The sequence below is a fragment of the Pungitius pungitius genome, chromosome 13 (assembly GCF_949316345.1).
Source record: "Pungitius pungitius chromosome 13, fPunPun2.1, whole genome shotgun sequence".
In the NCBI taxonomy this organism is placed as follows: Eukaryota; Metazoa; Chordata; class Actinopteri; order Perciformes; family Gasterosteidae; genus Pungitius; species Pungitius pungitius.
Window position 1 is genome coordinate 15,484,458 of NC_084912.1, and position 282,228 is coordinate 15,766,685.

The following is a 282,228-nucleotide window of genomic DNA, read 5'->3' on the forward strand; positions in this document are numbered from 1 at the left end:
AAGCCAGCCAAATTGAGCCTCAAATGAGGAAAAGCATATCTTTGCGAGTGGTAATAATTTTAAGTCATCTCGATGTGGCTTGGTGTGGCAGAATTCATTAGTACAGATTAGCACTGTGTGTACAAAGTAAATGAGATATCTAATAGCAAACGTGGAGGTCCGGGGACTCTTAATATCTTCCCCAATATGAGCGAGGATGTTAAAAGGCGATTATTTATACTTTAACATTGTGGCTCGGGCTCTGTAGGTCGGCCTGCTCCTTGACACTAAACAGTGTCACTAAACTGTTCACCTCTCACCTTCCTCTCGGTGAGAGCTGCAAGAAGGAGACGAGGACCAACCCTCAGATCAGATTAAACCGAGCCGCTCGGATGCAGAGGCAAGCTTCATTCTTTTTTTTTCTTTCTTTTTTCGCCTGGAAGTTAATTATGTGTGTAAGGAGAAGGTTGCGGGAAAAAATAATACGATTAAAAAGAATAATTTGCTGATATAATTACACCAAAATTGGGTACACACAATTGTAAAATACATGTATTGCTTGACCCCGGTTAGCCAGTGAAATAAATCCTCCTTCTATAGCCTTTGTTAATTTGTTTTTATCATCTCCAAGTGGTGTTTGTGCAGCCAGTCCAATTTGCATGTGTAATTCCACTGTGCAAATTGACAACAAGTAGATAATTCGAGGAAATAGGCTGGTTGCAGGCCGCTGCTATCTTCCCGAGCCTATTCATTTTGAGGAAGCGCTGAGGCATGAAACTCATACATCGACCATTTCCTGACAACGCCAAGGCTTATTGTCCCCTAAAATGTCATTACAGCCATTATTTATGAAGCTAATTCATTTATTAAACCGTATTTACTCTGACAGAATTTGTCACATTCTATCCATATCCGGAGCGTTGCTTTCGAACCATGTCTGTCAGCGAGTGTGCACCAACGCGTTCGGACTCGCAAAGTTTCACATCTACTCTCTTTGTCACTCAGAATAGTCAGAATAGCGCCAAATACTTAATACTAAAAACTTAATTCGTTGCAAAAGCTCACACGTTGTGTCGCACTGAAAATAGTTCCGTGATAACCTGCCCCCTCTCCTTTTGATTTCCTTTTTTTGGGGGATCTTCGCCCTAACAGAGCCGAGGGAACACGAGCGCAATCAGATGGATTGCAGCCTCTTTAGCAGCACCGATAAATCCCCCCTCTGACAGCCTCCTTCCCCAAATGAGTGTGCATTAGTCACTTTCAACGTGCTGCAGTCAGACATCTGGAGCTAAAGAGTTCTCGCGTCGAGCCTCCTGGCCTGTTGCTGCTGACTTTGTGACTCTGTCAGTTTAGCGGCGCACACACACCTCTTGACAGTGTGGATAATTTGCGATTGTGGGTGATGAAGTAACACATCATGGCGGCGCGGGGGGGGGGGGTCGTACATTTTAATGTTACATGTTCGCTCCGTTTAATTCCGTCATACCATTCTCCTGCATCTCTTTCTCCGGACTTACCTGTCACCCCCAAAGCACTTATCACAGCAGTGGCGAGGACTCGTGTTTGAACTGTTTCACAATATTGATTCGGAGGCCTGACATTTTAATTAATACTGGTGGGTGTTAGCTGTCATACAGGCAGCCAGCCTCATTGGGGAAGTGGGAGACAGGCGAGGTGGGGGCAGCGAAGATAAGGCTAAAGTACTTAGTGTGAAATGGCGGTAAAAAGGGATCAATGTGGCGGGAGAGAGACAGTCATGGGCTGAATTTAAGGTGAGAAAAAAAAAAAAGCAGTAATATCTGCACTCACTATATTTCTGTCAAAGTCTATTCTCTGCCCGAAAACACGAATCATGGAGACACGGCGTGGCCTCTGTCCTCCACAGGTTGCACACTGCATCGTTTTATCATCGGGAGTCTGAGTTGCCAGCTCGCAAAGACACAACCAAGGAGGGAGGGGGGGGGCGAAGGGAATTAGGTAACTTTGTAGCACTCCATTGAACAGCAATAAGCTTTTAGGGCTTAGCGAGCATAAACACATTAAACTGATGAGATTCATCAGCACTCTTGTGTCAAATCTGTTGTGCCCACAGGAGGAGCTCGGCGGCACACACTGCGCAGCGCCACGCCGGGCCTGCGTCCGCATCCTAAAACATTTAGCCACTTGAGCTGAGACTCAGGACAGGGGTCAAACTAATGGCTCAGTAATAATTACATTTAATGGCTAACAGGCTTTTGTGCGTGAAATTATAGAAAGAGTATTCAAAAAGTGGTGTCATGAAACTCACTTACAAATGTGAAAGAGATCATTTACTGCAGGATAACCATCGCTAACCATCAAACATGAAGGAGTTGAATACAAGTGCTGCAAATTGTCCACATTGTGAATGAAGAATGGAAAAACATGTATGAACAAAAGCTCTCTGTACAGAGGTGGGCTAACGTGCATGTTGAGAGTAGATTACTTACAGTGCAGGAGTCTGCCTCCTCTATGAGGCAATAAAAGACTGCATCTTAGTACACATCACTGATATATAGAGTAATATGCAGACACATTTGTACCTTCAAACATTTACTCTTCCTACTCGACAACAAAAACCACGAATCGAGTCACAGCTTAGGAACGAGAGGCGTCTCAGTGGAGCGATTTAACCGTTGATTCGGGCACAGCAGCTGTGCTGCGGCGGCGGACTAATTGTGGTTGTAGAGCAAACCTTTAAACAGGAGCACGCGAGGCGTTTGTTCAATCGCAGCGAGCTCGCCATATTTGATGTTTAATTGGTGTAATCTGGGAGCTGCCAAGCTGGGGGACTTTACCCTGATGAAGTGATACATTTAAATTAAAACATTTCTTCTCAAAGGTACGAAGGCCGCCTCAACTTCTCTTTGCCGTTTATCTGTTGTGTGTCACTGTAGCCTCTCGCCTCTGGGATAGTTTCACTGGAGGCAACCAGATTGGCATGAAATGAGCTCAGTTTGAGTTGTTACATGGTCCAATCAGACGGGCTGAGATTGAATCTCGGCTGGCCTGCCCCACCAGCGTCCGACCCCTCAGAAGAAATGGACTACATATTCATAGGTTCACTTGCATGGCTGATTAGATGGAAGGTACAACCTTTTCTTCTGTTTATCTTTCCCCCGTGTGAGAATGGAGATTGAATATTGAACGCGATTGAGTCGAAACCTGAGGACACAATGACATGGAACTCATCTTTCACCAGTCCAAATTAAATTATGACGAAATCCCATTTACTTTGACACAAGCACCCGGTCCACATTCTACACCATTCTACCACTGATTATGTCGTTTTGGAATATTCTGTCATTTCCAGCCGTCTTCTGTTGTATCCAAACCGCATACACTGTTGTATTTTGTTTAATCTAAATAGTGCGCAAGCCTCTCGTAGCGATATATTACCTTTTCTGACATGGAACTATGCCTCGGAATAATGAGAAATATACCTGATGAATGAATTAGCATGATAGCATCTATGGTAGGAGGCTTAAAGGCCATCTTAAATAACATGCAGATATCAGAATACTTTCAACTTGTCTAATTTGCATGTATATGCATATATATATGTATATGCATATATATTTTATATATATATATCAAAGGTTAAACCCTTATCAATTTAAAACAAATTTTGTTTTTATAATGAAGCTGTGGCAATTTTCCCATTATTTTCTTTGAATGTCAGAAGTGATTGTCTCCTGCAGAAGTTCAGCATTTTTAATTGACTTAATGGACAAAATGCCAATTTAAAACAGGAAATGAAAGTGGTCAGTCCGCCGATAAGAAACGCTCCGTTGTGCTGAATCCAAACCGTGTTGTAATTCATTGTTTTCTTTCATCATGTGCACTGGTCACCAAGGACCAATGATGTTTAATATGTGAAACAAGTTTGGTAGAACGGATTCTGAACAGGACCTTTTGTCTGCAACGTGACACTGAAATGAGGAAGATCTGAGCAGCAGTCTAATGTGTGAATTTAACACTTTCATGATTTACAAAAAAATACAAAAATACATGTTATCCATTCATGTTTTTTTCTGCGGTGCAATTGAGAAGAGACTATATATATATATATATATATATATATATATATATATATATATATTCCTCCTTCGCATTAGAGCCCACTGCTAATTAATCTCATGTGCACCTACAGTGAGTTCCCAGGTAAGCACACCAAGAGGAGAAATAAAAAAAAAAGCCTCCATATTGTGGAAATCTCTCTCTTCTGGGAGAAAGAGAGCGGGAGCGAAAGCAAGAAGGAATGCCTTGCCTTCCTCATTACACTGCTGTCATTTACTCTTCATCCCCCGTACTCTTTAGTGGCATTAAGACGGGATGTAAATTTGACAGTTAACGCTGTTAGAAAATGGCTAGTTCAAGAAGGGCAGGAATTAGAGATGGGCATTAGACGCTGATAAGCTCCTTTCCTCCGCCGCGGCGGCTGCTTAACATTCATGGGAAAGTCATCATCAAACAACGTTATCACAGCTCTGTTGACGGCTGAGGAACATCATCACTATGATAATTTTTTTTATAGCTGTGAGCCAAAAAAGCACTCTTTTATTTCAGCGGTTTGTTAATGAGATAGGAGCTTGTTGGTATGGGCAAACGCAAACTTGCCACTCTCCAGCGTTTGTTTGAGTCCCCGAGCCTCCCCCGCCCCCCCCCCCCCACGCTTCCCACTGCACCCCCTCCGCACTGTTTAATGTCGCAGGTTGGAGGGGGGGTTTATGTACTCCTTTGGAAGTGCTCTGTGTACATTGCTGAAGGAGGGCCTTTATGTGTACCTTTGCAGATCAGCCGCTCAAAGAGAGGAAAACACGGTTATATCAACAAACGCTCTCTCCTAACAGCCCTGTAGCTGGCACCTGTCACTCACCTGGGATTTAGCCACAGATCTGAATGGAGGGGGAGCGTGGATGCTCATTGAAGTCGGGTAAACGCTCTGCCTTTAAGGATGGAAAAGGCCACTTAAGGCCGTGGGTAATTAAGGCTGTAAATCGTTTGCATTGTTTCTTGTTTCTAGTCATTCGTTGGGCTTCCGGTGGCCCGGTTCAGAGGTCCCGCTCACACTGCTGCCACCGCAGCCATCCACACACGCGCTAGCGGCCAAGGCTAAGCAGCTTTGCTTTGGATGGGGACGCAAACTGCTGGCTGGAGATACCGAAATCTGATTTGGGTTTTATCGCTGTTTGCGTTTTAGTGGGGCGGCTGTAGGGAGATTTGATCTTTGGGAATCCTTGCCAGAGGAGATGACAAATCAGCTCCGACTTGCTCTAATTACTTCTAAAAACTTTTTTGTTGGCTAAGGTTGACTAAGACGGCGTGTGACGTTGTCCTGATGCTGCACTTTGGACATCCTGGGATGGTTGCCACAGGACAGGAGAGTGATTCTGGGGAGAGGCTGTACGGGGCTTTGGTGGTCAGGTTTAAATACCCGGTAAATAACTCAAAGATTTGAGCTGCGACTGTCGGTGTGTTTTAATTCCTGTCAGCTAATGAGACGACTGTACGTGGGCAATGCGGTGTGTGTTGCTTCTGGTTGAGACATATGGACTATTTCTGGCACACAGCACCAACACAAAGCCAGGTGGAGGAACCCACTGCAGGCTGTCTGCACGACGCATTGGAGCTCCTGGTAATCATTATGGCAGATGTAAGACCTGCAAAAAGTCAACACTTTCTGGCATAAAATTACTCTAGACATAGAAAGTCATGCATAAAATTCCAACGTGTCAATTAAAAGTCATGCTCTTAGGTACTGTAGTGTAACGAAGGGTTTTTTTTCACAGCTTCTTGACACAGAATTCATGACGATAATTGCACGCAGCTTCTGTTTATTGGTGTTCAGCGATTGAAGAGACCTTTGAAAAAGAAAACAGGAAGTCGGCGCAACAATGGGATGTGATTAAATGGAAACTCCATAATTGTCACTTCAAGTGCATTGAAAATGTGCCTTTCTGTGTACATCACGTTATGAGAACAGACTGCTTGTTGTACAATTTTAGAGTTGTTTTATTCCTTAGAAAAATGAGTACAGTGCAAATGAATATTGCATTTTGCAGGTGTGCTGCACTCCTGTTTGCCTTCTGAGTGGAAACCTCCACTTTGCAGTGGTCTCTGAGCCCATTGTCATCTCAGTTCAATGCTCCTCTGTGCTGTAAACCAGCGGCGCTTTGTGCCTGTTTTGTGAGCGCACAGATCTTTTTCAATGTGTGGAACCCTGAAAAGGACAGAAGATTTGATTGAATCATGTGACAGGATTTTCTGCTTTGAAAATATCGATGAAATAGTTAGAATTAACTCAGCGATGTGTTTTCCTTATTGTTAAAAATCTATTTTGGATGAATGAGGAAATCTTCGAATGTAACCAACAGGAGAAACGTTTGAGTTTGCTTGATAATAAAATGTAATTCTGCCCTTCGTTGACGTTACCATTTCCTCCACATTGTGAAACCATTTCTAAATCACGTTGTCAAAATCCCTGTTTCCTCCCATCAATCCTACGTGGAGCTTTATTTGCGAGCTTCTCTTTCTTCTGCCCTCACACGTTTGATTCACTCCATTTCTCTCGTTCAATCTTGCTCCGTATTGCTGTTTATTTTATTTATTTTTGAGGATGACGGGATTAAACCTGCTGAAATAGCTGTTACCCAGATTTTGGATCATCTACCAAATCCATTAGGGGGAAAATGTTAAAAGAACCGCACTTTTCTCTGCCATCCACGGCGGTCCACAGAGGCTTACAGTGCTTTTAATAGCAGGCAATCTGCAACACTTTTATCTCCTCATATATTTATGGCTATTGTGTTGCAGCAAATAAACACTTGACATGGATGAAGGCTATGGCACGACATTGCCCACCAGTACTAACCAGCTTTGACACGTCTCCTAATGTGTACTAAACATTTTTCTGTCACTTTATCATCAACAACAGCGAGCGCCAGCTGCTAATTCATAATTCATTCATTAATAATTAGCCGGTTAAATGAAACAGATACTGCTGCATTAGTTATTAGGTGCACAGTTTTAACGGGAAACAAATCCGCTCATTCAATACAATAAAAGTGGCCACATGAAAGAAATAAAGTGAAGAAGCAAAGAGCATTGAAGCTAACGAAGTGTATTACACACTTATTAAAGTCATTTTCCCTTTGCCTCCCAGACAGGGCCAAAAACACCTCAAAATACTCATTGTACTACGAGGTACGCTGTGTGGAGCCTTTTTTTTTCCTCGTTAACTTTGAAGTAAGCTAAAAAAACATATAGGTAGACAGCGGTGGCATCAAATAATCAGCAACTTCAAAAAGCATGCGGCCACTTAGCACTCCTAAAGCTAATGTCCCCGAGACATTCGGAATGGAAATTATTCAAACTCATTTAGCGGCAGCAAATTGGTCGAAGTTCAATCAGAAAACAGACTGACACTGAACAAGAAGTGCAGCCTAATTATACTTGTTTGTCAAATGAAAATTTCATTTGGGCAGAAATGAAACCTTCGAGCAACTTCTTTTAAGGTGAGCTCCTAGTTGTATTATCAGCTAAATGCAGTAAAATCCATAATCATATGATGATAATGAAAATGGAGCCAATGTTAACATTCAGGCTTTCAATGCCCCGGGCACACGGCGATAAAAATTAAGTACCATAGTCCTCTGCCAGGCACGCTGACACCCGGGATGGTCTTTAGCCTCTTAGATGCGTTTTTGCATTTTAAAAACTTTATCAAAGCGCTGTTGCAATGTGGAAAATGTCAACGTGAAATGCACTGAAGGCAAATTGGAATTTCATTAATAGTAAAATTATTGCTTTTGACTGATGTATTACTATGCTTGTTAGCAGCCAGAGAGTGGAACGCTGGTCTGTCTGCTCGGCAGCCTTGCCTCCTCTTGTCCCACGCCATTTGCTGAAAGTTAAGAGATCTGCTTTTCCAACTGAACAAAAAAAAAAAAAGCAACCAAGTTCCCAAAGTTGGCTACTGTGAGCACTAAGACCCAAAGTAAGATGCAGCAACGCCACTGAGCTCCTTCCAGTTGGATGACGTTGTTGATATTGGGCCGGATGTGTCCACGTGGACATGATGAGCACCTGGTGGCCTCTGTGGATCGGTAGCAGCCTGATGGACCTGACCTGGTGTGAAGGTATCACTTCACTGCTCATTCAGGGAGCCGGTCGGTGTTTATTGATTTATCTGGTAATCCTCTTTAGTGTCAATGTCGTCGATGACGGAGGAGGACATGGGAGAGGCGCGGCGCATGGGGGACGTTTTCTGACAGCGGAAGGAGACAACAGATAAGCTTCGATGGGATGGCTGGTATTTATGTTCTCCTGTGGGCCATGTGCTGCTCCACAATGAGGAGCTCAAAAAAATACGTTTTAGAACATTGTATGTGGTTATTTATTATTTTTAATGACCATTATCTTGCATTTAACTCCAAATATGATCAGAATATTCAGTGAGAAAAAAATAAAAATAAAAGTATTAATTACTATTATTGTTTAGAGGGAGTATTTTATGGTAGAAACTGGCGAGTAAAAATTTGCAGATGTTATCTGAGAATGCTGCAAAAAAGGAGTATTTAAAATACACAATAGATTTAGTTGAATACATTTGAAATGAGATTAACAATCATTTTTGGCATTTTTTCTTCTGTAGTATTTTGTCATTTATTACATTAGAGAGTCATAGGAAAGGGACCATATAACGTTATGTTGCAACGTAACGTTATGTATTGCAACGCAGCACCCTCACAGACATCCTTTAGTGGCTGTAGAGATTTCTCCTCTCAACCTAAAGTCTCATAAACCAAGGCACAGATGCTGCTAATCAGCTGCTAATTGTATTAGTGTGTTAATAGAAAACTACATTGTGCCTGGCAGTCTAATGAAAATACGAGCTACAATAATAAGCCATCGCGTGAAAACACATGACAAGAAGATAATTACAGAAACAAGCTAAACTAAATGCAACAATTAAAAGGTTGTACATTATCTCAAGGTATGAATGTGGCCACGTTGTCTCTGTGCTGGACGTGGACCTGGTCCTTTGGACTTTGGGTTTCCTCTAAAACAACCTCAACAAGATCAGCGTACAGTGAGTAAGTGTTAAAATGTCATTTCAATTGGACATTGAAAAGGATTGATGCAGTTTTACTGGTGACAAACACAATACGACCTCACTCTGCAGCCCAAAATGTAAATGAAAAAACCCAGTCGGTCTGGTAATTAGTGTCAGTGTAAACAGTGAAGCCACAGCAGCACCTTCCTCCTGTCACATCTACTGATGAGGCCAGTAGCCACCTGCTATTCAGCTGCATCTTCCAAGAATCCCCATCGCACCACGTTGTCACTCTTTTCATCTAGTTTAATGACGCTATTAATTGGATTTGTAATGATGCTTTAAGCAAACTTATTTCCGGGACATCTTTGAGGCGGCGGCCCCCACGACAACGCTGCATCGTGCGCGTGTGGCACGCCGCGGATTAGACGTGGAGGCGTTTCGCTGTATTTGTAGTGGAGCTCTGACCTCTTGTGCTTCATTGTGGAAGTGCAAAATCCCCAATGCTACAGCTGCAGTGGTGGCACCGAGGGGCTCTGCAATGCAACATCACTGTAAGTATGCACTTTGCCATTTGAAAAATGAAAGCTTCTCGGAAGGCCTCTTTTCACAGGCGCTCTGCATGCGTCACTTTATGAACCCCTCCGGGGGACTTCCAGAGAAACCGTCACAATGGTCCCTCCACCACCTCACAGCCCAAAGAAACGTTCCGCGAGGATCCATTTCTGGGTCCTGAGTGTGAAGGGACCGGCTACTGGAGCCACGGGGGGGCTAAGTGTGGAGCCGTTGTCATCATGGAATCTCCCTTTAATCTCGTCATTCCCGTGGCCCTGCACTGCGTCCATGACCCCCCCCCCCCCCCAGGGAAGTAGCAGGATCTATACGCTGTTGCTGTTGCTAACTTGGACAAACAGTCGGGTCTACAAGCAGGAGAGCCCGTCACTGATGGTCCAAAAATGTCAAAATAGGCCTCCCACCGTTAGCAAAAGGAGACATGACCTCGCATCATGTTTAATGGATCCTCTGTTAACAACACAGGCTAATGTGGACATGTTAGTTACAGGTTACTGCCTTTTATCCCGTTGACTATCAACAGCGGTCTTTTTATAAAAAAGAAACTAAAGGGATTAGTTCCTTTTCTAAGTGTGCGTGTGTGTGTGTGTGTGTGTGTACACTTGAAACGTGAAACACAGTTATTTTTCTGTAATTTGTAGAAAGTTCCTTAGAATTAAAGAAAAAGAACTGTGTTTCACACAGTCGGTTTTCGTCTCCATGCACTCCGCTGTCCGCTGTCTTCTGTAAATCTCCAGCTGTAAAGTGTGTATTTAAGCGAGTACAAGGAAAGTAAAGAGACTCACAAAGCCTTGCCCGTTATGTTTTGTTGATTCATCTGACGAATCCATCTACGTCAGCGCGATGAATGCTAATGAAGCAGCAATCTCTCCCATTTACTCCGCAATGAGGTTAGCTGGCAAACTTTCTCTGGAAAATGAAACTATTATCTTCAGCTAGACACGCACGGCGCTCAATATAAATAAATAAAGTCACACTTATCTAGTGGACAGTGTGATTACTGTAGCCACAGCTGACATCCAAATTGACTGCCTTATCATGGCGAGCGGAGGCTGCGGATGAAAGCGCAATGATCTTTAAATAGTCGTTAAAGATGGACCCTCGATAAGTTGTCCCACAACACTTTTGATCAATGGGGCATGAATTCAATATATTGCCTATTTAGATACGTGATGATAAACTTAACTGGGCCTCTAAATGATTCATGAATTATGTTTGCGTCAGTTGGAGGTAATGACTTCATGGCCTCGTAGAGTTAATGATGTTAAAGAGTTCAGGCAAAACGACGGAGTGCCGCAAAGGAACATTTTTAAACTCATGTCTGCTTAGTTTTCCCTGCATGATCAAATATTTTCAATCTTATTTTATGATCTCTACATACATGGGATATTTAATTCATATATACGTGGAGGAAGTGAAAATGGACCTGTAAGCGGTGTTTCAGGGGGAACTGACTGCCTTGCGTCTAAAATCCCCATGAATTGAATTCACCGCCACAAAGCCCGTGAGGAGGAAGCTGCAGCGGAGGAAAATGTCAAAGCTATTTTCCTCTTTACTAGTCAATGCGATGCTTGTTTAATAGTAATTGGAATCTTATCCGGCTGTTTGCTCATCATTTTCTGTGCCTGGTTATTCCACACCTAAACTCCATTTAAGTTTTTAATAACATTTTAGAATAGTTCCCATTCAGGTAAACAGAATCTGATTACCTTGATGGATTGGAAATGTATGTCTGACGGTACTTTATTTGATTTATTTATTCAAGGGGCCTCCAATGGAGCCACTTTAACGGAGGCAAACAAATGGCTGCCGTAGGTCTCTCCAGGAGCCGAGTGGTCTGCGGAGACCATGAGATTTTAGATTTCCTTAGCATACGCACACGCACACGCACCCCTTCTGTTCCATCGCCGCGAGACACTGAGAATGAAGATAACGCCGTTGGGACGGACTTTTCTCCTCTGTTTTTTTCCAGCATATTATTGTTGCAACCTATAATGGGCCTGTACCCGTTCAAGAGGAAAAACTCAATCCACTGAGGAAGTTTGGGCTATTTCTGAAAACTGAATGGAGACACACTCGGAGCCAGATGCCAATGAGCAGTGAGTCCAAAACTATTCTGTGATAGTTTAGGATTTCCTTCTCTCCATAAGCCTGCCATTGTGTTGCTCGCCAGCTGCTTACCAAATGAGGTTATAGTGTTTCCCTATCAACTGTAAATTTCAATAATTTGTCAGAGGGGCCTCTCACTGTCAGTTTTTATCATATTATCAATGACTACTCAGTTTTCCTGTGCCACTCCATCTCAAGCACTGACCCCCGGCCCTTTTACAGTCCTGTAATGAAGTGCAATGGAGTGGTAATTGGTCCACATTATACCAGATCAGGTAACATTAGACTTATTTTCTTATCACAATGAGCCCTGCTGGTGACTCTCAATGAGAAACCGAACACAGTTCCTTTCGTATGCAGGCCATCGTCCAAATAACATTTCAGCTCGGGACCCTTTTCCCCATTTCAGTTTTCCATTTCAAGATTGCACTCCGTGTCCTCGGACTGCGCTTTGTCTCCAGCTTCCTCCGCTTCAAAAATACCAGGTAGAGCTTTCCCGGGAAGGGGGGGTACAGAAAAGAAGACGGTAACATGACCGTTGTGTCGGCAATATACGAAGTACAGTACCCCCCCACCCCCACCCCCCGGTCACAGCCTCCTGCCTGCGAGTGCTTAGTAACTTCTGTCATTGTGGGCGCTGTGAGGAGCTAATTTCATGAGCTCATGAAAGTGTTCCAAAGTCTGAAAAATACAGGTCTGAATAAGGCCACACTTATTTTGCTTCTCAAAAATTACCTTTTGGGAATTTCCCACCCAGGGGCCCCAATGTGTGTACCTCGTTGAAATCAAATTCCTTTCTGAAAACTGGCACCAATCAGTTTTCTCCCACCCATCGCAGTACTTGTGTGCCTCTCAGCTGCAGCAGGGGTTTTTCTTACGAGTAACAACGAGTTAACCGACACAACTTGTACAATTATTCCTGCCCCGGTTTAAATTATCGTGTAAAAGTGTAATTTTTACAAAGATTTGCCAAGCACAGTTGAGCAGCCTCGTATTGAACCTCATATTAAGCGGTCCGACCAACATCCCAGAATGCACTTGAGAAGTGGATGTGGTCACCGTGGTGTCACACTGACAGCCAAACGCTGGATCAAATTGTAAAAGGAAATGGTAGCAACCTGTCAATCCCAAAGTAGCCCCGCCCTAAAGTATAATTTGCTTCATGGTCTATGTTACTCTGAATGGAAATATCATTTACTCCATGAACATAATAGAAGAAGACTTGGAAATAGCAATTGAGGACATAACACAGGAGATAAAAAAATAGCTGTTAATGTAGGTATCGCTGCTAATCCAGTGCCAGCATAGCAGATTATCACCACGCGTTTACTCCGTGCCTGACCCTTTGTGCTGCAATCTCAGGTCTCTTTTGTGAACAGACACACGCTCTCAGGCAGAGTCGCTCTTTGCTGGAAACACACGCTGACTAAAAAGACAGGATATTGGATAACAAGGTTAAAACATAGCAGAGAAAATATTCCCTTATTAAACTCAGGCTGCAGAGATTTCATTTGAGCCACCTAATAGACGGTGGTTTCAAGGGAGCTCAAACAAAAGGTAACGGGCCGGTCATGCTTATGGTAGCTAATGGCAGAGTTAGAAGAAATTAGGGGGGGGGGGGGTTTCTACAGGAAATTGTACTTAAAGGCGGGTCATGGATCACCCTGTTCTTCACAGGCAGCTTCTGAAGCTGGAGAGGGACATTAAAAGGTCTACGTCGGAGAACGAGGTCAAAGCAGAAACAAACCTAATTGCATTATTGGAAAAAGGAGATAACGCTCAGAGAAGTCGATAAAACCTTTGTCTTGGGATTTTATGAATGTCATTTAAGACACTGATAAAAAAAATAATTGAAAGAACAATTTCTCGCCTTCAACGAATTAAGTAATTCTCCAGGAGACGTGATGGTTTGGTATCCCACCTATTAGTGGGAAGGAAGCTGGTTAAGGTGCTGCAAGCAGTTCAGCATCCAATGATCACCTGTGTTTGTTTGGTTCTGAAAAGAAGCAAAATCCCCAAATTGTGTATAAATACTCCAAAACGGAGACTTATTCAGGCCTTTGCCTTTAATGGTCCATCTCTCCAAAGCAAGACAGGCTGTGTCCACATTCCCATGGAACGTCTCTATGCCTCATTCTGGCCAGCGGATGTCCAAACAGTCTCATTCTGTTGATGCATGGGGGGTGTTGGTAATAATAAGTATGTTGGGATATTACTGTTACAGAGTATTACCACATCTTTGAGGGGCTTCCTTTCGCTCACGCTGCCCGATGATGGAGGCGGTCTGTTGGCTTGCAGGTGGTTCACTGCTGCCCCCTAGTGGTCACAGCGGCGTGGTGCTGTGTTGCAATCAGTCACTTAATGGAGAAATTCTTGGTAATTATGAGACACCAAGTCCGTCCTAGCATTGACGCAGATGATTCATTTATCTGCATCATCAGTCCAAAGTCTGGACACACACTGTCAGTCAATGGTTTTTTCTTCATTTTTTAATTATTTCTACGTAGATTAATATTGAAGACATCAAAACTGTGAAAAGAAACTGGTGGAAAACCATTACAGGTGACCACTAATTGAAAGAATGCCAAGACTGTTTTGTCATTAATGCAAAATGTCTCAAATCAAGCATTTTTTGTTTATCACATAATTCCATATGTTTTCCTTCATAGACTTGATGTCTTCAATATTAATCTACAATGTAGAAAACAATTAAATTAAAGAAAAACATTGAATGAGAAGGTGTGTCCAAACTTTGGACTGCCACTGTACATAGTGTGTGCTTCTGTTCATGTGTGCAACATGCATTTTATATGTGTGTATATGTGAGTGACTCTGCAAGTTAAGAGTCAGTTTTATTGCTTTATTAAGTATAACATGAACTTTTATAGCAGCACGCCTACCAAGGGAGCGATTTAGAGTTTTGAGACGCACATTTGATCTATTTAAGATGTAGTCTGCATCATTGATTGTTAAGGAAGTTAAAAAAAACGGAAGGAGCGTGTGGCCGACGCAACAGGTGAACTATGGATCCTTGTGTGTGTTGTGTGTCTGAGAAAGTGTTGCCTGCATTAAAGAATACGCAGGCTTTATATTTATCTGTATGTCAAGGTTTGTGCCTGAACTCAGTATTAGCTTAATGGTTCTTTTTTTTATTCTGTCATTTTTTTTTACCCAAACAAGCCACAATCTACAAATAAAGAATAAAATCAATGGCAAAACGTGCTGAATGACGGGGTACTAGTGTGTTGCATTTTCTCACTTCTTTAACAGTTTCAGGAAGTGGGGGAGAGTCACCAAAATGAGGAAACTGAGTGTTGCTATTAATACAGCAAAGGGCTCCAGTGCAGCTGGTGAAAGCTAAAGCAGTTCCAGTTGAAGAGGACGGCAGCTTTAGTGAACTTCTGTAACCAAAAGGACATATTGGGCCCAATGATGCCTTGTGTGGGATGATTCTGTGCACTTTTGAGGCTTTGCGACGATGGACGAACCCGACAGAAGTGTTAGATCAGGTAAATACGACACATCATCTACAGTGGAACCGTTTGTTAGTTTGTTTCCGTCGTTGATAATGTCTTCATTTTGCTCAATGTGGATTCGTTTTTAAGAACCTTTTATCTATTCATATGTAGTTTTATTTAACTGAACCCTTATTGACTTCTCTTCTCTGGGCTCGTAGAAAAAAAGAGGAAGCACGCATCTCAGCCTTCCTGTATGGTTATATGAATATAAAGGTTATTTTAGAATTTCCCACATGTCTTAACTCGAGCCACGTTACCGGTCCATTAAGAGCAGCCTCTCTGCCCTGTCCTCGGTGGACACTATGAACAAGGGGATACATTCATGTTGGCTTTCTGTCCCAGTTAGCGTGTACAGAGGTGAACTTGACCTGATTAAACACTGTAATGAGTCAAACTAAATTACTGTGACCAGTGTTGACACAGAGCAATGTTTGCACAACTCCTGGCGGCCTCGGCGCTGGCGCGTTCCAACAAACCGGACATTCACTCGCCGACCGCATTCACCTTGACGTCTCACACCAGGACAGCTGCGATGTTGTGGAGCGTTTCCACGGCGAACTGTTATCTGTTGGGACGTGAAGGGCCCACACATAACGCGGCGGGCGGCGCGTCATTAGATTGCATTTCATTAATGTTTGTGCTGATTACAGGATTGTGATTCATTTCACGTGGTGACATGGCATGAGCAGCGGCATTTAAGGAACTAATGATGAATACTCGCCGGTTGGGATGCCTCGGTGGGTTTGAATGCACTCACTGTGCACACTGATCGCTCTGTGTTCCTTCCTTGCAGGCCTCAAATCCCAATCACCTTCGGCCGCTGAGCTGCTGATTCTGCACGCGGCCGAGGCGCAGGAATGGGCGACCTACCTGCAGCAGATCTTGAAGTCCTCCAGAAAGTTCCGCAAGAAGTCCATTTTGCTCTACGCGGTGGACCTGGACCATCAGCTCTACGGACCTGACTTTGAACGTTTCTGGAGCTGCGAGTGCATCGTGCTGCTCCTCAGCGCCACCGTGCTGAGCATGCTGTGTGACCCCGGGGCGGAGGGAGCGCTGCTGGGCCTCCTCCAGCCCCCGCAGAGAGTGGTGGTGCTGCTGTGCGGCGTGCTGGAGGACAACGTGCCGACCGAGTACCTCGAGGACTGGCCCAGCTGGAGGAAACTCTACCCCGAGGACGAGCCCGCTCTCTACATCTCCACCATTTTGGAGTCCATCTCTGACAGTACGCAAAAAAAAAAAAAACATTTCACTTTTCGTTTTGTTTTCCTGCCTTTAAAGCTGTCCCACTTCTGTGGCTGTTGTTACAACAACTGTATTCTATAACTGGTTCACCCCAACCCACAGAAACACAACATGTCGTCTCACTTATATATTGAATGGTTGATGTGGTAAAGTTTGAAAAGCTTTGCTCTACTAAACTGGAATGGAACATGAAGTACTCGTCATCGTCATGGCGCCTTTCGGGAAAACAATGTCCTGGTTAAGGAGGGATGTAGCCGGAAAAGAGAGGTCTAATTAGAGTAAATACATACAGGTATTTTCCACTCATTTGTTTTTGTGTTCAAAAGACAGGCGAGCGGAGGCCGAACATAAGAGGCGAGCTGTAGCCGCGCCGGAGCTGCACGCTACCGCGGCCCCGGAGAGTCCCGCCCCTGATGAAACGGGGGGAGCGCCGTCGGAGGAGGAGGAGGAGGAACAAGAAGTTCTCCGGGAGGACGAAGAACCAGCGAGCACGGAGATCTCCACGAGCGAGGAACTCAGTGAAGCCGTGCGCGTCACGTGCCTCACCGTTCAGCCAAACCGAGTGCTGTGCGGGGTAGGATGTGAAATGATTACTTATAGAACATTAGTACGGATCAGGGCCGCTTCCATGGCAACGCCAAGTGTGTCTTGGTCCACTCTGATCCTACTTAGCTGCATTAGTGTGAGTGAGATAGACGACGATGTGCAGAGATATGAGGTATTTAGACTGTGTTACTGCTGTTTAGGGTTCGTGGTGGCATCCGTTGAGTTGTAGGGATGAATAAGAAATGTTCTTGTAGAAAGTATCCACTAAGAAGCTAAATGGAACCTTTTTTCCCTTTTTTGTTAAGGAACGGGAGAAACTTTTTATCATTTTCACGGATAAAATAGATGATGGGTCGGAACTCAAGGTGGAGTTTTTATTGGAAAATATATCCGAAACAGTCCCAGGCACTTTGGAGAATGAATACACTATAAGTGTTACTGCACCTGGTAAGTGTTACCATAAAGTCATTTATCCGTGAGACGTTTTTTCTTTGTGTTCATTTTGAAAACTTCAATCTGAAATGATTGTATTTCCTGTTCCCACCCACCAGACATGCCTGCTGGGGTGATATCACTCACCATGTCCTGTGAGCAGTATTGCGTCAGCTTGAGGCCTGTCACTTATTACACCTACATGGGGGAGGTCAGCCGGTGTCTCGAAGGTGCTGTTGATCCGATTAATTTCATCTGCCAGGTGAGGGCCTCATGCAGCATTGTTTGTGCTTTCTCATTTGGAGGTTAATGTCATTAACATTGATAACGACTCCAAACACATAAGTGGGTCAGCTGTTGTGCACTATGCAAATACTCTGGCACATGCCCAAGAATCGGAGAGATGCCCTTAATTAAAGGTCGACGGGGGAAGAAGAAGTGCAGCAAATGTGAAGTTTAGACAAGGTCAAAAAAACTTGAACAAAGGAAACTCAATATGCTGTTAGATAAAAAAATTGCTTTTGAACAGACGGGAGCAAAGAAGCATAACAGAACTGCTACAGATTTGTGGATGCAAACAAAAATAAGAAGGTGAATGAGGCCCATTGACGGACATTTAGCTGATGTTAATGTCATGTGGGTAATTCTGTCCTTTCAGGCCTTCAACTTGACATCCAATACAACAGAATCACTGGACGATATGCTAACTGACTCTTTGAAAGCCACGATGCCTGCAGCTGGTCTTCAGCTGTTTGGAATCAGACAGATTGAGAAAGACAATATGGCGTCAAGTGAGTACATTTCTTGCTCTTGGTTGCCAAAGCTTTTTTATTTGAGGGCATTTTCCAAATATTTTCCCGAAGGTTGGGGCAGATGTGCTGGTTTTGCAGATCTATGAGGAGCGAATACCTGGAGGCAAATCTGATCCATGTCTTCCTGCATGCCTGTTCATTTGGAGCCATCACAATTGAAAAGCATATTAAAGGAGCCACATATTATTAAATATATAGAGCCCGGTTTCATCCGATTGCGTTTTGTCCTTCAGATAAGCGCAATGAGGAGCTTCCCACGCTGCTCCACTTTGCTGCTAAGTACGGCCTGAAGAAGCTGACCACCATTCTCCAGCAGTGTCCCGGGGCTCTGCAGGCTTACAGCGTGATGAACAAGTCTGGAGCCTTCCCAAACAATCTGGCAGAGAACAGCGGCTTCTCTGATCTCAGCCAGTTCATGGAGGAGTTTCTTGTACGTCCAGCGACGAAGGCATTTTTCTAAGTAGCATCAAGCGATGTGTGGGGGGGTTCTTCAGTTCACTCTGTGAGTGTCTCTCGTGTTGCAACATCTAGGACACGGCAGCTATGCTCAAGTCTCACATTGAAGACTCCATCGACAAAGAGGAATGTGTGGAGGTGTATGAGTCCATGGAAAGTGCGTCTCAAGATATCATGATGAAGTACTCGGGCGGCCCGGAGGACGTTTATGAGTCGATGCTGGTGATTGATCCAACATATGCAGAGGACCTGTGTAAGATGAACACAATTTGATTTATTGAAACTAACAAGGATGACTGTACAAAACTTATGGTTTAACATTTCTTTCAGATGAGGTGATGAGGGGAGTAGACGAGGACCCAGAGGTAGCTATGCTCAAGAAGTTCTTCCAAGGTACACATTTAAAACATTGACCTTAAATACCAACATTTATAGTGTAGTGTGTTTATAATATATTGTGTCCTTCAGCAAAACCGCATGCCAGCGTACAACAGGACCACAACGACCGCCTTAGGACTGAGGAGGAGGAAGAAAAGGGAATCCCTGATGACTTTAGAGAAATTGAAGTAGAGGAGGACATATACAACCTCTCCCCAGAGGATATCTATGATACTGTGGATGAAAACGACAGCTTCAACCTTGGAATCGTGAACCGCCCACCGGCCCCCATCCCCAGGCCTGAATCCATGGCGGACCTTGAAAGCCCTCAGACCTACATCTCCAGAGGTATCGAGATGTCTCTCTTTTTATTTCCACCCCCAACATTCCACCAGCTTATATCAAATTGCTCTCCATGCAGAACCATATAACCTATTATTTCTGACAGTATTTTCAGATAAAGCCCAGAGTAAAACGTTGGAAATGGAATACCCTCCAGGTAATGACATTTTTCTGTAAAATTGATTACAATCTTTCTGGTTGCATACCAAGCTCAAGGCCAATATTCTGTCGTTGTTGTTGTTGTTGTTGTTGTAACGTAGTACTCCGAAATCCCCCAAGCCCCAACAAGCAACATTTCTGCTAGTTTTGTTGCATCATCGCCTCATCAGACAATGGAGACAAACGTTTGCGTCTTGTGTTCGCTGTGCAGCTAGTGAGGGATGAAATAACGCAAAGCGGAGCATTTCACAATATCCTTTTGCACTCAGTTCAGCTTGAGGCGGCCCCCCCCTCTCCTCTTTATGACCCCTACGCTGGCATGAAGACACCTGGGCAGAGGCAGCTCATATCGCTGCAGGAGAGAGTGAAGGTGGGGGAAATTACCGTGGATGAGGCCGTCCAAGAGTTCAAGGCCTGGCAGTTGGACAACGACCGGCGATCCAGCTCCATTCGCTATCAGCAGGTAGATCAAATATCCGCACTTATTTCGCTCCGGGGCCGATCGGTGGTCTAACATGTGTGATGTTTTGTTTTTGCCCCTCAGGAAAATCTGAAGAAGTTGCGCGATAGCATCACCAGACGCCACAAAGAGAGGGAGAAGACAGGAAAGGAGCTTGGTAGAACAATTTGACTACATTTTGAATATTTCCGTCATTCGTTATGAATCAAATGGCTTCATTGGAGCAGACAAACTAACTTTCATGTTGAAGTGACTGTTAGTACGGTTTACATTTATGAAATGATTCATTCGTATTATGATATCCGGGCACACTATACAGGTTTTGTTTGATGTGGTCTCTCGCCTCTTAGATTTTGAGATAAGTGCTCCGCTGCAGAGGAATTGGGGCCCCAATGTGCTAGAGTGTTCAGTGTACGACCCGGCGCCCAGAATGGCAGCTCCTCCTCCCCCGGTGCCTCAGAGTATCCAGCGAAGCAGCTGGAAGACGGGCAGCACGTCCAGCACATCCAGTGAGTCCCAATCCTCGCTTTTGTTGACTGGTGGACAGAAATGTAACTAAACACAGTGAACAAAATCACCTCAGTGACTGGATGCATGTGGCACTCATCAGAAGGGCCTTGATCTTGTATGGAATAATTCATCCTTTGATACAATTCATTGGTATTTGTTCAGTAACGTTTTGAAGAACAGTTTTTCAGTGGCTCGACACTGCAACACTGGGTCCTGTATTCTAAGGCTGAGTGTTTGGCTTTGTGTGTGTGTTCGTGGTCAGAACTAACGATGAGGACCAAAGTATCGGTTCTCAGCTCCTAACATCGGTTACAACTAACAGGAAGTTCATGAGCCCACATCGGGGGCAGAACCCCCTCAAAAAAGTTATATCAGAGTCGGCCTGTTCTCTTTTTAATCTTGCTCCAGTTGCTCATGCTTCTGCCTGCAGACATGTTGCAGAACTGTAACGTCTTTATTGTGAGACTCAAGCAGGTATTTCTATCCACATTTGGTCGCACGGCATTTTGCACCACAAGCACAGATGTCGTTGAAACTCCAAATCACGTGTTTTCTTTGTATATACAAAAGCTTTTTCGTTGTCCGTTACATCAGGTACTGAGAGCAACAGACTCAGCACTCACAGCACCTTCAGCTACAGCAGCGGGACAGAGCCGGACTTTGAGGTGAGCATGAATCGACCTTAAGAGCAGGTTCGGTGCACTTGGAAAAAAGACACCGCTCCTGTGACATCAGAAAGTGTGACACTGCTTCATGAACGGCTTTTACTGCTGCACCAGTCAAACCAAACTTCACTTTCTCTTTTGACGCTGTACATGACATGACAGAACTGCAACATGGAAGTACACAAAAAGTCTGATCTTCATTTTAGTTATTTAGTCACTTGGTACTCGCTCCCTAAAACTACTCACAAAGTGCACATGCGCTTATAGTTATTAAAGTTATTGAATGAATCGCTCTGTGAGACCTGAATACTTATGTCGTGTGAAATCCTTTGAGTTTGGCACGCACAGCTCGGTTGTTTCTCAGAAATCCCCCGTTTAATCAGAACTGGGAGTTTTTTTTTTACATTTCACGCTGTATTTTTAATCCTGACTCATATCGTAAAAGTCTCTTTTGTGGGGTCTGTAACCAACAAACATTTCATACTGTTATCAACATGTCATTAACATGTTCAAAGGGATATTTTAGTAGTAATACCCAAAGATTTGCAGTTCTGTGTTACACAACCTATAGAATATAAAACTTTTTGTTGTCTACTCTTTTAGTCCAAAATTATGAAATGTGTCTTTAGCTAAAACAAATGATATGTTGACACACATCATAAAATATCCAGACAGGACAGATGCCAACTGATTTACATTAAAAAAAAAAACACATAAGAAGCTATTGAAAGTAGTAGCTGGTGCTCCATGGTGGAAATTTCAGTGAATGTGTGCTCATGTAGAAAGCTAAGGTAAATAAAAATAAGTTCTTAGTAACTAGAATGAAAACGGAAATTTGTGTCCCTTTGCTAAATGTGACATCCCCTCTCCACCACCCATTTCCTGTCAGTCATCAGCTGCATTCATGAGGGCAATACAAAACTATAATACGAATAAATGTCAAGAATGTTAATGCAACAAATCTTCTGAGAAGTCAGAACTACAGAGTGCTCGGCATTTCTGCTTGAAAAATAGTAGTAGTTGATTAATGGTCCAACGGTTTCTGCTTTAAAGTGTTGTGTGAAAAATTCGGACTTGTTAAAATGCGTATTTCTTTTTTCAAAAGGACACAATGGAAAACGCTCCTCCGCCACGTCCTCCGCGGCTGTCTGATGCTGCACCCCTCACTTCTTTACCCAGAATTCCTCCAAGGCTCCCTGAAAGGTCAGTCTGAAGACTAGTGGTTGAGCTTACTGATGGCTCAATGCAGTTGTATCGAACAATGCACTTTGATACAACTGTATATAAAACACAACCATGTAACAAACAATTACACTGCAATGTGTCAGTGCCAAGTCGAGTGCTGCAGGGATGACGTGTTTGTAGGCCTTTCATTTTAACATTAACATCTACCCGGTTCCCTCGGCTGATGGGATTTTGGATTATTACAACAGATATTTTAGAATACTCTTCAAAACACCACTTTATTTATTTGTGAAGAGTGAATGCAATATGGAGGTAACTAGCTTTCGCTGCGTGCTGGGTACTGCGATTCCGCCAGAGGTGTGAGAGTGTAAAGCGTGGAGGTGTAAAGGAAACAGACGAGAGACAAACATGAACACAAGAATGTGCAGGAAGCCTGTATAATAAGTTATGAGGAGGAAACGCTCTGCGACTATTGATTCACAGCTGTGTATTTGGGAGGAAGCTTTTGTTATTAATGTTCATGTTGTGAAAAGTTATAATTATTTACACAGAGAGGCATAGCACACTGGCACCATTTGAAAGTGAAAGCTCATGATCACATAGCATGAAACTCAAAGTGGTTTAACTGTGATATATAATGGAATTCCGATAGCTTTCCTTGCAAAAAGTGCATTCTGAAATGATAGAGGTGTTAGTATCTCTTTAAAAAGTGTGATAAACATATGTGGACTGCAACAAAACAGGTACAAACCTTTATACACAAGTAGTTTGTCACTCGTTCCAAACATTGATTGAATTATAATGTAGTTTTTATATACTGAACTGAATTTGTGTACAATGAGTAAGCCTATCACCACATAATTAAGTAATGTTGTAAGGTAAATAAAATGTAAAAAGGATAATAATGAGAACTGAAAGTGAAACCCCTGCTGTACACCATGGAAAATTCCCCCGAGTGCATTTAATTTTCGCAACCTAAAAAGGACTTTTAGACAGTTGTAATGCTATTTAAATGTATAGTATCTGTGCTAAAGGTGTTCAGATGTTCATTTTCTACAAAACCTGAAAACAGAAACCAAAGTTACTGAACTGTAATTAATGCAGGGCTGTCCAGTGTCACGCATTGAGCGTGACAATCACTTATTTCCGTCTTTAGCCACACATCCAATTTCTTAAGCTAAAAAATCGGACTTCGGTCCGAGCCGCGTTGGTTCCTCTTTAACCTTCCCGTCGGCCGTAGCGTAGCGTTAATTTACATCAACTCAATTTGTTACTCCACATACTACACAACCGAATGACAGCTACATCATGTGATGACAAAAAATGCCCTCCAGTTAAACGCCTGCTAAAGCTAACTAGCTTAGCAGCGTAACTTTTGACATTTGTCATGTTAGCTATGAAGACCAAACTAATAAAATATACATTGGAATTTATATTGTACATTAATTTATTGTATTGGTATTAGTCAAACAAAGTTTGATTGTAGAGACGTTGGTTCTCTTCTGGTAACGTGAATTAAGGCTGGAGTCTATCTGCATTTCTTATGTTTTGTGTATGTTTTTCTGCTTCAACTGTTATATGATCAGCCTTAACAGGCAAAAGAAAACATCACAACCTTTTCACTATGCCTCCCCTTTTGCAATAGCCGTGGCTGGAGGCATCATGCTTTCTGTCTGTTTTTGGTCCAGTCCATCTGTAATGTACATCTGTCACTGGCGTCCTTTTGAATACGGTCTTCCGAGACGCCTGAATTCACAATTATTACAAATATCTATTTGGACAAGGAGGCATAATGATGAACTCATTATGGTGTATACTTCAAAGGTCATGGGGACCTAATTGGATGTGTTCAACTGGTAAATAATCCTATGATTTTCTAACCCTGAGTTAGAGAAGTTACTTACAACGCCGTTTGTTTCCCGTAGGATGCCTGAGAAGATGTTGCATGAGCGCTACATATCCTGCCCGACTCGAGCACTTCCTCAAAGACCAAACCAGAGACAAACAAACTCAGCCCCCCCCATACCTCGACGCCTGCGCTGATTGACACGTGTCTACTTGAGTTGGGTTTAGTTTCTAAAGTGATCATTATTTGTTGAAGTCAGGCAGACAGTGTTTCTTCTGTAAACCAACATCAGGATTTAATAGTATGAATATTGTGTTAATGACATGTTTAATTCATTCATTTTTGTGAATCGGTATCATTGAGTTCCCTGAATTGTTCAATGTTTTTGTTTGTGGCATGGGGGGAGTGAGTCTGTAAGATACAGGGTGTCCTGTTAACTGAGCCATGAGATAAAAATAATATCCCTTTTTACTATTATGCTATTACTTAACTGCTGTTGTTTTAACATTATAGTGTATTATTTTACCTCAAATGATGTCTCCCTTATGCTTCTTAAAGAACTTTTTAATGATATATTTGGAGATTTTTCTTAAATTGTAGAGTTCATACATGGACAATATAGAAATCAGTTTGGTTGTACATCATTCTTTTTACATATTCGGAATTTCTTCATTAAATATGGAAATATATATTTTCAATTTATACCAATGGTGTTCTTTTCATTACTTACAATATTTTTCTTTTCTTGTGCAGTATGAGGTTTGGTCACTTGGTAGTGCTTTTGGATTCCACTATGATGTGATGTGTGAGGTATGTAGAAACCCTGTTTCTGAGTAGATAAATAAGCACACAGCAATTTAATTCAAAGAAGAATGACATCACTGCTTTGAACATAAATTAATTATCCAGGCTGGCCAATCCGTTGCCTTTTAAAAGTCTCTGGGAGGAGAGACACTTGTGTGAAGTCACAGAGAGTGTAGCCAGCCTGGACTTCTGGTCAAAACTTCCAAAGTAAAAGCTCCACTGTCAAACCACTGTCAAACAGACAAACATAGGGAAACATTGCAAGCATTCTTTAAACAGTGTATTATTTATTTAATTATTTACTATATTGATCAATGCAGATTTGTCTGCATGTTTTATATACACACTATATGTATTTATCAGTATTTTTGTAGACAAACACTTTTGAAGCTGTGCAATATTATGTTCGCAATGGTTCTTCAGTAATTGTGTAATATCGTGGTTTTGGTCATAAAGATACAACTACCCTTTTTACCCCTTAAAACTGTATAGCATCTTTAGTGTTTTGCTTTTACAGTCTTTAACTTAACTCTTGGCTCGAGGTTCTTTCCTTACTGTTGCAATCAACCTGCAGTCTCTGGATCAACTCTGTTTCCCGCCTCAACGGGCAGCTGTTGTACTTTCCCAACACAAAGCCACTAACACCCAATGTTAGCAACTAGCTAACGTCAGTAAGCATAGTGTGGCATGTAGCAGCTCATTTTTTCCTAATGTGTTGATAGCAACTATAGTATATTTTACAAATTTTAATTAATTCATTAATAATCATTAAGTGGTCCCTGTCGTGGAGGGCTAAAGGTAAAGTTAACAAGCTACTTGCTATTGCTAATCCAGGTAGCAGCGAGCTTGATAGCTAGCTATCGCATTAGCATGTGCTGTTCAGCTCCCTTAAAGTGGCCAACAAATATGATGATAGGTGAGCGTTTTCAGCCGAAACATATTCATTTTAACATTCTTTTCGATTTTCGTAATGAAGTGACTGCGCCTTTATTGTGAAGAGGCCGTGGCCCATCCCCCGGTGCCAGCTGGCTCTTTGGTGCGGCCGAGTGACGCAGCTGAGGCCGGTGAGGGTGAAGCGCTGACGGGACGCTGGTGGAGAGCAGCGCGCGGAGCTCAGTGAAGTGTGTGTGCAGCAGCGAGCGTAACACTGGATATCCATCACACGGAGGTAAGCGGCTCCCTGTAACAGCTCTTAGTGACTTCTGCGTGGGACTCTTTATTGCTTTCTGGAGATATATTATTATTCTATGCCTACCTTCTTTCTCTTGTATTCATTTTAATTGGATTGGATTTAACAGCTGACTTTGTGGTATTTACCATTCATCGCTCATTTACTAAGTGTGAATTTAGCTGACTTATTCAAACGTATAAGTGCTTTTATGAGTGAGTCCATATAGATTCAGCATCTCAGCAGAGAGGCTTTGGGACAGTTACCGCAGTACAGGCTGATGCATACGGTGCAAACGCGCCATTGGTGCCACACTCTGAAGCTAGATGCCCGGGGGAGAAAAACACAATGATCAGGTCTGGGAATTGAAACGCTCCCTGACTTTGTACTCTGCCTAAAACCTGACAGGCATGATTTGTAAAAAGCACGAATTCATCCTAACTGGAGTGGGCTTGCCTTTAAAGGTGGCAGGTTGCAGCGAGGCTGATCAGCGGGTGTCCATGTGAGTCATGGGGGGGGGGGGGGGGGGGGGGGCTGCTCCACATGCACACAGTGACATCAGGGCCATTTAATGGCATACATATTATGTGGCATGGAGGTGATAGGAAAAAGTTGATCGAGTAGCATCCCATCATCATTTTTAGCACGCTGTTGTCAGATTGGACTGCAGCCGCTTGTCATTCTTCATAAGGTGATCTTGAAGGTGGGAAAGACTGAATTGCTGTGCTAGATTTTCAGTGAGCCACACTTAAATGGTGATTAAACGTTTTAAACCGTTCTTCGTGTAACTGCACAGTAATATCAGTGCCCGTAGTCACCTCAGTTATTGACACAGTGCAAACTTTCTGTTGTAGGAGGTGTATGTGACATAAACAACTGCCTCACAGCCTATAAAAACAGATCATTAATGTGCTGACCCTTTCGTTGTTGATTTTGCAGTACTACCAAAGAATATGATGTTCCACACAGTATGTCATGGGGAGAGGAAGCTCTACAATGTTAAAATAAACACAAAATTGCTGAGGAATTAAAAGAACTGACTATGAGAATCCTTTGGATTTCTTTAAAAATGACTAACCTCATAATCTGTTATACCCCGATATTATATCTCAGAATAGTTCTCAGGTACCTAATTTGAAAAATAAAACAAATCATCACGTGTCCAAAAGTAGTTCTTCCACTGTTGACAGGTTGTGTTGTTTTCCTCTGAAGCAAAGCAGATGTGTTTGTCTTGTCTGTCGCGTTTTCATTCATTATTTTACGACAATTTCTTTTTTACCTTCCTGGGATCTAAGTAACAAGACGCTTCACAAGCTTGATCAAATATTAACCCCAACACAAATAATTCATCAACTGCTTCCAGGACACAGGAAAGAGGAAAAGTAGTCAGATGGATTTTCTATAAAGGAAGAAATAACTTTTTTTCTGTGTTTTGCAATGTGGAATGTGGAATGGAAACTCTTCTACCTGTCTTATCGCATGATCACATTTAATAGAGATGGTGTATTTAGAGAAAGAGCAGGCCCTCCATTAGCTACATGGCGAGGGACTCGAGTGTACGTGTGCTCTAATCCATTATGTGAAACACACCTTGTGTAGCTACTACCGAGTATCTTTAACTCAGCAGTGGATCAGCGGCATATGAAGCAGACCGCTGGTTGACGACATGTCAGCAGAGGAGTTGCAGGTGTTTGCACTGAAATGAGGGTAGGTGTACGTGTGTAAATGGAAGTCATATGTTACCTTGTGGCTCCGCTGTCAGCTGCAGTAACTCACAGAGCGACTCAAACCCTCATGACCCACTGCAAGCGTTGTGCAATGAACAAGTCAAGTTTGAACCATGTACAGTGTTTTTTTATGATTGTAACGATTTGGCTTATGTTTGAATTCAATTTACAGATGTGCAGTGTATCTATTAGAGTAGGTATTGTACTTTGTATCAACAGGTTACAGATTGACAAATATTCAAACACAAAGGGAGGTTAGCTTGGTGTTGCTTTTTCCAAGATGCAAAGAAATCAAGGTCAAAATGTTGCATCTCAGTGTTTGGAGCTGGACAAACATACTGTTTGTATTAACCCAGCACAGTGGTTAATATTTCATCAATCTTGTTTCCAGTCGAGTTGCCAGTCCTCTAGATTTGAGAGGACCAACTTTTGGAAACATAAATCTCCAAACTGAACTCCAGAGATCTAGCAGGGCAGGCTGGCCTCCACAATAACCAGTTGTGATTTTACAAGAGGATCTTCGATTGGTTTGGAAATCTTTAACACGAAATATTAGAAAAGGTGAAATAACAAGATACATTTATTTAAGTTGGAAGTGAAACCAACTCATTGCTTGCTTTTCCAATTGAGTGTTTCTCACCTGATACTTTGACTGGTATGAGGAAGCTGCTGTCTTTGTAGTGAAGATCCACTGCACCCATGTGTTCAGAATGAGAGCACGTAACGAAACAGGACATTAGCAGAAGTGATTTAACACTATTCTCCTCCTTGCCTCTGTATATTTCTGCATATAAGTCATGCATGTCATCTTCTTAGTGGAGCTGGAGATCAGCAAGAAACGGACCAGAACCTTTGTTGTGAGGAAACAGCCCCGTCTTTACTGTGAATAACAGATTGCTTTGAACATCCGCTTTGAACAGGTTTCTGTTTTCCCTCTTCTTGATGTTACAACAGGTTGCTTAGCAACCCCCACCCCCAAGCAATCGTCTGGTTCCTCAATCTGCTGCCATTGGCTGAAGTGGATGGTGGAGTAAAGTGTTATGCTTTGGTGCTCCTATGTTTGTGGCACAAAGAACCCGCACCTCCCCTCTCTCCGATCATAGACACATGTAAACAAGGGAGTGAAAAGACAATCTATATTCTTCAGTGTTGGATGTAAGCCCCCTCCCCTCCCCCCATGTGTTACTGATGGAAAACACAACAGCATCACGCCAGTTGCCGGACTATATTTGAACTAGAAGCAGCATGTGTCCTCGACCCGTCATCGCACAAGCCAGACCAGAATTAAAAAGTGCCAGTGATGCAGCGGCAGGTTGATGCATCACTCACGAACAATAATGGAACTGTTAATACGCGTGTGACGCCGTCGTCGACCGAGTCGAGTGAGACTGGGTCGGCCTTCCTGAAATAGACGCCCGGTGGGGAGCCGCTGGGGCCCTGGCACGGGTCCCCTTCACACGAGGATACCTCCACAGCACTCAAAATTGCTGGATTATCACATCGCTGTTTATATTCACGTTCAGCCGCCATATCCTATGACTCAATTATCAAGTGGTGCTGTCACGTAGGCGCTGGGAGAGTTATTTTTAGGGTCACAACATCCAGCAGAGACGAGGAAACACTCTGCCGGACAATGATTTGAAATGTCATCGCGGCTCACCTAATGTGGGCGCCGCGCCCCATTATCTAAGCCGGGGGGAATCTGTCGGGCGCAGCTGAGCTAGTTATCTCCATACGCGACATCAAAGGAGCCTCATGTGTGTCTCGTATTCGGATTTCCAAACTTAAATGGCGGCAACTAATAGTTGTGGATTTATTTCCAATTATACGTCACCATCGGTATCCGCTGATGACTGTCTCCTTATTTGCTCATTTTTTACATTTTGCCGAAGTAAACTCCCGAAAAGCCCCCCCACCAACCTCCCGAAGACACACAGCAGACCTACTGGTATATTCCGGTGAATGTTTATCTTGTTTTTCTCAGTCTTTGGAGTGCAGCCCGGGGCCCTCCCTGTGGAGATGGATCACCCGGGCTGAACTGTCAGCCTGCTGACATTCTTGTTACACTGGCTCTAAAAGCCTGGCAGGAACGCCATGAGCAGGACTGGCTCTCCTCCGTAAGCGTCTCACCACGACCCCTTGCGCGGGCTCGCCATGGTCACAGCCGATGAATGTCAGAGCGTCTCAGGAACACGCACCAAGCCGTCCGAGGGACACGTCCTTCACCGGCTGGTGTGATGGATGCTTCTGTTTTCCAAAAAGACAGAAACGCTGATGCCATCACCTCACCATGGCTGTGATGGTTCATTAGTGAGATTTTAGAGAGTAGTGTCACCCGGCGTAAGCTCGCTCCATTATCAACACAAGTGCGTAAACCGGCCCTGAGGCCTCTAATGACTGCAGTGTTTATGTTACATACATTTCCTTTTATGCTGCAGTTGTTTGAAATGAACTTCAAATAACTCAGTGGAGGAATGTGTAGAATCCCAGGCCGGCGTCCAGCATGGAAGCTGTTTATGGAAGAGAGCTGGAAGGGTGGGGATGGGACGGGGTGGAGAGGGGGGGGGGGGGGGGGGGGGGGGGGGGTTCTTCTCAATTAGGGGGATAAGCTGCTGCTGCACAGCGGCCCCATCGAGCCATGTTTGGAGCTGTCTGGTGGGATCCACGCACAGTGCTGGCTAGCTTCGCTCCTCTCTGCCATGTGTTGACAAAGCAGAAGTCAACCGTTACGTAACGCCCCCCCACCTCCCCACACCTCCCAGTCCGTTAAGCTGAGGCTGTGATGAGGGCTCTTTTGTGTCAGCGGAGCTTTCTTTCAGACACAGAGACCTCTTGTGTGAAACACATCGTAGCTCAACTTGGTACCACTGCACCTTTGTTTGGAGTTCACACTGGGGGGTGGATGGGGGACGGATTGTTTTGGTGGGTGGAGGATTGTTTTGGCTTTGTCACACTGGGCATTAAAAACACATGAAGCAATCCTGGTGGAAAAAAAATCAATAGCTTAAACTCGTTCATAGTCCAAGTAGAAATTTGCCTTAGAGGTACACATCAGAAGCCTCTTATCGGCACAGGAAAACCTATTTATTGTATCCACGGGGGGTCAGACATCTGTTTGCTGGTTCCCACATCTAATTAGATGGAAGATCCTCTCTGATCACAGCCCCATACAACACAGCTATTTCATTTGATTTATTACTGTCATTTAAATGTAAATGCAAATGTATTTAGATCAACCCTATGATCCTGTATGTGTGGTCATTCAAAACAGCATATATATATATATATATATGTGATTTTTTTTGTGTGTGTGTGTTTTTTCCACTCACAAATTTCTATATTTTGGGAAGAATTCCCTTTAACGCTGATTCAGTGTATTCCTCTCTAAGGACTGAACACATACTGTATCTAAGCTATATAAGCTGGAAAGAGCAATCGGTTAAAAGATGCCAACCAAGACTTTTCAAACCCACTGACTTTCACATTGTGTCTAGTGGTACAGAAGCAGAACTAGTGGTTTTAAGAAAGCCAGGCTCACTGTTTCCACATGCTGCTGGTCTTCATGCGATTCTAATCTAAGCTAATCAACACCTGGCTCGATTGTTAAAAATAGTAAAATTGGTCCCCTTCAAAAAGTAAACATATTTTGTCACTAAATTGAACTGTTCCTATTGTGGAATTGATCCGGTAATCAAGTTATTGGTAGATTGTGTTTTTTCTTCCTTTCAGATGATGGTCTTTGGACCTGGTATATTTTAAACAAAAGTAATCACATTGACCTTCATTGTATGTTACAAATCAATGAATTACCTTTTAGTTAATTAATGATGTAGTCGGTGACGTGTCTCTGCCTGCGCTAGAGCTTTTTTTATATGCAGGTTTGCACAGTTGTTGAGTGGGTGCCACATTCCTGTGTGGCATGTGGTGACAGCTCCATCTGAGCACGCCTGTTGTCAAAAACAAACAGACCCCCTGCAGAGCGAGGGTCAAGGTCAAAGCTGGGACCGTCCCGCCCAGACGAGACCCTCAAAGCTGAGCCTGACGCCCCAAGAGGCTCCACATGGAAGCCAATGCCCGCCGACTGAGGACACGCCGAGCTCCTCGTCTCCGAGGTAATGCATGCGCTGGACTTTTAGTGACTCACTGGGCGTCCACATTTGTTTGTCCGTGTGTGTGTGTGAGTGTCTCGTGGCTGCAGACGGGATGAGTCATCTGTCCTTCACCGCATATTCCTGCTTTTAGGTCAATCCGCCGAGTTTGCGCTGAGAGCCGCTTCCGTTGGCTTGTCGAGCAGGAGTAACACCTGCGCTGTCAGATAAGGCTTCATACCAGGCCCATCGGGTCTGTGAAAGAGGAGTCTCCAAAAGACAACCAGAAGACGTGTGAAGTTGTGTTTGCGGCGGTAAATGTTCTTCCTCGTCCTTGAGGAAACACTAAAACTCTTTGATTGTCGTCCCGTTGTGTGTGAGGCGGCTGGTCCGCTCAGCGTGACGCCCCCGGACGGAGAATGCTCGCTTCGACATTACAAAGTCGAGCTTCTCCTTTTCCGGCTGTAACATCTCCATCCTTTTGTTTGTGCCTTAGACATTCTTAGAATTCAGCCCCTTTGTCAAGTAGAGACATCTAAAAGCACCTTTATGATGCTGCCGAGGTTTATCTTCTGAAGTGAACTCTCATCGCCCTGTTTGTCTTGGCCCCGTCGCCGCCGGCCGTCCCTGAGCTCTTGCACCGTCTCTTCTTTTCTCTCGGCTGCATGGACGCCAGGCTCTGCTCTGAGGCATCACTTCCTAAAAAGGCCAGCGGGGCGAGCTGTGCTGTGGTGTGTTTATACAGCCAGCTGAACACCCTGCAAACTGTCATCTTCCCAGTGTGTATGTTGTGTGAGCGGTCCGAACACTCCCGCGTCACTCTTCTTCCTGTCCATTGACCATCTCAGGGTTCGCCTGAGGACACGACGGAAGCAGAGGCCGGCGTCTGCACTGCTCAAAGGAATGTCCGCTAGTGTTCCCAATGAGACGCAGGGGGGAGAAGGGGGAGAAGGGGGATGGAGACAGCGGGTTTCTGACGCTCAGGGAACAGCTCGGCTTCCAGACTGGAAGAAGTTTTAATAGGTTTTGTGTGTCCCCGGGGGGGGGGGGTCTCGTTTGGTATCGCTCTCATTCTGTCCCTCGTCTACTAAGGCCTATTTGAGCAGTTTTCCAGCTGGACCACGAGTCCCCTGCCAGGTCGGCTTGTTTACCGCGGTGTGTAAACACAACGCACACATCACAGTGCCACACTCTGTGTGTGAGGTACAACTTTAAAAAGCACCTCAGAATGGATTTAGTTGAACACACCTCCTTAGCCTGCGAACAAAAACTCTAGTGGTGTACCCCTGTGTGCGAACATGTATGCTCCAGTGACCGCTTGAGTGCCTTTGTGTGTGTGTGTGTGTGTCTTGACTCAATCAGCATCCTAAATGAGGACGTCTCTTAAATCAGTCGTGCTGGCGGAGCACAATAGGAGGCCCATCGAAGTGTTTCACAGCCACTTCTCTGGTGGCCTTGGTGTTGCCTTCGCATGCTCAACTGATGCAGGTCAGATTTACATACGTTTGGTCCCCCCCCCCCCCCCCCCCCTTCTAGTTCTTAAAGGGGAAAGCAGATACCAGTTTGAATTCAGGAATCAGGTACATTCATTATTGTATGTTACACATGCATTGTTTTGGACGATATAGCACTCACCTTAATTTGATGGTTTTGTCGTAATCATAGTTACATGATGAACGTGAATATTGGACATTGTTCTGCCGTTTGGTTCCTTTGATGATGGGTACATAGATGGGTGATAAAATAACATGATTGTATTTGTCGGACCTTTCCATTTATAACACCAGAGGTCATTGCTTTATTATTGGTGCATGTGCTGTAAAGCTGTGAGTGTGTCATTGGTTTCTAATGAAGAATGAAGTCTTGTGTGTCATCGCATAGTTTAAACAGAAGACTGAGGGTTCAACGCCTTTCTGTCTGGCTCTATTGTATCTTGTTTCAGTGTGTAACCCAACCATAGTACCACCACAATTTCATTAGCTGTATACGGGCCACTAGTGGCAGTGAGTCCACTCCCACTATGACAGGAGCTGCAGCCGAGGAATCTTGACCTCAGCCACTCCTCCTCCGTAATACACTCGTACATCCAGATCTGTTCCAAGTCCCCTTTTTAATTTTATCCATGTGAAATATGATTTATTTGATTCATTTTTTTATTTTGAATATTCTTCTGTTCTGTTTTTCCTTCTTTTTGATCATGTTTTATAGTCTCTATTTTATACCTGTAAATGTTCATTCATATAAATGGAAAATGGACAGGAGCATTAACACAACTAAATCTCTGATATCATTTTTTACCTTATTAACCTTTTACGGCTTAATTAGAAATATTTTAAAATATTTAGAATCCATTAATCACTACTATTCCAAAATGAATATTAGATGTACTAATATTTGCAGATGGGGCCAGTGTTAAGACACAAATACACAGTTACCAAGAGGCATTTCCTTCTCTAACTGCGCTGTACAAACACTAGTGTTGATTAAACTGTGACCCGAGGTCATCTTCGCTGAAGTTTTATGATGCGTCACACTTAATAATGTGCAGTTTTCCCTGAATACGCTGTGTTGTTTTCCAGGGCTCTCCACAAGGGGGCAGCGTGAGACCAAGCACCACTCCCAGTAAGTCATCTCCCTCTCAAAACCAGTAAGTCATGATACTGAGGGCTCAGTAGCATCTGTTTACCTTCGGGGCACATTTAGGAAGCAGGCGTTATTTTTAGGAATGAAACGCTTCCTGCATTCTTCTGAATTTGTATTTTCCAGTTTGTGTCATAAATGTCTTTATTTATCTATCACAAACATTTCCAGCTTTTCACTGGTACAGAATGTTTCAACATCTTTCATCCCTTCGGTGTGTCTCTACACTTTGTCTTCATGTGTGTGTGTGTGTGCATGTTTGTGTTTGTGTTAAAGTCCCATCACAACCTCGAGCCGCCTGCTCTGTCAGGATCACGCCGCTGACGACCATGAAAGTCTCTCCTGACCTGATTCCTGCCGCAGGTGACATATCCCTCCGCCCCAGCCGACTGTCCACATCTGTGGGACACTTCAGTCTCACAAAGTCTCTGGTTAACAATGTAGGGCGTCACTTTAGTAAGCTTTGTTGAGACGCTCCTGCCACTCTACTTCCTGCTCTGACGCTGTGATGGTTGCAATTAGTTTGTTCAAGGATATTAATTTGATGGCCTGGTTCTGGCGTTGCAGTTCTATTTCAGTCATTTGGGGCACGAGGTAGCAATAGCTCAGATTTCCCAGCAACCCCAAAGGGGGTGTGCACTCTGTCACATTGTGTGAGATGATCGATGAGGAGCTGCGAAGATGACGCTCTCCTTTTGAACGCTTTTCAGATCTGGACCCCAGCAGAGTGTGCAAGGGGAAAGGAGTGGTGACCCTGAGGGCCACCCTCATCCACATAGACGACGAGGGCCGCATCAGCTCGGAGCCAAACGCCATCACAACGCCAAGTAAGTCGCAGCTGCTTGACCACACCTCCCTGCACCAGGACGGGATGTTTACGGGCCAGTGATGGCATGGCATGTGGAAACAGCATTTAATCTTCCTCTTTGGTCGTGGAAAAAGTGTTCATCTCTTTCACAGTTCTGTTTCAGTGTCGGGATTAAATATTGTGCCATGTTTTGGAATTGAGCAATCAGAGGCGCGATGGAGGCCGATTGTGCATAAAAATATGAGCAATGTCAAAGAGCTTCATTGTTGGGGCCGGCCCACTGCCCTTCGGAGCGGGCGCCTGGTCCGTGGGCTTCTTTGGTACGCACAGCGAAGAGGAGCCCTTCTGAGGGAGATGCTTTAATTGTTGTAGAGCCTGAATATAAAGGCCATCGGAACAAACAGCCTCTGAAGCTCAATGAAAGGCTGCTTTGTTCTGATGACAAAGTTCAGAGATTGTGGGAGTATCTCTTTTCTTTTTTCTTCCCTGAACATTTTAACATTGCTGAAACCCTCCTAGGAAAGCATCCACGCCCTGTGTACTGAAACGGGATGTATGTATGGGACCTAGCTGCTATGGCTGCGTTTTACTGAAATAAGGAACTTATTCTGAGTTATCCTGAGTGTTTTTTTCAACCTGCATTCCCTGCCCTGACTGCCAAAACTGAGGGACCTCTGGACTCTTTTCAGGTGGCTGGACAGGCCACATTAATGGAGACAGCTCTAAAGCAGGATTGGCGGAGGGAGGCAGCAACATCAGAAGTGATTTACCGCCTCCTAACAACCCCCGGTGCCAGGTACGTTTACTTTCTCTCTGTTTAACACAACCTCTTTGTGTGGCTGCTTCTGGAGATCATTAAGAGAATTTAGGGAGAATTTGCCCAGAAAGCTTTGTTTAACATTTCTCACTTCTGTCACCTCCAGGCCATTTCCCCAGAGAGCCTGAAAGAGAATCAGGCTCCATCCTCGGCCAACGCTCCCAGCTGTATCACATCGACCTCCAGCTCTGTTTATCCGTGCACCAGCACGGCTAACCCCACAATAGTGCTGCTGCAACACAACAGAGGTGAGTGCCATGACGAGTTCACCAGAGCTTTCCAGTTTGACCGTGATCTCACTCTCACACGTCTCATCAGTCATAAAAACCAACCTGTGTGGCGCGTTGGCGTTGTCCCGCTTTGTGCAGAGCTCTGTGTCACATTTCACTGTGATGTCCTTCTGTCTGTCTTTCCCTTAAAACAGAGCAGAAAAAGCATCTTAATCATTTCAAAGGTAATGCATTGAGGTCTTGGTGCTATTTGGGATGTGTTTGTCATTTCTCAGACTACGCCGGCAGCAGTCCCAGTTTTTATTAAGATGTATTATATTTATTTCCCTGGGCTGAAGCATCCATCACCCTCCCACTGCCTCGACACCTAATGTGTTCGCCACCAGGCTGGTGATGTTAATGAGTCATATTTTATTCATTGGTGTAATGAAAACATTGGAACTGTTTTTTAGTTAAAGGAGAAGGTCCCAAACTATACAGAAACATCACTTTTCTGTATGTTATTCTGCATTCTGTTTTTTGCTGATTCCAGACTTGCGTCAAAGCTCATTTAACTTCATGTCTGTTGCCGGCATGGCATGTGAGATCGTGCACTTTCATCCACTGACGACCCATCTCTTTCTCAGAGGCCAACTGTCACATGCTGCCAGTGTGCTAGAGGTCACCTCATACTCAGCAGTTTGTGTCATTGAAAGTGTTTACTGCCATGGAGCACTAACAAGAACCGAATACTATAAAAGACATTTATATTCCCTTTTGTACTATGTGGGGGGGAAATGCCCCTTAATGACACCTAGGAAGCATTTGTGCAATTATTCTGCATAAGAAAAGCTATACAAAACGCATTATGTGAGGAAAAATGAGCCCGTTTGTAGGTTTGAAATGCAACATCATGATGTGATAAGCCACACGGAATATGCTTCTTGCATGTGACGTACATTCCAATCGACTCTTTATGTTGGTGAAACACACACAAATTACTTTTCAAGCTCACCACTTGTTCACATCATGTTGCCATTTACTGTATGCTGCCCCAACATCTGTATATCTCATCATATTCACTGCCGTACTTACGTGTTTGTGTGTGGGAATTGTGCGTTTTGTCTGTTTTAAAGCATTGGTTGTTTTTGTAACAGACCCAACCCCAGAGAAGGACAAAAGCCCGGATCCTGGCAGAGACTCGGTCAGTGCGGTCCCGGACATGGACTGGACGAGGCTGCAGCTGTCCCTGCACTCGCCCGTCCTCGGTCCTCTCAACAAGCCCATTGTCCCTGTGCGGGTGAGGGACAAAACTTTCTGTCCAGCGAAGACAAATCTACTCACCATGGATGACGGCTCTTTTGTCCATAGGATATATGGGTCTTGGATGTTATTTATACATAATGATAGTGAGAGCACATCACTGTGCTTTTATGTAACCTAGCATCTGACAGAACTCATTAGGCTGGAAAAACAGTCAAATGTAAAATGCTGAAACATTTTAAATGGCGTTCTCCGTTACACTTAAACACACCCCTGCTGAATGTATTTTTCATCCGTCATGTTGGCTTATTGATTAAATCTCCTCATCTACATTTCAGAACACTGACAAGTCCAAAGACTGGTACAAGACAATGTTCAAACAGATACACAGAATACCCGGTAAGACGTTTGATGTGTTCCTCTGTTGGTTGTCACGCCCTATGTGTGTGTGTGTGTGTGTGTGTTTCTAAGTGTGTTTGTATGTTATGTCACATTGTGCTCTGTCTCTCCATCACCGTGCTCAGAGCCTATTGAGGAAAACCCTTACCGCCCTACCTACATTTTCCCCGACAACTCTGACATTCAGATGAAATCCAAAGGTATCCGATGGCAGAGACTCCGCTCTTGTTGGCTTTACTGATCTACCGCTATCTTTGTCCCTCTTCAAATACTTTGGCTGTGTTTCACCTTTTAGCTGATATTTCCCGACCTCAGTGCTCATATAGTTGAGCCGCTATCTGCCCGTGTTGTAGATGCACTGCAGGTTTCATGCAAAAAAAAATTGTGCACCGCAGGTTTTGTGCAAAATGAGCCTGTCGTGGCAGATTTTAAGCTCAGCTGGCTTTTTTATTAGGCCTTTTTCTTTTTAGGGCATATATTTTGACATGTCACAGTAGGAAAAGAGCAGTAGTACGAAGTGAAATAACTGATGGCTGCGTTCCATTATCCTGCTTCAGGGCGCTTGCTCATTTTCACACGGTCATGACTTGAACAGAACGCAGCCATCGCTGTTATTATTAGTGACGCCTGTGCTTTTTCTACGATGTCAATTCAAAATGAGTGCTGGAAAAAAGGCTGTTAGGCTGAGTTAGCCATTAGAGACAAATAGTCAGGATATCTCTGCCTTGGCGCCATCAATTAAAATAACAGTTTTTTTAAGCAGTCTCTTACTAAAGTTTTGCAAAGTGCAAAGCTAATTTTCTGGAGATAACCTCTAATATTTTGCAATGCTGCCGATGGTAAAGTTTGGGAAAATGCTTCACCATCTAATTCATTTTGATGATTATTGTCACAAAAAGTGGCCTGTTGACAACGATGATGCACGAAGCCTCGCAGTGCCGATCTACTTTCCCCTGACAAGTTTTAACAATCACTAATGCCTTTCTCTTTTTTGCTGTTAATCATCTTAAGATCGTGCTTACAAATGTTGATTCTTAAGCATCCTCATCTTGAATGAGGAGAGCGTCATTCTGGTGATGTAGTGTCCGAGTCCTTCCGCTAGATGCTGCTGCAGCACCTCACTGAGTACTTTGGGCCGTGTAGAGTCCTTCAGGCAGCACCAAACCTTCAGACTGTGTGCCGCTCTTAAGCTTCACTAATCCATGTTCCAATCCAGTAGATTGTTCAGGTTCCACTCACGCTCCTGGTTTTAATCCGATAAACAAGAACAAGATCGTTAATAAGATTTCCTCTTCACTTGCTCTCAGTCTCAGCTTGACGCGGTCTCCTCCTTGTGGGGTTGTGATTGATGTGATTCTGTAAATGTTCTCTTACATAAAGTATATCCTTTATACAGAGATGATTCAGATTGTGGCAGTCAAAACTTTTTGTTGCTTTACCCGGCGTTATTTATTCAGAGGCCCGGTGCTTATTGATGCTTGCATCCCCTTTATAGCTCAGTAATGTTTCCTGTTAGTGCTTTGATTTGACACCCTTTGATTGTGTCTGGTGAACCTGTAATGCTCGCCCTAATGCAACGTGTAATGGTACTTGTAATGAATAATTTAGTTTCGGGCTATATTTATTATTTTTCAAGCACCGGAGCACATACAATCAGGAGTTGTAATGGTTTTTGCTTGTTCTCTGCACCCTCTTTCAGATGACTGTCCCACGCCCTTGGGTTACTTGGAAGATGGTGAGTTTGGGCTTTCAGCTTTCATCGATGTGCATCGGCTTCATGAGTATTCATTGGTTACATTTCTGTGATGCATTACTGCAGTTGAGCTTCATGCTGTCGTTGTGACTTATTTTCAGTGCGAGCTGTTCCTCGCTCCAGAAGCGACGCAGAGGTCGATTCGAGAGGCCGGTCGATGCCCGTGCCAACGCGCTCCTCGTCCCTCACACCCTCCGCCAAAAGGTCAGCGTCCTCCATCTGCTCCCGTCCTCCGTATGGAGTTGGCTTTGATATTGAGTACAAAAGCACAGCAAATGCTTCTGTAACAGGGAGTGTTCCTGCGATAATGGTGGCTCTTAATGGTTATGTCCTCACAGTGTGATGTTAAAGTCACATGCAGAAAAGAAAAGATGCCTCTTGTGGTGACGGGTTTGTTCTTTGTCGTCTTTATTTACATACACAGCTTGTAACACAGCACAGCGGAGCAATATCTTCTTTCAGACATTACAAGTCTGACGGTATTTTGTCCACAGAGGATGCCAAAGCTATGTCCCCCGGTTTTTACTGGAGGTGTGATTAACCTCACCGGCTACACAAACACACCAACATGGACACGATCTGCTCTGTAAAGAAATGAGCGATAGAGTGATTCAGGAGGACAGGTGAAGGAGGATAAATCGCTGCCCACAAGAGCTGCAGATGACATGTTGAGGACTTTCCTCTTTCCTCTGGGATTATGTCATGAAAGGGGACCGCGGCAAAACATGTCCTGTGGCTAAGTGCTAATGGATGACGCTCAGAATTCATTTGTGGAGAGAGAATGGCTGTAGGATAGGGTATTTCGAATTTATTTTGGCCTTTTTATGTGAGTAGTAACTTTAGCGTCACTTACAGTAAGCGATTCTCACAGGAAACAATGTGCTCTGGGTTTTGTCACTGGGTTCAATCTTGTTAGTCTTATCGAGGGACCGATTTGGCTGAACCGGGAATTGGATTTTCTGTCATATCATCATTAGAGGAATAGAGGGACCGGAGGAAAAAGAGAAAGAGGGAGGGAGAGAGAGGGCGAGAGCGTAGGGGTAATGAGGGCAGACGTTGAACAAAACAAAAAAACATCTTATCCTATGCTGGTTGCCATGGAGACTACTTGATAAGGATTGGCTCTTACCCACACCCCGCCCCTCCCCGACACACGTCTTACCACAGGAACGAGTGGGAGCCCCCGGATAAAAAGGTGGACACCAGGAAGTACCGCGCCGAGCCCAAGAGCATCTTTGAGTACGAGCCGGGCAAATCGTCGGTGCTGAAGCTGGAGAGAACGGTATGCTAGCCGCCTGCCTGCCTGCACCCCCCCCTCCCTCTCTCCCTCTCCCTCTCTCTCTGTCTTTCCGTGTGCATGTCTGTGTAAGCTGTCCCCCACTCTACACCCACCACGCACACCCCCACCCACCACCTCTGTGTATGAGCTCTTGGGTGAGTGGCGGCCTCGCTAACAGCTCGGACGGCGACCTGCGTATCCTGAATCGTCATGTGCACCGCATTCCTAGAGGGTGTCCTGTTGCGGTGACAGATGATCGCGCTGGGCAGCGGGGAGTATCCCTTACAAGGAGAGCCATTGTCTCCTTGTCAATTTAAGGTTATTGGGTCGAATCAGCGCAGAGTGAGAGGACGCTAAACATGCATCCCGCGTGTTTTTTCTTGAGGGGACGAGTAACGCTCGCTACACCACTTTCGTCTCTCCAGCCGTGGCGGTTCAGAGCGGCATTTATCAGTGTCCTTCAGGGCTTTCTATTGATGATAACTGGCCCGCTGCTCACTAGATCTACAGTGTAATATATACACCAAAGGAGAACGCATACATGTCGCGTTTAGATTGAACCACCTTTTTTCAAATCTTTAATAATCAAGGACATGGAGGCAATCAGAATGAATTAGATGAAGAAGATGATTATGTAATAACTGTTTACTGCCTGATGCCTCGGTCACATCAGGCTAGTAGATGTCACTAGCCAAGAATGGGACGATCCCAGTGGCAACAAACAGACTCATTAGAGGGAGTTTACCCCCGTTCATTCTGGGAACACTGAAATAATGGACTCGGTTGTTTACTTTCTCGAGCTCAGTTATTGCGGGTCAGTGTTCCTGTTACGTTTGCTGGTCACTTTCAGGCCTATTGTTTTTACTCACTGGTGCTTAAAGTTGTACTTAAGCCCCTTATATCAAATTCAGATGCATCATCTTCAAAAATTGCATGTTTCGTCATCCGGTTAGGGGGATTCGATAAAATAAAATGAAAATGTTTCAAACGCAATCTTAATCACAGCATTTTCGGTGTTACTAACAGTATCTACAGAAGAAACAAGTACACTGACCGATAAGTATTGTATTAAAGAAACATTTTTATATTATGGGTAATACATGTGAAGACTTAGATCATCAGAATTATACCACGCTCATATTATCCCACTAAGTACACAGACAGAGCCAGCAGCTACTTAGCTTAACTTAGCATAAAGACCTTGACTGAAAGCAAGCAGCTAGCCTGGTGACAGCCCTTCTAAAGCTCAATTATCATGTTACTGTTGCAGCTGCAGCTGCAGACGGTTTCCAGTCCATGCTTAACCAAGCTAAGCTAATATATGAAGTGCTTTAAATGATGTAGGCTTTATATAAATGTGAACTTATAACATTTAATTCACTTCTTCAATAGGAACTCCTTTAGTGGTGCTGATAATGTATGGCTCCATCACCCATCTCTAATTACCTTGGTGTTATTCTGTGCTGTCTGAACTGTCTTCTCTTTGTCTTTCTCCTCCTCTTGTTGCCATGCCCCTAGACTCAGGAGGTAAATCCAGAAGATGTAGATATAGAGAATGAGCCATGGTATAGATTCTTTTCAGAGATGGAGTTTGACAAAGCGGTAAGTGGTCGCTGTCTTTAAAGTGACAGTATTTTATTGCATGTGATAACATCCATGTTCAAATAATGCCTAAACAACCTGTGTCTGTCTATGAGGACTACTCCAGTTTCCTCTTGACCTTCCTCTTCACGATTGTGTATGAATCACAGGGTTTATTGTATGTATATCAGCAATCCCATCAAGCATTTGACGTAGCTACTGTCATCCCTTTGTCCCCCATCTTTTTTTGCCCTCTTCAAAGGTTTCTCTCAGCGATTTATTTCTATCAGGGATGCTGAGTGAGCACACTTAGAAAGCTGTCTGAATAATAGCTGCATTTTTTCCCCATATTTCATATTTCTAGGGTTTTGTTACACTTACAGTAGTAGAGCAGCTGTCCATGATACATTTCCAATTTAATCATCACAGGTTAGTTTAGAGTTATCACTTGACTTTTTTGCTTGTACTCGTTTCAGTATCCTCGATGTTGCCCAACTCATTGCCCAAGAGGAAGTCCCGCTTCACTCTGAGAGTCTGCAGTTATCAAAATGCAGAATAAAGGAGAATACAAGGCCACGACAAGTCCAGTGCCTCGGGCCTTAGTTAGCGGGCACAGTCCGACCCACAAACAGATGTTTGCTCTCTGTCAGAGCCACACCCTGGATCAAATGAGGTGGCACCGCTAGTAACCCCATGAGGTCATGTCCTTGCATCAGCCAGGCGCAGGGTCTCCAGCTCCAGGTTAGAGAATATGCGGAGGAGGTTTAGCGGTGGAGGCGGCCGACTCGGCCTCATGGCAACCTGGACGTTTGCCAGATGATCTCGGCTCAACGACTGGCTCCTGTTTAATGTCAAAGCCACTTCTAAAGCTGCTCCTGGTATGCGTAGTATTTGACCTTAAGGCCGAGCCAGACACTCTGGCTCATTGGAGTTTGATTGACATATCAGCACTCACTGAGTATTACCGGTGGAGAGATATGCCACAGCGCTCCCCGGGTTAGATGAAGAGCTCTGGTCCAGTTTGCTCTTGTTCTTATTGATAACCTTCAAGTCTAATTGTGGTGGTGAACTACTCCCAGTCACTAAGTAGTATCGCTTAACAGTATTCAAGTTCCTCTGATCGACATCTTGAACACCGACTGTGGTTTCACAGCGTTAATTATCCACTTGTCCGCTAAATACCCCTAAAGAGCGGTCTTAGTGTAAGTGACACGGTTAATAATCCCACGAGACTGCACTATTTCCTCTTCCTGTCCAATTGTTAGTGCTGGTCCACCACTCCTCGTCACTTAACAGCCACTGTGTAAGAGTGACACCTGTGTATAATCACAGCGATGGTGGTTAAGATTAAAAGGATAACCCCCCCCCCTCCAGGGACAGCTAAGGTCACACACAGGCTCATCGATGGACCTGGGCCTGGCTGGAGCTCGAGGTCCACACTTAGCTACGGTTGGGAAAGAGCCTTCTGCCCCCCTACGACCGGCAGGGTGACTCCCACTGCGGAGCATGTGCTGGATAAGGGGGCCGCTGCCACACTGTCAAAACAAAGCAACCCCCTCCCCCCTCCACCTGACAGATTCTAAAGGAGGCGACTGTGTAAGCCCGCCAGCTCATTGTGCTTTTATATTTAACCTCTGTTCCTTACCTTTAAGCGTTTAGCAGGGATGGGACGAGCGGCGCTCGAGGCTATAACAGGCCCTTCACACTGGGGGAGCTGTTTGTTTTCATGAGTACACATCTACACAAATAAGGTGCTGGAAAGAATGGGATTCATGTTACCATGACCTACTCGGGATCGCTATTTTGAATATGAAAGTGGCTCGGAGTGGCTGGGGACACCTGTTTGGAAACACGCACACAAGAATTCTGCAGAAAGGTAGTCATGGGTGCTCCACTGACTCACCGAGGCCTTCATTCATGCCCATGTTCAGCTTGGGACGCGTTTCATCCTCTGTGTGCGTCATCATCTGATTATTAGGGCGGGTTTTACCTCTCATCCTCTGACTCCTATTTGGCCCCTCTATTTCATAATCTGTATAAAAAATGGCCCTTCTCAGTAATATGATGTTTGGTGATATCCGTGTAGAATTAGTTTCAAGCTTGAAGTTTGAAACCTTTTGTATAAATAAAGGTTAACATAAAGTGACACTAGTCCGGCATCTTGTAAATAACCAGATTAAGATGCCATTCCTTTACTCCGGATAAGCTTCACGGTTGTTTCCTGTTTACTTTCCACCGATGGTGTGTCTGTGTAACAGCCCAATTACCCAGGGGAGCAAGAGGACACTATCTTCCTCATATCAGATTGGGGCGGGTGTACAAGATGTGGCGGAGCGAGGGAGAGCTGTATTATTCAATGACACTGACGTGTCCCCCCGCGTGGACATGGAACATTTGGCTTTATAAATAGCTCAGACTACAGACCTGCCAGCCTGATGTTCTGTTCTTACAAAGACAGGCATTTATTCTGAAAGGTTATAAATGATCATCCTGCCCCGGCAACTGAGTGGGAAAGGCATGTTGTGGCAAATGTCGCAGTGGAGACTGCTCCTTGTCTGGCCACCGGTGTGTGGAAGGGGACACTTGGCCACACCGTGGGGAAGTGGATCTGGTGTTAGGAGCAGGGCCGGGCTGGCTGCGATGGGGATTGTGCAATCGTGCCCCAATAGTGGCCCGGGTCATATCCGTTATTTTTACCTGCTGTGACGTCTGAAAAGAAGGAAGCAACAGAAACAGTGGGCTAAAATTAGTTGGCTCTAAACCATTCAAAATATTGGTGGCTGCTTCCATGCTGAATGAACAGGCCTGTGTTTTGGAGATCATATCTGCTCTAAACAACCCGTACTTTTACTCTTGTAGTCCTTTACACTGAGTTGTTTTGTGCTCTATGTCTTGATAACTGTGTGTTAATTATCTGTTTCTACAATGAATATGTTTGACTGGATTCAATAAGCCTTTGTGTCTCCTTTTGGCTCTTTAAGTGTGTGTGAGATTGTCGAGTGTGTGTCTGTGTGCGTGCGTGTGTGTGTAATTCGGCCCGCTTCCACCACCAGCTGGTTAATTGTCCCCCCGGTCTGGTCCAGTGGTAATGAGAGTGACTCAATACCAGACAAAAGAAACGGCTTCGCTGGGAGACAGCAGCCCATTGGCTGAGCCCTGTGACAGCCCCCTCCCCGCACGGGTGCCCCCTGACCGATGCACGCCCACTATTCCCCCCTCGCCTCCCCTCCACTCTTCTCACTGCCGCTTGTTTTCTCCAACTTGCACGCTGGCCAAAACACACGCTTGCTCCTCCATGCCAAGCCCAGTCCGGAGACGCTAAGAACCCCGGCTGCTTGAGACAAAAAGCAGAGCGGCGAGAGAACGACAGCGAGGACCACAAGAGAGAATCTGACTCTAGTTAATGCCCCTGCCTCTGTTCTAGCTGGAGGAGACCTTCCTGTGGATCTATCAATGACTTCTTTGTTTGGTTTGTTGCAGAGTGCCCCCTCTTTCAGCCCCCTGGAAACAGCCTCCGACCTGCAGCAGTAGTAAGTCCACCTCTTTTTACCATTCGGATACTTGAGCTTTCACTCTTGCTTCCTCCCTCCAGCACATTGGTGATTATTTAAGGCATGTTATGGGGATAAATGTCAGTGAGAGATGCAGAGCTTGGCCCACCCTCAATAGGGGGAACTCCTGCTTCCCGGAGGTAGATCCTGTTAATAAGGCACAACGCCGCCCGAACAGTGTGTCCTCTGTCCGTATAATGTGAGGTTTGTTGGGAGGGTTGTGAGACATGGCTGCTGTGTGGGGATTTATTTAAAGACAGAAACCTGGATGTCAGTGGGGGAGAGGCTCACCCAGCTGCTGCATAACTTAAAAACCGTTATCTTCTCTCGAATGGGCGTGTGCACAGAACTATGAGCGGCAACTGCAGCATGAAAGAGGATGCTGGCTGTTCCTGAAACAAAGCCCGCCGAGCCCTTGATCTTTCTAGTTTTTGTCCAATGAGATTGACGTCTTCTATTTTTGTTTGCGTCGTAAAATGTAAGGAATTCAGGAGCGAGCCCTGGTGACGGTCTCGCTCTAAAGTGCAGGGGAAAATAAACTTCCTCCCTTTATTTCTGCTAAGAGCTCTCCATCTGCTGCAGTCATTATGTCGCTGTGGCCCAGTATGTTAAAACAGATTCCCAATCCAGCTTTTAATCCGGGGGTTTGTTGTTCACACTGAATGGAAGGGGCTCCCGGAGAAGAGGTGCTGGAAGTTCAAAGGAAACTCAAGTCATGAAGTGACTTCCTTCACAGGCACACATGTTTAAGACAGGATGTTATTTATTTTTCTTCCCTGAGGTCCGTTTGGCATTTTGAAGAACGGTCTTGTAAATCATTTCACTGTCAAATGCAAAGCCAAATGTGCCAGGGTGGCGGCATTAAATTAACGATTCGCCTAGTATATGTGTGTGTTTTCGGGACTTGGATAGACACACACACACTTTTTATGCATGCTTTAAAGGTCTTAACACTCAAAGCATTTGGAAGATTTTTTGTGTGGCCTCGCCACAAGAGCTGCCATGGCAAAGCAGCAGTACATGCTCAGTATTTGGCATTTAAATGAGCCCCTGATCGCTCCAGGGAAATAGGTCACCAATACAGTAACGTGCAGAAGGTCCTTCATTGACTGATTACTGACTGTTAATTTGACCCGAAACGTCCAAAGAGACCGGCTTCAATGGCTCCTGTCCTGCAGGTTTCCTGTGTAGTCATTTATGGGAATTCTTGTAAGTAACCCAGAACCAACATGATTTTTAATGGCGCTCCGCAGTCAGCAGGGCACACAGCTATGAAAGAGCTTTCTGTGTTGGGCTGGGGATCAGGGAGACTAATGTTGCCATACGTTTGTGTAAGTCTGTGAAACTATGCACTGCAAGTATAAAACAAGTTTTGAAAAATTATAATTCCTCTTTTCACTAACACTATATTTTAAACGGGTGTTCATTTGACGCCGCTGGTGTCTCCCTCGGTTTGATAAACACGTCTGTCTGCACAAACGGAGCAGCAGCGGGAGCGCCCTGTGAAGTAGAGTAAACCTGACACCGGTACAGGTGCGTGGCCGGGCCTGATGTGCCATGTGGGAATGTCGGGAGAATATTTATAGAAAAGTGTCCTGTCGGCCTTTCTGGAATGCCAAGATATTTGCAGTAGAGCCTCCTCTCAATGTTGGCCTCCAAATGTCTTCAATTTTCTGTTGAGAACGAGACAGGTTTTTCCTGTCTGTGATTATTTTTTTTCCCTGCAAGCATGGGAAGACAGGAATCACCTCAAGATACACTGAATGAGAACCATATGACAGACAATTACCCAATTTGTTCTCCTTTGGTTATCATAAAAAACAAATGCAATTCAACTCCTCCGGATGAATATGGCTGTGTTTGATTAGTTGTCTGCCTTCCTCTTCTCGACCCGTCTAGCTCCTCGAGCAAGTCTGGACACAGCGAGGTGGAGAAAGACGGGGGATCATCCACGGGTGAGCCTGGGGCTCCAGAATGCGACCGCCATGTTTACAAGAGTGTCCTGGAGGGCGGCGACATTCCCTTACAAGGTCTACGGGCCCTAAACAAGCGCCAAGCCGGCTCCTCCTCATCTAAAGGTAGGATAGCCACCGTGTTGCATGTGCTGCCGGTAAATTGGCAGGTGTGTGTGTGTGTTTATGGATGTGGATGTGTTGCTATACAGCACAGGCCACGTAAGGCCTTTCCTGCTGAGACAGAACCGATGAGTTACAGATACGCTGCTCAAAGTGTACATCTGTTTCCAGTTACCTTTCTCTTGGAGTCCAAACTGTTTTATTTTCCCTCTCAGTATCAGCCAATCACCTCGCAGCACTCATTCCCCCGCCAGCTTTTGATTTAGTATTGATGCCGATGATGTTTTCATTAAACGTGTGCTGGCCATCTGCTTTGGAAAAACAGAGGGAGTGAGGTTGCTAAGTCGATGGAAGCTAACCTTGGAGAGTTTAACCCCCCTCGCCCCTCCTCTCCTGCCCCCACCACCTCTTGCTCCAGTTGTGGGCCGCCAGTCTCTAGGCAGGCTTAGGAGAGGGAATGGATGAAGAGCGAGGTAAACAGACAGGCGGGATAAACAGGAGGGGCACAGGGGGGGGGCCTGAGGAAGTCAGCTGTCAGTGTGAGGTCCGAGGCTGGAATGCCGGCCCATATGGCCGGGGGGGTTAAAGGGGGCCGCTGAAGAGGAGATGTAAGGAAGAGAAAGGACAGGACAGTCTGATCCTATACACCTGGTCAGTGTACTTTACATCGGGAAACATACCACCATAGATATTAGATTATATTTCCACATTAGGACTAATATAGTGAAGCTCGGAACTAAAACACATCCAAAAAGTGGAATTGTTGTGCTCTTGTCGCGAATGCATTTGGCAATCCATTCAACAAGCTAGCATGCTCCTTCGTTAGCCTCGTGCCCAACGAGATGAAGCATTAAGTGCCAGTAACCAAACACTTCATCATGTGTCTCTGTCTTGTGCTCGTGAAAAAAGAGAAAATATCTCTGAAGAGCTGAGCGTCCTCGGGGCTTTTCAGCGAGCAGGACTCCCCTCTCTAGTTAGCTTCCTCTGTGTGTTTTTCTGGGAGATATGAATGTGACAGATGGCTCACGCGTGCTCTCAAAGTGTCTCGCAGCATGTGTATGTGTTGTGTCACTTCCAGGCTCCATCTGTGGCGTTATCGGCCCGCACGCTATAGTCGGAAACCGACACGAGCATTCATCAGAGCTTTCTGACAGTCATATTTTTACCAGCGAGGTTGACTCAGGATTTATTATTATTTACAACGGTGTGGGAAGGCAGTGTATTACCAGGGGTGCCGTTGGGCATTGATCATTGTAGCCGCCTGTCTGATCGCTAAAAGTAGAAGAGAGGAGTGTGCCGCGTGTAGGAGGTTAATGCGGAACAGGTTATGTGACACAAAGATATGTGAAAATAATAAGAATTGTATTATTATTATTTTCTTTTTAAATGCACTGATACTGCAGTCAGTGTTAAGAATTCCTATATGACCTCTAACATCACATAACATCTCATATTGCTGTCTTAATACTTTATGTTTCACTTTTTCTGTTAACAATAATATTGCTAATGTAAGAATCTCAGACAGTGAATATCCGCTTGTTCCATTCTTGCAAAGCATTATTCTTCACGCTGTTAGTATAAAGTCATATATTACTTGATGCACAATGCATCCAGTCTGCTTCCTCTTCTCATCCACTTCTAATGAAACTTGGTCTGTACTTTAGAAATGTGCCTGACTCTGTTTTAGTGTGTGTGTGAACCTGTGACCGTTGTAATCTAATATGTTGTTTATTCTGTTGTCCTGCATGCTTGCCAGTGGATTATAAAGGTGGGAATGGCTATATAATTTCACCCTGCTCCTCTGTAAATAGTCGGTCGGTTCTTGCCAGTAATGCAATAGGTAACCAGTGTAAGAATATGAAGCCTCTTTCTGCTGCCAAAGCCCGCATACCCCAAATCCTGCCCTCTAAGTTCAAACCCAAGCTGCTGCCACCCAGTGGTGACAGTCAGGAGAGCAGGGCCCAAGCTGCCAGGCACCCGAAGGCCCACAGCTGTGAGGATCTGTACACAGGGCCATGTGACCCGGACTTTGCCGCAGCCAAGGAAAGGGAGAGTGGCCCACATTTGGACTGTAGTTCAGAGTGTGCGGACGGCCTCGGGAATGTCTCCCCCGCGATCCGAAGGAGCGCATCGGAGTTCTCCAGCCTGTACCGGACCATGCATCAAATCCAGCGGCCCAGCTCGGCCGGCTGCAGCCCCAACGGCAGCGTCCGCAGCCTGGCCTCCCTCTTTGAGAGGTCCCAGGCCGACGGGGGCGAAAGGTCAGAGGCGGACAACGGGGGCGACATTCCACGAGATGCCGTATTGTCGCGGGTCAGCGAGTTTGAAATGATCATCCAGCGGACCAGCCCGGGACCCAGCCGCTCCTCCTCCCTGCCCACCCTGCACACCGCCAACAGCCCCACCCACTTCCACGTTACGGCTGCCGTGTCAGTGGAGTCACTCGCGGCCGCTGGCCCCTCCCAGAGGGATGCCCGTTCCCCGTTGGAGGCCGAGGGCAGGAGCGGTGGGGAGGAGGCCCCGTCACCAGCCGTGGAGGAGGCCACGCCCCCCTCAGAGGACGGACACGATGTCCGGACCGACTCCTCCTCTAACACAGAGGCAGAGGTGGAGCTGATCTTCAGTGAGAGTTCCACAGGACTGAACCACCAAAATGTGGGTGGATCAAACAGTCCCTCTGCCCTGCTTACATCATCGCCTCCGCAACACAACCATGTCCACCACCACCACCTGCACCACCTGAACCATCAACTCCTAAAACCCAGCAAATGCAAAGGCTCCTGCCCGGCGTCTTACACCCGCTTCACCACCATCCTGAGGCACGAGAGGCAGCAGGCCTCGACTCAACCGGAAAGGCCGGCGCCGCTGGAGAAGAAGACCACGCTCCCCGGGAACCTCTTTCTCATGGGCCCGGCTCCCTTCAGGTTGCGGAAAAATCAGCAGTCCCACCAGAGTCGGAGGAGCCTGCAGGCCACGAAGGTGATGGCGGGCGCCCAGAGGCCCGGCCCTTTTTCTCCCGAGCCCAGACCTCAGATCCCGCAGCGCCTGTCCTCTCTGGAGGTCCTGGAGAGGCTGAGCAACGGAGAGGAAAGCCACACTGACCACCTGAGTAACGGGCAGGGCCTGGACGCCAACGGGAACCTACTGCAGCTTCTGGCAGCTCACTGCAGAGGTGGCTATCTCCATACCTTCACCACTGTCACCCCCCTCGCCCCCTCCCCTCCCCTCTGTGGTCACTCATTTATCTCGACTCTCTCTTCACCTTGTGTCCCTGTTTCCCCCACAAAGCGACGCCTCCGCCACCCCTCCATCTGTAGTCTGTGTGGTGTGTTTACAAAGTGACAGGGAAGCCTCCATCTCATTGTGTCAGTGTGCTGTGTGGTGCTCTCCCATTTCACTGTGCAACAGTACCATCCCGCAAACACGTCAGAACACTGCGGTGACTGTAGGAGGTTCATGCAGCTTTTGGTAATGTATATATATATATATATACCTTCTGGTGACATCAGATTTGAGGGGTATGCAAGAGTGCTAGAGCCTGCGTAAGCATTACATCTGGATCGACTGAATCCTGTCGCTTTGGTATAGGATGCACTTTTGGTTTTGGTCTTTTTGCATGATCCTCAATGAGACATAAACAAGAAAAGAAAAGAGCCTTACCTAAAACTACAATCCCAGCATCCCTGTGTCATGGTAAAGCAGGATATATGGATACAACATTGCATACCGTCTCTCAGACTGATGTCTCACCAGGTCTGTAAATGTTCTTCTTGGGGGTTTTGGGAGTAATTTACTGCCGTCTTTCATTGTCTCCCCATAAAAAGGTTTGTTTCAGCCAGATAGGAAGTGCCCTGCTTTGATTTATTTCAAATAACAGAGTGAAACATCTATCGCGGAGAACATATTATATCATGAAAACCTTTAGCTAATATAATAGAAGGTGCAACTTCAGGAGCACACTAGATGCTGATAGGTCAATCAGTAAAACCATGATTTCATGTTTATTCTTTTGGCAAACATATAGTAGGTTCCATATTTTCTTTTCTGCATTTGTTTAAATGTATTTTTTTCATGAACACACATCAGATCATTCTGTTCATTCCTATGAGCATGCAGGAATACATTTGGCTTTTTGGACGTGTGTGTGTGTGTGTGTTACAGATCCTACAGTGTTCATTTAAAGCATGCGTGGTTGTATTTATTGTATTCTTTCTATGATTCTATTCTTTGGAATTGAGGAGTTGACTGCAATATCACCATCTTCTATTTGAAAAGTATTCTTTCAGTTGGATGTGCCTGGAGGTCGACGGTGAAAAGGCTTCACAGCATAATCTCTGTGCCGTTTCTGTTTCAGACCCGTCCCCAGTTCTCGGGGAGAGCCCGGATGAGGCGTTGCGACGGCGTCAAGGGGACAAAGAGGTGAACTTCCTTTCAGATTTCAGCCAAACTTTCACAAATGAAACTGTAAAAAGCTAGAACACGAGAGCTGGGTTATGAATGAGAAGATCACACATAACCACTGTGTCATATGAATGGAGTGGAGGAGAGACATGTCATGTCTGGTTTCCTGGCAGAAAATGTTGGAGGAGCAGCGGCGGCTGAAGCGGGAACAGGAAGAGGCCGACACAGCGTCCCGGCGACACACAGGCATCGTCCCGACCCGCCACCAGTTCATCACCAACGAGCGATTCGGAGACCTGCTCAACATCACAGATAACACGGAGAAGAGGAAATCAGGCATGGAGGTACAATGCAGGGCTGCGTCTTATCCTTCTGTAAGCAGGAAGCCAGACGGGAAAGTGAGTGTGATCCGGGACAAGCAGGGCTGTCTGCTCTGGTTCAAACATTGGGGGGGGGGGGTGATGGAAAACACAATGCAAACTGTTTACGCGTGGCATCGTTTTTTTGCTGAGGTGTCTGACTGTAAACAAAGCGACCAGGCCGTGCTCCACAGGACGAGTGAACCAGTAACAAGCCCAGCTTTCCTCTCACTGACAGAATATTCCTGTTACAGCTCACGACTAACGATTTGGGTTTTTTACCATAGCGGTGCTAAACCGGTGCTTTTAAAACGATACTGGTGCCTAAACGGTGCCTAAACCTAAAAAAAGCACAGAACAATTATTTTTCTTAACACCAAGGCATTTTCTTTTCTTCAAATTGAACAATAGATTAACTGTTTAAACAATACTGTAAATATAAATAAATAAAAATACTTCAAACTAGAGCTTTTAACTTTTTAACTTCAATCTAATATATTAATTGTTTACAGTTTAGTAACTTGGTGGTTACTTGGCGGTCCGGTACACCGGGCGTGTAGGAACCGGTGCTGTATTGGTACCAGTTCTCGGTACCCAACCCTACTCGACACATCTTGTACTAATACACATACATGTCAAACCCCAGGGAGAATAGTGCCAATATATATAAACATGGGTATATCTTGTTTTGGATAACTTTCATGTTAAAATGTCATGGATAATATTGAATCATGAAAAATAATAAAATAAGTTTCCCTCTTTTGTTTTTGACACAGAGAACTCCAGCCATGGCTCGCTTTGACTTCAGAGCGGAAACTCTGAAGTGAGTTATGCATTTATTACGGTTCTATTACAAGGATGGTTTTATTATGCTGTTAAATTGAGTCCACCTTTAGGCCTTTGTCAGCATTTGTTTTGTCTCATTGGTGGGGTACAAAACCTTTGACAGATCATGTAATCGCAGAAGCTGATTGTTTGGACTAGTAGAATCATATTAACACATCTACAAGTTACCTTTTAGATCAATGTGAATAAATCCCACCCAAGTGATGCTGAACACAGGTCAAACTGTTTTTTACCTCTTGATGCGAGTAACTAATCCCTTCGGGGTCTTTCTAGGGAGCTACCGTTTCAGAAGGGAGACATTGTCTACATCATTCGACAGGTGGATCAAAACTGGTATGAAGGGGAACATCATGGAAGAGTTGGAATTTTCCCTCAAAGTTACGTCGAGGTGCGCAAGTTCTCCGTCCAGAAATATTCCTTGAAGATGTTTTGCTTGAACATTCTTCTGCCCAGTGCGATTCAACTTGTGTTTTCTTATTCCATTTGCCTTTTTTAGCTCCTTCCCCCAACGGAGAAAGCCCAGCCAAAGAAGAGTGCTCCGGTGCAGGTGCTGGAATACGGCGAGGCCGTCGCCCGCTTCAACTTCAACGGGGACACGGTGGTGGAGATGTCCTTCAGGAAGGTGCGCACTGGGACTTACTCCTTTTCTTTGGGAGGGCGTTAAAATAGATTTAAAGGGTCTTCTTACGCATGTGTCCTTCTGTTAACCACGGTTTATCCATCCCTAAGAGCTGCGCTGCATGCTTCGTGTCTGCAGGGGGAGAGGATCACGCTCATTCGGAGAGTCGATGAAAACTGGTACGAGGGCAAAATCTCCGGCACCAACCGCCAAGGCATCTTCCCCGTCACCTACGTGGAAGTGAACCGGCGGCCCCGCGTCAAAAACGGGGTGGAGTACCTGGACCCCCCGGTCAGCCAGTCGCCGCAGCGCAGCACCAACGCCTCCCCTCAGGTAAGGAGGGGGCACTTTGACGGGGGGCTCTCTCTTACTTCTGCTCGCTCTAATTCACATGTCAACGTTCACGTTGACACCCAACTTGTTCTTTTCTTTTGTTATAATTTTGCCCAGTTCTCATTTTTCCTTCTTTTCCTTCTCTCACCCCCTCGTTGCTTCCATATACCCCCCCCCCTCTCCTCCCCCCTTTCCTGTTGCTCTTAAAAGCTATATCGTAACCGTCTGACCACCTCCCCGCTGCCCCTCCCGCGCTCCCCCCGTCGCTCCGTCTCTCCCAAAGTCCACGCCATCTCCTCCGAGTGGATCTCCCTGACCGTGGGAGGAGGGAGCCCCCCGACCGCACCCACCCCCCCCCTGCCGCCGCTGCCCTCCGTGTCGTACCGCTGCGGCGAGTACCTTCCCCCGCCCTACTCTGCAAGCCCCGTGCCCCCCCTCACCGGCAGCCCGTACTTCATCTCCCCCATGGCTTCCCCATCCGCCTCGCCTCTCCCCCCGCCTTATCCGCCGAGACCCACCTCAACCACCCCCTTCCTCACGTTCACCCCACCCCAGGGCGGGGACTTCCTGCTCCGCCCTCACTCCCCACGCCTGTCACGCAGTGTGAGCCCCTGTGGAGGGCCGGTGCTGGAGGGCTGGTTGAGGGGGGAGAAGGAGTTGACAGAGGGGGAAATCCCAGAGGGGGACGGGGGCCACGGAGCCCCGGGAGGCAGGCGAAATAGCCCAGCAGAGGTATCTTCTGCATGGTGTGGCGTGTTGCATCCCAGGCTCACTGGAACACGGGCCTCTGGCCCCGGTGTGCTTCCTTTAGACCGATGTGTGATGAAGTGTTATGAAGCGGACATTTGTTAGTGACACTAACTGGTAGATTCGACCCAGAGTTGATTTTGGCCACACGGATGAATCTGCTGGTTTAGGTTTTGTCTGGTTAAATTCAAACTGGTCACACCGCTTAGGACTGCAAGTCTGCATGTTGTTGTGTGTGCGCTATTAACACGCAAGTGTTCTACACTGTCTTTCGCTGTCTTTTTTGGTGCTTATGTGGTTCGCCTCACATGCAAGAGGAGCTATTGTGTAAGAGTTTCTTCCCCTTCATAAAACTCAGCATGTTGTTGTGGTTCCATGCGGAGGTGTGATAACATGGATGCCGTTGGAGTTTGGAAGTTTATTTAAGATGGTGACGTGTTTACTAGTCAGTATTTATAGGTTTCACGTGTTGGCTTGTGTTTCAAAAGCTGCTGCGAGGTTGAAATTTTTACCTACAGGCGAAATGCAACCTGACTGTGGTCTGAGGTATGACGGTATTCACAGCAGGTGGCGCAGGCCCTGTGTGAGTTTTCATCTGATGTGTATAACCTCCCTGATTTTACATCTTTGTGTTGCAGTTTGTGAAGAACGAGGCTGACCATCATGGACGGAGCTCCCAGAGTCCTGTGATGCTGTTTGACATCCAAGATAACAACAATGTCAACTATTTCACGGTAAGGTGGAGTTCTCCTTCACCTCTACCGGAGTTTGTTTGGTGACCTTCAGAGACCCTGTTTGACTTATTAACAAATCACCTCCAAAGATCCATTTGACTCACATGCTCTTCAACTCCCATTCCGTCTTCTATATTTGTGCTACAAACCAATAATGTGAGATTTTCCCAGCACTTTCCCTTTATTAAAGGAGTAGTATGACATTTAGGAATATACATATATTTGATGTCTTGCTTAAAATGTAGAAGATCAATTTCACTGTCACGTTGGCCTGCTTTGTTTGTAGCTGGAAGTAGAAGCCAGTTAGCTTAGCTTAGCATAAAGACCCAAAACAGGGGGAAAGGGCTAGTCTGGCTTTGTCTAAAGCTAATGTGATTCAACTATTGGTGTCACTAGACCTCAGTAATTAATATAATGTGTTACTGTGGGTCCTGTTTGTTTTAATCTGTTCAAAGACCATTTGTGAGTCAGGAGTCAGGTGCCATATGACTGAAAGGGAAAGTAACTGGAGGGGTTTTTGTAATTCCACGACCGTCTGTAAAGGGAAGGATGAGGATGTTTGAAACTCATTCTCTAAAAATGTCAAATGAGTGGTTAAACCAGGTCGATAAGCAGGAGTAAAGAGGGGGAGGAAAATGAACCTATATTAAATAAAACAACATGTAACCTGAAGCAAACTAACCTCAGAGGAAGAGGAGCATTGCCAAAGAAGTGACATCTAGTGAGAAAGTTGTTCAGAAACACAGGAAGGCCCTGCCCCTCTCCAAGAAAAAACATCACATAGAACTCCCTTAAACTGCAGACTGTTTTTGTGTTACACCGTTTCCCCTTGTTTTTGTATCTATGCTAAGCTAAGCTATTCTGCTGCTGGCTTCAGCCTCACACTGAATGGACGGATATGTGAGTGGGATCCATCTTGTCGTCTAACCCTCAGCAAGAAAACAAATAAGGGAACACACAAGTATATTTAGCCATAAAACCGAGCTATGTATTTGGGTCAGTCAGCTTCCCTTAAAGACTGCATGATCATCCTGTACCGTGCCCTGTTAGAAAGTGAACTAATACCTCATGTTTCCTGTCTACATGCTCTCACTCTGGTGCCTTGCCTTTTCATGCCTCTCGTCCTGGTCTCCACCAACGACTCCTCTGCTTTTTCACCTGGCTCTTAATGGATCACTTCCTTTCCTGCCTTGCTACTTACTGGACCGACCTTCCTGTCTCGCCCTTCGCGCCCTTCCCTCACCACCCGACCCCCTCCCTCTCTAACTCCTCACCTCTTCACCCCGGCCTCTTCCGGGACTCTCGGTGGGGCCACTGTTCTGTCTTTCTCTGACGACTTCACCCACTCCCACTACTCCTAGGAGGCAGTGTGTAATGAGATCTTGAATATAGCTGAGACCTCGGTGAGGTACTGCAGCACCCTGTCCCACCACCCTCGTGACTCTGTCCATAGAATGCACCCCCAGCCCAGTAAACACTCTCTCATCATTTCCCAGCAACCCCAGTCCCACAGCAGCAGCCCAGAGCCAAACCGTCTCAACGCTGGAATGTGAGTAAAATCACTTTCTTTTTCTCCTTCACACCATGTTTCTTTTTCTTGGGGAGGCTTTCATTCTTTCATTAGCGGTTCCGAATTGTGTGTCTTGTGAACCGGTCTATTTCTCTCTCCAGTTTCCAGGCGCTTTACAGTTACGCGCCGCAGAACGAGGACGAGCTGGAGCTGCAGGAGGGCGATCTCGTCAGTGTCATGGAGAAGTGCGATGACGGCTGGTTTGTCGGTATGTGCCTGCGGCCCCCGGGGATCATTCCTCTGGGATGCAGTCACACTGCCTGTGTCCCATTAATCCTCACAGGGTCGCTGTGGAGTGACAGTAGAGGACTGTACGCGTAATGTGCAGGCTTAGGGCAGAAGTAGACTCATTTTCACATCCTTCTGGTTTCTAAAGCATGATAGTGGAGGATTGAGTGTAACATGCACACTACTTGCACATCGTTTTGAATATAGCTCAAATGTGGTGTTTTTGCATTCAAGTCAATGTGGTTTTATCCTTTAATCTGGGAAAGACTCCTTGGTTACATGATCCTCTTTTCTGTCTTTTATCTACAGGAACCTCAAAGAGGACAAAACAGTTTGGGACGTTCCCCGGGAATTACGTGAAGGAGGCCAAACTGTAACGTTAATCTGGCTGTAACACATGGTCGCCTGTCAAGCTTGGGAAGTCACTACTATCTTGCATGGCTGTTGGGTAGCGTAGTCCTTTTGTCTGGGAAAGTGTTTGGTTGGTCCTGAGGTATGTCAAACTGCACGAGGGAGGCGAATACAGAGACCGCTCGCTGCCCAAACCTCAGCACGCCCAACACCTTGACAACGCTTCACACACTCTCCTTGACAGAATCCGGTCTGTCTCCACGTGAGGAATTCCTCTGTGACAACCTAACTCAAAGTAGCGTCTATTGTGCAGATGATAGCTTCCATCCTGTCCATGTCTTCTAGAGTACATAAGTGTTTACGTAGCACCTCAGTGGGGAGGCGGGCAGCAGAGCGCTGTGCGGGTTAACGAGTGGTTATTTTTACCTGAACGGGACCTGGGAGGATTCACAGCGGGGTTTTTTAACGAGATGTGTGGTTGGAGCTGTTTGGCGCGAGCTACCTTTCAGGACCAGAGGGGTTCATCACGATTAGCGAAGTGCGAAGCAAACCAAGGGAAAACCTTCAGTGTTAACAGACGTTAAAGTGAATGTGGCGGTCCGTTCCTTCCGTCTTTGGTCATGTAGCGCACATCCTCTATCTTGCTGGATTTTTGTGCCTCTTCCGCTTAGTAGCTCGCGCTAGACGCCTTGCACTTACCTTCCTGTTTGGTCTTTGAGAGATATAACATAACAAGATTTTAATAGATTAATCACAAAAAAAAGATATTTCATGTTTAAAGTGAAGCCAACACGGTGTCTCAGAATATAATCATCATTTTTAATAGCATATTGAGATTTTAATCATGCCCCTACTGACAATATTCTATGTCTTTTTGTGTAAATGTGTACAGAAAACTTTTAAGAGGCCTTACAAATATGGCTCCATATTTTCATATGTAATGTCGACAATTTGGGTTATAAGCTACGTGGAATGATAGAAATGAGAAGCATGAGCACAACGTGCACAAAGGTTGACAGATCAAATCGGAGCTTGAAACACGACCGGCCATCGCCTCAACATTTCGCCGCCTTTAGCTTAAAGCATTAGTAGCGATGACAGTCTGCTCTTTGAGCCTTAATCGCTCCCTACGGAAGATCGCTTTGAATTATCTTTTATTATCGGAAGCCCTCTCACCGAGCTCCGTCAGATCCTGTAACAGAGACGCCCCTCCGCGCACACGGGTCCAAAGACGATCGCTATAGTTTGTTCTCGGCATCTTCATCAGATTCCTCGCTGTCATCAACCGGCGCACTGTGCTCATCAATCCTTTGCAGGGCTCGTCTTAGGACGGAGTAGCTCTCGCTGCTTGTTGCGACCTGCTCGGACTGGCTGTGTGTGGGGAAATCACTGGGGAAGTAACGTTTATTCCAGGTGCACTAGTGTGACTATCTGATCCTCCACGTAGCCGGATCCTTTGCCCCAATCCACACATTTCTAATCAAATGGTGCCAGACCATCATCGGGCCTACCTGTTAGCAGGACTCTTTATGAGTGCACAGAATCAGTAACACAACGTCAAGTATTAGAAGAAAGACTTACTACTAGCAGTGTACATTTTCTGTAACTTTGTCTTCTCAATGTGTTTGCTACAGCCGTGCAGTGATGATAAACATTTGTGGTTTGAAGCTGTAAGTGGCTGCCACATAAGTCATGTATGAAGTTTAATAACTAACTAAATGCATTCTTGCAACAAAAATCAGTAGCAGTGTTTCATCTTTTTTTCTGACTTTCCCTTCTGACTGCCTTCTTTTTGCCAACATATCTGATAAGGAATGTTTCAAGATAGCACGCCATATTATGGGTTTGCCTGTGTAGCACTGATATGATATTCAGGTGTTTGTTACACCACAAAAGCACGTTTTCCCCTCCACTGCTGGCTAAGATTATGTTTTGCTCCGCCTGGCATGTCGGTTGGACCTGAAGGCTCGTCCAACACTGATGTGTTTCCCTGACAGAACAAAAGATTTGCTCCACCTCGCACACACCACACGGTGGACAAATAAACACAATCGACACGACTCAACCCATATTGTTCCTGTGATATTGTGCATACACCACAGGAACTATGAATGTACGAATGTATGAATGCGGTGCGACGCACCAGCAATGTGTAAAAAAACAAAAACACGTGTCAGTGTTTTCACCTTGAATGAACATGCAGACTACAGCGAGCCACAAGAAGGATTGTAAATATGTAAAATAAGAAATAGACTGCGAGTGGCGGGACGTCCGTCACTCGCAGCGCTTTATTTACCTGAAGGATCTTTGTGGCAAAGCACAGAGCGGAGCGTTACTGAGCACAGGGAGTTTGAAGCATATGAACATTACGCTGCCATTTGTGACGATCATAATGCCTTATGTTAGATGCAAAATTGTGCCTCATTTTCATTTAGTTTTCTTTTTTTGGGGTGGGAGGGGAGGGGGGGGGACTGCGATCATTATCGTGTACCCGTGACATATTTAATGTAACCATTATTCATAATCTCTATGATGGGAGAACATGTGTCAGTTATTGTGCAAAAGTGTGACTCAATGCTTTAACATAATGATTTAACAATCATGAGAAAGGAGTCGCTTGACGAGACACACAACCTGCAACATGTTTGTTTGTTTGTTTGCTTCAATTTGCAGTGCTGTTACATTGATAATATTAAAATAAAGATACTATACACTGCTGTGACTTCGGTATTATGCAATATTTAATAAACCGTTTGAACCATTTGGTGTGTTTAGCGATTCTACTTCTAGCAACAGCCTGAATGGCAGCTGAGTTTGAGCTGTGAGCCCATTTGCCGTGTGAATGTTGGTGTTTTATGAGCTAATAGCTACATAAACTTTCTTAAGGGCTCATTCTCAGTCGCCACAAAATCATGAGTGCATGCACATGTGCCGTTGGTCTCTGGGTTTCTGAACTGAATGAGGATCTTTTTTTCAAGCGTTAAAGAGGATCACTTAGGTTTATATAAATATTTGGGTGAACAAATTTGTTTGTACAGCCTTTAACAATCAGGAACAGATGCGTTTTTCTCTTGACTTGATCTGAAACTTCACTTCAAGGGGCCCAAGGCCTGCTGAGGATCCATGAAGGTTCCACCATAGATGACATGTTTCATGGGGTCAGTCTACCAGGAGCTTTTACCTCCTCTGCTTCCAGCACAGATCCTCTGGCTGGAATTCAAGCTTTGGGAGCGGCACATTCCACATCCTGGGATTTAGCTCTACCATAAATGGTAAGCTCGCATACAACACGGTGACGTACCGGCAGGCCGACATCCCTCGAACACACCCTGAGCAGGACATGAAGAGGAACCACTCTGCTCGACTTCCAGACGGTCCCGCTGAGGGGGAAGCTTCAGTCAAAATGGTGATCAGAGGTCGTCTATTAAGAGCATCGACGAGCCACCATGTGATTCGCTATTCAGATAGAATAGTGAAAGGGTTCTTACCGGTTTTACTGTCCACGGCAGACTTGGAATGATTTGTGTGAGTGAGCACAGAGGAGTGTCCATTACAAAAACAATGGGTAAAGTGTAGGTGTCTCGAGATATCCATCCATCAGGACACAATAAGCATAATGTTGTATGTTATTGTTCTTGTTGTCAGTAAATCTCAAGAAAAGACTGAAATCAAAAATGCATTATAGTCCCTCACTTTGTCACTTCCCTCTCCTGTCTGTGGCACTCAGCTCCAATACCACACATGGATAATGTTAAATATTAAAGTTACTTTGAGGAACTTTCAACGAGTCTAAATATAATACTGATCTTGCTGTATCACCTCCATTTAAACCAGAGCAGATCTGGCTTTGCTGGGGCCTCGGACCTGCAGCTGGTGCTCTGGAGGTAGGGTCTCTGAGCTCTGCCTGAGCTCTGCCGGTCCCAGCTGGACTCTAAAAACAACACCACACTGCTGGAGAACCAGAACCAGGATCAACTGATGTAGACTGATGGATTCTGCTTAAGTAAAAGGAGAGCTTTTCTTAAGAGATTCTGGTGCTTGGAAACCCGAGTGACACTTCATATCAACAGAAGTTTTAGGATGTTTGCTTTAAAGTGTGCCCCAAATGCAAATTATGAAAAGAACAAATCAAAATGGTTCTAAGCTGGGGACAGTAGTTTTTAACAAATTCCAATAAAACAGGATTCGACTGTATTGCAAATGTATTGGGCTCTATCTTCAGATGCACTTCCATGAATGAAAATAAAATGTATTGTATTTGTATATATTTACAGCAACAGGACTGTGGGACTGACAAAAAAATTGCAAACCAGTGCAAATCATTTATCTGCTTTTTAATTTTGTTTTTGGTCTTTTAATCAAAACTTTGTACACATCGTATGATTGTGGTTAGGTCCCATCGTTAGTTGTCCACGTCAAAATCCCCTTTTTCCCCTGTTAGCGTGGTCACCTTCCCCGACAAATATTACCGAGTGATACCTTTTCTCAATAAACGATCTTTGGGTCTCTCGTTTATCAGCGAGGAAACTTCTTAATCTATTCGCCCAATTGTAACCTGAAGGCCCACCCACTCCTCTGGTGCCGACTCCTGCCTATCGATCCCGGCACACGTCACATGCAGCAGGAAGTGACCCGGTGGTCGGACAGAGAGTCTTAAACACGGTACCAGTCAACTGCCTCAGAGACAACACCGTCATGCCTCTGCGGGTTGTAATGCCGGGTCCCGGGCCCTGGGGGTTCAGGCTGGTCGGGGGAAAGGACTTCGAGCAGCCGCTGACTATTTCCCGGGTAAGGTGCTCGCGTGCGCGGCCGCATCAGTGTGACCGCACCTGGTGCCCGCGAGGCTTTCTGCTAGTTAACTCTACGTTAACTTTACGTTAGTTTAACCTAGTTCAACGTTAACCGATCGAACTTTGTTACAGTGTTTGTGTAGTTACGTTACTTTCAGCCACTGACAAGAATATTGAATGTTTTTATTAATACTAATGCGACCTTTTTCCATTTAACGATGTCAATTTGAAGCTCGACATTGCGCTTTATTTGGTGACGTTTTAACGTCTTGTCTTACTGTAAACTTAACGTTACGTTTGACGATAAAAGAAAACTTCGGAGTATCCCAGTATTTCCTCATGTTTGCAGAGTTAATTATTTACCTCGGCTGCAACATCTAATGTCTTATAGTCCTAACTTCAAATTTAAATATATACATATATGGGCGGCTTTTTCATGTATTCTGAACTATCCTTGTGTCCCTGCTCCAATCACCTGGCAGCATTTGCAGCGCGTTCTGTTACTCTACGGCGGCCCGGTGGGGCCAAACAGAACTGCAAAGCTTTTTTCGGCATCACGCTCGTGTTAACTCTGTAATGCATTAAAATATGACCCTCCACTGTGTACTTTGTGTACCACTGCGTGGCGGCAGTCCTATAAATGTTATGTTAAAACAGTTATCGGTCTTGCACAGATTCTCTGTCTGCCACCAAGCCGTTATCCTCCAGAGTGAGTGCCCCACCTCACCCCGTGTTTACTGTAAATACTGACCTGTGTTGAAGGTCAGAGTTAAAACAACACCGCAGGAGCGTTAAGCTCCTCTCAGACATGAAGTTATATCTGACTATACCAATGGCGTGTTTTCCATGTAGCCCTGATTCACGTTGTTTGCATTGTGCTGGATAAACATGCTTTCAAAACTCCATTTAAAGTGTCTTTCTTGTGCCGCAGGTGACCCCAGCGAGTAAAGCCGCTCAGGCCAACCTGTGCATCGGGGACATGATCTTGGCCATCGACGGAGAGCCGACGGAGGGCATGACTCATTTGGAGGCGCAGAACAAGATCAAGGGGTGCATAGAGGAGATGGTGCTCTCTGTAGACAGGTAGGCTGTAGCACACATCTACAGATCGTCTGACCCGCATAGCCTGCAGCCCGGAGACGGCTGAGTAATACGAGACAGCTGGAATCTGCTCCAGTTGTTGGGGGGGGGGTGTTTATTCATGGCTTAAAGGACATGACTTCCTTTTGTGCTGACATCAAGTTGTTGTCTTTTTTTAAGTACTATTTTCAGCACTGTTCAATAATATTCACAAAGGCTTCTGGTCCTCCCTCTGCTCCGCAGGTCAGAAAGCAAAATGTGGTCCCCGCTTTCGTCCGAGGAAGGGAGGACACATCCGTACAAGATGAATCTTGCATCGGAGCCTAAGGTGTGTGTGTGTGTGTGTGTTATCTAAACACCACAGGGGGTGGAGCTTTTTAAAAAATGACCTCACCTCTCTTTTTTTAGCTGTGAGAGTGGACTCCTTCCAGGTAGCTGCACAGTCTGCACCCATAAAGCCTTGGGTTGAGCTTTTACGTTTTTTTATTTTTTTTATTCTCTCATTCTTCACGCTGCCAACGATGAAGTCATTGTTTACTACCCAACAGGAAGTTTCCTAGGAGACGGTAGTTTATCAGCCAAACTCTGACGCAAGCTTCAGTTCCTGCCTGCTGACTGGAAAGTTGCGGCCAGTGTGAATTCATGTAGGAAACGGTGTCCCGGGTCTGTGTGTGCGCTTCACAGAATGTTGTGCATTTTTCTCTTACACACACACTCAGACACACAATGGCACACTTTCCAACAGCACTTCTGGATTTTCACTTTAATGTGTGGTCACTGTTTTATTACTTTGAGCCTTCCGCTCTGTACTTTTTGGCCTTTTCCGTGCGAGTGATGCAACATTCTTTGAGTGTTTATTTGCTACCAGACATTTGCGCGGTATTTCTTGGATTTAATTGTCATACGCTTGAAGCATGAGCTATATTTGGAGGCATTTCCGTGCTCTCACTGATGCATGAGCTGGATTCGGTTGTATTTCTGTGGCATGCCAGGGCCATAATGTGCTGCAATTAAGTCAGAATCCACAGTCGTGCAGTATCCTGCTGATTCTTGTGTGGCTTTGACTCAAACTAGGAGCAATTAGAGAAGCAAATGAGACGTTTTCAGTTGAACAATATTTTACTTATTATTGAATCAATATTTATCACCAAAAGTTGGGTGTTTTCAGAGAGTGAGTGAGATTATTAACTGTCAGAATAATTATCAGCAGTTTTTAACATCTGCAGGCTCATGGTTTTTCAAATTAAAATCCCGTTCATCTGAAGGCGTCAAGAATTGTGACCACCATTGCACCGAGGTTTCACAACGTGTGTTGCATGTTTCAGATGGCGTGCAAGTTATTTCACATCTCCTTTCCTTTCACTGCCTTCACGCCTGGCCACTCCCTAAAAGACCTGCCGGTACGATCTCTCTGCAGGAGGTGAGGCACATCGGCTCCACCCACAACAGGAGCGCTCTGCCGTTCGCTGGGTTCGGCTCCAAGGTGGTGACCAACCAGTACAACAGCCCCTCCGCTCTGTACTCCTCAGACAACATCAAGGACTTCAACTCGGCCGTGGACGAAGTCCAAACCCTCGCCGCTGCCAACGAGCCCCACAACAAGTAAAGTGACACCACGCTACAGCAGGCCGCATCCCAAGGGAGGGGCAGGGGCGCTGTTAATGTTGAGACAGAGACTAAAGCAAAAAGAAAAGCCTCCACCCACAATGCAACGTCATTGCTTGAGTGTTATAGATGTCAGTCAGTGTGGGAGTTGCGCTCTGGGGGCTGTAGTGGTACTGCAGAGAAGTTCAGGGACTAAATGAATCTACCTTTTGAGTCACTGCCTCATTATAACAACAATATGTTTGCTTTTGAATCGCACGCATCTTTTTTGTATGTTTTGGTATCAACTGCTAAATGGTGCTTTCCTAGCTGTTAAGTACGGTTCCTTCGCTGTGACAACATAACTTCACTTCCACATAACAGGTCAAGGTCTAACGACATGCTTTTAGCAACAGATTTATCTACCGTGACGCAACCACTTATTTTTAACATTGACACTACCTAGCTGTACCTACTGCTCCACACTGAGAGCATTGATGAAGCAGCTGTGTGTAAATGTTTAAAGGAGTAAAGTCTCCCTCTGTGTTCGATGGCTTGGTTCCACGTCGTAGGAAGCCTGTCGCTTTGCGCTGATTAGACAGTTTAATCTAGCAGCAGATCCACCAGTGCCAAAGTCCTTTGCATCAGTTTGCTCAGCAGGCATCAAGATGCAAGGAGGTCTTGTCCCCAACTGCTTGGTGATTCATGCCTTTACAAGTACCAGTAATGTGGAAGAGATGAGGTATTTACTCGGCTATCAGCAAATAAAGGTAGTACTTAAAAGTACAACTGTGAAAATAAACAATTCTTAGGAGAGCAATGGTCATACAATTTGTTTGACTTCTCCAGCCGTGTACCACAAAAGGTGGTTGCTATGTGTTTCCTGAGGATGTGTTGGCCCCCTGCAGACATATTGTGATGAACCCACTTCCTTCGTAGAGCTCCATCAGATCTTTCTCAGTCGGGCAAGCGTCCGCCCGTCGCAGCAGACTCTGAGGTTTACAAGATGCTGCAGGAGAACCAGGAGTCTGTCGAGCCGCCGCGGCAGTCCGCTTCATTCAAAGTGCTGCAGGAGATCCTGGAGACGGGTACGGGGTCCTCCATTTACAATGTACCACTTGAGGTCAGATTAGAGCTGACTGGAATGTGACGTATGTTGAGATGTTTGTGTCTGTGCGCGTAGGTGACCCTGATAAGCCGTCGGGGTTCAGGAGTGTGAAACCGCCCGCCACAAAGGTGGGATCATCTGTAGGGAACACGGAGAAGTTGCCCACCTGTGACAAATGTGGTTCGGGGATCGTGTAAGTATTCTGTTTCCAGGGTCACATGTGTCATTTCGCAGCACTGAAGTCTAAAAGTCATGCATTGCTTCATCTGAACAAAGTATCTGCCCTGATTCACTGATCACCTTCCACATTGGGACAGAATATCGTGATGCACCACAAAGTGCGAAAGAGTGTTTGTCAGACTTTGTCTCCACCTTGTGGCTGAATTTAGTAAAGCCCGAGGGCGAGGTCTCTTTGCTGCTGTCACAAACAAACTTGTGTTTTATCCATTTTTCACTTGGTTTGAGCTGACTGCACTCTTATGGGTTTTTGTAGTTAGTTGTGACGGATGTTTTCTAGTTTACATCCACTTACTGACAGAGCTTCAATATAACAGAATAAAGAAAGGCCTTGTTCTTTTGCGATGAGATGTCCAGTAAGCGTATAAAGGTGTGTCATAATTTGAATCGGCTCATCATCCCGTGTCTGGATAAATGAAACGTGGTCGCTGTGACTTTTCCTCTTCAGGGGGATGGTGGTGAAGCTGAGGGACAAGTTCCGTCACCCCGAGTGCTACACCTGTACGCACTGCAACGTCAACCTGAAACAGAAGGGACATTTCTTTGTGGAAGAGCAGATTTTTTGTGAGAAGCACGCACGCGAGCGAGTGACTCCGCCAGAGGGCTACGACGTGGTCACCGTCTTCCCCAAGTAGAGCACCGCCTCGGACGGCACGCCATTGTAGGACGCCGTGACATCATCCAGGACTTTCCGACTTCCAAGGCTTGCTAATCCTGAGACCCTTAAGTGGGCTTCTCTTGCATACTGCTTCAGTACAGTCATTGGTAGGCAAGACACATCTGTGTAAATGTTTTTTGCACGTTGACTTTGGCATCTGCAAAAGGAAGTTGATTGATTTGATACTATGAAATGATGCCATTCATTTATTCTCTCCCTAAATAGTTTTTTTTTTTTTCATTTGTCAGCTGATGAACAAAGACAAATATCACATGAACACATGTTCAGTGTGTTCTCTTGAATTGTAAAAACAAAGGAAAGCCACACCTTTTTACCCCATGATACATGTTTTCTACTGTTTTATTCATTAAATAGACCTAAAAAAAACATTTCAATATCATTACCAAAATAAATATTTTTAGCTTAAACCAATGGTTGTCGTCCTCCATGATTGTGCTGGTACTGATTGGAAATGCTTTGTCAAAAAAGTAAGTGCAACCTGGTCGTGAAATGTGTTTTTAAACTCACTTTTCGTCTCTTCGCAATGATTTTAATCACATTTAGTTTAAGTGCTTTTAAAAACTCAATGTACACTGAAGGTAGAAAATGCTGCAACACTGGTCTATCTGGAAGTGCACCATATTTTAAGGTCTGACCTCAGAGCAGCGCAGCTGCTTCTTTCCCTCCTAAAAACTCCTAAAAAGTTAAAAGCACCACGTGTTTTGGGGGTCATGTTCCCCGCGGACGGACTTGAGATAAAAGGTCACGGGGATGACCCCGGAGGCCTCTCTCGAGAACATCTTACTCCTGTGACGAGCGAACATGTAACAGTCCGTCGAGTCACACGCGGCTGACGGAGCGCGCGTGGCCCCGGCGGGTGACACCGTGTCCCGCACGGCAGCGGAGCCCTGCGACGGCAGGTACTGCGGCGCGTGCGCGTGCTGTTCGGCCATGCGCAGAGTCTCGCTCAGAGCCCAGATGTAGTTGTGGGCGAAGCGCAGCGTCTCGATCTTGGTCATCTTGGCGTCCTGCGGCAGCGCCGGAAGGACCGTCCGCAGCGCCTCCAGCGCGGAGTTCAGGTTGTGCATCCTCGAGCGCTCTCGGTCGTTGGCCTTCATTCTGCGCCTGCCCCGCTGTCTGCTCTTGGGCCCGATGTCCATCATTGAGGAGGTGTCCAGGAGCTTTCGTGGCACGTGTTCAGCGGTGTCCCCGGCCTCGCTCGCGCGGCTTCGACCGGGAGGAGCGCACCCGCAGAGCGTCACCGCATCGCTGGATGCGCGCGGGTCATTCGGAGCGCACGGCACTTTAGGAGACATCCTGTGCGATGGGAACCGAATTGAAATCAAATTGCTGATGCATAGCCACAAACAGATGAAATATCATTTGGCCAAACACTCTTGAGTTTACAATTAACCGTTTTCCCAGTTTTTTTCAAACCAAACTTTTGAAAGCGTTTTAGTCGACTCTTTTTCGATGAGCGTCATGTTATGAAGGGATTTCACTCTTAAACACAAAAAACGGCATTTGTTATCTCAAAGTTGTTTAACAAGCAACTGGACATCAAGACAATCTATCTTTAAAAGTCCAAATATATCCCATGGGATGGCCATATTTGCCCTTACCTGACAGGTGATGCTTGGATACGGAGACAGCCAGTCGTCCTTGTTAATCCTCTCTTGGAGCTGGAGGCAGCGGGCGCTGTATGTGCAGCTGACAGTGAGGGATGGGTGCGCATCCCTGCGACTTTATATGGCCTTTATCTTATCTTTTTGCCCGGTGGACGCCTGAATCAACAGCGCCTGTCAAAGGGCCAATCAGCTTCCAGGCAGCGCGTCCTTCACCCTCTCCCCCTCTCAGAGGTCTTCTTACTACTCCATTTCTTTGTGTGATCTTTGTTATTTGTGTGGTGCATTAACATATGTAGGTAACCAGGATGAAAGTAGCCAAATTATATTTTTAAGAACTAACCTTGTACTTTTTCTTAGCTTTCCCCAAACATCTGCTTTTAAAATGAGCAATTAGGATCAGTGCAGGTCTTAAGATGCTTCTTTGATAATCTGAAAGTAAAATGTTCACTGTTTCTTATAAAATATTCCCACAGAGCAATACGTGCTGAACGTCCGGGTGGAATTACCCCGACACGAGGTTTATAAACCTTATTTTTACGCATAGAATACTGAATGACCTGGTACACGAATGTGGATGGTAAGTGTTGATCTGGAACCTCTCATGCCCGTCACTGCTGGGCACATTGCGTGCAGTAACAACGTCTCCGTGTTAATAAACAGACGCCGGAAGGGTAACCAACGGAACTGGTTCTGGAATCTTGCGCACAAAGGCTTTGGAGAAATATTTAACACATCACTATATTTCTCTCCAGAACGAAATATTTAACTACGACCTGTACATTTGCATTTGTAAGTGTAACACACATCTATCATTAAGGATACCTGCAATGCGACATTTTACGCACTCGAAATATTGGTACATATGGATGTTGGGAAGAATTAACTTCTTCTAAAATGTACGTCATATGCACCACTGCACTTAAAACTGAGGTAGAAACAACAGAAGCTCCACAGTTTATTCCAAATAAAATGCTTAGTAGTAAATATACTGTTGCGTATTTTTGGTTGTGCGCATATCACATGACCTGGGATCAAATAGTTTTAAGCTGCTCGTAAGTTGGTCCTTGCGTGACTGTTGCTAAAATATATTTTAAGGAGTCACTTATTCCAGTTTTTGCTCAGACAAAATCATCAGAATCGAAAGAACTGACACATGCAATATATAAAATGTATACAAACATTTGGTCAAAGATTTAGAGCGCAAAGCTCCGGTAGTTGGACATGGACAATTACGCATGGGACCACCTAAAGTAGAGTACTCGAGAGGGAGAAATCTTTTGTGTGAACTGATAGGACAAAGGGTCCTGTCTTGTGTGACAAGAATAAAAGCCCGATTTCTTCGGTAATGGGAGCCTACACGTGTGCGCTATGACATCTCCAAAACATATCCATTATCGCCACAACTCGGTGGCGCATTAGATTAACTCTACTTTTGGAGAGTAAAATATAAGTAAAATGTGTCAAACACACGACACGTTTCAGCCCTGGTGGGGAGTGGGGGGTGAGGAGGAGAGAGGGGGAGTGTGGCAGAGCTCAACCAGGATTTACAATTGCCAACAAAGGGATTTAAAAAAATAGCTCTCCTTAACTTTGTCTAAATATGTATTTTGGAAACAATCTGATAACCATATGCTTTCAATAAACTGGACAAATACACCGGTGAGATATGAGATTGTGCCTTGCTGTTATAAAAGGCACGAAAGTCTAAAGTAAACTGAATAATACCACTTTACAAATATCCATTGATGCCAATCCATTTTCGGATACCATGGACAGGTGTGAGGTTTGAAGTTGTCAGTCTCTCTTTTTATCAGTGTGCCGTATAGTGTCCTGCTTGTTATGCAAAGTGAAGGCAAACATAAGCGCCCAGTTGCTGTGGAAATAGCAGATATCGGAGTAGACTTGGTACGAAAACTGATTTAACAATATTTAACAATAAACTGAGCAAGCTCCGGAGCAGGTGATACCTGCCCGATGCTGCTGATTAATAGTTCCCCAACTGCTTCACTTTACAGTCTCTTTCATTATTTATTAAACGAAATCTATTTATTATTATTTTAGCAAACAGAGGTACCAGGTGGGGCTTTATTTTCGTCTTCAGCTTTTTGTTTGAAGGACGTTTTGAGGGGGCAATCAAAGTCCAACAACTCGCTGACCAGATTGTTGCCATCGCGAACCAGCAGCGAAGCCTTTCAATGTGCCCCCCTTCCTCTTCTTTTTTCCTGGCAAAGAGCTGCCGGGTGGGAAAAAAAGAAGAAGGAAACTTCTTCAAGATAGAAAAAACATCTTAAAAACATTTAATTGCAACCCGGATGCCATATGTACACCTCTTGTGAAACCCCTCAACAATGTGACTGCCTTTTAGAAAGTATGGAGTGCGTCTTTGGAGACGTGTGCGCTTTTGGAGAGGTGCGCGCATCGTGACCAGAATGACCCCGAACACACTTTACACAAGAAGTGATTCACTTTTAATGTGCTTTGGAGTTCCCTTTCACGGGCAAAGCATTGTACCTCTTACCTCAGCTTTAGAAGACAGTGTACACCAATTACAGCGGAATAGCTGTCCTATGGACACAGTTTGTCTTTTAGAAAAGACGTGAAGCAGGCTGCGGCAGCAAGTCGCCCTCTTTCACCTCTTAAGCTATGCAAAAGGTTTTTTCTTTCCTCTGATAGGTTGCTGTTGTTTTTCAGCGAGTCTTCGTGGACAAAAAGAACAAAGATGCATTTTCTGCAAATGGACCAAATCCCCAGAATACATGTTACCTTAAAATTACTTTTGTTTTTATGAACAAAATAGTCATCGATTTAATATTCAATAAAATAAGAATTGTTCTTCTTTTGTAATTTCTTGCGGTTTATAATACTGAATGGAGCGTATTTCTTTCTTACAACATAAATATTGATAATATTGATTGAAAACAACAGACGAATGCATTTCTCAAGCAAGGCAAAATTTGATACAACAATTGTACCCGCACTAAATATAATCAGCTTTAAAGTCTTTCATTTGTTACTTTTTAAAATGGGTCCAGGACACGTTAACCGTGGACTTCGGCCATCTCGACCAACATTAAAGGACAATCATCTTCATCAAGAATCATTGTTGGAGTAGTACAAGGATACCTTTGTTGTTATCTTTATGCTTTCACTTCTTGCTCATCCATTGAAATACACATAAAAAAAAACATTTGCCTCTAAATGACGGAAAGTATCTAAACTAGTGAAGAGGTTTGTTCTGCTGCACGTGTCCTCATGTGATAGCTGTTAGGGGTTGTTGTTGTTGTTGTTGTTGTTGTTGCAGTGGCGGAACTCCGCTGCCTGGAGGCTCTGTTTTCACTCCTAAAGAGAGAAAATTCATGTCATTATACAAGCGAGACCAACCGATGCCTTCACGTAGTGTCGTAAGCGTGGAAACTGCAAGTAGAATAAAGGGGAACAGCCCCACATAGTTGCACACATTTGTATTCCACATCGGTCAGTTCAGCTGTTTGAAACAAGGCTTGGTTCATAAACAAATATCATTTTAACGCCCATCACCGCATTACTATGCCCGTGAATATTCTGGTTCCAGTTACTTTAGGCTAATTTATAACTATATCATTAACATAGTTGCGTGTGTTAACCTGAGGCCTCCAGTATGAACTGTACGTTTTTATTGTTATTGTTAAAACTATAAAGTGTTATTTTAAGGGTTGAACTGAATGATCTACTTTCTAACCTGCGACCGGTTGGATGGAGGAAACATACATGGTGACAAAGAAATAAGTTAATTTTTGTATTAGTTGTTAAAAGGTAATATAACCCAGAACTTTTACAATACCCAGTGAGCACAAGACGTTATTTCAACGTTGAAATATGGTTGAAATCGGGTTGAAATGAGGTCTGAACGTCTACGACCTCATTTCAACGTCTTTTCAACCGGCGAAAAAGTGCGAGAAACCTCAACGTGCTAGAAAAGGGAAAATTTCTCGATGATGTGTCATGTTGTAACGTAAGGTTGAAAGAGAGACGATAATATCATTAAGATTATCATAATAATGAATGAAGTGGTCGGCGAAATTTGGACGTCATTTCTTTTTACACCTATAAAATAATGCTATAGCACAAAGTAGAGGACGACATTTTACCGTATTAAAAATCAGGTTGATATGTGGTCTAAATATAGACGTCTTTTCAACGTCTACGAATAGGCGTTGAAACAACTTTCACTTTTAAACCATTTTGCAACGTCTTTTCAACGTCGGGCATAGACGTCTATTCAACGTCTTTTCAACCAAAAAATGTTCACTGGGTAATATGAAATAATAACATGTACAAAAAAAAGTTAGAGTAGAGTTTACGAGGAGCATTTGAACGCACCAGGTCTTCGCTATCACAGCCCGCTGTGGGAGTCAAAACGTGCGACGCTGCTGCGTCCACGCACATAGTAGATCTACAAATGGATGTGGTGCCGCGCGATCGCATACGGAACACGTGATCAGACCCGGCCGCAGCACTGTCACATCTACCGTTGCTGGACCGCGGCAGCTTCTTAGGCCACGGGTTACTTCCTGAATCAGGGTTAGCTTGCTGCTGTTTCTGCTGGTAGCATGTAGACGAGAGCCGGAGACTCGAAGCAGCCTACCGCAGGTGACGTAGTGGCAGACACATAAAGAGGACTTTCGGTGACAACATGGATGTGCGGGTAGGTGTGGCTTCACTTTTATTTGGTATTTATTTCCAAATGACATACAGTGTGAGCCTCGGACGGTGGGAGTGCAGCTACTCAGACGACGAGGAGGAGGAGGAGGAGGAGTAGAAGAAGTAGAAGACTTGTTTATCTCTTTGAAGTGAGCCGACTTGTTTTGCTCACCGAGATGTCCCAAGCCCACCAGCTGTGCGCGAGATAGTGGCCCCTTGAGCCAAAGCCTTTTCGCTACAGATTTATGGCTGTTTGGGAAGAACCCTTTCGCCGATATTGATTATCTGGCTCCTGAAATGAGACACTTTACACGAGTTGACCCTCGGTGTGTTTTCCGACTCTTACCCACTTCGACGCTGAAGTACAATGCAGCCACATGACGTCACGTTAGTTCTTTCAAACTGGACCATTACTTTTGTTTAGTTGAAGATGTGTCTGTTAATATTAACAGTTCCTCTTCCTGATGTCAATAGCAGAAGGGGCTGCTTTAAAAATAGAAATCCTGTTGCATCTGCAGGAAGCTTAAACAAAGCATCACTCCAGAGACCTGTAAACATGTTTGTGGTTTTCCTTAAAGGAGCACAGTGCAGTCTTGTTGAGAGGACTCCTCGCTGAGGCTGGGGACATCTCGTGTGTCACACAGCTGCTGTCCGTGCCCACTAAAGCACCTGTCACCGACTCCCGCCTAATCGACTCAAGCAACAGAAAGTCCCTCAAAAAGCTTTGGTCCTTGTTTTTTCTTCCTAAATGTCGCTCCAATGTCACAGGCAGCTCTGCGTCCAGTTGAAGGACGACACCAAGGCGGAGTGATTTCTGGGTGTGTGTTTGACTAAAAGTCGCCGCGACGTCCCCGTCTGATTTCCCCCCCTCGATGTATCCAGGAGCAGTCACCTCACACCCAGTACATTTCCATGAGAACATGACCTCCCCACCGAGACAACAAAAGCTCTCCTTACAGAATCGCTTAATGCTGTGCGAGGGGCAGCAGAGGAACGGGCGTCCGCTGCTCAACAATGAGGCCGACAACACTTGTGCAACGGGCTCTTTGTGTGAACTCTGAATCGATTTCCCTGAGGCCTAGAATAAAATGTAATGGTCTGGAAAAGTGTGGGTGGACCCGAGAGGGAAGCATGGGCCCGACCCGTGTTGGATAACAGTGAGAGGCCTGCGTGTTCAGAGACTCGCCTTTTGGCACCGACGTTGGATGACGCTGGTTTTATCTTGTCCTCGCGGTGACAAGATAACCGGCACGCGCACACCTGCCCATTCAAACACCATCCCGATAGTGACCGCCCAAGCCCAGTCTCACTGTTACACACACACACATACATGGTAATTCCCCCCCCCCCCCCCCCCCCAACTCCCAGTACTCCCTGTCTGGCTGCACACAGCCGATCTGGCCTAACCTGTATGAGTGGATGTCATCCCAACAAGCAGGTGTGACCGCTGTAGCTCGGGGTTGGTGGGCGGACCCCTGTGGCTCACTGACAACCCTCCATTTAAGCTCCGCTCACTTAAAACACCTCAATGTTCTCTTCACGAAACTCCCTTTGCACTATTCTCCCCCTCCCCTCCCCCTGTGTGCAGATAATGCTTGAGATTCAAACAATGAGCACAGTGTTTCATAAGCTCAAGGCAAGTGGCCTCAGCGTGCTATTAACAGCACGTTTATATGGGACTCGGATTGCTCAACATATTGTCTGTTGAACCTTAAGCTTTCCTGCATCTGATTGCGGCCGTGTTGGAGAAACAAGGGTCCACGTCACCAAAGTGCCTGCTATTGTGCCATAAAACTCCTATCATTATGGAAAGATAATCTTTTTGCACTATGGATTTGCTCTCCGGGGTCAATTCAGTGATATGGCTGTGATTTGAGACCAGTTTGATCTTTTTAGGCTGTGACAAATCTGGCAGCGCTTATTGGTAATCGGGCTCAGGGCGAAATCTCCTCTAGTTCAGTCTGTCTGAAGGCAGACTTCCTGTCGTGTCTCATTGTGGTTGATTACCAAACCTCCGGCTGGTTGGAAGTGTTGTTTGTGGCTCTGGTTGCTGGGAGGAGTCTGGTGATCGTTCAGCAGGCAGCTGAGAGCGGTCTCTCACTCTCACCTGGAGAACAAAGGGACGCTGGCAGTGTGGCTGTGAGGGGGCATCTGAACTCTGTGGATCTGACAATGGCTTCTCATGTGAGTACTGGCATTTGGGACTCTGGTGTCATGTGACTTGGAGAAAAAGTTGCTCGCCTTTTTCAAAAACAAAGAAAGTCCCCTTTTCTGTGAGTTGAGGGAGTGTTTTTTTTCTTTTCAGCCTGACTGTAATAAGAGCAAATCAATATTTAAGGATTTTATGAGATGATATGCTGGAGTGTTATTGTATGTCTGGTTATCTTGCAGGTACACAAGTGTGCGTCTGGTCTCTTCCTCATATCAACATTCAGATAAAAAAAACCCACAATCAGTAGAAGATGTCTGTGTGATGTGAGGTTCTCGTGTTCTTAACCCAAGCTCCGCATACTGTATGGTGTCTGTGTCCAGAGTGCCTTGGAGGTGTATCAGGAGATGGTCCTGCTGTACCTGGAGGAGGGCCGGCGGCAGGTCAACTCGCGCTGCGTGGACATGGAGCCGTGGCAGATCATCGGCGCCACGGTCCTCACCACACTGGGAGCAGTCTGGATCAAAGGCTTCTTCTTCCAGCAAGAAAGTAAGCGATCACATGCGATGCGTGGGTGGGGACTAAATCCAACATGGTAAAGCACATGTAAAGAGCTATCTTAGCCATAGCCATTTCTAATCTGAATTTTTGAACAGGTTTAATCTTAATCTACAGAGTCGTATCTCAAAATAGGTTCTGAGCTAATAAGTGAATCTCTTTTGTTATGTTTTACCTTCTTCCTGTGGTTAACATCTTCCATTTAACTACTCATTCCTCCCTAATGTTTGACTGAGTAAATACCGTCAATCAACAGGACTTTCTAGATCTGCTATCCATCAATCATCCATCAATCAGTGGTTAAATTCCTCCGCGACAAACCCAGCTCTGAGCGAGGCGTCTCACAGAATGTCAACATGCCTCTGATTGTCATGCAGCGCGTGTGGACGTGTGATTAGAGGTCACAGTCAGCTGTTTAATGTCCGTGGCGTGAGTGTGTGGCAGCCTTTCACCACAGCTGCTGCCTCACGTGTGTTTCGCTTCCTTCCTTTTTGCCGGCAGGTCTCCCGTCCAGAATCAAGAAGCTGTGCTTTCGACTCATCAGAAAAATACCCTTTGTTGGCGCAAATGTAAGTGTCAGTGGTGAGCGGGTTCCTTCTTTTCCCACCAGATGTGCACGGACTCTGGCGTCTGAGGCTCTGTACGAGTGACGCTTGGATGACTGAGCACACCATGGCGGGGGGGAGGTGGGGCGTCAGACCTTTGGCACACTGAAACATGCTTCGGTGATAACATTTGGTTCCTTCGGGGTCATTGCGTCACTGTCAGGCTTTATCAAAAGAGCGCGGAGGAGGTGTTGACGGGTAATGGACGCGTGCCGAGACCCCACTAACGCTCGTTAGAGGGAATGACTTTTCCCTGGTTTTTCACTGCATCCAGAGAAAGTCGACTCGTTTAAAAGTAATGCTCTCCCCTGGTTACGACAGATCCAGAGCCAGCTCAACAAGGCTTTGGTGGACATGTCTGCCAGTCTGTGCACGTTGAAGGAGGGGATGAGCTACACCAAGCAGCTGCCCTCCAAAGGCCTCTCACAGAGCCAAGTGCTGGACAAGATCCGAGAGTATGAGACTCTGAGTAAGTCCTCATTCATTCTTCAGCTTCATTATCTGAAGCCTGACGGCTTCGATGCTGATAAGAAAGAGTGTGGCCTTTGTTTACATATTGAATAGAAAGAAATGTCTTGTGTGGCTGCAGATGATGTGCAGTGGGAGAAGGGCTGTGTTTCGGGGGCTGTGTACTGGGGCGATAAATCTCTGACCAGTCTGCTGGTGAAGGTACGTAGCTTTGCATCATACGTCTCTCTGGGCTGAGTTGAGTTGAGTTGTTTCTTTTTTGTCTATTTCTTTTGGAACCAACAACAGCTGTTCTTGCCTTGTTTTGATCCCAGGTTTATGGAGATTTCGCATGGAGCAATCCCCTCCACCCAGACATCTTTCCTGGTGTGAGAAAGATGGAGGCAGAGGTTGTCCGGATGGCTTGCACACTCTTCCACGGGGGACCCAACTCCTGTGGCACAGTAAGTTCTGACAGTCAGGATCACGGATTGTTTGTTTAAGTGAAGGACGGATGGGTCCAGAGCATTTCTCCAGCTCTCTACCTTGTTGTCCAGGTTACTTCGGGAGGAACTGAGAGCATTCTGATGGCCTGCAAGGCGTACCGAGACATGGCGTATGAACGCGGTGTGAAGTACCCTGAAATGTAAGTTGAGCTTTATTAGATAAGGGTGATGACAGTTTTCTTGTTCTCAATCATTCAGTCTTCTTGGGTTCTTGGTGTAACATGAATGAGGATCCTTCCTGGGCAGTGTAAAGCTTTCTACTGTAGGCTATTGACCTATTTACATGATAACAATAGATTCAGTCCCGCAGTGTCTTTCATATCCTCTATAAAAGGCTTCCATTTCTTGTTTAAATGTTTAACTTTTTGATCCTCAACCAATATGTGATGTTCTCTCGAGGTATAGAATTATTCATTAGTGCATTCATAGACGTTCACCTTCCTACTTTGTGCAGTCTGGCACCTGTGAGCGTCCACGCGGCCTTCGACAAAGCAGCGCATTACTTTGGCATGAAGCTTGTCCACGTTGCCCTCGACAAGAACACCATGCAAGTAGACGTGAAGGTAAGGACGCAGTGTGTGCCCATGGACGTCTCTTCTTGGACTTGTAGTCTAATTGTCTTTTTTTTTTTTTTTTTTTCTCCGCTCCAAGGCAATGAAGAGAGCCATCAACAAGAACACTGCCATGCTGGTGTGCTCGACGCCTCAGTTTCCTCATGGAATCATGGATCCCGTTGAGGAAGTAGCAAAGGTCAGGAGCCAAACAGCTCTCCACTGAAAAGGTAGTGGCGTGAAAAGGCAGAAGTGAAATGTCATGACACTTTCTCCTGGTGTGTTGCAGCTGGCTGTGCGCTACAACGTCCCGATGCACGTGGACGCCTGTCTGGGAGGTTTTCTCATTGTCTTCATGGCCAAGGCCGGTTACCCACTCTCCCCGTTTGACTTCAGGGTAAAAGGTGTTACCAGCATCTCTGCTGACACCCACAAGGTAAGGGGTGGTTTCCTATTCTCATTTTTTTTCATTTCCAAGCTGTAAAGGATACAAAGAAAGTTATATTTTCCGAATAATCTGGAAATAGCAATGAATTTTAAGACTTGTATTGACTGCTGTATGCTTCCCCCCCAGTACGGGTTCGCCCCCAAAGGTTCCTCAGTGATCCTCTACAGTGATACAAAGTACCGTCACTACCAGTACTTTGTAGCTCCGGACTGGCAGGGGGGGATCTACGCCTCGCCCTCTGTTGCAGGCTCCAGGCCGGGTGGAATCATCGCCGCCTGCTGGGCGACCATGATGCACATGGGGGAGGACGGATACGTCAATGCCACCAAGAAGATCATCAGCACGGCACGCAAAATCCAAAAAGAGTAAGACACTCGTGCTCAATGACCTACAAGGAACTCCAATTTATACACACCATATTATTTACATATTCCTTTCTTTCCCTTTTTGGCAGAGTCAACAAGATACAGGGTGTGTTTGTTTTTGGGGAGCCAGAGGTGTCCGTGGTGGCAATAGGCTCAAATGATTTTGATATTTTCCGTCTGTCTAATGCGCTGACAACAAAGGGCTGGAACCTGAACACACTGCAGTACCCGTCCAGGTACGTGCATGAAAAACACCTAGAAAAAGTTATCATTAATAGTCATCTGTGTAACATTGATAATGTGACGTCCTCTTTCACAGCATCCACATCTGTTGCACAGTTCTGCACACGCAGTCGGGCGTCGCTGATAGGTTCATCCGTGACGTCAAAGAGCAGGTGGCCATCATCATGAAGAACCCCAAGGAGAAAACCACAGGAATGGTGAGACACACACACACACACACACAACTACTTGGCATTTATTCAGGTACAATCATCTTAAACCGTCACATTTGATTTTAGTTTGTACTCAACCATGAAATTGGTGGCACAGTTTCCATTTATCGAGCTCACGGCGAAGCACGTGCAATGCGTTCAGCACTCTGTTGTTTACCATGCCGTTGGTACGCGTGGCATTTAGTTATTCACCTTTACACGAGCTGCTCGTGTGTCTGCTTTAAACCGAGTGGAAACTCCACCCAGCAGGCAGGTTGGATGGGAACACACCCAGCCTTCAAGCCAAATCCTGCTAAATATAGAAAAACAGCAATACAAATGCCCTGTCACTTTCTACATTACTGAAGCTCAGAATGTCCCATTGACAGTTGGGAGGGACTCAACTTTTTTTGTCTAATGGGGGGGGGGGCTGCAGCGTCAAATACCACAATTGCTTTCCTCCCGGAGTATGTGTACACCGCTCAGACAAACTGTTCTGTGAAATCATCAGAATATGTGTTTTTGTCAGTGCCGTGCGCGTGCTGACTCAGTCCTGCCCTCATGTCTCAGGGGGCGATCTACGGCATGGCCCAGTCCATCCCAGACAGATCCATGGTGACGGAGATCTCCCGAGGTTTCCTGGACTGTCTCTACAGCACCGAGGTGGCCAAGTCCAACACCAGCCACATGAACGGCAACGGCAAAGCCCACTGAAGCAGGGTGGGGCCGCCCTGGCCCCCAACCCCCTGCTCGCCTCCTCCAGGAGCCCCCAAGCGAGCGGCTCAAAGGTTGCCTTATCTTGCATACATACACCATACCGAAAGCCTCTGCAGAGCTCTTCTGAAGCACAAGCCATTCTCATTTAAAATGACGTGTAACATTGTGCCTAAATGGCACAGAGAAGAAACGACTGGTTCCAAACGAGGTTTAGTCTTTAATTTTATCCATGTGGTGGATTTTGTGGTTTCATGTGTTTGAAAAGTTCATTTCAATTGTGTCTTTTGTTTAATGTGTATGTCTGTCATAATCTCAACCCATTCCTTTTTTTTTTTTTGATTTTTTTTTTTACTCCCCGAACATTTCAGCTTGTTTTCACCATCTGTGATGACTCAGCAAAAAAACAGACCACTGAAAGCTTGTTAGCAAAGCTATGCTGCCCTCTATCATGAAAGCAGAGTTACTCCTTATTACTGACCGTGTGGGGAGGAGGCCTGACGGAGCTGAAAGGAATCATCATCCCCTTCATGCCATACTTCTCTGATGGAAGCATTTATTGTAAACTTAAAAGCAATGGAATACTCTGAAAAAGTCAGGTTAACCTGTGAATCACCTGCTCTTATAGTAGGCGTTTGTCTGGAAGTATTTGTTGGCACTTAGTGTGATGATGAAACATTGTGGACATAAGGAGAGATTTTGATAGTGTGAGATTTTAAATGTCATATCTAATAAAATTTGTAAACAGCCCATCAATATTTAGAAAGTGGTTTGTAAATCCATAGCTATTTAGTTGCTTTGGTTACATTTCAGATTTTCTCAGATTTGGTACTTAATCAATTTAACCTCCCTTAACTATCCGGACTGAAGGCTTTACTCTCTTACAATTGATCAAGAAGCAGAAATTCAATATTTCCTTCATGGACACCCATCTACCACTTCAAAAAATAATCAATCAAGTCTCCTAATACAAACTACCTCGGTTTCTTCTCAACGCATACGTAATTTATTCCTCCGCTGCATCCTGAATGCCCCTTCCCCCCCCCTTCCCCCCCTTCCCCCATTTCTATCATAATGAACTTCCCAATATAAGGGCATTTAACAGAAGTGTTCTTAGATACCGATACTGAATGGAGGACCAGTGTGATGGTCCCGTGTTGGGAGAAAGCCGGTCTGCGCTGCCTGAGTGAGGCTTTATTTTGGTAAATATCCATTCAGCAGGATATTTACACGCTCAGTAACAGATTGGAGCTTAACGGTGCGTTCTGTAACACCAAAATGACCTTCTTCCATGTGCTCTCCTAATATTGCTTGTTGTATTAGTGTATTTCCTTTAGACTAATTCCATGTTTGTGCAATATATAACTTTTCCTTTGACGTGAAAGCGCAGAGATTGCTATATGAATGTTTGAGAAGTCATTAGGAGTATTTTGTGACTGCTTATTGGCCTTGTTATTGTAATTTAACAATTCGTGTGACCACTGGGTGTTTTTGATCACTTCATTTAAAAGTGTTTGTTTTTAGCTTTTGTGTTTACTGCTAACGTTTTAAGAGTTTAGACATGAATGTTTGGTGGATTTTAGTCAGTACTTTAAAGGACTGATAGACATAAGATTCCCATTGGTGATTGAAGCTTACACTATAAGTCCATCATTTAATACTGTGCTTAGTGACAGGGTGTGGAAACCTTACCCATGCAAAAAAACAAGACTTTCAACCATCACTAATATATTGTGGCAATTGAACGGTAAAGAATCTCTTCTGAATAAAGCGTTAAAGCCGTCATTACAAACCGTAATGCAGGGATTCTAAATGGTGACATGATGAAGCAATAATGAGTGTTTGCCTCTGTGCCTTCGGAGGTCTGGACTTATGATGTCATCGCACCTTTTCTCTCCAACATCCTCAGGGATGTGGCTTTGCAGCTGCATCATTAAGCGCCGCTGGTCTTTCAAACATGCACCTAGTGGACCAAGTAACCCTAATGCAGACAAACTGAACCTTGCATTGCTCTTTGAATGGATCATTCTGCTTTTGATGTCAGAAGCCTTGAAAAACATTCTGATCAGTTTTTTGGAGTCCCGTATTGCATTTGACTGTGCAATTTTTTTGACTTCTGTCCACCCCTGAACACGATTTCATCCTGTAAGCTCCTGAATGTACAAGGTTTAAAGAATTGTTCTCTTTTCAGAGTACATGTTTGAATCAAGAAGCACCTGCCGGTTTCCCTATAGCCATTGAACGCTGACCACAGCAGATGTCTCATGTTTTCAATAAAATGCATTTAGTCTGGTAACCTTAGTTTGTTTTTTTATTCATAACAAGGAGAGTGACAGAAAAAATGCACTAAAACATGGCCCATAAAACCCAAGTGAGAGGAACACATGTACATTGAATGCTATCTGTAATAATTCAATGTTTGCTTAGGATTTACTTGAAGTCTTTTAAGTGTAAACATCATTCTACCATTGGTTCATAATCTATTCATCACACGTAGAACTAACAATTCTTTAATACACACATTGGACCCTTTGCAGTACCCAGAGGTACATTTAAGTAAGGCATCTTTGGATTGGCAGGTCACATGGTTACAGATTCCTCAGATGAATGAAGGGCGAGGAGCTGATGAAGGGTCGCTCACATCAGGGATGCCTGGTCAATGAAGGTGGCCAAAGTGATGTCCCGCTGGGACAGCCCCCCACAGTCATGTGTGCTCAGAGTGATCTGGACCTGGGGGGGTGGAAGGGAAATGGAGCTGGAAACTCAAATAACAAGAAACAAAGTAACTCGGATGGAAAGCCGCCTTCATAAAAGCAACATCCACTCCGGTTGTGCTGGCCTCCTTTTTTTCCCTCTTTAAGCCTCCGTGTGTTACTGATGACCCCGTTTTAAACACCACATTGCAAATGCTCAACAATTGGGACAGATCCAAACTCTCATGGAGTCAGCGGGAGCGCGCCTCAAAGTCTGTGAGGGAACCCTACACACCTGTGTGATCTCAGCCCACTTCGGTTATAAGGACAGTGCTTTTAAATGGGAGCATCTGTAAACGTGTTTATTCTTTTTTATAATTTTGGCTGTGGAATGTGGATAACGTAGGTTAAAAAAGACTGATGAATGGGATGAATGATTGTCATGACATTAAGCGTTTCTGGAACCAAGAGAGTCGGTCAGGACCAAATCCAGCTGTGCTCTCACAGAACAATCTTTGCACAAGTCATATTTTTACCTTATTATAAACATTGAACCACTCAGGGTGATGGTCCATCTTCTCTGCCTGCAAAGCCACTCTGGACATGAAACCAAAAGCCTGAAAGGTAAAGGACTCATGCACTTGAACAGATTAATAACACACAGTCAATGCTAATGATTGAATATTGATTCATCAGATACCTGATTGAAGTCTTTGAAAATAAACTCTTTGTAAATGGCGTCCCGTCCCACAACCTCCACCCACTGAGCGTTGCGTAGCAGGGGGAGTAGGTGGGTTCTCTCCTCTTCAGTCAGACTCTGAATTTTCCCAGCCTGCGAGGGCAGAACAGAAGGGAACATGCACAGCAGATCTCAGAGGGCAGTTTCTCTTACACACACTGTGATTGGTTGCACGGGATCCCATCTGGAAACAATGAGAGGCTGCATTCCTGCTATAAAACACTGGTTCATAGTAGTGGGAGGGGAGTGGGCCTCCCTTCTGGTCACTCAGTTCCTAATTCTGACACATGATACAGGGTCACATGTTTCTTCTGCTGCTTGCATACAGCCGTCGGGACCCTGACTCCAAAATAAACAGCACTTTCAACATTTCACAACATTCCTCAAATAGAGGATGGGTCCTTTTGAGGGCTTTGTCCCCACACCAGCAGTCATGCCTACAAACCTGAGCAAACAGATGACACGATCAGAGAGCAATGACATTAACCGGTATCCTAGCAACAGTCTAATCTGCTCTGTCGGCAGAGAGAATGGTCAGCACACAGCCACTGGTTTCCACCTCTGATACTCATCAGATGTTGTTAATGTGGCACACACACACACACACACACACACACACACACACACACACACACACACACACACACACACACACACACACACACACACACACACATGCTAAGTCATTCTTAACCTTGCAGAAAACCTTGTATCAAAGGTTTCTGCATCCTCAGTTTGCCATAAAACATTATCTATACGACTTTTAACCTGTGAGAGTGACTACATGGCAACAAGTGTGTAGGTGTTAAGTGTGTGAGCAGCTCTGTGTGGCGGACTGAACACACACACAGACTCAGTGAAGAGGTTGTGTACTCACCATGTTTGCAGAGTGTTTTCATGCAAGGAGGAGGTTCGGCTTCCTGCAGCACAAACCTGTTCTGGCAGCCAGCGAGAGCGCCTGGAAAAAAACCCTTTCAGCCACACAAGCCGTGGGTCCTGATCAGCTGCCCCTGCAGAAGCCTGAGCAGAAATCCTCACTGCTGATAGGTCTCTAGGCAACATGTCAGCTGGGGCTTAATCATAAACTCTCATCTGTTGCACAAGGCGTGCGTCAGGCTAGTATTAGCTGTGGGATTCTGCACAGACTCGTACACTGTTAAAAGAAGGAGCTTCTGTCAGCCATGCACACTTTTAAATGTTGTGTTGTCTATGTCCACTAAAACATGAACTTCATTGTTCTGAATAACACAGCACGCTGTGAAGGATGTCTCTGTTCAACAGGACAGCAGGTTTTGAAGCAAGCGCTGCTATTCAGGGAGTTCATGTCAAAGGTTAATGAGCTGCTGCTGGAGACTGGCCCTGTGAACTCATCTGTCACAGCGAGCGCTCAGGGAAATGAGCTGCTTAATGAAATGAGGAGAGGGAGAGGATGTGACAAGTGATCAACATTTAACAGTTGGCCGGCTGGGGAAATGAGACTGGTGCTGCGATTTGGAACATAACCATTAGATTAGAGTCTAATGGTTTGGATTGTGTTGGGAAATAACAAGCCAGTCACTTTGACTTCCCCACAAGCTGCATCTTCATCATCAATGCTTATTTTATTCATCTATTTATTCTAATATCACCCCAAACATTATTCCACACATGCAAACAAGTTCAAGGGAGCCACCAAATAGGCGTGCACGCTGCACTTTGACCCGTTATTATGTTGGTGTGAGTGTAATAAAGTTGATCGATTGAGGTTTCATTTTTCCAAAAGCAACATGGAGTCCCGCAGGACACTTGAAGCAAGTCTGACTTTATTAATCCTCGTAACCAGCAGCTACGGAGGACACTCACAACCAGGTGAGTGAGGGACGACTCAAAAGTGTTCCTTAAGAATTGACACATGATTCTACCAACAAGCTGTGAAAATCAGAGCTAGGTTTGCAAAGTCAAGATTAACATTCAATTTAGACCGATTGACCTCATACGGCGTATGAGAACTCAGTCAATAGTACTTTGTCAGTATTGTCTTGGTAAAGAGAGTAAAACAACAACAAGGTACAACCAGCTTAGCGTGGATCTTAAGTGATTGCTGTTCTGAATCTATGCAGTGCCCACTCTGAGATGGAACCAGGCTCTGGTAACGTTTCATAACCAGCTGACCGAAGAAGTGCAGGTCTTCTACACGTCAGATTACTGCTACAAGGTAGTGGACATGTACTGTCTGTCTCACCCCCCCCCCCCCATCGGTCTGGTTGTCCAGGTTGACATCAGCAAGTTTTCCATTTGTTAATGTGAGAGGTTCATGTTTGACCTACATGTTCATGCTCCAGTGCTTTAGCATGGGCCCTCCTGGAGTTGGTGGACTCACAAGAACACAATCCTGATTTTTAGTCACTAGCACGAGTGAAGCTTAGAAGAGACTGGATCATACATTTCCCATAATGCAACTCTATGACTTGACTGAGCTTCTGTTGTCAAGTAATTACTCATGTCTGTCAAACACCAAATCCTGTGTAATGCATCTTTTCAACAAAAAAAAGTCGCTGATGATGTCCTTGTAATGGTAAATAGAGGAATTTGAGGATATTTGAGGATGTCAGTTTGCTGTGAAGAGAAACCTGTATGCAGAACATAAGCTGGTACAATTCTGCACATTTCACATTGCTGTACACTGTGTGTATCGGACAAATAAACAATAGACGCCTTGAAGCCCTGTACCTTTTAATCATCATAAACATTAAGCCATTGTTTCATCCTCTGTTGTTACTTCTCAGTGCCTGTTCCAGCATCTGGTCACTGTGGAACACAACAACAATGCATCTGCTGTGGTCAGCACAAAATTCTCTCTGACTCTGGAAGTGAAATCACAGATCAGGAATGCAACTCTTTGCAGGTAACAACTTTCTAACAAAACACCGATAACATCCACCCACAATCCTCAGCGGTAAAAAGGCGGATTTAGTTTCCTGTTCACTCATCTTAACTAGTCGTGGGAGTGTATTGCCTTGTGTCCAGCCATGATATACGTAGCATGGTGGCATCCGATGATCGCATCAGCAGTCTGTGGTGATTATTTACAAGGCCGGGGGAGTAATCCTGACCTGCTTTGTGGACCTGAGTGATGCCCTCCCTTTAAACTACCTCCTTGGGTATCGATCAGGAGCCTTTTTGGGGTTAATCAGACCTGACATTCCAATATTGATGAAAAGGGCTCATTAAAGCTTCAGAGCAGCTTGTCCTGTGGAACCATCAGCGGGGATGTTAACTGGAGGAGACAGGCGGCATATTTAAGAACAATCCGGACCGACAGGACACCGGGGCAGAGCTTTCCATTTGGGGGTCACCTGTAAACATGGGGCCAGAGATTTGGTTACATGACGAGCCTCTGGTACTTTTTCATACCCTCTCAGAGGTCTGGCTGGTCTGAGCTTCCTAGATCAATGCTGAGGTCTCTAACACGACTGTGCTGCTATTGATTCCCTTTTGCTCTTTGAAAAGAAAAAAACACTCCAAGTGACAGCTAGTATGTCATCCCAACAGTGGATCAATATGAGTGTTTAATGCATGTTTTGAGGCCTGACGAGAGGTCAAAGAGATGCATTTTGAGTCTGCGGACACTAGGTGGCGCTCCCGAGCTTCACAGACTTAACACACCATTTTATGGTCAGATCCAAAGGAAAACAACAGCAAGTGGATAGAAAAGGTAATTTAATACAAGCTTCTGAGGAAATATGATTTCAAAGGGGATCAAAAAAAATAGTGTTGTTATATGTGCTTTTAAGGAAAGTGTGTCTCAATATTTCCCTGTTTTGGATACAGATGGATTCCGACATATGAAGAGGCTGGTCATTACTCGGTTTGGATCCAGATGTCCGAGGCCACCAATAACTCCAGCTGCATTTTCGCTGTGGATAAAAAACCAAACATTGTTTACATGCGTAAGTGCACAACACCAATAAGGAATATGGGATGATGATGTTCTGTAATCAGTCGCATTTGGAATAACATACTCAGAGTGAAGGGGATCGCTTCGGTGAGACACATTAACAGTAAAGGAACCCGGGTCCACGCTCAGGCCGAGCCTTTGATCCGCTCTCTACTTAATTGAGTCAGCAAAGAAGGGGATCACTCGGCTTGTCCACATCTACTGAGCAGTAACACTCCTCCATCTCCTGGGACACCATGTGTATCGATCAGATAAGACGGGCTTTCTTGAAAAGAGATAAAAGAAAAGCTTTTCTGTTTGTTCTGAAGGCCTGGCCCCACGCGTGCAGCATTGTGGGTAATACATTAGGGAGTGTAGAAGGATTAGGGCGTAATGGGATTTTGAAAGCGTCTCTCTCCATAATGTACACTGTACTTAACAATATTGCAGATTATGTTGTAGATCAGACTTTTGAGGCCAAGTAGCCATTATCCAAGCAGATGTACGGTCAGCGTGACGGCACCTCTCGCCGCGTGATGAGCTTCCATTAGCTGCGCACACCAGTGATTACACAAACTCCCCGTAGGACTCGCTCCGCCTAAGTAGCGGTCTGGTCAGCAGCTCCAGACATGTTAGAGTTGCCTTGCTAGGGAATTTCAAAGTTTACTTCAGCGTCTCGGATTGATCGGCCGTGGTTCTCTGTGGGATCATTTAATGGCTGCCGTGTTCTTCAAGGATATGTTTCTGTGCAGCTACTATCAGATGCATCCTTTAATCACGTTACTACTGTATTCTGCATTGTTCCCCAAACCACGAGTCACCTGGACTCGTGGTTTGGACGAGGACGAGCTGTGTTGAAAACGAGCTTGTTCCTTTTATAATCAATAACTAATAGAGATCTGCTGTAGTTCCACTTCATGCAGCCGAGGTGCCATATAGTGAGCACCCTTTGCTCAGAGGGGATGTCATCATGGGGATGGAGCTCAGGTGGCATGGCTGCTCTTTGTTTGTTTTTCCACTGAAGACAAACACTGAGCGTACTGTCCCCCTTATTTCCTGTGCTCTGACGCAAGAAGACCAGACTGACATCACCCAGAGCCAGTGTTATAGTTTCATCATTTGCAGCAGAGCCGTAAAATGTCTCATTGATTTTTAGTTGTTGCTGCTGCAGATGGTGGTTGAGCAATAATGTAGTCAACTTGCATTTAGAAACGTTCAAGTGTTTTTTTTAGCGTTGGACTTGTGCCTCTATATTGATCAGTGGAACTTTTTAAAGCCTTTTTGTTTCTCAAACAATAAACACATTTTGCCCAATCGTTGTTTTCTTAATTCTTTTAGCAAAACCAGACGTTTCCGTTGCTGTGTTGCTGCTGTGCACCTCAGCTCTGCCTCACTCACTCCTTTCTGTGACGCCCTGTGGCAAACCAGCTCTCTCCTCGACTCTTTGTTTTTCTCCTCCGTGTTCCAGTGTAGCATTGCATTTTCCTTTCGGTGCGCCTGCAGGCTTAGATTACACAGATGGATCGACCAGAGAGTTTTCCATTAGGTCCTTGTTTGTCACTTGAAGGATCCCCCTTGACACCGGTTGACTGACAGAGAGCCACGAGGGAGTCCAGAGGCGAGTGAAGCAGGCAGTTTAGAGTGCTAATCAGGCCTTTTACCCCTAGTCCAATCCGATTCTGATAAAGACGTACAGCATAACGTTCTTGACGTGGACTTCCAGATCAGTCAGATGGTCCAGTCTGATTACACAATCTCTTTTTCAAAACATTTCCTTTTCCTTTTTTCCAGCTCTTCTGGTGGCGGCTCTCCTAATGGCCGTACTCGCTCTCTTGTTCATCGCGAGACCCTACATCTACAGGTAACCACATGTTTTTGACATCATCCATGTTAAAAACACCTTCCTGCACTTATTCCTCCACCAGAACAGGGCAACTCAGACTTGTTCCGTTTTACAGGAGGTGCTGTGCATCCAAATGTATAAAGACCATTTGCTGCCAAGGCTCACAGCACTCAGTGGATAATGTAAGTAAAATCTGCCTCTAATGAATGCATTAGATCAGTATCTTAGTAAATGCAATGAAATGAATCAGTTGAGTGGTTTGATTGATTAGATTTAGATCAATTATAAACCAATCCAATGGAATCAGTGGCATCAGTTCAAACTGTACCATTTTTAGAAACATCTCTGTATGAACCATAAAACACACATCGTATTCGTGGATATTGTGCTTATGATAACTATTTATGGAAACCTTTATATTTTCATTCATTAAACTACTGCAGTATCTCCATGAACATTTTACATCACCACTTTTATTTCTGCACTGTAGAGAAGGATTGACTTCTAATCAAACATTAGTTGCCTCAATCTAACAGAAACATTGTATTATTGTTATTGGCAACTGCGCAGCCTGTGCTGCATACCAAAATGTCTCTGAGACTCTAGTCATCAAGACGTTTGGGAGACACTAATGGAATGATTGATACAAATGTTAGCAGAGCCAATTGTACAGAAGCGATGCAGCGCTGTGTCCGTCCAATCATCCGGCTTGTTGGCAAGAGCCGCTGTGTAATTTCGGTGAGCATGAATGGCTCCTCTCATTCTTCCATTCAAGATGTCTCTGTCTTCCATATGCGGTCTGGGTGGCATGCAGATCCATCACAACATATTAGTGCTGGTGTCTTCCTGCTCTGGCTCTTTAAACTGCTGCGTAAAGGCCAGCGAGTCGGACTAATCCAACTGAGAGGGCGGCAGGCCACAGTCGTCTCAGTGCTGCCTTCACACAGAGGGAAGAGGAGCACGGAGCACAGAGCATGACCTGAGCAGCATCCAGCACCTCCAGCATCCTTTAGACATGCCACAATTAGGGTTTTTAGTTTTGTCAGCATTTTTATTAACTTATTTTATTAAGTTATTAACTTTCAACGACTTTTTTGGGGGGGGGGGGGGGGGGGGGGCTATGTAACCGTTTAATGTGTATGTGTCCTGTGTTTTTAAACTCTCCAAGTAGAAATGGGACAAATAATATGAAAAAACACTTTGCTACAGAGCATATTAGTGCCTTTCAGCTCATTGTTTACTATTTATATTCTCTAAACTTGATTCCTGCCAAAGCATGCAGCTTTTTCGAAGCATATGGCTTCTAATAAATAAACTTCAAGCTACCTACTCAGCACCAGAATTCTGTCAGACACAGTGAGCAGCTAGCGAGCAGTGCCTGTTGGACCTAATCATCAAATGACCAAAGCCGTGACTCTAAATGAATCCTAATGTTCCTCTTTCATCACCTTTTCTCTGATTATCGTTATGAGGCAAAACCATTTAATTTTTACAAATCTGTCACTACTGCTTTGGTAGGTAGAGGTGTAACGAATGAAAAAGACAAATAGGCGTTCAGTCGTCAAATACAGAGAGTTAACGCTTGATAACACCTTGTATGAACGTGTTTAGTTGAAGGACTTGTTAACTTTCTACTCTTCTGCAGGACAGCGCAGACGATTGTGAAGCTCAGCAGAATACCACTAAAGCAAAACCAGCACGTCTGCTCTCGCTGGACACTTTCCGTGGGTATGTGCGCCATCAAAAGCCGTCCTGTTTGTCAGTCTATCACCACATGTGACTCGTTCACATGCTTATTCTTTTTAGAGCAGTCTGGGGCACGATGAAGATCTACAGACCCGATGTAATGAATAATTAGAGGGGTCACAGTCTGGCCACGGCCTCCCCTAGGCTTTGTTATCGGGCGGTGCAGCTTCGGGCGTGATTTGGGATGTGAGTGCGTCTCGGGTTTGGAACAGTGTGTTTCTGTTGGACAGGAGTGATGCATGTGATTGAATCTGGGCTCCCTGCTAGCCTTAATTGTGGCCTGGGGGGTAGACACAAAGCACGCCTCTCTGGAAACAGGATGCTGGTGTGGCTTTGACCTCCCTCTTGCCAAATAATTGATGTAATAATATCGTCAACATATCAGCACACATCCACACGGCCATAGATCTCCTGCTAAAAGGGGGAGCGAGAGGAAATCCAGCAGCACAGAGGCAGCCTCCAGCAGACAATTGGCATCTTCTCCATTGTGACTTCCTTTTTGGATGGGAAGCCATCTGAAACCACCACGCTTATGCGCCGGGCTCCAAATGCCACTAAGTTTCTATAGTTTGGGAGCTGAGTTAGTTGAGTACACTCAGAGTCCCTTCTGTTCAGTTCCCCTGACTACTTCCCACTGTTCCACTGTCTTATTGGCTGGAATATCATTCTGTGGTTTCAGGTACATCACATGTCCATATGGTTACTGCTGGAAATTGCCGTACCTGGCAACCCACATAATCCAACTATGACTCAGTGCTCCAGATTAGCGCTGCGTGGGCCTCCACAGCCGTGTGATTTATGAGCCGCACTCCCCAATAAGTCACAACTTTCTGCAGGCAGCCGACGCATCGGGGACATAAACGCTGAGACATTTCTGAAAGCAAAAGGTTTTTCTTCTGAGCTGAAAGGTTTTCCTGATCATTGCTCAGGCTGCACTGACATGATATACAGAGACCAGCGGGGTACGTTTACGCCTTCATTTTTCTAAAAGGATTCGGTTTTTAATCTTGTGCCGCGCTGCTAAAAGCCTGTCGCCGGTTTCCATACTGTTGAAAATGGCACCGTCAGTAGTTAGCACTGGTACACGACAACGAGGGAACCACGATTACAGCAAAACAGTGGATTGTCAGTTGCATTTAGCACCAGCTGGCCGACTCTGTTCATTGTTATGACTGAGCTCCAAGTTCCCCTCTGATTCAGTTTCAGATATGCTCTGATGTTTGCCCCCACAAAAAATGAACCATGGCAGTTCCACTCAAGTAGTAATTTATTATGACTAGATTGGAGGTCTGTGTGTCAGATATGGCCAGCCCAGTAGGTAACTCAATCCTCTGCAGTGTAGAGTCTAACTCTCCATTTGAATGGGGAAATGCACAAAGCTATACGCTCTAATTTGTAATGCATGTACAGTGATTCAAATCAAAGAGGCCCATAAGCGTCCATCAGCGAGTCATAACCAGTTGTCACTGCTAAAAGAAAGAGACATTCATCTATAATCTGTTTGCTATAAATCATGAACCACTGAATCCTCGACATAAACGAAGTCTATTACTAAAGTGACAAATGCTCATTGGAGAGCTTTACATGGATATTTACAACTTCAACCTGATTAGGAACCAAGAAACCACCCTGTGGTGTTTCAACCTGGATGTTATTAACTTTGGTGCAGCACAAAGCAAAGTGATGTCAGTGCACATCATATTAATTAAGCACTTAATCATAATGAGTTTCCGCTAGCGTCACGTGTCTGCAACGTTTGTAATGTTCTCCCCTTTCACGACGCCAGGGTGTTTTGATTAAAAAGACGACTAATAAGCTCTGATATTACAGGGATTTTCACCGGGCCTCATCTGGCCACTGATTTACCTCTGGTCTTTGTCACTATGGCGACTAATGGATATGTTCGTCAAAATCTAAATGATAGCCTGCATTCATATGTGTGTGTGCTGCAGAGAGAAAGACTACCGGGACACACGCTGCAAGGTTTACTCTCCTCTAATGGCCCGTTTGAGATGATAGCGGCCGATTCAAATCGCGTATCAGCAGGTTGGGGCTAAAACAGCAGTAATGGCTTTGGTCCTCCCCTTAATTGAATCCAGGCAGAAAAACAAGAGGGGGCAGAGGAAGATACAGTGCACCTTATCTGGGAATCTTGCTCTTAGAGGTTGTCCTGATCTTGTTAGGACTCTTAAAGAATCCCTCAATGATTTTTCTCTTTTGTTTTTGATTCAATAACACGGTAATTAAAAGCATAAATTCCAATATTTAAGAGGGGGAAAGGCTGGATTTTGCCTGGGAGCAAACCTCTTGCACATACAACCGTTTGCATTCCCCCACAAGTTTTGTGTTGTGTAATGGAACACACACACACACACATTCTGACATGCAACACAAACACCTCTCTTCCCTCCGGTGTCTGATCCAGTGAGGCACTCCATCACGTGTGCCGTGTTTCAGCAGCCTTGGCCGGTGCTAAACTATAAAGTGTATCATATATTAGAGGCAAAGTCTTTAGTCAGCACTCCTGCTTGGGGAGATCCAGAGGACAAGTGTTCATTTCCTGAGTGATTCATAATGCTTAGATTGCATTACCTTGCATTTGGGGTGCGACAGAATAAAAAGCCCCTCCTCTGGTCGCTTCGATTCAAAACTTGACATTGTTTTTTACATATTAGAAAAAATATATTAACTTTTTCTGCTTTATTTATAATAGTTTGACAACCATTTTCACCCATATTTCCATCATTCCCTAGTGGGTGACGGTTTCTCCGGGTCCTGGTGATTTATTCTGAAGTGTGCCATAGTGCAGACTCACTGTAATGTGTTTGCAGGTTTTCCCTGATTGTGATGGTGTTTGTGAACTACGGAGGAGGAGGCTACTGGTTCTTTCAGCATGAGCCTTGGAATGGTTGAGTTTTCTTTCTGTTCATCTGCAATTCAATGTTTCTAGGAAGGATCCAATAGCTTGCCCATGAATGTACGACCTCTTTCACATGACGCCAAATACGAAATGAATGTGTTAAGTCATTATTCAATTGCAGCTTTCTCCTCATCATATCTGTAACACTTTCTGACCTGTCTAATTAGGATGAATTCTCAAGTCTGAAGTCTCAAATCAATCCCACGTTATGCCATTCCTCAAATGACGCACAATCCAAAGATTATGATTGTTATTAACAACCAGGGAGGAGACGAGAAAGAGTCTAAATGGCTGCTAGGAGGGTTCGGGAGGGGCAGTGAAGGTGCTCTAGAGGTGGCCTGGAGCAAGGCACCTCTGACTCAAAGAGGTGAAAGGTCAAAGCAATGTAAATATCTGTTAACAAAAGTTTTCAAAAAGAAAAAATGGCACTAAACTTTCATAGAAATCCATGTGATTTGTTGAGGGGTGTTCTAAATTTAACTCCTATAATAGCCTCCTTTCCACATCTACAATGATGTATTGATTTCAGGGGAGGTTAAATTAATCTTCTTTTTGCTTCTGTAAACATTTATCCACATTTGGAAAATGGAAAGTTAATAACTGAAGCTACACATAAAGGACATAACACTGTTCTTAATTATACTGGTTTTCATTTTGGATTGCAGAGAGTAGAAAAGAGCAAGAACTGTGTACTGGGTTTAACAACATTCAATGCAGATTTCTGTGTTTCTATTGACACTAATACAGGCTTCTGGGTTTATTGCAGGTCTAACTTTGGCCAGTCTCGTCATGCCATGGTATGTCTGCCAAAGAGGTCTTTCATATATTTTAATATGAACGTTTGTGTGTATGTGTTGTGTTTTCACGGCCCAATACTGTTATGTCTTCTAGGTTTGTGTTTGTTATCGGGACTTCAGTGGTGTTAGCTTTCACGTCCATGCAGAGGAGAGGAGTCAGCCGCCTGCAGCTGCTGCGCAAAATCTCTTGGAGGACAGTGGTACTCATGATGATCGGCTTCTGCTTCCTGAACTACTCTCCCATTGACGGATCACGTAGGTCCAAATACTTTTTGTTTTGTTCTGAAAAAGAAATGAAAAAAATGACCTAAGATCAACAATTTTGACAGATTCTGGAAAAAAAATTTCAAGATTCATTCCATATTATTTCATAGAAACCTGCAAAAAAAGCTAGATAAATGAATGAGGATGATGGCAAATATGATCTGCGGCACATATTAAAGCCTTGATTAATTTATGACTACACTTTTTCTTGACTTACCTTTTTAGCGAACTGAATAAGTTTAGGTTTTCTGGCTGTTACTGACATTAAAAAAAATCTGTAGACTGATTGATAATTTTATTGAAAATAATCACTAGCTGCTGATCATAAACACTATATGTAATGTAGCTTATATTTGGTATTTTCCTAATATGCACAAACTGAAATTGAAGACAATGATGTTTTGATGCAGATGTGTGATACAAGCCAAAGCTGAAAGGCTGTGTCGAGGTTAAAGGGGGGGGGGGTGCAGCTGAAAAATCCACCTGGGGATACACAGGGCGCCCTGCACACATTAGCCATCCCCAGTGCTAATGGACTTTCCTGGGCGAATGCCTGCGTAACTGGGTTAACAAAAATATTATTATTGTGTGTGCAGTCTCAAAACCCAGCACCAGGGGACGTTTAACAGAGGCAGATTGGGCAAAAACAACCGCTGTGTAATGGACAATTACAAACAGATAGTGTTACACTCTTCAGCCCCATGCAGCTGCTGCACAGGCTGCTGCTGCAGCTCATAACACCATGGTGACTTCTCCCACAAACTGCAGCTTTGCCCTCCATCTACAAGGACGTTCTCGGAAGTTCAGTGCCAGCGTCTGGTCTAATAAGCGAGTGGAGTCATTTTGGCTCAATACGTTAAAACCATTCCAATGTCAGAGGGACGGGGGAAGGTGTTAACCTTTAACACAAACTGTGACTCGTTTCGAATGAACGCCTCTACGGTTAGATCATTGTTGTCATAGCAGTGACCTTGAGCCATTGTTGGTTATTTCATTTCCCTCAAATGACAGACTGGCACACTCCGTTACTGGTTGCACCATTAGAAAGCACTTGATTTAATGGGTGTAATTCACATTCAATTAGGTCAACTCTTTGGGGTGGAGGTAAACACGTGGCTCTTTCTCTGGATCGTGTCAAAAACACGATTTGGCTGCAGCCGACAATGAGTTTTCAATATCTAATCTTACTTAACATCTTTTTGGAATGGTGACAAGTTCCAGGGGAAGATGAAGTCACAAAGCCAGATTCAACGCCTACTGATGTGTGGTCTTCAGAGGATGTTTAAATCAAAAAATCTCTCTTTTTTTAAAGTTTTTAGTTCAGGTATCTGTTCTATTTCTTCATGACTTTATTCTGTTCTGCTCACTTCCACCATAGAATCATTGTATTATTCAATCAATGACTGAAAGTGCTCAGAGAGAGGATGCAGACAGCAGGGCTTTCTCTTCCTGAACGATACTGAGCATCACAAAGAGTCTCAGTTGCACACCCAAAGAAACCCTTATATGGATTCATTCGAAAGTTAAACAAAATGTTGTTAGTTTTACAGTGTTTTTATTTAGGAGGCACACGTGTGTGGGGACACAGATGCAGTTAGTTATCCGGGTGGATGTGTAACCTGCACCTTTAACAAATGTGTCATAAGTAGGAGCTTCCTCTTTTCCTATGAAAGGAGAGATTTCCGCCTCTCTTTCATTTGTCCGGATCAATGATTGGGATTACACTGTTTTCATGGCACTTTGTGCGCCATAGAGGTTTTCAATTAACTAATGTGTAGATTACCATCAATCTCTCGACCAAAAAAACCCTTTTTGTGATAACTGTGAATCTTTGATTAGCCTCCCAGGTTCTGGACACCGTTTCCCCTTGTGGCGAGCTGTCCATCATCCTTCAGGAAGTAGTGATGTGGTGGAACGATAAAGCAGATGTTCCCATGTCCTCCACTATCAATCTCCTGATTTATAATCTGCTCAGATCAGCAGGAAAGGCTTCACACCACTGAGTTGTATCTGTGCTTGTACGTAGGGTCCTGTATTCATTGTGGGCCATCAATGCTAGTAGTAGTCGTTCATGCTGTGTTTTCTGACTGTGTTTCAGTGTCCTGGTCCTGGCTGAGGGTCCCTGGGGTGCTGCAGCGTCTGGGCTTCACCTACTTTGTTCTGGCTCTCATGCAGACTTTCTGGGGCCAGAAAGAAATCTCACTGAGAGCGGTCAGCAGCTCTGTCAAGGCCATTTTAGTCATTACACACCAGGGGAACAAAGGAAACAAAACATCAATAAAATTCCAATTTTTCTGCCAAAATGCACCTTGGGTTCCTTCGTCCATTGTTATTGCTGGAAAAACTGGCCAAACATGCAAAGTACAGTTGTTAAACAGTGTCTAAGAAGATTATTTGTGTGCTATGATGCAGACTCGCTGGTGGAACCCCGTCCAGGACGTGGCCCTTTACTGGCCCCAGTGGCTGATTATCATCCTGCTTGAGGCTCTGTGGCTCTGTATCACTTTTCTCATGCCCGTACCCGATTGCCCCACGTGAGTCAAAAAACAAGATTCCCACTGTCTTCTAACTGATCGAGTGCAATCCTCCCATTAATCTACTGCGCACATATGCTAAAAGAGTAAATCTCTTGGTGCTGAGTTAATCTCCAGTTGGGGCTGCACGCAGCGGTGTTAATGTGCACCTTGTGTTGCTGGTGTTATGAACCGCTGTGATTTATGGGCCTGTGGTGGATGCTTCAGAGGGCATAATTAGCCAATCTCAGTCTGTCATGTGCAATAAGAGGAGTGGAGGCAGAGGATCTATCTTCCTCGCTCGGCGTGTTCTGCTCAGCGCTGCTTTTCTCTCTGTGCCCCCCCCCCCTCTGTATCCCCTATTTCTGTGACCCTGCATGGTATCAGTGCTGGAATAGTATGAGAGCAAATAGTTGCAGTGTATCTTCAAACATTCAATTGTTGTCTTTTTTTGTAGAATGTGAGGAATGCTAATGATGTGTTTTATTTATAGGCGTCCTGAAGGACATTTTGAAGGCTTAGTTAAAATTGAGCAGCAGTGAATCATAAAATCATGCTCACAGAAACATACAATAATAATTGGATGTATTGATTACTGAGTGGATACACAGTGAGAGAGAGTTCCACAGGCGCGATGTGGAACTGGTGAAAGTCTAGACGCCATGGGAGTCTACAATATGCTGTGAACACAAATGTCCTACAAGGCTGAGACCAATCACACAGAGAAACCTGCCTGAGGAACTGTGTGCCTCCTCTTTGCATTTTGTTTAATCATTTAACTATTCTATCATTTTTCATTTTGGTACTTTGTCAATACTTAGAGATCTGCTCTTTATACCGTTCTGTATTGTTTGCCACCAGAGGGTATTTGGGGGCTGGTGGAATCGGTGATTACGGTCTTTACCCAAACTGCACTGGGGGCGCGGCGGGGTACATTGATAGGTTGATGTTTGGTAAAAACCTATACAGATACCCCACATGCAAAGTAAGAACTTTTTCAAACAACGTCCTTTTTTTCATTTATTCATGTATAAAAACCTTGCAGGTGAAGTTAAAATAACTGCTCTTCTTTTATTTCTTCTTTTTTACCCCAGGAAATATATCACACCACGCAGCCTTTTGACCCAGAGGGTGTTCTGGGTACAATCAACTCCATTGTCATTGGATTCCTGGGGATGCAGGTAGGCTGGATCATGTTACTTGCTTTTTTAAGTTGTCAGTATAATTTGTTTTTATTAGTTCCAAATTTCCCATTCTTTGTAGAAGGAGTAATGTGTTGATACTGTATTTTGCAAATGTATTTCATGATATCTGATATTTCATTAGTGACTCTTAAACCATTTTAAATTCACATTTGAAAACTTCCTGGGTTTTTTTCCACAAAAAGTGCCAGTGAGTATAATCCCAGAACCAAATATTTACTGGGAAGAGACGTGCAACTGAAAATGGAAAACGTTTTAACTAGCATTTCCAAGTATTTTTCTTGCCACTGTTGCAATTGAACTGTTCTCCATTCCCAAAGAACATAAAGTACCAAAAAAAACTGGATCTGTTTCCAGAAAGATATATTTTCTTTTGTATTTCACTAATATCTATATTTCAACACTTTGATCAAACAAATTTGTATTGCAAGAGATTCTTAACGAGATTCTGAAAATCTGGTAAATCTAATTGTATCTGTACGTCTGGCTATAATTAATGTTCTATGGCGCTCTTTTTGAGCAGCAGGGTATTACCATTGTTTTCTAGTATCGAGTACCTTGCATAACCAGAAAAGGGAGAACAACTCAGGAAATCCATCTAAAGCACAAACGTTCACATCCACACCTCCTACCACTGGTTTACTCTGTAAGCAAAGACGGCTTCCCGCCTAGAACCCCCCCCCCCCACACACACACACACACCCACACACCCACACACACACACACACACCCCTCTACGCCTCTTCTTCCCCTTGTTGATGAGAAAATGTTATGCGGAAAAAATGAGGAGAGAGCTTTTGGACTTCAGACTTCATCTCCTGGTGGTGACCGTGTCCCTTATAACCATTTGTGTTGTGGGAAGAAGCCATGCTAGAGCAGCCACATTGCTCAATCCCCAGTGGGCGGTCAGCGCGCAGCCCTTCAGTCAGCGGGTCTTAGACGACACGCCAGGTGCCCGCTGCCCTCCTCTGTGCTCGCCCGTGCTAATGTCCTCGGCTGAAGCGTATTCATCATCACCAAATTAATCAGAGGGTGTGGATGACTTCCATTGCACATCTGGCTCAACAGGATGGGAGAAATGTGACCCCCATGTCAGGGACGCGCCATCGACACCCACGTCCCAGGCTTATTTGGTTACCCGGGGACAAATACGTGTCCCCACCGGTTGTTGGTGTTTACATTGTATTTCCATGAAATTGAGTTGTGGTGTCTCTGCCTCCTTCTACAACAGGCCGGGAAAATTATCATCTTCTACAAGGGGAAGACCATCTCCATTCTCTGTCGATTCCTAGTGTGGGCCGCCATCCTGGTACGTTCCATCACATGGAGGCTTTAAACCCATCTGGTAAAGTAAATGACTAAAAGAAAAGTAAAACAAAGACATAGTTCTTCCTGTGTGAATCACACGGAACAGAGCACTTTTATGCTTTTAGCCAGAGCTGTCAAACCCATTCATTAGCAGGACTTAGTTGAGGACATGTGTGTGATCTTGGTACAATTAAACCACATCCATGTGTGGCCGTGTTTACCGGGCAGGCATGGCTATCCAGGGCCTCTGGGCCATATACATTGTCCGTCATTGCCTCACATGTGGTTTTAGATTAAAGAGGTTTTGCATATAGTCCAATCAATAGCATCCGATGAAGAGAATGGCTAATTCATAAACCTGCACACTAAGTATTTACAAACCAATCACATGACAGTATGAACACAATGGAATAACAGACGCAGATCAAAGTCCATTCAAACCCAGAGTAAAAAGTCGAATTTCTTTATAAATCTGTGAAGACATTATTTGTGGTTATATTTGTTTTGGATCTGTGTTCATTCTGGGTGGTCTCAAAACAGAAGAAGAGGCAAGCTGGTCCCTATTTCATTGAGAGGGGGAATGCGTCCCACGGGGAGAAGCCAAGTGTTATACGAGACAGCCCGTTTTGCATTTCTTAACCTGACAGGAGGCTGCGAAGTCTACTCTAACGAGATTGACAGATATCCGTGTAGAAAGGCCGGCCCAGTTGTGCTTGGTACGTACAGTAGGATGCAGAAGAGATGTAGCCCGTTCCTAGCAGGAACCTGCACGCGGGGGACGATACATCCTGAGCTGAAGCGCTGCGACCTGAAGCGATGACGGAGCCGGAGGAGCCGGCTCCGTCACCCAGCCTTTGAAATCAAACTGTGAAGGATGAAAAGGAGTGGCCTGTAGAAAAATACAGACGCAGATCCAATTAGTATAAGGTTATGTGGTTGTTGCACATTACACTGCCTTTTTTTTACTGTTTTAAACAGCCTTAAAATAAGTAAACCGTTTAGTCCATCATCCATTAACACTACAACTATATATTATTATTCAATGGGTGTAATGGGTTCAATGTCAATGAACTAAATCCAATACAAGAAGCCCAGTAGCTGAGGAATGGGTCTTTTGTACTTGTAATCAGGAAGAATCTTGTTCATATTTGTGAGAATCAATTGAAATTCTGTTGTAGGAATTTAATGTTGTTAACCTCAATTCAAAAATGACAAATCTCCTCATTATTCTCCCAGTGTTGAATCTTATTGACTCTCATTGTGGGAGTGACTGGAGGGAGGCGAAATATATTAGACCCATTTGGCTTCTCCCAGAGGCACAGAGTGATAAAGTAACATTAGGCTTTTATGTTTTCCCCATGTATGTCCTGCATGGTTCACCGGCTTATGCTACATAGATGGCGAGGCTGCTCCTCAAGATTGTGATGCTGGAGATGTTTTATTCAGGATCACACAGCGTTTAGTCATTGATCTAGGGACTTCAAATCCTGCTTAAGTGAAATGGTGAATAACAATAAAAGAGATTTTCTCGTGTTGCAATGGTTGATAGAGAGAGCTGGCCATCTTTTATCTTCATCTACGTAGCTATTCCAATAAGAGTAAATCTCTTTTTTAGTCCCACAAAAGATAGAAAACAAAGTGTGTTTTAATGATTGTTCTGCTCTTCATACTGACTTTTCTAACACGATTTTGCCAGAAAGGGGAGGCGGTGCGGAGCTGAACTGCCTCTGGTTTAAGACATGTGCTCTTGACATTAGCAGGTCTTCTCAGTGGAGCATGGAACTCAGTTCTGCAGGCATTCAACCACAGGATTGCTATTATGCACAGGAGGTTCCCCAGAACCAGAATGTGTTACATACAGTCAAAAACAAGCCAGGTTTTACACCACAGCTATCTGTGGTTTGATTTTTAGTGTCCGATTGATATTCAGGGGTTGGCCATGCATCTTCCTAATAAACAACAGTCCCTGTTAATTAAAATCCAACGATCAGGCTCCAGAAGTTAGATTGAAATTGAGCGATTGCCCCACATACCAGCCCCGTCCCACATCCTGCTGCCTGGATAGCCTGGAGACTCAATCCAGCCCCGGATAGGCTATTTCCACACAATCGATTCTGTCATCTATACACATGATGGATATGCACCTAACAAGCATGTTTGGGCTCTGATCCACTGCTCCGAGTTTCTCTGTGGAGCACAAAATGTTTCCTCAAGTCTCAAATCCTGTGTAATAGATGATACAATAGTGATTTCATTGATAAAATAGTTCTAGAGTTCTTACACAGTTTCTCTGTGTTGTGGCAGATAAGACTGTGGAGTTGTCTTCAGGTGTGATCCTGTGGCTGTATTCGATATGTACAACAGTCCAGTGTGGAGGATCAAATTGGCTTGTTTGCATTCCGATATTGAGTGGATGGAACTTACGTACATCTGACTTTCAGCTAATCGGTTCATCTGCCAAAATGTCTTTATTCTGTTGCCTCACTTTTTAGCAGCCCAGTACTGCTTGCTTTATCGCCCTCCATCGATTTGAAATCTGTTTCATTTCCACCCTCAGGGAATCTCTACAGCCATCCTTTCTAAGTGCACACGAGACGAAGGATTTATACCTGTCAATAAAAACCTTTGGTAAGTGCTTCCTGACCCTCTAAATCCAGCCACTTTTCCTCACAAAGGAAAGGATGGGTTTCCAACAGGCACAAATCAAGGCAGCTGAAACACGCGTTTACTTACCTCTAACGACAGCTACGACGGTAAATAATCACCAGCGCAGTCGGGAGTGTGAGGTGGAGCGGTTACACATCCTCACAACATGATCACTCTTCCTTTCAGCCAGGAAAATAAAGAATGCTTTATCCTCCCCACTCACTCACAACACATTTCACCAGGTCTGTGTGATGGAATGGGATCAGGCTCTGGGAAAATCATCTCTATAACCGCAGTGTTGTCTAAAACCCTCCAAAGCTGTCATGTGCGTTTTTGGTAAAACAAGGTGTGGCATCTTGATAAGTGTGTATAATGATTTAGCATGAAATACAGAGTAAATAACTTTACGACCTATGCATTTGCTCCCCCTTAATATGATGTGAATCATTTTAATGTTGCAGTAGGAAGAATGCCATTTCATTTGGGATGTGTAAGCAAATTCTTCACGATGTTCCGCAGAGGCCCCCGCTAGCGCTGTGCTCATCCCTCGCCATTACCTGCCTGGCTTTTATAGGCAGTTCATCATACACAGGTTATTGAGCTCTTCAGTACGCGTCCCTGCCTGGATGTCTAGAAGTAATTAACTCCCAGCTAAGAATCCTTTTTGGCCCCATTTCAGCTGAGATAAAAAAAATAAAAAAATTAAAGAGCCCACATCAAGGAGGCTCCGGGAGGCTGCCATTTTACATCAGATGGTATTACATCAAACATTCTTGCACTTAGGTACAGACTGGGACACGGAGGGCTGGCCCAGCTCCACGGGGCACGTGCCAAAGATCCAGCGCTGATGCTTTGGACCAATCCAGCAAACCGTCCTGCAGTCTGCTGGATTGGCTTGAGACCCCTGGGTGTTATTTAGGTGCAGCACAGGATTGATTGACTCTGATTTTACAAACTCGTGCACACCCCAGCGCTTACATCTCAGCGACGCCTGTAGATGAACCGCAGTTGAAATTGACGTGTGACGGTCTGTGCCCCCAGGTCGTTGTCCTTTGTGTTGTGTGCGGGCTGCTTCTCCTTCCTGCTGCTGGGAGGCATGTACTTTGTCATCGATGTTAAGGGCTGGTGGGGCGGACAGCCATTCATATACCCAGGTACCGTTGGCCCACAAATCAGGGGCTCAATGCATCACACTGGTTCATTCTGCCTGGGGTACAACAACAACCCATCAGAAGCATCATCAATTCTGACATATAAGAGCAGACAAAAAACAGTTTAACATGTTTTTGTTTAGTGTCGGCCAGCAGGAGGCAAGCAGTTAAAATGGTTACTGTCAAATGTAACTTTGTTTTCAATGTTTTAGAAGTTTGCCTAATTGCCCCAATGTACAATATATTTTGTCAGAATACAGGTTTTCAAATCTCACAATACTTTACATTAAGATAGAGCATTCCTGTTGAGCAACAACTTGAGTTTGACGCTTATCCTCTCCTCCTCAGGGATGAACTCCATCTTTGTCTATGTTGGCCACACTATGCTGGGCTACTACTTCCCGTTCAGCTGGGAGATGCGCTTCCAGCAGGACCACTGGGAGTGGCTTTTCCAAGGCCTGTGGGGAACGTCTCTGTGGGTGCTCGCCGCTTACCTGCTCTACAGAAAGAAATTCTTCCTCAAAATATAAACCGGGATCATCGTGTGTCCCTTTCACGTTTCATTTTACTCTATTTTCTCATTTTTTTTGCTGAACAAACACTATTCATGTAGAAATATATTGATTATCAAAACATCAGAATGCTAAATCTGGCTATACAACATGCTCAGGTGCATTTGAATGAACTGTACCGATGAACCTCTCATAGAGCAAGCAGCTCAAAGACGGTGCTTCAGGTTTTTGTCAAGCTAAAGCCATTAAAGCAATGCCTATCTTCCAAAGAAGATGTCTGATTCATTGTCCGTGCGGGCAGCTGAGGATTTATTTGACGCCACTTGTTTTGTGCACTGAATAGACTGATTAAATCAAATACACTGAGGTAGTACTTAACAAATTAGGACGAGTGATTCCACTACACACCAGGCCGGCCATTATGAGTCTGTTGCCATGGCCACTCCTTCTCCTTCAGTGTGCGTGTGCGTGTGTGTATGTGTGTGTGTGCGCGCCCCAATACCATCTGCTGTCCGAGTGACAGTGCTTTAATAGGGGTCAAGATGCACAGCTCACAAAGGAGTTTCATTAATGGGATCGACACCTCTTGCACTCATTGTATTAGAAAATCAGGGAAATTACACAAATCCAATTCATCAGAGGACAGAGACGTGCCCCCTCATGGAACCTGAGCTCGCTACACACGTTTCAATTTGACATATTTAACACATTGAGCTGCTCGCCAACTGAAACAGAGTTCATTTGAACGCTTGGATGCTAGTATTGCCACATGGTCGACGGTGGGGATGAGTAGTGTAGAACGTGACTGTGGCGGTGTTGAACTCGCTCAGATCAGTGTGCCCTTCGCATCAGGTCAGCTGGTGTGTACATCATGAAATGTAGTTAATGAAATGGAGCGTCGTGCTCTTCTTCAAGAGTGAAACCGGATTACACGCTGCTCAGTAATGACATTGCGTATTATTGTGTAGTGGTTTTGGTAAGTGTCTTATGCGCAGATGTTGTTGTTTGAATCCCTGTAGGTGCATACTGTCTTCTTGAACAACACTCAAGTTCATAATTGCTCTCCCAAATGACAGTGCCAGTCAGCGATGGAAAGAAAAAGCTGCATCTTGAGATAAAAATCAAATCAATACAGACTCGCCACGGAAGTCTCGAGACATCTTTTGTGTTTGCATGTAATGATAAAGCTTTTTATTTAGATATAAGCATCTAGCTGACTCAATATAAGCCACTTACAGGAACTGCAGCAACTCGAAACCCATTAGAAGCATATCAATGAGTTGTAAATACAGATCAAAATTAGAATCTTTGGACTGCAGGGATGAAGAACATTTTGCTTATGTTTCAGATCGAGTTTCTGCTGAACCCATTCCGTAGAAGGCCATAAGATTGTCCTGCTTCCACATAGCATGACCATACCACGTTTATTGATTCTCAATGAGCATATGTCTCAGGATACCTTCAGTCATAAGGAAACTTGATCCCAGATGTCTTCATTGAGACTGCTCCTCTTATCTTACATCACATAATGATCCCCACACTCTCCCTTGATACAGCCAGAACATTTGGGTACACTATCTGTACACTATAACGTATTGAAATCAATATTCTATCTGGAAGAAAGTGACACATTTCTTTCTTTTTAAATTGATACGTTGGGTTTTAATAAAGGTAAATCAGTGTTGTGTGGCTGTGGAACTGTGCTACTGATGATATTGTTAATATATAATATTTTATATATATATATATGGGTATTATGATTATACTTTCCACTTCAGTATAGCAACAGGTAACAAGTCAGTATAATTCCCTGATGTATTAATTCAATTATAAGTTTATGTTTTCTTCTAGTATTTCTCTTTTTATATTAAGCCTTTTTGTTACAAATAAAACCAATTGGACCAATAGACAGCAGGTGCAAATATGGAATAGCAGTGTTGCCTGAGCTGGGAATCCCTGCTGTCCCCGCTGCAGCCCAGTGAGCCCAGTGGTTCTGCTCCATGCAGAGCCATTGATTAGAGAGCGGTTGCTGTGTGAGTGACTGGTGTCCTGCCCCGAGGCTGCAGCCATGCATCACTCCACACACCCAGTCACACAGATCCCTCCCTTGATCGGTGGCTTTTAGCCACGGACATCCACTCCAGACCTGAGGCAGGAAAGGGGGGGTCACACAGCTGATATTAGGTGATTTTGTTCTTTGACTTCAAAGGGTAATGCATGAGCAGACACTGGACATGTCTGCTAGTTTTTGGGGAAGAGTAAATCATTGATGTGGCATATTGGGGCATTAGCGGACCAGTGGGTTTGGGTTAGGTCCATTGGCAGGAGTTCTGCCATTGGTGTCATTATGTCATTGGTGATACTAGATGGAAATAATGATGCAATTCATACCTAAATGGTTACAAATATGTTCTAATGAATTAATGATATAAATGAGCACAATTTAAAAAAAACAGAGGCTGTACCTTTAAAGCGCACCATTTAATGATAATTGTTCAGAATTCGCCCCCCCCCCCCCCCGCAGAGTGTTAATGAGGTGACTGACCTGCTGTTAAATTTCCTGTAGATGCTGAGCTGCGTGCTGCTGCGGAAGCAGCGGGCAGTGAGGAGTGAAGCAGAGGAGCAGTGAGCCTCCTCCCCCCCTGGCCACAGAGCCACAGAGGCATCCATCCAGAGAGCCAGTCCGCCCAGCAGCACACAGTCTGTGGGACGCGGAGGATTTCATCCCGCTGCACGGAGCCGCGCGTACACGGCGCGACCTTTCGATTCTTTTTCTCTCTCTTTTTTGCGCGCGTGTTCGTCGCTTTAAGGAACTTTTTTTCCAATCTCGTTTTCATTCAGAAACTTTCACTTATGGTTCGTGAATATGGGGTCAAGTTGTGGTTTCTCATGGGGAAACATCTTCGTGCTGCTGCTGCTGCTGCTGGAAGGTGAGCTTCATCTTTAGATTCAATGCTCGTGCACGTGAGGGGCCACAAGCAATTCTAAATATGTGTTTTATTGAAGAGTGGTTCCTATTGATGGTTTAAAAGAAATGGACTACAATAATACTTATTTTGTAAATGAAAAAAAACACCATGATTAAGAGGAAAATATTTGAAATTGTGTTTTTTATTTAAAAAAAGAACAAATACATTATCTGTTAACCTTACAGCATTCATTCTTGTTTAAAGCCTTCTCTTAATCTCCTGTCAGTCAGAAAGGCAATTACTTGTGGTATGAAATAAAGTACTTTGGGTTCGTGATGCACTCTGAATTCACCAAATGTGCAGTCTTCTGCTAAAGAGAAAGTCTATTGAGGGGGGGGCGGGGGATAATGAAGAGAAATACAGAAACAAAAAAGATCTGAGCGGCAAAAAACGAGCCAGTTCCCCTGAAGTCTAGATGGCAACTTAATGAAATTGACTGCTCGTGTGTGAAGCTAAATCGCTTTTCTAAATTGCAACATTTTGTAAGCTCAGTGAGTTTTAATGCTTTTCCCAGAAGAATCTGAAATGGCACGTACACAAAGTGGCCATTGTTTCATGTTTCAGAAAGTGATACTTGCAATGTGCGCTGGCCGTTATGTGTGGTATGGCACATTGAAACCTGCAGTCAAATGAGTACGGCCATATACCATAATATTATAATCCCACTCACAATCCCACAGCCCAACTGTACCAACACTGTCCTCCCCTGCTGTCTATATTTAAAGTGTCTCTCATAGCTCAGGAGGGCGCGAATCTCAGCGTGTGGCAAGTATGTCAAACGTGATGCTTGGACTATTATAGGCCGTCGTGTGCAAACCTTGAATTTGTTTTTTGGACCATCGGCCCTGTGTGCGATTGATCATCAGATGTGAAGAGTTTGTTCATTTGCATGTGAATGGGTCCGAGCTATTTCAAGCCTGCAAAACACTACACTAAACTCCCAATAAACTGCAGGTCGGCGTAATCGCACTACAGAACGCTGTCCTGCATTGTTGATGGAAGGATGAATGCAATTTATACGGCGCTACAGTTGTGTTAATGCTATTTGTCACCATGTGTATTCTGTGTGTATTCTCTCACTGATGCTCCTGCATACATTTACACCCCTGCTGTGCTTGGTTCTGTGCGTATTGTCTCGGCGGCAGGCGTTTCCTCTTGGCATTCATACATGGCCATAGTTGGTCCAGTTCGATTTCACCTGTCACGGAGGTGATGGTAATTAAACGGGTGCTGAAACCCACACCTTACGTAAATGCGGCGCTCCTCACCTGCCTGTTTGCTGCAACAAAAGACCTCCACTTGCACAGAGGAGAGGAGGCGAGCTGCAGGCAGGTGTGCAGCAGCTGCTCCTATCTGTAGGCAAACACTGGCTGTTTGTTTTCTTTAGCAAAATATCGCCTGTTATACAAGTGCACACAGCGTTCTGGTTGCACGTTAACTGCTCTCAGAACAACACATCAGATTGATTTAGCTGGATGTGTTACGGCTGATTTTTTGAAATTTCACTTTTAGAGGACGTTCTGATTGGCATCATCAACAATGTGATCATTGCCTCCTGTCCACGCCTTTATACGTTAAATCTCCCAATGAGTTTCATCAATGTGTGGGTTCTCATCCACGTAATCAAATCATGTTATGATGCACATTTTGTATCGCATAACCTGTCATGCGAGGTCAATACAAGTCATTAAATATTTGATAGAATCTAGGTAAATTTAGTGTTGGTTAATTCCCATCATCACAGTTCAAGGTAACTCATTAGTTTAGTGTTTTTTGCTGAGGTAATCAAACAGAGGAAATTGGCAATCAGCGTTCACTACGTGGCTGCGTGGCCATGCACGCACGAGTGGAGTTACGCAGAAGAAGTAGAGCCGTCGTCCAAGTTCCTGAAGCCTTCTGGTCAGTCTTTGCTTTTTCAAGAGATGTTCGGAGGAAGCATATGGACTTTTGTGTATGCTTTTTTAACGATCTTTTTTTTTATGGAGGCTGGCTAATGAGGTCTAATGACTTGGACTGGTTTAAAGAAACTCTGGGGGCTCATGGATTGGTTTGCTTCTTTAATACAACGTGCAGATTTGAAAATGATAACATAATACCCTCTGAGTGAACCTGGTATACGCTTTTGAAATCCAGCAAATCCTTTTAACAGACACTTCTGGGTAATCCATCAATTCAACAAGAAGAGCCACAGATGTTTTCACATGAAGGCATTGATCCGTTTATCTTCCAGGGTAACCTTGCTGCTGTAGCTTTGACTCAGCTTCACCCTCTGACCTTTGAAACCTTAACCAAGTGGTGATAACCACAGTGCCTCCTCCTCCTCCTCCTTAGAATGATCACTTTCATCAGCATCTTTTCCTTTTGAGAAGGAACAGACCAATAAATCTCATTTCACATATGCTGCTATTTGATTTAGCTCCTTATTACATGTATGATTTAGTAAAGCCTCTGTCTTGTGCTGCTTATCAAGGCCTTATAAATCTTGTCAATGATCTAGTCTTGCTGTCACTAGGTCTCTTTCAGAATAATTGGAAAACATCAGAAGGCAAGTTCTTTGCTCTAGAGTTTATCTCTTACAACAGCGTTGTTGTGATTCTCTAAAAACTAAACGATTTAATGGAACTGAAACAGGATCTATATTTTTGGGGTCTTTCTATAAAACTGTGGCATACAACAACTTATCTCACCATGAGGCTCCCTGCCCCTGAAAGGATAATAAGAATGATCACAATCAGAGCAGTGATGCAGCATTTTCAGCTTTTCAAAGTTTGACGCTTTGTCTCTCAGTCATAGCTTTTCCTTCCGCCAGAGCAAGCAATCATCCGACTTTTTTATTATTAAACTGAACCAGTGTCATTTTGTTAGAATCCAACCACTGGAGTATCACTTCCTTTGCTGTGAAAGTCCTAGCCCCCCATCTCTAACCCCAGGACTGTTGCTTCTGCTGCCGGACGCCGCTCCCACCTGTCAAAGCTCTGTGTCTGATCCTCCAGTCAGTTCAGGGTCACACTTCCCTCTCATGCATGGGCAGATACTAATTTGCTGTGGTGAAAGGACAAGGAGACATTGATTGAAATTTCGCCCTCTGGGCATTTAGTCCTCTCGTTTCACATGGACCTTGACAAGTTATTTTCCAGTCGCCTAGCGGTGCGCGCTGCGTTTGACCCGTCGCTTACAACAATGAACAAAACAAAAGAGCGAGCTCAGCTCGTTTGATGCATCGCGTGTCACTGCAGAAGTGGATGTGGGTGATGGGTGTAGTTTTAATCGTTTTAAAGGCGCTTAGTGTACCAGCTTGAAACATGAACAACTCATTTATGATGAATAAATACAAATGGAAACCTCATTTGAACCCCGTTTCTGACAAATTAAGAATGTTACTGCGTAACAGCACCTCCTCCACCAGCCCCACCCTGGCATCACGCTGTGTCCATTTTGTATGCTCCTTCACGTTACTGAAGTAGGAAATGATTTTCCACCACCTGCCAGTGCCAGAAACTCAGAGAGCTTCACTTTCGATGCGGTTTTCCATGAAGCCACGGCCCTCCCTTTGTTTCCATACTGTAACCCATCAGATTCCCTGTGAAACCTGATGTGCTCACATAGCACGTGGCTAATCATCTCAACAGGGCCCCTTTTAGTTTAGGTCCTGGATGATATCTTATAGTGTTGAATATTTAACAAGGATATCCTTTGGCCATAGCCAGCTAATATCTTTGCTCACCTCTGTGTCCATGTCAGTGAATCTGACGGCTTTTACCATCTCTGTCATGGCGATAGAAATGTTTGATCCAAGCAGGCTAATGACCACTGCGTCAAACTCAGTCAGGAGCTCTAAGATGAACCACAATATGGATATGGATTTCAATTTTTGATGCCACTGTCACTCCCACAGGAATTCTTAAACTGAATTTGTACATGCAGCTCATCCCTCAGGAGATGTTCTATTAGATTTCTTGATGACTGATGAACATGGTTCATTGGATCTTAGCTTGTGTATTCTCTGAGGACTAATTGGATTACATTATGGTGTAATTGATTATTATGTTACGGTATGCTTTATGGTAACCTGAGTAATCTACCTGGAGCCTGACTACCTCCTTGCAACCGAGATCTGATATCGTATTACTCTGATGAAAGGTTTGATGACTGTGTCATCAGAACAGGATATTACTTTATTTCCTAATTATGCCTCATTGTTTGGAACCTCAATGAGGACAATGCTAAATCCAGGTTGTAGATCCAGCGTGAAATGACGGTTCGATCATGCATACTGGCACAGGAAACCAAGAGGGAGAGATTTACCAACCTAGTGATCAATACAAGCCATCATATGTAAGTGAATGAGCTAAACGTGCAGATTTGATCCTTAATGAGAATCCTTCCCATTACGGTTTCAGAATGAATGTGATCTCTTTTGTGTTTGTATCACCTTGCTACTTTGTAATAGTTGATGGATTATTTGAAACGAAGGACTACATTGGGGCTGTGAAATGAACACAACACGGAACAAAAGGGTCCATATGGCGTACCGCTGAGATGATTGCACACATGCAGCCATCAGCCGTTCCCCCACGTCGGTCTCATCAGTGGAAAACAATCAGCATCACTGTTGATTAGTAAGGTTATTGATTAGTCTGTTGCCAGATACAGGCCCTCTTCAGTGGGTCGTTACCAGGGGCAGATGCAGCACCCGTTGACCTTGAGAGAGAAAGGGGCAGGGGGCTGATCTCCCACAGAGAGACCTCCAGTCTGCCCGCGACAATAATGGGGGGAAAAAAAATCATGCATTTCTTCTGCTGTTGACATGGAAGCTCACTGAGGACGCCCGGGTGGGGGAACCACGTTTTTATTTCCTTCACAGAGGTAGGGGCAGCCTGCGGGTTCGTCTACCACATGAGCTCATAGCTGGTAAATCTATCAGGCCAAGCACGCATTGAGCTAATTGAGTTCCTGTCTTTGTCTGGGACAACGGAGAGGGCGTCTCACCTCAGTGGCTCAGTCCCAGACACACCGTGGTCTGTGGCTGACTGAGCACATGGCTTCAGACTTTGTGATGAGCGCGTGTCCTTTTTGTCCTTCCACAGTTAAAATATGAAACAGAAGTGACACAGGCCGTAATTAACTCAAGGAAAGCTGCCATCGTCAAAGGCATACGTGTGTGGACGAGTGAAGGTTATTTTCGGCAAACAAGCAACGTATGAGTTCATTTTCAGTATATCTACTCAGGAGAACATGATATATTTTGTAAACACAGATTGAGTGCTCCTCTTCAAACACTGGCTTATTTACTAAATTACTTACTGTGGCTTTTGAAGAAATGACACAGTATATGACGGCTAAGCATCCGTTTTATTGGTGTTTGACGGCAGTAAAAGGTCTGCTGACGGTTTTAATGTTTACACACTTTGAGTAATGGGGGGTCAAAGCTGTTCCAAAGACAGCGTATTGTCCACGTATATGGCACAATCTGTAAAGGACATGTTTCAGTGATGCTGAAGCGTTATTAGTTTCAATCGTTTTCTTGAGTGGTCATCGGGGATGAAATGTCCTTATGATCTGTATTCCTGTAATTCCTAGCGCATCATTTAAGGGAGCTAATGAGTCAGACTCCTGGAAAACCCTTACAATGGATACACATAGACCAAAGGTGCCATTTGCTTAGAAAAACCTGCTTGGTCCATTCAATTAATTAGTTTTGATATAAACTGCTGGCTTCAGTCCTAGAAAGAAATTTAATTTTGAATGATTTAGACAAATTGTGTTGTGTGTTGCCACCTTGGCTTTGAGCCGAGGCCGGCATTCATAAATACATTCAGCCTCCACTGGTTCACATGTTCCACCATGTAGTTTTATTAGGTGAGGCGCTGTCATCCGCTCGGTTTGATTCATGACGGTTTCATGTGTAGCATGTCTGCGGATTCATTTAATTTCTCTACTAATACAACACAGGGCTGTTAAGATGAGTATATTTCTACCTTGTTATAGACACAATTTAATCCCAGATCTTTAGCATTTTATCAAATTAAGACAAGTATTAGTCTAATAATGTATCATGACGATAAGCTGCGGTTCTTCACTCTGATTGAGCCTGTCAGTAAGATAGTGGCACCCTCTGATGGCTATTTGAAGTATACACATGTTATGATTGCATGCTTGTTTACAATTACCTCCTTGTTATTTTGCTCTTTAAACTCGTATATCTTGTTTAAGTAAGACATAGGATTTTCATCAGACTCAGAGGTATTGCACATGCATTATTAAGCCCTTGTACAATCCCTGGTTGTTGTTGTTGTACCAGGGACCTTCAGGTCATCTTTTTATGATGTTTTGGTCGTGTTTGAAAGCTCCAGCTTGATAACATCCCAAATTCACTTTGAATGACGGCCTCTGTTATGCAACCCAGGAAACAAACATAGCCAATTTGATTAACCTCATTTCTTTGCTGGTGAATATCACATCTATTGATGCAAACAATTTCCCCTTTCTTTTAAAGAGATACGACATTGGTGAATGTCTTATTACAGTGCTTTTATGAATCTTGTCTTATCATAATATTCATATTATTTTCAGGCTTTCCATGCGTTTTTATTCTTTTTTGACGTCATCATTAAATATATTTTATTACTACAGTGCAGCAAAGACAGGGGATTGAACACACCTCGGTGGAAACTCGTTTGCGTGACGTCTGGTCTAAATACCAAAATCATTTGTCAAGAATAATTATTCTAGTTGAGTAAATTCGGTCTCCTTAAACTGACACCCACTGGCCCAGCAAGATTAACAAACAAATGGTCTACTGTTGGTTCTTTTCTCAGGAACACTTTTAATAAAAAGGGCTGCAGCCTCCCCGAGTGTATCTCCATCCTTCAGGAAGGACGGCCACATTTTATCCATCAGCTCGGCCTCCTGTCATCCAACCCCCGCAAAATTAAATCAATGTCTGAAACCAGAGCCGATGCCTCAACTGCACCAACAGAAATAGAAAATCTAGTTTTGCTGTCTGCTAATGACATTAGTGCGCTCCCTAAATGGTTGCCTACCGTCGTCAAAGAGGAACATAACAGGGATATAATTACAGGAGGAAACCTCACATCTCCACTTTCCTGTAAAACACATAGCCTGCTATAGCTCTTTATGGATTTCCACAACACACACACATACTCAACCCACACCCCCCCTTTGGCAGGTAATGATTCATCTCTCCTCCATATCGTGTTATCCCTTGTAATTAAACTTTTCAAGGGGAACACAAGGAGAATCGGAAACCACATGTTATTGACCGCGTGAGACATTCATTAAAAGAGCTGCATAAGTGTCATTTGAGCCCTCCTTTCAATATCCGCTAACATGGCAGATGACAGGCCTATCAGAGGGTCCCGGGTGGGGCGGGGGGAGGGCGGTTGTATTCCATGTATGTGTTATTTCCATTTAGTGCCCAGACAGCATGGTCAGCGAGCATTGTTCTCACAGTTAAATACCCAGAAAGAGATGTCTGATAACTGCTGTTATCCTGCACTGTAATAATACTCAGGTTATTATCTACCATCAGACTACATTTTCAGTTTCCCATTGAGGGGATAAAACTAAACCTCCCTGTGACTCCCTTGGCCGCCTGCTCTTCAACATCTGGTTATTTCTTCTTTCTGCAGGAGCGACAGGGCTGTACTTCCCTCAGAATGAGTACATTGAGACGGTGTACGTCGGGCAGCCGGCGGGGACGCCGATCCTCCAGGTCCACGCCATGCTGGACAGCGACTCCGAGCGGGCGCACTTCTACCTGTGCTCCCTCAGAAGTCCAGCCTACAGCTCCTGGTTCAACCTTGACATCAACACGGGAACACTGTCCTTGAACAAAACCCTCGAGGAGAGCGACTTCGCCTCGCTACGTGAGTGGAATGCGACCGATTTTATGGGAATGCGTAGTTTCAGTGTGACACACACACGAGAGTGAATCAGTGTCTTGACGTTTCTCCCTTTTGCAAAATACTCTGGCTCCCTGTTGAGGTCTCTGCTCTCAGGATGATAATGTAATTGCATGCAGGCAAAAAACAAAAGAGCTTAGTCATGGAAAAAGAGCTGCCTGAGATTAAAACGGCGCCTGATTTTGTCTTGGCTGTTTTTCTCGTCAGATCGATACTCATGGTCTGTGAAGAAGCTGTTCCTGCATGCCATGGTGGTACCAAACCTCACCAGGAAGTCGCAGTGCATCAAAAACTCCCCTCGGATCACCCTGGACTTTGTCAATTCCACGATGCCTCAGTGTGCTCACACAGATATGAAGGAGCTGTGCTTCCCTCACAGGGACACCTCGAACCCCCACATCATGGAGAACAGGTTCCCCGGGGCTCTACGGCAACTCAGGCGTCTCACCCGACTCAACGTCTGCCCCAACTACACCATCACGTACAACGTGGAATCAGGTTGGACACTTTAAAGAGAGACTTTGTGACACGTTGAACAGGAAATGGCACATTATTTCTTGACAAATTAACAGTTGAATTCAAAAGCAACGAATCGTAACTTCATCCAGGTATTTTGCGTCATACCGACTCTTGTTACTAGTGTTACTGTTAAACTAGTTAGAATTTTAGCTGATAATCCCCATGGCGACTGTTTAGTCTAAATCACTCGCATTCCAGCTCTGACACAGTAGTGTACGCATAATACCCATTGCAGGGTGGCTGTATACACATGCACACCTGATTTCGGTCGCTTCTCTTGACTGCAGACACTCCAGCACCGTTTGCTGTGAACGAGAACACCACCGAGCTGGTGGTCACGGCGCCGTTGGACCGCGAGGAGAGCGAATGCTACCGACTCCTGCTGGTCTGCACAGTCCGGACAGAAACGCTAATCACCAAGGTGGAAACCTCGCTGGATGTGTTTGTCAACGACGAGGACGATAATGCGCCGTACGTGAATGGAACAGACACAGCAGACGTCGTCATCGGCTTCAATCGGACAAAGGTGGGCGGGACCATATGACACATCTGTTCTGCAGCCACGACACAACGTTGGCTGATTTGACCTTCTTTACATTCCTTCTTTCTCTCTTCCTCAGGGCGGCGCCTTTGGGGGTTTGTTGGTATTTGACAGGGACTTAACCCCCATCTACCCCATAGACCAGAGTCAGAATAAGTATGTGGGGACCTTGCTCAATAATGACCCATGGGTAAAGGAAACCTTTGGCATAAAAGGCACCTTCAGTGAAAAGAAAGCGGCTATTGGAGGAATTCGAGAGACCGTCCACGACTACCGTAAGTAATCCTCACGCTAATAACAAATCCTCTGCCTCACGAACACTCGTCTTTTTTCATCCACATTTGCATGTTTGGTTCTTGATTTTAGAGCTGGTCCTGAAGAGGAGCCTGTATGTGACGGAGAATCGCACCCTGCAGCTTGACTACCTGGTAAATGACACTACCTACCCCGGCCTGGAAGGAACAGTGTTGCTGCACTTCAACGTCACCATCTTACCGGTCCACATCGGCTTCGCCAACGTCACCCACATGTTCCCTTTGGCCCGCAGGGCTTCTCTCTACGCGCAGGTACTCTGCCTATCATACCAATCTATAAATCTCTGTTGAGTCTGCGGTCTCAAATAGTAGTTAGACATGCTTACCTTTTTATGTTAACTAAATGTCTCAGCTGGATGAGACACACCTGTTTACCTCAAATCAACCTAATTGAATTCCCACCGAGGAGCTAAGGCTTTCCAAGATTTGAAAGATTTGAAAAAAGATTGTCCTGGGAATCAAAACGTCAACAGAGCATGAAAAATTTCTGTACAATAAAATCCATCTTCATGTAACTTTTGGGGTTGATCTCAAAAGGATTGAATTTAAATGTGAAACAACATTATTTCTATTCACTATTGAGAGAATCCTAGTCCTTCAAACTGCTTCAAAACTGCTTTCACACTGTTAAACATGACGAGGCTGCCATCTGCTGGGCCAGTAAGGTGTAATTTGTGAATCAGTATCTCTATAATGCAGTTTATCGTAAACCTTGGACTTGTCTTTTAAATCTCTCGTCCCATCTCCCCTCAGGTCGGCAGAGTCTGTGTGGAAAACTGCCAACAGTTTGACGGCTTCAGGGTCACATACCGGCTCCAGGCGCCCGATAAGAACGTCTCTGCCGACGTGCAGTCATGCTATGCAGCCATCGGCATCACCCAGGCCCCGGACGACATGTGGGGGTTGCTCTATGTGAACGACTCGGAGGCGCTGTGCAGGCCAGAGTGCCAGGACCTGCAGTACCTTGTGGTTGCCGAGGAGGAGCACACGCAGCTGGAGACCAGCACGCAAATACACGTCATACTGGGTGGTGAAGGTGAGCCTGTAACGGTCAAGGTCCACTTCACATTTCATGGGGTTTTAAAAAGAAAAGGTTTCGTCTTGGCATCATAATGAAATCCGAGCCGTCTCTTAAATATTTGGCTGTGTGTGTCTTTGGTACACAGCAAACGTGGTCAGCGAGGAGAGCCAGCCGTACCTGTCCTGTGCAGAAAACAGACGGCGAGGAGACTGCGAGTCTGTCCGAGGCCTCGGGGCAACAACGGGGAGATGTCAGTGGAGGCAAGGCACTGAGAAAGGTATGTTTGATATAATGAACACATAAACATCATTGGCTTATGTCCATACTCTTTTTACTGGAACCAAGAACAATGTGGTCTTCGCTTTGATTATTACAAGCACTGTACGTTTGTCATCTCATGACGTTTTCACACCTATGTTTTCTCTCCTGTGCGCTATTGTTTTTCAGGAATTTCTGAAAATTACTCAACCTGCTCCCCGGACCTGCGGACATGTCCAGATAGCTTTTGTGATGCAGTTGAAAGTAAAGATGCATTAATATGTCCCCAAGACTGCACAAGTAAGAAACACAAGTCTTGCTTTTTATTACGCTGATGGATTTCTGCAAAAACTTAATAAGTGTAGGACATTTTGTATGATGTTTAAATCCATGGACCAGATCATTCATTTATTATTTATTGTGTGTGAAGAGGAAACTGTTACCGGAGGTCATGAACGGGGCCTGAGGAACGGGATCCAGGCTGGATATGGAACCTGCTACTGCTACTCAGAGAGATGCTTTTGTGAGAAGGAAGATATTGAGGGTGCGTTGCAGTAAATCCCAAACTATCAATATTAAAGGGAAATACAGAATCTGAGAGGGTCCTCATTCATGTCATCTATAAAAGATTATCCACAAATAGATAATGCTACTTTCTTGAAATCCCCCAGAGGCGATATGTGACGACATGTGTAAGACCATCATCGCCACGGCGCTGCTCCTCTCCTTCATCGTCTCCATCCTCCTGTCTTCATACTTCATCCACCGGTACCACAAGAACTCGCCTAAGCCCCCCATTGCCTCTGCTGAGATGACTTTCCGCCGGCCAGCTCAGGGTTACCCCATCAGCTTCCCTGCAAACAACCTTCGCCGGGGCTCGCAGGACTCCATCGAGACAGAAACCTTTAAAATACCAGTGAGCTGCTTCTTTCGGCCTGTCGCTGACTTTCCCCCGATGCTCAACCTTTTGAACGGGTTAGGAAGTCAACAATGCTTGTATGTTTTTCAACAGGAGGATCCTAAGTGGGAGTTTCCTCGTAAAAACCTTGTACTCGGCAAGACTTTGGGCGAAGGAGAGTTCGGGAAAGTTGTCAAGGCAACGGCATTCAGACTGAAAGGAAAAGCAGGTTACACCACTGTGGCTGTGAAAATGCTTAAAGGTAAGACGAGCCAGCGGGAGGCCGGACAGGTTGGGGGAGTAGGGGTGACATATGAGAGGTGGATGTCTGAAGAGATGAATGGATTCATCATTACAATCCCTTCTCTTGCTCTGTGACAGAAAACGCCTCCCACAGTGAGCTGCGTGACCTGATGTCAGAATTCACTTTACTGAAGCAAGTCAACCATCCGCACGTCATAAAGATGTATGGAGCGTGCAGTCAGGACGGTAAGGCGTCCCGGCTATCCTATTGCAGAGCATGTGTGATGCACGTGGCCTCTAAGTAGTGCATTTATCCGAACAGGTCCACTGCATCTGATCGTGGAGTATGCCAAGTACGGGTCACTGCGCAACTTCCTGCGCGAGAGTCGTAAGGTCGGCCCCAGCTACATGGGCAGGGACGCCAACCGGAACTCCAGTTACCTGGAGAACCCAGACGACAGGGCGCTCACCATGGGGGACCTGATCTCCTTCGCATGGCAGATCTCCAGAGGCATGCAATACCTGGCCGAAATGAAGGTATCTGTACAACTTGAAAAGTGCAAACTTTCGAGAAAAAATATGTGGAAATTCGTTGAGGTGTTTCAAATATTTTAGTATTTGAGATACTGAAACATTTGAATACTGTAGAAAATGAAGGTTCAAATTTCTTCAAATGAAACTGCTGAGAGGTTGTCAAGATTCAGTTGAAGCATTGAAAACTCATCAGTTAAAGAATAAGAGATGAAAACAGATGAAACGTCAGTTTAGAAGTAAATGATGGACATGGTTGAGATGTTGGCTGTAGTGTTTCTCTACAAAATAGCTTTAAATATTGATCAAATTGGAAGAGTTGAAGCCTGTAACTGTAATCACCTGCGGTGTGTTTAATTGAGGGTTTTGGTGCGACAGCTTGTTCACAGGGACCTCGCAGCGCGAAACGTTCTCGTTGCTGAAGGGCGAAAGATGAAGATCTCAGACTTTGGCCTCTCCAGAGACGTGTATGAAGAGGACTCATATGTTAAGAGGAGCAAGGTAAAGTGCAGAGATAGAAAAGCATTCATAGTTTCCTTACAAGAGCCTTAAAAACACTCTCTTCCTCTTCCCCAGGGCCGTATACCCGTCAAATGGATGGCAATAGAGTCCTTGTTCGATCACATTTACACAACGCAAAGTGACGTGTGAGTACAATAAACATTTCAAGAAACCATTTATCATGTTGGGAAATATGTTGAATTATCCTGTACGTAATTATCATTCCATTCTCGATTTATTGGGATATTCCTATGAGCCCTTGTGGTTTTATTCCAGCTGGTCCTTTGGTGTACTGCTATGGGAGATAGTGACACTGGGAGGAAATCCATACCCAGGTATCGCTCCTGAACGCCTCTTCAACCTACTCAAGACCGGTTACAGGATGGAGCGGCCGGAGAACTGCTCGGAGGAAATGTGAGCTCCACTCTGTCACTCTGCAGCTTCTCCTCGTCTCCCCTGAGGGCAACCATCCCCCTCAGCCTCATTAAGTCCCAGAAATAACGCTTATTCTTACCCCCCTCAGGTATAATCTCATGCTTCGCTGCTGGAAACAAGAATCAGAAAAGAGGCAGACGTTCACAGACATCAGCAAAGAACTGGAGAAGATGATGGTGAAAAGTCGGGTATGGCAAAGCTTCACAATACAGTGATAGAAGTTATTGGTATTCTTCCACAGGAAAGCAGGATCTATTAATCAGCCTCTTTCCATTCAACTGCGACAACACTGGCCTCATTGAGATGGTGCTGTCAGAAGGTTTTAACTTTCCGCTCCTTTTGGATTAGTAGCTGGCCCAAAGCAGTATATCAGATCCAGTGGACTCTCTGTACTGTTGGCTTTGCTGCTTGAAGACACAAACACACATGATGCTTTACGCTGCTGTTTTGCTGTATGATCTGCCTGTCTAACCAAAGGCCTTCGATACCATAATTATTGTTTGTAAAGATCCTAAAGTGTAGGCTTGGTCCGGTTAATCACAAAGCATACCAGCCGGGCTTCTGCTGTTGAAGCGATGCTAAAAATAGAACATTTAAGGACAAGGGAATGCAGATGCTCCACACTTCAGCAGGATAGTTCTTCCCTGTTGTCAAAGAAGAGGTAGTGGGCATTTCCTTTGATGAAATAGGGCAGCACCTGCCCCTGTGTGAGTAGATTCCTCCCCTCACTAATCAGCCTAATCCCACCTACATCTGCCCTTGTCAGGATTACCTGGACCTCGCAGCGTCCACGCCAGCCGATGCCCTGCTGTACGACGACGCCCTCTCTGAAGAGGACACACCACTAGTGGACTGTAATAACGCCCCTCTCCCTCGAACTCTCCCCTCCACATGGATTGAAAACAAGCTCTATGGTAGAATCTCCCACGCATTTACTAGATTTTAGAAACAGGACACACAACACAAGCTCTCTTTTTTTGGCAAGTTGTGATTGGCTTTCCGTAGTCCAGTGTGCGTGACTGTAACCTCGGCATGCCTTTTGCTGATTACCGCTGACATATCTCCCATTTCATCGCAAATGAGAGACTCAGTGAAAAAAAGATCTTGTGTGTACTGTGTTTTACTTGGACCTGCTTCTAATGTACATGAATGCTGACCAAAAGTCCTACATTTGTTAATATTTAGAATACCCTTCATTCTCATTTATATGGCGCTCATGCTTCATCTGCATTTTATTTGTAGACATTTTGTCACTCCATCACATTCACATTGTTCCCATTCCATGATGTTTCCATTGAAAGAAACAACGTGCAACATTTGAAACAGGTCCTGAATCAATCACTGTTTTTTAATTTCAGATTGCTTTGAATTTTCCGACTTTCTAATGTATATTAGCTACCTATCTATAATGATTTCACAATGCTGAACAGAGGAACAGTAAGGCTTTTGAACACAACTCTCAAGTGGCATCAATTAGAAGTAAAGAACACATTAGCCTAGTTATTAGTGGTTCTTGCGCAATCCTGAACCTCAACATCAACGTAGTCACAGGTCGAATATGGGCCTTGATGCATCACTAAAACTAGTAAATTATACAATGTTCTACTTTGTGTAAAACATAAAGCTAACACTGTACACCTCTGAGAGTCAAATCAGGACCTTCAGAGACAAACACTACAGAGTTTGATTTGAAAGCCTTACTGTCTGCACGCTGTTAATCTTTCACTGAGTGCAGACAAATGATATGTTCTCGTTTTTAGGCATGTCATACCCCAACTGGCCTGAGAAGAGCCCGGTACCACTCAACAGACATGATGCCACTAATCCAGTCTTTACAAGATATGCCAATGATAGTGTTTATGCAAACTGGATGGCTTTGCCTTCACCCGCAAAAGCTGTGGACAAGCTCGATAGCTAAAGACAAACCAACACTGTAGAAAAGATGACTAATTGGTAGATGTGTATATTTCTATAAAACTGTACATATACAATCTGAAGCTAAAGTTGGGTCCCTTTTTATTTCTGTTGCACGGGTATTCAACTGGGGTCTTTTCACTGCAGAAGCGGCAGGATTAATGTAGACCACGCTTCATTCAGCTCTTCAGTATGTTAATTATTACCTCACCGGTCATGTGGGCCAAGTTGTATCACTGCATGACTATTGTACCAGATTGTATGCCAGTGTCAATGTCTTTTAAGTGCCTGTACCGCTTCTACAATAGCCTCCGATTATTAATGTGCGACTGTGAGGATCTTGTTCCAGCCCAGGAATTTAAGGGGACGTCTTCACCCTCTCCCACTGTAAACAGCTGGGATTGAGCGAACAAAAGCAAAAAGCTTAACTTCTTCTTAAAAATGTAAAGTTTCTACTTTGGAGCGTTGTTCTCCTCGACAGAGACCCATTTTGTGTTTCTCCCAATAAATGTTTTAGGCCTGTTCTTGCCAAAGAAAAGTAACACAGACACGATGAGTGAACCGTTTTATTTGCTTTTGTTCCTGTTTCTTTTTTTACATGGAAGATATCAACTAGTGTGTGCTACTCCAGTGTAAGGACATGAGACTTAATGTAGATTGTGAACATGTCCCGTGTCAGACCACAGTTGACTTTTGGATTCACTGTAACAGCGATCTCTATGGAAGACGTATGATTATGTAAACTAATGAGTGTTATCGTGTCGTTATTATTTGATTATGTTCCAATAAACAATACAAATGTGCAATATGTCTACTCACCTCATGTCTCCGAAAATAGATACTCAGCGTCTATTTTGCACATGCACTCTTTTTTTTGCATATTACAACTTGATATATACTATCACATAAATCATATACCTCCAAGCTCCATTGTAATACAAACCATGACCACCAAGTATGCTAAATTAATTTATTTTATCTTTTTTTTCTTATTACTTGTTGTTATTATCCATATTTCTATGTAATTTGCTATATAACTCATTAGAGATTAATAGTACAAGTTTGGATTTCAGAGTCAATGAATGAAATATGATAGCTTTGAGCTCTCATTGGAAATAGAAAACAGCGACAGAAGCAAGACCAAATGAGTTTCCCATATACAACATTTCTGATGTTATGTAGTATTAGTTTGCTGTCCATCTGGGCCATGGCTTCTTTACATTGTTGCTTCATTCTAGTTTGCTCCCCTCACTAGATTTTAATATTACTATTACCCTGTTTTTTACTCTTCCCCTGCCAAACTCAGCAAAAAAACAACTATAAAATGACGACAGCATTTAACCCGCCTGTGAAAGGTAGAGGTTTTTGCGAGATGGAAAATGCTGTTTTATATTGATTTTGTAATGATCTTCCTATTTGTACTTTTATGTTAACCCTAACCATAAACCTAGTTAATAGATGCTGTCTGAAAACATCACTCAAGTTTCATTGTATTATGTCCTTTGTACTCTGCAGCTTCTGTTGGGCTTGTTGTTGTTATTGTTGTTTGAATGAGTCCTAATGACAGCATGAGCCCGAAGGGAGGAGGAATTGGAAGGGGACTGGGATCTTTAGCTGGTGCGATCAAGTCCACCGAATATATGATTTATGACTTTTTGGCCTGTAAAACGTGGAGGGATCCAATACTGATTACAAGAATTAAAATAGATATGTGACAGACTAGTCATCACATTATCTGTGGTGCTTCAGGCTGATGGTGTCTTCTGGCTGTCATTCTTAATGGGAATTAATGAAGGAAATGACTAAATATAGAACATAATGGGAACATTTCCCGGTTTGCTCAATGAACCATAATGATAACAGATGTCATGTTTAAACATTATACAAGTGATCTGTCTCCAGTTAGCGTTTACGTAAGAAGTGATCCATTCTAGTTGTCAATCAGTGTGACGTCACAGAAAAGAGATCGTTTTATTAGTTTAACTGTACACAACGAGCCGCAAAAAAGTTTTTAACCGATATTTATCAGAAATATACATGTTTTTTCACGGTAGATAGGCGGTAGATAGGCCGTAAAATATTACATTTTGTAAAATTTCATATTACGGAAAACCTTTTGTTGCCTAGAAAACAAACAGTTTTATTATGAGCGAGGAGCTTCAGCGTGTGGGATGACGACACTTGTTAGCAACGCGCCCATTGGTTGGTTGTTGACCGGAAGTAGACTATATCCACTCTTTTCTTTCGGCTCCGTGGCATTTTGCTGCTCAGGTTGTATGCTGCTCCTGATTTTACACTAAACTCACAGCTGTAAGCACAGGCAGGAATGGACAAAGACGGAACTATGTGAGTAGTTGTTTGAAAACTATTACAACTGCTCAGCACGCCCTTTGCTGGATATATAAGAACCCAAAATCAAAATGAAGCTCCGATCATCGCTAAGCTAGCTACATAACCCTGTTAATATCCGGTTTAGATTTTCAAAGTAATGTATACACGCTATTTATGTTAACTTAGCACATTTTCCACAGCGACAGAAAGTGCGTAAATTTGGCTAAAGACGTATGGGCTGAGTAGAAAAACGTGCATAAGACGGGTTTATTTCCAAATGTTAGTGCTAAATTCACTTTGGACTTGTACTTTCAAAAAGGCCCTTGCTATGACTTTTTTCCCATGACAGTTTGATGAATATAATATATATATATAAATATATATATATAATATAAAATATGTAATTTTTAACACAACTCACTTTATCTTCCTTTATTAGTCTTAAGAAATATGTTAGTACATTTACTCAAACTTCCAAAGGTATATGTTTAGTCTTCATGAGGTTAGATTAATATGACGATTTATTAAGAAAGGGCATGTATTTATACAAAGGCCGCGTTGAACCTGTACTTTCTTCCAATTCCGTGTTGCATGTGTCTCTTGACGTGGTCCTCGGCAGCTTGAATATAAAGGACCTTGTGGTTTTGTAAAGCATTGGCTGAGTTTGTGTGAAAAGTATGTCTCTCGAGAAAGTTCCTTGTGATACTGAAACACTCTTTGAATTCAATTCATTTTATTTTGTATAGCCCAAAATCGCAAATTTGCCTCAGAGGGCTTCACAGTCTGTACACATGCAACATCCTCTGTCCCCAAACCCTCACATCGGCACAGGAAAAACTCCCCAAAATATGGAAAAACCCTTCGATGGGGAAAAAAGGGAAGAAACATAGAATAAAACATAGAAGTGAGAATGAAGGAGTTTACGGGCTTCCTCTGAAATGTGTTGTGCCTGTCTCTGTTTGCGTGATTGTACAATAGGGAAGAAAATCCTGTATGATACATCTTCCTTTTGGGAGTTGTGGTTCTGCATTGGAACCACAAAACAAGCAGTTCTCATTGCAGAGGTTTTGTCTTTGTCCTCTTTTTTTAATGGGGGAAACCTTGAAATCAACAGAGTGACTTCTTTGTGTGTATTGTATTGGACTCGGAACCCTGCTGGTTTCATTATAGCAGTCTTGAGGTTGATTTACAACGTGTTGATGCCAGGTGAAGACTAGGACTGTCAGAATGGAGAAACGGCATCACTTTGTTTGCTGAGTGCTTGAGCTGTAAGTGTGACTGTTTGACCTTCAAGAAAGAATTGTGTGTGTGTGTGTGGTATATGTTGGATAAGATGGGGTTTGTAAGGCTCCATGCTGAGGACTGTATGAGATCACTGCAGCTTATGGCAACATAACAATAATACCCCTTTTAAATACTGTGGTCTTTTACATATTCTTTCCCCATTATACATCCTTTCATTCAACAAAGCGCCTCTTTTTGTAATTGGATAGATCTTCTAGAGAGTGCCGTGCTGTTATTTTGAAAGGAACCCTTTCAACCGGAAGTCCTCATTTAGCGGCTTGCCGTGGCGCTCGCCCACCAGTTTTCCTCTGCTGTTGTTTAGCTTGGACAGCTAGTCGCCGTGTGTGTGTTCGCTCTCCAAGTGAAGCTCAGTTCTTCCTTTCCCGTTTTTTCAGATTTATATCAAATCTTCGGAATGTAATAAAAGTTGAAAACATGGTGAACGCGTTGCTACAGAAGAATGTGGGATCCATCCCCTTAATTAAATGCCACTGACCGGTTGGTCAAGGTTGCTTGAATGGTACCACAATGTTGTATCATGGAGGTGCTACTGTCTCCTGAGTATCTGGTCAATCATCTACTACATTTCATGTATGTTTATCCACAGAACGAGTTCTCTGAAAGTCTCCACTAGTGGCTCCCTCCCTGCATAGAGTAAAATGTGTTGTCTAATTGAGGACTTCTGTGATTTTTACATAGGTGATCATCACATGGATTTACCCAGGAGAAATGTATGAAGACAGCTATAGGTCAGAGCCAAGAAACAATACCTTCACAGGAAAAATGACACAAAGGCCCCTCGGACCTTCTGGGATGCTGTGCAGAAGCACTCTGTAAGTAATGTGATCGTAGGGGAAGCGGAATGCAGACTTGCCAGCTATAGCTTGTGTGCAAGCGTGATGCCCAGGAGGGGGTTGACGCTCCAGGGCCGGGTCCGCTGGTTCTTTCTGGGCCTCTTCCTGCTGCTGGTGCTGCTGCTCTTTGCATACCTGCTGGAGTGCACCCCTCCAGCAGACGTCGGCCTGGCCCTGCCCGGCCTAGCGGGCGATTCCTATGGGAAGGAGTACTACCAGGGCCTGCTGCAGGAACAGGAGGAGCGCCACCTGAGCCGGGCCGCCAGTCTCAAGCGGCAGATTACCCAGCTCAAGCAGGAGCTGCAGGAAATGGGCGAGAAGCTAAAGCTCCTGCAGGACAAGAAGGAGCTCCCCGGGGTGCAGGGCCTGGCTGAGACGAAAGACCAAGAGCCGGGAGATCTGCTGGAGTACCTGCATTCTCAGATCGACAAGGCCGAGGTCAACACGGGGGCACGCCTCCCCAGCGAGTACGCCCTGGTGCCCTTTGAGAGTTTCACTTCGGCCAAGGTGTACCAACTGGAGATGGGGCTGACGCGGCACCCAGAGGAGAAACCTGTGCGCAAAGACCGCAGGGACGAGCTGGTGGAGGTCGTTGAGGCCGCGCTGGACATCATCAACAACCCTGATGAGGAGGATGGTGTGGAGGAAGACGTGCCGATGCAGAGACAAACCTACACCGACAGTCACTTTGCAGAAGGTAAGGGCTAAACTACGTGGCTGTGGACCAGTAGGAGATGGCTGTAACTGATGTGCTTTCTATCATGTTTCCCAGGACTGTACAGGACAGAGCGAGACAAAGGCAGTCTTTACGAGCTCTTCTTTTCCAAAGAGGATTCCAGCAGCTTCCGCCATGTCACGCTCTTCAGGCCCTTTGGTCCCTTAATGAAAGTCCGGAGCACATCTGTAGAAACGTCAGCAATGGTTGTTAACATCATTGTGCCACTGGCAGGCAGAGTAGAAACGTTCTTGCAGTTCCTGCACAACTTCAGGTGAGAGTGAACCCAAACTGGCTGTCTGTTGGACATTATCCGGCGTGTCCTCTCCAAATGCGTCTTCCGTGGACACCTTTCCCCGGATTTAACCATTGCTTTGCGATTTTTAAATTCATCTGAAAATGATGATTTATGTTTGCAGGGAGGTTTGCATACAGCAGGACAGACGAGTACATCTCACAGTGGTTTATTTTGGGCTGGAAGGCCTGCAGGACGTGAGGTTGTCTTTGGAGAAAATGTCGAGGTTCGTCCCTCCGAAAGTGCTTTTGAAAAATGTTTCTGGTTAGGGATGAGTTCTGGGCATTGAAATCTACTTTGTGGTTTTCCAGGGAGGAGAACTTCTCCAATTACACGCTGATCCCAGTGGACGAGGAGTTCTCACGAGGTCGTGGTCTGGATATCGGAGCCCACGCCTGGAACAAAGGCGACGTCTTAATGTTTTTTTGTGATGTCGACATCCATTTTACTCTTGACTTCTTAAACACTTGTCGTCTCCACGCTGCTCCAAGTAGGTTTTTACGCATTGTTTTATATTCTTGTTTTTGGTGGTATTTCCCTAAATTGCACCTAACGGTTTGTTTTGTAGATAAGAAAGTGTTCTATCCAGTGGTGTTCAGTCTGTACAACCCTTCCATTGTCTATGGGAATTTGGAGCTGGCTCCACCGACTGAACTCCAACTGGTATGTTATCACATTTGTCTCTTAATGGGATATGTACAAATATCATTTAAATCTGTGTTCTCTTAAGGGAAGTGCCATCTGACAGCCAGCAACGTTAAAGTGCTTTTTTTTCCTGACATTTAACAAACCCATTATCAACCAGTCCGCGAATGTTGTTGACTTAGTAAGTTAAAGTTTCCACGTCACACGAGGTCATTTCTGTACTACGAGTTACGAGAGAAACCCTCTGCGATGAGTGTCAAAGCTCTAAAGTCCAAATGAGGCAAACAATAAGCAGGCAGGAAAGGACTTCACTCAAGTATTTATATCAAATGATGATTTAGTTTCAGTTCAGCTGAATATGTGAGGACTAAACTAAAGTACAAATCTCTCTTCAAATAGATTCACAAGAAAGATGCTGGATTCTGGAGGGATTTTGGCTTCGGGATGACGTGTCAGTATCGCTCAGATTTCCTAAATATTGGTAAGAACGGATGCCATTAAAAACTAAACTAAGATAAGATAAACGACCGTTGACCTGACGTTTACTCCGCCAGGTGGGTTTGATCTCGAGGTCAAAGGCTGGGGCGTGGAAGACGTCCACTTGTACAGGAAGTATCTCCGGGGCGAGCTCATAGTGATCCGGGCGCCAGTGTCCGGGCTTTTCCACCTGTGGCACGAGAAGCAGTGCGCCGATGAGCTGACGCCGGAGCAGTACCGCATGTGCATCCAGTCCAAGGCCATGAACGAGGCCTCCCACTCGCATCTGGGCATGCTCGTTTTCCGGGACGAGATCGAGGCTCACCTACGCAAGCAGGCCTTCAAGACCGAGGTGAAGAGCCAGGACTGAAGCGCTTAGACGGCTCACAGCTGGAGACGAATGAATGTGAACTAACAACATGGTACAAGCGCGTTATTAAACAGTAATGCACAGTCAGTCCACTAATATTTCACTTGCTGGATAAGAACTAACCGGTAGTGCGTCCTGGGGATTGTATTTATGCCGATATTATTCTTGGGGGGGAAACTAAACTTCTCATTGAGCCGTCCGATGGAGCAGCTCCGGCCGGACGACCTTCCAATGTGACCTCAAGCAGCAGATTTCAGCTGTTTCCGGGGATCACCCTCCTCTCCCAAAAAAATAAGAATCAAACCAGATCAAAAGCTACAAGCTGTTGATGTGTAGAAGAGTGTTTTAACAGAGAGAGAAAGCAGTTGCAAAAGAGGTAAGAAGTCAAGCTACAACTATTTATTTACTATTGACAAAAGGAAAAATAAATTGCACTTTGTTCGGATAATGTAATTTGACCCACAACTGGTACATTTCTGCAAGTTTAGCTTCAAAACAAATTAGTGTTTGCTGTTAAAAGTGACTGGCAGTTGTGTATGCAGTCTGTTGATATTATTTATAGGTTATTGGGGGAAAAAAGGGAAGTCATTTTGTGTTCTGTGTGAGTCACTTTTGTTCTTTGCTGACGACTTCAACAGAGCAGCATGATTTAATAGACAAAGAGCCAGGGGCAGAGATTAGCTTATAGCATGCAGCACTATGATATCAGGTCTGTGTGGGACAGTATTGTCTGGATAACATTTACAGCACTAGTCATTTCTGGCCGGTGAGAGTGACTCACTACGTTATGAGTTCTAATACTGGACTGCGTTTGAATGTTAAAGCTACACTTGTAAATACTTTTCTAACTTTGTTTCATACATGCAAGTTGTACAAGACTTCATGCTTGACATGAAATGTTTTTAAAATGTATTCCATCTCACAATGAGTGGATGTTGGAGGTGTGATGTTACTGAGGACAGGTGTGAAACTACATTAACTAGCAAGAAGTGCTTTATTTTTCTCTCAAAGCAGCTTATTCTTGCACCTAGTCCTCTGCTGTTCTTTTTTAAGTCATGTTTTGCTAATATTAGTTTTTTTGTAGAAATATTTTCCTCATCTCAGCAGCACACAAGTGAAAATGAGCAAGTATGGAAATGATTTATTTTGAAAGTCGTCCATTAAATAAAACAGTGCTTCATTAACTGCTGATAAGTTATTTTGTGATGCATATTGAGTAAACTTCTATAATTTATACCATAAAATGTAATATCAAACATGCCTTTCTCACAAAGCTCATTTGTATGTTTCTTAATTTAAGAAATGGCATAATACGATATTATTCATCTGCATACATTACAATGAACGACACGAATAGAAAATGAAAATAAAAACCAGGTAAACTGACATGAAACAAAGCAGAAGGGGAAGTCTCAGACCGGCTTATTTTCATCTGGTACTGTGTCAGTGGGCTATCTGCTCTGGATGGATGCCCATGGTCTTGTAGATCTCCTTGAGAATGAGTAGAGCTGTGTCTTCAGATTGCCTACAAAACGACAGCAGAGTTAATACAAGCGGGTGACTCATAGCGCACGAGCTGCAGTAGGAGCAGCACAGGTGTCACTAATGACATTAACGCCGGATCAGTTCCAGTCACCAGCGGCAACAACAAAGCAGCTAAATGGATCCAGCCATCGTTCATTGACTATTCAAACCTATTGATTTGGAAAAACACCATACTTTGTATAGAGGATCAAATGCGAACTGAGAGAAAAAAAGATCACTGTACAGCCAATCGGAACCTAATGGTTGAGATGAAATTCGGCAAAACAGCGCCAAGAAACAAATATGATCATCTGGAATCAGAAATCCTTTTAAAGTGGCCAGAAGTCAAAGAGACCAACCGCTGGAAGCATTACATTCTTGGTATTTGTTTGAAAAAGTATTCAGATTCATTTTTTAAATTAAAATTTCAAAATATAATTTTCCCATTGACCGACTAATGAATCGTTTCAGCCTTTGTTGTAATGCACATTGGTAAACGGACTGAATTTGAAACCCAGTTAACACTGTGCAGTGGTTATGACGTACCAGTAGCACAGGTGACTCTGGAGGGCAAACAGGTACTCGTTGAAACTCTCTATTGGCTTCTCCTGGAGCACGTAGTCGATGCGATTCCCTCCATTCAGCATCCCAACCTTAATCTGAGGCTCCTCCTCCTTCAAAGGCTCTGGGATATCTGGGATCTTGTGTTCTGTGACAAACCAGAGTGGCATTTTAAATATCTCACGATACAGAACTTGAATTGAAGGGCCACCAAACTCACCCTCCTGCGCTTGCTTCTCCTCTTCTTCGATTTGATTGGCTACCATGGCCAGCTCGGCCTGCAGCTGGGCGGAGGAGGTGTGAGCGCGAGCAAAGTCATTGAGCGTCTGCCAGGCGCTCCTCAGGGAGCTGATGAAACCGTGCTTCAGGTCAGAGCCCATCCTGGTGAGGCTCTCCTTCAGCTCTGAAACACCAGCAGGGAGAAGCTGATCATGTGACTGATTTATGGCATCGCAGAAAATCTACCCAGAGACCAAACTATATACTATTTACTTGACCGATTAGTAGTTATGCATTAGTCATCACAATGAAACGCATCAAAACACACTCAGAATAGAGTCTTTGTATTCTGCGACCACACAAACTAGGGCCCTCCACCCATAAGAGACAGAGGCCAGAACTGAGGACAGAGCATGCATACACAAAAACTCAGTGGGCTCTTATGTAACAGCATGCAGCATTAACTCTTGACAAACTTTAAAATGCTCGTAGCAGTACATGAACCCACCGGTCTGGTTATGTAAGGGCGATGCAAGCAGACATAATAATGACAATCAGTGGAGGTCTTACCCAGATGCAGCCTCTTCCTCCCTTTGTGATGTGGGATCAGAACAGGCTTAAAGTCCATGTCTGGGATTATCATGGGCTCGATCCTGTATGCCACCGGGTCCAACTGAAGGAAAACAAGTCATTGACGAAGCCATCAGACAACAGCTTCACTGCTTTCGTTTATTCAGCCTCTTAGTTTGGGTTTTCATTCGGTGACTAATGAGTCAGGTTTAAGGAGAAAACGTTTCCATAACCTTAATATAACACTCGAAAGTGAAAAAGTCATTTTAAGAACTAGAGCTCCAGCCTACGCAACAATTATATGTCCAGACTTGCTATTCAAATCAAGCGAAACATGCTAAAACTTTGGAAGTTGGAAAAATATCAGCAGTAATGTTTGTGCGTGCTGCATACCGGGTGGTAAATGTTGAAGAATCCTTTGCACGTGGGCAGCTGGTACGTCTCCTCAATCTTTTCCAGGCCTCGGACAGTCAGAAACATGCCAATCGGTGAACCCAAGGCAAAGAAATGAATGGGCTCAAAGTCCAGGGAGTGGTAAACCACTGACACCTGCAGAGCAAATGGTGTTAGTAAAATATGAAGCCAGAATCCGCGGGATCGCCTTTGAGGTCACATTTACCTGCCCAGTGCCGACTTCAAAGTAGTTGTAGTCGACATGTACGGAGCTTCCCGCTGGAAGCTTCTTCACAGACAGATCGGGAGCAGCTTCGGCTGCTGGTGGGGGCGCCGCGGCCTGACTGACCTCTTTGACCTCCGCCTTCTTCTCCCGGGCTGCTTGACGTGCCGCCTGCAAACCGAGACAGACGCCAGGACTGTTAATCCTCCCCAGCGGCCCCTCAAGCCTCGCAGGAGCTCACGAGGCTTCCCGTACCTGCTTCGTCACTCTCTCTTTGACGAACTTGGCGACCTTTTTCCTGGGACCGAGTGGGATGCCCATCTCTTTCAGGTCCTCAATCGTACACATAAGCTGAAAAAAAAGTGAAAGTCAGCAAACATCTTACAAAGAAGAAGATCTTCAAAAAGCTAAGCTGATATCAAATAACCTCCCAGATATTCCAGTCCTTAAATTTAAAATGCCCCCAAATGACCTTGACCACATCTTTATTTTATATAAAATGTGTATGTGTTGGCTTTTTCGTAAACAACAAACTCCCTTGGCTTAGCAGTTAAAGGGAACGCTTCTGAATTTATGACAAAGGGGGCTTTTAATCTCACAAAAGATTCAATGTCGATCTTCTCCTCCTCAAAGGTGTTCTTGTACTCAGACAATCCCAGGTGTTCCAGCATGGCGGAAATATCCTCAAACTCCTCCCCGTCGTCGTTGGGCTCCTCTTCCACAGCGGGAGGGGCGGCAGCAGGCGCTTCCACCTGACGGGAGAGGCAGAAATTACCACCGTGTACGGAAACACTACAAAAACAAGCGTTTGGTTCCGTCTGTCTATGCACCTGTTGGGTGTTGCCATCCGCCGCGGGGACGATTGGCACGGCCGGTGCAGAGGAGCCACTCTTCTGATTTGACAAGAGGTCAAAGAGAATCAAGGAGCCTGCAGGTGGGGGGGGGGGGGGGGGGGGGGGGGGAGCAACAGTACAATCCAGGTGAAACACGAAGAACAAACAAAGCCAAGTGTGTGGAAGCTAAGCATCGCCTGGTGTTTACCTAAGCTGTGTCCGGCCACTGATGTGCTTCCTGTGTAGTCCGGGTTCCTCGTCATGAACAGGGCATAAAGTCTGTTAATCTCTTGGGCGACTGTGTCCATAATGGTCTGGCAGTAAGTGGGACTGTTGTAGAAGAGCACATCTAACAAAGTCTCATTTGTAAAGTGACGTAGACGTCCAGTGCTGGGCAACGTGATCTTCTTTATCCTCCTGCAAAGAGAAATAAGACTGTGCTTTGGCTATAGTTGAGGGAAAAATAAACATATAGTAGAATAAGTCTGGTGATGTTTTTCTTATTGTTAACAAATCTCAACGAAAAGATCCTCAGTCAGCGTTAACCTGCCTGACCTCACCTGTCCACCCCTGTGGCATCTCCATGTAGTGCCGTGTGCCACTGGACAGGGAGGAACTCCACCCTGCTGATGGCGTGCTCATCCAGCGGTTTGTCAAAGTGGCTGTGCAGCAGCTTCAGTGACACGCTGCGGAAGTCGTCCACTGAAAGCAAAGAGGTGTGCACAGTTTACTTGAGGGATGCTTTCCCCGTGGAGGCCGAGCCGGCCCAGCGGCATGATGCTTCGCTTACGCACCACACTCGATCATGCTCCGAAACCTCAGGTCACACACAGGACCGATGCCATGAACCATGAACACAAGATGATCCACCTTCGCGAGCTCACCTGAAAAAGATGAAAGTTTTATCTGCACACCCCTGAATATCCACCTAAAGTCTGTACTGCACTCATTTATAATCTTCAATGCTTTAACAGTTAGGTATTAAAATGCATCTCAGTTGGATCAGACTTAACTGTCCCTCATAAAATAGCTGGCTGGTACTTTCTCTAAAATCTTTTGAGATAACTAACCTCCCTTTATGATAACCTGACCATTAGCTTATCTATGAATACTTCCAGGAAAGCGTTTTTTGCTGGATTGCTGGAGCTTTTATTTTATTACAATTTAGGCGTCAAAAATGTTATAGTACATGCCACGTTTTTATCTTTTTTTCAAAATAAGTGCCTTCACTTCACATTAAATAAACTTGGGCACAGAGGAACTTGACTACCATCTGGTACTTCGTCATGGTCATCATCAATCCCTCTCTTCACCACTCTGGGCCTGGTCTGCCCATCCTGAGTGGTGCTCCACTCATCTGGCATAGAGGAGGGCTGAAACTGCACAATCACCTATGCAGGCAAACAGAAGTCATTAAGTCCAACCAATAGGTGGAATTATTAACTCAAATCAGACACAGGTTTACCTTTGGATTGTGCATCACAATGGTCTCTCCTGATGGGAACTCCAGCCTACGGTGCCACTGGTTGGTAGACACAGCTTTCTTATATTCCGCCTGAAGTTGAAGACATACTGCTTAGGTATATTGACTGATTTATAACATGTTACATTAAAAGTGAATGAAAAGGAGATACGTTTTGCCTGGAATTGGCAGGATGTTTTCCCTCATCAACACAATAACCATTTATACAGCAAAATATTCTGTGGCAACGTAATAGTGAGACAAACCTCCAGCTTGTCGCTGAACTCCTCAGAGTAAGGAATAAAGCGACTATCCGTGTCCCCTTTGTAGAACCAACTGCAGCGACGGACCTCTGTGGGCTCCTCTTCCCAGTACACCGGAGTCCGCAGGCGGTCATAGAGCTGCACGTCGTACCGACCTCCGTCTGTTCGTATGATCACATTTTCTGGGTCTGGTTGAACTGTAAGAGCAGAAATCCCACAGACGGGTTAGAGCGTTTCCGTTGCATTGCTCGAGGCAGACGGCTGGAGAAAAACATTGAAAGAAACTACACACCTGAGTTGTATGTCTCCTCTAGCTGAAGCGAGTCAATGATACTGAATGGAAGCCAGACACTCTTTGATTCCACTTGCTTGCAGTAGAACCAGTGAGGCAGAACAGCCTCGTAGACATTGTAATTGTGGGGCATCATGGGACCAGCAGGGACTATCGCTCCACTGGTGGTGGCTGTAGGCGGAGGACCTTGAAACTGTGTGGGAGGAGGCTGAAGACATAAGAGGAAAAAAAATGATCACTAATGATGATGGCATAGGAGGCTTATAGATGGTTTTCAGTTATTACCGATTTCAATAACTTAACACGTCTGACAGCCACGGAGAAAAAGCTTATACGTACTTTTGTGAATGTGGGCCCTGACAGCGGGAATGTCTGTGGCGGCGAGCTGAGGGCGTACGGGTTCTGCTGAGGTGTGTGCATTAGAGGCAGCACCTCTGGAGCCGGAATGTACGGACTGGCTCTGCTGCTTATTGGCGTGTGTCGGTACGGGTTATGACTCTGTGGCTGCATCTGGGGAGGCGGCGGGGTCATCGTGTGGGGGGGAGGAGTGTGACGTCCCATCGGACTTTGGTAAACTGCACTGCCGAACGCCGGGGGTGCAGGATTCATTTGTGAGGCCGGCGGGGGTTGCGGGGCCATGCCGACACCGCTGGGAAAGGACGCGGCGCCTATTGATGTCGGGGCTGTAGACGGGGCCGGCGGCGGGCATGGCGACTGGCCGATGGCCGCGAACGGGTCACTGCTGGTGACGGGGCTGGAGAAGTAGTTGAATGTGGAGGGGGGTGGCCCGTTGGCAGAGGTTTGACCGAGGAAGCTGTCTTCTTCTCCAACATCGGTGGAATCAACTAATGGATCAGAGCAGTCATTTCAACAGCGATCACATGTGTTTGTGCCTCTACAAAGGACACCCAAAACCATTGACACGTTTCAACACAACAGAGGAAGTGGAGTAAAATACAGCTGACGATTCTTTTAAAAAGTCTAATCCATGACATGGCGGAAAAAAGAGAAGAATGTCAATTAACTTCTGATATCTACTGATCTTTTGTCCAATAGCTCAAAAGAATTCTATTTACAGTGATATGAAGGGCTATTATAGATTCAACTAATTCAAGGATTATACATTGCTGAAAACAATTATCAACGAACCACTTTAGCTTTAGATAATAGAACATCACTAAAATAAATTGACAGGATGTGGCCAATTTCAAGACAGACGATGTTTTGATGACTTAAATCCTGCTCATGTAGCATGAGACTAGGTTCAGTCTGAACAAAACACATCCTCTCTGAAACGACAGCTCAAACGCGCTGTTTCTCCTTGTTTGTCTCACTTTTACTCGTAATGGCAGCCAGTAGCAGCACAGGAACCGGGTTAGCTAGCTAGCTTAGCCTGCTAACGACAGCGCTAATGTTAAAGGCATTTCTTCAGTTGGTATTTAATCTCACCTCCTGACAACACCGCCGGACCAGTGGCCCGACTCACTGGCATGAAAGGCAGGTTGAAGTTAAACTCCGGAGCCGCGCTAAACAGTAAATTTGCACTGTTGTTGGGAGCATTATTATTCTTTCTATCTGCCATTTTGCCCCAGAATTACACGTAGCCACTAATGTTGCTGCCGCAGCTCCGGGGTGATCGCTCAGTTCTCCAAACAGTTGTTTCGCTGAGCTCACAGATTTCATTGATCTATAAAGCATCGACGACGTGTACTAGTACTACAAGATGGCTAAACAATGATCTATAGATCTACTAAATCCACGTCCGTCGTTTGACCGTTTTCATAAATTGTAGGAAAAATACAGCATTTTTCTCACTACTGCCGCCTATAGGTCAAATTGTTTACATACAGCGAACCGGTGTCTGTTTGTCCTTTTAATGGGATAAAATAACCAATTATATGAATTAAGAATATTATAATAATAGAACATGAATAATATAAGAGGGGTCTCCTCGCTATACACCAAGCCAACTCAAAAACACAGCACGTTTCAGTATTCAGTCGGTGTGACAGCTCCGCACTCCGGTCGGTCCCTGTGATACAAAACAAGCAAACTACGCTTTTCCAATGGTGACGCAAATTTCCCGCCCTCACTTCTGCTATCCTGTATGTGAAAGTAACAGAATACGAGTTTTCACTAATACCTTCTTTTAACGTTATTATATTTCAAACCCTTCAGACGTTAGTCCGAACCCAATGATGCCTTCCACACACGACTGGATCAACAACCCTCTCGGTGTGGTCGAGGGCATGTTTGGTAAGAGACGCACCGGAACTTCACTCGTTTAAAGAGAGCTCGCGAACTTAGCCAGTTAGCTGTGTGGCTAACTGCCATGCTCCTGGCAAGTAGCTCCGAGGAAATGAAAAACAATGTATTAATATGCGGGTTGAAACCTACACCGCTGGTGTGTTGCAGCTTGTTCCGGTGTCGTTATTCACAGAGTGACGAGATGAAGTGCTGCGTGTTTCAAACATATTAAAAAGGTCCACGACATGATGCGTTCACGGGTGATTAAAGTCTACTAAAACCACCTTAACTTCCCTGAATGCACTGAATGGTTTTGGATTGATTGAAATATTTAGTTATTTCATTGTCAAGATAATGTATAGTTATTTAAAAATGCAATTTTATTGGCAAGTAGTCCTTTAAATACTTAATCCTAGCTATTTTTTTATTTGATTAATTGTTCTTCACACCGCAACAAATACTTGGAGGATTCAACAGCAAATTTTGTTTGTTTATCCCATGCTCATGAGGCTAAATGAAAACTAATCACTGATCTTCTCAATGCTGAGGCTCTGTTATCAAGGCACGATAATAAATGAAACTTTGCTCTATTCTAGCTGCTTCCCAGAACAAACCAAACTCAGAATGGGAGGAGAAAGCGGTTGAATTCTTTGAAGATCATCTGAAAGAAAACGACGCTCACAACTGGGTAATGCAGCTCTCAGGGGTTTATTCCAAAGAGATGCAGAATATGCCTGCACACTTGCACGCCCGTTTCAACGTAAACCACAACTACCTTCATTTTGGCACAGGTCCCGTCTTTAAACGATGTCCCTCTTCACTACCTGAAACCAAACAGCCTGGTAAAGTTTCGCTGCCTAATCCAAGACATGTTTGATTTGGAGTTCTACATGGCAGAGTATGAGGCTGTTAATCCATCTACAAATGATAAGGTAAGCACTTCCTTGACCTCCCCCGTGCAGTTATACATGTACAGTCCTCTCATGTGTCCAGGGCAATGGGTTTTGCATTCACGATGCATTAGACGTCATCACAGCATCATCTGATTAGACTGTTTGACTATTCCCAGGTGGTTCGTTCTGGGAAGTACAAAGATGTGACTGAACCTGGGGTACGTACTACTTGAGAGATCCATAAATCCCTCTTTTCTAATTCAGCTGAGCTAACAGTGTACATCTGCAGGTGGATTTAAACTCCAAAAAAATATGGACTGCACAAAGACAGACTTTCTACTGTGTGCCGATCCCTGGAGAAAGTCCCTGGGTGAAGCAGATATCCTAATCTTGTCAAGATGATGTATGTAAATGTTTCTCAAACTGGATTTTGTCACATGTTCATGCGACTAGTGTCTGAATGTATTTTCTTAGTGGTGCGCCCTAGTTTCCCTTAATTCTGTCACACTGCTATGCCGGCTCCAGCCAAGCAAGAGACGTTCCCTCCACCTCGTATGCCCCGGCTCGACAGAAACGGAGCTACGAGGAAGACGACGACATGGACACACAACCGCAGAAGCAGAGGGAGCCGCATGCCGGTACGAGCTGCTGTTTAAGAGAACCTGGTGCAGAATGCAAAACAAAATAGTCCTCCATTCAGTGTTTTAACAGACACAAGTCTTACTTTTGAATAATATCCGGAAATGACGGTTGTGTTTCACTGATTTTTGGATAGTAGTTCATTCTTTTTTCGTGATCCATTATGTAAACTCCTCTCTTTGACTACTTGTGTAACCCACAGGTAAAAACATCTTTCCATTGTTCCACTCTGGGAAACTCTCTCTGAATTATTACACACAGGTCATTACTTATTTGATTTGTTAGATTATATAAATCACAATAAAAGTATAAAGATTGGATTGCTCCTCTTCTCTCTGCAGGTCCTCAAACACCATCAGAACAGCACGGCAATGGTGACTGTAAGCGCCGGGAGCCAGAAGCTCCTTCCAGCCAAATGGCCTCCCGTCTCAACCTCAACTTCCCCCTGCCAGGAGAGAAAGGCCCCTCCTGCCTCCTCAAGGTGGGTTTTTACCTTAACACAGGGCTTTGGTCCCTCCCCTCCCCAACTGGTTTTCATTACCTGGTCAGAGAGGCATCGCTCTTCTCTAGCGGGAGATTTCTGAGACTTACTGCTGTTACCGGCCAACTGGCTGAAATGTGCGCGTCGTTGGCAGGTGTACGACGACTGGGACAGCTTCCAGCTGAACGACACCATAGAGGTCTTCGGCATCCTCTCCGTCAGCCCGGCTCTCGGCGCACTGGGCGACGAGAAGTAAGGCACCACCCTTTCACAGTCCTTTCGGAGTCGAGGTGCTTGTTGCTTATTGTTGGCGTGTCTGCACAGCGACGCCATCTCGTTCCTCCTGGACCCCGCAGCCAGCATGGAGACGGCCGAGGAGCAGAGAGTGCACAGCCCGCCGGCCTCGCTGGTGCCCCGCCTGCACATGCTCTACGCCAATCGGCTGCCACACAACAACCCCCTGCTGCCTGCCGCCGCCGGCGGCGGGGACGACGACGGTGCCTGTGAGGACAAATACTCGTCTTCTCTTTTCCCCTTGTGTTTGAATGACCCAAAACGCCAGTTATCATGAATATTTCAACCTCATTTTTCCATACCAGGCTATTGGACCACATCTACGCTGACACAAAGCTGAATTATTGCACAGTGTCGGAATAGATCTGTGGAAATATTTGCTAAAGGGGACGGCACCTTTTTCACTGCAGTTTTACTCTTATGTAAATGAGCCTAGCTGCCGTCCATCTGATTTTGCATACTGACAGTGGGCTGGTGTGACACGTGTTGCCCTGCACTTGCGAGTGTGTAGACCGCATGCGTAAGCTTCGCTGAAATAGCCTGATGTCTGCAGCTCAGCCAACAAATCAATATTTCAATTGGTCATAAAAACAACATGGTCGCTTTTTGGTAAAACCTTAAAACACCGTTGACACGATTATTGTTGTAAACAGAAACAAGAATAGAACAGGCCTAAATACTTTGTATTATCAGTGGGGCCTCTGCGACACCTTGACAGTGTTGTGACACACAACGTTGAGCCCCGTCCTGCTGAGTCACACACTCTGTACTATGATGATGATGATGATGCATGCTTCGTCAGCTCTTTGCAAAGACGTTAAATCAAAGCAGAACCGAACCCCGGCTCCTCACAGAGACCATCTCTTTGCACACGGCACAAGTTCAGGTCGGCTACAATCTGCACCCCCACCGCTAGATGTCAACAGATCCTACCCACGAGACATTAGAGGAGCGCATGCCTGTAGCAGCCGTAAGGACTTGTGTTTACCTCTGTATCCTTCCTCCTTAGATTTATCTTCTACCCGGAGCGAGATGGCCGCCATCAGGACAGAGCTGCTCGCTTACTTCACCCACATCCTTCTGGGAGACGCTCTGGCTGCCGAATACCTCATTCTGCACCTCATTTCTAACGTGTGCGTTAAGTTAGAGGCTCCCTTGCTGTCTTCTTGCGTCTTCATGCTAAAGCCAATGGCGCTTTAAAAAAATATTTATATATATACATGTATATTTAACAGTGTGGTTAATTTTCTTGCAGGTACCATAGACATGATGTTCTCCCACTGGGGAAGTTCACCTTGAACCTGAGTGGCTGTCCGACTGACGCCTCGTACACAGAGCGCTTTTACCAGATCATCCAGCAGCTCGTGCCGTCCGTGAGTCAACTCTGTCACCGCCTGATCATCCATCTGTTTATTTATTGCTTGTTCTGGAAGCATCACAAAAGTTCCTCCACCCTCCCCTCCTGCAGTCGTACTACCTGGGCATGACGCTCCAGAATATGAACCAGATGCGATTAGTGCCGAAAAAGGACTATGGCGCCAACCGGCTGTTGAGCGGGGCCCTGCAGCTGGCCAAAAACACTTCCCTCTTCCTGGATGAATCCCGGCTGGAGCAGGGGCAGCTGGACACGACAGGTGAGGCCCTGGAGGGGGGAGGGGGGGGTAATGCTGTGGACTCCATCGGTGGGATTCCATTGGGCTGGCGCTAAACGGGTTGTATGTTGTGTCTGTTTTTGTCACGCAGGTGTGCGTAACGTGACGGCCTTGGGGAACGTGATCTCGTGGCAGAAGGTTGATTATGACTTTAACTTCCACCAGATGGAATTCCCCTGCAACATTAACGTGCTGATCGCGTCAGAGGGCCGCTCGCTGCTGCCGGTGAGGACAACCCCCCCCCCCCCGGGCTGCCATTGGCCCGGCTGTAGCGACCCCTCCAGCCAGCGGCTTTAGCTCGGGTCTCACTTTGTTGTGAGCAGCCCGAGGAATGTGCCGTGTGCTATTCCTGTGCGGCGGTCTAATGTGTTGTCATGGTGGCAGCTGTGTGCCAAAGGAACAATCCTGGGAGAGGCGTCAGGCTCGGCCCCCCGTTAGTCCCGCGCTGAAGGGCAGCGCGCCGCGAGCCGCTCCCAGGGTTGATTAGAAGTGCACGCCTGTGTTTACAGTGAATGGCGATTTGGCCGGTGATCAGCTCCACCTTCCAGCTGCCCGCGTGCTTCAGGCTTTGCTCCTGTCTGGCCACTTTGAAGTTTTGGGAACGTGCCAAACTCGGCGTGCACGCAGCAGGCAGAGCCTACTTTTGCATAGCAACACCTGTGTTTTTAAAAACAACAGCAAAAAGTAAAGCTGCATTTTGTTCTTGTGTGTGCTACGGTATTTCTAGGCAAAGTGACCATGTTCCTATTGTCCTTTACTCCACAGTCCGACTGCCGGATACACCTACAGCCTCAGGTGGCCCCGCCCGACATGGACGAGTACCTCAGCAGCATCCACACGCATCCACAGGCTTCACAGCTGAACAAGTTCAGGGTGTACCTGAGCGTGGCTCGGCTGCTGCGCTATAGCATCTCAGACGAAGTGACAAAGGTGAGATGACCAGCTGGGTCCTGGTTACCAGGCCTTAGTATGTGTTTTTTCTAATCCTCATTCGGTTTATTATTGGTGCATTTGAGTGGCCTTTAACCGCTTGTTTCTGGTGTCCTCAGTCAGTAGAGGATGACTTTGTGGATATGAGGAAGGACGACCCGCAGAGCATTTCTGCCGAGGACCTGCACAGGATGCTTGTAGTGGCGAGGTGGGTTGTGACTAAGTTCACATGAGCCTCCTTCAGTTTGTTAACTAGTAAGAATAGCAGCATGTGAAGCAGTCTTTAAAAGTGTTAAAGCATAACAAGCCATTATTACAACAATGGAAAATGAGGATCATGGGTCCACATTACGAAATAAAATAGTTCAATACTTTGCCTGGGCAGGGAAACTGAAGTGTGTGTGTGTGTCCCCTCAGGTTGCTGTCTCTGAGCCGGGGACAGACCTCTCTGTCCAGAGACAGTGATCATGGGTCCACATTACGAAATAAAATAGTTCAATACTTTGCCTGGGCAGGGAAACTGAAGTGTGTGTGTGTGTCCCCTCAGGTTGCTGTCTCTGAGCCGGGGACAGACCTCTCTGTCCAGAGACAGTTGGCTCCAAACCAAACAGATCGAGGCGCTGCGAAGGAGTCGGATGGAGCAGCACAAGTGTGTCAACGGCAACGAGCAGTGATCAATCAAGATGCCTTACTTTTGTTTAATACCTAAAAGAAAGTAATAAAGATGTTTTTCATGCATTTAGTTCACATGGTTTAACTTTTAATGACTTGAACATTGGTTGGTTCATTTTCTTTACCTCATTTGACCTTTAATGTCCCCGCCTGCGATGCTGCAGAGTAAGATTCCTGGAAATAATTAAGTAAGGTCTGTAGAATTGGTTCTAATTTTGAGTTTGAATAAATATATAGCGAGTTGTTGGAAAGAGCACACTTTTGATATGCTGGCATGGAGAATTGCTGTTTGACAATAAACCTCATGCAACAAATGTTTATCCATTTACATATTTTTTATTTCAACAAAAAAAGCTTCTGGGACAAAGTGTACAATAAACTTCAAGTAAAAACACCCAAAGAGGATAAGAATAAATAGGATACTTTAATATACAATACAATCTCAGAACACCGTGGAAAACAATGACAGTCAGTTGGTAAAGAGGAAAGATGACCACGCACATTCAAATGTAATGGTGCTATGGTGGAAAAATGTGCTTAAACAGTGCAAATCAAATGCTTTAAGACCTCAAGTCACATGGTAGTTTGTCATGCTCGGGGTCCTTATAGGAGGGTGGGGGACAACCAGACAAAACGGAGGTGGTCGCAAAAGCACTTGGTGTAAAAACAAGAAGGAAATGGAGGAAAATCTCACCCAGCAAATACAGAATGGAACATAACTGCCAGCTTCTGCATATAAAAAGACAAAATAAAAAAAGCATTGTGGTGTATACCGGGAATGTTGAGCGTTTGGGTTCCTCGCAGCAGGTCTGCTGGACAACTGCTCCAGTGTTTGCAATCATGCTCCAAGTTTTAAAAAAACCTCAGTATTAAAACTGCATTACAGCTATTAACTTAAAGCTTTGGCAGCACCACACACTATCAGCAGGTTCAATAACTATATGATCTAGCACCCACAAAGCAGCCAAGGATAAAATCTCACGTAAACCAATTGTAGTCCCATAATAGACACAAATATCTCAACTCTGATTTGCCTGTGAGCCAGCTGAATGCAGAAAGTAGGCAAATGTAACGCAAAATATGAAATGTGTGACCGTTTATCTTGGGATATTTCAGCTGAAAGCAAACCAGATAGATACTTATTATTTATCATAAATATACACAGATATTTAAAGCAGTGTGACCCTGGTTGATTATACTTGCTGCTGTAGGACATTTTCACCAAATGACAACTGTAAAGTTTAACGGGTCCAGACAAAAAACCTTTTAATATAACTACTTTTTACGGCTTCACAGCACATAAATACGAGTAGAACTCTTGAGCGAGCGCTACTAAATAACTGTTACACACAGCACATCTCCAGATCCTCCTCATGTATGTGCCACTAGATGAAATATCCCAGGATAAAGTTCCATGACATACAGTAACTCTGAACGTGAGCTTTTATGAAGTACACTAAATGTAACATATAAATGATGGACTTAAAAAAAAGGTAGATTTAGCCATAAATACCTGATATATATAATCCCACTTCTATTCCCTGTTAAGGCAAATATGCTTTCAGTTTGGGGAGTGCATAAAGCGCCGGCGTGGCTAATAATTGGATGGGTACAATTGCATACATACTATTATATGCTACTCGCCTGTCTTTGTCAAACATGCAACGCCGCTGCACCGCACTGGCTGACGATTTAATAACCATTAGAAGAATAACTATTTCAAAAACAACTCCAACCAGTGGTTTTCTGGTTAGTCGTGGATAGCCACACCAGGGCTTTCTTTTCCAAAATATAATGCTCATATCTCTCCGAACATATTGAGATGCCACCCTATCATCAATAAAAAAAAAAAAAGCTTACGGGTAGGCTCTACGCGGGCAATGGATAAACATGATACTCACTGTACATACCAACAACCAGGCAACTCTTACTACGGTCTTGGGTTGTCATTATTTCTAAGTTACACTGGACAACATTGATATCACATGGGATCACTACTGACTCTACGTCTCCCGGCTAGTTTCTGACAGCTATACAAAGGATAATAGTTTACATAGAATTGTCCTCTGGGAATCCCAAAAGGTGTTTGGTCGGATTCTACAACAACTGTTACAAATCGAGGACAATCATGAGGCCAATAAGTGACCTGCACCAACAGGATGACGTACAGTACACGATAAAGTCAGCTCGGTCTTTCAACGTGCAGCTCAGGTTTAACTGCCTGTTCCCACTCAGTTACAGTCAACCTCACATGTTTACATGCACAAAAAAACAGTTTAAAACGTTGTAAAACCTAAAAATGTTCTTTTGTCTTGTTAGATGACTCTTAAAGTAATTGTAATGAAAATCTTTTAGGATGTCGATGTACATAAACTTATTTCTCTCAAATATTCTAGGGTCTAGAATGGGACATGGGAACACCCAACGTTGGTTGAGTTCGCATGGCAAAAAGGGATCGGAGCTAAACCTCCCTGCACAAGAGGGTCAGTCCTCTCTGAAGAGTGACTGAATAATTATGTGCACATAAACATGGTCACTGTCACGTTGGGCCTAAGTACATATTTCCAAGTTCAAGAATCACCATTAACAAGAGCAAGTTGAACTAAAGGGCGACTTCACGGGCGCTTTTCTTGGCCGAGTAGTGACGCCACGAGCGGGCTTTTGCTACTGCTACCCTACAGGAAGTTGCTCCGCGGCATGTGACTACAAAGTCCTGCTACAGGGAAAGCACTAGATCTGAATGATCCTGGTCTGGCACTGTGTAAACATTGCCTTCAGCTCGTTCTCCTGGACTTCGTTGACAGCGTCCGGCTCCGGGCTCTTCTGTACCTTCGCCACGGCAAAGTTGATGCCCTGGGTGAGTCCCGCCTGCGTGAGGCTGGCCACCTGGACCATGGAGCTCTTGATCTTGGCAAAGGGCGACACCACCCGGCTGCCGTTGCTGTCGGCGGGCGAAGGGCCGAGGCTGCCCTCCATCTGTGAACACAGACTCCTCTGAGAGCCCCCCGAGCTGGGCTTCTGGACGGACAGGAGGTTAGCGCTGGGGGGGGCGGAGTCAACGTCCAGCTGCGACGGCCTGGGGAGCTGAGGCACCTCCGGTTCATGCCGCGGCTCGGAGCGCTGGGGCTTGTGGTCGGAGTTCGCGAGGCTTTTATTCGGCACAGGCCCCCCCGGGTTGAGCAGGGGGGCAGCAGCTGGTGGCTGCTCTCCGAATACCTCGACAGGTTTGGTCTGTGCATCCTGGACAAACTGGTGGCAGTAGGCATCGATGGGTGTACCAAAGTCGATCAGAATGGCTTCCTCGGCCACAGAGGCGGAGCCTTGGGAGTTTTCATCGCTGCCTTGAGAGAGGCTCTCCTGCTTGCCGTCACAGCCGGTGACTCTGATGACCGACGGGATGTTGAGCTCCACGCTGCCGATAGACTGGGAGCGGCTGCCCAGGCGTGGGTTTGATGCTACGATGCCGCAGCTGGGCAGCACATAGTCCACGTTTTCCAAAGAGCCTGAACACGGGTGCTCTCGGTCAGAGTTATAGGAATCGGAGTCATCGGAGATTTCAGAGTGACGGTCGCCGATATCTTTCAGGGCTGCTGTGCCAGGGTTGCTGTCTGATGTCTCCAGGCTACTATCAGACTTCCACAGGTTGACGTGCATAGTTGGCTTCAGGAAATTGACTTTTACGTCAGGCTTAGAGAAGTTGCCCAGCCTCCCGAGGGGCTTGAAGGGGCCCATGTTTACGTTTGTCTTTGTCTGTTTCACTTTCTGATTGAGAGAGGAGAACTTGTTGAGGAGGAAACTTTTGCCCTGAGCTAGACCAGAGCTGCCCTGGACCGGGTCAGCAGGTTTGTTCTGGATGCCCATTATATCCTCATGAGGTTTACTCTGCCGCCTGGGACACAAAACAACACTTCAATCACAGACCTCTGAAACGTGGGGCTATGATGGCCTCATTACATCTAAATATCAGTGAAGACGGATTAGTACTCACCTATCCAACCTCTTTTCAATCACAAGCAGGTCCAGCCCCGTGGCCTGTTTAGTTATGCGAAGCATCTCGGCTATGCATTGCAGTGTGTCTGAAATGTGTCACAATGCAAGTCAGGAGATGTAGTTTACCTTACAAACAGTTAAATAATATAAATATATTAGTTCCCACCTTTTCCATCATCATCAGGATTCCGTGTTGCAGCTCTCAGTGTGTGAAAATATCCACTCATCTCTTCACTCCTGTAATGCAAACGCATGCAGCAGAACTTCGGCTTCCCAAACAGAGTGGGCTCTGGCCCTGCAAAAGAAACCACCACTTCACTTTTCAGAGATGAGCCTGCCCTGCATGAATCATAAACGGCCGCAGATCTTGCTAAAAGGTTACAGTGAAAAAGTTAGTACACTATTGGGAAGTGTTAGGGTGACTCAGTGAGTGTTCAGGAAACCTCACTTCTCCTTCGAGTCAAACTTACCAATTTCAATCTTTTCCAAACCCTCTAAATTGAGACGCTGGTATTGGTCAACTTTATCCGCTTCTTCGTCGTAGCTACAAAAAAATGAATGCAAGCATAAGTGAAACTACAACAACGATGTCTAAAAGAACAACGCTGGTCCAAGTCAGACTTACTAAGCAATGTAGTAGGCTTTGTCAGACAGAAGAAGCAGCACATCCACATCTTTGTTGTTGGCATCGACGAGGCTGGCGGGACAGGGGAAAGCGTGGTCATGAAAAGAGAACTTCAGAATCTACTGAAAACATATCAGCTAGCCACTAACCTCATGTCGCAATTGATGAGGGCCCAACCTCCATGAAAGGTCTCATCGTCGGGCAGCAAAAGCTGCATGTATGTCTGCAGCAGCAGGCTGACCTGCTCCTGCGCGCCCCTCAGGCTCTCCTTCTCCTTCTCTTCGTGCTCCTTCTCCTTACTGAAAATGGAGTACAGGTCCTCAGTCACTGGCAGGCCCATCATTAGGTCTGCGGGGAGAGGCGGGGGATCCGTAAGAGTCAGAGTGTAACAGGGAGCAATGCATACATATTCAGCTATAAAATGTGCATGTTTTTTCATACCAATGACAGCTTGTCTGTAAGCATCCCTGAAGCGGTTCAGATAGTAGCGGTTAGCTGAGTTTACGCCATCCTTCATCACACCAGCCAGTTTCCTCTCCCCTGTCCGGGTAAAATCTCCCTAAAACAGATCAAACAGTGTTTGCTAAATATATCGTGTGACTTATCTTTGACTTGTGAACCCTTGGATTTCTGACAATTGGTATGTCCAAAAAGGCTCATTCCTGAGTGTGTGTGTGTAAAAGCAAAGATGTTACCTTAAGCGCTGCTGTGCCTGCGTACTGCCTGCTGATAGTGTCTCCATTGTTGGCCCACATGATCTGATAAATCCTGTAGCATTTGGGAGGCAGAGGCTGTTCTGGAGGCATCACGCCCAGTTTCTTCAGCTGAAGGAAGACGAGAGACATGTATGACGTTTTAACTGTGAGTACATGTAATGATGTTGCCTCTCTAAAGGGTTTACTCTGAATCAGTAGGAAAGGTTTCTTTGCATGTTTATTTAGATCCCCATTTGTTTTTGCACATTGAATTTAATCCAAGATGGATTTGTTGGAGTTGCTGAGTTTCTATGGAAGCAGGACCAATTTTGTGTGGAAATACCACGGTTGTGTTAATGTACTTAGTGAGGATTAGTTCCGCTGTACGAGCATCAAAAGGTCAGCCATCAGTGTGTGTGTAATGTGATGCGATGAGCAAATATATGCAGATTTCAGGGCTGCACAAACATTCCATAAACTGCCCGTTGGTAATCAGCAGTGGCTGGGATTCATGTTGCCAAGTGAATCCATTAAACCTTTTTGTGAAGAAATCCACGTATTTTTTTTGCCTTTGATGTCTAGTTCCAGACAGGAAACAGATCTCACCTGTTGTTCCATCACGGCCCGAGCGATAGCAGCCTGGACCACGTTTGTCCTGTCCAGACAGTCCATGCAGTTGACTCTAAAGATACCCTCCTGCTTGCAGATGACTCCGGCCTGATCCACCCTGACAGAGGAAGATACATAGTAACAGTAATCTTTACCCAAATATGAAACCAAATATGAAACAACAGAGCCCGGGGCCCCCCCTGACTGACTCTCACTCCCATGTACATTCTATGTCTAACATATAATGGCAATAAACGTTTCCTGATTCCTGAACAAGCACTTAATCAGATTTAATGATAAATAAAAAAATAGATGAGGCGTCTCGCTGAAAATCCCAAAAACTGACATGACACTTACCAGGCCCACTTCATTTCAGTGATGATATCGGAAATGGCATCTGTCAGTACTTGCACATTCTCAAACTTCATACCGCGGCTGAGAAACAGGATATAAGAAGCATAAAGGGGAAGTATATGCAATGTGGTGTAAAACAAGACTGCATTAAAAAGAGGTTCTCTCACCAGTGCTCATGAAAGTCAAATGAAACGTATGTGAGGTTTGGGTTGTTGTAAAGCAGGACTTGCTTCAAATATGTGTCGCCAATGATCTTTTCCCGTCCACTTTGATCCACCAGGTTAAGGATAACCTGAAGAGGACACAAAAAAAGGGCCGCCAATAAGCCTTGTTTATGATATTTTCATATATTTGTGATGAGTACACAATGTTCCTGTTGGAAGTTGGTTCTGGCTCGGTCGTGTGTACTATAGGGCAAAATTTGCACTTTCAGCTAACTCATTGTGGGGATCAATTCTAGCCAGGATGCTCTCATATGAAGCACAATGGTAGTTTGGCAGTACACTACTTTCCTCCACAGGCAACAGAAAAACCACAGTTGTGATTAATAAACGCACAAAACAATCCTAAAACAACTGACACATAGTCCATCAGCATGCTGACAGATACCCGGGCACAAGCTCCGGCACAGCAAACCCACCTGTGTCTTGTAGAGTTTAAGCTGTTCCTCAAAGTGAGCGGAAAAGTAAGACATGGTCTCCTTCTCTCCTGAAACAGACAAATATGCAATATGCATATTTTTAAAGGTAAAACTTTAAAACAGAACCTCTATTGGACCGTGTGAAAGACGGTGTAGTTCCACCGACCTTTCTCTAAGCGGGGCCGGGGATTGTAGCGGTACCCGGCCTGGCTCCAGAACACGGGTACGGAGCCACGAGTCTGTACGAAGGACAGCGTGTGGCTGTGCACGTGGATCAGCTGCTCGGTCTCCACATAGTTAGCCACATGGCCATCGGTATCCACACCTCTGCGTTTGTACCGCATCCCTTTGGACAAAGACAAGACATCAACTCCATTCATGTTATTCAGATCACAGATCATGCGCCAACCGAAGACATAAAAAACGCCATTGTTTGCCGGGTTACTCAAAGCCTTTTGTGAAAGAAACTCAATGAGGTGGGAACAACAGGTATTAATTACATGACATGAGCCATATTTCTGGCCTTGGCTTTTACCTGCACGGTGGCGGCTACGTCTGGAGATGAGGGCCACAGTAAAGCGGGGGTGGATGTCATCAACGCAGGTGACCTCCTGTGGCGGGGTCTCAGGGCTGCTCCTCTCCTCATCGGGAGTCTCGTTGTAGTTCACCACCAGTTCCTCCACCTGCACAAAGCCCTGGATGATCGGTATCACCCACAAGTCCACCTCTGGCACCTGGAGCATTCAGAAAAAGGTCAAACTAACATCAGGACTGCATCTACAAAGTATAACATCTTTAGTACACTACTTGATGGAAGAATTTGTACCTGAAGGTCAATGATGTCTTGGATCATATGTCTATTCCAGAAGAAACGGTCGTCGACCTTTAACAAAGAATAACAACAACTGTAATTTCACTTTGCCTTACACTAAAAATGTGTACGGTAAATCGGGCCGAGTGAGATGTTTCCCTTCACACCTGTTTCCATAGTGGTAGGCTGGACTTCTCAGAGTCTCCTTGACGCTGCACGCTGTTTGTCAGGTCGTAGGTCATGCTGTAGTAGAAGGAATCTGAGTCCATGAAAACCTTGTACAGCTCGTCCAGGAGCCGCCTCTCCAGACGTTCCTTCTCTTTATTTTCCTTGACCTGGAAGGCAGGGGAATACTGGATTGGGTGTGTGGATGGAAAAGAGCGAGAAGTTGGAAAAGCAAATCATACGAGAACTTATATGAGCCCCAAAAGTGCAAAAGAAAACAATCTCTTCTACAGGATGATTGGAAGCATTTGAATATAATCACAACAAAAACATACCTTTTTCTTGATGGGAACAGCCACATTGGATTTGATCTGGCTGAAGGTTTTCATCAAGAACTTGGACTCATCTGGGGACTGGACCAGTTTCTCTGGCTTATCGATTCCAAAGTGATGCTTCTTGCAAAGCTGAGAATTTTCATTATGACTGAATTGGTACCAAATAGTATTTTCTCAAAACAACATTTAAACAACACTACCCCCTACAAACAGCCCCAGAAATGTCTACAAATAAAAGTTGACTACATAGTTGTTATGTTCCTAACCCAAAGCTGTAAACAATCAATAACTATTTAAATTGATCTAAAGGATTTCTAGGGACAACAGGGGTGGACTGTTCATACTGCAGCACAATGGAAGTGTACAACAGGATGGGGACTAAAAGCCTAACCAGCAAACGATCAGCCTCCTCTCTATTTACTCACTTGAAAATATACTGTCTCACCATCCATGAAGCTCCCCTGAAAGACTAAAATCTCAGTAATATTCAAATGCCTTTGCGATCAATAACAGTTAAATTGTATGTTGTTTTCATTGTAAATCTATGAGTGAAAATAAAAACTTAAAACTGTACATCAACTACTCATTTGGCATCACGGCATCCAAGATGAGTCATATGTTGATGCACACCGGGTATTCTTGGATGCATTTAAATATTAGAATGAAACAAAGTTGTATTCACACAAGCACAGGAATGCCTGATTAAAAACGGAGTACAAAAACACGACCCCTCGTGTCTCATTAAAGAGGTTCTGTACACACCTCCAGCTCAAGCTCCTGAGGCTCCTCGTCAGACAGAGGGATGACGGCTATCTTGGTGATCTTGTAGACTTTGTGGTCGCCTGGTAAAGTTCCCACCAGAGCTTTCTGTCGGATTAATACGAGGCCCAGAGGAAGGTCTGTCAAGAGGAGGAAGAAGAAGATGAAGGTGGGGGAAGGGGGGGGGGGGGGTTGCGTCACGCGTGTACATTGTTCACATTCTGAGAGGTGTGAAGAAAGCAAGCAGCAACAGGCAACATCATGTTATTGAATGTGAATTAAGAAAATAATATAATTGTTCATGCGTTTTCTTGTGAAAGGTAGATGATTTGATTCTAAAATTCTAAACCCAGAGGCACCATCAAAATCATATTTATCATAGATGTAGTCATCACCATTAGCTCAGCCGTCTTTACGGCAAAACGCTTAACACATTTTCCTCACACCTTTCCTTGTGAGTAAGAAACTTGCTATGCACTGGATTATTTAGTTGCCCAGGCATCCACTGCACACAGAAGGGAAATACTGGTAAGAATGTGTGTGCTTTGTGAAAAGGCAATACACAGCCAAGTGGGAAATGTTTAAAGGTTTATCGTTCTCCACCCACCTGTGTGAAGCTGTATCTTTCCAATTATACCTTCTACCAGACCCAAACACACTGGATTCCAGGCCAACAGCAGGTCTGTTGCTGAAACAGAAATATGAAGGAGAAACATCAGAATCGTTGCGTAGCGAAATAGCTCAGCCAGACACCAGTGAGATCAGATAAACAGCCACAGTGACAAATGACATTTAGCACACGCCGCACTCTGATGTCTAGTTCAAGACACGTTGGAGAATGTGTTTTATCTGGCTTTATTTATCTGCACAAAGTTCCTCACAACAGCCTTTTTTGCTACAGAGTTAAAAGATCTTAACCTCAAAAGCTTTGTGTGCTGAAATGTTAAAGCACAAGTCCACATTTGAAATATTGCACCAACCCAGTGAGTCACAGAAACACTGGAATGCATATCACTGATGAAGGATTAAACATCACAAAAAGGGGGAAATTGGAAAAGGGTGGAGCTGAGGTTGGTTGAAAATCCACCCGAAAGCCACCTGAAACTATGACACTTCCTGTTCAACCAGTCAGAACATGTCTTCCGGAACATTTGAGAGGGCCAACAGAAAAAAAAGAAATTCCAAAGTGATCCAAATAACAATAACACCACTCAGAAACTGCAATATCATTGAGGCAGTTCACTGTTCAGAGCGGAGTGGAAACCCTTTTTCCAATTGAATAATGAAACAGCGGTGCAACTGAAAACCTGTTCAGGATGGCTGCACAGCAGACACAGCGGGCCTTCTCGTGACTGCAGTAAAACTTTTCTTTTAGCTCTTTCCCTTACGCAGGGAATGTGGAGTTCCCACAGATTACTGCATTTCATTCAAGACTAAAGCAGCAGCAGATGTGGTTCTCAGGCGTAATGCCACCAGCTGTTTTACACAATTCAACCACTCACATGCTTGAACTGCTATGCATCGCGCTAATACATATCAGTATAGCTATAATACCTGAATGGTGTTATAGATTTCTAATACTATTAGAATAGTACATCTAAATCTAGCATTTCATATGAAAGCGAGAACATCTGTTAGTTTTCACCTCCTTACAACGCTACTATGTACAGTGTGTGTATATTATGCAAAAGAAGATCGGAGGAGTTACGGTGTGTAACATGAGAAGGCAAGGCAGAAGTTTGGAGTCAGTTCGGGGTGTTGGCACTGCCCGGAATAAAAGCTGGGACGATGATGTCAAGACTCAATGGCGCATCCAACAATTTCTATTTTAAGATTAAAACAGTCCAGTGGTTTTGTCTGACGCAGCTGGCTCACTCACGTTAACGGTTATCTCTGAGATTAACGAGGTGAGATTAGACAGACATACCTGCTGAGGTGTGTTATAACGCACATAGTGACATGAAACACAACGCTTTTATTTCACTCTAAAAAGGTAACGTTACGCGCAATGGCTCCGGTAGAGACAGCTGTGCTCGCGGTACGTACCCGGTTTGACGGTCACGGTCCCGTCTTTTCGGCTGCACCACAGAGCGCGGTCCCCCCGCTGGAGAATGTAGTCGTCTTTGGCTTGGAACAGCTCCATTTTGTCCCTTTGCCTGGCAGAGGAGTAGCACACTAGCCGGCTCGGCGGGCAGGGCGCGGGTATTTCGGCAAACTTCTCCGCCTGGGAGGTTAGCTGTAGCTAGCCAGAGAGCGACCGGCTAGCCACGGTTAGCTCGGTCCCTGCGGGCTGGAGAGTAGCTAGCAGCTAGCGGCTAGCTACCTCCCGAGCTAGCAGCGGCAGCGAAATGCGTGTCGGATTTGTTGATTCCGTTTCCACGCATCCTGGTAATTCGATTCCCTTTTCCACTGGAGACGTATCCCGTCACGCTGGACAGAGTAAAGGCAGAGACGCAGGTGTCCCGGGCAGCTGATGCGCGGAATTCAAGACGCAACCGACAGTTTCCTGCTTTAAACAAAGACACGTGACCTGCTCATCGAACTATTTACATCATCCAGTGAATGATTAGTGACACATTAAATGATAAATTGTTCATGACATAATTATTATATGTTGAACACGATGTATGTGTTGTTATATACTCACGATTCTGTTTAAAGTATCTTATGCCTTTTTTTTTATTAATACATCTGATAATACCCCAGTTACATCTCTGCTTCTTGAGTGACAGCGAGGCCAGTGGCAGGTCTGGGGATAGAGGATAATATTTAAAACAAACACCAAACAAGATGATTCCCTAGTTTGAGGTAATTTGGATGTCATAAACAATGTCCCCATCCACTAAGGCATGGGGGAAAACAGTTTCCAGTAATGATTTAGTCTCACAGTCAATTCTCCAACTCAGCCGAAACTCAAATGTCAGTCAAAAACCATGTCAAATACATTTTTATTTTCAAACAGACCAAGGTGACTTGCTTTGAACAATGCATCAGTCTGCTACTCGTAAACTGTGATTAACACTTCACCACAAAGCATAATTTGTAAAGGTGTGTTATGCAGAGACCATACCTCACAGATGGTTTATGATCACATCAGATCAACAAATTACTACACAAACAATTAGCATTATCTTCAAAATAACTTTTTACGTCATGACTTTATCGCTTAAAGAATTGTCCAACTGATCACAGTTGGCATTTTTAAGGCCATCTTTTGTGTTTGAGTCATTGCGGATTGTGGCAGTTATACATTCTGACAACACCAAGCGCCGATTGTCGGACATGTCGAGTAAGATACACATCTCAACTCAGGTTGTCTTTACACATTCATAAATATACCAAAATACTATGTGATATAAATACTGATAATAGTGTTTGAAATAACAAGTAAACTAATGCACATACAAACACATCAATCAAACCTTATGTAACTTATATATTTCAAATGAATTACTGATAATGTTTCAGCGTATTACATTTCAATGACGGCAAAGTGCAAAGACAGCATTGCACCAAAAAGCAGCATCTAACAAACATAATCAGTGTGTTCTGTGAAAAAGCAGCTCCAACATGTAAAGGGAAGAGGCTTTTCTGTTGACTGAGTTGTGCACTGACGTCTGCTTTAAAGCCGCAATGTTTGCAATGTGCACTGACTGGTTGATTCACTGGATTAAGGAAAGCTCCCAAAAAGATTTGATCAGGACAAAAGCCAACCACACACAACGTTTCTTTAGAAAACTACTGCTGCTTTTCATTAATAAAGGCCTCTTATTAAAACTTCAATTGGACTGGAAATTGTTGACAACACTGTGATCGTGACAGCTGTCTTATTATGAAGACATCGGCACAACATAGAAGGCAACAACATTGGCTTGAAAAACATGATTGCACTGAGCTCCCATATGTGTCCCAATATGTGTTGAATGGCAGTAAATAACAACACTGTTAATCAATGCATGCAACTTCCACAAATGTTGTAGATGGAGGAGTGGGGCTCAATCACTATCAAATATAAAGCGGGTTGCCCTTCATCCCTCCTGATTATGGGGTGTGAAATCATGATATCTCCTTTGACAGCTCAACATTTTCCTTGGTGATCATTCTTGGCTCTCCTTTGGGTGTCGGGCTGTCTCCCTCCATCGACGTCTTGCTTGCAGGCCTGCCCGGCCGCTCCTCCAGTTGCTCCAGTTCTTCCAGTATGGTCTGAACGCGGCGGACTCCATCCCGTCTTGCCTGCCGTACGTCTATGCGACCCTCTGGGTCAACCGAGTCCAGCGCCAAGAGCTCCTTGGTCAGCAGCTCCTCCAACAACATGTATCTCTTATCATTCTTTTTTCCATCAAAGCCTCTCACCTCCTGCTCCAGTTTGGCGACCCGTCCGACTATCTGCTGTACCTTTGCCAGGCCCGGGTGCACTGGGCTCTGGGCACCCGGTTCACTCTCAGCCTCAACCGGCGGGACCCCTGGGGGAACAGCTGTCATGTCCTGGGACTCTGCTTTTGGAGGTATTTGAACTGTGATATCTGCAGTATGTTGTTGTTGTGGTGGTGGTTGTTGTTCTTGTTCTTGTGGTGGTGGTTTCTGAGGTTGCTCGAACTGAGACTGCATCAACTGTTCAGGATGCTGAGGCTGTGGAGACGTTGGAGGTGGTGCGTGCTGAAACTGTTGAGCCTGTTGAAACTGTTGAGGTGGTTGAAACTGTTGAGGTTGTTGAAACTGTTGAGCCTGTTGAAACTGTTGAGCCTGTTGAAACTGTTGAGGCTGTTGAAACTGTTGAGGTTGCTGAAACTGTTGAGGCTGTTGAAACTGTTGAGGCTGCTGAAACTGTTGAGGCTGCTGAAACTGTTGAGATTGATGAAACTGTTGAGGCTTTTGGACGTCAGCGACCGCGTGCAGCGGCTGTGGGTGCTGTGCGTTCTCGGGTTTCTGCTGCAGGCTTTTCTGCTCCTGCTCCATTTTCTGGGGTGGGTCTCTCGTGAGGACATGCTGCTGTGCCTTAGGGGTTACAGAGAGGTCATCACAATCTGGGTCAACACGTGCGGACAAGAAAAACAAACAGTTTGATCCCCGTGGAAAATTTGAGGGGGAAACACACGCAATGAATTACCTGTGGTCTCTCTCCCAGTCCAACCTGCGTTACAATAGGTGACTGGCTTCTAATATGAGGTTGGAGGTGAATAGATGTAGCATCACGATGCTGGGGAATGGGAGAGGCCCTCTCCCGGGCAGGCGGCATCGCTGCAGAGTAGCCGGGCCATTCGTCAGACTGAAGGCGATAGAAGGGCTGCTGGTGCTCTGAGTAGGGGACGCGCTGGGAGTAGACGGAAGGATTCAACTGAGGCTGCGTCTGTGTTTGGCCTCCTCCACCCTCATGGATCACCGGTATGGGGATGTAACCTGCTTGAAGACCAGTGCTGCTAGGCCGTGGGGGTTGGTGATGCGGGGCGGCGTAAACCTTCGAAAAAGAAATCATGGCAAATTAAAACGGCGACAAAAATGCATTTTGCGTACGGATGTCACAGTCTCGCCGCACGCGCACGGAAATCTAACCTCTGCAGTTTGTGAGACAGGCGAGGCGGCCTTTCCAGGCTCAGCGGAGCAGCTGTTTGTGGCGCCGTGTAAAGGGGATCTGGGCCGGCAGTGGAGCCCTGGCGTCGGGGAAGGTGTCCGCCCGTCCAACCGGATACTCTGTGCAGCGTTGGGCTGGATGTAGGAATAACACGGATGCTGTTGCTGCCTCAGTTCCGCACCCTCATGGAAGACGGGGATAGGAACGTAACCTGGCCGCAGAATGGGGTGCTTCATCTCCCTCATGAAGGCTTTGTGTGGCTCCTGAGGGCTCGGTTCTGGAGGTATGTTGGGTCCATTTGATGACACTTCTCTGACCTGAAACACAACCAACAGTGTACCATTTAAAGTGCTATTATTGCTATTACATAATCGGTAAACCACTTAATATGATTTTTTGAAACTCTTAACTATTTGAAAAATAAAAAATAACTCAATTTAGCCACAAACATGTTAAGAGATTGTCGGAGAGCATGGCCATTTAGAGTTAACACAACTTAAACTTAAATTATAACCTAATAATTATTCATTTTGACCAAAATGTCGTAAAAAATTTGGAGCATTACAAAGTTATCAAAACAAAACAAACCAAAAAAATAGCCAACACTGTTTTCGACCGCTTCTAACTTTTAACTCATGAATTGTATCAGTACTTTTCTGGTCTCTTCGATCTTTGCAACAGGCTGTGATCAATGTAACATTCCTATCCGAATAAATGCAGAGAAACACATTGTCCGCAAAAAATTATCACAGATACATTAGATGTACAACCAAATGCTTTTCAAAACCTGGGGGCATTTTCAACAGGAAAGCTCTCTGATATGAGAACATCCACCGGTCACTTTCTTTCTTTACACTCCACAACATGCACTTTCTGTTGGCTGGTGCACAATTTTTTCACTTTTTTAACTCTTATTCCCTTATTTTTTTAACTAACCCATAGCTTTAGATTACTAACCCATAGCATTATATTTTATTCCTTGCACTATGTTGTTGTCCAATGTCTAAATGTCTGTTATGCACCAACTGCCAAGTCAAATTCCTTGTATGTCTGACATATTATTGTAATTTATTTATTTATCATTGCATGTCTCCCAATTCCTCCTGGTTCCTGATAACTCGCTGGGAGGATGCCAAACAGGTCACCTCTTTTCAGTATTTGATGAAGGAAATGAACCTCTGATTAACGTGGACTTGGGTTCATGTCCATTCCCCAGACAAATGCAGAGTTTGTTTGTGAAATTTACCTCCACAATGAGACAAACATTATTCACTCGGCTCAGCTATTCTGCTCACAATTTGTCTGTTCTAAGAGGGTTAGGGTTAGGATGCTAACCCTGCTAAGATAAAAACGTCAGCTAAAATTCATGAAGGCACACATGTCTTAGTGTCTTAATGTATCCAGTATCATGAGTATAAATAATCCCAGAAATACAATTGTAGGCATACCAAACTCTAATTCACTAAAAGCCACTTACTGTCACAAGAAATATATTTGCAGGAAATAAAAAGAGCATATCTCCTTAAATACAACAAAAGCAATAGGACACCAGAATAAATCTAGATATATTAGCCAAAGTAGGTATGATATGATATCAAATGTAATCTAATAGTGTACTTAATGACAAGACACCTGCAGATGACAGCTGTGCAGCAACAAATGCTCTGGTAATCATCACTCTGTCAATGATAGCTCTGAAAAGTCCTCCACAAACCAAATGAACTGGATTGCCGTGTTAACCCACGTCATTTTAGCTCAAGCACAAAAGTTATGAAGTAGCCGACCCTTTGCCCTCCGCCATTTCTGTACGGGGCTCTTGCACACTGCCAGGGCCTTTGCACCCATTTTATCCCCCTGACAGCTGAGTCTTTCTAGCAGATTCTTCGGGACACTAACTTTGGACACCACGGTGTGTCTCTCTGAGACGAGAGATCAGCAGCTGGCAGCCTGTTAGGGTGGACTTCAGTCCACGGGGCCTTTTCGCTGCCTTCAGAACGTGCGTGTCCCCCCCTACATGCAGTAAAACAGAGTTCCACTCCCCGGGCCGAAGGGAACCGGACCGGCCTCATTCCTTGTAAGGGAAAAAGTTTCACGCGAGGCGTCGCGGGAGACACGTTGTTGAAGGTCCGTCGGCTCGCCGCATAGCGCGGGGTGACTCATCGGGTAATAATAGGGTCAGATCATAACGGGGTCGATCACCCGTTATATGGGGGTTATGAGCCGTCCGCGAGGCCTGCAGTCAACAAGACCACTACACCGCAGCGGTGTGGCGTCACGCGCACGGGACGCGAACACGCACCGCAGCCCACGCAGCTCGAGGTTTAGAAGAAGAAAACAAAGCAGCTGATCGGCTGTCGTACAGCTGTGGTACAGCTGTGCGGAACAGCTGTTAGCGGTGGACACCGAGGAGCCAACTTTATTCCGCTCCTCCTTTTAAATATATATATTTTTTTTTACCTTTTTCGCGTCGTGACGCGGGTCATTCCAGGTGGTCGCGCGGTTGTTGTGGTCCACGAAGAAGGGCCATCCGGTCTGAGGGTCAATTTTTACTTCCCAGCCGACGGGGAGAGGCTCGTTCTCGTTGTTGCTCGCTGTCGGTGTCGGAGACTGCGTCTTCACGCCGTTCATGTTGCCGGCCGTCGAGTACTGGAACATGTTCCACAGGCGACGGACGCTTTAAAGATCCCCTCAAGTGACGTGGAAAAGTGGGCTGGAAGTTTCTCGAAATAGCCGGGTTAATGCTGGGGGCGGACAGCGCTGGATGCCGAAGCATGGCTTCCCAAAGCTGTTATGTCAATTTGGGCTTCCTGGTCGGGGGGGGGGGGGGGGGTCGTTCATGTTGTTGGCCGTCCTGAGACATGTTACACGGAAGACGGGCGCTTTTTAATAATACTACCGTATAATATTAATAATAGTAATAATAACCCCGACCCTGCTCCTCAAAAAAGACACGACCCTGATCTGAATTTGATATTTTAATTCTCATTGATCCGCACTGTTTTCCTATAATGACGGTCATTTCCTGTCTCTAATATCCCCTCGATCTCTGGAGCCCCTTTCGAGAAAGACCTTCTGTGTATTACAGACGTGGGAATCCCATCCCAAAGCTTTTTTTCACAACGAATTGGGTTCCCTAAATAGATGTATTCATACTCCCACGTGACAATTCCCTTCCAGGGAAACTCAGTCTGTGTTTGCAAGGATCGCGTACACAATTAAACCCACGTAACTGTTGTGGTGTGCTGCAGTGTGGGCAGATGCAGTGACGCCTCTAGTGACCTTCCTTAATCACAGGACTGGTCCCGTTAAGCTCCAGTGGACTACTAGTAAATGTCAAGAAATGTATCTCAGCTGAAGCCTGTGTTTAATTGGATTTTTAGAGAGGCAGACTGATATATCTATTGTCAGACACAAAAATATTGAGGAGATATCAGCAATCGCCGAGAGATGATATTTTTGCAAGCTTATCAACCCGGATTGAATGAATATTTATTTGGTAAGCCTCCCCCACCTGTCCCGTTCTGGCCCTTCTCTGATAAATGAGGCGCTGGTTGTTAATACATTTATTTATTGACTAAAGCCATCGTTTTTGTTCCACTCCAATGGAACCACTAATTAAAAACAACTCTTTATCATTGAGGTGGGGAGGTCCTAATCCAACGATCCATCAAATGTCTCTTTATATATGAACTACTTCGATATAAAAACACCTGTGGAAAACGAATTAAAGAGTGTGAACGTTTTTGTCTTTGGCGCCACACAGTGGAGGTTGAAATACATTATGCCGTAAAGGTATCACAACAATGTATTATTTAGTCCTTCATTTAATTCAGTCTTGTGATTCAGCGGCATATTTTTCACGCGTACGTTGGAATATGAAATGTTTTGAATACTCAAATATGTATCTCTAAATTAGTAAATACATAGGTTGTGCAGTGAGAAGCGCACTGCTACGAGAGAATTTCTTAATCGAATCATTGCTGAGGTTCTAGTCAAATACCGGTGATTAAAACAAGCTCACCCTGGCATAACATTTCAAAATAGAGGTCTCTTTCGCAAAGTACTTCCGCCTTACATGGTAAATTAAATGTGTTAGCAATTTTTGACTTTTGTAGTTTTTTGTTGAAGACGACATACAGAGTGACGTCTTTGTGTGTGGAAGTCGGTGGTTTGTTTTTTTATTCATCGGAGACTTTATGCCCCGTGCATCGCCACTGCTGCTTTTCATTGCATTTTTTTCGCGGACATATTTGCCCCGTATTTTCTTCCACAACTTTGTTCACCCCTCAACCGGCAACCAATCACAGCCTTGCGGGCAAAAATGGGTCGACACACGCAAACACGCAAGAGGGGGGAAAAACGCACGCAAGGGGAGCACAGGGGGCTCTTGCCTCTGCCACAACTGCGTCGACTTTGCGGCAATGGTGCCTTGACTGTTTCCGTTTTCTTTTAATATTTTCACAATATTATACAGTCATTGAGAGTATTAGTATTGTTAGTTGTAATTGGTTTAGTCGTAAAATGCCGATAAGTGATACAATGTCGTCCAGCCAAGATAATATGGGCTAAGACCAGTTTGCTCTTGTTGCCTTGGTAGCAAGGAATAAATATAAATGTAATTTGTTTGTCTAGCTGTTTTTTCAGACACTTCCAGTCTGCTGGTGTAGTTGCTTTAGTGACACATATAGCACTGCCTGCTTATGTTGCCTAAATGTTGTGAATATAACCCTTATATCATCATATGAATTCATACAGGATTTTTTAAATATAGTTTGAAGAAATGTATCTGTTATTTTCTAGTCATCAAATAAAATGTGTAGAATTGTATATTATTGTCTAATTTTACTTTTTTATTTTTTTCATTTTAATTTTGCAAAATTACCTATTAAATTATACCATACTATAAGTACTATTTCCTAATTGTGAAGGGTTGATCAAAGTTTTGGTGCGTTTCCACCGAGCGGTACGGTACGGGTCGGGTCGGTACCCTTTTATTTGTGTCTCCACTGAGAAAAGTACCAAAGATCCGCACCGTACCGTACCACTTTTTGGGTACCCTTCCGTTGGGGTACCTGGCACAGTTGTTTGGTACTAAAGGGTGGAGCTAGACTCACTGGAGAACGTTGATTGGTTGAAAGAGTGTCGTCATATGCGCGTGCCGCAAGGGGAAAGACAACACACGAAGGAACACCGTCGCAACAATGTCGCCGCGCAGCATTTACTTTAACAGCTACAGATCAAAACGCAAGAACAGGATCGGCTGTATGTCCTCCATTGTTGTTTGCGGTTAGCTTTCAGTTTTCGCGCGATCGAATAACGTCAATCTACTTTCCGTCCAATACCACGCCTATCAAGTAAGGGTACTGTTGGCGGTGGAAACGCTCGCCAAATCATGGTTAACAGACCCGACCCGTACCGACCCGACCCGTACCGTACCGTACTGCTCGGTGGAAACGCGCCAAAAGTGGTACGGTACGGTGCGGATTTTTGGTACTTTTCTCAGTGGAGACACAAATAAAAGGGTACCGACCCGACCCGTACCGTACCGCTCGGTGGAAACGCACCATTATTTATGTCTCCACTGCCAAAAGTTGAGATAAGTACCGTACCACTTTTTGGGTACCCTTCCGTTGGGGTACCTGGCACAGTTGTTTGGTACTAAAGGATGGAGCTAGACTCACTGCAGAACGTTGATTGGTTGAAAGAGTGTCGTCATATGCGCGTGCCGCAAGGGGAAAAGACAACACACAAGGCGTCATTTTTAAACTACAACACCGTTGCAACAATGTCGCGGCGCAGCATTTACTTTAACAGCCACATATCGAAACGCAAGAACAGGATCGGCTGCATGTCCTCCATTGTTGTTTGCGTTAGCTTTCAGTTTTCGCGCGATCGAATGACGTCAATCTACTTTCCGTCCAATACCACGCCTATCAAGTGACGTTACCACTACTTTCTGGAATACACCACGCCTATCAAGTAAGGGCACTGTCGGCGGTGGAAACGCTGGCCAAATCATGGTTAACAGACCCGACCAGTACCGACCCGTACCGTACCGCTCGGTGGAAACAGACCCGACCCGTACCGTACCGTTCCTCTGTAACCCGAGAGCTGCCTTCAAAATAAAAGCATCTAACTTTAAAACAGGAAATGCACAACGAAACCAGAGAAATCAACCAAAAACATGTTACAAAATTCATTCATTAATAAATACAAATTGGGTTAGTTACACAATGTATCTTCGCAATATTTACAATTTGCATTGGCATGTTTATTGTTACCAAGGCAACAAGTGCAAACTGGTTGTAGCCCGTATTAGCTCAGCTGCACTTACACACTAGTACTGTTAAAGGGCGTCTTGTATTGTCACATGTTGGCAAATTATAGAACATAAATGTCACATATTTGGCAAACAAAAACCGCGGCACCGCAACCTGCAACAGGAAGTGCCTCAGCGAGTTGCCAGTGCCACGATTTGCGCTAGACCTTGCTCACTACGTTAAGCCCACGTACGCACGTACGCCCGCCCGCTTGCTCTCTGGACTCCCAGCGTGACGTAACGTTATAACCTGGTGCCCGGTTAGCTAGCTTCAAAGCTAGTTAGCTGACGTCGTGTTGTAATTAGTTCATTAAAAGGGTTCACCAGAATCGGTAAGCAACGTTAGCTGCTGGCTTCGGACATGGACGACGAAAGCTACCCAAAGACCCTGTAAGTAAATTTAGGTGTCTAACTGCGGCCATAGGTATTCTTATCTTAGCTGTCGTCGGGGACCGGTGGCAAACCTAGCTAACGTTACTCGCTGTCCAATGTACACAAACAACCTGGGTGAAGAACCCCGAGCAACACTATTTTATGATTCACTAGCTTCCGTTTAATTACAATAAAATTACATACATGACGCGTTTGAAGAGTTTACGCAACTGTCTCGTTACCCGTGAGAAACGTGGGGTTAGCTTGAATGCGAGGCAAGCTAATGGTAACGTTCAGAAAAATAACGTCACATTTGAATCATGGCAATTGCTCAAATGAACTGCATATGCGTCCGTTTTTAAAAATTAATTAATAATATCCCATTCAACACCAACTCGTTGTTAGCTTGAGTAAACTTTAACCGCTTTCACTGAATCGTACTCCTTTTCTTCCTGCAGGTACGTGGGAAACCTCTCCAGGGATGTAACAGAGATATTGATTCTGCAACTCTTCACCCAGATTGGGCCTTGCAAAAGTTGTAAAATGATCACAGAGGTAAGCAGCCAATATAGTAAATGTAATTTATGATGTATCCACATAAGTGAAGATGCCTTGCTGAGATATGTACGAATACATCCACTATTGATGACAATTAAACACATCTACCTACCTAATTGACTGTTATTGTTTTACTTTGTCCCAGCATACAAGCAATGATCCCTACTGCTTTGTGGAGTTCTTTGAACACAGGGATGCTGCTGCAGCTCTCGCTGCCATGAACGGGAGGAAGATATTAGGAAAGGTAGATCAATAGATTGGGTCCAAAATGGAAGAGCTTGGCAGCTAAATTGCTTGAAATCCCTTCTGATTTGTGTGGCTTGTGTAGGAAGAGTTTATTCCTCAGATTCTCTGTCAGTATTTTAAAGGTTATCTGTATCATTATTTTAGGAGGTCAAAGTGAACTGGGCCACCACTCCAAGTAGCCAAAAGAAAGACACTTCCAGTAAGTGTTCACCTACTGATTTTATTATCTGCAGAAATCAAAGTATACCAGAGAATTGCAAATGGTTTAATTTGTTTGTTTTCAATCTGTTTTCTTTCTAGATCACTTCCATGTTTTCGTGGGAGATCTGAGCCCCGAGATCACCACTGAGGATGTCAAAGCCGCATTTGCACCTTTCGGGAAAATCTCGTAAGTTTTCGCTTCAATGACGTATTCTTGCGCAGTGCAACAAATTCAATAATACAGTGCAAGCAGATTTACTTGTTTAAATTGTAATATGGTACTTAACAATCTTATGTAGACGTCTGATTTAGGAAAAAACTATGTATGACCATGTTTACATGCATACAGTATGGGGTGACTCAACTCTAAATTAAATAACATTAGGACGCTCATGCTTATTGTGATTTTAAACCATGGTCCACAAGGGGTGACACCCTGAAGGTTTCAACAATCTACACGCCACGTCTGATCTTATATGAATTATTTAGTTTAGGGATAAAAATGGTTGGATATTAGATATTAGTAGTCGTTTTGGGCAGACGCTCGCTCGCTGATGTCGGGCGGAACTGCCATGAGCACATTTTTTAAGTCCAGGCTTTCTTGCGTGCGCGCTCCCACGATATGATATGGTAGGTGAAACCATGAGGTGCATCAGCAAACCAATATTTTGTGAGATGCAAGGTTTTGTAGTCAATAGAGATGAACCAATTCAGTTTTGTTTCATCTTGATGTTTTTTGGGGATTGTATTCAATAGTGACATTACATCCATGCATGTAAACATGGTTGAAATGGACACAAATTAAATCAGTATACAGATTTTTTCACATGAAAGTAAATATCAAAATGCCCTATTCTTTTCTATCAACATGGTCGATATGTAACATCCTTTTCAAATATTTTGAGTCTCATTTAAATGATTAACTTGAAACACATTTCATGAAAGCGGTTACGAGCTTTGTTCCAGTTACTTAAATGTGAACTGTGTGTTTTGTATCTTTTTGGACTGAAGTGTTAATTTCTAGCCTACTCTTGTTGCTGCTTTTGCACATATAGGGTGTGGTAAGTAAATATTATGTCAGATAAATGTAAGCTGTACAGCTTTTAGTTGTGGGTCTCAGTGAAGTAATAGAACTTTGATTATTTTACAGAAATGCTCATAGGATTGGACAGGAGCTTGAAGGCTAACAGGAAGGAACTGTGCACTCTGGAGACTCAGATGTAGTTTTTTTCTCTATTCCATTCTTTCCATATGTATTTTTATGTAGATGCTATGTATTAACATGATCTAGCTTAGATGAACAATTTCCAGCACACAATGTACTCCTCTAAATCTATGTTTAAATTGTCTCATTTTGATTTCCACAGTGTTGTTTGTAGTCAAATGATCCTCTTCCAAAATTTCTGAAAATGTCAATTTCTCAAAATTTGCAGCTCCCCAAACTCCGTACTCCATAGTGGTGGTAAAGAATTGACACGGGAAAAAAAAGAAATCTGTTAACAGGCCATGTATGCCGTTTAATTCCTTTTTTCTCTTTTGATATTTTCTATATATTTCTATCTGTAGTGAGAGCACCAACAGCTGATCTTAAGAATGCATGGTAATCGCTTTAATCTGTTTTTTTTGTGAATTTAAATCGGTAGCATTCTGTTGAAAAAATTTAACAGGAAGTGGTGCTCTAGTGGCAACGATCAATTAATCTGAAACTATTTAAAAACACTACTGTAGGCTGCATGTTTTTGTATTTGTTTTTTTTTTCTTCTTCCTCAAGTGTTGCTTTGAAGTTACTTTACAGTCCGTGCTCAGCACAAGGTCATGATAGCTAATGTACTTTACTGTAGGACAGAGTAGAGTAGTTCAGTTTGTTTTGCGTGGTTCCTTTTTAGTTTGATACATTCAAACTGAAAAGTGCTCTGAAGTTGTTTCCATGTTTCCCTCCAGTGACGCCCGTGTTGTGAAGGACTTGACGACAGGCAAATCAAAGGGGTATGGATTTGTGTCCTTCTACAACAAACTGGTAAGGCTCCAGTGCAAGAACACAGACTGAAGGTTATTTCTTTTTTCTGTTTATTATCCTACTACAATACATTCACAGTGACTTAAATATATCGAATTGTAGTTGACAACATCCTGAATCATCTAACATCACATAGTGATACTAATAATGCTAACCATAATGTATATTTTGAGAACCTTGTATTGTTGCAAGTAAACTTCTCTGATTAATCCAATTCTGAGGGTTAAATCTCTTTGATTTGTATTTATAGGATGCAGAGAATTCCATCATCAATATGGGGGGCCAGTGGCTTGGAGGACGCCAAATCAGGACCAACTGGGCAACACGTAAACCACCAGCTCCAAAGAGTGTCCAGGACAGTAAGTGTTAAAGTGCAAACACACACACACACACACATTTGCATCAAGGCTTTAACTTACAAGGAAGGTCAATGTCACAGGAGGAGTTCATGATGCCTGGTTCACACTTCAGGAATTACACTCTGATCGCCAGCGAAAGTCTAAGTGTGAACTTGATTTAAAGTTCTTACAAACTGCTGTATGTTTTTATTTTAGACGGCTCAAAGCAGCTGAGGTTCGATGACGTTCTGACTCAGTCCAGTCCACAGAACTGTACTGTGTACTGCGGAGGGATCCAGTCAGGATTATCAGGCAAGTCTCCTGCTTTTTAAAGATGCAGAAACTTTAGGTGTAGTAAGTTGGTAGTCTTATTGCTTTCCACATGCTCTCCAAACAGCCTAAAAAACTAACCACATAATCCTCTTTTTGGTTTGATTTTTTTCAGAACACCTAATGCGCCAGACCTTCTCCCCTTTTGGCCAAATAATGGAAATCCGGGTTTTCCCTGAGAAAGGATACTCTTTCATCAGGTAAGGCCTCAGTGCACTTCAGTATTTGGCCACCAGAGGTCAACAGAAGCTCAGTCCTTGACTCTGTGTCAGTGGCCTTTATGTGCTGCTTGTATTCGCCTCAAAACAGTGTAAATATTTGTCACTGTGTATGTTCTGCTTCGCCTGATTGAAATTCTCCTTCATGACTTTGACTGATTATTTTTTTTATTTTAAAGGTTTTCCTCTCATGACAGTGCTGCCCATGCCATTGTTTCTGTAAATGGCACAGCCATCGAAGGACACATAGTGAAGTGCTTCTGGGGCAAAGAATCTCCTGACATAGCCAAAACTCCACCGCAGGTAGTAAAAGAGTCACTGACTATGTATTTGGAAATGGTATGAATATTTATGGGTTGGTTTATAACTTTTAAAAGAGATAACAGGAAATGAGGTGAGCCATGTGAAGAATGAGAATGAATGAATGAAATGCGTTCAGCGGTCAGCTACAGATATTTCAATCACTGGTACACGTCTTGGAAATGATTACTGCCATTTCAGGAGTCTTTTCTTTTAGCCGGTCTAAATGGACTCGGAAAGACATGTTTTAAATGCACTGTTTTTTTTTTTTAATTTGACCTTTTTAATCCGGTATTTGCTCCTAATTTAATTAAAGTGTCAAAAAATGTATTCACTTCCTCTTTGTTTGTCACTAAGGTTGAGTACGGTCAGTGGGGGCAGTGGAATCAGGTCTATGGGAATCATCAGCAACAGCAGCACCAACAACAACAACAACAACAACAACAACAGCAGCAGCAGCAGCAGCAACAACAACAACAACAACAGCAGCAGCAGTATGGGCAGTATGTGGCGAATGGGTGGCAAGTTCCCTCCTACAGCATGTACGGACAGACGTGGAACCAGCAAGGATTTGGAGTAGAGTGAGTTCCATTAAGTTGTCTGCACTCACTGTATCCCTAAACCGTTTTATGATATTTTTGTGACCTAGAAGACTTAATTTGTTTATAGAGTGAGCTTGGGCCTGGGGTGGGATTTATTTATTAATGATGTATCAATCTTGACATGCAGGGACCACAGTTGTACTAACTGGGTATTTGTGTCATCTTTGCAGGCAGTCCCAGTCCCCAAACTGGGTGGAAGGCTTTGGATCTCAGTCGGGCCAGGCTGCAGCCTCACCCGGTCAGGTTATGTCCAACCTGGCCAACTTTAGCATGGCTGGCTACCAAACACAGTGAGACAGCCCAAAGTGTAGTACCAAGAGAATCTTGTCCACTCTTTTAGACAACACCGCACTCTTTGATCTGGGCAGGTGCTGTTTGAAAAAGGGCTGGGGCCATATTTACAAAGCCTTTGTAGCTAGTAGTTGCTCCTAAACAACCAGTTTCACAATTATGTTTTAAATGTCCATTTTAGTCAGAACTGAAAAAAATAAATACCACCATAATTTAAAGTTTGTTTATGGATAGGTACTGCCGGGACCGACCAACTGTCTTGTCCGAGGCGATGTTACAAGACATGCCGAGCTTTAGCATGTTTGGCTCTATGAAACCTTACCTAGTGTCTAATAAAGGGATTTGTGTCAGTGGCTTTCCTACTGGAAAGTCATCATTAGACACCATTATTTTCCTCTTATCAGACACTGAATTAGGCAATGGGCCAAGCCATCAAAAAGTTAGTGTAGTCTTTCACAGTCCAATTGTTACCCGCTCATATTTAGAATTTGACCAAAAATGTTTCAAAAGCAAGACATGCACTCATCAAGATTTAACCAACGTGGTATTTATTGAGTCATGACGCGCCGGCATGTCACTGAAACATGAAAAAGATTTAAATCATGGATACCTCAAAACATAATAGTGTTTAGCAATATCTACTTTTTTTCATGCCAAGGTTTTCTTTGTTCTTTGCAGACTTTTCAAAATGTTAATTTACTTGTCATATTTTTTTTGTGGATAGATTCTGTTCATTATTGGTTGATGGCATCAAGTAAATTGAAAAATGGCACTGAGCCAAAAGTATGAACCAACCGGCTTAAAGTAGGTCTGCACTTAGCCTAATCTCATAGATAAAAATGATTTTCTGTTTTGATGTATTAATGGTGAATTCTTTGAATAGAGTCTCTGACACATCAGCAGAAAGAAGAAACTATTTGTATAAACAACTGTCTTTAAAGGAGATTTAAGCAGGATGTGGTATCTATTGGGTTACCTACACTAATAGGGGAGGAACCTATATTTTCTTTTCTGTTTTGTATCGGAGAGATGAGCATGGTATTTGCAGACTTCTGATGGATTTTAATTTACACCTTAATGTTGCCTAGATTTGACTAATTTATAATCCTCTATCTTAAAGTAAAGGCTACTGCATATATTGTAAAAAGCTTAACCCCTAATTTTTGTAAAGTAAACTGACTGCTGATTCTGGGGGCTGGTTTCCTGGAAAGATTTTGAATCTTAATAATAATAATTCTTCCCTCCTCAATGACATTTAGTTTATAGTCATGGCTTTCTAACAGCTGGCCTGAACCAGCCCCTAGTGTTTGTTGCATTGCGTTATACATTATTCAAAATTCCTCATACTCTTAACTGGTAAAGACAAATTGTCCATTGATTTAACCTTACTGATTTGGGGTGGTTTTATTATACAAAAGTGAAAGATTTCCTAAATGTATCTTTTATTTTTCAGGGCAGCGTGCACCTTTTGTAGTGCATTCTGAAAGGTCACAGTATTTGCAGTAAAATTCCATATATTCTCAGAAGTATTCTTTAGCAAATTGTGGGACTTCCCAAAGATATAGCGCCATTTGGATTTGATTTGTGTATGAGCCATTTCGTACATTGTATTACACTCCTTTAAGCTCACGCTCGGCTTTGTGTGGAATCAGCCGACAAGTTCAATGGTGTTTGAGTTTGTTAAACCCGAGGAAGGTTTGTGAGTGTAAAATATCAATAGTAAACACTAATCTTCATGACATGAAATAATGTACATATTCAAGGTGGAAAGTTCATAATTAAATATTGGTTTTATGATTGATGAATGAGCCTTATTGCATATCAATAAATTCAAACAGGCTTTGTTGCAAATATAAATTCTTTTCCATTGTGGATTTTTCTATTTTTGAGTTTGTGTGCCATTCTTTAGAAAGTAGCAGTAAGCAGGTTATGTGTATGCTTGAACTGCACGCTTATGACATGTAATATATTTGTTGCTTATAATATTGAATGTAATGGCAATTTGCTTTTATGACAATAATACATAGGGGTTAAACAATATACATGATGTTTAATAATAAAGAATGAAATGAAGTTTCCGTTGAAACGGGAAAACTACGTAAATAAAGAAACGTTTGAACATTGTCGTTGAGTATATTTATTAGACATGTAACACGTTGGGTTTCACACAGAGCTTCTGGAAGCAAAGCAAAGCATAAATTCACTGAACAATTTTGTTTTTTTATCGCACACCGTGAATAATATATGTAACTTAATTGGTTACCACCTAAGATGGTATTTGGCATTTGCTCTAAAACTTGTTACGCCTTGTTTTTCCATTTGCAGTTATCCTGGTGTTTGAAACCTGAGTTATGATGACCACATGTTTAAAACATCCCGGCCACTGGGTGGATGAATCCCTAATCCCATCATTCTGCATTTATTGAAATATGATTTAACGTTGGTTACATCGTGATGTTTTAGGCAGCTCAGCAGCTGGACAAAGGTGGGGGATAGTTATTCATCAAAGTACTCCTTATATATAAATATATATGTATATATACACATCTCACAACACTGCAAACAAGTCGAGGGGCTTTTTGAGTCACCTTATAGAACTAGAAGATTTTTAAACCTTAAATGACTCAAAGCATTTTTTTGGATATTTGGTGGCAAACATGAAATTGGATTATATTGCGTAACTATTATTTCTAACCTTCTCTTGACATATATGTACATTACACAACACCAATATGTAGATTTACACATGTCTACAACAAATGTTACATATCTGAGCTTAAACCTGAACCTGATTCTTACATTAGCTTGAGTGCGCTCGCCTAGGAAGAAAATGTCTAACATGTTCTTATTACAGTATTTACATATCCTTGAAATGAGTGGCTGTAATTGAGTGATGAGTTAGTGACAGTATGACATGGCAAAGTATTGCCGTGTCATACTGCCATACTAAAGTTATGGTCGATCTGAAGAACCCGGCCCTTTAACCCGTGCTTCTGTGTCTCAGAGGTTCATCACATTCGGGAATCGTGTGCGGCGCCTGTGGAATCTGCTGCTCTCCTGGACAACGTCTCCGCCTTTGTCCCTCTGTCCACACAAACCAGGATGCTCCCATCTCAGGCAGTATTGTCCCTCTTGATAAGGAGTCATAAATTATGCCTTTTTTTTTATTCATGGGAATTAAGAATAAAACCATTGTGGGATATTGAGTTACAACCTCTTTGGCATTATCAGAACACATTTGTTACATAGCTTCATTAAACCTTTCAATGTGAACTGCTAAAGTTTTTGATGCATCAGGGTTTATGGTCGTTGGGTATTTCCAGACTCACATCGTTGTCGGTCACAGTGAATTTCTTTGCTGTTTCCTTTCCTTTCTCTTGTAACCCCAGTTTCTCCATAATGAACTCGATGCTGGATCGGATGCCTGTCACCGAGCTGTCGAGCTGGAAAACCTGTCTGGCCAGTCTGCCATGTTGAGAGAAACTTTTTAGTCCATTGTAATGAAATGCATTTTTTAAATGTGTGTATTTAAGACAAATTGTAAGTCAAATGTGAAAAATCTCCCCACCTTAGAAACTGTTCCTGATCCACAAACGCATGACTGGATTGCTTCTGCTGATTGGACGTTAAATCTTTCCCATAATGCCTTCCAAGATGGTTGAGCTCAGTGCAAAGAGCATCCTTACAAAGAAAGGGGAACTTAATGTCCTAGTCTTTTATTCCATCGAGCATAACAAGAAACAAGCCAGAGTGTGAAGATGATCACACGTACCCTCTTTTCCTCCAGCTCAATTTTCATCCTCTCTTGTTCGCCTTTGTCTAGAATCTGGTTCCCATCATGGTCAAACCGAGAAAAGGCTGCAGAGATTTCCTGCTCAGAATGTCCCATCCTACAACATAATCGGAGCGCTAAGGGTTACTTACGTTTGATACTAAAGCATTTAGCACAATAACACAAATTTTCCTCAAGAAGCTTAAAAATCTATACAGCGTATTAACAGCCTTGTTTGATAAGCCAACAAAGAGAAAACAAGCTTCTTTCTGATACGATCTTTCTTACTCTTTCAGAGTTTCTCTGAAGTCCTTGAATTCGATTTCTCCAGATCCAGATTGTAGTGCCTTTTGAACATCTGATATTTTCTCCTTTTTAAGTTTCAACTTCGTAAAAGTCTTCATGTAGCTCTGAATTAGAGAAAAAAAAACATTTGGTTTGTAACTCTTGAAAAACTTTATCCATAAATATATGTAATTTTGCATGAAACCGATTACCTGTTTGATGATGTCAGTGATCTGTAGCTCATCTTTTTGGCTAGAAAGCTCCTCCTTAACTTCAGAGTATGTGTCATTTATGATGGCCAGAAACATGTTCTGATGGACAGATGGATAAAGGCTGAATGAGAACGGCCATCTTTATCCATTCAAAATCAAATGTCTTATGTTGGTGCCTGATGCTTACCAGTAAAACAAAGAAAACAAAGAACACATAGGTAACAAAGTAGATTGGCCCAAGTACTCTGTTAGCCCTGTCAATGGCATCATAATCAAAGTCTCCGAGAATAATCCTGAACTGTGTGAAGCTGCAGGCCAAAGAAAACACAAAAGAACGTATTCATTTATGGTCTATGATCCTATTCAAGTATTTGAAGAGCAAGATGCTTTTTTGGTCACTTCTTACATGCACTTGACAAAGGTGCTGAAAGATTCAACTTCCGTCCCGAAGAGCAAATATCCAAGCTGAGCGTAGGCGAAGAACACTATGAAGAACATAATGGCGAAGCCCAGGATATCCTTGGCACATCGACCCAGTGTGGAGGATAGCTGAGTCATGGTCTTGTTAAAACTGATGTACTTGAAAACCTAAAGAAAACACAGTCTAAGGGATGATGCTTAAGCCCCACCATGTGTTTGAGTGAAAGATGTTTCTTTACCTTGATCCAGGCAAAGAACAAGTTGACTGCATTCATGTTGTTGTACTGCGTTTGCCAGAAGGCCAGAAACTCAAAATCAGCATAGATACCAGGTTGTTCCAGGAGTTTGCCAAGTAAGTTATCCACTTTGATGGTTCGAAAAATATTGAAGACAATAGCAACGATGGCAAGCTGGGAAGGAGAAGAGTTATATGTCTTTGATGACATCAGAGAAAAGGAATCGTTTGAATCAAATAACAATTACATTTTCTTACCATTATGACAACAATATCCAGTATGTTCCAGATGCTATTGAAATAAGAGCACCTGTGTATTCGTAGCTCAAGGATCTCCTCCACAACGTAGTAGAGGATGAAAATACAGAAAACCACCTCGCAGCCGAGGACAAAGTAATCCCAGTGGTTGATGTAGCGAATCAGTTTGACGGTTCTTATCTGGTAGGAAGAGATCGCTCCACCAGTTGCCGGGAATTCAACCACCAACCTGAAAGAGTGGATAAAACTTAAGTTGACCAATGCACTAGTATCAATCAATGGGTAACGTTGCTGTTGTCTGTAGTGCTCTTCACCTGATGACACAGAACATGTTGATGTTTGCGTTGTACGCAGAGAAGTCAATGAAGGCTGCTCTGGTTCCTCGGTCGAGCCACAGGTTGTCCACCAGTTCCCCCAGTATGATGGCGCTCTCCTCTTTGGTGCGACTCAGGTCTTGGTAGTATCCCGCTCCGCTGTACGTGGTCAGCAGGCCCCAGTGAGAGGAACCTTTGACTTCTTTCTCTGTGTGGTAAGTCCAGCTGCAGAGGAACAAGGAAACTTGGCTGTACAACTTCTCCAATGTTCTCCAATCTTACTAAAAACCCAAAGCAACAGCACAAGGGAACCAGTGAGCAGCTTACGCGGTGCCGTTGATCACACCGAAGCTATGGTCATCCTCCTTCTTCTCGTTGTAAACATCGAAGCAGCCTGTGATGTCATCTTCAAAGTCCTTGGGAACCTTGCAGGAGTTGTTCACGATCTTGATCTGCCTCATTCTGGGCACTCCCAACAGCATGTTCTCATAGTAGATAAAGGACTGTTCTCCTCTGTTCAGGGACTTGTTATTGTACCATTTAGTCCAGTAGAGGCCGTCCAGCAATGGGCCCTGAGTATACTGTTTATGTAACAAGAGAGGATGCACTTTAGTGTTCTCCTTCCTCTAGTGAATTTTCATTGTTGCAAACATGGAGGAAATTAAAATGGAGGGAAACTCACAGTCCAGAAGTCGGCCATGGAGCCAATGGACTGAAAGTTAACCCCACTTTCACCGCCCGTGTTCACAAACAGGTCCGTCATGGCTTTAGTGTAGTAATAGGTGCTGGAGCTAGTCATACCGTATGTCACTGAAAGACAACATTGTCACATTGTTAATTGCCAATCGTTGGTTCCTATCTGTCTTTGCTCAGGCTCAGATAAAAATGTTGCTCTATTCAACGGCCCGAGATAAGACAACTCAAAAGCAGACACGCAAGGCCTCATTGAAGACTTCTTTGTCCATCTTTGTGCGTGTCAATGCAGTCGGGTGGATCAGGATCAGAGGCCATCGTGTGTTTGAAGAGCGAGCACACTGGCCTGACACAAATAGCCTCTTCAAACAATGTAAATGTGACCCAGACAAAGCAACAATAGACCAGGCTAAATGCTCTTATCGCTAAAAAGCAAGAGAGCAGTACTCAAGTCCCTTTCACTCCTAATGCTCGATAATGGCCCACTGGCAGAGGGATAGGGAAGGCCTTTGTGGTTAGGGTTAAAGTAGAGGGAAGCTTTTGATGGTGAATAAACAGTCTAAAAAGCCCTATTCACCAAGACCCTTCAAGAGGTGATCGTCATTGCTAATATGGTCAAATAATACAGGCGCACCTAAATAAATATATGGAGATCAATACAATGAAAACATTCTGTGATGCATTTATCGTTCAAGACACATTTTAAATCTTCTTTAACCTCTGTCACATTATGGACTAATAATGGGTAAAAGATAAACGCATTTGGAAGTAATGTCCATGTTTACACGCCAATTCACGTCAAGTGTCATTACATGTATTACAAATCAGGGAGCGTGGGTGAAAAAAAAGGTTTAAATCAGGTTTCCTAACTTTCGTTTAAATATCTCAAAACTAGGTAGATCATTTTATTAAGTACAGGCCTTTTTCCCGTGCTACTCTGCATGAGAATGAGAATCTAGCAATGAGTGGCCAAACCGTTGGGGCAGGGTACTGATCATTTCTGAGTGCCAGAAATAGATATTTATATTGGATAACCCGTATAGGACAGTGAAATACTTACAGAGGCATATATCCACCAGGAACACCAGATAGACCACCAACTCACGCAGAGTGGTTCGGACAAACAATTCTCTGTTGTTTGAAGTGTTTTCAGTCAGAGTTGTTCCCCAGAAGCCTACAGACAAATTACAGTCATCACAGTGCTACATTTTGAGTGGAGTGTTTTTAAAGACCAACCAGACCGTGTATCGACTTTGATTCTGGGTTGAAATAAAGTAGCAGATGTCACGTTAAAGACCTAAATCGGTGTTGTACACAGAAGTTTTATGTGTATAGAGGATAAAAACTAATAGCAGTTGATTTTTATGGGCCCAAACAGAATTAGAACCAAAGAAAGATTCTTGGCTAGTTATCATCCATATTCTTTGGACTAGCCGTAGAGATGTTTAACGCTAATTGCATTTAAACAGCTATTTCTTCTAGTCCACTGACCACTTACAGAGCTTTATAACCAATTACAACATTTATGTTGGCGGAGGCCATCGCAGTATGAATGTTGGCATCTTACAGGTTGCCATGCAAGATGCACACCTGCTCATCAGGAGCGCTTACGGGTGTCTTGCTGAAAGACAATTGAAGGGAGCAGGAGTTGAACCGGGACCCTCACAATATCTAGACAGCTGCTCTACCGCACCCAGACCGTAGCGTTGTAACCTGCTGAATGGGTTCCCCGCCCTACCTTTGATGAAAGAGCAGCAGCCCCGTTGTTTCTTCATCAGGCTGCGGTCAGCTGATGGTGGCTCCTCCAGGAATGCACCGGCCGTGTCCAGCTTGTACATGCTGTCCGTGGAGCCCTGGAAGTGGGGCTGGGAGTTGTAGATGGTGCTGATCCCTCGGGGCAAAGTCGGAGGGGACTCGCAGTAGCCTTGGTTCACCCAAGCTGCGTTGCCCATGGTGTCGAACTCCACCTGCGGGGCCAGGTGGCTCTCGGCCCGGTTGTCCAGGCGCTTCATGCTGTCAGACAGCGGGTGTGATGATCGGGGAGGAAAGCGCGGCAGAGCGGGGCAGGAGGTTTTTAAGCACCTGGTACAGAGATGTTTATAAAGAGTGGATGACATAAGCTGGATTGAGGGAGGAGCTTCTCCTCTCTGGGACCTTTCGTAGGACATTAAAGGACATCAAAGTCATAAAATGGAGGGTGTTGCGATAACACAACAATGACATACTCGTGGCCTGTGTTGCGTGGTTACATCACCTTGATTCGGTTCGGATATATATATATATATATATATATATAATAACCAGAAAACAATAATAACAATCTTGCTTCAATTTTGCGGTGAAGAGCTAAAAATAATAATAATAATTATACTTTGCCAAATTTCAGAAACCTCTCCCCATAGCGGTATGATACCGCCACTTATTATTTCGCTGGAAATTTCTTCATTAACGTCTATCCATTGACTGCAAGACTGAATAAGCAGCTAAAAGACAATTCAATCAGTTTTGCCCTCTCAATTACTTCCATGCTGAGTTTATTGTTGTCACAATTGATTAACATCTCATCCAATAACAAGCTCCTACTGAGGAAATCAATGAATTGAGCGTAGATTAAATTTCTGTCGCCAACTGCTGCACCAAATGAATGAGGAGCGTAATTGCAGTGTCACGGATGGTCTCCTCCTAATTACTATTACGCACTTTTGACTCGGCCATCTATTCATTATTAACACACCAACTGCCAGAAAACAGTTATTAAGTATGCAAACATTGGTTGTGGCATATGAATCATTGTGACCATCTGCATCAGGCATTTAGCACCTCGTCTATTGGACTAAGTCTCCTCGGCCAACCCAACAAGCCCCTAAAACCCTCACCGCACGTATATATTTACATGAAGTCATCTTGGCCGATATCAACTATTAGTTGAGATGATAAACTAATGAATGCTACGATATGTAGCCATATGTGCGTGTCTGTGTGTGTTTATGTTGTGCAGCTACAGTCTTTAAACCAAACAGACTTGAATGTGAGATGATTGCGCAATTGCAAGTATAATAACCGAATCATGGTCAGGCTCGTACGTCAGGCTCCCAGAAGGACAATGCATTCGAGCCATGCTGTAAATGTCTTAATGCAGATAGAGTTTTGGTCCCGCTATGTGCGTTCATGCTTCAGCGGCTGTGAACAGAGCGATTACACACAGCCATTACCACACAATGGAGTTTCATTTCTGCTCCCCCTCTGTAGCTGTGGTAGGATCTGGCACACAGGCTTCCTTCATTTTCTGTGGCTTGTGCCACCATTCAAACTTTTTCAAATGTGTAACAATCACTTCTCAATGGCCGATGATTGCCATTTAAATCTGTAGCCGTGTGGCTTGAGGATCACGTGGCGTCCCGGCGTGTTTCTACTTCTATGAGATTTTGCCGCAGCAGAATTCAAATCATTCTTTGAATCTCTAAGAACACGTTTTTTTTTTTTTTTACAGAGGATTGGGCCTGTCCCCTCCCCCAACATGAGTCCATTTTAAATGTTTATATTTGTGTTCAGCCTCTGACGTAAAGCAAGTCTTATCTCAGAGTGCAGGAGCTCAGGACAAAAGGAGGATTCATTCATGCAGCAGACATGAGCTGTCATTTCTCCTCCTGAGCACTGTACACACAAAACAAAGGATGTGCTTTTAATGAGTTGGTCTCCTTGACAACCCTTATTTTACTAGTCAGTATCAAAGCAAGATCCTCAGAGTTACAACTACAAAGCTTTCAACATTTTTATTGTAATGAAAATGTATTAATTAGGAGATGTACTATAAGCATTTTTAATATGTCAGGATTATATTTTGGAATTCTAATAGCCTTTAAAGGATTTAAAAGTCAAATTATTTAAACAAGAAATCAGCTTTGTGCAGATAAAAACTGCTTACCTGGCGTATAATGTATTTACAGTGTTACGCACATTACATTTACTACCATTTTAAAAATCACATAGAAAATAGAACAAGAACAAGATAAAAGGTTTTTCTTACAAAATAGTTGATTTATTATCAAAAACTATAATTCAACCAAAAGGTCTGCAGAGGTCTGCGTGTGAAAAATAATCATCTCTACAAATGTACTTTGACAAAAATAGTAACATTTTAATGATGTAACTACAACAGAGATTTTCTCAGAATCCATTTAACATTGCACATTTTAAGGCCATATCAAAAAAGTGTTTTAAATATACACCAAATAACATACACTCGCCTGTATCTCCAGGTCAATCGTGCGGTCATTATAAAGTCGCTACATTTTCTGTCGTTGCTATACTGTGAACAAATAAAAATGCTCAACATTTCCTTGCAAAAACTGAAAAATAATGAAGAAAATAATGCAATACAAATGTATTTACTTTCTCCTGGATTGGAGGAGAAATGTTCACATTGTCACTCACATCCAACAACATGACTGATTGTCTACCACTTGGTAGCAGCTTATGTGTGGACCTGGTGGCCATCGAACTGATACGAGAAGGACGAGTGGATGAAGTCCTGTTCGGGGGGAGAGTCGTACCTCATGAGGCAGGGGTAGTTTTCGGGCTGCACGCAGTCAAACTGCAGGTCCAGCCACTGCCTGTGAGGAGCGTTGTTTCTCCTGGCTTCTGTCAGGATCCGGTTGAGGGCCATGATGTAGCTGAGGGCCATTTGCAGGGTTTCATACTTGGACAGTTTTTTGTCCTGGCCCCACTGGGGGACCACTTTACGTAAGCAATCGAAGGCTGTGTTCAGACCCTGCATCCTCTTCCTCTCTCGGGCATTGGCCGCCGAGCGTCGCCTCGTGACGGTCTCGTACTTCTCTGGGCTCTGGGAGTCTGCTTCCGAGGACTCGGACCCGGAGTCGGTGCAGCTGGGTCGCCGGGACTTCATGATGTTTGGTTGAAGAATCGAAGCGCGGTGCGTCCTCTGGTCAGAAAAATCAGCTCGGAGCTTCGGGTTCCTCAGAGGTCACCTCGATGATGGCGCCTGGCTGACGTCCGAGATGTATGTCCTTCACGTCAGATATGGGTAACTCCAGAGAGTGGACAGTCTGAAGAGTCCAAGGTGTCTGTGATCCCGGAGACAGTGAGGGAGCAGCTTTTATAAGATGGAGCAGATGAACAGGTGGCAGCAGGTGGAGTCCCTGGAGCCCACCCCCCCCACCCATCCTCAATATTGCATGTAGAGAAACACACCCATGCAGACTCATAAACACCCACTCTCAAGACACACACACACACTGTATATACACACACACTCAGCACACGCACACACACACACAAAACCTTAATGAAATTCCAATTATCTTGGGCTGGGCTATCTGGCTGTGGCTTCACTCCATGCCATGTGTCAGTCTACCATCTGGAAGCACAACTTACCACAGCTGAGTGCAGACAAACTTTTGAGAGATTGTAGATATTTCCCAAATCAATAGAAACTTAGTGAATAGCATTTAAGGGACAAATTGAACAACATTTTGACCTTTTTTATTGGAATATTGATACTGTATGATGGCAAAACATATATTAAACTACACAAATGTTTCTAAAATGGCAATACAAGTGTCCAAATTACTATTTACTATACTTACAATACAATATATAATTATATAATTTTACAATTTTACGTATATGCAAACGACCATCTCAAGGCATTGTACAATTAATTGTTTTCTAGATGTAAATGATTCAATTTCAAGTTAGTAAGATCATTTTATGGGGATGTTAATAACTTTCTTCCTAATTCATTGTTACATTTAGCTGCCAATTGTCTTTATTTATAAAACTAGATACAATATCATTGGAAGCATCTCAGCCAAAAGTCCATCAGGTATCAAAAAGCCACCAAGAGATCCGCTTTCACTTCTCACGGAAGTCTGGTCTGCTTGTGATAATAACCATAATCTGAGATTAGCCTGAGGCAGCACAAATGGAAGTGTGGCCCATAACCTGAGGGATTTTAACAGCACACCGGGGGATTATGGCACCCAAACAATATGGGCCAAGATGGTGCACAGATTATTGTACCATCTGAGATTTGGAACATAGTAAAATAGTCCGAAGGTTTTCTATTTTTACTTTAAGAAAGAACTTCATTTAGAAAGTGTGTTGGTGCTGTGGTCCTAATGAATCACAGTATGTGGGATGCATTAATGTTCCTTTTGTACTCGGGACCACAAGTGAAATAAATAATTGATCTGTGTGGTGGTCCGAGAAAAATTGGATGGACAGAATAATTTGTCTGTCTGTCCTTCCCATCTGCCAACATCAAACTGTGTAATTCAGGAGGCTGTATCTGAATATCTCCCTCCGTTCCACACACTCACACAAACACACTGTTGACTAGGACACACAAAAACCACTTTAATCACACTCAGCTTTTACTCCACTTTGAAGTCTCATAACCATCTCTGAGTTTTTAATCAGATTTAATTGTGTCCTGAGAAAAGGTGCATAGGTGCAGATTGGTGGAAATTTCTTTACATATAAAATAATGTGCGAGTAGCTGCTTCATAATACCTAACAATCAGTTTCATCTTGAACAACTACACAATTAATTCCCACATTGTCGTATCAACACTACTAATTTTGTAATAATTAAAATTTGAATGCTGGTGGAATATGTTTAAATCCCACCATTGGTACTTTTACATAACAAATTCTGCTTTATTTTCTGGTGCTGCCCTTTGTGTAATCCTGTTGCTGTGCTGAGTAACTCAAAGCTTGGGTGGTGACTCTACACGGTAGAGGCAGGTTATGAATGATTAATCCCTGTCAGAGACCTAGAATAATGCCCTTCCCTCGTATTGGGTCATGGACACAAGCTGATGCTGTCTGGTCATTTTGGGATGGACTGGTTAGCTGTGCAATTAGGCATATAATCCCATCTCCCAGTTGGTTCATTGATTACAGATTGATGTAGTTTGCCAGCTGCTGCTTGTCCTTCCTGAGGGCCTCGTCTCAGACGTGGCCCGGCCCTTCCGTGTCTTCCACCCTTTTTTTTTTACACCCACTCACACGATTGGCTTGTCTGAGGGCTGTGACATGCTCTCTGTCAAAAGCCATATGTCACAACTGCGGAGTGACACGTCTGCTCTGAAGAAGCATGGACCACAGTAAATCCAGCTCTCCTTATGGAGAAATGGAGATTACGGCACAAAGCGTATGTTTCAGTACAGGAGAAAGTAGGAAAGGATTACCTCTGCATGTGTGTGGTTTGACTTAATAAATCTCATCATTAGCCCAGGATTAGTTTAAAAGAGCAGTCTTATTAAGCATATGGGCCATTTTAATAAAGAGAGAGAGAGAAACACATTACAAGTGTGTGACTACGTTTGGTTTCAAATGTAGGAACCTTTATTGCTATCCAAAAGATTACTTTTAGTAATTATTGTGTTGACATTGCAGTAATCCAGTGAGCATAATAATATCCATATCTAATATCTAAAACAGAATTTGAAACACAATTCCAAGATTCAATAAATGTGAGATATGACTAATTAAATAAATAAAACAATGTTTTTTCAAAACCAAACCCCAACTCATATTATAGATATTTACTTCTTAGGAACACATCAACACAGCAGTCAGTTAATAAGTAGGGCTGGCAGCTGGTCAAATGAGGTTTCGAGTATAATTAGGTCACATAAGGTGAATGTAATTATATGCCTATTTGAACACTCTTCCCCAATAATTGGACCGATTAGCAATGCCTAATGGGCTTCAAAGCTTTGCTATGTCTCCCATTTGGCACCAGTTATAGTTAACACAGCTAGGATTGGAGCAAAGATTGATATTGTAACATAAATCAAAGCAAACTATCCATCAACCAAAGGGTGTGAATTACCATGGAGGATGCCTTTGGCCCCAACATATGATGAGGTGGTACTCTAAGTAATACATTTTGAAAAAAAGAAAAGTGAAGACTGTGTGCACCAGCTCCCAGTCCTGTTCCAGCCAAGTAAACATATCACTCATTTGAATAAATATAACTTTATTCTGAGGGGGACAAAACTATTTTACAAAGTGCAACATCAGTTTAGTATGTACTTTTTTTCAATATATTTGTAAACCAACTTGGATCAAAGTTCAATTATTAGACTCTGTATTTGACTTGTTGGTATAAATTCAAAAACAAAACCAACAGTCCATCCGCAAAACAGGGAGCTGTTAGTTTCATCTGACTCATTTCTCTGTTAATTCATCTTAAACTGTGGATACAATCCGGATAAATTGTTGTCAATACAGAGATGAAACAAATAACTAGAAGGCAAAACATATTTGGAGAAATCTTTTGTGTTTCAACTAGTAACCACGAACCACCTAACAGCCTATTATTATTACAGTGTTTGTACCATATTGCATCACCATCAACCATTGGCCTGCGTGCACATAACATAAAAACATGGTGCTAAAACATGAAACAGTGATTGTGGAGTGAGAAATGATTTAAATATGACTACCAATTCAGGTATATATTAATTGCATGAAAACAATCTTGCAATTTGAGAACAGGACTAACACTTAGGAACGGCTGTTATAACATTAACATTCAGCAACACCCCCCCCCCCCCCCCCCCCCTCCCCCCAAAACAAACGTCATTCAAACCTGTCTGAAAAAACACTTTTCAACCCTACTGAAGGCTCATGAGCGAAGACCTCGCAGATCTTCTCCTCTGTATGTGAAACCAATTCATATGACTTGAGTGAAAAGGAATGGTGACAGACCCACTATCGGCGCCGATAGCTGCATTACAATAATTCATTGCCATTCTTCTCCGAGTGCATCACTTCAAAAGCATCACACAAATCCCATAGCGATCTGCTTGCATGAGCCCTCCAGGGCGTGTCGACATGCTGCTGACTCACAGCTCCTCACTCTCCATTATGGCCTCCACGGGGGAGCTGGAGAACAGGATGGGGCTGTTCTCCGACGTGGCGAAAGACGACTTGATGTCGAGCCCCTGTCCCGTCAGAGCCGCGTAGCGGCTGCCCGTAAGCGGAGCCTTTTTCATGGGTGCTGGGATGCTCTGATGCCACTGTGCTAAAGGCGCAGCAGATTGCTAGTATTACTACCAAAATGAGGCACATGTCTTAATAAGGCTGGTAGCCACAGAGCTGTACAGAATATTCACCATAGATATCAAGCCTGCAGGTGCAGGATACAATTCCCGCCTCGTTTTTCGCTGACACTGTGTACCAGCCGGCGTCGTCTTTGGTTGTTGGCTGGATGAGGAGGCACACGTACCCGGTTGCATCCTGGGTCATGCTGAAATAAACACATCATTGAGAATGCATTCCAGTTCCAATAGAGCTTTCTCTAACTATCAAGCTGAAATACACTACTGACCTGAATCTGTCCTTGGTTTTGGCGATCGTGTCATTGTCTTTCTTCCAGAAGATGACTGGAGGGGGCATGCCCACTACCCGGCACTCCAGCCTGACTGGAGTCCCACTGGGAATACCCACGTTCTGCAGCTTCTCCACAAACTGGGGAGGGTGCTTCATCTCCTTCTCTGAAGTGGACATGACTTAGATTACGTGAACTTCCAAACAGGACAATGGGGGACCACCTTATTTCACTGAATGCGCAATTGATTCATTTTCATTCGGTCCTTACCCACAACTTTGAGCTCGAGACTAAAGGAGCTCTGCCCTGCTTTGTTGCTGGCGATGCACGTGTATGTGCCAGCGTCATTCTGCGTCAAGGGGTCAATGACCAGAGAATGGATGCCATTCTCCCGCACCAACATCTTGTGGTAAAGGTCGGGATAGATCGGCCCCCCGTTGACCAACCACATGAGCTCTGGGTTGGGGAGGCCGCTCACCTGTAGGACAAAAAACAGGGAAAGTTAGGTGATGCAGAAATTTCATAGAAATAAATATCTATTTTTAGGGCCCGCAAGCACCTGCTGCCTACCTTACAGTCTAGTCTACATAGTCTTCCTTCATGTGCCAGCATGTCCCCCGGTGCCTGGAGAAAGTGAGGCCGAAAAAATTGCTCCTGGGTTCTCTCACCTTCGACTTCCTGTATGCGGGCTCGCACCCTGAAAAAAAATCAGAAACACAGCATGTTGTCGTGGACAAGACCCAAGTGGATCTCTACCGTGGTGCATGTTAGCGCGTTAGTTTAGATACACATGGTCACAAGATATCACCATTGTCATGGAGGAAAGTCAATAACTGTCTGGTTCCTCATGCTGCAGAGGGCTTTTTCTTACCTCTGCAGATTACACTGCACACTTAGTCCTGCTCACCTCTGAGAGTGAATGGGTGTCAGTCGGTTTCGGGGCGGTCCCGTTTGGACCATCAAATGACCCGAGCAGCTAATTCTTCCCTGATGGTCATTAAATATCAAATATCAGATTTTTTTCAGTTTGCAGCAGTACAGTATGAATGAGAGGTGTGAGGCACCACCTGTGGATTAGCTGCCATGATGGTGTAGTTTCCGTCGTCCTCGTTGGTCGTAGACTCTATATGTAGAGCACAGGTCCCATCCCGCTCTCTTATCTTCTTGTAATGGGTTTTCTTCCTCAAGATCTGCTTGCCATCTTTAAACCAGTAAACCTGATGGGACGCATATGTGGAGGATAAATATGAGGGAATGGTGAGAAGAGCCTGCGGCCATTTGTGCCGCAACTGTTGTTGACCTCTCACCTTTGGAAAAGGGATTCCCACAACTTTACAGGACAATGTAACTGGCACGCCTTCCATTGTTCTGAAGTTCTTCAGTTTCTTGTCAAATATGGGTGCAATGCATCTTCCTGTAGGGACGTCGTCGTGCTGCACCTCATCGTCCGACTCCTCCACCGGCGTCCGCTCCAATCGGAATTCAATCTCGCTCATTAGTCTCTGCTCGAAATTGGACACTTTGTACTCCTGGAAAAGCAAATCCGCCACATAAAAGTGATTGAAAGAGTGGATGTTTGGACATGGAAGCTTAACACACCACAACAAAACGGTCTGGGAGAAGTAGGCAACAATCAGAAACACAAGATAACTTTGATCTATTAACACGTAGCACCTTAGAAAAGTATTTAACTCAGATCTCAGATCACTTTAAATCAATTGATGAAGATTATCATGCAGGGAAATTACATCTATCAAGCGGTACCATTCCTGTTTGGTAACAGTAGAGCTGAAGGTGAAACAGAGCAGAGGAAGATGAACTCTTAGGAACAGCAGAGTTAAAAAACAAAAACAAGATTGTTCGAGTGACTTTGACTGGAATTATATCCCTGTATCTCAGTGATAATCCAAAGACTGAGCAGTGCTTTCTGTGTTTTCTTTCTTTCGGTGTTCTTTTGTTCATTCTTTTCAAATTTGTTTTTGGCGCCTTGGCATTATAATAGAGAGAAAGCAGCTGTCTCTACCTTACATATCTCAAGACCTAGGCAGCTCACAGTGAAACAGTCTATAATGATGAATAGCATTAAAGGCAAGAGGAAAAAAAATATTTTATATTTTAAATTAGGTGAACTGTCTATGTAGGTAACACTGAATGCAGGTTATATATTGGTACAGAAGCTAGGATGCTTGATTAGAGATATTAATCGTGGTATTTAGACTTTAAATAAACATACAGGCTCGAGCAAACCAATGCTTGGGAAGGTACCTTATCATAGTTATTGACATTAGCAGGAATGTTTGGTCCAAGGGGTCTGCTCTCTGTTTTCCACTCATTACTCAGCTTCTGTGAGAGGATAGGGATGGATGAAGACACACATATTCTACATACAAACATTTAGGCCTACGGATGGAATAACACACAAGCTAATTGTTAATCGCGTGTGTATGTCGTAACGCTACATGGGTACACAACAATGAATGACTGGGGAAGGAAGGATGGCTAATGCTCTGTTGAATGGAAAAGAGTTCTTTGTTGCCTCTGAGCCATTTTAAGAGATTTTATGTCCCTGAATTTAAAATGCCTGTCTTTTAAAATATAAATCTAAAAAAAAAAAATCATAAGTACAAATCTGGAGAAAAGTGAGAATACAGCGCAGTCGTTTGTTAATGTACGGAAACTACAGAATTTCATTCTTAAAAACAGGTGATTAGTTAACATATTACAATCACATACCTGTCAACAAACAGATCATTTAGTAACATCTATAAGCAAGGATGTGATGGAGGCTGGAATCCACTCTATTTGTAAAGATATCTTCCATAACAATAGATTGGGTTTTTGTAGTAGTTTGCATTATAATTATCACTGCCACCGAAGCAGACAAAAAAGGAAAAATCTAGTACTAGTACCTGTTGATGTGTGAAATGTGGAGTGTCGTCTTTAGATGCAAGCTTATTCTCTAGATCATGGAGAAGAGTTTCTTTGTTTTCGTGAATGTTCTCATTCGACAAGAGGCGCCACTTTGGGACGCTCTTTTTTAACCTGAAAAGACACAAAGGAAAAAGTGTATTATTGCATGTGACAGTTCACCAATCTCATTACCATTGTAGGCCCCCAGAGGGCTTACCCTAAAGGAGCTCCCTTGGGCAGGCCCATTGAGTTGGTGGGCTGACTGGGGGTCAGGGACGGCAGGACGGAGCTCAGGAACGCCACGGGGTTCTGAATGGGGCTGGGGGTGGAGCTGCTGGATGTGGGAGAGGAGGCCTGTGGAGGCGACTGGGCTCTTAGGGCCAACAGGCTGTTCAGGAATGCTGCCGACACCGGTGTGGGTGAGGAAACCAGGGAGGGAGGGCTGGTGGGAGACTTGAGCACCCTAGTCGGAAAGATCCTAGGTGGCGGGGAGAATGGTGGGAGAGTAGGGGAGCTGGCTGCGGAGGAGTTGAGCTCAGCAGCCAGCTCTTGGAGGAGAGGAACCGGGGATTCAGTCGGGGAAGGACTCATGACTGGTGAGAATGCCTGAGCAGCTATGAACTCTTTTGGCCGGGCGTAGTTGAAGGTGTTGGAGGTGGCGGTGAGGTTCATGAGGGAGGCGTGGGTGCTTCTCAGTAGCGTAGCGGGAGATGTGATCTGCTGTGAGGCTGGAGTTGGACCTGTAAGGGCTGCAGTAAGCTTTGGTGCAGGAGGAGGGTAAAATTGGGGTGTAGGTGCAGTACTGGCAAGCGCTGCGGGGGAGAGGTTCAGGTGGGAGGCATGGATGGTGTTCATCTGGGTTACAGCTATGGTGGAAGAGGGAGCTGTTTTCAGCTGTGGGGCAGGTGGAGGAGAGATGCCCATGGACATGGTCTTTAGCTGAGGGAGGGAAGGAGTGGAGCTGAAAGCAGAAGTAAGGCATGAAAAGGTGGCGTTGAGTACTGGAGCAGAGCTCACAATGGGACCAGGGGACGCCGTGGTTAACAGAGGTGCAGAGTGGGGCTTCTGTGGTGACGTAGTGTCAAGGAAAGGCTGGATGGGTGGCCGATGGGGTTCGTGGTGCATTCGGGGTGACCACAGGGGACCTTCATTGGAGACCTCGGGCTGGATCTGGAGCTGTAATTGGCTGTGGGACTGAGGCTGGGTGTGAGTTTGAGTCGGAGGTTTGGTGTCCTGCTGCTGCTCCATGAGGACCTGGTTGTGCAGGAGCTGGAGCTGGGCTGGGTCCCTGTTGATTGAAGCAAAAGTAAAATGAAAAGACACTATACATGGTGAAAATGAGAGCGCCTCAGTGCTCCGCTCTCATAAATTAAGACCATGCTGCAAACCCCAGCAGGAATGAGCCACGGTCAGCGTGATGAACACTCTGCCCTTTTATGGGCCACCAACATGGACCGACAAACAAAACACCGTCTATGCTCTTTCAGCTTTCATTCCAAATAGGAGGCTCTTTTTGTTTTTCCGTCAAATCACTACAATACTTTCAAAAAACACAACGATCCAGGAAAACATCTCATTCTTATCTTTTTGTTTTAAGGCTTGGATGAACTAACAGCAGCAAACAGCTCATCAAAGCATGACAGATTGTAGTATTAATACACATTTTTGATAAACATAAATGCATAGGGGTCCACTTACAGATAGAAAATGCCATCCTTTGTTTTAGAAAGCTGGAAGGTCCACATTTCAAGTCTGCGTGCGTTCAATTATGAATCGCAACTGACTGCAGCTGCTAGTTGAGCGAGAGGAGGAGGAACCCCCCCCCCCCCCCCCCCCACACTGACATCGGACTCGTGCTTATACTTGTTTTGTTTTTTTACTCACAGTTTGGGTTTAGCCAGCACTGGTGGTGGTTCTCTGTCTCTCTCATCAAACTGACAGGATGCCTCCCTTTCACCCGCCTCATCCTCAGGCAGTTTGAAGTGCACGCGCAGGCCGACCCTGGAGCCACAGCGGGAGTCTTTGTGGTTCGTCTGGGCGCCCGACTTTAGGCAGGAGTTAGGCGGAGGATCAGGGAGGGCCACCATAATGAGGCTCCCATTCTGATGGTTTGGGGTGCCCTTGACTTTGGGGCTGGTGTCAGGCGATGTCACCGATGGCTGTAACACTTCCTGCTCCGCTGAGGTCTCGGCCGCAAATTGACAAGTGGGGGGTTTTGGGCATGAGAGCACCTGTCCGTGCCCCTGTGGTTCTTGACGTGGTGCACCGGGTCCAGGAGGGTTCCGGTTGAGGCAGGCAGGACCGAGGTTTGGGGTGCTACTGCTGCGAGAGCTGAAGCAGGAGCCGCTGCTCAGGCTGGAGGGTTCCAGACTTTGTAGACTGGTGCGTAAGGGGTCTGGATGCAACATGCTTGAGCCGTGGGGGTCAAGGCGGAGGGTGCTGGTGCTCAGGGGGTCCAGACGTAAGGTGCTTGAGACGAGCGGGTCCAGGCGAATGGTGCTGCAGTGGGGCTTGATGCTGTTGGTCACAGTCACCTCTGGGTGGGGGTCCACGGTGGGAGCTGATGAAGGTTCTTGCATTTGATGGGGCTTTACTGTTAACCCGCTGAAAGGCCTCACGTGGTTGCTGTTGCTTCCATTGCCTAATGAGGATCAGAAAGATACATATCAGAATTTTCCATGCGGTTTCTTTAGAATACCCATTAGCAGAAAAGGAAACAAGAGAGTTACCTTTGACCGTTAGAGTCGCGGTGCTCGAAACTGTTCCAAACTTGTTGGTTGCTGTGCAGTTAAACATCCCCGAATCTTCAGAGAAGACCTCGGCAATGACCAAAGTGCATATTCCCTCTTAAAGTTAAAAATAAAACAAAAGGAAGCGATACTCACATATTTAGGTATGGTATCACTGCATTATATGACCTTCTCAACTAGAGTCTTCATAGACTGAAGAAAGATGCCCAGCAGCGAGGCCTTTCTGTCATATGGGCTAAGAGTCTATCTGCAGCTGAAGCAGGTGGAAGTGATCTGCTATGTTGGTTTGCACAGGATGAGACGCTACCTTATATGGTGCAGGGAAAAGCAGCCCTGGCTTATGTACAGAGGAGCAGCAAAAGCCTTCATGCAGAACTCTAAACACTTGAGCAGATTAATATGTAAGAAATGCAGCATCATGTACACGCAGGGAGCTGCTGTGGTGCAACACTTCATTTTGATATGTACCTGATTCAGCTGGAGATCTGGGCTCTGCAAAAAAGTCATTGTGAAACTTCGATAAACATTACATTTTACAATATATAGCGCTTCTCAAACCATATAGCCTATCATCATCATCATCATCATCACATTCCATCAGTTGATGCAAGATGATCTTTTCTCCGAGAAATACATTTAGAATATTTATGCTGCTAAATTCCATTCTTTAACACTGTATTATGTGATGTTACTTGTTGTTTAAGATGTGATTAAGTTTTCAACTCTTAATTGATACATTTTTCCAATTCTCTTATTCTCTGTAAAACAAGCTAGGTCAAATCTGGCCTCAGAATACGAACCGCAGACTCAATAATACGGCAATAACCGGGCCTCTGAGAAGCTTACTTTTCTGCAGGATCCGGAAGTCAGGAGAGTCCTCTATGATTTTCCCCTCTCTGTACCAGTCCACGCGAGGTGACGGGACCCCTTTCACACGGCACTCCAGCACCACCAGCTGGCCTTCTGCCGCAAGGAGGTCCTGCAAGCTCTGGTAGGACAAAACAGTGTGTGTGCTACGTCAAACAACCGCATTAAAGAAAGCAGTGGCATAAATTGTGTGGAGAAAGACTTTGCCTTTGTGAATACAGGGGCGGCCATAACGGGTAGGCCGTTCAACCCTTGTGGAGAGTTATGGTTGGAGGTTTGAGTCTAAAAACAAAAAACACACACCAAACACATTTAACATTAAATCAAAACATTTAAGGTGAGAATTGTTTCCGTTTTTCTACCTCTGGTTGGGGGGTCTGTGTTGGAGCAGATAGGAAAGGCAGCGCAGACGAGACCACTGCATTCAGAGGCAGAGTTGCAGCTGCGGATGACGAGTTCGGCAATGGTGGAGGTGTGGCTGTGACAGATGTGGACGCGGCGCAGGCTGCTGAAGGCTCACCAGGGGGCAAAGTAGGGACCGCCTGCACGGCTGACACTGTTCCCTCCTCCGGAGCAGGGTGGGCTGGGAATTTAGAGGGTCCCGGGGCTGGAAGGGCAGTGGCCGACGTCCACACCGTTCGGAGAGGTTCTGGGATTATTTGGTTGGTTTTTGTAGAGGAGATCTGCTCCTCCGGCTCCTCGGTGGCTGCTGCAGGTTGGGAGGAAGGAGAGTCTTCCTCCTGTGCAGAGAGAGTTTGGCTTGATGATGGAGGGGAAGGTTTCTTCTGTGGCCTTTGAAAATCACGTAGGGAGTAAAGTGACAGTCTCATTTAGTAGGGATCCACATCAGGTATTGGTTTCAATGACAATGTGGTATAAACTCACTGGGCTACATGCTCAAAGTGCTGCTCGCCCTCAGAGTCCGAAGAGGAGGCACCTTTTGGTTTGAACAAACAAGCGCACATAACTCCGTCACTAACAGTGTGACTAACTGAACCGTAAACGTGTGACAAAGCACCACAATGAATCACCTTCGACGTAGATCTCTGCAGACGTCGAGTCAGTGCCGTAGGAATTAGATGCGAAGCAGGAGTAGCGTCCGGTGTCTTCCTCAAAGGCCTCCGCGATGATCAGAGAGTGCAGCTCTCCATCAGTGACGGTCTGAATGTCAGGGCTGTTCTCCAGCTCCTTGCCCTCGCAAAACCACCTGTTATTAAGCATATACACCAGACTGCTCAGTGCAACAACTCTTCCACTGACTAGATTTCATAAAATGACTTCCGTGACGGTTTTCTGCGATTTTTAAAAGCATGTTGGATGTGAAAATGTGTTGGACGACATCTCCTTCAGGGTAAATTGCATCCGACGATGAGCCTTAAAAGGTACCCTACGCAGCTCTTATGAGGGGGTCCGTCATTTGTCATGCTCATCATGAATGAGCATGTGGGTGACAGTGGAGAAGAAGACTACTATCATTAAACAGGACATACCATGATGAAGTAATGTTTCCAAATAGGAGACAGAAAGGACAGACATACAAGTCTACTGATAGGTCTTCTGCTCTGGTCAAACACAAATTACTGGTAATGACCTCAGATGAAGATGATCAGCTTTGGAAAACAAAATAGTTAAAACCCTCTATTCACACCCTTCTCCTTTATCAACTATTAATCTTTTGACACCATTTCTATGACGTCTGTACTATGTGGTGTCTTTTCTGGTTCCCAATAGTGCCCCTGGCTTGGTGCCATCCGGCATCATTTGTGCAGAAAAAGAGAATTTATTTTTGATGAGCCAGCCTTATCACTGCTATGATGATGAGTGTAGACATGTCATTGACAAACCTATTGATGGGAAAGAGGGATGAATGCAACAAAGGTCTCTGGCTGGACACAAACCAGGTTACATTAGGTCAATGTCTAATCAACAACTAAGGTTTGTAAACTATTGTCTTATGGTGTCAAATCATGAATAAATCCAAAATAAAATGTTTATGACAAGAATGTTACAAACCAGGTATTATTCATACTAAGTAGCATCTCGTTGGAGCTGCAGTTGGCAACAGTCTATTTCCTCATAACAAAATAGTAGACCTTAGAATTTTATCCGTCCCGACCAGCAATTTTTATACAACACTGTACGTCAAAGCTCATCTATTTTGAGCAGATGATGCCTGGCTGCTTTCATAAAATCCCGCCAATAAACATACAGGAATGAGATGATGTGTTACTTGCTGGCAAAATTCCATCATACAAAGATAAATCATTTCCAGGGCTCCCCTCACAGAAAGGCTGCTTGGTGGAGTCCATGAACCCAGGACTTTCTTGTCTGGGCGACGGTGCCAACCACCACAGCGTCCCCCATTTTTAATGAGTAAGGGTCTCAATTAAAAGCATGAGTAGTATAGGGGATGGCAAAGACTCGCTGCATCTGTCCGGACTACTTTCCCTCTGGACTTCAGAACCATGAAGGAGATTCCCGGTTGGAGCCTGGGAGCGGTGACGGGGCGACCCAATCACATACGCACAATGCTAAACATAGACTCAGCATACACACAAAGCTATACCCTGACACACCAGACACAGAACACCACTGCAAACCGATGGGAAATATGAACCTGACAACTATTTTGACTCATTTAAGTCATAGTCACTCACCCTGCTGGGGGCAGGAGGAACAAGCACACACCTCACACTAGGGTCAACGAACAGAGCTCTGAACAGAACATGCCAAATAAGAGCCAAACTTCAACGCAATGCTCAGGACGAAACATTTCAAAAGTACAGCAACAACAACAAAAACGTATAAAGATGTGGTTAAGCAATCAAATAATAAGCCATCATCTTACCCAAGTTCTTATGTTTCTGTCATGTGCTCAGACATTTCCATTATCTGACGCGACTACAGCTCGCACTGCCAGTTCAGTCTAAAAATGGCAGAGAGCTGCATTCTCACTGCTCACATATATTTTGGTGGCTCAACAATGTTCAGTGCGACCAACAAGTCAGTCAAGTCTTTTTTTGAAAGCTCGACTGTACTTTGGTTGATCCAGTCTGGGTTGCACTGCTGAAATGTGCACCGCTTTAGTCTTTAGAATCCAAAGCTTTTCTTCCTCAAGAGAGCCAAATGTGAATCCCTAGAATATACCCACACACACACACACACACACACTTCCAAATCAGCTGTTGGCTATCATCACACGCCACTTGTCTGTGATCTCCCCCAATAAAAGGAGCAGCATTCATCTCAAGTCACTTCTCAAAACACTAATATCTTTTCAACATTGTTAAGGAAACAAACATGACTCCATCTTTCACACAATGTAGATAATAGAGCATAAATATTTGAGGTTTAAACACTCAGATACCAATAATTTGGCTATTTTTTTTTTTTGGATATCTTAATTCTGATAACAAAAATTACCAATATTTAATATTTTATTCCTGTGGGACATTATGTTATTATATTATGTTTTACGGTTTACTCATCATTGAAGCCAATCAAGTAACAATAACTAACTAATAAGTACATAAATAGAGTTTATGCACAGTACAAGTTAAACATTTGGAAACATTTCTTATTAAATTCAAATCTGAGAGAGTGTCCAAACTTTTGACGTTTGATACAAATGATCAAAATAAAAATCCCCCCCCAAGAGTATTAAACTATACTAAGTTATGTCTAATTAGTTTTGATAAATCTATTGATATACATGGTGTAGTTTTGTATGCAATATGTCAATAACTGAAGTAACTAGTAACTAAAGCAATAAATGTAGTGCAGTAAAAAGTACTTTGGCAAAGTACAAATCCCCCAGATGTATAACCACGTACAGTACTTGAATAAAATGAAAATGATGGCGCCTGCACCTTTTGTGACATCGTCTCCACACAGACAGGTAATTAAAAAGGATTCGACTACACAGTGAAATCTCCACCGACACTTTTCAGTGAGACTCCTTTTGAAAAAGCACGGATACAGATAATCTCACGCTATCGTCTGCAAACTGAGAAAACACTAACAATAACAGCAATTGTTGGCCTTACCGGACCTCCGGCACGGGGACTCCTCTAACAATGCAGTCCAGTTGGACCTTGCTGCCCTCGGGGACCTCCCTGCTCTTCAGTTTCTGGATGAAGAAAGGAGGCTCACACGCCGGCTCCGCTGGGTACGGCCCTCCCGCCACGGTACAGTTTTCAGCCCCCTCCTCCTGGGAAACATGGCCGTACTGCAGCTCCCCGCTAACCCTCCTCTCCTGAAGGTCCATGTGGCCCATCCCGGAGTCCACCTGGGCCTCTGGTTGGTGGTTAAGAGCCGGAGGTCTGTGTGTCTCCTGCTCCACCTCCATGGGCATGACGCGGCGCTCTCTGTTGTCTGGCCCGAGGGGATGGGCTGGCCCGTCGCTCTGGCTCTTGTTCTGGTTCCTACTCCTGTGGGATTTGCTCGCTCTCGGTCGTACCCGTTTGGAGCTGTTGGCCTTGAAGAGCGAAGAGAGCTCCTCAATAAAGTCTGCTGCCTTGTTGAGGAACTCCTTCTTGGACTGGGTCTCGGGACCGTACGGGGTGTTCCTCTCCGCCCTGTTAAAGTCGATGAATCCCTCACCAGTGTCCCTCGTGTTGCTGCTCATTGTTTCCTGCTGCGTGGATGCTTTGTGCGTCTTTCTGGCTGATGCGAATGTGGTGTGTGTTGCCGGCAGTTCTTTAAGTTCGGCGGGTGGCTTGGTTGAGGGCACGGTGGAGGGGGCAGGGAAGGGGTTTGCTACAGCTAGCGGTTCAGAGGATGAGGCTGGGGAAACGTGGGAGGGGGTTAATGGGGCAACAGAGGCCTTGACCTCTGCCCTCTCCTCCCGGGGATCATGTCCGATGGCCAGGCGGGCAAGGTTCACACTCTTATCTAGCTCCTCTTGGCTGAGGAAGGCAGAGAGGTCGTGGAATTGTGGATCGTTGTGGCCCGTCGAATCCTCGGCCTTGCCTCTGAGCGAGGCGTAGATCTGAGGACATGAGGAGGAGGCGTCCGAGCGGCTCGTCTCGCTGTGGCGCTGCTGGGCTCTGGCCTCCGCCAGGTAGCTCTCTCTTAAGAGCTGAGACAGCGACGTGGGGTGGTCCATGTTGTTCTCCTGCATGCTTTGGAAGTTATGAAAAGATATTGAATTCACACAAAAAAAATACTTATTTTCCCACACGACCATCAGTTTTGAGATGGAACACAAAAATAAGTTAATTAAATGTTCATTGTCTAATTAAATTGTACCTTCGTACATATAAAGCATTTAGCTTAGATAACAAACTAGAAACTTAAAATTTATCAGCGCATGAAGCAAAGCAGCAAAGCGTCCATTCGGGAGATTGTGACGGTTATTTTTCACTGTGTTCTCTTGAACACCCTATTTATCTGTTGATTGAGAAAGTCATTTTCGGACTAATAGGAAGTGGAAATATAATAAGCAGTGATTTTAAGCCAGTAACAGTGAAATTAAATGTGCTGTCTTTTAATATGCTGACATGTCTAATGACCAGAGACTGGTCAGAAATCCACTTAATATATATTATAAGAGCTAGTATAAACATATACTCATTTGTACCAAAGAAATAACTCGGATTAAAATCACACTTGTGAAATAGTTGAATTCAGTTCAAAGCGGGAGACATGTTATATAAATAGTTTTTTATTTTGGCTTATTTCAGCCTCCCCTTGACAGGGTGTCGGGTTCATGCAGTGAAACCAGAACTGCAGGGGTACAGATGAGCTTCCACTTCAGGCCAACACTTTTAGTCTTTGCACAACTTTTTGACACTAGGCATGAACAAGGTATTGAAAATATTAACGTGATGCGGTACACATATGGCACTGACACTCAAATCAGTTTAATTGGGAGAGGCAGCGATGCCCTTCCAACGGACCTGGAGCTGCAGCTGTTGTGTACATTATCCATTTGCAAATAGGCTCCAAGCCCACCGAGTCATATCTAATAATAGCGAGGGGTCAGTTTACATGAAGGAAATCAACGCAGTACACTTGCATCCTCTGTGGCCTTGTCATAGTGATTTTAATCACTGATCAAATGAGCCAATTTGAACTTTTTTGAATGATTATAAATGGGACACCGCTGAGTGAGAGAACCCACCGTCACAGCCTCTGCAGATCAACACAGCAGCGCACACGCAGGCAGGTCAAGATCATTCAATTCAGCCTGCAAACAGAAATAAGCCGGAGGCTCAATGTCGTAGAGTCCAAACACGGCGTATGAGGCTGCTGCCAGATAGCCTACAGCAAACTGAACTATTAAGACTAGGGGGTGGTGTGTTTTACCTTCAGAATGAACCCGGCTGTCCCCTGTGAAGGACTGGTAAATCCACAGAGTGCACCTGTGCTCAAAGGGGGGGGGATTCCGGTCTTCTGGTGGCGGCCACCTGTGGGAAAAGTCGGACACTGGCAGCTGCTCAGCCTCCACCACGAGTTCACCTTGGAGTGGACGGGAGTGTGTGGAGCTGAGCAGCTAGAGTAACCCGTCACCAGCACAAGTAGCAACATTCGTCAGTGCAGTGGTCCCAGGTTATTTTGGGGAGGCCTGGCCCTTGTGCCCGGGTGGTGTCCCGGCTCATTGGCCGGGGGGGGGGGGGGGCTGCTGTAAAGGGATTCCTCCTCCTGTGGTCCGTCACAGCCCCCGTTGTACAGAATTAGATGTCCCATGTTGAGCCAGAGTAAAAAGCACTTATGTGGCGCAAAAAATACATTTGAGCCAAGTGGAACTTTATTCAGTTCTTTAGTTGTTTCAACATGGGTATTTGTGCCAGCATGTTAGATACAAAGTGAACAAGTAACATCATGACAACAATGTTTGACAATTCAGACTTGCTACTTTTTATCGTAATGTGTTTAAGACCCCAGGTTTAAAATATTGAACACTGTAAAAAAAAAAAACACCTCTGCATACGGAGGATAAAGGAAATTATTTTATTTGAAAGACAATGGAAAACTTTCCCAATACCCACAGACGGAACCAAAAGCAAGCCTGAGCATCTATTTACACTTAAAACAGTGTAAGACCGTGTATCAAATACTTCTATTCAAGTGAATCATTTAACAAAAGTTAGTTTACACTGACCACTGTGAAAAGACCAAAAGCTATCTACAGCAAGAACAGCCTGCACAGCATGTGGCTGCACATGTAGCGCCCCAACACGCCAGACCCAAACAATCATGGGTTGTGTAAACTCCATGAATCCAAGCATCAACTTTGATATATTTACAGTTTAGGGACGACACAGGCAGGTCGTCAAACAAACCTGTAGTAAGGTTTAGAAATTGTCAAACACCGCTCTGTGGTTGTCCGAGCTGTCTGGCAAACAGTTTAATGTCCTATGTGGCAATCTACATGCAAGGCTTAAACAGACACAGGAAACCAAAAGTTAGAATTTGATTCAAGTCAAAAAAACAGGTCAATGTCAGATCAACCCTCTCTAGTTAAAAAAAAATAATAATCAAATGGCTCAGGCGGTGTGCGACATTAAGAATGTCAGAAGGAATCCAATGCATTAGATATTGAAATAAAAATGAAAATCCTCTTTGGCGTAACAGGAAAAAACAATCCGGTTCACCAACAAAGTAAAGGCAACATGAAGAAGAGCCTCCGAGTTGAGGCTGATGACCAAGTCCCTCTTATCCTTCGGTCTCGTCACACTGATTCGTGTTGAGCCAAGCCAGTAGGAACAGACACAGAGGGTGACACTGAGGGGGTTTGTAGATTAATCACTTGGACATTGTTATTAGCAGCAATAGAAAGTCTTAGAATAGCCCAGTATATTAAAAAGACACTTCATGTAAAAGGTTTAGAATGAAATACCTATCAGCTTATTCATGGATATCCGATCAGAAGGCACCATGAAGGCACTCTTCAAATGAGGAGAACATGGAGACACTCACCTCAGCACGCACAAATACGGCAGCTGGATGCATCAGAATCGCAGAGGAAAGCATCGCCATGGAAGTCTGTGTGCTTCCTTTTTTGGTGCCTTAATTAAGCTTCTGCTATACAACTCAACATCGTGTTCTCTTTTTTTGTTCACAGTGTGTTGCAACAACAAGCGGGTCAGGAGAAGTAACCGGCGCGTCGTCAACATGGTGGAGAGTCCAGTGAGCCTCCAGAGCCCTTGTGATAAAGATGATGTAGGAGGCACAGTGAGAGATCTGCAGCGCATCTGAGGACGGGCCGCACCGCTCTCAGGGGTCGTCGCTCGCCCTTTTACGAGACTGGTCCCCTCTGGAAGACAAAAGCACAATAACGTCAACTTGATAGAAAGGGAAGTGCGTGATCAGGACCAGAGTTTGTGTTCCACTGAGGCCGAGGCCTCAGAAAACACACCGTGGAAATCCGTTCATTGAGAGCTCCAGCTGCAACTTCTGGTCATGAGCGGCGTAGTCGGGCAGCAAGGACTCGACAGCAGGAGGGTTTATTTGGGGAATAAACCCAGAGAAGAGAGCCGGAGCTAGCTGAGCCCAGTCTGAAAGAGGAAACCCAAATGAAATAATATCGGGACGTGTGCAGTGAAGCATATTCTGAAGGAGTAGGAAATGACATAAAACACAGGCAGTGGAGTCCTCAGTGACGATGGGTGTAGCTCACCTGGTCGCAGGCTGTGAAGGCCTTTAACCACGCTGGCCATTGTGGATGGCTGTACTTGGAACGGCATGGAATGCGCCTTGAGGAGGAGAGCTGAACATGAAAAGGAAAGAGGAAGGAATCAAGTCTTTTGTAGGCATTGTTGCCAGATCCCGAACCCCAAAATCCTGCATCAGAGACAACAGCACCAACATCTGCTCGGATGTAAACAACGTTGACGAATTAGTTCACATGGCGAGGAGCAGTTTACTGATGTAAAGAAAGCCTTCGGGGCTTCAAAAGAAACAAAAACACTCACGCATAAGTGTGTCCACGTGTATTTGTGCTACATGATCGGCAAACAGCTTCATCAGATCCTCTCGCAGGTCTCTGTTCAGCTTGGACTCGATGTAGAACTTGTTCTGAAAACATTAAACGTGGGAAAACACTTAAGAGGAGGAGCAATGCCTTAAAATAAAAGACTTTGTGGCGTAAAAATTGGAGAACTACGCGGTCTTTTAGAACAAATATAGTGATGCGTACCAAGTACATAAAAACAGGAACTATACATTGAAGAGAGGCAGTGTATTGCGTCAGCTCAACATTAAAGTTCTCAATGAAGTCCTCAGGTGGGCTGGCCTGGAAAACAACAATAAACGTTTCATTAATATCGTGGACTGTTTATAATTGGGAACCCTGCATCTGGATGTTCTTACCTGTAGACGAGTAGAAACCTGTTGTAGATGATTTGTTATTTTCATGGTCAAGTCGTGGTAGAGCAGCTCAGAGTGCTGCTGACAAACACACTTGTAGACGTAACTAGGAAAACAAATCAAAGGAGAAACAAATCCAGCGTTTGAGTTGAACTGAAATGACCAGTGAGGGGTCAGTGGAGGCCACAGAAGGCGCACACGGCCTGGTCTCACCTGTATATCTGTGCGTAAGAAACAGAGATGTGGTCCGTGGGATTCTGGATGAGCAGACGGTCGATCGCCTTCTCCAGGTTGGGCCAGTGGTTCTTGCGGTAGTCCTCTACAGCCATTGCATTAAGAACTGGTTGAAAGGAGGAGAGCTGGTCAGGTTTTGAAAGTATCTATTATATCAGCGCAAAGGATTCGAGTTAAAGCCTCCACCGGGCGCGACAGGCCAGCTGTTCGGTGGCACGCGCTTCGGTGTGCACATCAGCCCGGCTCAAGCAGGCCATGCAGGGACTCTCCGACTTCGCTACTTACGGAACTTGGAGGTGGAATCGAGGCTGAATTTTCCCTCGGCGGTGGGCGGAACCGTGCAGTCAGTCTCGCTGACTTCGCTGCTCTCACTACCTGAATCCGAGTCCATGAACTTTGACCCGGTACTGCTGGGCAAGTGTTTCCCTCGTCGGGTGGCGGGTTCTCCCCCAGGCACCGGCGGACAGGTCACATCGGAGAGCTGGCTCCTCGGATAGGTGCGGGCTTTGCTGCTACTACTACTACTACTACTACTACCGCCTCCGCTGCTCGCACAATAGTTGTGGTTATGGTCGTCAAAACTATCATCTTCCATGGCCTCCATCTTCACAACCGGTCTCGTGCGGCACCACTACATTAACATTTAAAATGACATCTGAGGATTAAGGGGGGAAACTGTCAGGCGTCTTTCGCGGTGCCCATCTCGGTTTAGCTGTGGACAGATTTTTCACGACATGTCGTAATAGCGAACAGCTGAGGGGGAGGGGGCGGCTGGGAAATGTAGTTCAAAAGAGCTGTATCCATGGTAGCGTCACCTGCTTCGTGTACGATGGCTACATACGAAGAAAACACACGACCAGACAGATGTTATGCTGCGTTTACACCAAACGGCAAGCGAGTTATTCGCGGCAGTAGATTCCGCGCAAAGACTATGCACAGGCGCGAATTTTCAACGGGCGGGTCGGAGGACGCGAAAAAAGCGAAAGGGCAGAGCGAATATATCGCCTGTTCGTCAAAGTTGAAATCGTAATTCGCCCGACGCTATCTTGCGAAAGGCAATCAGCGCCGCTCGTCATCATCGCCGTCCGTGAATACACTTCATGGAACTGCCACTCACCGGAGACACAGGCGCTCCGCAGCGGAGACTCAACGCCTGTAAGTTAGTTGGTGCCGAGAGACGCTGGCCGGGATCCGACATAACGTGTCGTCTAACCGGCGGCTTTTCAGCCTGAGGCAGCGCTGGAAGCAGCCGTCATCCAGACGCACTTCCTGGAGGAGTCTGTGAAATTCCAGCTGTGTGCGGCGGCGTCGGATGAAGTTACGAAGCGAAACGCAACACCGTTTGCGGTTCCGACATTTCACACGACAAATAAAGAGCGAAATAGTGGTTATTTATTCCACGGTGGATAACGGAAATCTACGGAGAATAAGTCACGCCCCCTTTCAGGAGCAAATGAAGCGGGACGCGAATTAACTACAACTACTGGGGCGAGTAAAGCGTGGCGAAGTCTCTTCGCTTTTGGTGTGAACGCAGAATAAGACCATGCTTGCCCTCCCTACGCTAGTGACTCACCACTAGGTACATGCATGCTGCTGTCGTAGACACTTTCCTTGGATTAGAATGTTGTAAATGAATCCTTTTGCCCTTTGACGACTGGCGCTCCTGGAAAGCCGTACAAAGTGAAGGGGTGAACTGGTCGCTAGGTGGCGCGCGTCTCTCACCGGGCCTCTTCCCTTTGATGGATGTTCATTTGAAGCTAGCCTAGTGTCTGTTGTGCACGAAATAACAAAGAAATTTGGATTGTTTTTCATTCTCTTTTTTTACTGAGAACCCAAGAATAGATAACCACTGTAAAGATGTAAAAACATGAAAAATCCCATTTCCTTATATCGTAAACAAAACATTACCATGTATAGGTTATGTTAATTAAGTTGGTGTTGACAATACATTTATCAGAAACATTGGTTCAAATACGTCCATCTACCAACAAGTAATCTTTATAGGCAGTAGGCCCCTCTGGGTAATGAATGGTTTAACTTTATAACTTATATGTAAATATGCAAAGTTCAATAAAACTTTTATGTAATGGGGGAAATATTGCTATAATGTGAACACATTATTTTTCCTATGGTTAATACAACTTAGTACAGATATGAACTAGAATCTACTCTTTGAGGAGTAGGTCTCAGATCAGCATATAAAAATAAGGTGTGACCATAAAAAGTAGCTGCCACATGTGAGAAGGAACACTGTTCCAGTCATTGTATATTTCTTAAACATACACAGCTTATGACAATGTAGGAACATGTTAAAGCGTTCTTTGGTCTAAAATAAAGTACGGTTCTCGATTCTAGCACTTGACCTCCATTAAGGGGTGGTGCTGAACTTTTATATTGCAACTTAAATAATGTGTTCAAGTAAACCCTCTGAAGATCATGTATGTGTCTGAAACTCATAGTACCCACTATTTAACAGGCAGACGGCTCACATAGTTACAACTGGAAGAAGAAGCAAGTGTAATACAAGTTAGGAATCAAAGCTAAGTCTAGTGTTGTATTATCAGCACGCTGCTGTATTTCTCAATGTGAAAGAAATGGAGATGAGCAAACAAATCGTAAAAAAATAAAATAAAATACTGCATTCTATTAAGTAGTATACGATATGACGTTTCAGACACAATGCTTTGGACCATACTCGGCACAGAATAAAAACTGGCCATGGTCAACAAAGTTGTCAAGCAATTTCGACTTTATGAAAAATAATAGTACGGTTGATGAGTCAAAAATACATACGAAACCTATACAATTCTCATTGAATGAGAAAGTGTGTCCAAACCTTTGACACACACACACACACTACTGCTGCTGCTTTGTAGACCAAGTACTTTACATTTAAAGGTGTGTGGTGCTTTGTGTCTTTTCAGGCGTACTGTCTTTCTGCACAATCGAAGTGCCCTCGTTGGCTAAAGCGCGCTGTAATGTTTCTCTGAGGCACGTCTCTCCATCGGCTGCCAGCGAGTCGGCGTCTTCCGGCTCACTGTCTTCTTCCCCCCCCTCCGCGCTGCAGTCGGACTCCTCGCTGTCACTGGCACAGGAGCTCGACGTCTCGTCTTCCGAGTCGGAGTAGACCTCCGCGCCGTGGAAGATATAGTGATACGGCGCTTGAAACAGGTACTGGCCTGCTGTGGGACACAGCACAAACAATTTACAGAGCCGAAATCAACATTTGGAGAAGATTAACAGAATTTAGATTGACATCTATTTTTCAGCTGCATAAAGGGAAAAAAACGGGGGGGGCTCCAATCAAAAACAAATAAATTTAGAATGTATAAAATAAAAATGTATACACACATACACTTGTTAACTATAAAGATTAGTATTCAAGAACTATAAAGATTGAGGTTTGCCCCAACACAGTCTTAGTCTAAAGCTTACTCTCAAGGCGTTTGCTGATTGGACTTCTGTTTATTCGACTCATCCAGCATCGTCTACGAAATTCGAGGTTGGAGCTTTGGCTCTTTACTTCAGCGACCTCTTTCGGTACATCTCCGGTTGGTAACTGTGACGGTTCAGCCGTCTCTTCACTGGGACACTGAGCATGTGGACAAGGCTCCGGAGGTGGCACATCATTACCAGCAGTGTCCGAGACATTCAGACTCTCTGCCTCCTCTGAAGGCATCGTTACAGAGTCTGTACTGTGCTGCCTTGGCTCCTCCTGAGATGCATCAATAGCAGCAGGAGAGGCCTCGCTTGGGGGCTGTTCCGGTAGCCGAGGGGGTTTCTCAGTGGTCTCCGTGAGTCTTACAGTATTGTAGCAGAGCTGCTCAAAGTCTCCACCCAGCCGGTGACAGAGTTCGTTTACTATGACATCACAGTCACCAAGGAGCTCCACGTCAAAGTTGAGGTGAGGCAGCTGCTCCCTATTGATCAGGATCTGAGGCACTTCATGTGGAATGGAGTCTGAATGGGAGAAAGAGGAAAGCTGCTATTGCGAGTTTGGGTTGAATGCAAGCACAATAGAAACCGAGTGAATATGACACAAATGATCCATCCGACCAACATACTTGGGATGAGGGCAACTGGTCGGACTTTGAGTGAAGAGCCGATGACAATCAAGAGGTCCACCTCATCTTTATCCTGTTTCATGGCTCTGTGGAACATTTCTGGAAGATTCTCTCCGAAGAAGACAATATCAGGTTTCATGATGGCCATGGGAATATCTGGACAGCGTGGACAGTGAGGGACAACCTACAGAAGGATTTAAAGTTATTAGCATTAGAACTCATAGGTTATAGGCAAGCATTACCACAACACCAGTACCAATACCGGTGTTTAATTATTGAGCTATATATGTCTCAATGTGTGGAAGTCTAAAACAACAAATAGTCCAATGGGCAGTTCCACCCTGACATGTGCTCGCATAGATCCGTGTATGCGCTCGCACCAACGGACAGAGAGCGCATGTCCACCTGAAACGAATACCCACCCACAAAGTTGTACACCTAGGGGGAAACACTGATCTATAAAGTCTATTGAGGGGCTGACACTGATTGATACTTTCAACGCAAGGATTTTAACTGCAGTTTGTGCAAACAATACTTATGACAGTCAAATCGAGTTGTAGTTATGGGAGTAATAAAGCACTATGCACACTACTGATGTGAATCCCCAAACTGTTTTTGATAGACCTAATTAAACCAATTAAAAGTTGAGTAAAATACAATAAACCCTTTTGACTGCTCATAACATGAATCATTTCTACCTTTCTACCAACAAAGAATGCAACACAATGCCTCAATTAATGATAGTTATAAGTTACATTGGCACCACTACTGGAATGGTACAGCTCCTGCTTTGGCTCTAGTTCAAATCTACAGATCTCTGGGTCTTTTAAGTCTACAGTTTGCTCATGCTCGGACTATGAAATAATGGATGTTGCAACTTGTGCATTTTCATTTTAGCAGGTTTGGCTCCAATAGTGTCCAGCAGTGCATGTGGAGATCTTATTCTGAAACGGTTTGCAATGAATACCTGGTTAAAGATGTCTTCCCTTATAGATTCACAACCCACTGTGTGTTTACAGACAAGACAGGAAGCGGTTGCAAACGACCCTGAAATGAAAATAATTTTAAAAAGACTTAATACCATGAACAAAAATATATTGGAGGGAAAAAAAGCTGCATCACTCACCATGACACTGGATTATCCGCTTAACTCCAGACACCTGTTCTAATGTATCAATGTTTTGTGTGTAATTGCGCAGCAGCTTGCCCTGCTTATCCAGCAAAGATATGAATTTGTGACAGGGTGAAGGCTGGAACTGGCCCGGGTAGATCTCCTGTAACAAAGAGGACGCATTGAACCATGGCTCACTATGAGCAGGAGTATCATCCCTGAACAGGCATACTCTGCACCCTTCATCTAGAAAAATTGAACTTCTTTCTAATCATCTCAAAATGTTTGAAATGTTCAACCTCATGACTCCAGATGAATGAATTAAATGAAGCACTTCATATGTGTCTGCAGTCGACGTTTCTGAAACCTCTTTGATAATTACAATCTTACCCAAATTTCTGCACAAAACAGTCACGACTTCTATAGTAGACCTTTTGCATGCATCACCTCAAGGGTAAACAATTTATAATATTAACATCATAATGTGAAATGCAAAAATGGAAAATGATGCGCAAGTGTTTATTTCTTCTTGTTTGTCTACACTGTGTGACCAAAACCATGCAAGATAACATAGGCGGGCAAATCCAAGTGTTTAAATGCTTCTGTATCTACGCATGGCGTCACATGAGCATGTTTAGTATTTCATACATCATTTCAACAAAGTATAGTATCCGGTTACATCATATATCTGGGTCTTGGAAGGAAATTAAATCAGTTATGTCTTTATACATTTTAATTCATTTTTGTGAAGTGCATTCAATAAACAAACCTTAGCAAACTTGAAAAAGGGTCTTGGGTCCCGTCTGAAGTATTCAATGTCAAACATAGCTTGAGGGTCTGGAAGATCTGGAAAATCTACAGCAAGCCGTGCATAAATTCCATCTCTGGAGCGGAAATCAGGTATTCCACATGAAACGGACACCTAAAAAATAATTATAAAAAAAAAAAATCACAAGCAAGATTACAAGTCGGTAGCACAAACACACAGACACTCAATATCATTTGTTTTGTGTATTTACTCAAACACATAGTAATACAAACAGTACCACTGTTGAATACATACCCCAGCACCAGTCAGCACAAGGATCCTTTTACTTTCATGGAGTAGCCTGACAACATCTTCTAAGGTGTTGATATCCTTCCGCTTCTTTCTTTTTGGAGGTTCTGAGATGTTGATGATAATCTGCCACAATGTCATGTCGTCTAAATCCGGCGGGAGTACAGTCTCGGGCAGCAGATCCCTCAGAATGGTCCTTGGGTCTGTGTCTCTGATATGTGGCTGGATGTAACTGTAGGAGCCTGGCAGAGAACACAGCGAATCAGGACAACATGTCTTCTACTAGGCTGAGCGACTGCATGGAATCAGAAGATGGTGAGGACTGTCCTCGTCATACTAGAGACATCAGGTCGAATCAAATCCCCGTAACGTGCTACCTATTTGCGGTTGAGGAGTCCAGTCGCTGGAGCTCGCATGCGAGGATCGGTCGTCGTCCTCGTTGATGTGGTCCGGCGTGCCGGCGGGTCTACTGGAGGACAGCTCGTCCTGTCCGGGGACATCTGAGCGCAGAGAAGCTTGGTTAAATGAATAAATATATCTAGGGGGGGGGGGGGGGGGGCGTAAGGCTCGCTCACAACGGATAAAACGTAACATAGCAACAACACCGTTACGGGACAGAAATGTCTAAAACATGCTAAAGTGTCTCTTTACGTTTAGTGCCGTGAAGGGACTCCAAACGAGTCGTGGACAGTTCTCACTTTCATTTACAGCGTGGGCTAACAACGAAAAAAGTTTCAGTCTTGAGAAGTTGCTAAAGTTAGCTTGCACGTCTCCTAAGTTGGACACACGCCTTCGCTGTGTTTCACGTTAACTCGGAATTAACGTTTCAAACTTGCCGGTTTGCCTGTTAACGTTAAAGCGTTTGCCACTGGGGTTCGCCTACAACTTAGAGCTTAATTAGACGTCCATCTCTTGACATACCAGCGCTGTCCTCCGTCGTTCCCGCTCCAGCGCTGTCCTCGCGTTTCATGACCGGTTGGAGCGGCTCGCAGCCCAGCGGTCCCAGTCCATTGTTGTCTCCGCCTGGCGCTGCCGGGGCCTGCTCAACCGCCTTCGCCGGCATTGCTTTCTTCTCCACTGTTTGCGTACAATTAATCGCCGCCTCCCGGCTCTCTTTGGCCGCGGAGAAACACGAGGAGGGGTCTTCGTGGGCGACTTTGAATCCGTTGTTCGTTATCGGAAAGATTTTCGACCGTTTTGCAGCAGGTCCTTCGATATCGGATCCGCCTGAAAAGGCCATTCCGAGACTAGCCTCTCCGTCCGCCATCTTCAACCCGCAGAGCCGCCGAGCAGATCCTTCCTCTCGGACAGCTGTCTCATTGCTCAGCGCACGTGACTTATTTTCCACCAGTAGACACGGGCGGAACGTCACATTTTACGTCAATGACGTAAAACCATAACAAAATATCGCTGCCTTCAGGCCCTGTCCGAATAAGTGCTATCAAATATAAGTACTAAAACGCCAACGTCCGACATAGCGGGAGTAGCGTATAAGCTACGTCGATAAATGTGTTTGTATGACATGAGCATGCTGCCTTTTTGATGATAAACTAAATGCCTCCTATAAACGTTTCCATTTAATTTGCCCACATACTTTACACCGCATGATATGGAGCCCAGGCATTACAGATATGATTAGGTCATTGGCGGTAACTATTTTGTTTCCTAATTTTGAGGGCAATAATAATGATAATATACAATAATTCCATGTCCACGTGAACCGTCTACACGTCAAGCTGAGCGAGGAGCTATCGCTTCGACACCTGAATGCATCACACGTCATACAGTTGCATTTTCGCCGCAACTCACTAGAGATCCTCGACCATTTTAACCATTTGTCACTTTGACATTAAATACTAAACGCTAACCGGTAAAACAATAAAAAATAATTGAAGCCGACACGAACGCCTTGAAGCCAACATATGTGAACCAGGACTGCATACATTCAAGCTGCAGATAAACAGACAATTCACACTTAATTACTACGTGTTATGGAGACTGTTCTGAACTGCAAACCAGAGGACTTGGAGGATTACTACTTGTTATTAGGATGTGATGAATTGTCGACGGTAAGTTATTGCTTGTGTGTTTAAAGATCAGCCTATTTGTTGGGAGGGAATAGGGATTGTTTGCATCAGGATACCTTCTGAATAATTCAGACATTAAAGATAACATAGAATGCTGGATGCAAGTAAAACATCAGCTGCTTCTAAACTTAAGTATGACTGAATTACGCATACAGACATTAGTCTGATCCTGAAGCGAGACCCGTTGCAGCTCCAGCAGTACAATATGTCGGAGGAACTAGTCGTGCGTCATAGAGTTTCTTTGTCGGGTGGGTTCCAGTATTATTCGTCTTATTAATTCATTTGTTCAACATGGGAACATTAAGGAAACATCATATTTACTTCTTATTATATAGGTTATGTTGATAATGTCCATAGCCAGTTCCTGTATAGCAGCACTAAGTGTTTGCGTCATTGATCGACATAGATCAATATGTTTTACAAAGAAAGCCCCAAAATATATATATACAATTTTCACTTAATGTTGTTTTACCACAGTGGGTTGCCCTCGAGAACCAAATAAGTGACTTATTACAGAATTAAAAATATCTAGATTAGCAAAAGCTCATTTTTGGTGTAACCATTTGCTTGCAGCATGAACAGATTCTCACTGAATACAAGATTCGAGCCTTGGCTTGTCATCCAGACAAACACCTCAACCATCCAACAGCAGGTAAATCAGTGAATCCTTGCTGTTACACCAGAGAGTCTCAGATGCATATCATTACTTATATGTTTAATGATAACTTATTCAACAAACACTTAATGCCTCTTTGGGGTGTCTTGACTTCAAAGCAAATTATGTTAATGTGGAGCTGCAACTGCATAGAAACCAGAATCCTTTCTCCTAATTTGGTAGGCATAATAAACCACCTTAGACGCTGATATTTTCTTTCTTTCTGGCAGTGGCAGATTTCCAAAAGCTGCAGGAAGCCAAAGAGGTTTTATGCAATGAAACCAAAAGAAAAAACTATGACCTTTGGAGAAGAAGTGGAGTAACTATGTCTTTTCATGACTGGCAAGCCTTGAATGACACCGTTAAAACTGTATGTAATGTTTTGACTTTGGTCCTTATTGAAATATATATACACAGACACAGACACACGAGCATGTGTGTGTGTATATATGTGTGTCCTCATTTAATCCCACGAGAAAGCGTGTCCAATGTTTTGACTGTTTGTGTGTATGTGAGTGTCCGAATACAAATTGTGTAAACTATTTAGAAAAGTGTGGTGATTTATATGGTCATTTGTTTTCAGTCAATGCACTGGGCTTTGAGAAATAAGAAGGAACCAATGTTGGAGGCTTCAAATGCAGAGAGTGTCCCTTCGCAAATGGAGGATCTTCATTCTGACCAAGAAACTCAGAGGATCTCTTCATATGATGCCATTCCTTATACAAGTAAGTGAATGATTGAATATTTTTAATGAAAGGGAAAGTCAATTTGATACTAAAGTGCAAACATACAACATATGCAAGAGACAATAAGTTTATTGAAATCCTGGTTATCTGTGGTGCTACTTTTTTTGGCAGTTATTAAACATACAACTGGTACCTCTTCCATTCACAGAGTTACGGTATTTTTACCCTGAGGTTATGGCCCATGATAAGCCACAATATTTTTGGATAGAGGGAGAACACATGCTGCTTATGGTTCCCTCTGCTGTGACATTTAAAGGCCATTGAATTCAATAAATAAATAACTAAATGAAAAGGGGAACTACCCCGATGTAAGGCTACGGTGCAAACAGACCATTTTAAAATGCTGCATTTCCATAGTAACTCTTTACCAGACCAGGGCACTACTTCAGCTTTCCTTCTATAACAATCCTTGACACAAGATAATCAACAACAAAATGCAATATAATTTGCATGCATCAAATGGGCAAAGTTGGTAAATCCCTTTTATAACCTCAGTGACAAGCAGGATAATGTTTTTCACCAGTATACTGTCGTTGTTCATTTCTTCTTCACAAAATAAAACAATTATCATCTCATTCATTAAGTAGTGCATGTATTCTTCTTACAATATTCAACCCAACTAAATGTCTTTTGTCCTCATTAGGTGATTACTGCCATCGTCGTTTCCGTTGGGCTGCTGACTCCCCATCTAGTCTTTTGCAGAAGTTTAGAAATTACGAAATATAAAACACTGGCTTTGGCTTTTGTAACTTGTTGTTTATTGTTAGTCATCGGGGCCCTGTTTATTGTTGTATACATTTTTGTGTATATTATCTGTTAATCATTAAATTTGTTGTTTTTGTGAGCCGAACAATAAATGTGTCTGTTGTATCGGATTCTTTGTCAGGCAAAAATCAATGTTAATTATGAGAATAATGTATTTTGTCAATCGCTAATTTGATTAATATGTTAACTAACACACACAATGCGGATAGATTATGGTTGATTATACTAAAGGTCCTTAAGGCTGTCATGTGTATTTTTGTGCTGCTGTCAAGTCCATAATCTTGGGAACATAAAATTGAAGCATCCCAATTCCACTGTCGTTGTGTATTATTCAGTCTAGTCAACAACATTGTTATGCAGGATCAAGTTTTAGGATACGTCGATCAAAATGCAAATCCAAATTTCTAATGGTCCTAAATGTTGATGATTACATGGGAACCTTAAATTTGGCAAAATTCTACACATCCTTATCAGCCATCGTCTTCGTCACCACTGCCGGGTGTGCCTGGAGGACGTCACCTTTGTAAAAGCCCAAATTCTCTCACAATCAACTCCTTCCTTGCCGGATGCGGTGGCGCTCACCTGTGATCCAAGTTACCGGAAGGGTGAGGTTTTTTATTCATCATTTCTATTGTCTAAAAATGTATAAATTATGAACAAGAGTTATCCAAACACAAGGACTTGGGAGAACAGCATGGAAGAAGACATATTTTTGGGGCAACACTCTCAGATGACTTCAAATAAAGCCACTGCCGATGATTGTGTCAAGTGCTCTTCGGGTTGTTTTAGTGGTTGCAGTCATATAAAACATGTCACATTTTGCTCATTCATGTGGGTCACTTTCTAATGCTCCTGTATTGTTCTGATTGATTCAGCTTTGGTTTCTAGACATTTCCAATCACATTGTAAATACTCTTCAACATTAATTGAGAAAATAAATAACAGCATCAGTATCTTGTGATTGTAAAACCAGTTCTGAGCTCGAGTAGATGAAGAAGAAGCATTAGGAAAATGTCTTCCTGTCTCCAGTAAAATGTTGTATAAATGTTAAGGACTGTATAATGTATTATAGAAACACTGAAACCGATTAGACTGAGACCTAAAGCAGATACATTCTTGTATCTGTATTTGCATGTGTGAAGAAAGCAGAATTTCTGTTTCACAGACCCAACTTAAAGCTTAATTACCTCATGAAATACGTATTATTCTGGAAGTGTTTACAATCCATCCTCGTCTTACTTCCCTGCCCTCTGATGGTTCCTCAACTGTGTGATATGTGGCAGTGCTTTAATCTGTACATGGACTCATTTAAATTCTATGTTCTACAGAGTAATCCACATGACTCTGTGCGCCTGCTTGTTGAAAGATGCAACGCTGTTTTAGGGCCATTTAAACCACGATGCATTTCACGACACCTGCAACCGATTCACTATTTCACAAGCTTCACATGAACATGAGGTTGAACCCAAGAAATCTCCAAAAACAAAAGTCTTCCATGAGATGTCTCAAGTGTTTTATTGAATTATTCCCCTTAGCAGTGAGGTAGAGAAATGTGCTGAGTGGACGGCTCTGAGCTCTTCTGTTCACATCCACCCTCAGGAGAACGAGGATTTCCAAAGGACACATCAGGAGTGCTGCCCTAAAAACAAGAGATAGGAGGGTTTTTCCTCTTTCGTTTGCTATGGAATCCAATAAAACATTTCCCTTTGTCGGCTCTCAGTAATATTCCATATCCATATTCAGTTACACTGCGTGTTGGTGTTCACACTAAATCCTCTCTACTCTAACATTACCAACCGGTCGAATGTTATTGTAATTTAGACATTCGCAGGCTTCATTTTCTACACACAGTATTGGATATATTAAATATGTTGAGGGATGTTAGCTTTGACAAATATCATCATATGTTTACTCTTAATTTCTCTGAATGTTAGCAACAAGCTACTTGCTCACCTACCGCCGCCCAGCTGGTGCTCTGGTCAGCAATCCTTCACATCTGGTCGGGAGTGAGCTATTAGTATTTTTTATATAGGGCAAGTTTACACAATAACACACATTACTTTATATACATATTTGTATATGTCGGATACTCTTACTCATCTTTTAGTGTACAGCGACAGGTAGCGGCAATAAATGAATACAAATAACAGTGAGTTGCACATATTCGATTTTCCTAATTGAATCAGTGATGTAACACAGAGAACAAGTTACCCAGGTTTTAGCTTAATTCTTACAGGTCACAAGCTTGTACTCTAATTATATTCCTAAATTTCGAAACGTAAACTTGAATTAGTGATAATATATAGTCTGTAGTGAACCACAAGTCACACGCTGACTCACTCACTCCTCGGTGAACAGCAGCAGTTGGAACGTGGTAAAAGAATTGGTTAATAAAACAATATTCGCATAATAGCGTAAACATATAAAGTGTATAAACAGATTTGCATTATAATGAATTAACCTACTTCTAACGTTGCCTGTAGGTTATAGATTGTTCTAAGTCACTTACCTTTTTTGTCCATGGTGAACAGCAGCATCTCAGGTGGCAAGATAAACAATGGTAAGTGGTATGGCCAATGATGAATGAATGGTACTTACTTTTTCACATGGCCTCAAATGGGAAAAAAACATGATTAGTATGACAAGTACATTTATGTACTATGAATTTCCAGAAATGTATCTCCTATATTTTTGGATAGTCTGAGATGTATGGTTCTTTATATGAGTCTTTTATATTCTTTTCCAGGCGTACCAAAAATTATGACAACGAAGGAAATAATGCTGAGCGTCGTATGACCATATATGGTAAACGCTGTGGTGTTTCAAATGACCATATCGGGTAAACATGTGGACAGGGGTGACAGCGGGACAAACAACTAACAGCAACAGCATATTGAAAAACATATTGTGTGATAACCGCCTTTAACGAGCATGTTTGGACCAGTTCTTAGGGTGTGGGGAAATATAAAGAGGTTCACAGTCGGACAGCATGCGTGTTTAGGGTCTCCAGATTTATTTGCGCGAATTGCTCATGGATCTTTTTTGCTTCTAAATGAATGGGAATCCGTTTTTCTTACATATAATGGTGTTTTGCGTAAAGAGCTAACGTTAAAGTTTACTTCATCTCTTTGTTTCAGGCTTTTGAATGAATATCTGAGTCAGGTAGAACATGGAGCTGTCTAAACCTCAAATGTTCAAATGTTCTTTTCTCGCAACATTTCCGAGACAACCTTGTAAAAATAGATCCACCGTCTGACTTTGCCTCCTCCACGTAACACTCATTAGTGTTTTCTTTTGATCGGTTCTCCAACAATTCGTTCTCCACAAGTTGTTTTCCACAGGATCGGGCCTCAGACTGTTCAACTCTTTATGCAACACAGCTACACTCGTCAAGTTCAACAGCAGAAGTGAATTCAGAAAGGCCAGAAGCTCTCAGTGACCTGTAGGCTGTTTTAAAGTAGTACATTGTGTACATGTACAATGTTTAGACTCCTTTGTACAGCAGGTGTTTTCCTCCATTCAGTACATTTGTATTTCCTGATACTAAATCAACGTTTTATTTGCCACTGGGATGATACTGGGGAGTTTACCTTTTTATTTAACTATTACGTTTTTATTTAACTATTAATAATATGCATCGTAAGGAGTCGATCGCTAGATAGACATTTTGTGATTTATTTCTGAAAACAAATGAAATTAATGAAAACGCATGTGTGTGGTCCTGAAAACCTCCACACGATGGCAGTGTTGTAAGCTTTTTATTAACTGATGTTTTTTGGCCAACAGAGAGTCTCAGCTGCAGTGCTACAAGTATGACGCCCTTTGTTGTTGTTCCAAATGGGCCACAGTCCACTCATCTCATCTCATCCGTGTGGGATCATGATAGCAATTCAAGTAGATTTTCATCTACTGGAGGCCATGCAACACTGATATAAAGCAGCGCTCCCCCCTACACCAAATGTATTTACAAGATTAAACTGATATTGTGATACATTATCAGTCATGAAACAGCTGTCAGGTAACCAGTGACGATTGCGGTACATAGTACTACAGTGACAACTTTACAATCAGGAATAGCTGAAGAGTTGAAAGGTTACAGAAAAAGTGAGACTATATGTGATGATATTAAATATTTAAACAGTGAACATATCTATTTAAAGGTTACATTTAGACATTCACCACCATAAACTATTGGTCAGTTTTAAATTATGGCTATTTGTTCTTTTTACACTTATACTACAAATGTTTTTATACTCACTTAGAAAAATAAAAGACAAGTCTCTTTAAAGTTCTTTATTTAAAAGAATACAGCACATCTGACATGAGAAAATTGTCTTTTAGATCAGACAGGAACCTATAACCAAATGTCTGTTTAACTGAGACGACACAAACAGAAAGGAGATAATGAATTCTACTGATATTACATCTTAGACCGCCCATATTTCACACCATTGTTATCCTAGACACGTCCTGAGTCAGAAACACCAAGTCCATTGGTGGAAGAGGTACTCAAGTTATTAAAACTATGTCCTAAATTTATTTTGTTTGCGATAAATTGCAGAAGTAGGATATATTATCAACCAACTGGAGTATCCAAAGTTGAGTTTTAAACAGAATTAACCCTTTTCAGACTGTTAGTCCTATGTATGTATGTATATATATCGGATTCTTATCATTACTGATTCATTCGATCAGTAATTCATGTGTGATTCACCGGTATTAGCACCATCAGCAGCATAGGTGCTGATTCATAGTATTATTATTATTGTCACTCAAAAATGTAGAGTAAAAGCAGCAGTATAGTAGAGCGAATGTATGGAGTACTTGAATATTTAAATTCCAAAGTAAAAGCAAAATTTCTTCAAATTTGAACTCAAGCACTAGACATGCACTTAGTCATTTTCAACCAATGAAAAGATGAAAGTTTTTTTTCGTAATTGTTTACAAGCAGAGGCAACATACAGTACAGCTAAGTGTAATATACATGTATTTATAAGTTGTTTCATAACCATTGTTGTTGTTCAGCCGGCTCTGCTGTAACGTAATTGGGTAGGGTCAAAGACGACCAGCAGGTGTCGCCATCTCACCACTAGGGGGGTGTTTGTGCATCTACATGCGCTTCCGTGGGAAAGTGTCAGAAGAAGAACGGCTGACGGGAGGCTACCGTTGCTAAGACACCACCACCATTAAAACTGTTTACTTTTACATGTACTTAAGGTGAGATTATTATGGCTATGAAACACTGTTTAACACTGTTTAAAAACTAAATTAAAACGTTTTAGCAAGACCAGCTGACGTGGTGACGTCATCAAGTCAGCTGCTCTTCCAATTGCAGAAATGGCCGTTCTCCGTTCTCCCGAACCTGCGAGTCAGGACCGAATCTGTCTCCCGAGTCTATTCTCGCGGGAACATAAATCCGTTCTCGCCGTCTCAGGTATTGAAAAAGGGCCAGAGTTGGCCGCGTGCAACACCACCATTTAATGTCTTGTGAATTGTAAACTACACTCACCGGCCACTTTATTAGGTACCCCATGCTAGTAACGGGTTGGACCCACTTTTGCCTTCAGAACTGCCTCAATTCTTCGTGGCATAGATTCAACAAGGTGCTGGAAGCATTCCTCAGGGAGTTTGGTCCATGTTGACATGATGGCATCACACAGTTGCCGCAGATTTGTCGGCTGCACATCTATGATGCGAATCTCCCGTTCCACCACATCCCAAAGATGCTCTATTGGATTGAGATCTGGTGATTGTGGAGGCCATTTGAGTACAGCGAACTCATTGTCATGTTCAAGAAACCAGTCTGAGATGATTCCAGCTTTATGACATGGCGCTTTATCCTGCTGAAAGTAGCCATCAGAAGTTGGGTACATTGTGGTCATAAAGGGATGGACATGGTCAGCAACAATACTCAGGTAGGCTGTGGCGTTGCAACGATGCTCAATTGGTACCAAGGGGCCCAAAGAGTGCCAAGAAAATATTCCCCACACCATGACACCACCACCACCAGCCTGAACCGTTGATACAAGGCAGGATGGATCCATGCTTTCATGTTGTAGACACCAAATTCTGACCCTACCATCCGAATGTCGCAGCAGAAATCGAGACTCATCAGACCAGGCAACGTTTTTCCAATCTTCTATTGTCCAATTTCGATGAGCTTGTGCAAATTGTAGCCTCAGTTTCCTGTTCTTAGCTGAAAGGAGTGGCACCCGGTGTGGTCTTCTGCTGCTGTAGCCCATCTGCCTCAAAGTTCGACGTACTGTGCGTTCAGAGATGCTCTTATGCCCACCTTGGTTGTAACGGGTGGTTATTTGAGTCACTGTTGCCCTTCTATCAGCTCGAACCAGTCTGGCCATTCTCCTCTGACCTCTGGCATCAACAAGGCATTTCCGCCCACAGAACTTCCGCTCACTGGATGTTTTTTCTTTTTCGGACCATTCTCTGTAAACCCTAGAGATGGTTGTGCGTGAAAATCCCAGTAGATTAGCAGTTTCTGAAATACTCAGACCAGCCCTTCTGGCACCAACAATCATGCCACGTTCAAAGTCACTCAAATCACCTTTCTTCCCCATACTGATGATCGGTTTGAACTGCAGGAGATTGTCCTGACAATGTCTACATGCCTAAATGCACTGAGTTGCCGCCATGTGATTGGCTGCTTAGAAATTAAGTGTTAACGAGCAGTTGGACAGGTGTACCTAATAAAGTGGCTGGTGAGTGTAAATCTCTAGTCCTTAATTTTGACATGAAAAATACTACACACCAATATTAAAGGTAAAGGTCAATTAAATGCAATTCAGATAACCTCAAATAGGGACACTGATGATTCTTCAGTTTGTAAGTGCTTCTTTTTGGGGTTGTCTTGGTTGTGTGTTCTTCAACAGAGAGTGGTTTCAAGGATGAAAAAGTTACATGGAATTAATTATGATGATGAATTATTCCATTGTCAACTTACCAGTGGTTCTCAACTTGTCTGGCTCCGGGACCCAACTTTACCCCTAAATGACAAGCCGCGACCCAATTCGATCGGTTAACGCTTCCGCGTTCTAATTGCTGACGAAATAGACGAAACTCCGCTGCAAGTCCCTTCAAAATAAAATCACAGGATGAATTTTTTTTATTTTCCCATGCAAAGACCTGCGACCCACTACAAATGGGTCCGCGACCCGCCAGTTGAGAAACACTGGTCTAGACCATTGAAACTCCATCAAATTGTAGGTGGAGTTTATGTGACTTGGTTTGGATTTGGTATTTAAGGTGGGTAAATCGAACCACTACTTCCACGGCTTCGAGGACACAACACAGAGGATGCGACTGGGATCCAGCTGCACTACAAGTGAACTCATCACTGCTCATTGGAAGTCATAAATGTTGCCTCAACTTGAGCATTGGCTTGTCTTCATGACTACCCTTACAAAAACACTCACTTTGGTTCTCAATACAGTAAGTGCTTTTTGTTGGGGTAGTTTTGTTCATCTCTGACTCTTGTGTGTTGGAGCTGTATTTCATTTAAAGTGTCTTGTGAATTGTACTTTTTAAGGTACTGTTGATCGAGCTGCAAGTGATGGCCACCAAGTAGTAACGAGTTGCGCAATGACGAACAATTGCAGTGTGATTGACCACTTCTGAAATGCTAATAGTAAGCATTCATTTAAGGTAATGGTTGTCTCTTCACTATTCCATTGTCAACTTACATGGTCTAGACCATTGAAACTCCATCAAATAGTAGGTGGAGTTTATGTGACTTGGTTTGGATTTAGTATTTAAGGTGGGTAAATCGAAACACTACTTCCACGGCTTCGAGGACACAACACAGAGGATGCGACTGGGATCCAGCTGCACTACAAGTGAACTCATCACTGCTCATTGGAAGTCATAAATGTTGCCTCAACTTGAGCGTTGGCTTGTGTTTGAATTCAGAAAGTGCTACTTGTTGGGGCGGTTGATCATGACAAATACTACACACCAAAACCAAAGGCAAAGGTCAATGAAATCCAATTCAGATAACCTCAAATAGGGACACTGATGATTCTTCAGTTCGTAAGTGCTTCTTTTTGGGGTTGTCTTGGTTGTGTGTTCTTCAACAGAGAGCGCTTTCAAGGACAAAAATGCTACATGGAAGAATACATTTTTGAGCAAAAACTCTCAGATGACTTCAAATAGAGCCACTGGTGATGATTGTTTTCATAAGTGCTTCTCTTTGGGGTTGTCTTAGCGATTACAATCAGATGGAAGTGAATGAAACGCAATAATCCTCTCTGTGTCCACATTTGGTCTTCATGACTACCCTTACAAAAACACTCACTTTGGTTCTCAATACAGTAAGTGCTTTTTGTTGGGGTAATTTTGCTGATCGCTGCATCTTTCACTGTGTAAGCTGTATGGGGTTGTCTTGGTTGTGTGTTCTTCAACAGAGAGCGGTTTTAAGGACGAAAAAGCTATATGGAAGAATACATTTTTTAGCAAAAACTCTCAGATGACTTCAAATAGAGCCACTGGTGATGATTGTGTTCATAAGTGCTTCTCTTTGGGGTTGTCTTAGCGATTAAAATCAGATGGAAGTGAATGAAATGCAATAATCCTCTCTGTGTCCACATTTGGTCTTCATGATTACCCTTACAAAAACACTCACTTTGGTTCTTAATACAGTAAGTGCTTTTGTTGGGGTAGTTTTGTTCATCTCTGACTCTTGTGTGTTGGAGCTGTATTTCATTTAAAGTGTCTTGTGAATTGTACTTTTTAAGGTACTGTTGATCGAGCTGCAAGTGATGGCCACCAAGTAGTAACGAGTTGCGCAATGTCGAACAATTGCAGTGTGATTGACCACTTCTGAAATGCTAATAGTAAGCATTCATTTAAGGTAATGGTTGTCTCTTCACCATTCCATTGTCAACTTACATGGTCTAGACCATTGAAACTCCATCAAATAGTAGGTGGAGTTTATGTGACTTGGTTTGGATTTAGTATTTAAGGTGGGTAAATCGAAACACTACTTCCACGGCTTCGAGGACACAACACAGAGGATGCGACTGGGATCCAGCTGCACTACAAGTGAACTCATCACTGCTCATTGGAAGTCATAAATGTTGCCTCAACTTGAGCATTGGCTTGTGTTTGAATACAGTAAGTGCTTTTGTTGGGGTAGTTTTGTTCATCTCTGACTCTTGTGTGTTGGAGCTGTATTTCATTTAAAGTGTCTTGTGAATTGTACTTTTTAAGGTACTGTTGATCGAGCTGCAAGTGATGGCTACCAAGTAGTAACGAGTTGCGCAATGACGAACAATTGCAGTGTGATTGACCACTTCTGAAATGCTAATAGTAAGCATTCATTTAAGGTAATGGTTGTCTCTTCACTATTCCATTGTCAACTTACATGGTCTAGACCATTGAAACTCCATCAAATAGTAGGTGGAGTTTATGTGACTTGGTTTGGATTTAGTATTTAAGGTGGGTAAATCGAAACACTACTTCCACGGCTTCGAGGACACAACACAGAGGATGCGACTGGGATCCAGCTGCACTACAAGTGAACTCATCACTGCTCATTGGAAGTCATAAATGTTGCCTCAACTTGAGCATTGGCTTGTGTTTGAATTCAGAAAGTGCTACTTGTTGGGGCGGTTGGTCATGACAAATACTACACACCAAAACCAAAGGCAAAGGTCAATCAAATCCAATTCAGATAACCTCAAATAGGGACACTGATGATTCTTCAGTTCGTAAGTGCTTCTTTTTGGGGTTGTCTTGGTTGTGTGTTCTTCAACAGAGAGCGCTTTCAAGGACAAAAAAGCTACATGGAAGAATACATTTTTGAGCAAAAACTCTCAGATGACTTCAAATAGAGCCACTGGTGATGATTGTTTTCATAAGTGCTTCTCTTTGGGGTTGTCTTAGCGATTACAATCAGATGGAAGTGAATGAAACGCAATAATCCTCTCTGTGTCCACATTTGGTCTTCATGACTACCCTTACAAAAACACTCACTTTGGTTCTCAATACAGTAAGTGCTTTTTGTTGGGGTAATTTTGCTGATCGCTGCATCTTTCACTGTGTAAGCTGTATGGGGTTGTCTTGGTTGTGTGTTCTTCAACAGAGAGCGGTTTCAAGGACGAAAAAGCTATATGGAAGAATACATTTTTTGAGCAAAAACTCTCAGATGACTTCAAATAGAGCCACTGGTGATGATTGTGTTCATAAGTGCTTCTCTTTGGGGTTGTCTTAGTGATTACAATCAGATGGAAGTGAATGAAACGCAATAATCCTTTCTGTGTCCACATTTGGTCTTCATGACTACCCTTACAAAAACACTCACTTTGGTTCTCAATACAGTAAGTGCTTTTTGTTGGGGTAATTTTGCTGATCGCTGCATCTTTCACTGTGTAAGCTGTATGGGGTTGTCTTGGTTGTGTGTTCTTCAACAGAGAGCGGTTTCAAGGACGAAAAAGCTATATGGAAGAATACATTTTTTGAGCAAAAACTCTCAGATGACTTCAAATAGAGCCACTGGTGATGATTGTGTTCATAAGTGCTTCTCTTTGGGGTTGTCTTAGTGATTACAATCAGATGGAAGTGAATGAAACGCAATAATCCTTTCTGTGTCCACATTTGGTCTTCATGACTACCCTTACAAAAACACTCACTTTGGTTCTCAATACAGTAAGTGCTTTTTGTTGGGGTAGTTTTGCTAATCGCTGCATCTTTCACTGTGTAAGCTGTATGGGGTTGTCTTGGTTGTGTGTTCTTCAACAGAGAGCGCTTTCAAGGACAAAAAAGCTACATGGAAGAATACATTTTTGAGCAAAAACTCTCAGATGACTTCAAATAGAGCCACTGGTGATGATTGTTTTCATAAGTGCTTCTCTTTGGGGTTGTCTTAGCGATTACAATCAGATGGAAGTGAATGAAACGCAATAATCCTCTCTGTGTCCACATTTGGTCTTCATGACTACCCTTACAAAAACACTCACTTTGGTTCTCAATACAGTAAGTGCTTTTTGTTGGGGTAGTTTTGTTCATCTCTGACTCTTGTGTGTTGGAGCTGTATTTCATTTAAAGTGTCTTGTGAATTGTACTTTTTAAGGTACTGTTGATCGAGCTGCAAGTGATGGCCACCAAGTAGTAACGAGTTGCGCAATGACGAACAATTGCAGTGTGATTGACCACTTCTGAAATGCTAATAGTAAGCATTCATTTAAGGTAATGGTTGTCTCTTCACTATTCCATTGTCAACTTACATGGTCTAAACCATTGAAACTCCATCAAATAGTAGGTGGAGTTTATGTGACTTGGTTTGGATTTAGTATTTAAGGTGGGTAAATCGAAACACTACTTCCACGGCTTCGAGGACACAACACAGAGGATGCGACTGGGATCCAGCTGCACTACAAGTGAACTCATCACTGCTCATTGGAAGTCATAAATGTTGCCTCAACTTGAGCATTGGCTTGTGTTTGAATTCAGAAAGTGCTACTTGTTGGGGCGGTTGATCATGACAAATACTACACACCAAAACCAAAGGCAAAGGTCAATGAAATCCAATTCAGATAACCTCAAATAGGGACACTGATGATTCTTCAGTTCGTAAGTGCTTCTTTTTGGGGTTGTCTTGGTTGTGTGTTCTTCAACAGAGAGCGCTTTCAAGGACAAAAAAGCTACATGGAAGAATACATTTTTGAGCAAAAACTCTCAGATGACTTCAAATAGAGCCACTGGTGATGATTGTTTTCATAAGTGCTTCTCTTTGGGGTTGTCTTAGCGATTACAATCAGATGGAAGTGAATGAAACGCAATAATCCTCTCTGTGTCCACATTTGGTCTTCATGACTACCCTTACAAAAACACTCACTTTGGTTCTCAATACAGTAAGTGCTTTTTGTTGGGGTAGTTTTGTTCATCTCTGACTCTTGTGTGTTGGAGCTGTATTTCATTTAAAGTGTCTTGTGAATTGTACTTTTTAAGGTACTGTTGATCGAGCTGCAAGTGATGGCTACCAAGTAGTAACGAGTTGCGCAATGACGAACAATTGCAGTGTGATTGACCACTTCTGAAATGCTAATAGTAAGCATTCATTTAAGGTAATGGTTGTCTCCTCACTATTCCATTGTCAACTTACATGGTCTAGACCATTGAAACTCCATCAAATAGTAGGTGGAGTTTATGTGACTTGGTTTGGATTTAGTATTTAAGGTGGGTAAATCGAAACACTACTTCCACGGCTTCGAGGACACAACACAGAGGATGCGACTGGGATCCAGCTGCACTACAAGTGAACTCATCACTGCTCATTGGAAGTCATAAATGTTGCCTCAACTTGAGCATTGGCTTGTGTTTGAATTCAGAAAGTGCTACTTGTTGGGGCGGTTGATCATGACAAATACTACACACCAAAACCAAAGGCAAAGGTCAATCAAATCCAATTCAGATAACCTCAAATAGGGACACTGATGATTCTTCAGTTCGTAAGTGCTTCTTTTTGGGGTTGTCTTGGTTGTGTGTTCTTCAACAGAGAGCGCTTTCAAGGACAAAAAAGCTACATGGAAGAATACATTTTTGAGCAAAAACTCTCAGATGACTTCAAATAGAGCCACTGGTGATGATTGTTTTCATAAGTGCTTCTCTTTGGGGTTGTCTTAGCGATTACAATCAGATGGAAGTGAATGAAACGCAATAATCCTCTCTGTGTCCACATTTGGTCTTCATGACTACCCTTACAAAAACACTCACTTTGGTTCTCAATACAGTAAGTGCTTTTTGTTGGGGTAATTTTGCTGATCGCTGCATCTTTCACTGTGTAAGCTGTATGGGGTTGTCTTGGTTGTGTGTTCTTCAACAGAGAGCGGTTTCAAGGACGAAAAAGCTATATGGAAGAATACATTTTTTGAGCAAAAACTCTCAGATGACTTCAAATAGAGCCACTGGTGATGATTGTGTTCATAAGTGCTTCTCTTTGGGGTTGTCTTAGTGATTACAATCAGATGGAAGTGAATGAAACGCAATAATCCTTTCTGTGTCCACATTTGGTCTTCATGACTACCCTTACAAAAACACTCACTTTGGTTCTCAATACAGTAAGTGCTTTTTGTTGGGGTAGTTTTGCTAATCGCTGCATCTTTCACTGTGTAAGCTGTATGGGGTTGTCTTGGTTGTGTGTTCTTCAACAGAGAGCGCTTTCAAGGACAAAAAAGCTACATGGAAGAATACATTTTTGAGCAAAAACTCTCAGATGACTTCAAATAGAGCCACTGGTGATGATTGTTTTCATAAGTGCTTCTCTTTGGGGTTGTCTTAGCGATTACAATCAGATGGAAGTGAATGAAACGCAATAATCCTCTCTGTGTCCACATTTGGTCTTCATGACTACCCTTACAAAAACACTCACTTTGGTTCTCAATACAGTAAGTGCTTTTTGTTGGGGTAGTTTTGTTCATCTCTGACTCTTGTGTGTTGGAGCTGTATTTCATTTAAAGTGTCTTGTGAATTGTACTTTTTAAGGTACTGTTGATCGAGCTGCAAGTGATGGCCACCAAGTAGTAACGAGTTGCGCAATGACGAACAATTGCAGTGTGATTGACCACTTCTGAAATGCTAATAGTAAGCATTCATTTAAGGTAATGGTTGTCTCTTCACTATTCCATTGTCAACTTACATGGTCTAAACCATTGAAACTCCATCAAATAGTAGGTGGAGTTTATGTGACTTGGTTTGGATTTAGTATTTAAGGTGGGTAAATCGAAACACTACTTCCACGGCTTCGAGGACACAACACAGAGGATGCGACTGGGATCCAGCTGCACTACAAGTGAACTCATCACTGCTCATTGGAAGTCATAAATGTTGCCTCAACTTGAGCATTGGCTTGTGTTTGAATTCAGAAAGTGCTACTTGTTGGGGCGGTTGATCATGACAAATACTACACACCAAAACCAAAGGCAAAGGTCAATGAAATCCAATTCAGATAACCTCAAATAGGGACACTGATGATTCTTCAGTTCGTAAGTGCTTCTTTTTGGGGTTGTCTTGGTTGTGTGTTCTTCAACAGAGAGCGCTTTCAAGGACAAAAAAGCTACATGGAAGAATACATTTTTGAGCAAAAACTCTCAGATGACTTCAAATAGAGCCACTGGTGATGATTGTTTTCATAAGTGCTTCTCTTTGGGGTTGTCTTAGCGATTACAATCAGATGGAAGTGAATGAAACGCAATAATCCTCTCTGTGTCCACATTTGGTCTTCATGACTACCCTTACAAAAACACTAACTTTGGTTCTCAATACAGTAAGTGCTTTTTGTTGGGGTAGTTTTGTTCATCTCTGACTCTTGTGTGTTGGAGCTGTATTTCATTTAAAGTGTCTTGTGAATTGTACTTTTTAAGGTACTGTTGATCGAGCTGCAAGTGATGGCCACCAAGTAGTAACGAGTTGCGCAATGACGAACAATTGCAGTGTGATTGACCACTTCTGAAATGCTAATAGTAAGCATTCATTTAAGGTAATGGTTGTCTCTTCACTATTCCATTGTCAACTTACATGGTCTAAACCATTGAAACTCCATCAAATAGTAGGTGGAGTTTATGTGACTTGGTTTGGATTTAGTATTTAAGGTGGGTAAATCGAAACACTACTTCCACGGCTTCGAGGACACAACACAGAGGATGCGACTGGGATCCAGCTGCACTACAAGTGAACTCATCACTGCTCATTGGAAGTCATAAATGTTGCCTCAACTTGAGCATTGGCTTGTGTTTGAATTCAGAAAGTGCTACTTGTTGGGGCGGTTGATCATGACAAATACTACACACCAAAACCAAAGGCAAAGGTCAATGAAATCCAATTCAGATAACCTCAAATAGGGACCCTGATGATTCTTCAGTTCGTAAGTGCTTCTTTTTGGGGTTGTCTTGGTTGTGTGTTCTTCAACAGAGAGCGCTTTCAAGGACAAAAAAGCTACATGGAAGAATACATTTTTCAGCAAAAACTCTCAGATGACTTCAAATAGAGCCACTGGTGATGATTGTTTTCATAAGTGCTTCTCTTTGGGGTTGTCTTAGCGATTACAATCAGATGGAAGTGAATGAAACGCAATAATCCTCTCTGTGTCCACATTTGGTCTTCATGACTACCCTTACAAAAACACTCACTTTGGTTCTCAATACAGTAAGTGCTTTTTGTTGGGGTAATTTTGCTGATCGCTGCATCTTTCACTGTGTAAGCTGTATGGGGTTGTCTTGGTTGTGTGTTCTTCAACAGAGAGCGCTTTCAAGGACAAAAAAGCTACATGGAAGAATACATTTTTGAGCAAAAACTCTCAGATGACTTCAAATAGAGCCACTGGTGATGATTGTGTTCATAAGTGCTTCTCTTTGGGGTTGTCTTAGTGATTACAATCAGATGGAAGTGAATGAAACGCAATAATCCTTTCTGTGTCCACATTTGGTCTTCATGACTACCCTTACAAAAACACTCACTTTGGTTCTCAATACAGTAAGTGCTTTTTGTTGGGGTAGTTTTGCTAATCGCTGCATCTTTCACTGTGTAAGCTGTATGGGGTTGTCTTGGTTGTGTGTTCTTCAACAGAGAGCGCTTTCAAGGACAAAAATGCTACATGGAAGAATACATTTTTGAGCAAAAACTCTCAGATGACTTCAAATAGAGCCACTGGTGATGATTGTTTTCATAAGTGCTTCTCTTTGGGGTTGTCTTAGCGATTACAATCAGATGGAAGTGAATGAAACGCAATAATTCTCTCTGTGTCCACATTTGGTCTTCATGACTACCCTTACAAAAACACTCACTTTGGTTCTCAATACAGTAAGTGCTTTTTGTTGGGGTAGTTTTGTTCATCTCTGACTCTTGTGTGTTGGAGCTGTATTTCATTTAAAGTGTCTTGTGAATTGTACTTTTTAAGGTACTGTTGATCGAGCTGCAAGTGATGGCCACCAAGTAGTAACGAGTTGCGCAATGACGAACAATTGCAGTGTGATTGACCACTTCTGAAATGCTAATAGTAAGCATTCATTTAAGGTAATGGTTGTCTCTTCACTATTCCATTGTCAACTTACATGGTCTAAACCATTGAAACTCCATCAAATAGTAGGTGGAGTTTATGTGACTTGGTTTGGATTTAGTATTTAAGGTGGGTAAATCGAAACACTACTTCCACGGCTTCGAGGACACAACACAGAGGATGCGACTGGGATCCAGCTGCACTACAAGTGAACTCATCACTGCTCATTGGAAGTCATAAATGTTGCCTCAACTTGAGCATTGGCTTGTGTTTGAATTCAGAAAGTGCTACTTGTTGGGGCGGTTGATCATGACAAATACTACACACCAAAACCAAAGGCAAAGGTCAATCAAATCCAATTCAGATAACCTCAAATAGGGACACTGATGATTCTTCAGTTCGTAAGTGCTTCTTTTTGGGGTTGTCTTGGTTGTGTGTTCTTCAACAGAGAGCGCTTTCAAGGACAAAAAAGCTACATGGAAGAATACATTTTTCAGCAAAAACTCTCAGATGACTTCAAATAGAGCCACTGGTGATGATTGTTTTCATAAGTGCTTCTCTTTGGGGTTGTCTTAGCGATTACAATCAGATGGAAGTGAATGAAACGCAATAATCCTCTCTGTGTCCACATTTGGTCTTCATGACTACCCTTACAAAAACACTCACTTTGGTTCTCAATACAGTAAGTGCTTTTTGTTGGGGTAGTTTTGTTCATCTCTGACTCTTGTGTGTTGGAGCTGTATTTCATTTAAAGTGTCTTGTGAATTGTACTTTTTAAGGTACTGTTGATCGAGCTGCAAGTGATGGCCACCAAGTAGTAACGAGTTGCGCAATGACGAACAATTGCAGTGTGATTGACCACTTCTGAAATGCTAATAGTAAGCATTCATTTAAGGTAATGGTTGTCTCTTCACTATTCCATTGTCAACTTACATAGTCTAAACCATTGAAACTCCATCAAATAGTAGGTGGAGTTTATGTGACTTGGTTTGGATTTAGTATTTAAGGTGGGTAAATCGAAACACTACTTCCACGGCTTCGAGGACACAACACAGAGGATGCGACTGGGATCCAGCTGCACTACAAGTGAACTCATCACTGCTCATTGGAAGTCATAAATGTTGCCTCAACTTGAGCATTGGCTTGTGTTTGAATTCAGAAAGTGCTACTTGTTGGGGCGGTTGATCATGACAAATACTACACACCAAAACCAAAGGCAAAGGTCAATGAAATCCAATTCAGATAACCTCAAATAGGGACCCTGATGATTCTTCAGTTCGTAAGTGCTTCTTTTTGGGGTTGTCTTGGTTGTGTGTTCTTCAACAGAGAGCGCTTTCAAGGACAAAAAAGCTACATGGAAGAATACATTTTTCAGCAAAAACTCTCAGATGACTTCAAATAGAGCCACTGGTGATGATTGTTTTCATAAGTGCTTCTCTTTGGGGTTGTCTTAGCGATTACAATCAGATGGAAGTGAATGAAACGCAATAATCCTCTCTGTGTCCACATTTGGTCTTCATGACTACCCTTACAAAAACACTCACTTTGGTTCTCAATACAGTAAGTGCTTTTTGTTGGGGTAATTTTGCTGATCGCTGCATCTTTCACTGTGTAAGCTGTATGGGGTTGTCTTGGTTGTGTGTTCTTCAACAGAGAGCGCTTTCAAGGACAAAAAAGCTACATGGAAGAATACATTTTTGAGCAAAAACTCTCAGATGACTTCAAATAGAGCCACTGGTGATGATTGTGTTCATAAGTGCTTCTCTTTGGGGTTGTCTTAGTGATTACAATCAGATGGAAGTGAATGAAACGCAATAATCCTTTCTGTGTCCACATTTGGTCTTCATGACTACCCTTACAAAAACACTCACTTTGGTTCTCAATACAGTAAGTGCTTTTTGTTGGGGTAGTTTTGCTAATCGCTGCATCTTTCACTGTGTAAGCTGTATGGGGTTGTCTTGGTTGTGTGTTCTTCAACAGAGAGCGCTTTCAAGGACAAAAATGCTACATGGAAGAATACATTTTTGAGCAAAAACTCTCAGATGACTTCAAATAGAGCCACTGGTGATGATTGTTTTCATAAGTGCTTCTCTTTGGGGTTGTCTTAGCGATTACAATCAGATGGAAGTGAATGAAACGCAATAATCCTCTCTGTGTCCACATTTGGTCTTCATGACTACCCTTACAAAAACACTCACTTTGGTTCTCAATACAGTAAGTGCTTTTTGTTGGGGTAGTTTTGTTCATCTCTGACTCTTGTGTGTTGGAGCTGTATTTCATTTAAAGTGTCTTGTGAATTGTACTTTTTAAGGTACTGTTGATCGAGCTGCAAGTGATGGCTACCAAGTAGTAACGAGTTGCGCAATGACGAACAATTGCAGTGTGATTGACCACTTCTGAAATGCTAATAGTAAGCATTCATTTAAGGTAATGGTTGTCTCCTCACTATTCCATTGTCAACTTACATGGTCTAGACCATTGAAACTCCATCAAATAGTAGGTGGAGTTTATGTGACTTGGTTTGGATTTAGTATTTAAGGTGGGTAAATCGAAACACTACTTCCACGGCTTCGAGGACACAACACAGAGGATGCGACTGGGATCCAGCTGCACTACAAGTGAACTCATCACTGCTCATTGGAAGTCATAAATGTTGCCTCAACTTGAGCATTGGCTTGTGTTTGAATTCAGAAAGTGCTACTTGTTGGGGCGGTTGATCATGACAAATACTACACACCAAAACCAAAGGCAAAGGTCAATGAAATCCAATTCAGATAACCTCAAATAGGGACACTGATGATTCTTCAGTTCGTAAGTGCTTCTTTTTGGGGTTGTCTTGGTTGTGTGTTCTTCAACAGAGAGCGCTTTCAAGGACAAAAAAGCTACATGGAAGAATACATTTTTGAGCAAAAACTCTCAGATGACTTCAAATAGAGCCACTGGTGATGATTGTTTTCATAAGTGCTTCTCTTTGGGGTTGTCTTAGCGATTACAATCAGATGGAAGTGAATGAAACGCAATAATCCTCTCTGTGTCCACATTTGGTCTTCATGACTACCCTTACAAAAACACTCACTTTGGTTCTCAATACAGTAAGTGCTTTTTGTTGGGGTAGTTTTGTTCATCTCTGACTCTTGTGTGTTGGAGCTGTATTTCATTTAAAGTGTCTTGTGAATTGTACTTTTTAAGGTACTGTTGATCGAGCTGCAAGTGATGGCCACCAAGTAGTAACGAGTTGCGCAATGACGAACAATTGCAGTGTGATTGACCACTTCTGAAATGCTAATAGTAAGCATTCATTTAAGGTAATGGTTGTCTCTTCACTATTCCATTGTCAACTTACATGGTCTAAACCATTGAAACTCCATCAAATAGTAGGTGGAGTTTATGTGACTTGGTTTGGATTTAGTATTTAAGGTGGGTAAATCGAAACACTACTTCCACGGCTTCGAGGACACAACACAGAGGATGCGACTGGGATCCAGCTGCACTACAAGTGAACTCATCACTGCTCATTGGAAGTCATAAATGTTGCCTCAACTTGAGCATTGGCTTGTGTTTGAATTCAGAAAGTGCTACTTGTTGGGGCGGTTGATCATGACAAATACTACACACCAAAACCAAAGGCAAAGGTCAATGAAATCCAATTCAGATAACCTCAAATAGGGACACTGATGATTCTTCAGTTCGTAAGTGCTTCTTTTTGGGGTTGTCTTGGTTGTGTGTTCTTCAACAGAGAGCGCTTTCAAGGACAAAAAAGCTACATGGAAGAATACATTTTTGAGCAAAAACTCTCAGATGACTTCAAATAGAGCCACTGGTGATGATTGTTTTCATAAGTGCTTCTCTTTGGGGTTGTCTTAGCGATTACAATCAGATGGAAGTGAATGAAACGCAATAATCCTCTCTGTGTCCACATTTGGTCTTCATGACTACCCTTACAAAAACACTCACTTTGGTTCTCAATACAGTAAGTGCTTTTTGTTGGGGTAGTTTTGTTCATCTCTGACTCTTGTGTGTTGGAGCTGTATTTCATTTAAAGTGTCTTGTGAATTGTACTTTTTAAGGTACTGTTGATCGAGCTGCAAGTGATGGCTACCAAGTAGTAACGAGTTGCGCAATGACGAACAATTGCAGTGTGATTGACCACTTCTGAAATGCTAATAGTAAGCATTCATTTAAGGTAATGGTTGTCTCCTCACTATTCCATTGTCAACTTACATGGTCTAGACCATTGAAACTCCATCAAATAGTAGGTGGAGTTTATGTGACTTGGTTTGGATTTAGTATTTAAGGTGGGTAAATCGAAACACTACTTCCACGGCTTCGAGGACACAACACAGAGGATGCGACTGGGATCCAGCTGCACTACAAGTGAACTCATCACTGCTCATTGGAAGTCATAAATGTTGCCTCAACTTGAGCATTGGCTTGTGTTTGAATTCAGAAAGTGCTACTTGTTGGGGCGGTTGATCATGACTAATACTACACACCAAAACCAAAGGCAAAGGTCAATCAAATCCAATTCAGATAACCTCAAATAGGGACACTGATGATTCTTCAGTTCGTAAGTGCTTCTTTTTGGGGTTGTCTTGGTTGTGTGTTCTTCAACAGAGAGCGCTTTCAAGGACAAAAAAGCTACATGGAAGAATACATTTTTGAGCAAAAACTCTCAGATGACTTCAAATAGAGCCACTGGTGATGATTGTTTTCATAAGTGCTTCTCTTTGGGGTTGTCTTAGCGATTACAATCAGATGGAAGTGAATGAAACGCAATAATCCTCTCTGTGTCCACATTTGGTCTTCATGACTACCCTTACAAAAACACTAACTTTGGTTCTCAATACAGTAAGTGCTTTTTGTTGGGGTAATTTTGCTGATCGCTGCATCTTTCACTGTGTAAGCTGTATGGGGTTGTCTTGGTTGTGTGTTCTTCAACAGAGAGCGGTTTCAAGGACGAAAAAGCTATATGGAAGAATACATTTTTTGAGCAAAAACTCTCAGATGACTTCAAATAGAGCCACTGGTGATGATTGTGTTCATAAGTGCTTCTCTTTGGGGTTGTCTTAGTGATTACAATCAGATGGAAGTGAATGAAACGCAATAATCCTTTCTGTGTCCACATTTGGTCTTCATGACTACCCTTACAAAAACACTCACTTTGGTTCTCAATACAGTAAGTGCTTTTTGTTGGGGTAGTTTTGCTGATCGCTGCATCTTTCATTGTGTAAGCTGTAAGGGGTTGTCTTGGTTGTGTGTTCTTCAACAGAGAGCGCTTTCAAGGACAAAAAAGCTACATGGAAGAATACATTTTTGAGCAAAAACTCTCAGATGACTTCAAATAGAGCCACTGGTGATGATTGTTTTCATAAGTGCTTCTCTTTGGGGTTGTCTTAGCGATTACAATCAGATGGAAGTGAATGAAACGCAATAATTCTCTCTGTGTCCACATTTGGTCTTCATGACTACCCTTACAAAAACACTCACTTTGGTTCTCAATACAGTAAGTGCTTTTTGTTGGGGTAGTTTTGTTCATCTCTGACTCTTGTGTGTTGGAGCTGTATTTCATTTAAAGTGTCTTGTGAATTGTACTTTTTAAGGTACTGTTGATCGAGCTGCAAGTGATGGCCACCAAGTAGTAACGAGTTGCGCAATGACGAACAATTGCAGTGTGATTGACCACTTCTGAAATGCTAATAGTAAGCATTCATTTAAGGTAATGGTTGTCTCTTCACTATTCCATTGTCAACTTACATGGTCTAAACCATTGAAACTCCATCAAATAGTAGGTGGAGTTTATGTGACTTGGTTTGGATTTAGTATTTAAGGTGGGTAAATCGAAACACTACTTCCACGGCTTCGAGGACACAACACAGAGGATGCGACTGGGATCCAGCTGCACTACAAGTGAACTCATCACTGCTCATTGGAAGTCATAAATGTTGCCTCAACTTGAGCATTGGCTTGTGTTTGAATTCAGAAAGTGCTACTTGTTGGGGCGGTTGATCATGACAAATACTACACACCAAAACCAAAGGCAAAGGTCAATGAAATCCAATTCAGATAACCTCAAATAGGGACACTGATGATTCTTCAGTTCGTAAGTGCTTCTTTTTGGGGTTGTCTTGGTTGTGTGTTCTTCAACAGAGAGCGCTTTCAAGGACAAAAAAGCTACATGGAAGAATACATTTTTCAGCAAAAACTCTCAGATGACTTCAAATAGAGCCACTGGTGATGATTGTTTTCATAAGTGCTTCTCTTTGGGGTTGTCTTAGCGATTACAATCAGATGGAAGTGAATGAAACGCAATAATCCTCTCTGTGTCCACATTTGGTCTTCATGACTACCCTTACAAAAACACTCACTTTGGTTCTCAATACAGTAAGTGCTTTTTGTTGGGGTAGTTTTGTTCATCTCTGACTCTTGTGTGTTGGAGCTGTATTTCATTTAAAGTGTCTTGTGAATTGTACTTTTTAAGGTACTGTTGATCGAGCTGCAAGTGATGGCCACCAAGTAGTAACGAGTTGCGCAATGACGAACAATTGCAGTGTGATTGACCACTTCTGAAATGCTAATAGTAAGCATTCATTTAAGGTAATGGTTGTCTCTTCACTATTCCATTGTCAACTTACATGGTCTAAACCATTGAAACTCCATCAAATAGTAGGTGGAGTTTATGTGACTTGGTTTGGATTTAGTATTTAAGGTGGGTAAATCGAAACACTACTTCCACGGCTTCGAGGACACAACACAGAGGATGCGACTGGGATCCAGCTGCACTACAAGTGAACTCATCACTGCTCATTGGAAGTCATAAATGTTGCCTCAACTTGAGCATTGGCTTGTGTTTGAATTCAGAAAGTGCTACTTGTTGGGGCGGTTGATCATGACAAATACTACACACCAAAACCAAAGGCAAAGGTCAATGAAATCCAATTCAGATAACCTCAAATAGGGACCCTGATGATTCTTCAGTTCGTAAGTGCTTCTTTTTGGGGTTGTCTTGGTTGTGTGTTCTTCAACAGAGAGCGCTTTCAAGGACAAAAAAGCTACATGGAAGAATACATTTTTCAGCAAAAACTCTCAGATGACTTCAAATAGAGCCACTGGTGATGATTGTTTTCATAAGTGCTTCTCTTTGGGGTTGTCTTAGCGATTACAATCAGATGGAAGTGAATGAAACGCAATAATCCTCTCTGTGTCCACATTTGGTCTTCATGACTACCCTTACAAAAACACTCACTTTGGTTCTCAATACAGTAAGTGCTTTTTGTTGGGGTAATTTTGCTGATCGCTGCATCTTTCACTGTGTAAGCTGTATGGGGTTGTCTTGGTTGTGTGTTCTTCAACAGAGAGCGCTTTCAAGGACAAAAAAGCTACATGGAAGAATACATTTTTGAGCAAAAACTCTCAGATGACTTCAAATAGAGCCACTGGTGATGATTGTGTTCATAAGTGCTTCTCTTTGGGGTTGTCTTAGTGATTACAATCAGATGGAAGTGAATGAAACGCAATAATCCTTTCTGTGTCCACATTTGGTCTTCATGACTACCCTTACAAAAACACTCACTTTGGTTCTCAATACAGTAAGTGCTTTTTGTTGGGGTAGTTTTGCTAATCGCTGCATCTTTCACTGTGTAAGCTGTATGGGGTTGTCTTGGTTGTGTGTTCTTCAACAGAGAGCGCTTTCAAGGACAAAAATGCTACATGGAAGAATACATTTTTGAGCAAAAACTCTCAGATGACTTCAAATAGAGCCACTGGTGATGATTGTTTTCATAAGTGCTTCTCTTTGGGGTTGTCTTAGCGATTACAATCAGATGGAAGTGAATGAAACGCAATAATTCTCTCTGTGTCCACATTTGGTCTTCATGACTACCCTTACAAAAACACTCACTTTGGTTCTCAATACAGTAAGTGCTTTTTGTTGGGGTAGTTTTGTTCATCTCTGACTCTTGTGTGTTGGAGCTGTATTTCATTTAAAGTGTCTTGTGAATTGTACTTTTTAAGGTACTGTTGATCGAGCTGCAAGTGATGGCCACCAAGTAGTAACGAGTTGCGCAATGACGAACAATTGCAGTGTGATTGACCACTTCTGAAATGCTAATAGTAAGCATTCATTTAAGGTAATGGTTGTCTCTTCACTATTCCATTGTCAACTTACATGGTCTAAACCATTGAAACTCCATCAAATAGTAGGTGGAGTTTATGTGACTTGGTTTGGATTTAGTATTTAAGGTGGGTAAATCGAAACACTACTTCCACGGCTTCGAGGACACAACACAGAGGATGCGACTGGGATCCAGCTGCACTACAAGTGAACTCATCACTGCTCATTGGAAGTCATAAATGTTGCCTCAACTTGAGCATTGGCTTGTGTTTGAATTCAGAAAGTGCTACTTGTTGGGGCGGTTGATCATGACAAATACTACACACCAAAACCAAAGGCAAAGGTCAATGAAATCCAATTCAGATAACCTCAAATAGGGACACTGATGATTCTTCAGTTCGTAAGTGCTTCTTTTTGGGGTTGTCTTGGTTGTGTGTTCTTCAACAGAGAGCGCTTTCAAGGACAAAAAAGCTACATGGAAGAATACATTTTTCAGCAAAAACTCTCAGATGACTTCAAATAGAGCCACTGGTGATGATTGTTTTCATAAGTGCTTCTCTTTGGGGTTGTCTTAGCGATTACAATCAGATGGAAGTGAATGAAACGCAATAATCCTCTCTGTGTCCACATTTGGTCTTCATGACTACCCTTACAAAAACACTCACTTTGGTTCTCAATACAGTAAGTGCTTTTTGTTGGGGTAGTTTTGTTCATCTCTGACTCTTGTGTGTTGGAGCTGTATTTCATTTAAAGTGTCTTGTGAATTGTACTTTTTAAGGTACTGTTGATCGAGCTGCAAGTGATGGCCACCAAGTAGTAACGAGTTGCGCAATGACGAACAATTGCAGTGTGATTGACCACTTCTGAAATGCTAATAGTAAGCATTCATTTAAGGTAATGGTTGTCTCTTCACTATTCCATTGTCAACTTACATAGTCTAAACCATTGAAACTCCATCAAATAGTAGGTGGAGTTTATGTGACTTGGTTTGGATTTAGTATTTAAGGTGGGTAAATCGAAACACTACTTCCACGGCTTCGAGGACACAACACAGAGGATGCGACTGGGATCCAGCTGCACTACAAGTGAACTCATCACTGCTCATTGGAAGTCATAAATGTTGCCTCAACTTGAGCATTGGCTTGTGTTTGAATTCAGAAAGTGCTACTTGTTGGGGCGGTTGATCATGACAAATACTACACACCAAAACCAAAGGCAAAGGTCAATGAAATCCAATTCAGATAACCTCAAATAGGGACCCTGATGATTCTTCAGTTCGTAAGTGCTTCTTTTTGGGGTTGTCTTGGTTGTGTGTTCTTCAACAGAGAGCGCTTTCAAGGACAAAAAAGCTACATGGAAGAATACATTTTTCAGCAAAAACTCTCAGATGACTTCAAATAGAGCCACTGGTGATGATTGTTTTCATAAGTGCTTCTCTTTGGGGTTGTCTTAGCGATTACAATCAGATGGAAGTGAATGAAACGCAATAATCCTCTCTGTGTCCACATTTGGTCTTCATGACTACCCTTACAAAAACACTCACTTTGGTTCTCAATACAGTAAGTGCTTTTTGTTGGGGTAATTTTGCTGATCGCTGCATCTTTCACTGTGTAAGCTGTATGGGGTTGTCTTGGTTGTGTGTTCTTCAACAGAGAGCGCTTTCAAGGACAAAAAAGCTACATGGAAGAATACATTTTTGAGCAAAAACTCTCAGATGACTTCAAATAGAGCCACTGGTGATGATTGTGTTCATAAGTGCTTCTCTTTGGGGTTGTCTTAGTGATTACAATCAGATGGAAGTGAATGAAACGCAATAATCCTTTCTGTGTCCACATTTGGTCTTCATGACTACCCTTACAAAAACACTCACTTTGGTTCTCAATACAGTAAGTGCTTTTTGTTGGGGTAGTTTTGCTAATCGCTGCATCTTTCACTGTGTAAGCTGTATGGGGTTGTCTTGGTTGTGTGTTCTTCAACAGAGAGCGCTTTCAAGGACAAAAATGCTACATGGAAGAATACATTTTTGAGCAAAAACTCTCAGATGACTTCAAATAGAGCCACTGGTGATGATTGTTTTCATAAGTGCTTCTCTTTGGGGTTGTCTTAGCGATTACAATCAGATGGAAGTGAATGAAACGCAATAATCCTCTCTGTGTCCACATTTGGTCTTCATGACTACCCTTACAAAAACACTCACTTTGGTTCTCAATACAGTAAGTGCTTTTTGTTGGGGTAGTTTTGTTCATCTCTGACTCTTGTGTGTTGGAGCTGTATTTCATTTAAAGTGTCTTGTGAATTGTACTTTTTAAGGTACTGTTGATCGAGCTGCAAGTGATGGCTACCAAGTAGTAACGAGTTGCGCAATGACGAACAATTGCAGTGTGATTGACCACTTCTGAAATGCTAATAGTAAGCATTCATTTAAGGTAATGGTTGTCTCCTCACTATTCCATTGTCAACTTACATGGTCTAGACCATTGAAACTCCATCAAATAGTAGGTGGAGTTTATGTGACTTGGTTTGGATTTAGTATTTAAGGTGGGTAAATCGAAACACTACTTCCACGGCTTCGAGGACACAACACAGAGGATGCGACTGGGATCCAGCTGCACTACAAGTGAACTCATCACTGCTCATTGGAAGTCATAAATGTTGCCTCAACTTGAGCATTGGCTTGTGTTTGAATTCAGAAAGTGCTACTTGTTGGGGCGGTTGATCATGACAAATACTACACACCAAAACCAAAGGCAAAGGTCAATCAAATCCAATTCAGATAACCTCAAATAGGGACACTGATGATTCTTCAGTTCGTAAGTGCTTCTTTTTGGGGTTGTCTTGGTTGTGTGTTCTTCAACAGAGAGCGCTTTCAAGGACAAAAAAGCTACATGGAAGAATACATTTTTGAGCAAAAACTCTCAGATGACTTCAAATAGAGCCACTGGTGATGATTGTTTTCATAAGTGCTTCTCTTTGGGGTTGTCTTAGCGATTACAATCAGATGGAAGTGAATGAAACGCAATAATCCTCTCTGTGTCCACATTTGGTCTTCATGACTACCCTTACAAAAACACTCACTTTGGTTCTCAATACAGTAAGTGCTTTTTGTTGGGGTAGTTTTGTTCATCTCTGACTCTTGTGTGTTGGAGCTGTATTTCATTTAAAGTGTCTTGTGAATTGTACTTTTTAAGGTACTGTTGATCGAGCTGCAAGTGATGGCCACCAAGTAGTAACGAGTTGCGCAATGACGAACAATTGCAGTGTGATTGACCACTTCTGAAATGCTAATAGTAAGCATTCATTTAAGGTAATGGTTGTCTCTTCACTATTCCATTGTCAACTTACATGGTCTAAACCATTGAAACTCCATCAAATAGTAGGTGGAGTTTATGTGACTTGGTTTGGATTTAGTATTTAAGGTGGGTAAATCGAAACACTACTTCCACGGCTTCGAGGACACAACACAGAGGATGCGACTGGGATCCAGCTGCACTACAAGTGAACTCATCACTGCTCATTGGAAGTCATAAATGTTGCCTCAACTTGAGCATTGGCTTGTGTTTGAATTCAGAAAGTGCTACTTGTTGGGGCGGTTGATCATGACAAATACTACACACCAAAACCAAAGGCAAAGGTCAATGAAATCCAATTCAGATAACCTCAAATAGGGACACTGATGATTCTTCAGTTCGTAAGTGCTTCTTTTTGGGGTTGTCTTGGTTGTGTGTTCTTCAACAGAGAGCGCTTTCAAGGACAAAAAAGCTACATGGAAGAATACATTTTTGAGCAAAAACTCTCAGATGACTTCAAATAGAGCCACTGGTGATGATTGTTTTCATAAGTGCTTCTCTTTGGGGTTGTCTTAGCGATTACAATCAGATGGAAGTGAATGAAACGCAATAATCCTCTCTGTGTCCACATTTGGTCTTCATGACTACCCTTACAAAAACACTCACTTTGGTTCTCAATACAGTAAGTGCTTTTTGTTGGGGTAGTTTTGTTCATCTCTGACTCTTGTGTGTTGGAGCTGTATTTCATTTAAAGTGTCTTGTGAATTGTACTTTTTAAGGTACTGTTGATCGAGCTGCAAGTGATGGCTACCAAGTAGTAACGAGTTGCGCAATGACGAACAATTGCAGTGTGATTGACCACTTCTGAAATGCTAATAGTAAGCATTCATTTAAGGTAATGGTTGTCTCCTCACTATTCCATTGTCAACTTACATGGTCTAGACCATTGAAACTCCATCAAATAGTAGGTGGAGTTTATGTGACTTGGTTTGGATTTAGTATTTAAGGTGGGTAAATCGAAACACTACTTCCACGGCTTCGAGGACACAACACAGAGGTTGCGACTGGGATCCAGCTGCACTACAAGTGAACTCATCACTGCTCATTGGAAGTCATAAATGTTGCCTCAACTTGAGCATTGGCTTGTGTTTGAATTTAGAAAGTGCTACTTGTTGGGGCGGTTGATCATGACAAATACTACACACCAAAACCAAAGGCAAAGGTCAATGAAATCCAATTCAGATAACCTCAAATAGGGACACTGATGATTCTTCAGTTCGTAAGTGCTTCTTTTTGGGGTTGTCTTGGTTGTGTGTTCTTCAACAGAGAGCGCTTTCAAGGACAAAAAAGCTACATGGAAGAATACATTTTTGAGCAAAAACTCTCAGATGACTTCAAATAGAGCCACTGGTGATGATTGTTTTCATAAGTGCTTCTCTTTGGGGTTGTCTTAGCGATTACAATCAGATGGAAGTGAATGAAACGCAATAATCCTCTCTGTGTCCACATTTGGTCTTCATGACTACCCTTACAAAAACACTCACTTTGGTTCTCAATACAGTAAGTGCTTTTTGTTGGGGTAATTTTGCTGATCGCTGCATCTTTCACTGTGTAAGCTGTATGGGGTTGTCTTGGTTGTGTGTTCTTCAACAGAGAGCGCTTTCAAGGACAAAAAAGCTACATGGAAGAATACATTTTTGAGCAAAAACTCTCAGATGACTTCAAATAGAGCCACTGGTGATGATTGTGTTCATAAGTGCTTCTCTTTGGGGTTGTCTTAGTGATTACAATCAGATGGAAGTGAATGAAACGCAATAATCCTTTCTGTGTCCACATTTGGTCTTCATGACTACCCTTACAAAAACACTCACTTTGGTTCTCAATACAGTAAGTGCTTTTTGTTGGGGTAGTTTTGCTAATCGCTGCATCTTTCACTGTGTAAGCTGTATGGGGTTGTCTTGGTTGTGTGTTCTTCAACAGAGAGCGCTTTCAAGGACAAAAATGCTACATGGAAGAATACATTTTTGAGCAAAAACTCTCAGATGACTTCAAATAGAGCCACTGGTGATGATTGTTTTCATAAGTGCTTCTCTTTGGGGTTGTCTTAGCGATTACAATCAGATGGAAGTGAATGAAACGCAATAATTCTCTCTGTGTCCACATTTGGTCTTCATGACTACCCTTACAAAAACACTCACTTTGGTTCTCAATACAGTAAGTGCTTTTTGTTGGGGTAGTTTTGTTCATCTCTGACTCTTGTGTGTTGGAGCTGTATTTCATTTAAAGTGTCTTGTGAATTGTACTTTTTAAGGTACTGTTGATCGAGCTGCAAGTGATGGCCACCAAGTAGTAACGAGTTGCGCAATGACGAACAATTGCAGTGTGATTGACCACTTCTGAAATGCTAATAGTAAGCATTCATTTAAGGTAATGGTTGTCTCTTCACTATTCCATTGTCAACTTACATGGTCTAAACCATTGAAACTCCATCAAATAGTAGGTGGAGTTTATGTGACTTGGTTTGGATTTAGTATTTAAGGTGGGTAAATCGAAACACTACTTCCACGGCTTCGAGGACACAACACAGAGGATGCGACTGGGATCCAGCTGCACTACAAGTGAACTCATCACTGCTCATTGGAAGTCATAAATGTTGCCTCAACTTGAGCATTGGCTTGTGTTTGAATTCAGAAAGTGCTACTTGTTGGGGCGGTTGATCATGACAAATACTACACACCAAAACCAAAGGCAAAGGTCAATGAAATCCAATTCAGATAACCTCAAATAGGGACACTGATGATTCTTCAGTTCGTAAGTGCTTCTTTTTGGGGTTGTCTTGGTTGTGTGTTCTTCAACAGAGAGCGCTTTCAAGGACAAAAAAGCTACATGGAAGAATACATTTTTCAGCAAAAACTCTCAGATGACTTCAAATAGAGCCACTGGTGATGATTGTTTTCATAAGTGCTTCTCTTTGGGGTTGTCTTAGCGATTACAATCAGATGGAAGTGAATGAAACGCAATAATCCTCTCTGTGTCCACATTTGGTCTTCATGACTACCCTTACAAAAACACTCACTTTGGTTCTCAATACAGTAAGTGCTTTTTGTTGGGGTAGTTTTGTTCATCTCTGACTCTTGTGTGTTGGAGCTGTATTTCATTTAAAGTGTCTTGTGAATTGTACTTTTTAAGGTACTGTTGATCGAGCTGCAAGTGATGGCCACCAAGTAGTAACGAGTTGCGCAATGACGAACAATTGCAGTGTGATTGACCACTTCTGAAATGCTAATAGTAAGCATTCATTTAAGGTAATGGTTGTCTCTTCACTATTCCATTGTCAACTTACATAGTCTAAACCATTGAAACTCCATCAAATAGTAGGTGGAGTTTATGTGACTTGGTTTGGATTTAGTATTTAAGGTGGGTAAATCGAAACACTACTTCCACGGCTTCGAGGACACAACACAGAGGATGCGACTGGGATCCAGCTGCACTACAAGTGAACTCATCACTGCTCATTGGAAGTCATAAATGTTGCCTCAACTTGAGCATTGGCTTGTGTTTGAATTCAGAAAGTGCTACTTGTTGGGGCGGTTGATCATGACAAATACTACACACCAAAACCAAAGGCAAAGGTCAATGAAATCCAATTCAGATAACCTCAAATAGGGACCCTGATGATTCTTCAGTTCGTAAGTGCTTCTTTTTGGGGTTGTCTTGGTTGTGTGTTCTTCAACAGAGAGCGCTTTCAAGGACAAAAAAGCTACATGGAAGAATACATTTTTCAGCAAAAACTCTCAGATGACTTCAAATAGAGCCACTGGTGATGATTGTTTTCATAAGTGCTTCTCTTTGGGGTTGTCTTAGCGATTACAATCAGATGGAAGTGAATGAAACGCAATAATCCTCTCTGTGTCCACATTTGGTCTTCATGACTACCCTTACAAAAACACTCACTTTGGTTCTCAATACAGTAAGTGCTTTTTGTTGGGGTAATTTTGCTGATCGCTGCATCTTTCACTGTGTAAGCTGTATGGGGTTGTCTTGGTTGTGTGTTCTTCAACAGAGAGCGCTTTCAAGGACAAAAAAGCTACATGGAAGAATACATTTTTGAGCAAAAACTCTCAGATGACTTCAAATAGAGCCACTGGTGATGATTGTGTTCATAAGTGCTTCTCTTTGGGGTTGTCTTAGTGATTACAATCAGATGGAAGTGAATGAAACGCAATAATCCTTTCTGTGTCCACATTTGGTCTTCATGACTACCCTTACAAAAACACTCACTTTGGTTCTCAATACAGTAAGTGCTTTTTGTTGGGGTAGTTTTGCTAATCGCTGCATCTTTCACTGTGTAAGCTGTATGGGGTTGTCTTGGTTGTGTGTTCTTCAAGAGAGAGCGCTTTCAAGGACAAAAATGCTACATGGAAGAATACATTTTTGAGCAAAAACTCTCAGATGACTTCAAATAGAGCCACTGGTGATGATTGTTTTCATAAGTGCTTCTCTTTGGGGTTGTCTTAGCGATTACAATCAGATGGAAGTGAATGAAACGCAATAATCCTCTCTGTGTCCACATTTGGTCTTCATGACTACCCTTACAAAAACACTCACTTTGGTTCTCAATACAGTAAGTGCTTTTTGTTGGGGTAGTTTTGTTCATCTCTGACTCTTGTGTGTTGGAGCTGTATTTCATTTAAAGTGTCTTGTGAATTGTACTTTTTAAGGTACTGTTGATCGAGCTGCAAGTGATGGCTACCAAGTAGTAACGAGTTGCGCAATGACGAACAATTGCAGTGTGATTGACCACTTCTGAAATGCTAATAGTAAGCATTCATTTAAGGTAATGGTTGTCTCCTCACTATTCCATTGTCAACTTACATGGTCTAGACCATTGAAACTCCATCAAATAGTAGGTGGAGTTTATGTGACTTGGTTTGGATTTAGTATTTAAGGTGGGTAAATCGAAACACTACTTCCACGGCTTCGAGGACACAACACAGAGGATGCGACTGGGATCCAGCTGCACTACAAGTGAACTCATCACTGCTCATTGGAAGTCATAAATGTTGCCTCAACTTGAGCATTGGCTTGTGTTTGAATTCAGAAAGTGCTACTTGTTGGGGCGGTTGATCATGACAAATACTACACACCAAAACCAAAGGCAAAGGTCAATCAAATCCAATTCAGATAACCTCAAATAGGGACACTGATGATTCTTCAGTTCGTAAGTGCTTCTTTTTGGGGTTGTCTTGGTTGTGTGTTCTTCAACAGAGAGCGCTTTCAAGGACAAAAAAGCTACATGGAAGAATACATTTTTGAGCAAAAACTCTCAGATGACTTCAAATAGAGCCACTGGTGATGATTGTTTTCATAAGTGCTTCTCTTTGGGGTTGTCTTAGCGATTACAATCAGATGGAAGTGAATGAAACGCAATAATCCTCTCTGTGTCCACATTTGGTCTTCATGACTACCCTTACAAAAACACTCACTTTGGTTCTCAATACAGTAAGTGCTTTTTGTTGGGGTAGTTTTGTTCATCTCTGACTCTTGTGTGTTGGAGCTGTATTTCATTTAAAGTGTCTTGTGAATTGTACTTTTTAAGGTACTGTTGATCGAGCTGCAAGTGATGGCCACCAAGTAGTAACGAGTTGCGCAATGACGAACAATTGCAGTGTGATTGACCACTTCTGAAATGCTAATAGTAAGCATTCATTTAAGGTAATGGTTGTCTCTTCACTATTCCATTGTCAACTTACATGGTCTAAACCATTGAAACTCCATCAAATAGTAGGTGGAGTTTATGTGACTTGGTTTGGATTTAGTATTTAAGGTGGGTAAATCGAAACACTACTTCCACGGCTTCGAGGACACAACACAGAGGATGCGACTGGGATCCAGCTGCACTACAAGTGAACTCATCACTGCTCATTGGAAGTCATAAATGTTGCCTCAACTTGAGCATTGGCTTGTGTTTGAATTCAGAAAGTGCTACTTGTTGGGGCGGTTGATCATGACAAATACTACACACCAAAACCAAAGGCAAAGGTCAATGAAATCCAATTCAGATAACCTCAAATAGGGACACTGATGATTCTTCAGTTCGTAAGTGCTTCTTTTTGGGGTTGTCTTGGTTGTGTGTTCTTCAACAGAGAGCGCTTTCAAGGACAAAAAAGCTACATGGAAGAATACATTTTTGAGCAAAAACTCTCAGATGACTTCAAATAGAGCCACTGGTGATGATTGTTTTCATAAGTGCTTCTCTTTGGGGTTGTCTTAGCGATTACAATCAGATGGAAGTGAATGAAACGCAATAATCCTCTCTGTGTCCACATTTGGTCTTCATGACTACCCTTACAAAAACACTCACTTTGGTTCTCAATACAGTAAGTGCTTTTTGTTGGGGTAGTTTTGTTCATCTCTGACTCTTGTGTGTTGGAGCTGTATTTCATTTAAAGTGTCTTGTGAATTGTACTTTTTAAGGTACTGTTGATCGAGCTGCAAGTGATGGCTACCAAGTAGTAACGAGTTGCGCAATGACGAACAATTGCAGTGTGATTGACCACTTCTGAAATGCTAATAGTAAGCATTCATTTAAGGTAATGGTTGTCTCCTCACTATTCCATTGTCAACTTACATGGTCTAGACCATTGAAACTCCATCAAATAGTAGGTGGAGTTTATGTGACTTGGTTTGGATTTAGTATTTAAGGTGGGTAAATCGAAACACTACTTCCACGGCTTCGAGGACACAACACAGAGGTTGCGACTGGGATCCAGCTGCACTACAAGTGAACTCATCACTGCTCATTGGAAGTCATAAATGTTGCCTCAACTTGAGCATTGGCTTGTGTTTGAATTTAGAAAGTGCTACTTGTTGGGGCGGTTGATCATGACAAATACTACACACCAAAACCAAAGGCAAAGGTCAATGAAATCCAATTCAGATAACCTCAAATAGGGACACTGATGATTCTTCAGTTCGTAAGTGCTTCTTTTTGGGGTTGTCTTGGTTGTGTGTTCTTCAACAGAGAGCGCTTTCAAGGACAAAAAAGCTACATGGAAGAATACATTTTTGAGCAAAAACTCTCAGATGACTTCAAATAGAGCCACTGGTGATGATTGTTTTCATAAGTGCTTCTCTTTGGGGTTGTCTTAGCGATTACAATCAGATGGAAGTGAATGAAACGCAATAATCCTCTCTGTGTCCACATTTGGTCTTCATGACTACCCTTACAAAAACACTCACTTTGGTTCTCAATACAGTAAGTGCTTTTTGTTGGGGTAGTTTTGTTCATCTCTGACTCTTGTGTGTTGGAGCTGTATTTCATTTAAAGTGTCTTGTGAATTGTACTTTTTAAGGTACTGTTGATCGAGCTGCATCTTTCACTGTGTAAGCTGTATGGGGTTGTCTTGGTTGTGTGTTCTTCAACAGAGAGCGCTTTCAAGGACAAAAAAGCTACATGGAAGAATACATTTTTGAGCAAAAACTCTCAGATGACTTCAAATAGAGCCACTGGTGATGATTGTTTTCATAAGTGCTTCTCTTTGGGGTTGTCTTAGCGATTACAATCAGATGGAAGTGAATGAAACGCAATAATCCTCTCTGTGTCCACATTTGGTCTTCATGACTACCCTTACAAAAACACTCACTTTGGTTCTCAATACAGTAAGTGCTTTTTGTTGGGGTAGTTTTGTTCATCTCTGACTCTTGTGTGTTGGAGCTGTATTTCATTTAAAGTGTCTTGTGAATTGTACTTTTTAAGGTACTGTTGATCGAGCTGCAAGTGATGGCTACCAAGTAGTAACGAGTTGCGCAATGACGAACAATTGCAGTGTGATTGACCACTTCTGAAATGCTAATAGTAAGCATTCATTTAAGGTAATGGTTGTCTCCTCACTATTCCATTGTCAACTTACATGGTCTAGACCATTGAAACTCCATCAAATAGTAGGTGGAGTTTATGTGACTTGGTTTGGATTTAGTATTTAAGGTGGGTAAATCGAAACACTACTTCCACGGCTTCGAGGACACAACACAGAGGTTGCGACTGGGATCCAGCTGCACTACAAGTGAACTCATCACTGCTCATTGGAAGTCATAAATGTTGCCTCAACTTGAGCATTGGCTTGTGTTTGAATTTAGAAAGTGCTACTTGTTGGGGCGGTTGATCATGACAAATACTACACACCAAAACCAAAGGCAAAGGTCAATGAAATCCAATTCAGATAACCTCAAATAGGGACACTGATGATTCTTCAGTTCGTAAGTGCTTCTTTTTGGGGTTGTCTTGGTTGTGTGTTCTTCAACAGAGAGCGCTTTCAAGGACAAAAAAGCTACATGGAAGAATACATTTTTGAGCAAAAACTCTCAGATGACTTCAAATAGAGCCACTGGTGATGATTGTTTTCATAAGTGCTTCTCTTTGGGGTTGTCTTAGCGATTACAATCAGATGGAAGTGAATGAAACGCAATAATCCTCTCTGTGTCCACATTTGGTCTTCATGACTACCCTTACAAAAACACTCACTTTGGTTCTCAATACAGTAAGTGCTTTTTGTTGGGGTAGTTTTGTTCATCTCTGACTCTTGTGTGTTGGAGCTGTATTTCATTTAAAGTGTCTTGTGAATTGTACTTTTTAAGGTACTGTTGATCGAGCTGCATCTTTCACTGTGTAAGCTGTATGGGGTTGTCTTGGTTGTGTGTTCTTCAACAGAGAGCGGTTTCAAGGACGAAAAAGCTATATGGAAGAATACATTTTTTGAGCAAAAACTCTCAGATGACTTCAAATAGAGCCACTGGTGATGATTGTGTTCATAAGTGCTTCTCTTTGGGGTTGTCTTAGTGATTACAATCAGATGGAAGTGAATGAAACGCAATAATCCTTTCTGTGTCCACATTTGGTCTTCATGACTACCCTTACAAAAACACTCACTTTGGTTCTCAATACAGTAAGTGCTTTTTGTTGGGGTAGTTTTGCTGATCGCTGCATCTTTCATTGTGTAAGCTGTAAGGGGTTGTCTTGGTTGTGTGTTCTTCAACAGAGAGCGCTTTCAAGGACAAAAAAGCTACATGGAAGAATACATTTTTGAGCAAAAACTCTCAGATGACTTCAAATAGAGCCACTGGTGATGATTGTGTTCATAAGTGCTTCTCTTTGGGGTTGTCTTAGTGATTACAATCAGATGGAAGTGAATGAAACGCAATAATCCTTTCTGTGTCCACATTTGGTCTTCATGACTACCCTTACAAAAACACTCACTTTGGTTCTCAATACAGTAAGTGCTTTTTGTTGGGGTAGTTTTGCTGATCGCTGCATCTTTCATTGTGTAAGCTGTAAGGGGTTGTCTTGGTTGTGTGTTCTTCAACAGAGAGCGCTTTCAAGGACAAAAAAGCTACATGGAAGAATACATTTTTGAGCAAAAACTCTCAGATGACTTCAAATAGAGCCACTGGTGATGATTGTTTTCGTAAGTGCTTCTCTTTGGGGTTGTCTTAGCGATTACAATCAGATGGAAGTGAATGAAACGCAATAATTCTCTCTGTGTCCACATTTGGTCTTCATGACTACCCTTACAAAAACACTCACTTTGGTTCTCAATACAGTAAGTGCTTTTTGTTGGGGTAGTTTTGTTCATCTCTGACTCTTGTGTGTTGGAGCTGTATTTCATTTAAAGTGTCTTGTGAATTGTACTTTTTAAGGTACTGTTGATCGAGCTGCAAGTGATGGCCACCAAGTAGTAACGAGTTGCGCAATGACGAACAATTGCAGTGTGATTGACCACTTCTGAAATGCTAATAGTAAGCATTCATTTAAGGTAATGGTTGTCTCTTCACTATTCCATTGTCAACTTACATGGTCTAAACCATTGAAACTCCATCAAATAGTAGGTGGAGTTTATGTGACTTGGTTTGGATTTAGTATTTAAGGTGGGTAAATCGAAACACTACTTCCACGGCTTCGAGGACACAACACAGAGGATGCGACTGGGATCCAGCTGCACTACAAGTGAACTCATCACTGCTCATTGGAAGTCATAAATGTTGCCTCAACTTGAGCATTGGCTTGTGTTTGAATTCAGAAAGTGCTACTTGTTGGGGCGGTTGATCATGACAAATACTACACACCAAAACCAAAGGCAAAGGTCAATGAAATCCAATTCAGATAACCTCAAATAGGGACACTGATGATTCTTCAGTTCGTAAGTGCTTCTTTTTGGGGTTGTCTTGGTTGTGTGTTCTTCAACAGAGAGCGCTTTCAAGGACAAAAAAGCTACATGGAAGAATACATTTTTCAGCAAAAACTCTCAGATGACTTCAAATAGAGCCACTGGTGATGATTGTTTTCATAAGTGCTTCTCTTTGGGGTTGTCTTAGCGATTACAATCAGATGGAAGTGAATGAAACGCAATAATCCTCTCTGTGTCCACATTTGGTCTTCATGACTACCCTTACAAAAACACTCACTTTGGTTCTCAATACAGTAAGTGCTTTTTGTTGGGGTAATTTTGCTGATCGCTGCATCTTTCACTGTGTAAGCTGTATGGGGTTGTCTTGGTTGTGTGTTCTTCAACAGAGAGCGCTTTCAAGGACAAAAAAGCTACATGGAAGAATACATTTTTGAGCAAAAACTCTCAGATGACTTCAAATAGAGCCACTGGTGATGATTGTGTTCATAAGTGCTTCTCTTTGGGGTTGTCTTAGTGATTACAATCAGATGGAAGTGAATGAAACGCAATAATCCTTTCTGTGTCCACATTTGGTCTTCATGACTACCCTTACAAAAACACTCACTTTGGTTCTCAATACAGTAAGTGCTTTTTGTTGGGGTAGTTTTGCTAATCGCTGCATCTTTCACTGTGTAAGCTGTATGGGGTTGTCTTGGTTAAGTGTTCTTCAACAGAGAGCGCTTTCAAGGACAAAAATGCTACATGGAAGAATACATTTTTGAGCAAAAACTCTCAGATGACTTCAAATAGAGCCACTGGTGATGATTGTTTTCATAAGTGCTTCTCTTTGGGGTTGTCTTAGCGATTACAATCAGATGGAAGTGAATGAAACGCAATAATTCTCTCTGTGTCCACATTTGGTCTTCATGACTACCCTTACAAAAACACTCACTTTGGTTCTCAATACAGTAAGTGCTTTTTGTTGGGGTAGTTTTGTTCATCTCTGACTCTTGTGTGTTGGAGCTGTATTTCATTTAAAGTGTCTTGTGAATTGTACTTTTTAAGGTACTGTTGATCGAGCTGCAAGTGATGGCCACCAAGTAGTAACGAGTTGCGCAATGACGAACAATTGCAGTGTGATTGACCACTTCTGAAATGCTAATAGTAAGCATTCATTTAAGGTAATGGTTGTCTCTTCACTATTCCATTGTCAACTTACATGGTCTAAACCATTGAAACTCCATCAAATAGTAGGTGGAGTTTATGTGACTTGGTTTGGATTTAGTATTTAAGGTGGGTAAATCGAAACACTACTTCCACGGCTTCGAGGACACAACACAGAGGATGCGACTGGGATCCAGCTGCACTACAAGTGAACTCATCACTGCTCATTGGAAGTCATAAATGTTGCCTCAACTTGAGCATTGGCTTGTGTTTGAATTCAGAAAGTGCTACTTGTTGGGGCGGTTGATCATGACAAATACTACACACCAAAACCAAAGGCAAAGGTCAATGAAATCCAATTCAGATAACCTCAAATAGGGACACTGATGATTCTTCAGTTCGTAAGTGCTTCTTTTTGGGGTTGTCTTGGTTGTGTGTTCTTCAACAGAGAGCGCTTTCAAGGACAAAAAAGCTACATGGAAGAATACATTTTTCAGCAAAAACTCTCAGATGACTTCAAATAGAGCCACTGGTGATGATTGTTTTCATAAGTGCTTCTCTTTGGGGTTGTCTTAGCGATTACAATCAGATGGAAGTGAATGAAACGCAATAATCCTCTCTGTGTCCACATTTGGTCTTCATGACTACCCTTACAAAAACACTCACTTTGGTTCTCAATACAGTAAGTGCTTTTTGTTGGGGTAGTTTTGTTCATCTCTGACTCTTGTGTGTTGGAGCTGTATTTCATTTAAAGTGTCTTGTGAATTGTACTTTTTAAGGTACTGTTGATCGAGCTGCAAGTGATGGCCACCAAGTAGTAACGAGTTGCGCAATGACGAACAATTGCAGTGTGATTGACCACTTCTGAAATGCTAATAGTAAGCATTCATTTAAGGTAATGGTTGTCTCTTCACTATTCCATTGTCAACTTACATAGTCTAAACCATTGAAACTCCATCAAATAGTAGGTGGAGTTTATGTGACTTGGTTTGGATTTAGTATTTAAGGTGGGTAAATCGAAACACTACTTCCACGGCTTCGAGGACACAACACAGAGGATGCGACTGGGATCCAGCTGCACTACAAGTGAACTCATCACTGCTCATTGGAAGTCATAAATGTTGCCTCAACTTGAGCATTGGCTTGTGTTTGAATTCAGAAAGTGCTACTTGTTGGGGCGGTTGATCATGACAAATACTACACACCAAAACCAAAGGCAAAGGTCAATGAAATCCAATTCAGATAACCTCAAATAGGGACCCTGATGATTCTTCAGTTCGTAAGTGCTTCTTTTTGGGGTTGTCTTGGTTGTGTGTTCTTCAACAGAGAGCGCTTTCAAGGACAAAAAAGCTACATGGAAGAATACATTTTTCAGCAAAAACTCTCAGATGACTTCAAATAGAGCCACTGGTGATGATTGTTTTCATAAGTGCTTCTCTTTGGGGTTGTCTTAGCGATTACAATCAGATGGAAGTGAATGAAACGCAATAATCCTCTCTGTGTCCACATTTGGTCTTCATGACTACCCTTACAAAAACACTCACTTTGGTTCTCAATACAGTAAGTGCTTTTTGTTGGGGTAATTTTGCTGATCGCTGCATCTTTCACTGTGTAAGCTGTATGGGGTTGTCTTGGTTGTGTGTTCTTCAACAGAGAGCGCTTTCAAGGACAAAAAAGCTACATGGAAGAATACATTTTTGAGCAAAAACTCTCAGATGACTTCAAATAGAGCCACTGGTGATGATTGTGTTCATAAGTGCTTCTCTTTGGGGTTGTCTTAGTGATTACAATCAGATGGAAGTGAATGAAACGCAATAATCCTTTCTGTGTCCACATTTGGTCTTCATGACTACCCTTACAAAAACACTCACTTTGGTTCTCAATACAGTAAGTGCTTTTTGTTGGGGTAGTTTCGCTAATCGCTGCATCTTTCACTGTGTAAGCTGTATGGGGTTGTCTTGGTTGTGTGTTCTTCAACAGAGAGCGCTTTCAAGGACAAAAATGCTACATGGAAGAATACATTTTTGAGCAAAAACTCTCAGATGACTTCAAATAGAGCCACTGGTGATGATTGTTTTCATAAGTGCTTCTCTTTGGGGTTGTCTTAGCGATTACAATCAGATGGAAGTGAATGAAACGCAATAATCCTCTCTGTGTCCACATTTGGTCTTCATGACTACCCTTACAAAAACACTCACTTTGGTTCTCAATACAGTAAGTGCTTTTTGTTGGGGTAGTTTTGTTCATCTCTGACTCTTGTGTGTTGGAGCTGTATTTCATTTAAAGTGTCTTGTGAATTGTACTTTTTAAGGTACTGTTGATCGAGCTGCAAGTGATGGCTACCAAGTAGTAACGAGTTGCGCAATGACGAACAATTGCAGTGTGATTGACCACTTCTGAAATGCTAATAGTAAGCATTCATTTAAGGTAATGGTTGTCTCCTCACTATTCCATTGTCAACTTACATGGTCTAGACCATTGAAACTCCATCAAATAGTAGGTGGAGTTTATGTGACTTGGTTTGGATTTAGTATTTAAGGTGGGTAAATCGAAACACTACTTCCACGGCTTCGAGGACACAACACAGAGGATGCGACTGGGATCCAGCTGCACTACAAGTGAACTCATCACTGCTCATTGGAAGTCATAAATGTTGCCTCAACTTGAGCATTGGCTTGTGTTTGAATTCAGAAAGTGCTACTTGTTGGGGCGGTTGATCATGACAAATACTACACACCAAAACCAAAGGCAAAGGTCAATCAAATCCAATTCAGATAACCTCAAATAGGGACACTGATGATTCTTCAGTTCGTAAGTGCTTCTTTTTGGGGTTGTCTTGGTTGTGTGTTCTTCAACAGAGAGCGCTTTCAAGGACAAAAAAGCTACATGGAAGAATACATTTTTGAGCAAAAACTCTCAGATGACTTCAAATAGAGCCACTGGTGATGATTGTTTTCATAAGTGCTTCTCTTTGGGGTTGTCTTAGCGATTACAATCAGATGGAAGTGAATGAAACGCAATAATCCTCTCTGTGTCCACATTTGGTCTTCATGACTACCCTTACAAAAACACTCACTTTGGTTCTCAATACAGTAAGTGCTTTTTGTTGGGGTAGTTTTGTTCATCTCTGACTCTTGTGTGTTGGAGCTGTATTTCATTTAAAGTGTCTTGTGAATTGTACTTTTTAAGGTACTGTTGATCGAGCTGCAAGTGATGGCCACCAAGTAGTAACGAGTTGCGCAATGACGAACAATTGCAGTGTGATTGACCACTTCTGAAATGCTAATAGTAAGCATTCATTTAAGGTAATGGTTGTCTCTTCACTATTCCATTGTCAACTTACATGGTCTAAACCATTGAAACTCCATCAAATAGTAGGTGGAGTTTATGTGACTTGGTTTGGATTTAGTATTTAAGGTGGGTAAATCGAAACACTACTTCCACGGCTTCGAGGACACAACACAGAGGATGCGACTGGGATCCAGCTGCACTACAAGTGAACTCATCACTGCTCATTGGAAGTCATAAATGTTGCCTCAACTTGAGCATTGGCTTGTGTTTGAATTCAGAAAGTGCTACTTGTTGGGGCGGTTGATCATGACAAATACTACACACCAAAACCAAAGGCAAAGGTCAATGAAATCCAATTCAGATAACCTCAAATAGGGACACTGATGATTCTTCAGTTCGTAAGTGCTTCTTTTTGGGGTTGTCTTGGTTGTGTGTTCTTCAACAGAGAGCGCTTTCAAGGACAAAAAAGCTACATGGAAGAATACATTTTTGAGCAAAAACTCTCAGATGACTTCAAATAGAGCCACTGGTGATGATTGTTTTCATAAGTGCTTCTCTTTGGGGTTGTCTTAGCGATTACAATCAGATGGAAGTGAATGAAACGCAATAATCCTCTCTGTGTCCACATTTGGTCTTCATGACTACCCTTACAAAAACACTCACTTTGGTTCTCAATACAGTAAGTGCTTTTTGTTGGGGTAGTTTTGTTCATCTCTGACTCTTGTGTGTTGGAGCTGTATTTCATTTAAAGTGTCTTGTGAATTGTACTTTTTAAGGTACTGTTGATCGAGCTGCAAGTGATGGCTACCAAGTAGTAACGAGTTGCGCAATGACGAACAATTGCAGTGTGATTGACCACTTCTGAAATGCTAATAGTAAGCATTCATTTAAGGTAATGGTTGTCTCCTCACTATTCCATTGTCAACTTACATGGTCTAGACCATTGAAACTCCATCAAATAGTAGGTGGAGTTTATGTGACTTGGTTTGGATTTAGTATTTAAGGTGGGTAAATCGAAACACTACTTCCACGGCTTCGAGGACACAACACAGAGGTTGCGACTGGGATCCAGCTGCACTACAAGTGAACTCATCACTGCTCATTGGAAGTCATAAATGTTGCCTCAACTTGAGCATTGGCTTGTGTTTGAATTTAGAAAGTGCTACTTGTTGGGGCGGTTGATCATGACAAATACTACACACCAAAACCAAAGGCAAAGGTCAATGAAATCCAATTCAGATAACCTCAAATAGGGACACTGATGATTCTTCAGTTCGTAAGTGCTTCTTTTTGGGGTTGTCTTGGTTGTGTGTTCTTCAACAGAGAGCGCTTTCAAGGACAAAAAAGCTACATGGAAGAATACATTTTTGAGCAAAAACTCTCAGATGACTTCAAATAGAGCCACTGGTGATGATTGTTTTCATAAGTGCTTCTCTTTGGGGTTGTCTTAGCGATTACAATCAGATGGAAGTGAATGAAACGCAATAATCCTCTCTGTGTCCACATTTGGTCTTCATGACTACCCTTACAAAAACACTCACTTTGGTTCTCAATACAGTAAGTGCTTTTTGTTGGGGTAGTTTTGTTCATCTCTGACTCTTGTGTGTTGGAGCTGTATTTCATTTAAAGTGTCTTGTGAATTGTACTTTTTAAGGTACTGTTGATCGAGCTGCATCTTTCACTGTGTAAGCTGTATGGGGTTGTCTTGGTTGTGTGTTCTTCAACAGAGAGCGGTTTCAAGGACGAAAAAGCTATATGGAAGAATACATTTTTTGAGCAAAAACTCTCAGATGACTTCAAATAGAGCCACTGGTGATGATTGTGTTCATAAGTGCTTCTCTTTGGGGTTGTCTTAGTGATTACAATCAGATGGAAGTGAATGAAACGCAATAATCCTTTCTGTGTCCACATTTGGTCTTCATGACTACCCTTACAAAAACACTCACTTTGGTTCTCAATACAGTAAGTGCTTTTTGTTGGGGTAGTTTTGCTGATCGCTGCATCTTTCATTGTGTAAGCTGTAAGGGGTTGTCTTGGTTGTGTGTTCTTCAACAGAGAGCGCTTTCAAGGACAAAAAAGCTACATGGAAGAATACATTTTTGAGCAAAAACTCTCAGATGACTTCAAATAGAGCCACTGGTGATGATTGTGTTCATAAGTGCTTCTCTTTGGGGTTGTCTTAGTGATTACAATCAGATGGAAGTGAATGAAACGCAATAATCCTTTCTGTGTCCACATTTGGTCTTCATGACTACCCTTACAAAAACACTCACTTTGGTTCTCAATACAGTAAGTGCTTTTTGTTGGGGTAGTTTTGCTGATCGCTGCATCTTTCATTGTGTAAGCTGTAAGGGGTTGTCTTGGTTGTGTGTTCTTCAACAGAGAGCGCTTTCAAGGACAAAAAAGCTACATGGAAGAATACATTTTTGAGCAAAAACTCTCAGATGACTTCAAATAGAGCCACTGGTGATGATTGTTTTCATAAGTGCTTCTCTTTGGGGTTGTCTTAGCGATTACAATCAGATGGAAGTGAATGAAACGCAATAATTCTCTCTGTGTCCACATTTGGTCTTCATGACTACCCTTACAAAAACACTCACTTTGGTTCTCAATACAGTAAGTGCTTTTTGTTGGGGTAGTTTTGTTCATCTCTGACTCTTGTGTGTTGGAGCTGTATTTCATTTAAAGTGTCTTGTGAATTGTACTTTTTAAGGTACTGTTGATCGAGCTGCAAGTGATGGCCACCAAGTAGTAACGAGTTGCGCAATGACGAACAATTGCAGTGTGATTGACCACTTCTGAAATGCTAATAGTAAGCATTCATTTAAGGTAATGGTTGTCTCTTCACTATTCCATTGTCAACTTACATGGTCTAAACCATTGAAACTCCATCAAATAGTAGGTGGAGTTTATGTGACTTGGTTTGGATTTAGTATTTAAGGTGGGTAAATCGAAACACTACTTCCACGGCTTCGAGGACACAACACAGAGGATGCGACTGGGATCCAGCTGCACTACAAGTGAACTCATCACTGCTCATTGGAAGTCATAAATGTTGCCTCAACTTGAGCATTGGCTTGTGTTTGAATTCAGAAAGTGCTACTTGTTGGGGCGGTTGATCATGACAAATACTACACACCAAAACCAAAGGCAAAGGTCAATGAAATCCAATTCAGATAACCTCAAATAGGGACACTGATGATTCTTCAGTTCGTAAGTGCTTCTTTTTGGGGTTGTCTTGGTTGTGTGTTCTTCAACAGAGAGCGCTTTCAAGGACAAAAAAGCTACATGGAAGAATACATTTTTCAGCAAAAACTCTCAGATGACTTCAAATAGAGCCACTGGTGATGATTGTTTTCATAAGTGCTTCTCTTTGGGGTTGTCTTAGCGATTACAATCAGATGGAAGTGAATGAAACGCAATAATCCTCTCTGTGTCCACATTTGGTCTTCATGACTACCCTTACAAAAACACTCACTTTGGTTCTCAATACAGTAAGTGCTTTTTGTTGGGGTAGTTTTGTTCATCTCTGACTCTTGTGTGTTGGAGCTGTATTTCATTTAAAGTGTCTTGTGAATTGTACTTTTTAAGGTACTGTTGATCGAGCTGCAAGTGATGGCCACCAAGTAGTAACGAGTTGCGCAATGACGAACAATTGCAGTGTGATTGACCACTTCTGAAATGCTAATAGTAAGCATTCATTTAAGGTAATGGTTGTCTCTTCACTATTCCATTGTCAACTTACATGGTCTAAACCATTGAAACTCCATCAAATAGTAGGTGGAGTTTATGTGACTTGGTTTGGATTTAGTATTTAAGGTGGGTAAATCGAAACACTACTTCCACGGCTTCGAGGACACAACACAGAGGATGCGACTGGGATCCAGCTGCACTACAAGTGAACTCATCACTGCTCATTGGAAGTCATAAATGTTGCCTCAACTTGAGCATTGGCTTGTGTTTGAATTCAGAAAGTGCTACTTGTTGGGGCGGTTGATCATGACAAATACTACACACCAAAACCAAAGGCAAAGGTCAATGAAATCCAATTCAGATAACCTCAAATAGGGACCCTGATGATTCTTCAGTTCGTAAGTGCTTCTTTTTGGGGTTGTCTTGGTTGTGTGTTCTTCAACAGAGAGCGCTTTCAAGGACAAAAAAGCTACATGGAAGAATACATTTTTCAGCAAAAACTCTCAGATGACTTCAAATAGAGCCACTGGTGATGATTGTTTTCATAAGTGCTTCTCTTTGGGGTTGTCTTAGCGATTACAATCAGATGGAAGTGAATGAAACGCAATAATCCTCTCTGTGTCCACATTTGGTCTTCATGACTACCCTTACAAAAACACTCACTTTGGTTCTCAATACAGTAAGTGCTTTTTGTTGGGGTAATTTTGCTGATCGCTGCATCTTTCACTGTGTAAGCTGTATGGGGTTGTCTTGGTTGTGTGTTCTTCAACAGAGAGCGCTTTCAAGGACAAAAAAGCTACATGGAAGAATACATTTTTGAGCAAAAACTCTCAGATGACTTCAAATAGAGCCACTGGTGATGATTGTGTTCATAAGTGCTTCTCTTTGGGGTTGTCTTAGTGATTACAATCAGATGGAAGTGAATGAAACGCAATAATCCTTTCTGTGTCCACATTTGGTCTTCATGACTACCCTTACAAAAACACTCACTTTGGTTCTCAATACAGTAAGTGCTTTTTGTTGGGGTAGTTTTGCTAATCGCTGCATCTTTCACTGTGTAAGCTGTATGGGGTTGTCTTGGTTGTGTGTTCTTCAACAGAGAGCGCTTTCAAGGACAAAAATGCTACATGGAAGAATACATTTTTGAGCAAAAACTCTCAGATGACTTCAAATAGAGCCACTGGTGATGATTGTTTTCATAAGTGCTTCTCTTTGGGGTTGTCTTAGCGATTACAATCAGATGGAAGTGAATGAAACGCAATAATTCTCTCTGTGTCCACATTTGGTCTTCATGACTACCCTTACAAAAACACTCACTTTGGTTCTCAATACAGTAAGTGCTTTTTGTTGGGGTAGTTTTGTTCATCTCTGACTCTTGTGTGTTGGAGCTGTATTTCATTTAAAGTGTCTTGTGAATTGTACTTTTTAAGGTACTGTTGATCGAGCTGCAAGTGATGGCCACCAAGTAGTAACGAGTTGCTCAATGACGAACAATTGCAGTGTGATTGACCACTTCTGAAATGCTAATAGTAAGCATTCATTTAAGGTAATGGTTGTCTCTTCACTATTCCATTGTCAACTTACATGGTCTAAACCATTGAAACTCCATCAAATAGTAGGTGGAGTTTATGTGACTTGGTTTGGATTTAGTATTTAAGGTGGGTAAATCGAAACACTACTTCCACGGCTTCGAGGACACAACACAGAGGATGCGACTGGGATCCAGCTGCACTACAAGTGAACTCATCACTGCTCATTGGAAGTCATAAATGTTGCCTCAACTTGAGCATTGGCTTGTGTTTGAATTCAGAAAGTGCTACTTGTTGGGGCGGTTGATCATGACAAATACTACACACCAAAACCAAAGGCAAAGGTCAATGAAATCCAATTCAGATAACCTCAAATAGGGACACTGATGATTCTTCAGTTCGTAAGTGCTTCTTTTTGGGGTTGTCTTGGTTGTGTGTTCTTCAACAGAGAGCGCTTTCAAGGACAAAAAAGCTACATGGAAGAATACATTTTTCAGCAAAAACTCTCAGATGACTTCAAATAGAGCCACTGGTGATGATTGTTTTCATAAGTGCTTCTCTTTGGGGTTGTCTTAGCGATTACAATCAGATGGAAGTGAATGAAACGCAATAATCCTCTCTGTGTCCACATTTGGTCTTCATGACTACCCTTACAAAAACACTCACTTTGGTTCTCAATACAGTAAGTGCTTTTTGTTGGGGTAGTTTTGTTCATCTCTGACTCTTGTGTGTTGGAGCTGTATTTCATTTAAAGTGTCTTGTGAATTGTACTTTTTAAGGTACTGTTGATCGAGCTGCAAGTGATGGCCACCAAGTAGTAACGAGTTGCGCAATGACGAACAATTGCAGTGTGATTGACCACTTCTGAAATGCTAATAGTAAGCATTCATTTAAGGTAATGGTTGTCTCTTCACTATTCCATTGTCAACTTACATAGTCTAAACCATTGAAACTCCATCAAATAGTAGGTGGAGTTTATGTGACTTGGTTTGGATTTAGTATTTAAGGTGGGTAAATCGAAACACTACTTCCACGGCTTCGAGGACACAACACAGAGGATGCGACTGGGATCCAGCTGCACTACAAGTGAACTCATCACTGCTCATTGGAAGTCATAAATGTTGCCTCAACTTGAGCATTGGCTTGTGTTTGAATTCAGAAAGTGCTACTTGTTGGGGCGGTTGATCATGACAAATACTACACACCAAAACCAAAGGCAAAGGTCAATGAAATCCAATTCAGATAACCTCAAATAGGGACCCTGATGATTCTTCAGTTCGTAAGTGCTTCTTTTTGGGGTTGTCTTGGTTGTGTGTTCTTCAACAGAGAGCGCTTTCAAGGACAAAAAAGCTACATGGAAGAATACATTTTTCAGCAAAAACTCTCAGATGACTTCAAATAGAGCCACTGGTGATGATTGTTTTCATAAGTGCTTCTCTTTGGGGTTGTCTTAGCGATTACAATCAGATGGAAGTGAATGAAACGCAATAATCCTCTCTGTGTCCACATTTGGTCTTCATGACTACCCTTACAAAAACACTCACTTTGGTTCTCAATACAGTAAGTGCTTTTTGTTGGGGTAATTTTGCTGATCGCTGCATCTTTCACTGTGTAAGCTGTATGGGGTTGTCTTGGTTGTGTGTTCTTCAACAGAGAGCGCTTTCAAGGACAAAAAAGCTACATGGAAGAATACATTTTTGAGCAAAAACTCTCAGATGACTTCAAATAGAGCCACTGGTGATGATTGTGTTCATAAGTGCTTCTCTTTGGGGTTGTCTTAGTGATTACAATCAGATGGAAGTGAATGAAACGCAATAATCCTTTCTGTGTCCACATTTGGTCTTCATGACTACCCTTACAAAAACACTCACTTTGGTTCTCAATACAGTAAGTGCTTTTTGTTGGGGTAGTTTTGCTAATCGCTGCATCTTTCACTGTGTAAGCTGTATGGGGTTGTCTTGGTTGTGTGTTCTTCAACAGAGAGCGCTTTCAAGGACAAAAATGCTACATGGAAGAATACATTTTTGAGCAAAAACTCTCAGATGACTTCAAATAGAGCCACTGGTGATGATTGTTTTCATAAGTGCTTCTCTTTGGGGTTGTCTTAGCGATTACAATCAGATGGAAGTGAATGAAACGCAATAATCCTCTCTGTGTCCACATTTGGTCTTCATGACTACCCTTACAAAAACACTCACTTTGGTTCTCAATACAGTAAGTGCTTTTTGTTGGGGTAGTTTTGTTCATCTCTGACTCTTGTGTGTTGGAGCTGTATTTCATTTAAAGTGTCTTGTGAATTGTACTTTTTAAGGTACTGTTGATCGAGCTGCAAGTGATGGCTACCAAGTAGTAACGAGTTGCGCAATGACGAACAATTGCAGTGTGATTGACCACTTCTGAAATGCTAATAGTAAGCATTCATTTAAGGTAATGGTTGTCTCCTCACTATTCCATTGTCAACTTACATGGTCTAGACCATTGAAACTCCATCAAATAGTAGGTGGAGTTTATGTGACTTGGTTTGGATTTAGTATTTAAGGTGGGTAAATCGAAACACTACTTCCACGGCTTCGAGGACACAACACAGAGGATGCGACTGGGATCCAGCTGCACTACAAGTGAACTCATCACTGCTCATTGGAAGTCATAAATGTTGCCTCAACTTGAGCATTGGCTTGTGTTTGAATTCAGAAAGTGCTACTTGTTGGGGCGGTTGATCATGACAAATACTACACACCAAAACCAAAGGCAAAGGTCAATCAAATCCAATTCAGATAACCTCAAATAGGGACACTGATGATTCTTCAGTTCGTAAGTGCTTCTTTTTGGGGTTGTCTTGGTTGTGTGTTCTTCAACAGAGAGCGCTTTCAAGGACAAAAAAGCTACATGGAAGAATACATTTTTGAGCAAAAACTCTCAGATGACTTCAAATAGAGCCACTGGTGATGATTGTTTTCATAAGTGCTTCTCTTTGGGGTTGTCTTAGCGATTACAATCAGATGGAAGTGAATGAAACGCAATAATCCTCTCTGTGTCCACATTTGGTCTTCATGACTACCCTTACAAAAACACTCACTTTGGTTCTCAATACAGTAAGTGCTTTTTGTTGGGGTAGTTTTGTTCATCTCTGACTCTTGTGTGTTGGAGCTGTATTTCATTTAAAGTGTCTTGTGAATTGTACTTTTTAAGGTACTGTTGATCGAGCTGCAAGTGATGGCCACCAAGTAGTAACGAGTTGCGCAATGACGAACAATTGCAGTGTGATTGACCACTTCTGAAATGCTAATAGTAAGCATTCATTTAAGGTAATGGTTGTCTCTTCACTATTCCATTGTCAACTTACATGGTCTAAACCATTGAAACTCCATCAAATAGTAGGTGGAGTTTATGTGACTTGGTTTGGATTTAGTATTTAAGGTGGGTAAATCGAAACACTACTTCCACGGCTTCGAGGACACAACACAGAGGATGCGACTGGGATCCAGCTGCACTACAAGTGAACTCATCACTGCTCATTGGAAGTCATAAATGTTGCCTCAACTTGAGCATTGGCTTGTGTTTGAATTCAGAAAGTGCTACTTGTTGGGGCGGTTGATCATGACAAATACTACACACCAAAACCAAAGGCAAAGGTCAATGAAATCCAATTCAGATAACCTCAAATAGGGACACTGATGATTCTTCAGTTCGTAAGTGCTTCTTTTTGGGGTTGTCTTGGTTGTGTGTTCTTCAACAGAGAGCGCTTTCAAGGACAAAAAAGCTACATGGAAGAATACATTTTTGAGCAAAAACTCTCAGATGACTTCAAATAGAGCCACTGGTGATGATTGTTTTCATAAGTGCTTCTCTTTGGGGTTGTCTTAGCGATTACAATCAGATGGAAGTGAATGAAACGCAATAATCCTCTCTGTGTCCACATTTGGTCTTCATGACTACCCTTACAAAAACACTCACTTTGGTTCTCAATACAGTAAGTGCTTTTTGTTGGGGTAGTTTTGTTCATCTCTGACTCTTGTGTGTTGGAGCTGTATTTCATTTAAAGTGTCTTGTGAATTGTACTTTTTAAGGTACTGTTGATCGAGCTGCAAGTGATGGCTACCAAGTAGTAACGAGTTGCGCAATGACGAACAATTGCAGTGTGATTGACCACTTCTGAAATGCTAATAGTAAGCATTCATTTAAGGTAATGGTTGTCTCCTCACTATTCCATTGTCAACTTACATGGTCTAGACCATTGAAACTCCATCAAATAGTAGGTGGAGTTTATGTGACTTGGTTTGGATTTAGTATTTAAGGTGGGTAAATCGAAACACTACTTCCACGGCTTCGAGGACACAACACAGAGGTTGCGACTGGGATCCAGCTGCACTACAAGTGAACTCATCACTGCTCATTGGAAGTCATAAATGTTGCCTCAACTTGAGCATTGGCTTGTGTTTGAATTCAGAAAGTGCTACTTGTTGGGGCGGTTGATCATGACAAATACTACACACCAAAACCAAAGGCAAAGGTCAATGAAATCCAATTCAGATAACCTCAAATAGGGACACTGATGATTCTTCAGTTCGTAAGTGCTTCTTTTTGGGGTTGTCTTGGTTGTGTGTTCTTCAACAGAGAGCGCTTTCAAGGACAAAAAAGCTACATGGAAGAATACATTTTTGAGCAAAAACTCTCAGATGACTTCAAATAGAGCCACTGGTGATGATTGTTTTCATAAGTGCTTCTCTTTGGGGTTGTCTTAGCGATTACAATCAGATGGAAGTGAATGAAACGCAATAATCCTCTCTGTGTCCACATTTGGTCTTCATGACTACCCTTACAAAAACACTCACTTTGGTTCTCAATACAGTAAGTGCTTTTTGTTGGGGTAGTTTTGTTCATCTCTGACTCTTGTGTGTTGGAGCTGTATTTCATTTAAAGTGTCTTGTGAATTGTACTTTTTAAGGTACTGTTGATCGAGCTGCATCTTTCACTGTGTAAGCTGTATGGGGTTGTCTTGGTTGTGTGTTCTTCAACAGAGAGCGGTTTCAAGGACGAAAAAGCTATATGGAAGAATACATTTTTTGAGCAAAAACTCTCAGATGACTTCAAATAGAGCCACTGGTGATGATTGTGTTCATAAGTGCTTCTCTTTGGGGTTGTCTTAGTGATTACAATCAGATGGAAGTGAATGAAACGCAATAATCCTTTCTGTGTCCACATTTGGTCTTCATGACTACCCTTACAAAAACACTCACTTTGGTTCTCAATACAGTAAGTGCTTTTTGTTGGGGTAGTTTTGCTGATCGCTGCATCTTTCATTGTGTAAGCTGTAAGGGGTTGTCTTGGTTGTGTGTTCTTCAACAGAGAGCGCTTTCAAGGACAAAAAAGCTACATGGAAGAATACATTTTTGAGCAAAAACTCTCAGATGACTTCAAATAGAGCCACTGGTGATGATTGTTTTCATAAGTGCTTCTCTTTGGGGTTGTCTTAGCGATTACAATCAGATGGAAGTGAATGAAACGCAATAATCCTCTCTGTGTCCACATTTGGTCTTCATGACTACCCTTACAAAAACACTCACTTTGGTTCTCAATACAGTAAGTGCTTTTTGTTGGGGTAGTTTTGTTCATCTCTGACTCTTGTGTGTTGGAGCTGTATTTCATTTAAAGTGTCTTGTGAATTGTACTTTTTAAGGTACTGTTGATCGAGCTGCAAGTGATGGCTACCAAGTAGTAACGAGTTGCGCAATGACGAACAATTGCAGTGTGATTGACCACTTCTGAAATGCTAATAGTAAGCATTCATTTAAGGTAATGGTTGTCTCCTCACTATTCCATTGTCAACTTACATGGTCTAGACCATTGAAACTCCATCAAATAGTAGGTGGAGTTTATGTGACTTGGTTTGGATTTAGTATTTAAGGTGGGTAAATCGAAACACTACTTCCACGGCTTCGAGGACACAACACAGAGGATGCGACTGGGATCCAGCTGCACTACAAGTGAACTCATCACTGCTCATTGGAAGTCATAAATGTTGCCTCAACTTGAGCATTGGCTTGTGTTTGAATTCAGAAAGTGCTACTTGTTGGGGCGGTTGATCATGACAAATACTACACACCAAAACCAAAGGCAAAGGTCAATGAAATCCAATTCAGATAACCTCAAATAGGGACACTGATGATTCTTCAGTTCGTAAGTGCTTCTTTTTGGGGTTGTCTTGGTTGTGTGTTCTTCAACAGAGAGCGCTTTCAAGGACAAAAAAGCTACATGGAAGAATACATTTTTGAGCAAAAACTCTCAGATGACTTCAAATAGAGCCACTGGTGATGATTGTTTTCATAAGTGCTTCTCTTTGGGGTTGTCTTAGCGATTACAATCAGATGGAAGTGAATGAAACGCAATAATCCTCTCTGTGTCCACATTTGGTCTTCATGACTACCCTTACAAAAACACTCACTTTGGTTCTCAATACAGTAAGTGCTTTTTGTTGGGGTAGTTTTGTTCATCTCTGACTCTTGTGTGTTGGAGCTGTATTTCATTTAAAGTGTCTTGTGAATTGTACTTTTTAAGGTACTGTTGATCGAGCTGCATCTTTCACTGTGTAAGCTGTATGGGGTTGTCTTGGTTGTGTGTTCTTCAACAGAGAGCGGTTTCAAGGACGAAAAAGCTATATGGAAGAATACATTTTTTGAGCAAAAACTCTCAGATGACTTCAAATAGAGCCACTGGTGATGATTGTGTTCATAAGTGCTTCTCTTTGGGGTTGTCTTAGTGATTACAATCAGATGGAAGTGAATGAAACGCAATAATCCTTTCTGTGTCCACATTTGGTCTTCATGACTACCCTTACAAAAACACTCACTTTGGTTCTCAATACAGTAAGTGCTTTTTGTTGGGGTAGTTTTGCTGATCGCTGCATCTTTCATTGTGTAAGCTGTAAGGGGTTGTCTTGGTTGTGTGTTCTTCAACAGAGAGCGCTTTCAAGGACAAAAAAGCTACATAGAAGAATACATTTTTGAGCAAAAACTCTCAGATGACTTCAAATAGAGCCACTGGTGATGATTGTTTTCATAAGTGCTTCTCTTTGGGGTTGTCTTAGCGATTACAATCAGATGGAAGTGAATGAAACGCAATAATCCTCTCTGTGTCCACATTTGGTCTTCATGACTACCCTTACAAAAACACTCACTTTGGTTCTCAATACAGTAAGTGCTTTTTGTTGGGGTAGTTTTGTTCATCTCTGACTCTTGTGTGTTGGAGCTGTATTTCATTTAAAGTGTCTTGTGAATTGTACTTTTTAAGGTACTGTTGATCGAGCTGCAAGTGATGGCTACCAAGTAGTAACGAGTTGCGCAATGACGAACAATTGCAGTGTGATTGACCACTTCTGAAATGCTAATAGTAAGCATTCATTTAAGGTAATGGTTGTCTCCTCACTATTCCATTGTCAACTTACATGGTCTAGACCATTGAAACTCCATCAAATAGTAGGTGGAGTTTATGTGACTTGGTTTGGATTTAGTATTTAAGGTGGGTAAATCGAAACACTACTTCCACGGCTTCGAGGACACAACACAGAGGATGCGACTGGGATCCAGCTGCACTACAAGTGAACTCATCACTGCTCATTGGAAGTCATAAATGTTGCCTCAACTTGAGCATTGGCTTGTGTTTGAATTCAGAAAGTGCTACTTGTTGGGGCGGTTGATCATGACAAATACTACACACCAAAACCAAAGGCAAAGGTCAATGAAATCCAATTCAGATAACCTCAAATAGGGACACTGATGATTCTTCAGTTCGTAAGTGCTTCTTTTTGGGGTTGTCTTGGTTGTGTGTTCTTCAACAGAGAGCGCTTTCAAGGACAAAAAAACTACATGGAAGAATACATTTTTGAGCAAAAACTCTCAGATGACTTCAAATAGAGCCACTGGTGATGATTGTTTTCATAAGTGCTTCTCTTTGGGGTTGTCTTAGCGATTACAATCAGATGGAAGTGAATGAAACGCAATAATCCTCTCTGTGTCCACATTTGGTCTTCATGACTACCCTTACAAAAACACTCACTTTGGTTCTCAATACAGTAAGTGCTTTTTGTTGGGGTAATTTTGCTGATCGCTGCATCTTTCACTGTGTAAGCTGTATGGGGTTGTCTTGGTTGTGTGTTCTTCAACAGAGAGCGGTTTCAAGGACGAAAAAGCTATATGGAAGAATACATTTTTTGAGCAAAAACTCTCAGATGACTTCAAATAGAGCCACTGGTGATGATTGTGTTCATAAGTGCTTCTCTTTGGGGTTGTCTTAGTGATTACAATCAGATGGAAGTGAATGAAACGCAATAATCCTTTCTGTGTCCACATTTGGTCTTCATGACTACCCTTACAAAAACACTCACTTTGGTTCTCAATACAGTAAGTGCTTTTTGTTGGGGTAGTTTTGCTAATCGCTGCATCTTTCACTGTGTAAGCTGTATGGGGTTGTCTTGGTTGTGTGTTCTTCAACAGAGAGCGCTTTCAAGGACAAAAAAGCTACATGGAAGAATACATTTTTGAGCAAAAACTCTCAGATGACTTCAAATAGAGCCACTGGTGATGATTGTTTTCATAAGTGCTTCTCTTTGGGGTTGTCTTAGCGATTACAATCAGATGGAAGTGAATGAAACGCAATAATCCTCTCTGTGTCCACATTTGGTCTTCATGACTACCCTTACAAAAACACTCACTTTGGTTCTCAATACAGTGAGTGCTTTTTGTTGGGGTAATTTTGCTGATCGCTGCATCTTTCACTGTGTAAGCTGTATGGGGTTGTCTTGGTTGTGTGTTCTTCAACAGAGAGCGGTTTCAAGGACGAAAAAGCTATATGGAAGAATACATTTTTTGAGCAAAAACTCTCAGATGACTTCAAATAGAGCCACTGGTGATGATTGTGTTCATAAGTGCTTCTCTTTGGGGTTGTCTTAGTGATTACAATCAGATGGAAGTGAATGAAACGCAATAATCCTTTCTGTGTCCACATTTGGTCTTCATGACTACCCTTACAAAAACACTCACTTTGGTTCTCAATACAGTAAGTGCTTTTTGTTGGGGTAGTTTTGCTAATCGCTGCATCTTTCACTGTGTAAGCTGTATGGGGTTGTCTTGGTTGTGTGTTCTTCAACAGAGAGCGCTTTCAAGGACAAAAAAGCTACATGGAAGAATACATTTTTGAGCAAAAACTCTCAGATGACTTCAAATAGAGCCACTGGTGATGATTGTTTTCATAAGTGCTTCTCTTTGGGGTTGTCTTAGCGATTACAATCAGATGGAAGTGAATGAAACGCAATAATCCTCTCTGTGTCCACATTTGGTCTTCATGACTACCCTTACAAAAACACTCACTTTGGTTCTCAATACAGTAAGTGCTTTTTGTTGGGGTAGTTTTGTTCATCTCTGACTCTTGTGTGTTGGAGCTGTATTTCATTTAAAGTGTCTTGTGAATTGTACTTTTTAAGGTACTGTTGATCGAGCTGCAAGTGATGGCCACCAAGTAGTAACGAGTTGCGCAATGACGAACAATTGCAGTGTGATTGACCACTTCTGAAATGCTAATAGTAAGCATTCATTTAAGGTAATGGTTGTCTCCTCACTATTCCATTGTCAACTTACATGGTCTAGACCATTGAAACTCCATCAAATAGTAGGTGGAGTTTATGTGACTTGGTTTGGATTTAGTATTTAAGGTGGGTAAATCGAAACACTACTTCCACGGCTTCGAGGACACAACACAGAGGATGCGACTGGGATCCAGCTGCACTACAAGTGAACTCATCACTGCTCATTGGAAGTCATAAATGTTGCCTCAACTTGAGCATTGGCTTGTGTTTGAATTCAGAAAGTGCTACTTGTTGGGGCGGTTGATCATGACAAATACTACACACCAAAACCAAAGGCAAAGGTCAATGAAATCCAATTCAGATAACCTCAAATAGGGACACTGATGATTCTTCAGTTCGTAAGTGCTTCTTTTTGGGGTTGTCTTGGTTGTGTGTTCTTCAACAGAGAGCGCTTTCAAGGACAAAAAAGCTACATGGAAGAATACATTTTTGAGCAAAAACTCTCAGATGACTTCAAATAGAGCCACTGGTGATGATTGTTTTCATAAGTGCTTCTCTTTGGGGTTGTCTTAATGATTACAATCAGATGGAAGTGAATGAAACGCAATAATCCTCTCTGTGTCCACATTTGGTCTTCATGACTACCCTTACAAAAACACTCACTTTGGTTCTCAATACAGTAAGTGCTTTTTGTTGGGGTAGTTTTGTTCATCTCTGACTCTTGTGTGTTGGAGCTGTATTTCATTTAAAGTGTCTTGTGAATTGTACTTTTTAAGGTACTGTTGATCGAGCTGCAAGTGATGGCCACCAAGTAGTAACGAGTTGCGCAATGACGAACAATTGCAGTGTGATTGACCACTTCTGAAATGCTAATAGTAAGCATTCATTTAAGGTAATGGTTGTCTCTTCACTATTCCATTGTCAACTTACATGGTCTAAACCATTGAAACTCCATCAAATAGTAGGTGGAGTTTATGTGACTTGGTTTGGATTTAGTATTTAAGGTGGGTAAATCGAAACACTACTTCCACGGCTTCGAGGACACAACACAGAGGATGCGACTGGGATCCAGCTGCACTACAAGTGAACTCATCACTGCTCATTGGAAGTCATAAATGTTGCCTCAACTTGAGCATTGGCTTGTGTTTGAATTCAGAAAGTGCTACTTGTTGGGGCGGTTGATCATGACAAATACTACACACCAAAACCAAAGGCAAAGGTCAATCAAATCCAATTCAGATAACCTCAAATAGGGACACTGATGATTCTTCAGTTCGTAAGTGCTTCTTTTTGGGGTTGTCTTGGTTTTGTGTTCTTCAACAGAGAGCGCTTTCAAGGACAAAAAAGCTACATGGAAGAATACATTTTTGAGCAAAAACTCTCAGATGACTTCAAATAGAGCCACTGGTGATGATTGTTTTCATAAGTGCTTCTCTTTGGGGTTGTCTTAGCGATTACAATCAGATGGAAGTGAATGAAACGCAATAATCCTCTCTGTGTCCACATTTGGTCTTCATGACTACCCTTACAAAAACACTCACTTTGGTTCTCAATACAGTAAGTGCTTTTTGTTGGGGTAGTTTTGTTCATCTCTGACTCTTGTGTGTTGGAGCTGTATTTCATTTAAAGTGTCTTGTGAATTGTACTTTTTAAGGTACTGTTGATCGAGCTGCAAGTGATGGCCACCAAGTAGTAACGAGTTGCGCAATGACGAACAATTGCAGTGTGATTGACCACTTCTGAAATGCTAATAGTAAGCATTCATTTAAGGTAATGGTTGTCTCCTCACTATTCCATTGTCAACTTACATGGTCTAGACCATTGAAACTCCATCAAATAGTAGGTGGAGTTTATGTGACTTGGTTTGGATTTAGTATTTAAGGTGGGTAAATCGAAACACTACTTCCACGGCTTCGAGGACACAACACAGAGGATGCGACTGGGATCCAGCTGCACTACAAGTGAACTCATCACTGCTCATTGGAAGTCATAAATGTTGCCTCAACTTGAGCATTGGCTTGTGTTTGAATTCAGAAAGTGCTACTTGTTGGGGCGGTTGATCATGACAAATACTACACACCAAAACCAAAGGCAAAGGTCAATGAAATCCAATTCAGATAACCTCAAATAGGGACACTGATGATTCTTCAGTTCGTAAGTGCTTCTTTTTGGGGTTGTCTTGGTTGTGTGTTCTTCAACAGAGAGCGCTTTCAAGGACAAAAAAGCTACATGGAAGAATACATTTTTGAGCAAAAACTCTCAGATGACTTCAAATAGAGCCACTGGTGATGATTGTTTTCATAAGTGCTTCTCTTTGGGGTTGTCTTAGCGATTACAATCAGATGGAAGTGAATGAAACGCAATAATCCTCTCTGTGTCCACATTTGGTCTTCATGACTACCCTTACAAAAACACTCACTTTGGTTCTCAATACAGTAAGTGCTTTTTGTTGGGGTAGTTTTGTTCATCTCTGACTCTTGTGTGTTGGAGCTGTATTTCATTTAAAGTGTCTTGTGAATTGTACTTTTTAAGGTACTGTTGATCGAGCTGCAAGTGATGGCCACCAAGTAGTAACGAGTTGCGCAATGACGAACAATTGCAGTGTGATTGACCACTTCTGAAATGCTAATAGTAAGCATTCATTTAAGGTAATGGTTGTCTCTTCACTATTCCATTGTCAACTTACATGGTCTAAACCATTGAAACTCCATCAAATAGTAGGTGGAGTTTATGTGACTTGGTTTGGATTTAGTATTTAAGGTGGGTAAATCGAAACACTACTTCCACGGCTTCGAGGACACAACACAGAGGATGCGACTGGGATCCAGCTGCACTACAAGTGAACTCATCACTGCTCATTGGAAGTCATAAATGTTGCCTCAACTTGAGCATTGGCTTGTGTTTGAATTCAGAAAGTGCTACTTGTTGGGGCGGTTGATCATGACAAATACTACACACCAAAACCAAAGGCAAAGGTCAATGAAATCCAATTCAGATAACCTCAAATAGGGACACTGATGATTCTTCAGTTCGTAAGTGCTTCTTTTTGGGGTTGTCTTGGTTGTGTGTTCTTCAACAGAGAGCGCTTTCAAGGACAAAAAAGCTACATGGAAGAATACATTTTTCAGCAAAAACTCTCAGATGACTTCAAATAGAGCCACTGGTGATGATTGTTTTCATAAGTGCTTCTCTTTGGGGTTGTCTTAGCGATTACAATCAGATGGAAGTGAATGAAACGCAATAATCCTCTCTGTGTCCACATTTGGTCTTCATGACTACCCTTACAAAAACACTCACTTTGGTTCTCAATACAGTAAGTGCTTTTTGTTGGGGTAGTTTTGTTCATCTCTGACTCTTGTGTGTTGGAGCTGTATTTCATTTAAAGTGTCTTGTGAATTGTACTTTTTAAGGTACTGTTGATCGAGCTGCAAGTGATGGCCACCAAGTAGTAACGAGTTGCGCAATGACGAACAATTGCAGTGTGATTGACCACTTCTGAAATGCTAATAGTAAGCATTCATTTAAGGTAATGGTTGTCTCTTCACTATTCCATTGTCAACTTACATAGTCTAAACCATTGAAACTCCATCAAATAGTAGGTGGAGTTTATGTGACTTGGTTTGGATTTAGTATTTAAGGTGGGTAAATCGAAACACTACTTCCACGGCTTCGAGGACACAACACAGAGGATGCGACTGGGATCCAGCTGCACTACAAGTGAACTCATCACTGCTCATTGGAAGTCATAAATGTTGCCTCAACTTGAGCATTGGCTTGTGTTTGAATTCAGAAAGTGCTACTTGTTGGGGCGGTTGATCATGACAAATACTACACACCAAAACCAAAGGCAAAGGTCAATGAAATCCAATTCAGATAACCTCAAATAGGGACCCTGATGATTCTTCAGTTCGTAAGTGCTTCTTTTTGGGGTTGTCTTGGTTGTGTGTTCTTCAACAGAGAGCGCTTTCAAGGACAAAAAAGCTACATGGAAGAATACATTTTTCAGCAAAAACTCTCAGATGACTTCAAATAGAGCCACTGGTGATGATTGTTTTCATAAGTGCTTCTCTTTGGGGTTGTCTTAGCGATTACAATCAGATGGAAGTGAATGAAACGCAATAATCCTCTCTGTGTCCACATTTGGTCTTCATGACTACCCTTACAAAAACACTCACTTTGGTTCTCAATACAGTAAGTGCTTTTTGTTGGGGTAATTTTGCTGATCGCTGCATCTTTCACTGTGTAAGCTGTATGGGGTTGTCTTGGTTGTGTGTTCTTCAACAGAGAGCGCTTTCAAGGACAAAAAAGCTACATGGAAGAATACATTTTTGAGCAAAAACTCTCAGATGACTTCAAATAGAGCCACTGGTGATGATTGTGTTCATAAGTGCTTCTCTTTGGGGTTGTCTTAGTGATTACAATCAGATGGAAGTGAATGAAACGCAATAATCCTTTCTGTGTCCACATTTGGTCTTCATGACTACCCTTACAAAAACACTCACTTTGGTTCTCAATACAGTAAGTGCTTTTTGTTGGGGTAGTTTTGCTAATCGCTGCATCTTTCACTGTGTAAGCTGTATGGGGTTGTCTTGGTTGTGTGTTCTTCAACAGAGAGCGCTTTCAAGGACAAAAATGCTACATGGAAGAATACATTTTTGAGCAAAAACTCTCAGATGACTTCAAATAGAGCCACTGGTGATGATTGTTTTCATAAGTGCTTCTCTTTGGGGTTGTCTTAGCGATTACAATCAGATGGAAGTGAATGAAACGCAATAATCCTCTCTGTGTCCACATTTGGTCTTCATGACTACCCTTACAAAAACACTCACTTTGGTTCTCAATACAGTAAGTGCTTTTTGTTGGGGTAGTTTTGTTCATCTCTGACTCTTGTGTGTTGGAGCTGTATTTCATTTAAAGTCTCTTGTGAATTGTACTTTTTAAGGTACTGTTGATCGAGCTGCAAGTGATGGCTACCAAGTAGTAACGAGTTGCGCAATGACGAACAATTGCAGTGTGATTGACCACTTCTGAAATGCTAATAGTAAGCATTCATTTAAGGTAATGGTTGTCTCCTCACTATTCCATTGTCAACTTACATGGTCTAGACCATTGAAACTCCATCAAATAGTAGGTGGAGTTTATGTGACTTGGTTTGGATTTAGTATTTAAGGTGGGTAAATCGAAACACTACTTCCACGGCTTCGAGGACACAACACAGAGGATGCGACTGGGATCCAGCTGCACTACAAGTGAACTCATCACTGCTCATTGGAAGTCATAAATGTTGCCTCAACTTGAGCATTGGCTTGTGTTTGAATTCAGAAAGTGCTACTTGTTGGGGCGGTTGATCATGACAAATACTACACACCAAAACCAAAGGCAAAGGTCAATCAAATCCAATTCAGATAACCTCAAATAGGGACACTGATGATTCTTCAGTTCGTAAGTGCTTCTTTTTGGGGTTGTCTTGGTTGTGTGTTCTTCAACAGAGAGCGCTTTCAAGGACAAAAAAGCTACATGGAAGAATACATTTTTGAGCAAAAACTCTCAGATGACTTCAAATAGAGCCACTGGTGATGATTGTTTTCATAAGTGCTTCTCTTTGGGGTTGTCTTAGCGATTACAATCAGATGGAAGTGAATGAAACGCAATAATCCTCTCTGTGTCCACATTTGGTCTTCATGACTACCCTTACAAAAACACTCACTTTGGTTCTCAATACAGTAAGTGCTTTTTGTTGGGGTAGTTTTGTTCATCTCTGACTCTTGTGTGTTGGAGCTGTATTTCATTTAAAGTGTCTTGTGAATTGTACTTTTTAAGGTACTGTTGATCGAGCTGCAAGTGATGGCCACCAAGTAGTAACGAGTTGCGCAATGACGAACAATTGCAGTGTGATTGACCACTTCTGAAATGCTAATAGTAAGCATTCATTTAAGGTAATGGTTGTCTCTTCACTATTCCATTGTCAACTTACATGGTCTAAACCATTGAAACTCCATCAAATAGTAGGTGGAGTTTATGTGACTTGGTTTGGATTTAGTATTTAAGGTGGGTAAATCGAAACACTACTTCCACGGCTTCGAGGACACAACACAGAGGATGCGACTGGGATCCAGCTGCACTACAAGTGAACTCATCACTGCTCATTGGAAGTCATAAATGTTGCCTCAACTTGAGCATTGGCTTGTGTTTGAATTCAGAAAGTGCTACTTGTTGGGGCGGTTGATCATGACAAATACTACACACCAAAACCAAAGGCAAAGGTCAATGAAATCCAATTCAGATAACCTCAAATAGGGACACTGATGATTCTTCAGTTCGTAAGTGCTTCTTTTTGGGGTTGTCTTGGTTGTGTGTTCTTCAACAGAGAGCGCTTTCAAGGACAAAAAAGCTACATGGAAGAATACATTTTTGAGCAAAAACTCTCAGATGACTTCAAATAGAGCCACTGGTGATGATTGTTTTCATAAGTGCTTCTCTTTGGGGTTGTCTTAGCGATTACAATCAGATGGAAGTGAATGAAACGCAATAATCCTCTCTGTGTCCACATTTGGTCTTCATGACTACCCTTACAAAAACACTCACTTTGGTTCTCAATACAGTAAGTGCTTTTTGTTGGGGTAGTTTTGTTCATCTCTGACTCTTGTGTGTTGGAGCTGTATTTCATTTAAAGTGTCTTGTGAATTGTACTTTTTAAGGTACTGTTGATCGAGCTGCAAGTGATGGCTACCAAGTAGTAACGAGTTGCGCAATGACGAACAATTGCAGTGTGATTGACCACTTCTGAAATGCTAATAGTAAGCATTCATTTAAGGTAATGGTTGTCTCCTCACTATTCCATTGTCAACTTACATGGTCTAGACCATTGAAACTCCATCAAATAGTAGGTGGAGTTTATGTGACTTGGTTTGGATTTAGTATTTAAGGTGGGTAAATCGAAACACTACTTCCACGGCTTCGAGGACACAACACAGAGGTTGCGACTGGGATCCAGCTGCACTACAAGTGAACTCATCACTGCTCATTGGAAGTCATAAATGTTGCCTCAACTTGAGCATTGGCTTGTGTTTGAATTCAGAAAGTGCTACTTGTTGGGGCGGTTGATCATGACAAATACTACACACCAAAACCAAAGGCAAAGGTCAATGAAATCCAATTCAGATAACCTCAAATAGGGACACTGATGATTCTTCAGTTCGTAAGTGCTTCTTTTTGGGGTTGTCTTGGTTGTGTGTTCTTCAACAGAGAGCGCTTTCAAGGACAAAAAAGCTACATGGAAGAATACATTTTTGAGCAAAAACTCTCAGATGACTTCAAATAGAGCCACTGGTGATGATTGTTTTCATAAGTGCTTCTCTTTGGGGTTGTCTTAGCGATTACAATCAGATGGAAGTGAATGAAACGCAATAATCCTCTCTGTGTCCACATTTGGTCTTCATGACTACCCTTACAAAAACACTCACTTTGGTTCTCAATACAGTAAGTGCTTTTTGTTGGGGTAGTTTTGTTCATCTCTGACTCTTGTGTGTTGGAGCTGTATTTCATTTAAAGTGTCTTGTGAATTGTACTTTTTAAGGTACTGTTGATCGAGCTGCATCTTTCACTGTGTAAGCTGTATGGGGTTGTCTTGGTTGTGTGTTCTTCAACAGAGAGCGGTTTCAAGGACGAAAAAGCTATATGGAAGAATACATTTTTTGAGCAAAAACTCTCAGATGACTTCAAATAGAGCCACTGGTGATGATTGTGTTCATAAGTGCTTCTCTTTGGGGTTGTCTTAGTGATTACAATCAGATGGAAGTGAATGAAACGCAATAATCCTTTCTGTGTCCACATTTGGTCTTCATGACTACCCTTACAAAAACACTCACTTTGGTTCTCAATACAGTAAGTGCTTTTTGTTGGGGTAGTTTTGCTGATCGCTGCATCTTTCATTGTGTAAGCTGTAAGGGGTTGTCTTGGTTGTGTGTTCTTCAACAGAGAGCGCTTTCAAGGACAAAAAAGCTACATAGAAGAATACATTTTTGAGCAAAAACTCTCAGATGACTTCAAATAGAGCCACTGGTGATGATTGTTTTCATAAGTGCTTCTCTTTGGGGTTGTCTTAGCGATTACAATCAGATGGAAGTGAATGAAACGCAATAATCCTCTCTGTGTCCACATTTGGTCTTCATGACTACCCTTACAAAAACACTCACTTTGGTTCTCAATACAGTAAGTGCTTTTTGTTGGGGTAGTTTTGTTCATCTCTGACTCTTGTGTGTTGGAGCTGTATTTCATTTAAAGTGTCTTGTGAATTGTACTTTTTAAGGTACTGTTGATCGAGCTGCAAGTGATGGCTACCAAGTAGTAACGAGTTGCGCAATGACGAACAATTGCAGTGTGATTGACCACTTCTGAAATGCTAATAGTAAGCATTCATTTAAGGTAATGGTTGTCTCCTCACTATTCCATTGTCAACTTACATGGTCTAGACCATTGAAACTCCATCAAATAGTAGGTGGAGTTTATGTGACTTGGTTTGGATTTAGTATTTAAGGTGGGTAAATCGAAACACTACTTCCACGGCTTCGAGGACACAACACAGAGGATGCGACTGGGATCCAGCTGCACTACAAGTGAACTCATCACTGCTCATTGGAAGTCATAAATGTTGCCTCAACTTGAGCATTGGCTTGTGTTTGAATTCAGAAAGTGCTACTTGTTGGGGCGGTTGATCATGACAAATACTACACACCAAAACCAAAGGCAAAGGTCAATGAAATCCAATTCAGATAACCTCAAATAGGGACACTGATGATTCTTCAGTTCGTAAGTGCTTCTTTTTGGGGTTGTCTTGGTTGTGTGTTCTTCAACAGAGAGCGCTTTCAAGGACAAAAAAACTACATGGAAGAATACATTTTTGAGCAAAAACTCTCAGATGACTTCAAATAGAGCCACTGGTGATGATTGTTTTCATAAGTGCTTCTCTTTGGGGTTGTCTTAGCGATTACAATCAGATGGAAGTGAATGAAACGCAATAATCCTCTCTGTGTCCACATTTGGTCTTCATGACTACCCTTACAAAAACACTCACTTTGGTTCTCAATACAGTAAGTGCTTTTTGTTGGGGTAATTTTGCTGATCGCTGCATCTTTCACTGTGTAAGCTGTATGGGGTTGTCTTGGTTGTGTGTTCTTCAACAGAGAGCGGTTTCAAGGACGAAAAAGCTATATGGAAGAATACATTTTTTGAGCAAAAACTCTCAGATGACTTCAAATAGAGCCACTGGTGATGATTGTGTTCATAAGTGCTTCTCTTTGGGGTTGTCTTAGTGATTACAATCAGATGGAAGTGAATGAAACGCAATAATCCTTTCTGTGTCCACATTTGGTCTTCATGACTACCCTTACAAAAACACTCACTTTGGTTCTCAATACAGTAAGTGCTTTTTGTTGGGGTAGTTTTGCTAATCGCTGCATCTTTCACTGTGTAAGCTGTATGGGGTTGTCTTGGTTGTGTGTTCTTCAACAGAGAGCGCTTTCAAGGACAAAAAAGCTACATGGAAGAATACATTTTTGAGCAAAAACTCTCAGATGACTTCAAATAGAGCCACTGGTGATGATTGTTTTCATAAGTGCTTCTCTTTGGGGTTGTCTTAGCGATTACAATCAGATGGAAGTGAATGAAACGCAATAATCCTCTCTGTGTCCACATTTGGTCTTCATGACTACCCTTACAAAAACACTCACTTTGGTTCTCAATACAGTAAGTGCTTTTTGTTGGGGTAGTTTTGTTCATCTCTGACTCTTGTGTGTTGGAGCTGTATTTAATTTAAAGTGTCTTGTGAATTGTACTTTTTAAGGTACTGTTGATCGAGCTGCAAGTGATGGCCACCAAGTAGTAACGAGTTGCGCAATGACGAACAATTGCAGTGTGATTGACCACTTCTGAAATGCTAATAGTAAGCATTCATTTAAGGTAATGGTTGTCTCTTCACTATTCCATTGTCAACTTACATGGTCTAAACCATTGAAACTCCATCAAATAGTAGGTGGAGTTTATGTGACTTGGTTTGGATTTAGTATTTAAGGTGGGTAAATCGAAACACTACTTCCACGGCTTCGAGGACACAACACAGAGGATGCGACTGGGATCCAGCTGCACTACAAGTGAACTCATCACTGCTCATTGGAAGTCATAAATGTTGCCTCAACTTGAGCATTGGCTTGTGTTTGAATTCAGAAAGTGCTACTTGTTGGGGCGGTTGATCATGACAAATACTACACACCAAAACCAAAGGCAAAGGTCAATGAAATCCAATTCAGATAACCTCAAATAGGGACACTGATGATTCTTCAGTTCGTAAGTGCTTCTTTTTGGGGTTGTCTTGGTTTTGTGTTCTTCAACAGAGAGCGCTTTCAAGGACAAAAAAGCTACATGGAAGAATACATTTTTGAGCAAAAACTCTCAGATGACTTCAAATAGAGCCACTGGTGATGATTGTTTTCATAAGTGCTTCTCTTTGGGGTTGTCTTAGCGATTACAATCAGATGGAAGTGAATGAAACGCAATAATCCTCTCTGTGTCCACATTTGGTCTTCATGACTACCCTTACAAAAACACTCACTTTGGTTCTCAATACAGTAAGTGCTTTTTGTTGGGGTAGTTTTGTTCATCTCTGACTCTTGTGTGTTGGAGCTGTATTTCATTTAAAGTGTCTTGTGAATTGTACTTTTTAAGGTACTGTTGATCGAGCTGCAAGTGATGGCCACCAAGTAGTAACGAGTTGCGCAATGACGAACAATTGCAGTGTGATTGACCACTTCTGAAATGCTAATAGTAAGCATTCATTTAAGGTAATGGTTGTCTCCTCACTATTCCATTGTCAACTTACATGGTCTAGACCATTGAAACTCCATCAAATAGTAGGTGGAGTTTATGTGACTTGGTTTGGATTTAGTATTTAAGGTGGGTAAATCGAAACACTACTTCCACGGCTTCGAGGACACAACACAGAGGATGCGACTGGGATCCAGCTGCACTACAAGTGAACTCATCACTGCTCATTGGAAGTCATAAATGTTGCCTCAACTTGAGCATTGGCTTGTGTTTGAATTCAGAAAGTGCTACTTGTTGGGGCGGTTGATCATGACAAATACTACACACCAAAACCAAAGGCAAAGGTCAATGAAATCCAATTCAGATAACCTCAAATAGGGACACTGATGATTCTTCAGTTCGTAAGTGCTTCTTTTTGGGGTTGTCTTGGTTGTGTGTTCTTCAACAGAGAGCGCTTTCAAGGACAAAAAAGCTACATGGAAGAATACATTTTTGAGCAAAAACTCTCAGATGACTTCAAATAGAGCCACTGGTGATGATTGTTTTCATAAGTGCTTCTCTTTGGGGTTGTCTTAGCGATTACAATCAGATGGAAGTGAATGAAACGCAATAATCCTCTCTGTGTCCACATTTGGTCTTCATGACTACCCTTACAAAAACACTCACTTTGGTTCTCAATACAGTAAGTGCTTTTTGTTGGGGTAGTTTTGTTCATCTCTGACTCTTGTGTGTTGGAGCTGTATTTCATTTAAAGTGTCTTGTGAATTGTACTTTTTAAGGTACTGTTGATCGAGCTGCAAGTGATGGCCACCAAGTAGTAACGAGTTGCGCAATGACGAACAATTGCAGTGTGATTGACCACTTCTGAAATGCTAATAGTAAGCATTCATTTAAGGTAATGGTTGTCTCCTCACTATTCCATTGTCAACTTACATGGTCTAGACCATTGAAACTCCATCAAATAGTAGGTGGAGTTTATGTGACTTGGTTTGGATTTAGTATTTAAGGTGGGTAAATCGAAACACTACTTCCACGGCTTCGAGGACACAACACAGAGGATGCGACTGGGATCCAGCTGCACTACAAGTGAACTCATCACTGCTCATTGGAAGTCATAAATGTTGCCTCAACTTGAGCATTGGCTTGTGTTTGAATTCAGAAAGTGCTACTTGTTGGGGCGGTTGATCATGACAAATACTACACACCAAAACCAAAGGCAAAGGTCAATGAAATCCAATTCAGATAACCTCAAATAGGGACACTGATGATTCTTCAGTTCGTAAGTGCTTCTTTTTGGGGTTGTCTTGGTTGTGTGTTCTTCAACAGAGAGCGCTTTCAAGGACAAAAAAGCTACATGGAAGAATACATTTTTGAGCAAAAACTCTCAGATGACTTCAAATAGAGCCACTGGTGATGATTGTTTTCATAAGTGCTTCTCTTTGGGGTTGTCTTAGCGATTACAATCAGATGGAAGTGAATGAAACGCAATAATCCTCTCTGTGTCCACATTTGGTCTTCAT

The 282,228-nt window shown here is 43.3% G+C and overlaps 20 protein-coding genes across 39 annotated transcripts; 10 read left to right on the forward strand and 10 right to left on the reverse strand.

Annotated features, from left to right (window-relative positions):
• Positions 1-15,036: 15,036 nt before the first annotated feature.
• On the forward strand, positions 15,037-24,971 carry pik3ap1 (phosphoinositide-3-kinase adaptor protein 1). Its single transcript, XM_037466484.2, has 17 exons — positions 15,037-15,246; positions 16,049-16,477; positions 16,824-17,071; positions 17,349-17,490; positions 17,595-17,737; positions 18,134-18,266; positions 18,521-18,717; positions 18,819-18,996; positions 19,074-19,136; positions 19,212-19,469; positions 19,570-19,620; positions 19,892-20,085; positions 20,167-20,239; positions 20,433-20,591; positions 21,187-21,257; positions 22,363-22,460; positions 24,368-24,971. The coding sequence occupies exons 1-17, from the start codon at positions 15,216-15,218 to the stop codon at positions 24,483-24,485; spliced, it is 2,586 nt and encodes an 861-aa protein (XP_037322381.1). The 5' UTR covers positions 15,037-15,215; the 3' UTR covers positions 24,486-24,971.
• Positions 24,972-26,139: 1,168 nt separating this feature from the next.
• LOC119214646 (sorbin and SH3 domain-containing protein 1) lies at positions 26,140-61,401 on the forward strand. 12 transcript variants are annotated; one of them, XM_062566693.1, is made up of 29 exons: positions 26,140-26,260; positions 34,655-34,697; positions 34,992-35,078; positions 35,426-35,542; positions 36,213-36,319; positions 36,447-36,588; positions 36,765-36,794; positions 37,707-37,849; positions 38,151-38,211; positions 38,337-38,411; positions 39,911-39,946; positions 40,066-40,168; positions 41,132-41,246; positions 42,762-42,845; positions 46,305-46,354; positions 48,275-48,453; positions 50,207-51,622; positions 52,805-52,869; positions 53,025-53,195; positions 53,987-54,033; positions 54,330-54,444; positions 54,553-54,678; positions 54,814-55,008; positions 55,219-55,740; positions 56,394-56,489; positions 57,851-57,897; positions 57,986-58,038; positions 58,161-58,267; positions 58,597-61,401. In XM_062566693.1, the coding sequence occupies exons 3-29, from the start codon at positions 35,045-35,047 to the stop codon at positions 58,645-58,647; spliced, it is 4,287 nt and encodes a 1,428-aa protein (XP_062422677.1). In that variant the 5' UTR covers positions 26,140-26,260; positions 34,655-34,697; positions 34,992-35,044; the 3' UTR covers positions 58,648-61,401. The 12 variants fall into 12 exon arrangements, with proteins under 12 accessions (XP_062422677.1, XP_062422671.1, XP_062422670.1 ...); XM_062566687.1 differs by having other exon boundaries at positions 34,655-34,722; positions 57,851-58,038; XM_062566686.1 differs by having other exon boundaries at positions 57,851-58,038.
• A 1,787-nt stretch (positions 61,402-63,188) lies between these two features.
• pdlim1 (PDZ and LIM domain 1 (elfin)) lies at positions 63,189-68,523 on the forward strand. Its single transcript, XM_037466337.2, has 7 exons — positions 63,189-63,426; positions 64,360-64,511; positions 64,752-64,836; positions 65,926-66,110; positions 67,032-67,180; positions 67,276-67,393; positions 67,886-68,523. Exons 1-7 carry the CDS (start codon positions 63,334-63,336, stop codon positions 68,070-68,072), a joined length of 969 nt encoding a protein of 322 aa, XP_037322234.2. The 5' UTR covers positions 63,189-63,333; the 3' UTR covers positions 68,073-68,523.
• Positions 68,524-68,799: 276 nt separating this feature from the next.
• neurog3 (neurogenin 3) lies at positions 68,800-69,411 on the reverse strand. The gene has a single exon (XM_062566720.1). The coding sequence runs from the start codon at positions 69,409-69,411 to the stop codon at positions 68,800-68,802; it is 612 nt and encodes a 203-aa protein (XP_062422704.1).
• A 4,840-nt stretch (positions 69,412-74,251) lies between these two features.
• sgpl1 (sphingosine-1-phosphate lyase 1) lies at positions 74,252-83,476 on the forward strand. 2 transcript variants are annotated; one of them, XM_037465415.2, is made up of 14 exons: positions 74,252-74,407; positions 76,936-77,101; positions 77,612-77,679; positions 78,037-78,184; positions 78,305-78,384; positions 78,498-78,626; positions 78,720-78,808; positions 79,123-79,231; positions 79,320-79,418; positions 79,509-79,655; positions 79,794-80,032; positions 80,122-80,268; positions 80,352-80,472; positions 81,037-83,476. In XM_037465415.2, exons 1-14 carry the CDS (start codon positions 74,396-74,398, stop codon positions 81,178-81,180), a joined length of 1,698 nt encoding a protein of 565 aa, XP_037321312.2. In that variant the 5' UTR covers positions 74,252-74,395; the 3' UTR covers positions 81,181-83,476. The 2 variants fall into 2 exon arrangements, with proteins under 2 accessions (XP_037321312.2, XP_037321313.2); XM_037465416.2 differs by lacking the exon at positions 74,252-74,407 and adding an exon at positions 75,785-76,587.
• Positions 83,477-83,485: 9 nt separating this feature from the next.
• On the reverse strand, positions 83,486-85,635 carry pcbd1 (pterin-4 alpha-carbinolamine dehydratase/dimerization cofactor of hepatocyte nuclear factor 1 alpha). The gene is made up of 4 exons (XM_037465417.2): positions 85,490-85,635; positions 84,574-84,705; positions 84,410-84,490; positions 83,486-83,910 (listed from the first exon to the last, which is right to left on the reverse strand). Exons 1-4 carry the CDS (start codon positions 85,490-85,492, stop codon positions 83,818-83,820), a joined length of 309 nt encoding a protein of 102 aa, XP_037321314.1. The 5' UTR covers positions 85,493-85,635; the 3' UTR covers positions 83,486-83,817.
• A 708-nt stretch (positions 85,636-86,343) lies between these two features.
• si:dkey-192p21.6 (uncharacterized protein LOC565246 homolog) lies at positions 86,344-105,825 on the forward strand. Its single transcript, XM_037466571.2, has 18 exons — positions 86,344-86,460; positions 86,712-86,806; positions 87,378-87,496; positions 88,423-88,541; positions 90,320-90,389; positions 90,487-90,553; positions 92,017-92,099; positions 94,949-95,025; positions 95,804-95,834; positions 95,929-96,089; positions 98,197-98,309; positions 98,511-98,632; positions 99,473-99,596; positions 99,706-99,792; positions 101,045-101,122; positions 103,679-103,749; positions 104,809-104,921; positions 105,267-105,825. Exons 1-18 carry the CDS (start codon positions 86,379-86,381, stop codon positions 105,446-105,448), a joined length of 1,794 nt encoding a protein of 597 aa, XP_037322468.2. The 5' UTR covers positions 86,344-86,378; the 3' UTR covers positions 105,449-105,825.
• A 2,189-nt stretch (positions 105,826-108,014) lies between these two features.
• On the forward strand, positions 108,015-124,305 carry ret (ret proto-oncogene receptor tyrosine kinase). Its single transcript, XM_037466407.2, has 20 exons — positions 108,015-108,360; positions 116,052-116,288; positions 116,532-116,822; positions 117,131-117,369; positions 117,464-117,659; positions 117,751-117,950; positions 118,452-118,734; positions 118,865-118,996; positions 119,167-119,277; positions 119,408-119,521; positions 119,649-119,893; positions 119,990-120,137; positions 120,257-120,364; positions 120,441-120,655; positions 121,028-121,150; positions 121,226-121,296; positions 121,427-121,564; positions 121,674-121,773; positions 122,352-122,499; positions 123,346-124,305. The coding sequence occupies exons 1-20, from the start codon at positions 108,297-108,299 to the stop codon at positions 123,501-123,503; spliced, it is 3,321 nt and encodes a 1,106-aa protein (XP_037322304.2). The 5' UTR covers positions 108,015-108,296; the 3' UTR covers positions 123,504-124,305.
• Positions 124,306-125,713: 1,408 nt separating this feature from the next.
• On the forward strand, positions 125,714-130,919 carry csgalnact2 (chondroitin sulfate N-acetylgalactosaminyltransferase 2). Of its 2 annotated transcripts, none has more exons than XM_037465423.2 (8): positions 125,714-125,845; positions 127,814-128,665; positions 128,741-128,957; positions 129,103-129,204; positions 129,290-129,468; positions 129,547-129,641; positions 130,023-130,104; positions 130,178-130,919. In XM_037465423.2, the coding sequence occupies exons 2-8, from the start codon at positions 128,014-128,016 to the stop codon at positions 130,468-130,470; spliced, it is 1,620 nt and encodes a 539-aa protein (XP_037321320.1). In that variant the 5' UTR covers positions 125,714-125,845; positions 127,814-128,013; the 3' UTR covers positions 130,471-130,919. The 2 variants fall into 2 exon arrangements, with proteins under 2 accessions (XP_037321320.1, XP_037321321.1); XM_037465424.2 differs by lacking the exon at positions 125,714-125,845 and adding an exon at positions 126,453-127,705.
• On the reverse strand, positions 130,855-138,509 carry sec23ip (SEC23 interacting protein). 2 transcript variants are annotated; one of them, XM_037465422.2, is made up of 18 exons: positions 138,260-138,487; positions 137,150-137,655; positions 136,811-137,018; positions 136,522-136,715; positions 136,259-136,348; positions 136,064-136,184; positions 135,588-135,677; positions 135,354-135,495; positions 135,002-135,210; positions 134,791-134,888; positions 134,560-134,712; positions 134,216-134,311; positions 133,964-134,131; positions 133,738-133,893; positions 133,345-133,447; positions 132,776-132,958; positions 132,541-132,703; positions 130,855-131,995 (listed from the first exon to the last, which is right to left on the reverse strand). In XM_037465422.2, the coding sequence occupies exons 1-18, from the start codon at positions 138,390-138,392 to the stop codon at positions 131,914-131,916; spliced, it is 2,895 nt and encodes a 964-aa protein (XP_037321319.2). In that variant the 5' UTR covers positions 138,393-138,487; the 3' UTR covers positions 130,855-131,913. The 2 variants fall into 2 exon arrangements, with proteins under 2 accessions (XP_037321319.2, XP_037321317.2); XM_037465420.2 differs by having other exon boundaries at positions 132,541-132,958; positions 138,260-138,509.
• Positions 138,510-138,870: 361 nt separating this feature from the next.
• mcmbp (minichromosome maintenance complex binding protein) lies at positions 138,871-144,908 on the forward strand. Its single transcript, XM_037465017.2, has 16 exons — positions 138,871-139,066; positions 139,654-139,745; positions 139,849-139,989; positions 140,127-140,168; positions 140,240-140,329; positions 140,459-140,588; positions 140,931-141,070; positions 141,225-141,322; positions 141,395-141,573; positions 142,374-142,497; positions 142,620-142,737; positions 142,833-142,998; positions 143,108-143,241; positions 143,782-143,946; positions 144,066-144,154; positions 144,494-144,908. Exons 1-16 carry the CDS (start codon positions 139,006-139,008, stop codon positions 144,618-144,620), a joined length of 1,896 nt encoding a protein of 631 aa, XP_037320914.2. The 5' UTR covers positions 138,871-139,005; the 3' UTR covers positions 144,621-144,908.
• Positions 144,909-146,441: 1,533 nt separating this feature from the next.
• inpp5f (inositol polyphosphate-5-phosphatase F) lies at positions 146,442-156,162 on the reverse strand. 2 transcript variants are annotated; one of them, XM_037465015.2, is made up of 20 exons: positions 155,648-156,162; positions 154,209-154,289; positions 153,605-153,741; positions 152,843-152,971; positions 152,510-152,695; positions 152,358-152,414; positions 152,067-152,265; positions 151,698-151,877; positions 151,532-151,599; positions 151,059-151,183; positions 150,895-150,972; positions 150,535-150,655; positions 149,929-150,057; positions 149,675-149,792; positions 149,383-149,581; positions 149,234-149,305; positions 149,079-149,152; positions 148,775-148,903; positions 148,607-148,694; positions 146,442-148,507 (listed from the first exon to the last, which is right to left on the reverse strand). In XM_037465015.2, exons 1-20 carry the CDS (start codon positions 155,742-155,744, stop codon positions 147,349-147,351), a joined length of 3,426 nt encoding a protein of 1,141 aa, XP_037320912.1. In that variant the 5' UTR covers positions 155,745-156,162; the 3' UTR covers positions 146,442-147,348. The 2 variants fall into 2 exon arrangements, with proteins under 2 accessions (XP_037320912.1, XP_037320913.1); XM_037465016.2 differs by having other exon boundaries at positions 152,510-152,677; positions 155,648-156,161.
• A 370-nt stretch (positions 156,163-156,532) lies between these two features.
• On the reverse strand, positions 156,533-161,975 carry bag3 (BCL2 associated athanogene 3). The gene is made up of 4 exons (XM_037465018.2): positions 161,628-161,975; positions 159,152-159,487; positions 158,709-159,056; positions 156,533-158,596 (listed from the first exon to the last, which is right to left on the reverse strand). The coding sequence occupies exons 1-4, from the start codon at positions 161,823-161,825 to the stop codon at positions 157,658-157,660; spliced, it is 1,821 nt and encodes a 606-aa protein (XP_037320915.2). The 5' UTR covers positions 161,826-161,975; the 3' UTR covers positions 156,533-157,657.
• A 3,655-nt stretch (positions 161,976-165,630) lies between these two features.
• tial1 (TIA1 cytotoxic granule-associated RNA binding protein-like 1) lies at positions 165,631-173,085 on the forward strand. 2 transcript variants are annotated; one of them, XM_037465411.2, is made up of 12 exons: positions 165,645-165,879; positions 166,320-166,416; positions 166,565-166,663; positions 166,810-166,864; positions 166,966-167,053; positions 168,808-168,883; positions 169,134-169,242; positions 169,438-169,533; positions 169,667-169,751; positions 169,949-170,072; positions 170,427-170,650; positions 170,842-173,085. In XM_037465411.2, exons 1-12 carry the CDS (start codon positions 165,851-165,853, stop codon positions 170,963-170,965), a joined length of 1,206 nt encoding a protein of 401 aa, XP_037321308.2. In that variant the 5' UTR covers positions 165,645-165,850; the 3' UTR covers positions 170,966-173,085. The 2 variants fall into 2 exon arrangements, with proteins under 2 accessions (XP_037321309.1, XP_037321308.2); XM_037465412.2 differs by lacking the exons at positions 169,438-169,533; positions 169,667-169,751; positions 169,949-170,072; positions 170,427-170,650; positions 170,842-173,085 and having other exon boundaries at positions 165,631-165,879; positions 168,808-168,915; positions 169,134-169,241.
• An 850-nt stretch (positions 173,086-173,935) lies between these two features.
• On the reverse strand, positions 173,936-179,206 carry pkd2l1 (polycystic kidney disease 2-like 1). Of its 2 annotated transcripts, XM_062566552.1 has the most exons (15): positions 178,890-179,206; positions 178,212-178,325; positions 177,141-177,268; positions 176,786-177,039; positions 176,459-176,683; positions 176,145-176,373; positions 175,891-176,061; positions 175,638-175,819; positions 175,419-175,539; positions 175,232-175,330; positions 175,023-175,144; positions 174,735-174,852; positions 174,531-174,643; positions 174,292-174,427; positions 173,936-174,093 (listed from the first exon to the last, which is right to left on the reverse strand). In XM_062566552.1, the coding sequence occupies exons 1-15, from the start codon at positions 179,161-179,163 to the stop codon at positions 174,076-174,078; spliced, it is 2,304 nt and encodes a 767-aa protein (XP_062422536.1). In that variant the 5' UTR covers positions 179,164-179,206; the 3' UTR covers positions 173,936-174,075. The 2 variants fall into 2 exon arrangements, with proteins under 2 accessions (XP_062422536.1, XP_062422535.1); XM_062566551.1 differs by having other exon boundaries at positions 173,936-174,427.
• Positions 179,207-181,625: 2,419 nt separating this feature from the next.
• On the reverse strand, positions 181,626-182,057 carry atoh7 (atonal bHLH transcription factor 7). The gene has a single exon (XM_037466294.1). The coding sequence runs from the start codon at positions 182,055-182,057 to the stop codon at positions 181,626-181,628; it is 432 nt and encodes a 143-aa protein (XP_037322191.1).
• Positions 182,058-185,757: 3,700 nt separating this feature from the next.
• On the reverse strand, positions 185,758-199,547 carry mypn (myopalladin). 3 transcript variants are annotated; one of them, XM_037466456.2, is made up of 22 exons: positions 199,352-199,547; positions 199,167-199,232; positions 197,089-198,165; positions 194,074-194,249; positions 193,928-193,979; positions 193,405-193,834; positions 193,250-193,324; positions 193,022-193,163; positions 192,644-192,667; positions 192,155-192,271; positions 191,310-192,066; positions 189,643-190,713; positions 189,425-189,557; positions 188,781-188,858; positions 187,823-188,044; positions 187,583-187,732; positions 187,423-187,502; positions 187,086-187,212; positions 186,786-186,993; positions 186,516-186,681; positions 186,301-186,434; positions 185,758-186,209 (listed from the first exon to the last, which is right to left on the reverse strand). In XM_037466456.2, exons 3-22 carry the CDS (start codon positions 198,162-198,164, stop codon positions 186,031-186,033), a joined length of 5,397 nt encoding a protein of 1,798 aa, XP_037322353.2. In that variant the 5' UTR covers position 198,165; positions 199,167-199,232; positions 199,352-199,547; the 3' UTR covers positions 185,758-186,030. The 3 variants fall into 3 exon arrangements, with proteins under 3 accessions (XP_037322353.2, XP_037322354.2, XP_062422723.1); XM_037466457.2 differs by lacking the exon at positions 199,167-199,232; XM_062566739.1 differs by lacking the exons at positions 192,644-192,667; positions 199,167-199,232.
• A 426-nt stretch (positions 199,548-199,973) lies between these two features.
• Positions 199,974-203,699, reverse strand: cacul1 (CDK2 associated cullin domain 1). The gene is made up of 8 exons (XM_037465380.2): positions 202,874-203,699; positions 202,568-202,694; positions 202,358-202,460; positions 202,185-202,280; positions 201,961-202,063; positions 201,666-201,755; positions 201,405-201,543; positions 199,974-201,302 (listed from the first exon to the last, which is right to left on the reverse strand). Exons 1-8 carry the CDS (start codon positions 203,190-203,192, stop codon positions 201,263-201,265), a joined length of 1,017 nt encoding a protein of 338 aa, XP_037321277.2. The 5' UTR covers positions 203,193-203,699; the 3' UTR covers positions 199,974-201,262.
• A 6-nt stretch (positions 203,700-203,705) lies between these two features.
• sirt1 (sirtuin 1) lies at positions 203,706-210,155 on the reverse strand. Its single transcript, XM_037465379.2, has 9 exons — positions 209,742-210,155; positions 209,198-209,320; positions 208,827-209,062; positions 208,533-208,685; positions 207,779-207,926; positions 207,620-207,699; positions 206,653-206,836; positions 206,024-206,548; positions 203,706-205,770 (listed from the first exon to the last, which is right to left on the reverse strand). Exons 1-9 carry the CDS (start codon positions 210,085-210,087, stop codon positions 205,481-205,483), a joined length of 2,085 nt encoding a protein of 694 aa, XP_037321276.2. The 5' UTR covers positions 210,088-210,155; the 3' UTR covers positions 203,706-205,480.
• Positions 210,156-210,484: 329 nt separating this feature from the next.
• dnajc12 (DnaJ (Hsp40) homolog, subfamily C, member 12) lies at positions 210,485-213,382 on the forward strand. The gene is made up of 5 exons (XM_037465381.2): positions 210,485-210,889; positions 211,481-211,559; positions 211,793-211,932; positions 212,146-212,287; positions 212,952-213,382. The coding sequence occupies exons 1-5, from the start codon at positions 210,812-210,814 to the stop codon at positions 213,032-213,034; spliced, it is 522 nt and encodes a 173-aa protein (XP_037321278.1). The 5' UTR covers positions 210,485-210,811; the 3' UTR covers positions 213,035-213,382.
• Positions 213,383-282,228: the final 68,846 nt, after the last annotated feature.

Coding starts and splice junctions, on each gene's coding strand:
- pik3ap1 (XM_037466484.2), top strand. CDS start 15,216: ATGGACGAACCCGACAGAAGTGTTAGATCAG. Junction 17,072..17,348: donor CAAACCGAGTGCTGTGCGGG/GTAGGATGTGAA, acceptor TTTTTTGTTAAG/GAACGGGAGAAACTTTTTAT. Junction 19,470..19,569: donor TCAGACCTACATCTCCAGAG/GTATCGAGATGT, acceptor TATTTCTGACAG/TATTTTCAGATAAAGCCCAG.
- LOC119214646 (XM_062566687.1), top strand. CDS start 35,045: ATGAAAGTCTCTCCTGACCTGATTCCTGCCGCAG. Junction 35,543..36,212: donor AAACGCCATCACAACGCCAA/GTAAGTCGCAGC, acceptor GACTCTTTTCAG/GTGGCTGGACAGGCCACATT. Junction 40,169..41,131: donor CTCACACCCTCCGCCAAAAG/GTCAGCGTCCTC, acceptor GTCTTACCACAG/GAACGAGTGGGAGCCCCCGG.
- pdlim1 (XM_037466337.2), top strand. CDS start 63,334: ATGCCTCTGCGGGTTGTAATGCCGGGTCCCGGGCCCTGGGGGTTCAGG. Junction 63,427..64,359: donor AGCCGCTGACTATTTCCCGG/GTAAGGTGCTCG, acceptor CTTGTGCCGCAG/GTGACCCCAGCGAGTAAAGC. Junction 66,111..67,031: donor GCCAACGAGCCCCACAACAA/GTAAAGTGACAC, acceptor CTTCCTTCGTAG/AGCTCCATCAGATCTTTCTC.
- neurog3 (XM_062566720.1), bottom strand. CDS start 69,411: ATGTCTCCTAAAGTGCCGTGCGCTCCGAATGACCCGCGCGCATCCAGC.
- sgpl1 (XM_037465415.2), top strand. Junction 78,809..79,122: donor GGTGTGAAGTACCCTGAAAT/GTAAGTTGAGCT, acceptor TACTTTGTGCAG/TCTGGCACCTGTGAGCGTCC. Junction 79,232..79,319: donor CCATGCAAGTAGACGTGAAG/GTAAGGACGCAG, acceptor CTCCGCTCCAAG/GCAATGAAGAGAGCCATCAA.
- pcbd1 (XM_037465417.2), bottom strand. Junction 84,491..84,573: donor TTTTCAAAGACTTCAATCAG/GTATCTGATGAA, acceptor TTTACCTTTCAG/GCTTTTGGTTTCATGTCCAG. Junction 83,911..84,409: donor GGTTCAATGTTTATAATAAG/GTAAAAATATGA, acceptor CCACCCCCCCAG/GTCCAGATCACTCTGAGCAC.
- si:dkey-192p21.6 (XM_037466571.2), top strand. CDS start 86,379: ATGGAGTCCCGCAGGACACTTGAAGCAAGTCTGACTTTATTAATCCTC. Junction 98,310..98,510: donor AAGAAATCTCACTGAGAGCG/GTCAGCAGCTCT, acceptor GCTATGATGCAG/ACTCGCTGGTGGAACCCCGT. Junction 103,750..104,808: donor CCTGTCAATAAAAACCTTTG/GTAAGTGCTTCC, acceptor CTGTGCCCCCAG/GTCGTTGTCCTTTGTGTTGT.
- ret (XM_037466407.2), top strand. CDS start 108,297: ATGGGGTCAAGTTGTGGTTTCTCATGGGGAAACATCTTCGTGCTGCTG. Junction 116,823..117,130: donor CACGTACAACGTGGAATCAG/GTTGGACACTTT, acceptor TCTTGACTGCAG/ACACTCCAGCACCGTTTGCT. Junction 118,735..118,864: donor CGTCATACTGGGTGGTGAAG/GTGAGCCTGTAA, acceptor TTTGGTACACAG/CAAACGTGGTCAGCGAGGAG.
- csgalnact2 (XM_037465423.2), top strand. CDS start 128,014: ATGCCCAGGAGGGGGTTGACGCTCCAGGGCCGGGTCCGCTGGTTCTTT. Junction 129,205..129,289: donor TCTTTGGAGAAAATGTCGAG/GTTCGTCCCTCC, acceptor GTGGTTTTCCAG/GGAGGAGAACTTCTCCAATT. Junction 129,642..130,022: donor CACCGACTGAACTCCAACTG/GTATGTTATCAC, acceptor CTCTTCAAATAG/ATTCACAAGAAAGATGCTGG.
- sec23ip (XM_037465420.2), bottom strand. CDS start 138,392: ATGGCAGATAGAAAGAATAATAATGCTCCCAACAACAGTGCAAATTTA. Junction 135,211..135,353: donor GATGCCACAGGGGTGGACAG/GTGAGGTCAGGC, acceptor TTCTCTTTGCAG/GAGGATAAAGAAGATCACGT. Junction 132,959..133,344: donor GAGGAAGAGGCTGCATCTGG/GTAAGACCTCCA, acceptor CTGGTGTTTCAG/AGCTGAAGGAGAGCCTCACC.
- mcmbp (XM_037465017.2), top strand. CDS start 139,006: ATGATGCCTTCCACACACGACTGGATCAACAACCCTCTCGGTGTGGTC. Junction 139,746..139,848: donor AAAACGACGCTCACAACTGG/GTAATGCAGCTC, acceptor ATTTTGGCACAG/GTCCCGTCTTTAAACGATGT. Junction 142,738..142,832: donor TCCAGCAGCTCGTGCCGTCC/GTGAGTCAACTC, acceptor CCCCTCCTGCAG/TCGTACTACCTGGGCATGAC.
- inpp5f (XM_037465015.2), bottom strand. CDS start 155,744: ATGGAGCTGTTCCAAGCCAAAGACGACTACATTCTCCAGCGGGGGGAC. Junction 152,696..152,842: donor CTGTTCCCATCAAGAAAAAG/GTATGTTTTTGT, acceptor CACCCAATCCAG/TATTCCCCTGCCTTCCAGGT. Junction 152,415..152,509: donor GCCTACCACTATGGAAACAG/GTGTGAAGGGAA, acceptor TCTTTGTTAAAG/GTCGACGACCGTTTCTTCTG.
- bag3 (XM_037465018.2), bottom strand. CDS start 161,825: ATGTTCCAGTACTCGACGGCCGGCAACATGAACGGCGTGAAGACGCAG. Junction 159,488..161,627: donor CGCGTCACGACGCGAAAAAG/GTAAAAAAAAAT, acceptor GTTGTGTTTCAG/GTCAGAGAAGTGTCATCAAA. Junction 159,057..159,151: donor CTGTCTCACAAACTGCAGAG/GTTAGATTTCCG, acceptor TCTTTTTCGAAG/GTTTACGCCGCCCCGCATCA.
- tial1 (XM_037465411.2), top strand. CDS start 165,851: ATGGACGACGAAAGCTACCCAAAGACCCT. Junction 166,664..166,809: donor GGAGGAAGATATTAGGAAAG/GTAGATCAATAG, acceptor TCATTATTTTAG/GAGGTCAAAGTGAACTGGGC. Junction 169,752..169,948: donor AAAGGATACTCTTTCATCAG/GTAAGGCCTCAG, acceptor TTTATTTTAAAG/GTTTTCCTCTCATGACAGTG.
- pkd2l1 (XM_062566551.1), bottom strand. CDS start 179,163: ATGAAGCGCCTGGACAACCGGGCCGAGAGCCACCTGGCCCCGCAGGTG. Junction 176,062..176,144: donor TGGATATTGTTGTCATAATG/GTAAGAAAATGT, acceptor TCTCCTTCCCAG/CTTGCCATCGTTGCTATTGT. Junction 175,145..175,231: donor TCACTGACATCATCAAACAG/GTAATCGGTTTC, acceptor TCTCTAATTCAG/AGCTACATGAAGACTTTTAC.
- atoh7 (XM_037466294.1), bottom strand. CDS start 182,057: ATGAAGTCCCGGCGACCCAGCTGCACCGACTCCGGGTCCGAGTCCTCG.
- mypn (XM_037466457.2), bottom strand. CDS start 198,164: ATGCAGGAGAACAACATGGACCACCCCACGTCGCTGTCTCAGCTCTTA. Junction 193,835..193,927: donor CACTTTGAGCATGTAGCCCA/GTGAGTTTATAC, acceptor TGATTTTCAAAG/GCCACAGAAGAAACCTTCCC. Junction 187,733..187,822: donor TGGGAATCCCTTTTCCAAAG/GTGAGAGGTCAA, acceptor GCGTCCCATCAG/GTTTACTGGTTTAAAGATGG.
- cacul1 (XM_037465380.2), bottom strand. CDS start 203,192: ATGGAGGCCATGGAAGATGATAGTTTTGACGACCATAACCACAACTAT. Junction 201,756..201,960: donor ACACGTGGACACACTTATGC/GTGAGTGTTTTT, acceptor TTTCATGTTCAG/CTCTCCTCCTCAAGGCGCAT. Junction 201,544..201,665: donor CCTTCACAGCCTGCGACCAG/GTGAGCTACACC, acceptor TTCCTCTTTCAG/ACTGGGCTCAGCTAGCTCCG.
- sirt1 (XM_037465379.2), bottom strand. CDS start 210,087: ATGGCGGACGGAGAGGCTAGTCTCGGAATGGCCTTTTCAGGCGGATCC. Junction 209,063..209,197: donor GACTCCTCAACCGCAAATAG/GTAGCACGTTAC, acceptor GTTCTCTGCCAG/GCTCCTACAGTTACATCCAG. Junction 207,700..207,778: donor GCGGATAATCCAGTGTCATG/GTGAGTGATGCA, acceptor TTTTCATTTCAG/GGTCGTTTGCAACCGCTTCC.
- dnajc12 (XM_037465381.2), top strand. CDS start 210,812: ATGGAGACTGTTCTGAACTGCAAACCAGAGGACTTGGAGGATTACTAC. Junction 211,560..211,792: donor CCTCAACCATCCAACAGCAG/GTAAATCAGTGA, acceptor TCTTTCTGGCAG/TGGCAGATTTCCAAAAGCTG. Junction 212,288..212,951: donor TGATGCCATTCCTTATACAA/GTAAGTGAATGA, acceptor TGTCCTCATTAG/GTGATTACTGCCATCGTCGT.